The 230,106-nt window shown below is 29.5% G+C and overlaps 3 protein-coding genes and 2 long non-coding RNA genes across 10 annotated transcripts; 3 read left to right on the top strand and 2 right to left on the bottom strand.

Moving 5' to 3' along the window:
• Positions 1–8,961: 8,961 nt before the first annotated feature.
• Positions 8,962–73,745, bottom strand: LOC147816250 (uncharacterized). 2 transcript variants are annotated; one of them, XR_015431463.1, is made up of 9 exons: positions 73,606–73,745; positions 73,438–73,482; positions 52,246–52,289; positions 51,968–52,055; positions 51,195–51,306; positions 46,721–46,833; positions 35,437–35,486; positions 19,969–20,269; positions 8,962–17,272 (listed from the first exon to the last, which is right to left on the bottom strand). It is a non-coding gene; the product is annotated as an uncharacterized LOC147816250 (long non-coding RNA). The 2 variants fall into 2 exon arrangements; XR_015431462.1 differs by having other exon boundaries at positions 8,962–20,269.
• On the top strand, positions 13,028–154,658 carry Mcad (Medium-chain acyl-CoA dehydrogenase). 3 transcript variants are annotated; one of them, XM_087157788.1, is made up of 13 exons: positions 13,028–13,151; positions 140,427–140,569; positions 140,653–140,749; positions 141,043–141,140; positions 145,570–145,639; positions 145,729–145,829; positions 146,698–146,778; positions 149,405–149,535; positions 150,767–151,016; positions 151,910–152,005; positions 152,150–152,326; positions 153,341–153,412; positions 154,264–154,658. In XM_087157788.1, exons 2-13 carry the CDS (start codon positions 140,555–140,557, stop codon positions 154,342–154,344), a joined length of 1,269 nt encoding a protein of 422 aa, XP_087013914.1. In that variant the 5' UTR covers positions 13,028–13,151; positions 140,427–140,554; the 3' UTR covers positions 154,345–154,658. The 3 variants fall into 3 exon arrangements, with proteins under 3 accessions (XP_087013914.1, XP_015909895.1, XP_071036395.1); XM_016054409.4 differs by lacking the exon at positions 13,028–13,151 and adding an exon at positions 140,066–140,263; XM_071180294.1 differs by lacking the exon at positions 13,028–13,151 and adding an exon at positions 140,217–140,328.
• LOC139425049 (general transcription factor II-I repeat domain-containing protein 2A-like) lies at positions 75,646–76,122 on the top strand. Its single transcript, XM_071178046.2, has one exon. It carries the CDS (start codon positions 75,646–75,648, stop codon positions 76,120–76,122), a length of 477 nt encoding a protein of 158 aa, XP_071034147.2.
• Positions 154,659–155,086: 428 nt separating the features above from the next.
• On the bottom strand, positions 155,087–193,001 carry LOC107441229 (zinc finger CCCH-type with G patch domain-containing protein). Of its 3 annotated transcripts, none has more exons than XM_016054406.5 (14): positions 192,699–193,001; positions 191,342–191,444; positions 188,045–188,130; positions 187,171–187,380; positions 182,605–182,699; positions 182,413–182,475; positions 178,422–178,579; positions 176,507–176,682; positions 173,071–173,114; positions 172,320–172,384; positions 168,948–169,118; positions 166,549–166,649; positions 163,233–163,315; positions 155,087–155,275 (listed from the first exon to the last, which is right to left on the bottom strand). In XM_016054406.5, exons 1-14 carry the CDS (start codon positions 192,732–192,734, stop codon positions 155,137–155,139), a joined length of 1,530 nt encoding a protein of 509 aa, XP_015909892.2. In that variant the 5' UTR covers positions 192,735–193,001; the 3' UTR covers positions 155,087–155,136. The 3 variants fall into 3 exon arrangements, with proteins under 3 accessions (XP_015909892.2, XP_087013901.1, XP_087013903.1); XM_087157775.1 differs by having other exon boundaries at positions 168,954–169,118; positions 192,699–192,993; XM_087157777.1 differs by having other exon boundaries at positions 192,681–192,699.
• Positions 193,002–220,585: 27,584 nt separating this feature from the next.
• On the top strand, positions 220,586–223,988 carry LOC147816251 (uncharacterized). The gene is made up of 3 exons (XR_015433543.1): positions 220,586–220,852; positions 222,954–223,112; positions 223,855–223,988. It is a non-coding gene; the product is annotated as an uncharacterized LOC147816251 (long non-coding RNA).
• The last annotated feature ends 6,118 nt before the right edge of the window (positions 223,989–230,106 follow it).

Consider the following 230,106-nt stretch of genomic DNA (forward strand, 5'->3'; position numbering starts at 1 on the left):
TGCTTAAGTGCTCGGAGTAACTTTCCTTTGCTCAAAACTTGACCCTAGTACCTCCAATCACCGCTTAAATCCACGGAGTAACACACTGAAACTTGATCCCAGTACCTCCAATTATCTATTTATAGCTGGGAATCGCTGATTTTTCATTAAAACTTGATCCCAATACATCAAATCGCGTCTAGAAGTCGTGGGAAGACTGATTTTTCATTCAAATTTGACCCCAGTACCTCCAAACACCGCTAAAATCATTGCAGTAATTCTGTTTTTCTTAATAACTTGATCCCAGTACCTCCGATCCTCAAAATTCTCCTTGAATCTTCGGAATTAGGCTTCAATTGGGTACTAGAACCAATATCCTCCAAAAAGACCTTAATCCGCGGAGTTACTATGTTTTGCTCCAAACTTGACCCCAGTACCTCCGATCACCGCTTGCATCGGAGTAACTATCCAATTGAGTCTTGGAACCCATCTCCCCTAAATCCCTGCTTAAGTCCTCGGAGTAACATTGTTTTGCTCAAAACTTGACCCCAGTACCTCCGATCACCGCTTAAATCATCGGAGTAACTATCCAATTGAGTTCTGGAACCCATCTCCCTAAATCCCTGCTTAAGTGCTCGGAGTAACTTTCCTTTGCTCAAAACTTGACCCTAGTACCTCCAATCACCGCTTAAATCCACGGAGTAACACACTGAAACTTGATCCCAGTACCTCCAATTATCTATTTATAGCTGGGAATCGCTGATTTTTCATTAAAACTTGATCCCAATACATCAAATCGCGTCTAGAAGTCGTGGGAAGACTGATTTTTCATTCAAATTTGACCCCAGTACCTCCAAACACCGCTAAAATCATTGCAGTAATTCTGTTTTTCTTAATAACTTGATCCCAGTACCTCCGATCCTCAAAATTCTCCTTGAATCTTCGGAATTAGGCTTCAATTGGGTACTAGAACCAATATCCTCCAAAAGACCTTAAATCCGCGGAGTTACTATGTTTTGCTCCAAACTTGACCCCAGTACCTCCGATCACCGCTTGCATCGGAGTAACTATCCAATTGAGTCTTGGAACCCATCTCCCTAAATCCCTGCTTAAGTCCTCGGAGTAACATTGTTTTGCTCAAAACTTGACCCCAGTACCTCCGATCACCGCTTAAATCATCGGAGTAACTATCCAATTGAGTTCTGGAACCCATCTCCCCTAAATCCCTGCTTAAGTGCTCGGAGTAACTTTCCTTTGCTCAAACTTGACCCTAGTACCTCCAATCACCGCTTAAATCCACGGAGTAACACACTGAAACTTGATCCCAGTACCTCCAATTATCTATTTATAGCTGGGAATCGCTGATTTTTCATTAAAACTTGATCCCAATACATCAAATCGCGTCTAGAAGTCGTGGGAAGACTGATTTTTCATTCAAATTTGACCCCAGTACCTCCAAACACCGCTAAAATCATTGCAGTAATTCTGTTTTTCTTAATAACTTGATCCCAGTACCTCCGATCCTCAAAATTCTCCTTGAATCTTCGGAATTAGGCTTCAATTGGGTACTAGAACCAATATCCTCCAAAAAGACCTTAAATCCGCGGAGTTACTATGTTTTGCTCCAAACTTGACCCCAGTACCTCCGATCACCGCTTGCATCGGAGTAACTATCCAATTGAGTCTTGGAACCCATCTCCCTAAATCCCTGCTTAAGTCCTCGGAGTAACATTGTTTTGCTCAAAACTTGACCCCAGTACCTCCGATCACCGCTTAAATCATCGGAGTAACTATCCAATTGAGTTCTGGAACCCATCTCCCTAAATCCCTGCTTAAGTGCTCGGAGTAACTTTCCTTTGCTCAAAACTTGACCCTAGTACCTCCAATCACCGCTTAAATCCACGGAGTAACACACTGAAACTTGATCCCAGTACCTCCAATTATCTATTTATAGCTGGGAATCGCTGATTTTTCATTAAAACTTGATCCCAATACATCAAATCGCGTCTAGAAGTCGTGGGAAGACTGATTTTTCATTCAAATTTGACCCCAGTACCTCCAAACACCGCTAAAATCATTGCAGTAATTCTGTTTTTCTTAATAACTTGATCCCAGTACCTCCGATCCTCAAAATTCTCCTTGAATCTTCGGAATTAGGCTTCAATTGGGTACTAGAACCAATATCCTCCAAAAAGACCTTAAATCCGCGGAGTTACTATGTTTTGCTCCAAACTTGACCCCAGTACCTCCGATCACCGCTTGCATCGGAGTAACTATCCAATTGAGTCTTGGAACCCATCTCCCCTAAATCCCTGCTTAAGTCCTCGGAGTAACATTGTTTTGCTCAAAACTTGACCCCAGTACCTCCGATCACCGCTTAAATCATCGGAGTAACTATCCAATTGAGTTCTGGAACCCATCTCCCCTAAATCCCTGCTTAAGTGCTCGGAGTAACTTTCCTTTGCTCAAAACTTGACCCTAGTACCTCCAATCACCGCTTAAATCCACGGAGTAACACACTGAAACTTGATCCCAGTACCTCCAATTATCTATTTATAGCTGGGAATCGCTGATTTTTCATTAAAACTTGATCCCAATACATCAAATCGCGTCTAGAAGTCGTGGAAGACTGATTTTTCATTCAAATTTGACCCCAGTACCTCCAAACACCGCTAAAATCATTGCAGTAATTCTGTTTTTCTTAATAACTTGATCCCAGTACCTCCGATCCTCAAAATTCTCCTTGAATCTTCGGAATTAGGCTTCAATTGGGTACTAGAACCAATATCCTCCAAAAAGACCTTAAATCCGCGGAGTTACTATGTTTTGCTCCAAACTTGACCCCAGTACCTCCGATCACCGCTTGCATCGGAGTAACTATCCAATTGAGTCTTGGAACCCATCTCCCCTAAATCCCTGCTTAAGTCCTCGGAGTAACATTGTTTTGCTCAAACTTGACCCCAGTACCTCCGATCACCGCTTAAATCATCGGAGTAACTATCCAATTGAGTTCTGGAACCCATCTCCCCTAAATCCCTGCTTAAGTGCTCGAGTAACTTTCCTTTGCTCAAAACTTGACCCTAGTACCTCCAATCACCGCTTAAATCCACGGAGTAACACACTGAAACTTGATCCCAGTACCTCCAATTATCTATTTATAGCTGGGAATCGCTGATTTTTCATTAAAACTTGATCCCAATACATCAAATCGCGTCTAGAAGTCGTGGGAAGACTGATTTTTCATTCAAATTTGACCCCAGTACCTCCAAACACCGCTAAAATCATTGCAGTAATTCTGTTTTTCTTAATAACTTGATCCCAGTACCTCCGATCCTCAAATTCTCCTTGAATCTTCGGAATTAGGCTTCAATTGGGTACTAGAACCAATATCCTCCAAAAAGACCTTAAATCCGCGGAGTTACTATGTTTTGCTCCAAACTTGACCCCAGTACCTCCGATCACCGCTTGCATCGGAGTAACTATCCAATTGAGTCTTGGAACCCATCTCCCCTAAATCCCTGCTTAAGTCCTCGGAGTAACATTGTTTTGCTCAAAACTTGACCCCAGTACCTCCGATCACCGCTTAAATCATCGGAGTAACTATCCAATTGAGTTCTGGAACCCATCTCCCCTAAATCCCTGCTTAAGTGCTCGGAGTAACTTTCCTTTGCTCAAAACTTGACCCTAGTACCTCCAATCACCGCTTAAATCCACGGAGTAACACACTGAAACTTGATCCCAGTACCTCCAATTATCTATTTATAGCTGGGAATCGCTGATTTTTCATTAAAACTTGATCCCAATACATCAAATCGCGTCTAGAAGTCGTGGGAAGACTGATTTTTCATTCAAATTTGACCCCAGTACCTCCAAACACCGCTAAAATCATTGCAGTAATTCTGTTTTTCTTAATAACTTGATCCCAGTACCTCCGATCCTCAAAATTCTCCTTGAATCTTCGGAATTAGGCTTCAATTGGGTACTAGAACCAATATCCTCCAAAAAGACCTTAAATCCGCGGAGTTACTATGTTTTGCTCCAAACTTGACCCCAGTACCTCCGATCACCGCTTGCATCGGAGTAACTATCCAATTGAGTCTTGGAACCCATCTCCCCTAAATCCCTGCTTAAGTCCTCGGAGTAACATTGTTTTGCTCAAAACTTGACCCCAGTACCTCCGATCACCGCTTAAATCATCGGAGTAACTATCCAATTGAGTTCTGGAACCCATCTCCCTAAATCCCTGCTTAAGTGCTCGGAGTAACTTTCCTTTGCTCAAAACTTGACCCTAGTACCTCCAATCACCGCTTAAATCCACGGAGTAACACACTGAAACTTGATCCCAGTACCTCCAATTATCTATTTATAGCTGGGAATCGCTGATTTTTCATTAAAACTTGATCCCAATACATCAAATCGCGTCTAGAAGTCGTGGGAAGACTGATTTTTCATTCAAATTTGACCCAGTACCTCCAAACACCGCTAAAATCATTGCAGTAATTCTGTTTTTCTTAATAACTTGATCCCAGTACCTCCGATCCTCAAAATTCTCCTTGAATCTTCGGAATTAGGCTTCAATTGGGTACTAGAACCAATATCCTCCAAAAAGACCTTAAATCCGCGGAGTTACTATGTTTTGCTCCAAACTTGACCCCAGTACCTCCGATCACCGCTTGCATCGGAGTAACTATCCAATTGAGTCTTGGAACCCATCTCCCCTAAATCCCTGCTTAAGTCCTCGGAGTAACATTGTTTTGCTCAAAACTTGACCCCAGTACCTCCGATCACCGCTTAAATCATCGGAGTAACTATCCAATTGAGTTCTGGAACCCATCTCCCCTAAATCCCTGCTTAAGTGCTCGGAGTAACTTTCCTTTGCTCAAAACTTGACCCTAGTACCTCCAATCACCGCTTAAATCCACGGAGTAACACACTGAAACTTGATCCCAGTACCTCCAATTATCTATTTATAGCTGGGAATCGCTGATTTTTCATTAAAACTTGATCCCAATACATCAAATCGCGTCTAGAAGTCGTGGGAAGACTGATTTTTCATTCAAATTTGACCCCAGTACCTCCAAACACCGCTAAAATCATTGCAGTAATTCTGTTTTTCTTAATAACTTGATCCCAGTACCTCCGATCCTCAAAATTCTCCTTGAATCTTCGGAATTAGGCTTCAATTGGGTACTAGAACCAATATCCTCCAAAAAGACCTTAAATCGCGGAGTTACTATGTTTTGCTCCAAACTTGACCCCAGTACCTCCGATCACCGCTTGCATCGGAGTAACTATCCAATTGAGTCTTGGAACCCATCTCCCCTAAATCCCTGCTTAAGTCCTCGGAGTAACATTGTTTTGCTCAAAACTTGACCCCAGTACCTCCGATCACCGCTTAAATCATCGGAGTAACTATCCAATTGAGTTCTGGAACCCATCTCCCCTAAATCCCTGCTTAAGTGCTCGGAGTAACTTTCCTTTGCTCAAAACTTGACCCTAGTACCTCCAATCACCGCTTAAATCCACGGAGTAACACACTGAAACTTGATCCCAGTACCTCCAATTATCTATTTATAGCTGGGAATCGCTGATTTTTCATTAAAACTTGATCCCAATACATCAAATCGCGTCTAGAAGTCGTGGAAGACTGATTTTTCATTCAAATTTGACCCAGTACCTCCAAACACCGCTAAAATCATTGCAGTAATTCTGTTTTTCTTAATAACTTGATCCCAGTACCTCCGATCCTCAAAATTCTCCTTGAATCTTCGGAATTAGGCTTCAATTGGGTACTAGAACCAATATCCTCCAAAAAGACCTTAAATCCGCGGAGTTACTATGTTTTGCTCCAAACTTGACCCCAGTACCTCCGATCACCGCTTGCATCGGAGTAACTATCCAATTGAGTCTTGGAACCCATCTCCCTAAATCCCTGCTTAAGTCCTCGGAGTAACATTGTTTTGCTCAAAACTTGACCCCAGTACCTCCGATCACCGCTTAAATCATCGGAGTAACTATCCAATTGAGTTCTGGAACCCATCTCCCCTAAATCCCTGCTTAAGTGCTCGGAGTAACTTTCCTTTGCTCAAAACTTGACCCTAGTACCTCCAATCACCGCTTAAATCCACGGAGTAACACACTGAAACTTGATCCCAGTACCTCCAATTATCTATTTATAGCTGGGAATCGCTGATTTTTCATTAAAACTTGATCCCAATACATCAAATCGCGTCTAGAAGTCGTGGGAAGACTGATTTTTCATTCAAATTTGACCCCAGTACCTCCAAACACCGCTAAAATCATTGCAGTAATTCTGTTTTTCTTAATAACTTGATCCCAGTACCTCCGATCCTCAAAATTCTCCTTGAATCTTCGGAATTAGGCTTCAATTGGGTACTAGAACCAATATCCTCCAAAAAGACCTTAAATCCGCGGAGTTACTATGTTTTGCTCCAAACTTGACCCCAGTACCTCCGATCACCGCTTGCATCGGAGTAACTATCCAATTGAGTCTTGGAACCCATCTCCCCTAAATCCCTGCTTAAGTCCTCGGAGTAACATTGTTTTGCTCAAAACTTGACCCCAGTACCTCCGATCACCGCTTAAATCATCGGAGTAACTATCCAATTGAGTTCTGGAACCCATCTCCCCTAAATCCCTGCTTAAGTGCTCGGAGTAACTTTCCTTTGCTCAAAACTTGACCCTAGTACCTCCAATCACCGCTTAAATCCACGGAGTAACACACTGAAACTTGATCCCAGTACCTCCAATTATCTATTTATAGCTGGGAATCGCTGATTTTTCATTAAAACTTGATCCCAATACATCAAATCGCGTCTAGAAGTCGTGGGAAGACTGATTTTTCATTCAAATTTGACCCCAGTACCTCCAAACACCGCTAAAATCATTGCAGTAATTCTGTTTTTCTTAATAACTTGATCCCAGTACCTCCGATCCTCAAAATTCTCCTTGAATCTTCGGAATTAGGCTTCAATTGGGTACTAGAACCAATATCCTCCAAAAAGACCTTAAATCCGCGGAGTTACTATGTTTTGCTCCAAACTTGACCCCAGTACCTCCGATCACCGCTTGCATCGGAGTAACTATCCAATTGAGTCTTGGAACCCATCTCCCCTAAATCCCTGCTTAAGTCCTCGGAGTAACATTGTTTTGCTCAAAACTTGACCCCAGTACCTCCGATCACCGCTTAAATCATCGGAGTAACTATCCAATTGAGTTCTGGAACCCATCTCCCCTAAATCCCTGCTTAAGTGCTCGGAGTAACTTTCCTTTGCTCAAAACTTGACCCTAGTACCTCCAATCACCGCTTAAATCCACGGAGTAACACACTGAAACTTGATCCCAGTACCTCCAATTATCTATTTATAGCTGGAATCGCTGATTTTTCATTAAAACTTGATCCCAATACATCAAATCGCGTCTAGAAGTCGTGGGAAGACTGATTTTTCATTCAAATTTGACCCCAGTACCTCCAAACACCGCTAAAATCATTGCAGTAATTCTGTTTTTCTTAATAACTTGATCCCAGTACCTCCGATCCTCAAAATTCTCCTTGAATCTTCGGAATTAGGCTTCAATTGGGTACTAGAACCAATATCCTCCAAAAAGACCTTAAATCCGCGGAGTTACTATGTTTTGCTCCAAACTTGACCCCAGTACCTCCGATCACCGCTTGCATCGGAGTAACTATCCAATTGAGTCTTGGAACCCATCTCCCCTAAATCCCTGCTTAAGTCCTCGGAGTAACATTGTTTTGCTCAAAACTTGACCCCAGTACCTCCGATCACCGCTTAAATCATCGGAGTAACTATCCAATTGAGTTCTGGAACCCATCTCCCCTAAATCCCTGCTTAAGTGCTCGGAGTAACTTTCCTTTGCTCAAAACTTGACCCTAGTACCTCCAATCACCGCTTAAATCCACGGAGTAACACACTGAAACTTGATCCCAGTACCTCCAATTATCTATTTATAGCTGGGAATCGCTGATTTTTCATTAAAACTTGATCCCAATACATCAAATCGCGTCTAGAAGTCGTGGGAAGACTGATTTTTCATTCAAATTTGACCCCAGTACCTCCAAACACCGCTAAAATCATTGCAGTAATTCTGTTTTTCTTAATAACTTGATCCCAGTACCTCCGATCCTCAAAATTCTCCTTGAATCTTCGGAATTAGGCTTCAATTGGGTACTAGAACCAATATCCTCCAAAAAGACCTTAAATCCGCGGAGTTACTATGTTTTGCTCCAAACTTGACCCCAGTACCTCCGATCACCGCTTGCATCGGAGTAACTATCCAATTGAGTCTTGGAACCCATCTCCCCTAAATCCCTGCTTAAGTCCTCGGAGTAACATTGTTTTGCTCAAAACTTGACCCCAGTACCTCCGATCACCGCTTAAATCATCGGAGTAACTATCCAATTGAGTTCTGGAACCCATCTCCCCTAAATCCCTGCTTAAGTGCTCGGAGTAACTTTCCTTTGCTCAAAACTTGACCCTAGTACCTCCAATCACCGCTTAAATCCACGGAGTAACACACTGAAACTTGATCCCAGTACCTCCAATTATCTATTTATAGCTGGGAATCGCTGATTTTTCATTAAAACTTGATCCCAATACATCAAATCGCGTCTAGAAGTCGTGGGAAGACTGATTTTTCATTCAAATTTGACCCCAGTACCTCCAAACACCGCTAAAATCATTGCAGTAATTCTGTTTTTCTTAATAACTTGATCCCAGTACCTCCGATCCTCAAAATTCTCCTTGAATCTTCGGAATTAGGCTTCAATTGGGTACTAGAACCAATATCCTCCAAAAAGACCTTAAATCCGCGGAGTTACTATGTTTTGCTCCAAACTTGACCCCAGTACCTCCGATCACCGCTTGCATCGGAGTAACTATCCAATTGAGTCTTGGAACCCATCTCCCCTAAATCCCTGCTTAAGTCCTCGGAGTAACATTGTTTTGCTCAAAACTTGACCCCAGTACCTCCGATCACCGCTTAAATCATCGGAGTAACTATCCAATTGAGTTCTGGAACCCATCTCCCCTAAATCCCTGCTTAAGTGCTCGGAGTAACTTTCCTTTGCTCAAAACTTGACCCTAGTACCTCCAATCACCGCTTAAATCCACGGAGTAACACACTGAAACTTGATCCCAGTACCTCCAATTATCTATTTATAGCTGGGAATCGCTGATTTTTCATTAAAACTTGATCCCAATACATCAAATCGCGTCTAGAAGTCGTGGGAAGACTGATTTTTCATTCAAATTTGACCCCAGTACCTCCAAACACCGCTAAAATCATTGCAGTAATTCTGTTTTTCTTAATAACTTGATCCCAGTACCTCCGATCCTCAAAATTCTCCTTGAATCTTCGGAATTAGGCTTCAATTGGGTACTAGAACCAATATCCTCCAAAAAGACCTTAAATCCGCGGAGTTACTATGTTTTGCTCCAAACTTGACCCCAGTACCTCCGATCACCGCTTGCATCGGAGTAACTATCCAATTGAGTCTTGGAACCCATCTCCCCTAAATCCCTGCTTAAGTCCTCGGAGTAACATTGTTTTGCTCAAAACTTGACCCCAGTACCTCCGATCACCGCTTAAATCATCGGAGTAACTATCCAATTGAGTTCTGGAACCCATCTCCCCTAAATCCCTGCTTAAGTGCTCGGAGTAACTTTCCTTTGCTCAAAACTTGACCCTAGTACCTCCAATCACCGCTTAAATCCACGGAGTAACACACTGAAACTTGATCCCAGTACCTCCAATTATCTATTTATAGCTGGGAATCGCTGATTTTTCATTAAAACTTGATCCCAATACATCAAATCGCGTCTAGAAGTCGTGGGAAGACTGATTTTTCATTCAAATTTGACCCCAGTACCTCCAAACACCGCTAAAATCATTGCAGTAATTCTGTTTTTCTTAATAACTTGATCCCAGTACCTCCGATCCTCAAAATTCTCCTTGAATCTTCGGAATTAGGCTTCAATTGGGTACTAGAACCAATATCCTCCAAAAAGACCTTAAATCCGCGGAGTTACTATGTTTTGCTCCAAACTTGACCCCAGTACCTCCGATCACCGCTTGCATCGGAGTAACTATCCAATTGAGTCTTGGAACCCATCTCCCCTAAATCCCTGCTTAAGTCCTCGGAGTAACATTGTTTTGCTCAAAACTTGACCCCAGTACCTCCGATCACCGCTTAAATCATCGGAGTAACTATCCAATTGAGTTCTGGAACCCATCTCCCCTAAATCCCTGCTTAAGTGCTCGGAGTAACTTTCCTTTGCTCAAAACTTGACCCTAGTACCTCCAATCACCGCTTAAATCCACGGAGTAACACACTGAAACTTGATCCCAGTACCTCCAATTATCTATTTATAGCTGGGAATCGCTGATTTTTCATTAAAACTTGATCCCAATACATCAAATCGCGTCTAGAAGTCGTGGGAAGACTGATTTTTCATTCAAATTTGACCCCAGTACCTCCAAACACCGCTAAAATCATTGCAGTAATTCTGTTTTTCTTAATAACTTGATCCCAGTACCTCCGATCCTCAAAATTCTCCTTGAATCTTCGGAATTAGGCTTCAATTGGGTACTAGAACCAATATCCTCCAAAAAGACCTTAAATCCGCGGAGTTACTATGTTTTGCTCCAAACTTGACCCCAGTACCTCCGATCACCGCTTGCATCGGAGTAACTATCCAATTGAGTCTTGGAACCCATCTCCCCTAAATCCCTGCTTAAGTCCTCGGAGTAACATTGTTTTGCTCAAAACTTGACCCCAGTACCTCCGTCATATAGATCCATGGTTTTATTTTTGACATGCTAGTTGCCTGTCAGCTTCCCCGTTGCCCTGATATCATCTGTGGGTGCACTTATTTTACTTGAGCTATCGCAATTCCGGGAATCGCCAACGCGCGAGACAGGGAGCTGCAGGCTCCTCTTGCCTTCGATCCGGCCTTTCGGCCGGATCGAAGCGTGTCCCCCCACAAGCGACCGTTACAAGAGCGCGTTTGCGAATACTGGTTATTCACCTTCTTTTAAAAACGATGGGCCAATTGGAAACCAATTTTATAGTGCCCTTTTTTTAAAATGAATAGAAGATACTCACCTAAGCATAATTTGCTATATTATACAAAACAGCCGCTTAATGAAAATTCTATGAACCATAGCTGCCAACCTCTAGCTACAAAATGCACAAGATTAGCAACTGCATGTTAATTACTAATAAATTGATAAAACACCGGATTTAAACTTGACTAAAAAAGGAAAGAATTTTTTAAACAAACTTTTGTCCAGCTACTTGATGGTACATTGATTCATTAATTCCTGATTAAAAGGGAATATGTAATATTTGAGACTTATAAAACTTAATAGAAACTATGGTACTTGAATTCCCCCCAAAAAAATAATTTTTTGCAAAGCTGCTGTAGTAGATCCTTTTCCTTTAACTAAAAATGCTCTCAAAGTCTCATCAGACATCGATGAGCGAGATTGAGTCCCCTTTTTTTTCTAACAACCTGAAACACCCTTTCGCATTCAGCATTGCTTCGAGGTACAGTGAATATAGCTTTCAGTATTTTACAATTTGTTTTATATTCTGCTTCATAGAAACTAATTAAAGCTGCAACTTGTTCATCCATAGGATCAGTAGAAGAGCTTATGTGTACAACTTGTAGGGAATTGAATATTTGAAGCTTCATCTTTTCTTGTTAATAAAAAGGAAACTTTTTAAAAAAAGTTTCTTACACAAGCAAAGGATTTTGAAGAAATTTTGACCAAATCTGTCACTTCAGCATTCTCCAATATCTATCTCTTTTTTACTTACTCAATCATATCATCAATACTTTTTTTTACTTCACTGAGAAAGAGGATCCCGCCGATCTAAAATTCGACCAAGAGACAGCCACCGAGTAGGGGCATGCTTTATAATTTTAAGCATTTCAACATCATAAAATTCATAATCTTTCCTTTCTCTTAGAACTAAATTCCAGATAGTAAAAAATATCAATTACTGACTGGTTAAGGAGAAAGTTCATTGCCGAAATAAATTTCTGTAAAGCTTAATTAAGAAGATGACAAGGGCATCCAATAATAAGCAATTCATTTTATACAGCTTTCAAAAACTTTTGTGCACCATTTATGACACCAATCATTACAGGTCATTAAGGAAACACATTTCTGAAAGGGAAGTGCTCAACTTGTGCAATAAACCAATCGCAATATTAACCCCAGTACAGTCATCTTCAATAATAGTGAATGCTAAAACGCAACATTGAATTTTTTGAATTGATTCATCAAAAAAATTTTAAAAACGAATGTTGGGAGTAGTTTTGAGTCAGTCATTTGTCCCGTCAATTACAATTGAAAAGGTAGCGTTTTTAATTGATAATCAACAATTGATTTCTGCAGTTCATTGGCCATCATCTCATACACTATTAGCAGAGCTATTAGTTCTGTCACAACTATAATTCTTTGCTATATCATATCGGGAAATACCTTTTAAAAAAGTTTTCAAACATGATCGGCTACACTGATTGGTAAATTATGCTCTACTAAAAAGTTGGGAAGAGGCATTCAACATTTGTCTTTTTCATCACGGCTTCTTCATTAATGCCCGTTTGAAAAAAGAAACTGTCTTTTCTGTTCAACCAAAAGGTTCTTTGTTCTTCTGGCGTTTTGTCGATTTTAAGTGTCTAACTATATCAGTGCGCGATGCTAAAGTCATTTTAACATACGTTGCAACGTACATAATGTACTTCAAGATTCGATTGAGAAATAAATGGAAATTCAAGAGAATAAGACTCCTTAAAGGCTTCTTTGTATTGTTTTCGTTCATCCATAATAAATTAACAAGATATTCAAATGGGCAAATAAACATCACTATACTAATTTGCTCTTACACAAGCCAGCTTTCTCTTTTTCTTTCACGCCAGGAAGTCGCATCATAACGGAAAGCGCTCTCACAATAGAAGCTGAATTCCTTCCCCCAGTGGTAGAAATCCATTACGTCACACCGAACCATGTGACCTAAATGGAAAGAAAGGGAGGATCACCGCAAGCGGGCTTCTAGACGACGACGTGACTGAAATAATCTAAATCTGACTGAAAGAAAATGCGAGCTATTGGGCGGACGGGTAAATTGCTTTCTGATATTACTAAAATATTATTACTAAATTATATTAATAAAATATTACTTTCTGCATGTAAAAATAGCTAAAATAAGTAAAAAATGCGGAAAGCTTATGCAAAATGCGAAAGGGTTGGCAGCTATAGAAATATTTTGAAACTTGCATTGCAAAATACATAAAAAGAATCAACTTATATAATCTTACAATTGTAACTTCCAATAAAGCTGTGGTATTTTATTTAAAGAGCTATAAAAATGTCAAAACAAATTAAAAAAAGAAATTTAAGATGTTGAATTAGGACTCACCTATGTACCTTTGAGACAAACATAAAATGAAAGAGGACAATTTACACATAGAATTCTTGAAGCATATAAGTCAGTGGTTCCCAAACTTTCTTCACCCACGCCCCCGCCCCTCTAAGTGAAAAAGCTACACAAATGCATAGTATAAAACAACAATTAAAAGAAATTTTTTGAAGAATTATTTATTTAAATAAATAATAATAACTAGATGAGCGTGCTAAGATTTTGAGTGTGGTTATGTCCAGCTCAATGCTTGTAAGTCGCAACCGCAAAACCCCACTAACCCCTTGACAACTAATTTCTTGTTTTTTTTTTTCTGTTGAGGTTCATAAGGTAATAAATCCCCGTTCGACCAAATAGGAAGACTAGAAAGCGGTCAACAACTTCTGTACAATAACCCATAGTGCGAAATGATAGTATGATCTGTGCTTCTTATCAGAATTTGTGGTATCCTTGTACAAGAATTGGTTTAAGTTCCTCATTTGTGGATATCTCAACAAGCTGTTCTTGTATTAGTATGGATTCATCTGTGTTTGGGATCTGAATTTGTTCACGCGTAAAAGGGTTCAATACCCAGTTGGGAATATTCAACTGAAGAATGTCTCCTAATCTTTGCTTCAGAGCAGTTTAGTGTTGACAGTAGGCAAACAAATCTTCATCTCTGATTTACAATTTTGAAACTGAGAACCTTCTCTCTTCCCATGTTTTGTTTGTACAGAAAAAGCTTTGCAACAAGCACAGATATTGCGCCTTTAGTTTTGATTAAGTTTAATTTCGCACCTTGCAGAATTAGTTTCGTTAACTTTTTCAAATAAATCAGTTATATAGGAAACGTCATTTTTTGAGTTAATTAAATTGTATCGAAAATCATTGTCTTGGATTTCCAGGAATTCCAACACTTAATCAAAGAGAGCATAAAATAGATTTAAAAATGCACTTTTAGATAACCAAGAATTCTATGTCAAGTAGTAAACGATTATAGTCATTCGTCATTTTCCAAACAAATTTGAGCAAATAATCTCTAAATGAAGGCATTTCTTTTGATTTCATTAACTGCTTTACTGACATAATCTAGTGATCCATGCAAACGTTCATTAAGATTGTTGGCGACTAATTGATGTCGAAGAATCACACAATCTAGTGAAAATACATTTGATGCATTCGGTTGTTTTAAGTATGCCAGAAAATCTCGGTATCTATTCCAACCATTGTCGAAGTACCGTCAGTAGCAGCACAAATTATATCAGTCAAGCGTATAGCTTTTACATCGAAAAATCTTTTTAATTCAGTAAATAACATTTCTTACGTATTGGTTTCCAAACATTTTGCAAATAATAATTCTTGGCAAAAATTTTCTTGTTTTACAAATCTTACATGAGATTGAAGTTAAGCTTCGTTTCCTAGTAAAGTGAAATCGTCAAGCTGTTTTGTATAGAAAAAAAATTTCGATGTTTTTAAGTACTCACATAAAGAATTTTCTACGCACTGAGCTATTTCTTCAATCCTTCTTTGTACTGTATTTATTACTCAGTGGAATTATTTTTACAATGCTGGAAGCTGGTTTGTGCAACACGGTGAATATTACCTCATACTGCTAGTAAAATAATTTCTTAAACAATAATGTGCAGCTTTTAAGACTTTGCAATCAATAAAGAATCTTTGCACAATCAATAAAGTACGCAGCCTAGCGTCATCTCGCTCAGATATTGTCCCAATTAGTTGTTGCAGTGACGATGTTTCTAAATATTTTCAAAATTTGCCTGTTTGAAAAAACTTCGAATTCTTATCTTTTTTTGTCACTACGGATTTTTATTAAATGCTTCTTAAGACTGAAAGATTTCACTGAATCATTTGACATAGTTTTATTACACATAGATAAAGTATTATTTCCTGGTGAAGAAATGAAGCTATATTCAGCCCTATATTGTCGGCATTTCAGAGCACTATTGTTTAAAGGGGCATAAAAGAACGCATTCCTTGTTATTAACTTAAGTAGATAGCGCAATCCAAAACTAGTAAATTATAAGCGTTTGTCAGTGGATTTCTTTTTATTTTCGTTCGTGAGGGATTATCTATTTTTTATTGTTATTTCATTATAGTTATTATATTATAGTTTACAAACTTTTATCTAATAATAAATGAAATAACTAAATTTTAGTAATAGCATTAAAGCAAGTTATGCACACCACTGTTACTACAAGTGACTAATTCAGTGGTAATAAGTTTTGTCAATGTTCATTCACAAAAGTTATTACATAACACTCAATACTTAAGTAACATATTGTATTTTAAGCATCCACCTATATTTATATTTTACTCAAGAGTTAAGATCACTATTTTATTTATTATTTATTTTAATTTCCATAATAATAATAATAATAAAAATGGATCAATTTCATTATTTTATATTAAACCTTAAGCGAATTCCTTAACGTTGTTCAGGGACATGAAATCAATTTTAATTTACCACTGAATGATATCGGGGAGCCATGGGGGTCCGTAGGAACCACTTTGGGAACCACTGATATAAGTAAAACAACCAAAGATACATAATTTAGTAACGGATTTTGGAAGATAGGACTTTTACCTGCTCAGTGGAACAGAGCTTATTCTAAAAAAATATCAAAAACATTTTCATAGTCACTGACCAATATCTCCTACCAGTTTTCTTGGAAAAACTATAGAAAAACTTATACTTAACAGATTAAATTATATCTTGAAGATAAAAACCTGATTATCAATGAACAGATTGGTTTCCGGGAAAATCATTCAACACTGATCAAGTTACTTACCCAAGTCAAATTATTAAGCATGCTTCGGACTATCGAAATATCCTAATAACAATCAATGCTGATTTTAAAAGTGTATATTACACGGTATGTATGAAGAGAAAAAAAACATAAAACACCAATAAATGCCAGGGAAGATTATCTCAGGTGGATGCTTTACATACCAACGTATCTGCAAGGTCAGATTCGACTAGGATCTATCTGAATGATATAATTTGAAAAATTGTTTAATCATTACAAATTATTTAATAATTTGGGCAAAAGCTACAAAGCAAAACGCAAAATTCTTCATTGAAAATAACCATCCAATCTTTTTCATCAATAAATCCTCCTGATCTAAAGTACAACAATAACCATACTAGCAAGCTTAATAACTTAGGAGTTAAGTTTGATAATAAATTCAATTATAAATCACAAATTAAATCAATATCATACCACGTTCAGTAGAGAATAACTGCTCCGAAGCGTCTAACTAGATCCCTATAGAAATGTGATACATCAGCCCTTAATATTATTTATAGGACTTTTATCCTACCTTTAATTACCTACTGTAGCGAAAATTAAATAACAGGAAATGATCAAATTCTGAAAAAAAAAAAAAACTTTTACTCTGTCAGTCATTGGAACTTATAACTGGAGCCGTCAAATCAACACCGATGGATGCAATGCCTTATCAACAAATAATAAAACCATTAAAACTATCATACTATCATTGAAGAATTAGCTCTGATTCTTAATGAGAAACTAATTAGAACCGTAAGTTCTCACAACCAACAAAAGATAGAAATTGAAATTTTTTTTATTCAATTCCTTTGGGGGAACCTCAAGCAGAATTTTGAATTGCCAGCTGACATTGATGCAAGTTGAAACAAGTTTTTGATCTCTAGCTTTTTAATCTAGCAATTCGGATGCCTTAAAGTGGTATGCTCTATATACTAGTGACAAATAGTACCTATGAGTGGTTGCATATATACACAGCTGGCTCCCTTTATGAAAATATTGATTCGTAGTACTGGAGTTTTTTTTCAAACTTTTTCTCCTTTTATGCAGGGTTCGCCAAGTGGGCCCACTTTGAAAAAACCCGCCCGGGTTTTATTGGGTGGGCCCACCTTGAAAAAACCCACTTGGAACGATAAGTGGGTTTTTTCAAAAAAAAAAAAATTTTTTTACTAGAACTTATTGTTTCACATTTATTTTTATATAATTTATTGTGCAGCATAAATTTGTCAAATAGAGTTGCATGATTTATATGATTAAGTTTTTAATATTAGTAAAGTAAAAGAAACTCAAATATTCATATAATTTTTATAGTAGGTGCTATTGAAAACTTCAAGTGGGTTTTTTCAAAAAAGTAATATTTTAATGATATTAAATCAAATAAAAATTTAAATAATATAGTCTGAAAAGATCAATTTTTCAACTATAGTTGCATGCTTTATATATTAATAAACAGGTAATATAATACATACAGGTAATATAATAATATAATATATTAAAAAAAATTGAAAAGAAACAATTTTTTTCTTTTTTTACCAAGTGATACATTAACAAATTTAAACAGTTTTATTTTCTAGCTTAAGAAAAAAAAAAGCTAAAACTTTTTATAGGAGAACTTTTTAAAATTATTTGTCTAAAAATGAAATCCTTTTCTAGGGTTAATTATTTGAAAACAAATGGGACAAGTAACTGATACTCTTTATAATTATACGTAGTTTTAATTTCACTTTCTATTAATCTTATTATAGAAACATGTAAGACCATTAAATATTTATTTCAGTTTTTTATTTAACTCAAGTCAGATGAAATTTTAGTTTTTACTGATTATAAATATTTACAGATTATAATTTTATAATGGGTAATATCCATATGTTTAATAAAAATAGTAAATAAATGTGTGTGAAAACAAAAAGATTAATAAACTTGTTCCTTTTATATTACTGCATTTATATTTTATAATTCTTGAGTTAAAAAATTATGAAACGAAATGTACTTAAAAATAAAGAAGATTCAAATATGTATTAGTGATAATGCGCCATTTAAACTTAATATAAAATACATATAACCAGGGTTCCCCAAGTGGGCCCACTTTGAAAAAACCCACTTGGTGGTTTTTTTCACAAATTGTTTTTTTTTTAAAATTTGGTTCAAAAAGAAGTATCTCCTAATACTATCATTGGACATATCGTTGAAGTTAACAAATATTTTAGAAATGTGCATCAAGCACATGGATGGGCAAATGAAAAAAACTGCTTGATGACCAATGATACTAGGTGGAATTCATATTGTGAGCGCGTAAAAACTTTTGCCAATAATTACCATAAATATGAAGAGATTGTTCTTGAACAATTTTATATGTCAAAAAAATTAAATAATGTTGGGCTTTACCAATAAACTATCAATTGGGAAAAACAGATATCAACTGTTTCTGAAGCTTTAAAAAAGCTTCAACCAGAAAACATTTCAATTTCAGAACCTGTTGAAATATGAATTAACTTACTATCGTGTGATGAATTAGAATCCCATAAACATTTTGTTAAAAGATCAGGCTGTTCAGCCACATCATTTATCAGCATATGCATCCTGGATCCCGAAACAAGGGGAAAATTTTTAAATGATGAACAAGACCAATTAGCAGAAAGCTGTCTTTCTAAGCATCATCCAGAATTTCTGCCACGTGTTATGGCATCCAAAATTTCCGATCCTGAATACTTTCCAAAATCAATGATGCTTGACACTGTTATTGAACAGTTTTCATCAAAAAATAGTGGAAAATTATGGCAAAAAAATAAATAAATAAGTAAATAAATAAAATTCCTAGCTTCCACAAAATTTCTGTCAATTCTTTTTTCTTTGCACTCAGCACCAGCATTTTCTGTCTCTATCGAAAGACACTTTTCAACTTTCGGTTTGGTGCAGAGTAAACTTCGAAATAGATTAGGAATAGATAAAGCTACAAAACTCGTAAAAGTGTATTGCCATCTAAGAGAGAAATGTAGACACTTTGAATCTGTTGTATGATAATAATAATAAAGGAAAAAATGGACCTTTTTTTTAAGTTAACTCTTAACATCTGCTGACAATTTTTAACTATTTGGAGAAAGTTTATCACAATTAAAAAACAGTTAAAAATTAAAATATTACTTTTAAGATTTTTTAAATATTTTTAAGATTTCATTTGAATACAATTTATTTTGTTTCTTTTAATCATGTTTAAAAATATTGAAATCAAACAAACAAAAATTTATTAAGTGATACATTAAACAACAATAAACAAATTTAAAGTTTTATTATCTGATTTTAAAAAAATGAGCTATAACTTTTTATATATGCTTTTTAATAATTTTAAGATTAATTTGTTTTTTGAAACTATAAAGTCAAAATGCATATATTTATCTAAATATTTGAAAAAAGGGACAAGTAACTGATACTCTTTATAATTATACATAATTTTAATTTCACTTTCTATTAATCGTATTATAAAAACATTGAAGGCCATTAAATATTTATTACAGTTTAATTTTATTACAGGTAAAAGTCAGATGAAATTTTAGTGTTTACTTATACAATACTATTTAATAAATAAAAATATTTTCACAGTAAAATTTATGAGCACTAAATGAAAAAACCCAATTTTCTCCGGGTTTTTTCAAATAAAACCCAATTTTCCCCGGGTTTTTTCAATAAAACCCAGGCGGGTTGGGTTTTTTCAAAAATCCCCGGGTTTTTTCAAACCCTGCTTTTATGCCTCTGCGGGAAAAAACCAAACAACTTTTGATACAGAAGTAAAGGTTATTTGAAAGCATCATCGTATTTCTTGATTCTCAAACCACTGTTCACGATTAGTTCAACTGAGCCGCCGTCATCAAAAGAAATCTCTTGAGTCAGAAACATTTATTGTCTAAAGATGAACGTTTTACATTTCTTTAGTGAAGACCTGGCCGTTGCGGCATTTTTGGGAAACAAATATGTTGACAACAAAGGCGTTCTACACTTTTTAAAATTTGATTTTCTCCACATTCACAGAAAGATGTTACTAGATTTAAAAAAAAAGACTTCATTGCCTTCAGAAATATAATAATAAATTCAAAATAAAATTCAACATGTTTCAAGTGCTCAAAAATAGGCATCCATTTTCAAGATTTGACGAATGGTTTGCTTTGTGTATAAGGCTCTTCCAGTTACAGATATGGTACAATGTTAAACTTGTTTTCATGAGCTGGCCAAAGAAATTATATATGTTATACCTAAAACATCACTTAACTAAAAACCAATCCAGCATTAAACCTAATTTTGCTTTTATAATTGATTATATTTTTCACTCAAGTAAAAGTCATAATTGTGCTAACAACAAACTGTCATGTTTCAAAGTAACTTTTTTGACTTATAATGTCATTTATTGAACTTGTAACAGATCAGAGAATGCTGTACATATTTAACATTGAAATGTTCAGCACTTGTTTTGGATTACTTATTTTCTATTGATTTGTTCAGTCATCTTTGCTCAAATTTTCTGGGTAGGTACGATTTAGAGATCTGGTGGCATGAATTAGGTATCTGGCTTCCTAAATTCTACCACTTGATAATACTAATACTAAGCTAATACTTTAGCTAATACTAAAAATAATTCATTTTTAGTATTAACTACTACTATTGTATTAATTTTAAACCAACAAATAATTAATGTAAGTAGCTGAATAACTATATTCCAAAACTTAATCTTCAAATACTTGTGAATGACAAAAATTAAAATGTGAAAAATGGTATGCTTTAGGCAACTCTCATCTATCAAGCAAACAATAAATATGCATTTCAAATCACAAATTCATGACAGAATAAAATCGACACATTGGTGAGTTTAGGTTTTTTTCATTTCCAATCTCCAGCACGCTATAGCACAGTTCTATCTAACAGCAATAATGAGACACTTCAGAAATCACTGTCGGGCAAAGCACCTATACCGAATATTTTCCAGTCATTGCTGTAATTCTAATGACCATATGAATAGAAACAAACTCCATCCGCCAACTATAGTTATCGAGATAAGGGCCGTGAAAATTTTTGAGAAACTGAAAATGTGTTATCACAAAAATTTAAATAATAAAGTTATATATTGATTTCTAATAATATTAACATTTAACTTAGCAACTTGTTTAACACGCAGCATTCTGTGGCATTCGCTCATGGAACTTTACAAATTAAAAAACTATGCATTAACATCCCTCACTATTCTAAGAGTAACCAATGTGAATTAACTGATGAATATTACACGTACAGAAAAAAAATTACAATATGAACTTGGGTTATGCTGGAAGTCTATAAATAAATTCAGTCTTTTGATGTCTTTCTTCCAGTGATGCTGAAAACTGCTTAATGTAAATCGGTATTCCTAACGGAGATACATCAAATACGCACAATAATCCTTAGACATATGTTTGACCATTGCAGTAACTGCATTAAAAAGAGAAGAATGAATCTACGTGTTATACATTAGATACACGGACTTTTTATTGTTTTTTCAAAAAAAAAATGCATATAAAACCACTCGTTTAAATGTCATATTGCCGAAATTCAATAAGATCAAAATTAGTGAAGAGAGCAATGTCGATCGGACCGAGATGAGACCTGCCACAGCAGCTTTTATTCGGAGGCATCAGAAAAAAATTCTTTGAAGAAGACGCTCCAGCACGCTAACTTTCAAACATTAGGAACATCTGCGCTCGAGTAGTAGATTATCTTTAAATGGAAGTTATTGAATCGTAATAGAAATCGCCTTTATTTCGGCGAAGAAGACACCATGATCTCAATTTAACATGGTTGGAGCCATCTGTGAAAATATGCAACCATTTACCTTCTAGACATAAGCTTTCAATAGTCTAGATATTGTTCAAGAATCATATCTTTTTTTTTAAAAAAAACTTTCACAATGAACTGAAAATTTATATCAACAAAGGCTAAGACAAAATAGACGCCTGATATTTACAACTTTCAACATTGAGTTATTACGAGGGATATTCGTTTAACTAATATTTTGGGAAATAGAACAATTAGAATTCTCCGCATAGATTTGTAAGCGAGTTCAAAGTAAAACCCTTCTGCGGCTGTATCAAGAATGGGAGAGAACTGATTAATATTTAGTTATTATGCTAGCTTTGTATGCATCGACACTCACCTTATACAAATAATCATAAATGATTTTCTTCCAATTGGTTTTAGGCATTTTGGCCCCTTACACAGAAAGACAGTCTGCATTGCACTGTATACTGTCTGCTTTTAATGATTCGCCCATTTTATTCTATGAAATATACATTTTAAGGGTGAGATCGATACTCGAAACTTAACACGTTTTATAAAAGAATTTAAACATAACATAAAAAATTAGCCTCAATATCTCTTCCTGGATATCTGTCTTATAGCTTTAACTTTTCGTTTATTTTTGTGATAATAGTAAATTTTATGTTAGGAATAAAGGACACCACACAACACTGGGATTTATATATCGGGGTTAAATCTTTAAATTACGTCTAAAGAAGCGTGAAATTTCTATTTTAAATGATTTAGTAAAATTAAGTATCAATACAGCAAATATTATTTAACTATATTGATATTGTTTCGAATTTCGTTTATTACTTTTATAATACACTTAATTTCTAAAGGAGTTATTAAGTTTATTATAAATTAATTTAAATGATGCATATTAGATTTACAAAATGCTTAGTATAAATGTTATGTTACTTCTAATGCAATAATATGCGAAAATAATTAATTCATACATCACAAATTAAAAATGCATATTAGTTTTAAAAATAATACGGAAAAAGTGTTACATTATGTGCTTACAATTAATGTGATGCACACGTAAATACTTACTTGGGTGTATTAATATGATATAGATAACTATCGGCATGTGGATCCAGATATGACTTTTAAAGTTTATTGATAAAATAATAACATTTGATTACCAATATTCATATATGTATTTTTGCAAGTGTTATTAGTATGTAAAGTTGGTATTTAATAAAAATTCAACATTTCTATTTTCTAATTCTATTTTCGATAACTATAGCCATCTTTAAAAGAAGTCGAAATGCCTATACTCAATTAAATAATTGCTATAAGGAGCACTAAATATGATCTTCTGCTAATAAATGTTAACCCTCTGAGCGCTAATCCCGACTCTTTCCAAACTTTAAGCTGGAAGCTTTCATGCCTTCATACGATTCAATGGGAGAGCAAGGAGATGTGCACACACCTTTACCTCAACACTTGGAGAATTGAAAATGCGATTAGAAACGTTTATCTTAAATCAAATTTTCCTATTTCAGACTGCTATTTTTTCAAAAACCAAATGTTTAAATTTCACGTATTCTTCTAAAGACAAAGTTTTTTGAAGCTACTCAAAATTACAGAAAAGTAAATTAATTTACTCAAGAGAAATATATAAAACAAAACATTTAAAATCCCAATAATATTTAACAACTTAATATGGGCAAATAGAACATCTTTCTATTCTTACCTTCAATAAAAATCACACGCATGTAGGGTAGAGTGTTAACAGTTTTCACATATTTAACAATAATTTAGACTTGTTAATATTTTTCCGTAAATAATACTAGTTTGGTATCAACACGTTTTCCTACGTTAATGTTGTTTATTTAATTAATTTGAATCAGCGTATAAAAACTGGTTAAATAGTAAACTCTTTTCTTGATCAAATAGAACTAGAAAATATCACTCATCTTTAAAAATTTTGGAAAATACAATCGTCCATAGCTGAATTTAAAACAATGACTAAAGTTAAACTAATCCCATTCCGTTGTTTGTTCAGTTCGAAAAGAATGTTTTAATGACAGGGGTGAGAGAAAAGAGCAGAAATCTTTCTAGTATACAAACATACATTATGCTATAATGATTGTTATAATATATGAATATGTTATAGTATATATTTATAATGTTTTTTTTTTTTTTTTTTGGAATCTGGAAGATACAAATTTACGCAGAAATAGTGGGTTTGAATCCCGCCGTTGCTCTAGGTGCACCTTGCATTATTTTAATATTCGTAGATTTTATAGTTAAATATATCGATGATTAACGATGGACGTTCGACAGACAAAGTTCCATTTTTTTCTTCTTTTTATCTTTTAACCACTTCCCAGTTTAGATCGAACACCGTTCGGGTACTTGAAAAGAGGCCTTCCCTGTTTTGCCCGAACGCCGCTCGTGCGACTGATTTTTTTACTCTATTGCAATGATCTGCCCGATTTTTTCCTTTCTTTAGTTTACAATGTTTCTAACTGATGGCTCTGATAGTCCAGTAGAGGTATGATTGCAAAAGGTTTTGGCGCTTTTCTTTTACGCGGGGAAAGGCGTGAATTTTGTTTTCAATAGCTTAGTAGAAAAGCCAACTTTAAAAAAAAATGCAACTTTCTTTTTACTCTAAATAAAAATTAAAATTATTTCATAAAATCAATAATTGTAATAGTTTTGATTTGAGTTTATATAATCGATTTTAACAGAAATTTGTTTCTCAAAAATATGCTTATTTTTTTACCCAATTTGCAAGAAAAAAGACGCTGTTAAGCGGTTAATCTATATATATATTTCTCTTACACGGCGACAAAAAAAAGTATCATTACAACTCCCCGAATGGCAACGCTAGAAAATCGACCAATGATTGCAGCTAAAAATGTCACATGCCAAATCTAGCTGAGGTGGCTCAACATACAGCGTTTTTAAAAACGGAAACTGAAATAGCCAGAGAGAAAATTCTCACCATGTGATCTCTTCCATGTGATCTTTCTTTGTCGATATATCTCTATTTTAGTATTTTGTCGAAAACGCTTTTTTTTTCACGAATTTATGTATTACGAATTTATTTGATGATTTTTGATTTATATCACGAATTTATTTGTTTTATTATTGTTATTAGTTATTCATTGAAAAATGAGTCTCAGTCGTGCTGTTACGCTTTAAGATTTTATACTATAGCACATTTCTAATAGGTTTAACGAATTACATGTCATTTATTTGAATTCAAATTTATTTTAATGACTTAGTATTTACTAAAAAGATGTAATTTTTTTTTTAAAAAAAAGTTGTTATATGGATTCGAATGATTTTTTTCAAATTCTTAGAATTTTGTGCATTTGCAATGTACCTAAGTTAGTAGCGAGCGAAGCGAGCTTAGTTTGCGCATCAAACCATATAAGATTATATTAATTTTTTTATATGCTGCATTTCTTTTTATTTGGCTATAACTTTTATTTCTATTTATTGAAAAATAATAACTAAGGGAGTTTTGATGTCTAAATTTAAAAAAAAAAAAATTTTAATAAACACAAAATAAATAACTTCGGATGAAACCGGTTAATTTAATTTAAGCAATTTTCATATTAAACTTGCTTTTGAATTTGAAATGATTGTAATAAAACGTCTATACGATATTTATCCAAACACGTTTAAACTAATCGTTGTGCTAATCATTTTGTTTATTAACTAGTTATAATAGTCTTTAGTTATTGAAATAGAAGTTTTTCAAAAGAACTTATACGCTTTACATTAAATAAATGGCGCTGTCACAATTATTTTAAAGAAAAACTAATAGAAATCTAGGAAATCATTGGAACTACATACTAAATAGCATAAGTTCATTTTCAGATAATTTATTTGAATTAAAAAAAATTATTTTTCCCCATAATTTTCTTTTGGTTTTACTTCATAATTTTTTTAAACAATTTTTCCTTTACTTATTGAAATCATTGAGGAAGGATCAGGTAAAAACGATCAAGGGATGGAAAAAGCTCTAAAGAAAATCAATTCGTTAAGCTCTTATACTAATCTAGCAAATGCGACGTCTCTCTTAGTATTTATTTGTGATGGTTATTTTTATGCCATCAACGTCAGAGTACTGATGGTCTCGATATAGGTGGTCTGGCCTCTTTCAAAGCTATTTGTCCCACAACTTTTTCAAACTAATTATTTTTTCTATTTTAACACTATGACAAAATCACTAAAACGTTAAACTAATTTATATATAATTGAAGGCCTTTTTCGTCCAGGATGTATAAATTTTTTCTATTTGTTATATTGTAATTTATTTCTATGCACAATTTCAATCTTCCCTGGTGGTTTATATCTATGTGCACATTTATTATGTGGAGATTATGTGCACACTTATTCATTTTCGACTTTCATTTTTAGATTTAAAGGACAAAAAATCAACACATGATGAATGGATAAAGAGTTAAAATGACATAATTTATTAACTCCTGTCTTTTCCTCCATACTTTCTTTCTTTTCTTAATTTTTCTGTAAGAAATATTCATTTCAGTTCAGCAAATTTTGATATCTAATCCTCACTTGCTGAGAAAATTGTCATGGAAATTTAAGTTATTTTCTCGCCCTCTCTTTACAACACGTGGCTTTCTAAATTAAAATAGTTGCAATCGTTAATCTTCAGCTTATCTTTATTCGTTTTCGAATTTGAAAATAATTTTTATAATATTTCAGAACATTTTTGTTTTCAAGTGGAAAATTGAAACAAAAAAAAATTTCTGGAAAAAAAAAATATACCTTTCGAAATTTTCCAATCGAATCAAATGATCACGATGGAAAATGTATCCGATAATATTTTAAAACATGAAATAAAAAAGTATTGGTTAGGCTAGCTCCTTGTTGAGTTATATTATATTGCTCTATTCTTCCATTAATTTCATGCTTCTTTATACGACATATAAGGTCATAAAGATAATTACGAAGCAATTTTCAAAGTTAATTGATAATCATCTGTTCTCGGAATTACGAACAGCGACTCTGGGCGGTAGTGAATTATCATAACATGAAAAATTTCGAAACACAATTTCTTGTGTAAAATGATGCGCGTGTTCAAAAAATTTTGGGTTGTTTCTTTGAAATTTATTTAGTTTATTTTTTTGCGAGAAAAGTGTCTTTCATCCCAGGATGATTTAGAAGCGTTTCACAATAAACAAACAATTATATTTTCATTTCTTCGTAAGGAAATACATTTCGAAAAAGAAATTTTCCTTCCAAACAATAAATAGCTTTTTCTAAGTACATGGTAGGGGGAAAAGAACCAGGTAAGAACTGATGAAATGTAATCCCATTTTTAACAGTGATGCCGCATGATATTGCATGAGAGGAAGAGGCAAAAGAATCGCATGTAATGTTATCACACTACTTTTTGTTAATTGACCGTTAGACTAACTCAGTAGACTGTATGTTGAAACAAGCACTATGAAGAAGTTTTCATGTAAGGAAGTACCAGCAGCAACGAAAATTTTAATAATGCAAGTAAACACTCATTTACTAATTGAACAGATAAACAGTTTTTGCCTCCTTCCCAAAGATATTAAACAAAGAAGTGACTTCTTAACTGCTGACCAGGAAGCGTTCCCAATATGAACTTAAAGAGTACAACTTTATCAAATTTATGCAATTCAATTTTCAGGCAGGGAAGTACAAAAAGCTCCTTTACATGCCATAAATTTATTCTTCCTTTCATTAATAAGTTTGCTGTCTCTGCCTTTCTAAGTTTAAAAAAGGTCTGTCTAAGTATAGCTGGTGTTTTGGATTCAAATAGCTTTTTCGATAACAAAATTCAAATAACGTTTCGATGTTAAAGTGAAAATTTAAGTTAATCTATCGTGCCTCATTTCTTGTAAATGGAACAAGTGATAAGACGTAAGTTCCACTCTGTTGGAATTGGGAGTCGAGAAAATAAGCCATTAAACTGTAATATCAATGTGAAAATAAAGCACTAAAAATTGTAGTGCTACACCCCCTCCGCCCGATTCCCAGAACAATTCTGCCACACTAAATCTCTAACTAAAATACTTTAATTCTAAATAAAAAGTAGAAAATCAATTCGATTTCTCTTACATGCAAAAAAAGGCTGTCGTAAGTTTTTTTTCTAACATTTCCATTCCTAACATTTTTGGAGCTGTAATGTGTAATGGACTGTAATGTGAGAGCAATATTTTTTTTTATGGCGAAGCAAAAAATTTCACTTATTTTTGATTAGTGATTCTGACTAAGCCACTGAACTAAATCTAATGTTAAAGCATATCATTCGATACGAGATTTAGTGATCTTTAATTTTGTAAATAGTAGTTAGATTTTGCATTTGATGGACTTCTTTGATGTGACAACAGGGGTCTGTTTGGAAGAAATTTGGGTCCGTTAACGGACCCTTCACAAAATATCTTTTCCTAAAAACGGACCCTTCACAAAATATTTTAACTTAAAAACGGACCCTTCACAAAATGAATTTCTTTATCTTCATTATTATTTTGTTAATCGAATAAACCCTTTCCAGGGCAGAAAACGAGAAAGATGGATGTAAACGAATTAAATTTTGTCTTCGGCAGACGATTCTTCCATTATTCGTCCGAAATGAATATTCTGCGTTCAGCAGTATAGGCTAAATACCAAATATTTGTATGTTGCATCTCTAATTTAGAAGCAGCAATTGTTGCTTATTTTTTAAAATTTAATTTTTTTAATTATAATTTTACAGTGTTGAGCATAATCTTGTATATCTTTACAATTTAAAAACTCCTTGAAAATTTTTTTTTGCAATAACGGACCCTATTTGCACAAATTTATAAAAGCGGACCCTGGTTGAAAGAATGTGAGTAATTTTTTCACAATTTCACGAAAAACGGACCCTTCACAAAATGTCTGGACAGATCCCTGGACAAATACTAACAAAGTGCCATCTATAAGTCCGATTTAACTGGGCTATTTTTGGATACAATGATCTCTGTACATGTAAATTTATTTATTTATTTTTTAAGTGACGTTTTGAAGCGTTTTTGTATATTTATATGATCGGCAAATACATTTTTTTTTTCAAATAACTTAAGTTTATTAGTTTTTTACAAAGTGATATTTATTACAAAAGTTTATGATTTTCAAATACGGATATGCTGCAGCTTGTTTTTATAAACTGTCTCCTAGATTAAAACACTGTGAAGTGCTGTTCGGAAAATAAATAAACAAAAAACATTTTCATTTCGACTCATTTACAAACACTTAAAATCTTGTAGAAAATACAACAGGCTATATTTAAAACAGGTTGAATGTTAGTAAAGAAATTTATTCCATTTTTTCTATTTCACTTCTCTATAACAGCAATAGAAGGTGAATAAGAATACAACCAACCAGTTATGTAACAACTAGAGCGTAATTCTGTAGTTTTTATCCAGAAATTTTAGTGGCAAGCCACTGATCTTTACTGGGTATCTAAAGAGTTAATCATTACACGAATGACTGAGTCAGAGTTTTTTCAAGCATTTTAAGAGTGAAGTGAAAAAAATAATTATATTATTAAAACTACGAAAAAAATTCCTGAACAATTAAGAGCAAGATAAATCAGCATTTTCGATAAATAGAAAAACATTGTCGATTTCAACTTAGTTTTAAAGAAAAATAACAGAAGAATTAAGTTCGGTCAGTCAACGGCAGTTTATGTATGCAACCAATTTAAAGGGCCAATCAGTCCAGACACACACTCCACTATAAGAGAAATGTATGTAGCATGAGAAATTTAATCCTTGAATAACATTTTAAATGTTATGTTAGGGTCTAACTATTTATTTCGTTCGTGATTTCGTACTGCTTTAATCCGTATTAAATGAGTGAATCTTCATTCTGAATAAGTAACATAAGGACAAATTATTACAATCACGTTTCCGTAACAGAAAAAATTTGTAACAAGAAAATATGATGTAAACTATACAATGATTAAATCAAATCTGATTAATTAAGTCAACGATGTGCAGTGAGTCATATATGACAAATGTTATCAATATGACAAACTAAATAACATTTGTAGAAGAATTCAAAGGGCAATTCAGCATAATTCAAAACATGAAAAATCTGAAATATGCAACTAAATTAATATGCAAAAAAATAAATAAAAACTTGTATGAAACTATTTTAATTTTTTTCTTTTACAAAGAAAAAGCAAGATTAAATAACACACTGAAATATGATCATTAACACGTTTTTAACGCTTTACAGATAAACAGTCTTAGGCTACTCACTCTGATATATTACCATAACTTCCGAACCGTGTATATGTTGACCCGTTTTTTTTTGCAATAAATAAATTAGGTCTTTCCTTTATTATTTATCTCCAATAAAGCTATTATTCATAATTTAGAACTGTTAGAATTTTAGACATTTAAAGTTTAATTGGCATATTGTTAATTGCATATTATTATATTTTCAAATAGAAAAAGAAAATATCTGAATAATAGGAAGGAAAAGAAAATATCTGAACATTAAATTTTTCAACAAAAAATGGAATTTAAAAAGAAAAAAGTTATATTTGATTAGTCATTGTAAATAAATATTAATTCTCAAATTTCCGTTTTTCTTAAATCATTAAAAAAAATGTCATAAAAATCTTTATATTTAAAGAAAAACAAGTTGTTTCTGATAAAAAATAATAGTAAAAAAATAATGTAGATTAAATGAAATGCATTTAATGTCCGAAATAAGTGAACAAAATAACATTAAATATTATTACATGAAATGAAGTAATAAAATAAATAATATTAAATAATTAGATTGATATTTGAAAGCGACTCTTCTGTTAAACTATTATCTATGTGCATTATTAGCTATCTGCTATAAACCCATCGAAATTAAATTTCAAGTATTTGAAACTTATTTCATATAAATAAATAAAACATTGCTGAAGAAAAGTTAAGAAATGTGTAATGGAACAAGTCAATTAGCAAATTGAAATGTTCCAAGAAAACACACACTGAAGATGATTGTCAAAATACAACTAAGAAGGATCCAGACTGAGAACTAGAGATGAAAACATTTTCATACAATTTACTTCTGGAATTTGAAGAATCAATATTTAATTGCCTTAATTTTACTAACCAACCCCTGTGATTATTTACCAATCATTATAGCTTCTTTCATCTAAACAGTCGACTAAAAAATATCATTTTGTTTATAAAATGCTCATAACTCTTTTCAGCCCATTTTGTTTAGATTTAATTTCCTTTGTTAAAAAATTTATAAAGATCACCCTCTATCATATAACTGTTAAAATTAGAAATAGTGCTAATTTCTTTTAAGCGTTTATATTTTTAAAAATTTTGATAAAAATATTAACTTTATAGCTGGCAGCATCAAATCTCACACTTTTATTTTCTTACATTATTTATTTTTATTTTTTGTAACTTCTGAAATCAAGTACGAGCGTATAAAATGACAATTTCCGGAGAGAAAAAGAATGGATAAATAGGAATTATTCAGCGCAAATAGAAAAAAAGTGAAAAAAAGGCGAAAAAGAGCATTACGTGGTTTTTAAAACTCTTTCTTATCAACTGTAATAGCGCACCAGGAGGAGACTACAAGTCTTCACTGTGAAACAAATTAATACTCAGTTGCAAGTGATGTGGGAGTGAAGTCAGTCAAAGAAGAATAAAACCCCATTCATTTACCCCAATGTGCAACTGCTAGTAGGATTTGATTAATTCTTAAACTATGGCCCAAACACATGTTTAGGGTAACAAATTAACAATGTAAGTGACCCCCTATTGTACTCTTATCTTCTTAACTGATAATTCAATTCTAGCTGGAGAAATATTTCTTAAAAATAAATATTTTTTTATATTTAGTACTTCTTCTTCATGCAAATTAGAGAGGACTGGAAAGAACAAATAACCTTTAAACGAGGAAGTGCGTACTTTCAAAGTATTATGTTTTTACAATTAAATTTGTATATAATCGGAGAATTCACATTTACACTTTAGAAAAGTTATTTATTTATTTATTATTTTTTTCTTTTGAAAATTTATAAATTAGGACGCAACTTTGCAAAAACTTGAAATTTAGCGAGAGACTTTTAAGAATTTAAATGAAAAAACCTGAAAACTCAAATCTCACACAAAAATTCTTCCATTGTGTGCAAAATACAAATCTTTCATTATATTTGCTCGAATTGCGCATATGAGCAATCACTATTTGATTTCGACCACCTTAGTTCGATTTTGCATCACTTTCACCGTTAACTCATATGGTTTATGATCACAATTGCGCGATCATTCTCGTGAACTTTTACATGAGTTTTTAAACACGAACAAAAACTCTCAATAAAACTCAAAAACAGAAATGTAAAGAATTAGCTATAAGGAAAAGTAGGATTTTCTTTGATTATTGAAAGCACCGGCGAGAATGGGGGGAATTACGATCGAGTTCAATTCTCAGAGCTTTTTTTTTACCTTTTATATTTAACTATAAAAAAAATATCAGATTGTAATTGAGAAAGGCTAAAATTATAGATGCCACTCAAAATGCATTAGTCACCAATTTCGTTCAGGCTACCCTACCTTGCGAATAAACATAGAATCAAATGGCGCCCAAGGGTAAATTCTTTTTCTTTTTTTAAATGAGATGTTTTTTTGTATAACTTACTGTTATATAAAAAAAATTAGCAGATAATTAAGTACATTTTAACCAAGTTCCCACGCTCTATATTTTTTTTGAAGTTGTAGCAATAGTGAGATATATCTAGATAATTTAAGCTATCAATAAGTATTTAATTTAAAGGAAATATATATGGGAGCAAAAAATAACCCGAAAATAATTTCGTAAATCACAAATGAGAAACAAAATTTAAGCATTCTTCAATAATCTTGAAACATCTTAGCTATCACTCATTTAGTTTTTCCAGGTCGTAGAAAACCTGCCCGAAGTATTCTAATTTTTTTTTACAATATCACAAATAAAAAGAATTATAGCTTATAACCTAAAAATATTACGTTTTAAACAAAAATATGCATTAACAAAACAGTTTTAAGTTCATGCTCCGATATTTTAAGAATCGAATCGTAAATACTTTAATGAATATTAAAAAAGATCAAATTTCTTAACAAATATGTTTTCAATTGTTATAATAAAAATTGTTGAGGAATTATTTATATCTATATAAATCTATCTTTGGTAAAGCACGGTTGACTTATCGTGAATGTGAAGAACGCATACACAATTCTATTTACATCTATGAGTGATTATATTTTCCAAAAGTGCAGTGCTCAGAAAGTGTAGAAATTTCTATGTTTTCTCCAGTTTCAAATTGTAAAAATAAATATAAAAAAATAACAATAAACGAAAAAACTGACCAACTAAAAGCAAGTGTGGGAAAACCAAAATTAAAATTTATGAGATTTCTCTACAAATATGTAGAAAAGCAGAAAAATTAGGCAGTGAAGGCTTCTTTCTTTAATGAATAATTAGTATTTGGTAGTTGCAAATTAAATTATTAATGTTATAAATAAAAAATATATCTAAATATATTTCACAAAAGCGTTTATAAGATTATAGTATTATACCTAACGAATAAATAATATTTGTTAAGAATTCGACAGAAAAGGAAATCATAAATCAAATTACATTACGTGTGTGATTTAGTAAAACACCTTCTCTTACATTTTTATTTCGGGAACAAACTTATTCAAAATACAGACTACACTGTCTTTTAATAAATACACAAGTGGGCGACCTTTGTGCTAAAATACAAACTAAGGTAAACAACGTTTAGGAGCACAAACGTTGTGCTCCTAAACATTGTTAGGAGCACAAACGTTGTGCTCCTAAACATTGTTTACCTTAGTTTGTACTGTCTTTTAAGGCAAATGAAAAATAGTTTTCACTTGTTTCAACATTCATTAATAGAAATGGGTAAATCTAGATATTTATTTTAGGAAATAACTTATAATCTTTAAAGAAAAAAAAAGATATCTTTCAAGAAAATACATTTTGAAGTTATCTGTGGGGCAACAGAAAAAATTTCAATTCATATTGTCACAAGATGAAGGTTTATTAATGCAACAGTTGAACTCTGTTAACTAAGGAACCCTATTCTTTCAGAAATATTTACTCTTATTATAAACAATTTATTTTTCGCTAGTATAAAAACTTTCATGGGGGTCTTTAAAAGATATTAAATTATGCTACATTGCTTTGTAATCTAAAATTAGTTAACGTTTAAATTAATTAATTTAAAACACTCACATGAAATAACAAAACAAAACATGTCTTGCCCGCAAAGAGTTGTTTAGAAATAATTAATAAAAAATTATATAAATGCCCATAACCTCATAATAACACTATACAACACTTAATAATATTATACGGGGGAGCAAAAGGGAATCTTAACACACAGAAACAGCAAACATGAAAAAATAAATACACACAATAAAATTTTACGAAATAATATACATTTCATTCCAATTCATTATAAGATTAACAACCTTTTGGCATAGAGAATTTCAGGGAGTTTAAGACTCAATAAAATACAGAAATTATATCCTTCATGATTTGTAATAAATGGATTGACAGAACATCTTATGATTTACTTACATTTGAAATGTTCTAAAGCATGCCATTCTGAGTAGTAATCATTTTGCATAGTCATAATCCTGAATACATTTAAATTAAATAAAGGCGAGTTTGGAAAAATTCTGGACATTTTAGGATTTTCAAAAAGAAAAACAATAAAAGAGGCTACTCTATTATTGAGCTACGATACTTATTTAAATACGCAAGCAAGCAGTAAACATACTAATGCTCAATAAATCAATAAACATAATAATACTTAAGCAAGCAATAAACAACAACTGATACTCTAACAGAAAAAAACATAATGATACGTAAATAAGCCATTAACACTATAATGCACAAGCAAGCGATAAATGAAAATTTTCTAAGACACGGAAACCTAGTCAATAGAAGTTATCAACATACAACAGAGGTCACAGATTTTAATTTAGCATTTTAAGATCAAACTGAAAGAGATGTTTGAAAACTGTATCAAAAATTAAAGTGATGAGAAGGAGCTAAAACTTTTCACATAGCCTAAATGATTCATCATAATTATGTTATTTTGTGCTTTCGTTTGCAATCACTAAATTCGACATTAACGTTAACTAATAGTATAAGAAAATTACAACAGTTGCGAATTGTGTCAACACATGAAACGCTCCATCAAACTGCACCCATATAAATGAAATAAATTTTTTTTTATTCAACAGTTACTGGTTATTATTAGTTCATTTTCTTTATACTCGTTATTAATTCGTTAACTGCAGAAATGAAAAAGTACAATAAAAAATATACACATATATGATATTAATGCAGGAGTAATGTTAATCTTACCTTTTATTTCCTTCACCATCTTTTTAATTGATTCATTTCTCTGTTAGAAACTGAAATTCAAAAAAATCCACCAATCATGCAAGTGTTAATTTCTTTAAAATATCACTATCATAAAGAAAAACATAACTTGAGTAAAGCGCAAATGAAAGAGCACAAAATTGACATACTATAGTAGTTTTTCAGTTCCATACACAAGATCCTTCCTCAGTGCCTAAACGTCAAATGAAGGTAGAGAAGTAAACAGGCGAACAACTGAGTTAAGTAGTTTAACCAATAGGGACAAAGGAACAAGTTTGAAAGGGAAAATAACAACGGAAGCGATAAGAAACAGGTGTGAGGGGATTTAACAGGAACCCCACCACAGGGGGCAACAGATTAAATTAAAATGGATTTCCAAATACAATAGGGAAACCATGGAGATACTCCAAAGATTATAACTAAATTATTAGAATTTTTCAAAATATATAGTGACTTCCAAAGTTCTGAAGGTGAAGAGTAGTGTTAAATGATTTCAGTAAAAGAGAAATCAAACCTGGGCTTTGAATTGGGTATAATATAAAAAAAACACAACTACTTCCACTTCGAAAATTTTAGTAGGAATAACATACACTACCGTGCAATGCTAAATGAATGGAAGATAAAGGTTGTTGCTTAAAATTTTACATGCGCTAATTTAATTTGATTTAAAAACATTGATTTTTTTTAAAGTATGGATTCTATAGAATGATGTCCGTTAAGTTTAATTGGTTTGATGTCTCACGTTGTCAGAAGAGAAAAAAAAAACTTTTAATTTAATTAATAAACTGAGTTTTAAATATGTTTACTAAAAACATTAACTTACTTAGATGAAACAACAAAATCAATTATTACAAAACGAACTTTTCTATTTAATTCAATATAATCTGGCGAGCAGCTATTTAAAAGATAGAGCAATCCGTTTGTTTATTTGTGGCTTGATGTCAGGCTCGCAGAAAATGCCGTTCACTGGTTGAATTTAGTAGGAATAACACAACCTGTGACGTAGGCGATAGTATACCCAATTCTAACTCTATAGAGCAGGGTTTCTTAACCTGTGGTTCATGGACCCCTTAGGGGTCCATGGGTCATATTTTGGGGGTACGCCAACTACTTTAAAGACGATTGGATCAATAATATTTAAATAACACTGATCTGTTTTTTCTAAAAGGTGAAAATACATACATATTTGAAACTAGGTGATTGAGATACCCCAAATTCAGTGCGGACCCTCTAATATCCCTGTCATATTTTTAACATTCTCCACCAACCGGCTTTCAGTTTGCACCATCAGGGACAACCCCCTGATTACGTCCGATTTGATATTTTTATAATCCTCTATCAACCCTTCATTTTTTGTGAGTCCATCTTTTGCCCTTTCTTCTTAGATATGCCAGCAATCCTCCACAATATGAGGAAAAGAACACTCGCAAACCATATAAAAATTTAACATTTTTAAAAACACAAAGTAGCCTTCACATTTTATTTCAATTGAAAATAAAGTAGAGTAAAAATAATTGATGGTTTTTGCAATAATTTTTTTTACAGGGGGTGGTCTGTGACTTCTTAAAAAATTTTAAAAAGGGTCCATTATACCAAAAAGGTTAAGAAATACTGCTATAGAGCGATAGTAAATCAGTTAATATCCTTACATTGAATGCATCTTTCGTGTTCTTTAAGTCGAATGCTTAAGGGTACGTTTAGTTAGTCAAATGTACGCAAGACGATATTGATACGAAATTTTTATACATACAGTAGCTTTTAATAAAGGTAATAAAATTGGTAAAATTTAGTTCATTTACAAGGGATAAAATGACTTTAAACTTAAATTTATTCGAAATCTTAGCGATACCGGAACTGATTTTCGTACAATATGGTAAAACAATCAAATTGTTAGGTTCAATTTGGAGAGTTTCTACAGGAGTGATGAATAATATTAGAGGGAAAAGCCCAAGTAAAGCAGCACTTTATTTTCATACCTATTTAAGATAGATAACTATTAGAACAGAAACACGGTAAACAAGTGTGCCTAAGGAAGCTAATTTTCGGTTGGGAGGATGGAATAAATAATTATGAGGGGGGAGGAGCAGGGGTGCCACTAACTTAGTTCTTTCGGAGGGGGAAATTCCCCTTTCGCTGAATGAAATTCTTAATTTGATCAAATCATAAAAGTTCCTGCGACTATCCTTAATTAAATAATAAAAAGGCAGCAGCAGTGACTCTAAGGAAATATTAATTATGAATAGCACAGGTACCAAATTTTCCCATTTTATGCGGAAGATTTTATTTTTTTACAGTTAATATTTATGTTTTGGTGATTTATTTTTTACTTCATAAATTTGATTTATAATGTTCACAATCATATTTACATCTAATTAATTTAATCATGTATAAACTATCCGATAATCATTGATGTGCTGATGACAATTAATAAACTTTTGTTTCCAGTTATTATTGAAATTTTTATTTCGATATCAGCAGAAATTTTTTTTTAAAAGTGCATGTGCATGCAGATAAGAAATAAGTTTGATTTGTGTGATATAATATCGACGAACAAGCATTTTTTTCGTAAGTCTAAATTATCATAAAACCAAGATTACTAACAGCTAACTAGATTTGCTATCACCAAAATCAAATTATTATGTTAAGTCAATGGAATGTTTAACAATTGCTCTTACTAAATATTCGAAAAATGAAAAAAGTGAAGACGGCAGTTTTTCATTACACAAATAATTTGGTCATCAGTAAATCTCGTCAAATACCAAAAAGAAATAGAATAAATAGGGAGTCGAGCCCTCTCATTAAAATAATCCCAAATTACATATTTTAAGTGAAAGGAAAATATTTGAATTGCTGCGTCAAAACTGCTAACGATATAAAAAAAAATCGCATTTACTGTTAATAGTTCAGAATTATATGAAAACATCAAAACTTATAAAATTTAATTATTCCGAAACTAATTTAAATTTTTTTCAAAATGTCAAGTTCTTTTTAAATCTTTTGTTATAAGAGTATAAAACTGCAAAAGATTATAATTTTGCTGCATTTAGTTTTAATTCGGAAAACCGTCAACAATAACTATTAATTACTTTAAAACTTATTCGAAATCGAGTTAAAAGTGAGACGAGTTACGCACTTACAGACATTTAAGTATATAACTGTAAAAAATATTATTCACTCGCTAATAGGTTTCACATTACTAAATTACGCAAAAAAAAAATCCTCACGTAACGAAAAAAAGTCCTCGACGTTGACGTTAAATAACAGCATCTAACATTGATACATGAACGTATGCGAAGTCTCATATTATTTCTCTCAAATTGCAATAATTTGCCAGCTTTTATGTTATGGCAGTTAGAAGCATGGTCGGTGAGAATTTTTTGAAATACTGGTGATGGCGGCAGTAACTATTTTTAATGTAGAGAAGCAACGAAATAAATAAATCAAATAAGTGATGTCAAGTGTTCAAAATTCATAACTTCGCCTAAATAGGACAGTCAGAAGCTTACGAAACATCAATCTGGTAAAAGTGAGTCTGAAGAGGGTCATGACATGATCATTTAGCGTCCGAAAATTTGCCGTGAAAATCTGCCGGAGGAGATGCATGGGTAAAGGAGCAGGCATCCACAAGTAGTTTTAAAAAATGAGCTTATTAATATCTTATCTGATGAAACATTTGCAGTAAAAGCTGGCGAGTGAGTGAAAAATGAGCTTTTCAGTGACAAGGAGAGATTTTTTTGAGGTGATATGTATACCTTAAATGTTACTTGTGCATATTTTCTTAACCGTAATTTAAAAAAGGCAAATAAAAGTGTGTGTATTGTCACATTTTATTTGAAAAAGAGGAGAGGAAATGAAATTTCGTTAAAAATGTCGAATAAAACCAAACAAAATTTGCCGAATAATGAGAATCTCAGAGCGGTGTGAATGATATAAACAGTAGTGATGCAATAACGAGTAATAAAAACGTCTAAAAATAGTAAACACTTTTCCTGTTCAAGCGTAAATTCGTGCAAGGATCTAAAAAAGTTCAAAATATGGAGTGTGAAACAATCGTTGGCATGTCGTCTGAAAAAGGAAACTTTAATAAATCAAAGAGTTTCACTTAAAAGTAGTGTATAGGGTAAACTAACCAGTGAAGGAACGCTTCCAGTGCCTTTCAAAAAATCATATTAATTTCAAAATTCGTAATTTTAGTTAAATGACAACATATTTGTTACTAATTGCAAATTATGTAAAAAAATTGTAGAGAACTTACATAATATTGCTTTAAAGTTCTAGAGGTTCAAGTAACAAGTAGTAAGAAGACCAAGTGAAGGAGCAGCTCTTACCAGTGAATGAAGACCCAGTAAAGGACCACTTAATTTTGGTTATTTTTTAATGCTCTTTATGAATTTATAAGCCATACAAATACTTAAAAACAAGCCTATTCTTGAAATTATAACATATAAATACTTGGAAAATGTTAACTTTTTTTTTGTAATCATGAATGGAAAATTAAAGTGTCAACATATTAACACATACTGTTCATTCACTGAGAAATCTATACCCAGTAAAGGAACATGCCTATTACCTCACTGGTTAGAAGTTGTTTTTCGTATTTTTAACATACTTTTGATGCGGAACATCACTAAAGGTACAAGAAAATTAAAGTTTATCTTTTATTTTAATTAACTTAGAAAAAAACCCAGTAAAGGAACACTTGTTCCTTCACTGGTTTTTCATCGTTTGGTGATCCAGTGAATAAACCCCCCCGTTATCTCAGTACTTTATTATGCTATGATGCTTAAAAAAATAAAACGAACTTCAATAACTATATTTTGAATTTTCCTTTTCACAGTGAGAAAAATAAAACTATTACATGCAATTAATTCCACTTCAAACATATAAATACAAACATTCACCTTATAATTTTTTCAAAGAAACAAGGTGTTGCAGAGATAATGAAAAATTCAAAAATTTTTCCAGAGAAGTCTGACCAGATAATCCAAAACATTGCTAGATGACATCCTATTGTTTGGCAGTAAGCTATTGTTACCAATCAATCTAAAGAAAAACTTTCAAATTCTTATTTTTAATCAATATATATGAAATGTTCCTTCACTAGTTGGTTTACCCTATATGGGTCACTTAAAAAGGAGCTGAGAGTATTGCCCATAGCTAAGACACTCGATTAAATTTACCATTAAAAGTGAAAGTGGATTGTTCTAAACAATTGCGAGAAAGATTTAATAATTTATCTATTTCAACTTGGCTAAGGTGGAAATCTTATTTTCTTTTTATATTTTTATTTATCTCATTTAACCATTAACGGAAATGCTAATGAATAAAGATTTTAAATCAAAAGAGACCATTTTATTAATAGAATTGAAACTATAATAATCCAATTTTTTAATTTATGCACTTTCATTTGTATTTTTTTCAAGTTTTTATTTTATTTTATTTTTTGCATCAGCTTACATAACACAATGCTCAACCATTTTTTTTGTTGGACATCAACATACATTATCCTGATACATCCCGACTATTTAACTAAAGAACTGTTATCGCCAGTTGTCTTGAAAGCAACATTGGTAATTATTTCAATAAAGTATAAAGGGGTTATCATTTAGGAGAAGTCTAGTTGTTTCACTTTATTTAGTGTTTTGATATGTCTCCCTCCCCCTAAAATAAGTATTATGATAAAAACATTTATTAGAATAATATTTATTAAAACAATTTATAAACGTTCATTAACATTAAAATACTATGAATAGGTAGTATTTTAATTACTTTTAATTCTATAACCAAGAAGTATTAAAAATAAGAAAGAGTAGGTAACTTAGAAGAGGTACTTATAATTAACATGCAACTCTACTTATTACTATTTTTCTCCGGAGAGATCCTTTTTAAACATTTTCATTTCATCTAATGCACTTTTTTTTATTTAGTTAAAACATTAGGGCAATGGTGGACTGCGCTCAGTAATTGCCTCAATTATAACCCCCACCCCTAGCAGTATGCTGATTGCGCTGCTAGTTGATAACGTTTGTAGGTAGATCTCTCTCTACATTGACATGTGAGGGATGCAATTTATTAAAATCAAGCACTAACTTGGCGATAAGCTTCTACTTGGCTCAGAAATATATCAAAATATATTAGTCCAATTTATTAAATTCGAGTTATTTCAAACAGGATTAGATTTACAATTAGAATATAATACATTTACTGATAGTATTGCATTTATCATTACAATTTTATTATCTTTATGGGTAAGTTAATTTACAAATGTAATTATAGAACGGGTGAACTTATGCATTTGAGAACATTGTGTTATTTCCTTTTCAACTTTCGATTTATTGTGAATAAAAAATTTGATTAGGACACATTTAAACACATTATTTTGTTTAAATATAGTACTCAGTGTTTTGTAGTTAAAATTAAGAAACAGTTTAACAATCACGAGATATCTTCAGAGTAAGAATGAAATTATTTTTAAAAATTTTACAAAACAGCTCTTTTATAGTTTTATTCGATAAAGTAAAAATTAAAATTAAAGTAAAAATTAAAATATTGAGGGTAACATGGGAAAATCGAGTTAATATATTTTCAGTTAATTTTTCTGATATTATGCCATTTTATTAAATTTTATCTTATAATTTGTTGCAAGATTTTCTTATTAACTCTAAAAATGAAGATAAAAAGACGAATAATATAAAAATATCAAATAAGTTACCAACTTTTATACTTTTACTTTTCTAAAAAATAATTTATGAGAAATTCTTGCAACGCCTTTTATGATAAAATTTATATTAAAAAAAAAACATGCACTTGGAAAATTAACTGAGACTATGTCGACTCGACACTCATAAATTAAGAAGTTACACTCAGTATTTTAAGTTTTGCTTTTCCTAACAAAACTTTAGAAAAGTTGTTGTTTTTCGAAACTATTTTATTTTATAAGACATATATTAGGATTTTTATTAAGTGATTAAAGAAAAATAATTGAATTGTGTTAAAAAAATTGTTTCCAATATTTTCTTCTTTTTTTAAATTTTGAATTGACAGCAAAACTCGATATAAGATCATATTTGTATTGCACATAACTATAGAGTAAATAAGCTTATATTTATCTCCAGATTGACTCAATTATCAACTTAGTAGATAAAAAGAATATGATTTTCAATATATATATTGAAAATCAAATTCTTACTGCGAAGTTACTGTAAGCAAAACCGAAAGAATTTGTTAAAAATCATTTCGAATAAGAAAAAATGCACGAAATAATTCAACTTTATTTTAAGGTTTTTTTTTAAAAACATATAAATTAAATTTTAAAGAAAATATGCTAGATTTTTAAGTTTCTGATTGCTTCTGTCAGGGTTGGCATAAATCACTTCATTTTAGTCATGAATTTCCTGATTAAATGTTTTAAATTTTTAAAAATAAATCACTAATTTAAATCAGTTTAATTTTTAAAAAAAACAATAACTTAAACAGACATAATTTTTATAACATTAATTATGAATTAATTTTTTAAAAAATTATTAATTTAAGTTTTACATATTTTCATACAGTATAATTAATAAATACATTCTTAAATGTGTGAATTTTTAAAAAGTCTGTTTTAATTGATAATGTGTGTTTATTAAGAAAGCTATTTTTTTTACCACGGAATAATAAAATGCATATGCATTGAAATCACTATGTTATCCCTTTCATTATAAAATGCATTGATGCAAATAGTGATTTTTTTTTAAAAAAATAAATCAGTAATTTCAACAAAATTATTAAAAAAATATTAATTGAAAAAATATATAATTTAAAATATTTTTTTACTAAGAAATTTGACTTGAATTGAAAGATTTTTTTTACTAAGAAATATCAAAAGGGATATTCATGTAATTATTATGTTTCAAAATAGACTACACTTAAATAAGAGTGATATGAAACCTTTAAATAGTAATTTTCCTTTTAATATGTTTAAATAATTTTCAAAAAATACATTTCAATTATATCCATTTAGTTTTTTGCTAATTAAAATGCAAAGCTTTTATATCTTATTGAATATAGAGTTAGAGTGTATCAAGACTTCCCCAAACCAGAATGACATAATTTTTTTTTTCAGTAATGTTTTCTTATCTAAACTAATTTACTTTTCATTTGACGTCTAGTTGACAAATTGTCATCATGTCTAGTTGACAATTTTAGCAATTATCACCAAGTTGAATCTGAGAAATATAACTATGATTTTTTTTCTTAACGCAGTGATTAGTATGCAATAATATAATAATAATTTTATCCATTTTTAGTAAGAAATATTAACTATTTTACTTCTATTTTTAAACAATAGTATATTATTAAAATATTGTATCAGATGCTTTGGATGGTAAATTTTAAAAAATCCAATTAATTTTATTCGAATAAAAAAAAATCCATTTTAAATCAAATATGTGCGATTTCGGAGTAAAAAAAATAATGATTGCCAACCATGGCTTCTGGTCAGAGTCATTTTATGTTCAAATATTTTTTTAAAAATAATATGCAGAAGTTTGGTTAAGATAGATTGGTTAAAACTGGTTTAAAATTCAAATTATTAAATATATTCAAAAATTGCGTGTAAATCTTTTTTTAAATTATTAAATATATTAAATAAATTCAAATTATTAAATATTAAAGTAAGGTTTTTTAAACTTAATTAAAACTTAATACTGCGCCCTGAACTTTTATTTTTTAACCAACTTAAGACGACAAGTGAGCAACAAATGTATATATTTTTTAACTTTTTAACCAATATTCTTGAAACAATCGCATAGGTCTAATTGAAATTTTGACCGATTTTCGAAACTTTGAAAGCCATATGTCACCTTAAAATGAACTACAAAAACAAAATATTTTTCATAGCTAAAATACAGTTTGTATTTTAAAATTACAGAAGTATTAAAATTTACAAATATATAAAAAAAATCCCTTTAAATAAAAATTACTAAAAGATGAGGAAAACTGATTGACAAATCCCCCGCCACCCTCAGCACACTAGCTTCTGGCGAACAATATTGGACGATAACGAGACGATGCTTTTATCAGAAATTGTTTTACTGCATGAATGAAGTAGGAGGGATGGTCATAAGGGTTACCTTAAGCGCAGTCCACCAACCTTTATTAAAGGGGGATAAGATGTTAGCAGCGCAGTCCACCATATTTCAGAAAACCATTAGCGCAATCAGGTATCACCGAAAACATTATTTATTATTCATAACATACTGATAAGATAGAGGCATTGTGAAAAAGGAAATCATAACAAATAAGTACATGACATTAAATGCTTTTTATTTTTTTAATAAAAAAGACCTTAAAGACGTTGGATATTAAATAAAACTGTTTCGCAGGGCTCGAAAAACAGCCCATCCCCCCGCCCTCGGCTGTCAAAAATTCCTCGCGGACAACGAATTTCTCGAATCCGACGTCCGCGCGGACAGCCATTTACCCATTAATGTTCGTGATACATTTTCAATTTTTGTTATCTTACAAGAGTCTAGCTCCTCACTTCTAAAATGACCCTCTAATCTAGAAATAAAGCAACATACTGCGCATGGTGGAATTGATGTTTTCTTTGTCTGGGAGTACTGCAGAGGTTGAAAGGGGCTTTTCAGCAATGAACTTACAAAAAAAAAAAAAAAAAAAAAAGTACGTAGTGGTCTTAAACAAGAAGCGTTACCTAAATGGAAAACCCCTTGCAGATTTCTGTGCAGAAACCTCTGTAAATCATTGACTTGATTATGGAACTGGCAAACGTCATATTTGATTCATTTAAAAAACGCAGTACCCTCGGATAAATTGACATTCCAGATAACTTGATCTTTGTCATTTAAATTATTTCATAAAAGGAATACTAGGTTATTATTAGTAACCCAGTATTTCTTTTATTACTGTATAATGTAATCCTAGTAACTACTTATTCATTGTGCAATTTATAAAAATGTTTGTAATAAATAAGAGAAAATTATACTTTTATTTATTTAGAAGCTACGGGTTAGTTTCAAAGGAGGACGGGCACATTATTGGACAAGCCGTCCTCGGGAACGGGTAAAATTTCTGAGTTTTTTCGAGCCCTGCTTTTTCGCGAATTTGACTGTTTTGCATTGTTAGAATTTTTTTTCTAAAATTGTGATAAAATGACTGACAGCAGTCTTCCAATTAACTATAAAGTTGACGGTAAAGAACATTTTTTACCTTTGCGGTATTGAATCCGTTTATAACAAGTATGGTTAAAAAACCACGAATAGAAAACTGTACGGTTTTTTATCTATTTACAAGTAGAATAGTTTCGAAATCATAAAAAAGAAATTTATCTGGAGATTGGAGAGAGTTTAACAGCTTTATGGTGCTTCCATTTATGTGTGAATGAGACTATTCTGATAATTCGAATTCTGACAGCCCAAGGTCGCAAATTGGGGAGAACACATTTAACTCTTAAGTGCTGAAAAGAATGAAAGAAATATTGTGTTGTCAATGCTGGGACTCGAACATTCGTTATGTTGGTCATCAGATTGACAGATTAGCCGTTTTGGGGGCTATAATATGTACCTATTTGCAAGGAACTGAATGACCTTATTAGGTGGGTTTAGTTATTGCGATGAAATTCTGGTTGCTTAACCGTATTAGGTGAAAGTAGTTCATAAACGGTTCTAGTCAAAGTCAACAGTTTGAATACCATCTTGTTTACGGTTATTTGACGGTTTTGTTTGAATATGGTTTGGTTAAGTAACAATTAAATAAATTATTATTTAACCATTTTTTTAGTAAAATTTCTATCAATGTGGGGGGGGGGGGAAATAAATATGGTCCTTGTACGATTCGGAAATATGGATAATCCGGTAAATCGGCGTTTGGATAATCGGAGGTCTACGGTGTCTATTTATTCCTTTATCATGATATTATTTGATGATTCTATTCAAGCGTATCTTTTATTGGATTTAGTTTCGTAATACAACAATTGAATGTTATACTACGGAATAGAATTGTTTTTAATAACAGTTTATAAGAAATTGGAGTAGTCCATGCATTTTAGATGTCAAATTTACAAAATACTAAATATGAAATTTTAATCACCATTAAAATATAAAAAACCAAATCTGTATGGGGGAGACTACTGAGATACTAGATAAATTACACAAGAAAATTTAAATTTACCGTTGTGAAGAAAAAGTAGTATCTAAGGGTCATGATTTTAATATTAATGAAAAATTTTAATAATTTTTCACACTTAATAATGAAACATGCTAAATACCTGGATTATCTTTTTTTGATGCAGACGAAATATTTAAGTTTGTGCTATAGACCACAGTTATAGACCACAACACAAGTACAAGACGAAATTATTTTCTTATAACAGAGTATAAGCTGCAAAAGAAAATAATTATTTAAGAACACTTATAATAAAAATTAAACATTTCACTAGAAATAAAATAAAATTTTAGCAATACTATTTCCAATTATTAATTAACTTACAATTATAAATTATAATACAAAAAATATGCACACATAAACGTTTTAATGAACACATATAAAATCAAATATTATTAAATACATCATATAAATTAAAAAGGAAAACAATTTAAGAAATCTCTATTAAGAATTTTCATTAAGTGAGAGTAATAATAAAAAATAAACATGCAAGACCTATCAAAATACTTCAAATAGTATAGGCTGTTTTAGGAGAAGCCAATACTATTAGAAAAAAAAGTTTAAAAATCCAAGTTGTGTTATAAAAATTGATCTTGTAATTACTAAACTGAAAAAAGTATTACCAAAAATAAGGTAATATAGAAACAGGGAAAAATTTATCTTGTTTCTGGCACTATAGGAACATCAAAGAGAAAGGTAGTTTTAACCTATGAGCTTTGGTAATAACTTGTTGTTAAATTAACAATAAATAATTTTAATATCTGTTTGATAGCATTTGGTAAATTTTGGGTAATTTTATGATGTTATCTTAGAGCATGGCATAAAAGCAATTATTCGGTTTAATATATTTTTCATTCGTGCACTTTTACTAAATGTATGGTAATAATAACCATAATTTTAAAAATCAGAATTTCAAAAAATCGGAAAAATTAGCAGATAAATGGCTTAAAAATACCGTAATTTTGGTTTTATCACCAAAATTATTATTATTTACCAAAAATGCCATTACTCTATACAAGTGAGAAAGCTTTATCAGATTTTTTTCTCCGTGAACAATAATACTCTTCAGATACAAATATCCTCTAGTGGTTTACAAATAGTGTAGAAAAGCTTATCTTTTGATACAACTAAATTTGAACAGTAGAGTCAAATTTGCCATTAATCTTTTAGTTGCGGTGAAAAATTCTCTTCTCGTTACGGCGTTTTTTTGCAGAAATTCATCCCTCACTTAGTCACTAGGAGATGGTGTCTTGGGATATTTATCCACTTTTAGATACACGTGGATAATTTTTTTTAAAAATTTTTTCTGCACATGCTCTCTATAAAGCAACTACTTCAATTACTCTTATCTGGCGCAGTTATTATTATTATTTTTTTAATTTTAAAGCAATAATTTCGTTATCAGTTTAAAATTGATTCAAACGCTTTGTTAAATTTTTTTTTTAAATATTTAAGCTATAGCAAAAGTGGCACTAGACCTAGTATATATTTCGGACATTTACCAAAAGTCTAGTCATACTAGGTCTGGTTAAGTGCCATTGCCTGGTATATCCTACACTGATGTTTTTTTAAGGTCAAGTGCCATTGCCCGGTATACATTTGCCAGGTATACCCTACACTGATGTTTTTTAAGGTTCAGTGCGACTGCCCGGTATACATTTGCCCGGTATACCCTACACTGATGTTTTTTTAAGGTCAAGTGCCACTGCCCGGTATACATTTGCCCGGTATACCCTACACTAATGTTTTTTTAAGGTCAAGTGCCACTGCCCGGTATACCCTACATCGATGTTTTTTTTAAAGTCAAGTGCCGTTGCCCGGTATATATTTGCCCGATACTCCAAACTCTGATGTTTGTTCTAATCTATCGTCAGTAAGTATTAAAATATCGAATAAATGTAATTTTATCCACGAATAAATTAATATCAAATTGGATGTAATAAATATTTCGGAAATTCACCAAAGCGACTAATTTGATTGTCAACATTCACCGGTGAAAGTCAACAACCACCGATTTCGGTCATTCACAGTAACATGCACATCATTTACATAATAACCTCATCAGGACGATTATTTCATACTTTGCCTAAATAGCATCCGGCATTTCAGAAAATAAAAATAATTGGTTTTGTTGGCGATGATCTCGTAAGGCGATAAAGAATCATGCATAGTACAGGTAAGGAAGATATTAACCTCGAAGGAAAAGTGGATGAATACCCCAAGGAACCCTGGGAGATAACTACTTTAACCAGCTATGAATAGGAAACGCTTTGCTGCAATTTTTATGTCTCGTTTCTACACTGTTACAAACAAAACTCTTATAATTTTTTCTAATAAATAAAGCATTATTTGAAGTTTTATTCTTATTTTAAGCACATTGGTTATTATGGATAATTTTGAAGAGCAAATTATTGAAACTTTTAACGATGAACGTTGTTTCTCTTTTTTACAACAAAAATATTACGCAATAAAAATTTAGTAACGTTTCTATTTCGCTTGAGTTTGAGCCTCATATTGAAAGAATCAAGTTCCCATTCCATTTTAACATTTTGTTTTGAAATATTAGTTAATCTTATAAAATGATAAAAACAAAATAATAATAAATAATAATATTAGTTATCAGTGCAATTTTAAACGGAAGGGTTTTCTTAATGCATTCCTTTTTTTTAATAATACAAAAAGGAATATTCTTCTTGATTTCTTATTTATTTTAACTTTTGTTAGAAGTAGGAAAGATTTTGTTAAAAAAAAGTATCCCCTGAGTAAAAGTATTTCACAATTTCCATGTGCATATGACGTTTTTAAATTATCAATTGTTATCAGACACCTCTATACAAGTTCTATTGACATAATGATTGTAGAACATACATTTCCTTCAGTTATGGTGTGGTCTTTCCTCAGATGTTTGAAATAACTTTTGTTAAGAATTTTAAAAATTATAGAAACCAACATAAATAATAAAAGTACTCCCAAGACACATTCTGACCGAAAAGGCAGCAAAAGACAGGAAATGGCATTTTACCTGAAGAAGAGGGGGAAATGATTTCAGTATCTTTTAGAGAAGGAGTAACAATTTATTTTGTGCCAAGTAAGTTAAACTAAGATAAACTCTCAATAGAAAAATTTCGTCAGAACTTGAAAGAAATATTTGCCTCTGAGAAATTGAAGCAAGAGACGAGAAAGATATCTTTCTAAAATAGTTCAGTAGTTAATTATTTATAAATATTTGAAAAGTAGAGATTGTTTTATTGTCCATTACTTTTATTGAAAAGTAGAGGTTGTTTTATTTTAAGATCACGCATTGAAAACCTTCCCATAGATACTCCCTCATCTTTCGACAAATATTTAATTTTTTTTCCAGTTTTTAACTGTATTTTTTCGAACAAATTGATTAGATAAATGTGTTTTTTTTCCGAAAAAAAAAGGGAAAAAAAGGAAACATTTTTTCTGCGGTTTCATAAGTTAGGTTCCGTAAAATTACCAATGAAAACATTTGCATATGCTTCCATCTTTTTGCGCACATTAGATTCAGAGTTTGAAACGTTTGATTAGATTTTCCCTTTAAACCTATGAAGCAGCATATTACTCAAGTAAAAAATATACAATTCTCTGTTTTAATAATATAATAATAATTTTGAATGGCGCCAAAGTTCCAAAAAAAAGAGCCTAACGCAAAAAAAGTTTTAAATTGCTTTTGCAGCAAAAATGCTACCTCATTTAACATGAATAAATTTGAGTATTGAATATCTCCAGCATTAGACATTTTTTCCATTGTTAGACTCAAATTGTTACACAAACTATATTTAAATTGAAAAATTCAACACTGTGAAATACTGGAGTCGTGATTGCAGCATCCGTAAAATACATTTTTTCCATGAAATTTTTGACCGTAATTTTTAGAGTAATATTTATTTAAATGAAGTTGTTCAGAAATTTCACTGTAAAAATCACGATAAATCAGATTTTCTGCTACGTCAAATTTTACGATTAAAATGGATTTAACAGAAACAGAGTACTGGTACCCTGAGTGTTAAATATTTAAAGTAATGTATAGAATATTAAAGATGAAAGAGAAAAAAAAAACAATTGATATTTTTATTGATTTAAGTAACAAAAATACTAATAAGATGAAAGTTCCGGTACATATTGAAGAAATTTGCAACATTCTACCGAAGCTCGAAGGAGGCAAGAATAAATAATTTTAAGAAAGGCATCATATTGCAGCGCGAGAAATAGAATACTAAAAAAAAATATGCAAATAATAAAAATTAAATTAAATTCAAAAATAAATGAATAAATTTAACGATGAAAAATAATTTAAAAATAGTCAAGCACGTGCAATAAGAAAATAATTACATACATAAAATGTTAGAAAACAGAATCGAGGGGGAAATGCAAACAAGTGGGGAAATAAATAATTAAAAAGGTAATAACAAATAAATATTTTAAAACCCGATAAATTAATTCAACTTTTATAAAAAAAAAAAAGGTATTCCCCAAAAAAATTAAATCAGGAAGAAAAAAATACGGAGCCCATAAAGCTAACTAATTTAACAGTAATCAAAAATAAATCTTACTTCCAGTACGCAACTGAGTCCTGCTGAAGTCCAGCGGAAAAGACACAACGTGCATGAGGAGTTTGCGCAATCTATGGTAGTACTGCTAAAAATGTAAGTCTGGAAATTTTGGCTATTTGTGTGGAAAAAAATGAAAAATTTGAAGAAAAAATAATTTTACACTTTTTTTACCAGCAAAAAACTAATTTTTGGTTAATATTTTTAATTAACATAAAAAAGGTTTTAAATTTCGATGACATAAATTCTTTCTAGTAGATTGAAATTTCAAATTCCGCATCTTAACAGAAAATGGCGTTAGAAATAAATTATAAAATTACTAGTAGTTAAATTATAAACTATTTTGCAAGTTTAATCAATGTGGACTAAACTGAATAAAGTTACATTGGTTAAACTTGTAAGTTTAATCATATAATATTTACATTGATTAAACTTGCAAGTTTAATCATATAATAAACATTGATTAAACTTGTAAGTTTAATCATTGTAACTAATTTGTCAACAACATATCAAATATATTTCAGTTACTAATGCAGAAATAGTTTTTTACTTGACTTAATATATGTGTTAATCAAAGCTTTACTTTCCACTAAATCTATGATAAACGAAATTTTACTTTAACCAAAACCTCTTTTAGAAAAATTTTCGTTTATAATATTCCGAAATTAAAACAACTAAAAAAATATTTCTTAGTTATGAAATGAATGATTAACACAGATAATATAACTCATAACCATTTTGAGTTATTAGTATTTCGAAAAAAGAAAAATACATACGTGAGGAAACAAGCATCATGCAAAACATTTTCCAATCAGAGAGTTTTAACACAACTAAATTTTTTAAATTGAAATCCAGAAGATAAACCTATTAAAATATTTGAAAACCTTATTAAATTATTTTAAATAATTCATATACTCGAAAATTTATGATGAAATACAAACACAAAATTAAAATAATAAAAGATAATTAGATTGTTTCAATTAAGATATTTTACACAAAATTCATTGCATTTTGTTTATTTATTTACGTTTAAAGTATGTAAAACGATATTTACCTATGAGTGTTTTTTGTAAAACCTGAAAGCATAAATGGGGGAGTCTGCAAGAATTAGAGTAATTAAAATAATATTCAAGAGAAAAAAGAAAACGTTTCATGCAGAGAAAAATCAAAATTACACATAATTTTTTTAAAACTTACAGAATAAATTTGTATGACTTTTCAAAAGTAAATCACTCACGACTTTTACAAAAAATTCAGACACACTATTTAAATCAAAATAGATAAAAGTATACAAATTAGCAACGATTTAATACATACCAGAAGCTTCCCTTCAATAACAGATGTTCTGCAAGTACCTGCGGGTAGTCTTCCAGGTGGTCAACAAGCAACCAGAACATACCCCGTAGTCTCAAAGTAAGGTATCATAGCACCTCTCACGATACTTCTTCGTTTCAAGTGATATTGCCATAAGGCAACGAAATGGAACAAATCCATGATAAGATACAACAATTAATAAGAGCAATATAGGGTAAACCAATCAGTGAAGGAACATTTCATATATATTGATTAAAAATAAGAATTTGAAGGTTTTTCTTTAGATTGAATGGTAACAATAGCTTACTGCCAAACAATAGGAAGTCATGTAGCAATATTTTGGATTACCTGGTCAGACTTCTCTGGAAAAATTTTTGAATTTTTTATTATCTCTGCAACACCTTGTTTTTTTGAAAAAAATTATAAGGTGAATGTTTGTATTTATATGTTTGAAGTGGAATTAATTGCATGTAATAGTTTTATTTTTCTCACTGTGAAAAGGAAAATTCAAAATATAGTTATTGAAGTTACGTTTTATTTTTTTAAAGCATCATAGCATAATAAAGTACTGAGATAAGGGGGTGTTTATTCACTGGATCACCAAACGATGAAAAACCAGTGAAGGAACAAGTGTTCCTTTACTGGTTATTTTTCTAAGTTAATGAAAATAAAAGATTAACTTTAATTTTCTTGTACCTTTAGTGATGTTTTACATCAAAAGTATGTTAAAAATACAAAAAACAACTTCTAAGCAGTGAAGGAACAGACATGTTCCATTACTGGGCATAGATTTCCCACTGAATGAACAGTATGTGTTCATATGTTGACACTTTACTTTTCAATTCATGATTACAAAAAAAAAGTTAATATTTTCCAAGTATTTGTATGTTATAATTTCAAGAATAGGCTTGTTTTTAGATATTTGTATAGCATATAAATTCATAAAGAGCATTAAAAAATAACCAAAATCAAGTGTTCCTTTACTGGGAAATTTTGTGTTCCTTCACTTGGTCTTCTTACTTCTTGTTATTTGAATCTCCAAAACTTCAAAAAAATATTATGTAAGTCCTCTACAATTTTTTTAATTAATTTGTAATTAGTAGCAAATATGTTGAGACTGTCATTTAACTAAAATTATGAATTTTGAAATTAATATGAGTTTTTAAAAGGCAAGCGAAGCTTAAGTGTTCCTTCACTGGTCAGTTTACCCTACATGGAAAAAAAGGCGATCAAGGATACAGGAGAGAAATCTGAAATAAATATTTACTATAGCAATGAGTAATTGAAGTCAAAACTCATGACCGCCTCCTCCGTAATGGGCTTCGCAGATACACAGAGGGATGATTCATCTAAGCATATTAATGCTGGCTAATAAAAACGGAAAGGTATCTGTAAAACATTACATTATTGACGAAAGAATTTTGAAAGAGTACCATCGGAGAGGAGAAAGTTGGTTGATGGGCTTTATCTGATATTATCAACTATCAGTTCAAGTTGAATGAAATTGGCGTTATCGCAATCAACAGCTTTGTTGTAGAATTTGGCTTTTCTTTCTTCGATATACTCAGTTAAGGGTTTGATATTTAAGTATTTATATTAATTATCATTTCGTATTCATTAGGAGCAGCAACCATCTTTCTAAAGAATTTATTTTCACACACTAGCAGTTTTTTAATAAAAGATTTGTGTGCAGTACCCTTGGCAATGAATCCGCATAAGTATTGATAAGGCATCATGTAAATAAGATTCTTGTCCGAAAGTGATAAGTTAGAAAAATGGCTTATAAGATGTTTAAGTTCAAAAATAGCATTATTTGCTTTTTTTTAACGGTGTTGATAATATGATCTTTCCAAGTGAGTTCATTGTTAAATATGACTCCTAAGTATTTAGCCTGATTAACAACTGGGATGTTTTGGTTAAATAATATATCTTCTGTGATAGGGATTGTTGTTCTATGTTTTCTAATACTTAGTATTTGCGATTTATCTGCATTTATTTTAATTTTCCAATTGTTATGCTTTTTCACGGTTTTAGAACGGATAATGAGGTTTCTAATTGTTTTGTTAGGGCATCTTGAAATGATGGCTGTATCATCTACATAATATGCGGTCATTTGTTTAACTTCATTGTCTTATTTTGGGAAAATATATAAAATATGAAAAATGGGCCAGAATACTCACTTGAAGTACACCTGCTCTGATAGTTTTGAGAGTTAAATTGTTATCTTTAAACTTGACTTAAAAGTTCCTGTTTGTAAGATATGAATTTATGAGTAGAATGTAGTCTATTGGTAAATTTAATTTTTGTAGTTTGAAAATTAGCCCTTTATGCCAAACTTTATCGAACACTTTTCTAACGTTAGTCAAGCTCTTTTCTATAGAAGCAATTGTTGATGTACTCAATAAATCGTAGAAGCTGTTTTTCAGTAGAAAATTTCTCCCTAAAACCATCATTGCTGAGCCGGAATCTTAGTTAAAAAAGTTTGATATTTTTTCAAAGATTTTTGCCAGCGAAGAAAGTAGAATTATCAGTCCAAAGGTCTCAGGTTTTGGAACATCTTTTCCCGGTTTTGGGAAAAGTATAACTGCTTCTAATTTCCAGGGATGTGGAAAGTAATTATATTTGATGCAGGCAATATAAATTCGAGCTAGTCTAGTCTTTGATGATAATTCAGTAGATTTTTTAACAGGCTATTATTAATATTGTTTATGCCGGGAGATTTATCACCCTTCAGCAGGATCGCCTCAAAATTAAAATTTTGAAAGGGGGAAATTCTCATTTTGCTGAAGGAAATTCCTAATTTGACCGAATTTTGAATAAGTGCTTGCAATTATCCTTTTAGTAAAGAAGCATTTACTGAAAAAGTAAAAGAACATAGCGGTCAACTTTTCTTATTTCACCTAGAACATGCTATTTTCATCTTCAAAGTTGAATCATAATACCTAATTATTATAATGATGAATAAACTATCTTATAATTATTGATGTAGTCTAAGGTGCTGATAAAATTTTAGATCTTTCTTTTTACAGTTATGGTTACCCTTTTTATTTTACTAACACTAGAATTTTTTTTTTCTAAAAGCGTTGTAAACTAAAAAATAAATTGGATTTGTCTATAATAAAATGTCAACAAACATGCATATACATTGGTGTAAGAAAGTAAGATAAATTGTAGACTTGGTCGATTATCTCTAGAATTACTGGATCGATTTGAATGAAATTTGGTTTATACATACATTTATACAAACCAAAGCAAATAAACATTCAACAATTGTAATTCACTAGATTGATCGTGCGTAACACTCTTTGGAGTTGGAAGGTATGAAATTACCGCAGAACAGTTCAGGCTAATTGCTACATGAAATGATGAACTGCCTTATTTCAAGCATGAAATCACGCTGCAAAGCCTGTATATCTGTAAGAGGGGACCAAAAAATTTTTCCCTTCTTTATTTGAGCAAAGGAAACATTGATGAATTTTTTTTAAAAAATCAATCTTAATTATGATAAAAAATATTGCGAGACATCGTTCGATATCGCTATTTTTTACAATATATCACGAGAACGAAAATTTCGCTGTCTCCCAGAACTACAATAGAAGTATATGTGGAACAAATTTGAAAAATTAAATTGCCCCAAAGATGCAAAATCATCTAAAAAATGAATATGTCATCGAAATGATATGATAAAACCGAAATGATATGATAAATATGATTTCATATATGAATTATATAAAATGATAAAGCAATGAAAATCCAAATACATGATAATATATACAAAAAAAGCTATATACATGGTAAAAGACGGTGATAAGAATGATTATATAATAAATAAAAAAAACACTTATTAATTGATAGTATAAACAAAAAGGGCTAAATGCCAGGTTAATGATGATAATAAGAGATGATAAATCAGAAAAATTAAAATCTGATTAAATAATATCTACAAAAAGCGGACACTACACGGGGCAGAAAAATACAATAGAGTGAGGAAGTAAATAAATGACTTGAGAATGCAGGAGTGGGCTAAACGTAAGAGTCAGGGTTTGAAAAAACCCGGGCAGAGTGTAAAGAAAAAAGAATTGGCAGAAATTTTGAGGAAGCTTGGAATTTTTTTTTTTTTGCCATAATTTTCCACTATTTTTTTGATGAAAACTGTTGAATAACAGTGTCAAGCATCATTGATTTTGGAAAGTATTCAGGATCTGAAATTTTGAATGCCATAACACCTGGCAGAAATTCTGGATAATGCTTAGAAAGACAGTTTTTTGCTAATTGCTCTTGTTCATCATTTAAAAATTGTCACCTTGTTTCGGGATCCAGGATGCATATGCTAATTAAAGAGGTGGCAGAACAGCCTGATGGAATCTTTTTACAAAATATTTATGGGGTTCTAATTAATCACACGATAGTAAGTTAATGCATATTTCAACAGCTTCTGAGATTGAAATGTTTTCTGATTGAAGCTTTTTTAAAGCTTCAGAAACAATTGATATCTGTTTTTCCAAATTGATAGTTTATTGGTAAAGTCCAACATTATTTAATATTTTTGACATACTATTATATTCCTCATTTTGATGTTCAAGAGCTATCTCTTGATATTTATGGTAATTATTCAGGGGTCTGTTTAGAAGAAATTTGGGTCCGTTAACGGAACCTTCACAAAATATCTTTTCATAAAAACGGACCCTTCACAAAATATTTTAACTTAAAAACGGACCCTTCACAAATTTGGTTATCTTCATTATTATTTTGTTAATCGAATAAACCCTTTCCAGGGCAGAAAGCAAGAAAGATGGATGTAAACGAATTAAGTTTTGCCTTCGGCAGACGATTCTTCCATTATTCGTCCGAAATTAATATTCTGCGTTCAGCAGTATAGGCTAAATACCAAATATTTGTAAGTTGCATCTCTAATTTAGAAGCAGCAATTGTTGTTTATTTTTTAAAATTTTATTTTTTTAATTATAATTTTACAGTGTTGAGCATAATCTTGTATGTCTTTACAATTTAAAAACTCCTTGAAAAAGTTTTTTTTTCGCATTAACGGACCCTATTTGCACAAATTCATAAAAGCGGACCCTGGTTGAAAGAATGTGAGTAATTTTTTCACAATTTCCCGAAAAACGGACCTTTCACAAAATGTCTGGACAGACCCCTGTTATTGGTATAAGTTTTTACACGGTCACAATATGAACTTTTGGTAATTGGGGCATAAAGCAGTTTTTTCATTTGCCCAACCATGTGCTTGATGCACATTTCTGAAATATTTGTAACTTCCACGATGTGTCCAGTGATAGTATTAGGAGATACTTCTTTTTCAACCAAATTTCAAAAAAGCAATTTGTGAAAAAACCCACCAAGAGGGTTTTTTCAAGGTAGGCCCACTCAATAAACCCGGGCGGGTTTTTTCAAAGTGGGCCCACTTGGCGAACCCTGGTAAGAGTAGGCAACGGCAGGCAGATGTGAAAATAGTCATGATGATGGGAACCTTCTCCCCTGCGGCTATCTGCAGCTTCAATAAAGGATAACTCCCACCCAAAGCAAATAAATTAAAATTGGAGATGTGTTCATTGTTTAATTTAGTGTAGAAATCGGACAGGCAGGCATAAGAATGTAGGAAGGCAGTGACTGGGCTATAGCTAATATTATCATTCAATGGTTAAATTTTAAAAAATGAGTTAAAATTTCCAGAGGCATTAACATTTCTAGAGGTATTGGTTTCATTAAAAAAATTTAATGTTGAATTTGGCCATATATTCATTAATATCATTTGTCTTGAGCTTTTCTTTAATGTTGTTATTGCTGATGGCTTAAGAGCACCAAGCAGGTATGTTTGGTCGAGAGCAAAAAATCGAAAGGAAAAGTTTGGCGGGCTAAGTAAAAACTTCTAAAATAAAAATAAAACGATATATAAAATTAAATATTTAATCAGGTGAATAAAATTGTGTTTTTATTTTTAAAAGTTCCTTATATTGAGGTTCGAAGTGTACTTATTTTAACAAGGCTAAATGCTTGTTTGTTAGTATATTTCTGAAATGATTTTTCTAAGGTTCACAGTTGGAAAAAAATTTTCACATATATAAGATGAGGCAAACATAGCACTGAATTTCTGGGCATATGATATTAAATTTGGGAAACTAGCTTTTAGTAATGATTTGTAAAAACTCAAACTTTGGCAAATTTAGAAACCACTGATTTTGATGATAGTTAGATTGCAATGTCTAATTCATATTGAAAATATCTAATTCTGTTTGAATGGCACTGAAATTTTGAAATCTGTGTTCAAACTCAAAATGGAATTTTTTCAAGCCATCTTCATAATCCTTAAGGTCTTCCTTTCTTACTGAGGGTAATGAATTCAACCACGAGAAATGAGACAAGTCGTTCTTAGCTAGCTGACCAGCAAACAGATTAAGCTTGCTTCAGTTTAAAAGCTTTGAGATGGGTCCAGATATCATAGATGAATTTATTTTTTTCCTTGCATCATTACATTCAAGTCGTTCATATGACAAAGAACTTTAAAAAATGCAGTCTGAAAGTCATTTTGTATCTTCTAATATTTCGCACTCTGCTGAACACTGTTTCTCATGTAAGAACGACACAATGTCACCCCCAGCTTCAAGTGCCAAAGGTTCCAGCACTCGCAGAGTGGTTGCCACCATCCCGACCGCTGTGTGAAGTGTGGTGAAAACCACGAAACCAAGAAATGTAGCAAAACCAAAGACCAACCTGCAAAATGCGCAAACTGTGACGGGGACCATCCAGCCAGTTATAGAAAATGCCCTGTTTATATCAACATATTAGAGAAAATAAATAAAACCAACGTTAGAAAACCGAACCAACAAAATTTTAACGATCCGATTAACTACAAAGCCTCCACCTCTAAGGAAAACAAATCATATGCTGCAGCTTTAAAGAGTCAGCCATTAAATAAAAATGAAGAGAACCAAATCTCTATGGTCACAGAAGCAAATAAAGTTGCCGACAGACTAGAGGATCTACTAAAAAGATGCAGTGACCTAGCTATCCTCAAATTGCTGGAAGAAGCAAATAAAAGAAATACCTCTAACCAGGAAAAATCAACAAAAAGCAATGACCAGTAAATCCATTACTTTCAAACCTCTCAAAATAGCTGCCTGGAACGCAAATAGCATTATAAGCAAATAACTGGAACTCCAAAATTTTCTTATAGAACACAATATCGGCATATCGAATAATCGACATAATCGAAACTCACCTTAACCCAAATAATAGACTAAATTATCCTAATTACAATATCTACAGGTGTGATAGAACCACACACAGAGGAGGAGGAGCAGCCCTACTCATAAACAAAAATTATCAATCGATTTTCTATAGCAAAACAAACAATGATGGTTTCGAAGAAATCTCAGCTGTTATTAATTTTGAAGATAAACGCTGTATTAAAGTCACCAGCCTATACAATCCCCCTGAACAAAAATTTTCAGAAAAGAACATTACTGATTTTTTTCCACAAAATATTGAATCCATCGTTATCGGGGATTTTAATGGGAAAACCACGACATAAGGCTGTCTAAAGAACAACAAAACTGGAAAACATCTTATTATGCTTATTAAAAAATATGGACTGAAAGTTTATGCTCCACTCGAGCCTACATATATTCCAAAAAATATTAACCACGATATTCTGGATCTCCTAATCACAAATTCAAACAACCCTTTGAGGTCATTCACGAAGTAAATAGCGATCACCTTCCAATAATTGCAACTGCCTCATTCAAAAAACAGGATAAATATAAAGCTGAACATATCACAGATTGGTATGCCTTTGATAACAAGTTAAAAGAATACCCTAGTGAATACCCTAATATCAATAGCATTGAAGAAAAAGATCAAAGTATTTGCACACTAACCACCTTTATTCAAGATGCATATGAAGGCTCTACCCATAGAGAAGAAATCCGAAAAAACTACTATAAACTACACCTCAGCATCAGATACCAAATCAAGATTAAAAATAAATTAAGAAAAGAGTACCAACGAATCTTAAACCCAACTATTAAATCTGAAGTTAACGGCTTCATTAAAAAGCAAATTTTAGAATATGAAAAAGAGATGTGGGACGTCAAAGTAGAAAGCCCCACGACACAAGGAAACTCCGTCTGGAATATGGTGAAGGCATTGAAAACCACGAAAACCACAATAATGCCCTTACAAGGGCCAAACGGAAAAACTTATTCTGAATATGATAAAGTTGAAATTTTCGCCGACTCAATTGAAAGCAGTTCTCATTAAATAGCACCTCTATAAATAAAGCCACAGACAAAATTATCATGATAATTTCATAAAAAATTCGGATAAGAAACTCATCACAATAGAAGATACCAAGCCTGAAGAAATATATAATATCACTAAAAATTTTAAGAACAATAAAGCTCCAGGGCAGGACAAAATTAATAACATCATGATCAAGAGATTACCACAAAACATCATTCTACAGTTATGTAACATTTTTAACGCCTGGTTAAAGCAAAGCTATTTTCCAACCACCTGGAAGCACGCCCAAGTAATCCTCTTTCCTAAGCAAGGAAAAAATCACCTACTCCCCGAAAATTACCGACCCATCAGCCTCCTCAAAAATTTTAGAAAAAATTATACTAAGAAGATTGAAACCATTCCTGGATTTTCTACCGAAAGAACAATTTGGGTTCAAAGAAAATTTATCTACTTCTAAGCAACCTGTCCTTATAATTGAAAACATTTCCCAAAATTTTTATAGAAAAGAAACCACAGCTCTCCTGATGTTGGATGTGGCCAAAGCTTTTGACCGCGTTTTGCATCAGGGTTTAATCTACAAATTAATTGGAAACAAGATTCCAGAGGATTAAATTCTCATACTAAACTCATGTTTGTGAAAATTACAACACCATGAAGGACTTATGCGAGTGAGCTGAAATTTACAGGAAATGCCAAGTAGAGCATAATATGCAAATTATTAGAATTTCAGACCCGTAGCGCATGCGTATGCTGAGCAGCGCCCTCTGAACGGCGGATGAATCCGAATAAATAGACGGCTGTAGCGAGGCGTGTATGGTTATCGGTGGTTATCTGCTAGTGGTAAACGTTAGCTCAGACGTTACTTATGCCTCTTCGACGAAAGAGAGCGAGATTTCAACAACTTACGGAGTTTGAAAGGGGGAGAACCATCAGCCTTCGTGAAGCTGGATTGTCTCATCGTGCAGTAGCCGCTCGTGTGCAGCGTAACAGAAGCACAGTGATGCGTGTTTGGAAGCAGTGGACGGACGAGTGTCAGACAACTCGGAAATCCGGGAGTAGACTACGAAATGTCACGTCAGCTAGCGATGATAGACACCTGGTCCGCATGGCGCTGACAGGCCGTACGGTTCCCTCTAGACAACTGGCAGCCCAGTGGTCAATAGCTGCAGGTGTTTCATTGTGTGCTTCATTAATTCGTAGACGTCAACTGCAGCGTGAACTGCGCGCAAGGACTCCCTTATACATGATCACCATCACGCTAAACCATAGCAGCCTGCGGCTACAATGGGCCAATCAGCATAAGGACTGGCGTGCTGATTGGCAGCATGTCGTGTTTTCCGACGAATAACGCTTTAATTTGTGGTACCATGATGGCCGCATTCGTGTCAGACGCTATGCCTGTGAACGCCACCTTCCGGAGTGCATTATCGAACGCAACAGTGGACGAACACCCGGAGTTATGGTCTGGGGTGCCATAGCATATCATGGACGATCTCAATTGCTACGAATTGTGGGTAATCTGAACAACAACCGGTACATCAGTGAAGTTTTACAGCCCCAAGCTGTTCCCTTCCTTCAAGCCTTGCCAGGCGCTGTATTTCAACAAGACAATGCCCGCCCTCACATTGCTAAGACTGTTCAATCCTTCCTTGTAATTGTGGCAGGTACAGTTTCTTCCTTGGTCTGCGTATTCTCCAGATACGTCACCGATTGAACATGTATGTCATTTCGTTGGTCGGTGCCTCGCTCGTGATCCTCGTCCTGTTGCTTCAACAGACAAACTTTGGGTACGCATACAAACTATATGGAATGCTCTTCCTCAGGCATTCAAAATTTGCTTGACTCCATGCCACGTCGTGTAGCAGCACTTATTGCGGTGCGTGGTGGCTACACAAAATACTGATTTCGATCTCTTGTTATTGTTTGTTTGCTTTGAAAGTTTAGTCATTTATTTGTACCACTCAACTGTGTAGTAAATTTCATTCAATTATGACGATTCCTTCATGGTGCTGCAATTTTCACAAACAGGAGTTTAAATAGCTACCTCACAAATAGGACTTTCAGCATTAAATTAAACAACTCCCACTCAACTACCAGAACTATCAATGCAGGGGTTCCGCAGGGTTCCATCCCCGGTCCCATTCTCTTTCTTATCTATTGTGCAGATTTCCCAAAATTTGTCAATAAAAACAACATCATCACTGCCTTCTATGCCGACGATACGGCTATTCTTAGCAAATCTATCTCAACTATTAAAGCTGTACAAAATTTGAATAAACAAATACCTAAAATTGAAGAGTGGTGTTCCGCCTGGTAAACCGCAATTAACGCAACCAAATCAGAATTAATTATCAGTAAGAAAAATCAAAGGAAAAGGTGCGACAGAAGAAAACAAATCCCAGATATTTATTTATTCGGAGAAAAAGTCCCCAACGTTAATAAAACCAATTATCTGGGAGTGACCATTACAAATCAATTAAATTGGAACCAACATATTAAAAATGCCATTGGAAAGGCCGAGGGAGTGTTTCACGCCCTGAAACCAATTATAGGTGCTCACTCCAGATTAAACACACTTTATCTTCAGTGTATCAGACCCATAATCAGCTATGCTGCGCCTGCATGGAGCGCAACCACGGATACACAGAAGAAGAAACTCCTTATGTTCGGAAATAAAATTCTTAGGAAAATTACTGGAGCCCCCTGGTATATCAATATGAGATACCTTAGGGATGATCTGAAATTAGGTAACATTAATGAGCACATAGTTGAGCTAAGTGCATCATTCTTCAAAAATGCTATAAATTGCAGCACTTGTGATTACAAGGACTTATTTAATTTTGACTTAGTTAAAAACAATACTAAATATAGCCCGGCGACTGCGTTCTTCCTGTCAAACGGGGTACTCTCAAATAATTTTTGTAAATAAGTTGCATAAATCTTCCCTTCCCTGCACATATTTTTTATTCGATTTTACTGTATTCATTTTATTCGTGTATTTCTCAATTGTAAATATTATTCAAAACTGTTCCCGGGGAGCAACCTGTGAAAGCCGCTAGGGAAACAGGTCTCCGGGACTTAGGGCTAACCCCCAACCCCTTTTTAATTTTCATTGATACGTTCACTCGTAATTGTTTATATTATCTCACACAGATGAATGAGCTAAAGCCGCATTCTGCAGTTGGTACTCAGATTTTAACTTGATATATGTATATAGGCAATTCGCCACCGGCGAGCAAATTTCGGCTTTCCACCACGTGCCAACCAATACGTTGCCAGAAGTGAATACTCAAAAAAGAGGTGTTCTTGCTACAGGAACACCACTTCGAGATCTCGGTAGATCCTTCACCCGCGACGTCCAAAGATGGAATTAAAATGATTTTAGATATAATGAATAAGTTGGGTTTTTTTAATTTAGGGTGATTATTTATGTATTTTGATTTCAAATATTTTTACAAATGAACAGATTAGAATCAATTTTATACATTTTTAATTATAATTATTTTCTACACAAAAATTTGGGTAACTGACAATAATTGTCAAATGGAGAGTTTAATATCAAAATAATTGATATCTAAACATAAAAGATTGGTCATTTATAATTTTATACGCATGTTTATTAATAAACAAGTTTTATTTATAATAGCTAATAATTATTCTCACTAAAAGTTTTAGTTTTTGATACTTGTCAAAAACTACGTCATAAAGGGTTTTTTGACATTACAGATAAAACCACGGTTAAAACCGAATATAACTGTCAATGGTCAAAAACTTGCCAACTCTTAATTGGGTATAATATAAAAAAAACACAACTACTTCCACTTAGTAGGAATAACATTTACCATGACGCAATGCTAAATTCTATGCCACTATCCACATAAATCAATTATTAATTAAAAATCGAATATCAATTACTTTTCTTTATAATGCAATAAAATCTGGCGAGCAGCTATTTAAACGATCAAACACTTCGTTTGTTTATTTGTGGCTTGAAGTTAGGCTCGCAGAAAATGCCGTTCATGGGTTAAATTTAGTAGGAATAACACAACCTGTGACGTAGGCTATAGTATACCCAATTCAAGCGATACAAGTTTATAGGGGTATTTTGCATTTAAGTAATTTACACTTTCTTATAAAAAAAAAAAGTTTTTTTTTTAAATTTATTTAATGCACGTGCGTCTAATAATTTGATAAAATTTAATTATTTTTAAACCAATAAATCTTCAGTCGTTTTTAATTATAAAAAAATTAAAACAAAGCCCTCATTTATTTAATTTGCTTTTATTTCTGAAAAAATTAAAACGAAGTATACATTATTGTTTTAAAAAAAATTTGGCTCTCAGTTAAAATGACCAAATTTTTTTAATTAAATAAAAAGTTAAGCAATATTTTGACGTTTTTTAATAATTTAACAATAGTACTTACAGTAATTTTCTTTCCAAAATTTTTTTCAATACATGTTCGTTTGATAATTTGTTAGATAATCGGTTTCATTTTTAGATAAAAAAATTTTTAGTTGATTTTATTTTCAAGAAAGAAAATAATAATAAATAAATAAATTAAACTAAATTTACTTTTATATTTAATGACTATAGAATTTGACCATTATTCAATAAAACTTTATTAATGTAAGTAGATAAATAAAACAAGGTCTAACGATGTTTCAAAAACACATTTTTTTTCAGCAAATAATTAAAAAAATGTTTTATTAAAGTAAAAATTTCTTTGGTTAACTTTTTACTTTTGCTTTTTTACTCTTAATTTTTAATGCATGTATGTAAAATATCTTGTTACAGTTTTATTATTATTTTTAAACCAACAAATCTTAAGGCATTTTTAATTCAATAAATAAATAAAATGCAGCTTGTATTAGTTTTTACTCTAAAAGTTCACTTTTAGGTCAACCCATCTTTATTATTTTAATTGAAAAATTAACCAATGCTTTTGATGTTATAGAAGCATTTTTTCAGAATTAAAATTTTTTTGTACTATATTTATTCCTTTTTATTTATTTTTGATTGATTTAAAGATTTTTGATTCATAATTTTCGAACATATGTTAAATAACGATAAATCACGTATCTAACTGACGATATATAACGATATAAAATTTCTTACATCGCCCAGTCCTACTTAACACCGTGAAACTGAAATTATATCTGAAATTACCTAATTTTAAGATTAAAATTAAATAAACGATTCAATTTCGCATAAAACAAAATTTTACTTTTAATTTATTTTCTAAAATTGTGAGATTCATCGAAGATAATTTTTCTTTTTCCAAAACTTGCTTTAATTTCAAATTTGAAATATTCCTAATTGTAAAATTTTGAATTTCTTTTGTTATGCACATTTATTTTCATTAAAAATTGGACGTGAGGTCTGACGTATGCATTGGTCATATACACATTTTATAACCGTTGCATTCATATACACATTATTCCGGTCATATACACATTATTTGAACAGCTGACCCAGTTTTGGGGTTTACTACTACTAATGTTCACCTCCGTAGCCTTGTCATTTTGAACCCAATTCAGAAAACGAAGGAACTCCGGCTTCAAGTATTGGGAGAAATTTGCCTTCGAGGAGTACTTTTTTGATGGAACTATTCCACATTTGCGTTACATGGAGAGGAAAACCACGAGAACCTCCCACAGATAGCCTGACAGCAAAATACTCTAACCAATGATTCATCTACCACTGAGGATATTTCACTTCAGCACTGTGGTCGGTGCAAATCGGATGCGGAATTCGTATAGACCAGCTATCGCTGGGATTTAAACCAGGTTCACCTCATTGAAAGGCTAACGCTCTATCGCCTGAGTCATAACGGCAAATGCACATTGTGAGCTAAAAAAATTCAAGTCGCAACCCCTCTGCTTTTACGTGTTTGCATAATATTTGAAAGAACCCTTGAAAACTTTTTACATTTAGAAATAGGCTTATTTTGAGAAATTTTGATTTATATCATATTCTAAACGAAGTAAAAAAAGTGCTAAAGTAATAAAATTTTATCGATTAATCTTTCCGGTTACCATTAAAAATCCATACATTACATATTTATAAAAAATTTACACCAAAGTTATTCAAGTAGAAAAATTTACATCAATAAAACCCACCATAAAAAATTTTATATAAATTCAGTAAATATGATATAAAACATGATATCATTTTAGATGATCCAGAAAAGAACAATAAAAAAGAACAGATATTTTTATTACATTTGATAACAGCTAACAGTTTCTTATATTTGAGTTATCCCCTAAAACGATTTTTAATAATCTATTAATTTTTTAAATAATTTCTTATTTAATTATCTAATCCTTTTAATTTTCTAAATAATTTATGAAATTATTTTTTTCTTGAAAAGGATCAAAACTTATCATGTTTAATCCATGTTTAGTAAAATTAAGTGTTTGTATGAAAAATTAAAAGTGAATTAAAAATGAAAAAAATATTAATTAAAACTAAAATGAGTTTCTTAGTAGTTATTACAACTAAATATAGTATAGAGTCATTATAAGGCACCTTCAATACTTCTCCGAAATAAAAACTAAGAACACTAAGCAAAAAAAAAAAAAAAAAAAAAATTGATTGGTATTCGGTAGTGTGTATTTTTTTACCTAAACTCTAACAGAATTCGAGAATTACCTGGTATGTTTAAAAAACACTGGTAGAAACCGGTTAGTACTGGCATGGCAGAAACCCTTTTCTGCCACATTTGTGGCAGAAACTGGCAAAAATTCGGAAAATGACATAAAAGTAAGTACTGAGATTGACATACAATGGATAATTCGTAGAAAAAACAATTAACTGTTAAACAAAGTATAATTTATTTACAAAATTATCACCATTCAAAATCAAATATTACATTGTTTGCACTCTGCAGTAATCTACAACAAAACACAAGTTTTGATTCAGTTTCAATTTGCTATGCGCGAACGAGCAATTTGAGAAAGATTCTCTCAAGTACAGCAGAACTAGCAGGCATTGCCATCAAGGCAAGATTTGTGAAACTTTCATCTATTGCATATTTTTTAAAACTGGACCACCATGTAGCAGCTGGGGTAGTTGCCAAAACTTGACTGAGAAAATAAATTTCAGGAAATGGGACCGATTTGTTTTGCAAAGCTATGACATAAGGTACAAAATCTGGGTTAATATTGGCTAGTAAAATTCTAGCACTTTCTTCTTGAGCACATGATAATTTCAACCCCAAATACTTTGGATGCAGCATATAAGCTAGCAAATGATAATCAGTAACTGCCTGTTTAAATCTGTATGTCACTTCTTTTTTATAAACAGCTATAAGATTCTCTTTACTTAATTCATTTTTCAGTTTACTTAAACAAAATGTCATTAAGCAATTACTAGAACTAATATAGACGTTTTTTTAGTTTCTGCCAGTTTTTACCGGTTATAACCAGTTTCTGCCGGCAAAAAGCCAACCCTAAATGCATATAGATTTATTTACGTTTTTAAAGCTAATGAATAGTGTTATAATTTAATTACGTTATAAAAGGTTAAGTACCTCAATTAAAGTCACTTTTAACAGAGCCAAGAGCTCTAAATAACAATATGAAACTAAAAAGAATGCGCACGTGACTAAAAAATGTGAACATTTTAAACTCTATGACAATTCGATTTATTTACAAATGACGTACTAATTACTAATCTTAATTATTGAAAAACTACTGCAGAAAACTGGAAACCCATTACAATTATTAAATTACGAATGAGTTTCAACAAAATTAAAATTCTGCGATTAAATAAAATTGTACAAAAGAAAATTTGGAACTCCGTAGTATCATGATACACAAATTTCAGAAATGATAGTGATTTTAGCACAATTCCATAAATGAAAATAATGCAACGAACTGAAACTGAAAATAATACATCAGAGTACGTAGCAAAATTTTTGAACCAAAAAATGAACCCCTTTTAAGCACTTTTCAAGAGCTCAAAAAAAATTTTAAGCACTTTAAAAAATAATAATTAGGCAGGGTTGGTAAGCTAATGACAATTGAAGGTTTTAACTAGGGATGTAACGAATATTTGGCCACTATTCGGTATTCGGCCCTTTTGCCTAATATTCGGTTAGCCGAATATTTGGCTAAATATTCGGCAAACTATTATTTGGAAAATTATTTTTCGACGTAGTTTTTTTTGGAGGATTTAGATTTTTTTGGATTTGAATCAATTTATTAAACCAGGGGTCTGTCCAGACATTTCGTGAAAGGTCCGTTTTTCGTGAAATTGTGAAAAAATTACTCACATTTTTTCAAACAGGGTCCGTTTTTATGAATTTGTGCAAATAGGGTCCGTTATTGCAAAAAAAAAAAAACTTTTTCAAGGAGTTTTTAAATTGTAAAGACATACAAGATTATGCTCAACACTGTAAAATTATAATTAAAAAAATAAAATTTTGAAAACTAAACAACAATTGCTGCTTCTAAATTAGAGATGCAACATACAAATATTTGGTATTTAGCCTATACTGCTGAACGCAGAATATTAATTTCGGACGAATAATGGAAGAATCGTCTGCCGAAGGCAAAACTTAATTCGTTTACATCCATCTCTCTTGTTTTCTGCCCTGGAAAGGGTTTATTCGATTAACAAAATAATAATGAAGATAAACAAATTTGTGAAGGGTCCGATTAAAAGAAAAATCATTTTGTGAAGGGTCCGTTTTTATGAAAAGATATTTTGTGAAGGGTCCGTTAAAGGACCCAAATTTCTTCTAAACAGACCCCTGTAAACAATAATCTAAAATCGTATTTTTAACTATACGTTACTGGAAATAGTTTTACAAATATTTTATCTTAATATCTACTTATTTTCATTATCCTAAACACTTCTGTGGAAGTTTCTTTTCTCTTTACCCTATACAAATAATACAGATAAGTTTTGAATATTTTTCAATAATGACTGTAAAAAAAAAAAAATATGAATGTTTTTTTTAAATGTTACTATTCAGCGGCCGAATATTCCGTATTCGGTCAAATCACTATTCGATACATCGATGGTAAAGATTAAATCGTCATGCGAAAAAAACCTTTCGACATTGCTATTATAAATATGAAGTTTTTTTTTTAATTATCATACATGAAAATCTTCATCAGTTATGCTCTGAAATTTATTTAACATATAACTCTTATTGTTTTAAAAATTACTGTCAGAATCCCTAATTTCCCTAATTTAAAAATATGTCAAATTGCAATTTATCAAAGTCCTTAATTTGTTTAATTATTCGAAATAAAAATACAGAAACAATTATTTTATAAGAGAGCACTTAACAATCATCTTACTTTATATATGTAAAATCAGTTTCATTTACTTTCATTTTAACTCTTTTTTTTTTCCAAAGCAAACAATTACAAAAAAAAAAAAAAAAAAAAAAAAAAAGGAAAGAAAGAAAAAAGGAGAAGAAAAAAATGTTTTGAAGTTTTTCGAACTCTAAGTTCCTTTTTCAGTTTTGTATGAATAAAACCTAAATTGATGCGAAGCTGTATATACCAGAATGTTGACATACTAAAACTATTATAACATAATAAAATATCATGCAATTAAGAAATTTAATGTTGTTGTTGTTTCTAATTCCCAAGAGGTCCATCCTAATAGACCAATTCCATAAGTCCAAAAATGTCCAGGAAGTCTAAAAACAGATGAGGTTTTGAAAAAACCTCGTTGATCTTAAAATCGATGCAGTTTAGAATATGCTCGGGCGAAGCCTGAGCAGTCCTACATTTAGTGCAAAGTCCAAAAGTCTTTTGCCCCTGAACATACGAGAGACACCTCAAGTGACCACTTGCAAAGCGAGACAAACAAGTCTGCTGGCTTCTAGGTCCCCCAAAAAGCAAGGCACTTCCAGGTCGTTTTCTGAAATACCAATTATGCGGAGGAGGAACCCTCAAATCCTGCAAGCTGCCTCACCGTGGCGAGGGGGTGCCACTGGGCGGAATGGGCGAAGTACGTCGGGAGCTTAGCTCCTGGTAGGGCCACCCTAGGCGTGAAGGCCATTCCATTATGCCCAACTAATGCTAGCAGGTGAAACTATGGAGCTAAATCAGTCTTCTACCTTTGGTGCTCCAGGTCACTTTCGGCCAACAGAAGCTGTAACACTTTCCCCTGTACCATGAGTCTAGTTCAAGAAATTTAATTTAAAACTGAATTAAATATGGATAGTAAATAACTAAACCCCTTGAACTGATTGATTTAAAAAATCATTAACTCATTTACACAAACATTTATATATTTTTTAAAAATTATAATTAGTTTACTTACTATTATAGTCATGATGTATTGGAAATATGTACATATATACAGGAGTGCAGAAAATTCTCAGCTCCTAATATTTCCTAAGAAAGTAGTTTTTTTTTTTTTTGTTTTTTTTGATCGAAATTTTTCCAAAAATTTTAACGTTTTTCTTTCCTTTTCTTTCAGTACAATAAATTTTTAAAAATATTTTTGGAAAGTAAAGTAAATAAATAAATAAATTCTTTTTGATTCTACACATTTCTTCAATAAACGAACAAATGCTAAAAATTATTAGAAATCAAAATATATTGAAATAGTAATAATTTATTAAATTAAAAGTCCCACTCATAAAGTTAAAGAATTTAAAGTAATAAATACACAAATTGGCATTTAATATTTTTTAACAAAGAAAAATATTGCAAAGTGACAATTATTTTAAAAATAAAATATTTTGTAGGAATTTATTGAGACTGAAAGTTTTCTTATGGTTGTCTGAATTTATCTGCAAAGCTCGTTCGCATGATAAAATTATACTTAGATTCTACTAAACTGCGAATAAGTAATAATAACAAACATATAGAATTTTTTTTTTTTAAATTGAAGATCAGACAATATTATAAGACTTGTACCATGTTATTAAAAAAATCAATTAACAATTTCAATGGTTTTGGCTATATTTTTATAAATGATAAATAATATAAATCATAATTATACTAGTATATAATGGAAGTATTGCGCATGATTTAATATCCTATAAAATGTGCTCAATGCTAATAAAGAAACGTGTCCCAGGTTCTTGACACTTTTCGACAGGGCTTTGACGTGTCAAGTCAAAAATTAGTTTTAGACGTCAAAATCCCAACTCTGTAATTAGTATATTCGCACTATTAAAATTTTGTTTTTCCTACAGTTGAAAATTCTTCATAAATACATTAACAAAATGCAAAATAATTTTCAAAGACTTTACATGATCATGATAAAATAACTAGTTTCTGGCAAACAACTCTTTTCTTGATTATAATGACCGCAAAAAAAAACAACAAAACAATATTACACAATTTTAAATATATTCAATATTGAATGGCTCATTCTATTTTTAAATTAATAATTAGTTTATAATTAACTATGTAAAAATTTTTAATTCAATATTATAATTAATTTAGCTATTATTTAAAAAGGTTATCGAGTGTATTTTTTAGATTTAAATAAAAGCTATTTATAAAAGCATATTTACCAAAACATTAACAAAATTAATATTATTGATCATACTGAATTAATAAAGATGTGTAAAGATTTAAACTAAAAAACTAGGAAAACTCTACATTCATATTACAAATGTAAATTAGTGAATGGCCCCTAAAATGGTTCCAATACTCATAATATTTATTTGAATTTTTAATTTCATTAAGAGATGAATTAAAGTTTTTTGGAATGACGAATCTGAATTTTTCAACATAACTAAGCATAAGATTTTTTGATGCATTTAAAATATTGAAAGCTTCTCTCTTCATACATTTTTAAAATCTTACCTCTATATATTAATGAGATATCTCATAAAAAAAACTTAAGAGAACTGAAATTTTTAAACAAAAATATGTAACAAGTAAAAAATAAAGTTATAATATACAATTTACGAAAATTTTATGCACTTGGTGGACGATTCCTTAGATAAAAATCTTACGCTCAAAATTGTCACTCAATTTTTAAATTTAATGAATAAAACGGTGATGGAAATTTTCAGCTTTGAGATTCTTGACTGCTCTGGTGACCAACATGAAAATACGTAATTAGTGAATGATCCCCAAGCCAAGTTCAAAGATTATGGAACTGGTCTATAAATAGAATATAGCGAGAAGGTGGTTAGCTTGCCATTGACGGAAACGATAGCGCTTCGAAAACGATAAAATTAACAAGAGAAATAAAATTTCTACTGCTTTTAAGGAAAAAGATTTGACAATGTTGAATGGTCCGCCTCATCCGAGAAAATTCGTGTGATTTAAGAGGGCGTAAAAAGAAACCTGAAATTGAGAATCTCTTGAAAATGCAGCAGAGTAGCATATGAGAGAGAGCAAGAAACCTTCCCACTGAATTCAGCTCATTATAAGCACATAAAGACCCGCAAATATTTTATAGAGTATGTAAAACGGTTGGAGTTTTCTTATGCTGCAGATCGACGCTACGCCGAAATAGATTGGGGTTGAATGAATTGTGAAAATTTTGAATCGAACAATTTACACAATATTTTTAAATTTGTCGGTATAATTGGCATAATTCATGGAGAAAATCAACGGGGTAAAGAAAAATATTTCGAACAGGAAAAATGAAGCACTTTTTAAAAACACACAATGAAAAAAACACCTTTAAGGGCTTTTAAAAATCAAAAATAAGCACTTTATAAAAACGCTACATACCTTGTAACACACTTGTACTTATTAATGCTGATTACCGAAACAGAACTAGAAAATAAAGTGAAATAGAAAACAAACATTAGTTATTAAATACAGAAAACCAAAAAAATAAGTTTAGATAAAAAAAGTCTCAATCAAATTATATTTAAATTCAAGAATTAGAAAAATTACCTTTAAAAATATTGCTTGACTTCCCCACCTTCAAAAGGAGAAGGAAACTTCCCGCCACCAGTGAAACGAAAATAAAAGAAAACTGAAATAAAGAAGAAAAAAAAGTGCGGGAACGAGTCACAGGAAAAATAAGAAAATTTATCGATATTTTCGATTCATAATTTGAGGTGATGTTTTTCACTGCGACATTTATTAGCAAAAAAGGAATCGGCGTCAGCAGATTTCTGTAAAAAAGGAATTAAATAATGTAATTTTGGAAGAATTTTATGCTGAGAACTTTAAAAACAGAAGATGATAAAGCAAACTCAAATGAAACATACTTTGAAAAAATATAACTTTTTAAATATTTAAACTAAAAGTGATTACGAAAGGAAAATCACGTGAATGACACAAGTCAGTGAATGACGTCAGAACGTGAATGACACAAATCACTTAACACACACACTGCTGGTCACCTGCTCCTAAACGAAGTCATCGCTACGATGCTTTACATAGTTCCTTTACGTGTACTAACTCACCGTTTTCATTTCTCCCCTGTTCCCTAATTCAATCCACAGCATAAGTAATCAGTGAATTTGAAGTTTTTGACGAACTCATATGGTGGCTGGTACTGGAACTGCGTTGTTTTCCAGGGCACCTGCACCGGGTTGCTTATTCCTTGTAGAAAAGTTGTTATTGCCAAAAAAGGTAAAAAAAAAACCAGAAGTAGGGGTTTGCATGATAATTGGCGAGATAAAAAGAAAGATAAAGTTAAATTTAATTCTCCTTAGTAATTAAGTAAAAAAAAAGTTTCAAGATCCTGGTGTCGAACTATCTGGCCATAGGTTAGGTCGGAAAAGTTGGCGAATAATTCTTACAGTACGGCACTGCAGGTTAATTCTTGACCCACTCTCAGGCTTATTTACAATTGAAGAAGGGAATATTTACATGGGGTATTTACTAAAAAAGTTAATATGGGAATTTTAACAAGAGGATATTTGTATGAGAAAAATTACTTATGAAGAAAATAAGAATAATAAAAGATTAAGGCATGTTTCCTTGAAAAACATGCAAACATTAAGATATTCAAAGAGCATTTCTTGTTAGAGAACTCATCTTATTTTTTATTTTTTTATCAGAAACATACTATTTTTCTTCCGAACAATATTATGAATAGTGCTGCCATCTAGCAGTGAATTATTTAGTTGGAAAAAGTTTTGTTCAGGAATTGGAGCCAAATAGTGCTTCCATCTAGTGGGCAAAAGTTTCTTTTTAGCAATTCTGTTTCATTCCAAAATGTGGCCGTAAAGTGTTTTCATCTGTCTGATTTAATTTCCAATTTGTATTTCAGTCTTCAGTAAAAAATGGATTCTGGATGATGTTTAATCTATTGAAAGAGAAAAGAAGAGAATAATAAGAAAAAAAAAAACTTTCTTGAGACTCCGAAGTTAGTTGGTAGTCTTCTTGAAAACAACGTTAAAGCAAGAAAAAAAAAATTTTTATAGCAAAAGACATTGTAAAAATTGTTATGAAGATTGTCCAACTTATTTGTTGTCAATTCTTAAAATTGTTCTTGGTCTGTATTTATTACTTATGCGATAGTGGTCATATATTGATAGGTTTTAAATTTCAATATTTTTGATGTAGATTAAGTTAATATAGAACAGTCATGTTAAAAATACGGCCCGAGATCGCAATCAGTAGCGGATCCAGCGGGGGGGGGGGGGTCTTAATCGAATCGATACGGTCGGAGAAGGATTTTAGTTGTACTGCGAAGGTATTGTGCATATGTTTGTGTCGTGCGCTTGCGATATCCATAATTATTGTGTCGAGTTCCATAATTGTTACGATTTTGGCATAATGGCACAAAAACGTAAAGTTGATAGTGAATGCAGAGTTTCTTCAGTCTAAATGAGAAATTGCATATTTTTCATAGAATGGAAAGGTAAACCACTGTGTTTGATTTGCAATCAAGTTGCTGTTTGTAAGGAGTTTAACTTGAAAAGACACTATGATACAAATCATAAATCAAAATTCGATTGTTACACTAAAAAAGTAAGAATGGACTCATTGTCATCTTTAAAATCTAAACTTCAAGGTCAACAATCGATGTTTACTAAAGCTAATACAGAAAGCGAAGATGCCCTGAAATCAAGTTTTATTATTGCATTAGAAATCGCGAAGAGATCAAAACCTTTCACTGATGGTGATTTTATTAAAGACTGTATGTTGAATGTTGCCGATGTTTCATTTCAATTTCAAAAGTCAATAATTCACAATATTTCGCTGTCAAGAAACACTGTTGCTTCAAGAATAAATGATTTATCTCAAAATTTGGTTCTTCAACTGAAGGAGAAAATTAAGGAATTTACAAACTTTTCACTGGCTGTTGACGAGAGCACTGATACTGTCGATACAGCTCAACTTGCTGTTTTTATACGAGGCATTAACAGTAACTTTGAAATAACTGAAGAAATATTTAAGTGCGTTCCATTGACAGGTACTACAACAGCAAATGATATTTATTCTGCAATTTAGCATTTGATAGCAGAATATGAACTCGACTGGAATATACTTAGCAGCACAACTACGGATGGCTCTCCTGCCATCCGTAGCAAACATTCGGGCGTTGTAACTAAATTAAAACAGAAAAGATCAGGGAATTTTGTGGGATTTCACTGTATAATTCATCAGGAATCATTGGTATCCAAACATTTAAAAATGGACCATGTCAGGCAACCTGTAATTAAAGTAGTAAATTTTATAAGGAGAAGAGGACTAAACCACCGACAGTTCAGGCAGTTTTTACAAGATTTGTACGACAATTTTTCTGATGTCCCTTATTTCACCGAAGTTCGTTGGCTCAGTCGAGGAGTAGTTTTAGAAAGATTTTTTGCATTACTGTTATATCTTATTTTTTGAATAATAAAAAAAAAATATATTTAAGGAATCAAAAGTGATTTAATTAAATTACGTTGTGATAATTTTTACCGTCAATTAACATAATTTGCCAGATATAACATGTAGAAGTGACTTAAGCTAATTTAAAATTATTAGCACGTTTACTGTTACTACAATAATAATCTTGATTAGCTGAAAGATAGAAGTAACTTAAACTTAAAGGATTCACATCCAACAACATAACTATTCCAGGTTAAATGTTTTATTTAAAGAACTTCATCATTATTCAAATTACGTTACACCTTAACAAGAGGTAGTTACTGCTATACTACTTACATATTAGTTCTTGCAGTTATTTAAGAATTTCCATTTTTTATATTATTATACAACAAAAAGAAAAAAAAAATAATGGGCACATAATATGTACAGAAACTTTTTTTAACACGTAGAATATTACGTAAGCAACGCTCGTAAACTACATTTTTAAAATTCTTTCAAATGTAAAGTTGAACTATTAGTTGTATTAGATGTCACAAAATAACATTGAAGCAGAGAAAAATCTAATAAAAACTGTACCAATATTTTATGAGGTAGGAGACATTCCAAACATTAAAAAAGAATTGAATAGCAGAATTAAAAGATAATTATTTATAATAATTTAAGCCTAAATAAGAGAACATATTATGTTTAGAATTTTGATAATTTATGGTTACAAATTACAACATGAAACACTGTTGTCTTTCCTGCGTTAAAAGTAAAATTTTCCAAACAATCCAAACAATCTTCAAATGCCCACTTATTTAGATTTAAATTAAGAGAAACAATTATTCATTATTGAAATTACAAAATTAATTATTGATATATTTTTGAATAAGAATTATTGATACATTTTTATAAAAAAAAATTCTTTCGAATAACGCTTTTTAAAAATGCACAAATTATTTCCTGATAATCTAAGCGAATTTTTAGTAACTATTCGAGTGTTTTTTATAATTAAAAAATATCTAAATATATTTTTGCTTATAATTAGAGCATCAGAAAAAAAAAATTATAAAACGAACACCAGTCTCAAATCTGTGTCAAAAGATTATTAATATGCTACTTTTGTAATTTTTCGCCTACACTTTACGACGACGACAAATGAACCAACAGCAACGAAAGCATTCTTTTAAAAAAATTTGAAAGCATTCTTATATAAAACTTAAGTGCCACGAATATCTTTTTCGAGAAATATTTGATTTTTTAATCTTTTTTATTATTATTTTGTAAAAAAAATTTCTTAATCGAGTCTTTTAATGTTTATGAGTTTTTTAAATATAACATAGTAATCATAAAGCATCTTTATGGTAATACCATGCTACCATTCATAAAGCACCTTTATGAACGGTAGCATCTTCACTTGAATTCTATACATAAACTATCATTGTGAAATATTGATTCTTTTACACTATAATTTTAAGGTTTCAAAAAAAGAAAAGATAAGCAAATGCTATAGTTTGATTAGCATTTTCAATCGGATAATGCAATGCTATATGCCCTTTAAATTGAGGTATAAAAAGAAGCACGAAAACACACAATATGTATATATAATCTTCAAAAAGTTAGCAATGGAGTCCCCCCCTCTCCTCATCTGAACGGTACCCTTGAGAAAAATACTGAGAAACGTCGTGTAATGTTTTAGCTCAATTTTATAGAATGAAGATAAGATTACTATTTTGTTAAAGAGATAGAGCTGACGAGAGAATAATTTTACGAGAACTGAACGAACAAAGTATTTTAAAGCTTGCATCTTGAATTGCAGATGATACAAATTTTTTATAAAATTATATTTGAAATCTTTAAATAGTTTTTGTCTAATTAAATTTCTTTACTTTTTACTGATTTATTCCTTTTTATAAGAGAATAAGAGGTGAATAAGAAAGTCTTTCACCCTAAAAATCCCTTGCTTCCCCGTAAAATTCCCACTCCTACTAAAGGAAGAATTAATCAACTATGTCGCAAAATCGAGGTAAATCGGTTTTCCATTTGAGACCCTTCATCGTCTTTGGCGTAATAATCTCCATTTGGCGTCATAATCGTCATTTGGCGAGTAGTAATCTCCGTGAGCAGGTGTCCTTTTTCAATTGAGAACCTCCACCTACTCCATCAGTCATTCAGGTAGGGAAGAAACTATTTGGCCAGACCTATAAGACTGCTATTCCGACTAACAATATTATAATTTATCATTTCTTCTAAATATGAATACTAGTTCTGTCAATCACTTGACCACCATTCGATCATTGGATACCGTAGAGTTAGGTTGTGTTATAACCGAGCTCCTGCCACGATGACTTCGATAAGATTTGGCCGCGTAGGGAAGGTTTTCCGACCCTCTCGCGGAAGCGTTCATGACGATGTGTTTGATCACAATGCCCTTAGAGAAGCGATGAAGGTTGCAGCCCGCAATAAGGCTTCTTATTGTAAAGACAAAGATGATTTAATAAGTATGATTTACGATCAAGAGCAATTAACCATCCGAATGAGAAGAAACTTTGATGAAGGCAAACTGACAAAAGAAAATCTCTATAGAATGATCTACTTAGAAGAAGGACTCAAAGCCCTTGCTAAGCCAAAAGTTCCAGACCCAGTTTTGGAAATTACGGATATCCAGACAGCGACTCCGGCTGATTCAACTTCTACAACAGAAGAACCAGAGCCTGCGTCGGAAACTATGGATATACAGACGACAACCCCGGTTGACTCAACTCCAGTAACAGATGAGCCAGACTCGAACCCCACCTCTGAGCCTGCGACACAACTACCTCCTACTGTTGTGAAAGAAAAGAAAAAACGGAGAAAGAACTGTGTTAACTCGGCGACACCAGCCAGTTCTGAATCCGAGTTAGAAAGTGAGCAACCCCACCACGAGAAAGAGATCATCCCCACAACACCGGCGGAACCTGATTTAGAACAGATGGAGCTAGGAGACACTACTGAAGCCCCGGCAACAGTTGAGACCCCAGCTACTTCACCCGAGCCGAAAGATACACTGCATCCCACCGGCAGGAAAATCAAAGCCCTCCTACGTGGACACCGAGAAAGAAAAGCTCGAAAGAGAACTTTCAGACATTTGTCTTCGACCAATCAAAACAGAGCAGATGAGAAAGAGGCGTGGTCAGGAATGCAAGCTCCTCCCACTCTTCCTAGTTATCCTGAGCGATGTTCCCGACCACCGGAGAATCTTTAAACAAGACCGACTGCTGAATACGCCCGTCCTGGTGGAAAGGTTTCGTGGCGGCCGCCACGAAATCCAGTGCTTCAGGTGCCAAGGATTTGGCCACACCCAAAAAGCCTGCACAGATAAGCCAGCGTGCATGATATGCGCAGAAGCGCACCACCGATTCGGACTTCAGACTCGGTCGGAGTAGGATGTCCGCTCTTGATCCGGTTGTTATAGACGACGTCGGTGCGTGGGACAGTCCGAGTGTTGCGGGGACCAGACCCCCGAACAGTCGGGCATCCCGCCTTTAGTTACCAAACTTCCTGAGTTTATGTTAACGAAAGGGAAATGGAAAACGCGGCCTTGTCACAGGCACAGGATGCGGGGCTACTTGGCACCCTTGAGGCACCGGCAGGGACGGCTACGCTAGAACTGTACGGACCTCCCGGGAGCCATTTAGTACCCAAATGGTTAGGGATAGTGACATTAATATAAGCTTCAAAGACAAGGCTGACCAAGTACATGCGGTCACCATTTCTAAGCCCTCAAATGACCTAACTGCGATAGGACAAGGACTAGATAATATTAAATTTGCTACCTCTCAAATGGATATAGATGAAAAATTAAAACAGATGTTCGATTGTCTATTTGGCTATGTCAAAGTGCTCATGGAACAAGTTACGAACTGCGGAAATGAGATAGTTAGACTAGGAAACTACAAAACTAGATTTGAGGAATTGAATGACCAAGCCCTCGAGAACGGATCTTTCAAGCCTACACGTAGAGTTAAGGCGAGTCGCGAAGGTCGCGGAAGTCAAAACAAATCAGATAAATTAAGTTCAAATCCAGACTACTTAATCCCCTTTAAAACAAAAAATCCTAAGTCACCTATTAAAATACAAATGTCTCAAATTCCCCTAACTAATAAGTTTAATGTATTTGTTGAGGATAAATTTGAGGAAATAGATAGCTCGGTAGATATGGAGGAAAATACTGTAGACACTCCAGCCAAAAATCTAACAAAAAAGAGAAAAGCTTCTCCTACAAAAAGCATAAATAAAAGAATTGCCACTACTGATGAGCCCATTGATAACATATCAGAAATTATGGAAGCGCAAGAAGATGCTCCAAATGAACAAGAATTTAAAACAGTCGGTAGACAAAAAAGACCGCCCCCTATAGTTATTAAAAACAGCGGTGAGTTCGATTATGAAAAATTCAGCGAATTTGCTAAAGAACAAGGAATTAAAGATTTCATCGCAAAAGAGTCTTATGGCAACTATAATATAAAGCCATTCAACGATAACGTGCACCGACAAATTCTCAGAGCCTGACTAAGGCAGGGGCATACGGGGCAGTTGCCCAGGGCCCCACATCAGAGGGGGCCCCCAAATCAAATAGAAGGTTTATTTTAGGTTTCCTTCTTTGCAATCTTTTTTATATGAATTTTCTTAAACAAAATATCAGTACAGTGTAAAATCCATCAGTTTTATGTTAGCTTCTTTTTAATCTTATCGTATGAGCACAAAAGATCTATGCTTCATAAATCCATGACTTTCTAGAGCGGAATGCAGCTAAATTTTCGCAATTAGGGTGGACAAATTTGACCAATCAAAAGCCTGTATTTTTACTTATCGCAAAATGCGATATATTTTCAAAAATACAGGATACTGATTGGCTTAACTGAACCATCATAGTTGTAAAAATTTTGCTGAATTCCGCCCTAATGTCAGCAAGGATATAAATTTTTCGCAGCTAGATGTCAAAGTTAACAATCAGAAAACTACATTTGGCATGATGGACATAGAATTGCAGAAAATCAGTAAAATGGACAGAACAATATTTCGTCTGACCATTGGATGGGGGATAGCTATTTTAGGTTCTAGTCAATTTTCTTGTTATATTTGCATAATGAGGTAAAAATTTAAATACCTCCATAAAGTTCGGTTCTTCATAACTGAAGTAATGAATTAGAGGGGGCCCCTAAAGAAATGTTTGCCCCGGGCCCCAATTAAGCTAAGTCGGGCCCTGCAAATTCTGCACTATCTGAAAGATAAAAACATTGGTTTCTATCAGGGTTTGAAAAAACCCGGGGATTTTTGAAAAAACCCAACCCGCCTGGGTTTTATTGAAAAAACCCGGGGAAAATTGGGTTTTATTTGAAAAAACCCGGGGAATTTGGGTTTTTTCATTTAGTGCTCATAAATTTCACTGTAAAATATTTTTATTCATTAAATAGAGTTGTATAAGTAAACACTAAAATTTCATCTGACTTTTACCTGTATTAAAATTAAACTGGAATAAATATTTAATGGTCTTCCATGTTTTTATAATACGATTAATAGAAAGTGAAATTAAAATTACGCATAATTATAAAGAGTATCAGTTACTTGCCCCTTTTTTCAAATATTTAGATAAATATATGCATTTTTAGATACATTTTAACTTTATAGTTTCAAAAGACAAATTAATCTTAAAATACATACACTAAAAAGCATACATAAAAAGTTATAGCTTATTTTTAAAATCAGAAAATAAAACTTTAAATTTGTTTATTATTGTTTAATGTATCACTTAATAAAAAAAAATTTTGTTTGCTTTCAATATTTTTAAACATGATTAAAAGTAACAAAATAAATTGTATTCAAATGAAATCTTAATATTTAAAAAATCTTAAAAGTAATATTTTAATTTTTAACTGTTTTTTAATTGTGATAAACTTTCTCCAAATAGTTAAAAATTGTCAGCAGATGTTAAGAGTTAACTTAAAAAAAGGTCCATTTTTTCCCTTATTATTATTATCATACAACAGATTCAAAGAGTCTACATTTCTCTCTTAGATGGTGACACACTTTTACGAGTTTTGTAGCTTTATCTATTCCTAATCTATTTCGAAGTTTACTCTGCACCAAACCGAAAGTTGAAAAGCGTCTTTCGATAGAGACAGAGGATGCTGGTGCTGAGTGCAAATAAAAAAGAATTGACAGAAACTTTGTGGAAGCAATGAATTTTATTTACTTATTTATTTTTTTTTTGCCATAATTTTCCACTATTTTTTGATGAAAACTGTTGAATAACAGTGTCGAGCATCATTGATTTTGGAAAGTATTCAGGATCGGAAATTTTGAATGCCATAACACCTGGCAGAAATTCTGGATGATGCTTAGAAAGACAGTTTTCTGCTAATTGGTCTTGTTCATCATTTAAAAATTGTCCCCTTGTTTCGAGATCCAGGATGCATATGCTAATAAATGATGTGGCTGAACAGCCTGATTGAATCTTTTTACAAAATGTTTATGGGGTTCTAATTCATCACACGATAGTAAGTTAATTCATATTTAAACAGCTTCTGAAATTGAAATGTTTTCTGATTGAAGCTTTTTTAAAGCTTAAGAAACAATTGATATCTGTTTTTCCCAATTGATAGTTTATTGGTAAAGCCCAACATTATTTATTATGGTAAAGCCCAACATATCATTATTAGATTCATTTTGATGTTCAAGAACAATCTCTTCATATTTATGGTAATTATTGTCAAAAGTTTTTACGTGCTCACAATATGAATTCCACCTAGTATCATTTGGTCATCAAGCAGTTTTTTTTCATTTGCCCATCCATGTGCTTGATGCATATTTCTAAAATATTTGTTAACTTCAATGATGTGTCCAATGATAGTATTAGGAGATACTTCTTTTTGAACCAAATTAAAAAAAAAAAAAACAATTTGTGAAAAAAAACACCAAGTGGGTTTTTTCAAAGTGGGCCCACTTGGGGAACCCTGGTTATATGTATTTTATATTAAGTTTAAATAACGCATTATCACTACATATTTGAATCTTCTTTATTGTTAAGTACATTATGTTTCATAATTTTTTAAATTAGGAATTATAAAATATAAATGCAGTAACATAAATGGAACAAGTTTATTAATCTTTTTGTTTTTACACACATTTATTTACTATATTTATTAAACATATGGATATTACCTATTATAAAATTATAATCAGTAAATATTTATAATCAGTAAAAACTAAAATTTTACCTGACTTGAGTTAAATAAAAAACTGAAATAAATATTTAATGGTCTTACATGTTTTTATAATGAGGTAAAAGTGAAATTAAAACTACGTATATTTATAAAGAGTATCAGTTACTTGTCCCATTTTTTTTCAAGTAATTAACCCTAGGAAAATGATTTCATTTTTAGATAAATAATTTTAAAAAGTTCTCTGATAAAAAGTTTTAGCATTTTTTTTTTTAAAGCCAGAAAATAAAACTGTTTAAATTTGTTAATGTATCAAAAAATTGTTGTAAAAATTGTAAAAATTGCTTCTTTTCAATTTTTTTAAACATATGAATTAATAATAATAACCTGTTTATTAATATATAAAGCATGCAACAATATTTGAAAAATTGATCTTTCCAGAGTATATTATTTAAATTTTTATTTCATTTAATATCATTAAAATATTACTTTTTGAAAAAAACCCACTTGAAGTTTTCAATAGTAGGTACCTACTATAAATTATATGAAGATTCGAGTTTCTTTTACTTTACTAATATTAAAAACTTAATCATATAAATCATGCAACTCTATTTGACAAATTTATGCTGCACAATAAATTATATAAAAGTAAATGCGAAACAATAAGTTTTAGTAAAAAAAAAAAAATGTTTTTTTGAAAAAACCCACTTATCGTTCCAAGTGGGTTTTTTCAAGGTGGGCCCGCCCAATAAAACCCGGGCGGGTTTTTTCAAAGTGGGCCCACTTGGCGAACCCTGGTTTCTATACATATCTACTCCCCTCAGAAAGGAATCTTCGGATTGTCCTAAGAGGAATTCCAATTGAACTTAGTGAAGACTGGGTACATGAATGCATAAAGCCTGACTTCCCAATGATTATCAATATTAAGAGAATGACAAAAAGAAGAAATGGAGAAATTATAAAACTCCCTTTGATTCTCCTCACCCTAAAAAGAGAGGGACATTACAAAGAAATATATAATGTGCATCACCTTGACAATCTAAAAGTCAAAGTGGAGAATTATAAAAACAAAACAGGGGCAGTGGCGCAGTGTCATAGATGCCAAAACTTTTTTCATTCAGCTACCTCATGCCACCTCCCACCACGTTGTGTGAAGTGCGGCCAAGAGCATTTAACAAGCGAATGCAAAAAATTAAAGGAAGAGTCCCCCAAATGTTGTAACTGTGGAGACAACCACCCAGCTAGCTATAGAGGCTGCCCAAAATTTCCTGCGGCACCGCTCTCCAAAAAACAACAACCTTTCAAAAGTGCTAATAGAATCTATGAAAATAGAACATATGCTCAAGCTGTGATAAACAGTGAAGCCCAAGAGCTGAAAGCAGCCATAAATGAAGCTAGAAAAGTTTTCAAAGAACTCGGCGGCCTAGTAGCTATAGCTAATGCTGCAAACAGACTACCGGCTCTAAACGAAGCCGTAAACAGAATAAACGAGGAAACAAACAATACTAATCATGGATATACAAAATATACGTAGAAAACCACTTCAAATAATGCTATGGAATGCAGCCAATCTCAACACTAAATTTAGTGAATTTACAAACTTCCTTTTTGATAACGATATTGACATTGCTTTAATTGCGGAAACCCCTGCCAATGCTTGCAACAAATTTAATGTAGTAAATTACAATACCTACAAGACGGACAGAAAAACTTTCAGAGGTGGCGGAACAGCCATTTTTGTTAAAAAATCAATCAGCTCAGTTTTATATAGCTCAAGCTCTGAAAATGGCTATGAGGAAACATCCATACTACTGTATCTAAGCAACACTAATCGTGTTAAACTAACTAGCCTATACAACAGACCTAATAACATTATTAGCAAGGATATCTTAGATAAACTTATGGACCCAATGTATAACTGCATTGTAGGTGGTGACTATAATGCCAAGAATACTATATGGGGAGCCAGAATCAACAACCAAAATGGCGTTAAACTCCACCAACTAATTAAAGAAAAAAACCTGACTGTTATTACTCCAATGGTACCTACATACTTTCCCTATAATGACTACCACCAACCAGATCTACTAGACTTTTCCCTAGTTAACAACAATATTCATTTTGGTTGTTACACTATGACTGAACTCTCGAGCGACCATGTGCCGGTCATAGCAACTCTTGGACTGCATAATAACACTATTGTACATAAAAAGAGCATAAACTGGGACCTCTACTACAACACCCTTATATTACAAGAAGAATATACCCAACCAACCTCTATTGACGATATTGATCTCAACATAAATAAACTCACAACAGATATTCAAAAGGCCATTGAGGATGCATCATTTGACATTTATTCTGATGATAACTACCAAAAGCTACCCAGAAATATCAAAGAGACCATTAGCTACAAAAACTTAGTTAGAAAACAATGGCAAAAACATAGAAACCCACAAGATAAAACAGAACTCAATAGACTCATTAAAAAGATCAAAGAGATGTGTAGTCAACACAGGAATGACTGCTGGAATGACAAAGTTGCAAACTTAAACATTAATGATCAGTCATTTTGGAGAATGAGTAAATCATTAAGAACTATCAAGACTCCCAATAAACCTATTGTCCACAGTGGAAATAATATCTATAGCAATAACGACAAACTGGATATCTTTGCTGATACTATCGAAAAACAGTTTACTCTTAATACCGAGCTGTCGAACCCCTCTAATGATTATCATACCATTCAAAAATATAAAGATTACTTGATTCAAAATAATCATACTCCCAGCAACCTTAATAATGTTACTGTAGACGAATTGACCAATAACATTAAAAAATTAAGTAATAGAAAGGCACCAGGTCAAGATAATATAAATAACAAAATGGTTAAAAATCTACCTACAAATAAAATCAACGACATTATTAATATCTATAATGCATGCCTAAAAAATTCATACTTCCCCACTGCTTGGAAAAACGCAGTAATTATCCTATTTGCTAAACCAAATAAAGATACTAGGAACCCAGAGAACTTTAGACCAATTAGCCTTCTTCCCACTCTGGGGAAAATCTTTGAAAGAATTATCCTGACTAGATTAGAGCCCCTATTAACTTTCATTCCGAAGGAACAATATGGGTTCCGCAAGCAACTATCAACTACGAAACAGTTAATCAGGTTAATTAATTTTGCCAGTGATGCTATCTTTAAAAATGAATTCACCGCACTGCTCATGCTGGACGTGGCCAAAGCATTTGACCACGTCTGGCATGAAGCATTAATTGTTAAATTAATTAATCAAAATATACCATTTGATATTATTAAGACTCTTAACTCATATCTAACAAAAAGGACTTTCCAAATTAAACTTAATGGTGAGCTCTCTAATAAAAGAGTCCTACTGAGCTCTCTAATAAAGGTGTCCCACAAGGAAGCATCCTTGGCCCGGTATTGTACTTAATATACACAAGCGATTTTCCCATTAACTACACCAATCATAATTATTTTATCGCTTTTTCTGCTGATGACACAGCAATTGCTATGGTATTCCTTAAACCCAGAACATGCTGTTAAGAGCCTTAATGAACAAATGCCCCCAATTGAACAATGGTGTCGCAACAATAAAATCGCGATTAATACTGATAAATCTCAACTTATGATCATCAGAAGGAAAAAAAGGCACAAGAAAATTAATAGTGACGTCATCCTCTTTAACAACAAAATTCCGATTACGAATAAGGCTACATACTTAGGAATTACCTTCAATGACAAATTCACGTGGAATCTCCACATACAAAATATCATTAACAAAACCTATGCAGCATACAACTGCCTTAAACCCTTACTCGATGCTAATTCTTCCCTCCCGATTGACCTCAAACGTCTACTTTACTTGCAATGCCTAAGGCCAATCCTCACCTATGCATGCCCCGCCTGGGGCAATATAATTAACAAAACCCAGACCAACAAACCTGAAATTGTTCAAAACAAAATTCTAAGACGCATTACCGGTGCACCTAGATACCTACCTAACACTAATATCAAAAAAGACCTAAACATCGACCCTATTATGAATTTCATTAACAAATTAAATGCTAGCTTCTATAGCAAATCAAAAAATAACGACCCAGGTGGATTTAACACCTTACTAAATTAAGAGCTTATTGCGGATATGAAAAGCCACAACCCAATCACTGCATTTATGCTCTCTGATTGTATTCTATCAAAGCACTACAAATAGTGGCCACCCTTTATATATATGGATGCTCGCAGAGAGGGGAAATGACCAGAAGGGTGATCCTTGACTCGCGAGCATACCATCCCAAGTCTTTTACCTAACTTTTATATTGCCACTCTTACTACTTAGTAACCACCATATATAAGGACTCTTCACTCTTAGTTTAAACTAATTTGTGACTTCCGCTTCTGCGTTTTCGCTCACCACTCTACCCTTCTCTCCATCGACATCATTACAGGCGCACACGGGCATCACCTCAGATGAAGGAGTCAATTGTCCGCTTCGCGGACAGGCACTCTGTTCTCTACTCCAGTTCAAGTTCAAGCGCAGGAGCGCATTATTCCTACCAGTGCACAAAGCCCATGAGTGAGCCTCCGACTTGTGTGAATTGCAAGGAAGAACACACAGCCTGTTTTTCAGGCTGCCCATCCAGGCCCAGGAGAAAATTCGCACCAAAAAAGAATGATCATCGGAGTGCCACCGGCCCAGCTACTAGATTCCTGAGAATAGTGAAGGAATTACAAGAACTCTTAAAAGACGAGGAGTTAGTTTCGCTGATCCACTCCCTTCTCCCAGCTCCCAAGACCTAGATTCGGAGATACGGCCACCATGACGACCACAGATTTTCATCTGTGGAATACTACGCATTTAGAACTTTATGCCAATAGTCATCGTTGCCCTAGGGCAAATTCACAGATTAAGAGGTCTGGTGCCCGCTACCGCGGGCAGGTACCTTTCTAATCTACAGATCGTCGTCGTCAATCAATTGAATAATTTTATTTTCCTCTTTAAACACAACTACTTCGATTTTAAACCGTGTATGTTAAACAGGAAAAAGATGAAAAAAACGCTAAACTGAAAATGCTTTAATATTCTTAAATCTCTTTTCTTTTTTTGCATTAATATGCATTTAATCATGACAATCTTTACTGTAACCAATGTTTAGGATATTTGCACGAATATTTTTTTTCTAATGTTGCATCTTTCATCTTAGAAATCCAGATCAATTCAAATTCAGAGTAATTTTTTTGTTTTGTTTAGTAAAACGTTTTATAACTTTTTTTACATTTTTTTAAGAGTTCGGCTACAATTTAAAATGTTTACAAAAATTTATCTCATTCGTGATTGTTTTGTCACATAGGATTACATGACATAATATTATATATTTATAAATTTCATGTCATTCTGATCAAAAGTTCTTGAACAGACGAAATATTATAAAAATTTCTTTTCAAAATAAAGGTATATTTTTAAGACACTATACATTTTAGATTTAAGAAACTTTATGATGTTTACATCGATGTATCTAAAGAAATAAATTCAGCCTATTTTTCATTTGAGACTTTTGAAAAAGAGGACATATGTGATACATGATACTTCCTATACCTTTAATACTATAATTTTTATGTAGTTTTAATTTTTTCAATTATATAATATACAACATTGTTATAAATAATGTATCAATCAACTATTTGTCATGAATTAAATCTTTTAATAAGAAAAATTTTATTAACATCAACAAAATTTAATGTATTTTAATTTAACATGAACTTTAAAACAATAACTAGTCAAAAAGTATTGTTTGTACATCGCAGTATTATAAGTGTGCGTTTTATAAAAATTAAGAACAATTTTTGGATTGCTTAATGATTCACTGCACATTTTGCATGCCTACAAAGCTAAGCTACTAGCTTCTATTCGTTCCTCATAAACTTGTACATCCCAACAATAAATTAAAATTCATTTTTGAGAGAAAAAAAATCTGTAGCTTTACGAACATAACTAATATCAGATTTAAAATCTACTTACCCGAATTAGGTAAGATCAATGACTCGTATAAATTAAAAAAAATAAATAAATAGATCCTTAATGTTATTCTTCTGTTTTTCAATTTTTAGTGAAGAGTTAATAGTCTTAATCACCTTATTAAACAATGATTCACGGTTCATACTTCTTCACAAGTTCATACATGAAATATGATTTGAAAGCTAGGCTTTTTTCAATTTTACACGAATAGTGATTGAATCATTTATATTGCGTGGAAGATAGTCTACGGTCTCGTGCAAGTTATTGGGCAGTACGACTATGAATCCTTTTATCCCTAACTGGTGTAACACCCAGTTCTTGTATTGGCATGAAAGGGGTTCGGAGAGTCACCATTCACTCTTCAGTAGAGTTCAATTCTGTCAACCACTACAACCACCGCAATACAGATGATTCATAAATTCTCTCAACCGCTTTGATACTTTTGTGAGGGATGGGCTTCATGCTTGCGTTTGCGAACGGAATCCTTTCGTTTTTCCGTTTGTGCGTAACACTTAAGGTATTATTGCCTACGTTCTTTGGCTTTAACTTTTTCAGCCTCGGTAAGTTTAGGCCTTAGCATCGTTTTTTTCTTGCTTCAACTTTAACTTTTTGGGACCATGTCAATCAGTTTGGACCCTCTTTATTTGTGATATTCATCTGAATTAGTTTTGAAAACGATCCAGTTTGAACTGTAGGTTAGAATTTCTAATTCTTAATTAAAACAATAAAAACAAAAATATCTTTCAAATGATGAAATTCTCTTTTATTTACAACTCAAGAAGTATTTATGGGATCTGGTCCCATATCTCTAAAATGAACTCACCAACTTAATGCATAACAAAATTAAAATTGAAAAAAAAAAAAAAAAAAAAAAAGAATTCCAAAAAAAATTATCAAACAGCAGCTGTCGCCAGAGCGATGCATGCGCACTATTACTCTTGATTATTGTAGATGATGACGCCATGAAATCCAAACCAAGATCCACTTTGCCATATCCGATAAGTCAAGCATATAAGACCTAATTTGCGATGTTACTAGAGAAAGCAGATTTGTATATATATTAGAAATTTCACTTCACAATAAGTTGAAAAGAAATGAATTTAATAATATTTATTAAAAAAATTCAATATTTTTATTATATTGCTCATTTTAATCCAGTTTTTCCATTCAAAATTTCCCAATGTGCAAATTTTAGACAGTATTTCAAGATCAGTAATTGACAGGTTTAGCATCTCTTGTTCAATTTCGCTAAAATGCCCCAACATTGGGAAAGTTATTTCTGTTACTTTTCCAAGTATTCAATAAAATCAGGAAGTTAGTTTAAGGATATATTTCTCTAATTATTAATACAAAATTATATCCATTATTAAACTTCAATATTATCAAAACTTTATTTGATGCATAATGCTAAAAAAAAGAAGAAGCGTGATTTCATTTATTTTGAACTCATACAAAAAATAATAATAATACTACAAAAACGTTTTTGTTGCTTTGTGAAATCTGACTTTTCAACACATTTTTAAGATAAAAGAACTTTTTTTATTGTATGATACAGGCATTTAAAAAATAATCTGTTTAAAGAAGAAATGTCCCGGAACTGAAAAAAAAAAACAACTTTTTTTTTTAAATTAAAAAGAGGAACAAATAATGGAAAAATAAATGAAAATCTTATTATTTACTTCATTCCCGCTTTTGAATATTTAACCAGAAACACGTTCTCTCGGGGGGGAGGAAATAAGTGATGTTCACAAGCCGATTGTTAGTTAGAATACCAGAAAGTCCCACTGACCGGACGAGTGAGTGGACGAGGGGAGGACGAGGAGGAGACTCACACTTTTCTACCTGTTGTTGTGAAGAAAAAGACCAAATAGAATTCCTAACAAAATGGGTGAGTTCATTTACGATTTTTCCCGTCTGAAAAACTAAGATGTTAATGGTGGGAAATTTTTCACTGCTTGGGTCGTTAAAAAGTCAAAAACCACATAAGAAAAACTGAAACAAATCAAAAAGTATGCGCATGATATTTTGTTTTATTTTATAAAACTGTTTCAAAAGTCTAGATAGATATTCTTCAGAAAGAAATGCAGAAATAGAACACCCAAAAAAATAAATATAATACCCGAAAAGGAAAGAAGAATACTCAAATAATAATAACAATCATGTGAATACGCTTTTAGAAAAGATTCTGAAAGAGGAGAGTCCAAGTCCAAGGTCACGTAACTAGTTTACTTCAGTGTCACCAGTGTGAATATTGGTAAGCGGGTCTGTATCTTCATAGGAATTGGTAACTAATTTTAAACCATAGTTTCTACTGCAGAATGGCAACAAGGAGATGATAACAGTAGTGACGTAGATATTCGCCTAAGATTAGAAGGAAGTGAAGGTCCTATATTCCCGGTGGCTACAAAATTTCCAAGAACTTACCCTCTTTCAGGTTTATGGGGCCTCCCTGGCCGAGCGGTATCGCCGGTCCAAACGCTCTGTTAAGCGTGGAGGTAGCGGGTTCGAATCCCGCCGTAACCCTGGATGTATTCTTTGTGATGTCTTTCTCTGAATTGTTCTATCTGTATTTTCTACTTGACAATGACTTATAAGCCTATATATTGAGCACACAAGTCAGCAAATGTATGTAATTTCAATAAAATCAATAAAATCAGGTTTACCTTAGTCGAGTGGTTTATCTCACTATTGGCGTATCTCTAAAGAGCGCAAAAATTTGAAATTTCTTGTCCTGTCTATGATTGGACAGATTTATTACTGTCTCTAAGGCTTTAGAACGCCTTACGTCAAAGTATCTTGCACACGTGACTGTCATTAACAATGTATTTCTTAACTTGGAAATAGATTCGTAGTTGCACAAAGATATTATTTAGTCTTACTCAAGTCATTTTATTATGATATTGAACACAAAAAGATTATATTACTTCACCATTTACGTCTTTAGTAATCACATTAAAAGGTGAATTTTATTAAACATGATTTTAACATTAATATCGCTTGATTGATTGTTATTGTTAAAAAAATTTGAAAATAATCTTAAAATAAATTTAGACTATCATTTAACAAACATTGAAGATGTTCGTTAATTAAGCTCTTAGAAAAGCAGTTGTTTATTTAAAAAAAAAGGGGGATAATATTTATTTCCAGAAAATATTTGCTAGGTATTGCATTAATGTTTCATTATGCTATAAAATTTAACGTCAAGAGTAAAAATCTGAAACACATTATAAATTAATGAAGATTTTTAAAAATAAAAAGTGAAGGAAATAAAAAAAAAACATAATTTTTAAAAGATTTAACTCTGTAAAATGCTGTAGGCAAGAAATTTGATTGCCAATATATTTCCAAAGATTTAGAATCCTAATTCATTCAATTAATCCGCAAACCAGTGAAGGTTTTCGTGGTTTTCCTCTCCATGTAGCGCGAATGGGGGGATAATCGGCTGCTCAACAACTGTTATAAAATAAAATAGAACCTTTGTTTAAATTATATAATTATTTGTATTTAAAATATATTAATTTAATTTCAATTTTGTCTATTTGATTAAATAAAAAACTGTAGAGCATAAAAAGCTATAATCAATTCAATTTTTTTTAAGTGGCCTTTTGTTTCTTTTATTTATACATCAAATGTTTAATTTTATAAGTATTATTTATTTTGTAAACAATAGAATTTTTTTTTAATTGTGTAGTAAATTTTGCATTTATTCTTTTGAGAGCAAAAATTTTATTAATTCGTAGTTTAATTACATTTATGTAATTCCCTTTTATTTGTGCAGATAGGAAATGTGCAACTTTCTTGCGAACTTAATATTTTTTCATTATGTTTGATTAAGACAATAAAGTTTAACTTGTTTATTTATTGAGGTTGGTTGGGATAAACTCCCAAACTCTCCATGTCTTTAAAAGGTTTTATATATTTTCCAATGTTTTAGCATTATCTTTAGTTTTGTGATAAACAGTGAAACCGAAGGAGGCAATTTCAAATCCGTTAAAAATTACTTGACTTGAAAAAAAATGAAAAGTTTAAGAACTTATTAATATTAATTTAAAATTCAAAACTTACATTTCCTTTTTTTTTTTCGTCGTAATTGTAAAATGCACACACAAACAATAAAATCCTAAATCAATGAATTTAACAATATAAGACTTAAAAATTTATGGAACTGATAGTAGGAACCCACCAGTTCCATTGATCATACTTACGTAAATTTTTTTTTACATTTATCATAGAAACGAATCTTTTTTTATGCCTAAACAATTAAAGAGGAACAAGCTTTGAACGTTATTTTATATTTTAAAACATGAAAGAAATCAAACCTTGCTTCTGCTTTCGAAACACAAAAGTGAAATTTATATATTTACATGAAAAAATTACATCTTTAATAACAAAAAAAAATTATCAATTTTAACTACTAATTATCTAATAATTAAAACTTCAAAGCATAACTTCATAAGTACGCGTGTCGGGTGCAAATTAAATGAATAACTGCTCTAATTTCTTATTTTATGTGTTTTAATTAAAAATTTTTTTTCCTTGTTTAAACAAGTGCTGCACGACTATTTTACTCAGATTTTCTTATACGTATTTTTGCTGGAGTAGAAAGTTTAAAATTGAAGGACTTGTTTTTTTAGGACAACATTAACGCAAATAACGGCCACATCAGGGCGACTAAACATAAGTAGTGATTTGAAAATAGTCTGGCAGTTAAAAAATTGAGCTTTATGCATAAGAAATGCAATTGTAAATTCCATTGTAACTTTTCCTTCGAAAATGTATCCCATTTTATTATTTTTGTTAAAAAAAAAAGTTGAAATTGTTAAGAATATTTTATAATATTGCGAAATTTGGTTTATTTCAAGTTTAAAATTTTTTCTTTTTTCGAAATCATCCTTGTAAATTTTACCATACTTACTTTAAGAAATGCTTGAAAAGAAATGCCTTATATCACTAATATGAAGTTTTTTTTTATCATTTAAAAATTTCAAATTCTGAAAAAAATGGCCTCTGTTAAAAATGTTACAATCAGCCACTGGAGTGAAATTTCCGAAATTCGTCATATATCCTAGAAGAGCAATATCCTAGCTGGATGAATACAACATTTTCCAAAAGTAATATTTTAACTTTAAACTACTCTTTAGTATGATTTTCAAAGACCTAAATAAAAAATTACCAAAAATTTCACTAGATAACATTAAAAAACATAAATTGTTATTCCGTTAATTGTTATTGCTCGAAAATTAGTTCTAAGTCACTACAACTTAATTCAGGGTTCCCACTTTTTTAACAAAGCAAAAATTAAGAACTCTTAAGGACTTTTTTCTGAAAAAAATTAAGAATTTGTTGTGAAAAATTAAGGGCATTAAATATAGTATAGTAATTGTTCATCCTAAAATTTGCATATGCCCCCAGTGACAGTGCCAATTTGTGCATTTTTTTAAAAAACTAAATTAATAATAAGAGAGCAATTTCATTATAATTCAAGTACTGATACAATTGTATTCATTACCAGGAACATTTCGCGAACCCGAGCTTGGTTTGTTTGAGTGGGCCCACTTAAAGAAACTCACTTCTTACCAAGATGGTGTTTTTTCAAAATTTATTGAACGAGATCATTAGGTTTTGATTGAAAAGCATAATAATTGTCCATAGAACAAGACTTTTTTAATAATTAAAGAAAAATTAACTTGATACATAAATTGGTATTTATTCAACTCATTTTAAGAGCATACTAATGTGCCGTTAATTATAATGGGAAAATAAAGTAACTGTCCTTTAAAAAACAACGAGGAATCTTAAACCTTGCGAATATTTTTTAATTTATATAAAATAATAATTGTTATTGTTAATAAAATTTCCATTACAAGTGAACTTTTACTATAAATAATATTGCATTTTTTTCCAAATATTTAGACTTATTACAGTGATTTAAATTAAAAATTAAATTAAACTACTTCATTTATAAAAAAATATCTATTTTCATGAAGTAAAATTATTATGTAAATTAGGGGTGTGGAACAAGCGGCCCGACAAACCTTAATGTGCGACCTGCTCTAGCAACTTGAACAAAATAAAAAGATTAATTCAATTTTTCTTTTTTTTTGAAAAATAAAAAAAAAATTCGAAAATTTATAATTGCGCATTTAGGTTTTTGACGCACCCAATCTCTCTCAATGTAGTTTTTCAATTGCTTTTTTCCGTTGGTTAATGCTGCGAATTTACGCATAGTTTTGAAAATCCCAATATTTTTAATACGACTATATATCATTTTGAATTTTGTTTATCACTTTTGATTCTTTTCGTGCATGCCGATTTTATGATAAATCCAATGACTTTTCGCTAGGTACTACGCTTTTCCCCGTGATTTAAAAAATCCTGACGTGTATAGTTTCACGGCACACGAGTTATGAATCACGCATTAAAATAATAATTTTTTACGTGCTCTAATTGTGCCGATTTTGACATAAATATAAGAGATTAAATGTTCTTTTCTTCTTCCTTTTTTGGCAGTTATTGATGCACTGTGATTTTGAATATCCCGATATTTTAACACATATTAGAACTCATGAAATTCGATTCAATTTTTTTTTAGGTAATTTAAAAAGTACTTACGTATTATAGCAAAATCGAAACCTTCCCAACGAGAATAATAATAATAAATAAATAAAGAAACGAGATGTATAAATTTACATTAAATGCGAATCCCTTTTGCAGGAGAACATTTCAATACATACAATTTCGTACACAATTCTACAGTGTCATGAACTTGTGCATGTTCAACAACACATATCCATCAACCTATTCTTTTCCGTGATCGCATGATTTAAAAATCACATGTCGTGATTCGTGTGTTTTTAAAATCATACGTTTCGATTATTCTCGCAAATAAGTCACACATCGGGATTCGTATTCTGGAGTTCAAAAAATCATACGCTGTGAATCTTCTTCTCGCAATTTAGAAATCACACATCTCGATTTGTATTCACGCTATTTAAATATCACACATAACAATTCGTGAAGTGATTTAAAAATCACACATCGCTCTTCGTATTCACGCGATTTAAAAATTATGAAAGGAAGAGCACCATGTGGGACAAATTCCAAACACTGAATAAGTTATTTGCCCTAAGTTTAAAGCTGATCAGTTTCTGCAGAGAGACTGTTTTCCAGAATGAATTGGGCATGTTCTAGAGATTGTCGAGCAGCCTTTAAAAACAATAATTAAATTTTCATTTAACAGCCCGAAAAAGCTATCAGATGATCAAGTAGATAAAATTATCACAATATTTGAAAATTTTGCAAATTGTAGGTTAACCCGTAAGAAATTTTTTAAGCCATTTGCTACCTAGATGGACCATCTTGTATCATTTATAATCATATGCTGGGAAATTTGTATATCCTTAAATTTTAACAGTAAAAAAGTGTAATCAAGATGAGTAGCGTAATGTAAATTTTAATTAGTTGTTAATATATATGTGTATTGATTGTAAGTAATGTCATGTTAAAAAGTATTGGTCATAAAGAGTTGTAAACAAGTTTCTTAATAGTTTTTTATTATTAAGGTAAATAATTTCTTCAAAATTAATGGTTTATTTTCTTTTCTCTTATAATTTATTTAAAGTGTTTTAAAGTTGGAGTATATTGCCTACTAAACGTTGAATCTTATTTTGCCCTGCAAAGGTTTTGTTTTAATTAAACTTGCATTTGATTTATCAACTAGAATATTTAATTTTTTTTAAAATTTAACTGTATGAACATTAAAAATTTTTAATGTTATATTTATCGTTAAATTAACTTTAGTATTATGTAATGTGGCCAAAAAAAAAACCATGAATTTTCTCATTATTTTGCAATTTATCTAAATTTTTTCTGATATTTGATTCTATTTTTTCCCTAAGTAATCAGTTTTTAATTTTAAACACTTAAAGATATTTAACTTCATGCAAACATATTACATGGTTAACATGTCGTTCTAAATACTTGTCATGCGGCCTTTCAATGGTCAATCTGCTGTGAATGTGGCCCTTCACTCTAAAAGGTTGTGCATCCCTATGCAAATTATTACGCAATTTTTTTCACATCTTCAAAAAAAGAATTTCCCCCTCGTCTATTTATAAAATGTTTCATTTATAAGAATTTCTGATGTTATGCATGAGAATTTTCTTAATTATGTCATGTTAAATTAAGTTTTATTCCAAGTAAATACCCTACTAATATCCTAACATCTTAATTTGTTCTACTTTTTTTCCACAAGTCCCAATTTAATATTTTTTAAATTCATTGCAACAAATATCTTATGAAACATTTTGTAGGATTAAAGTACAATTAAGCTTGATAAATTTATTTTTCAAGCTTAATTTATTCTTGACATATTAAATCTTGACTTGATAAATTTATTCTTGACACCCTTTCGTAATATAATTCTCTACTATTGTTATGATTCAGTTCATTAAAAATAGTAAGCGATTTAAATATTTTGAAATTATTACTAAATGGCAAATATGTTACATTAATTTTTATAATTAGCTTTATATAAAATTATTTCCAGGGAAAACTGTTATTAGGAATTAATTTCACATATTACTAAGTAATCTGGCAAAAAACATTTATCTTTTGCTTACAGTTGGTACAATGGTGCACCCTAAGCAAAGGGTTAACTAATTTTAAAGCAGCCATTTTCCATAAGGGGTACCATTTTAAGCAAAAGAAGGAATTTATAAAAAAACCAATACATTCATGAAAGGACATCTCTTCTTGTCTCTCTAAAATGCTCTACTCTTGATGCATGATCTCATTCCAGGAGATAAAAAAAACGAATTATTGTTTCTAATATTTTTGTAAGACTAAAAAATTGTTTCTACCAATTATAATGATACTGAAAATTGAGGAATTTTTACTAAAACCTTACGAAGTGAAACTTAAAAATTAAGCAGTTTTCAAGGACCATGAGCACCCTGTAAATAACGTTGAATTAGAGCTTCAATAATTAAAGTGAGATTATTGCATGAAATTGTTTTTTATTTTTATTAGTGCTTATTTAAAATTTGAACAGTTTCGTATACTGGAGATTTGATAGCCATTTGAATAAAAAAAAATGGAATCAATTTGAACATGAGCTTCTAACAACTTATTTATGCCAAGAAAACATATTACAGGGGAAAACTTATAGAAATAACTTCCCAAGTGTGCCTAGTGTTTAAAATATTATTTTCAGCAACGGACACCAGTTTCAATAACTATTTGTTAAAAAAAAACTGGAAACTTAAAACAAGATTTTACAGGCGTGCACATTAGTTTAATAACAACCCTTTAATTACTAAGGCAATATAATCTTCAGAGTGCTATTTCTAGAAATATTTAAGACAAAAATGTTGGGTAATTTTGTTAAAATTTAATAAGTTTAAAAAATTAACTGCTAAATTATAATTTTTCAGCATAGATTTAAATACTTTTGTATAAATGCATCAATATTGAGAAAGTCGGCGTCATTACAATTAAAGTTTTGTTGCACACAGTGATTAGTAAAGCGTTAGTCAGGAAATGAAAATGTGGCATCTTTTTTGAAACATTACTTAAAACTGTCTATTAAGTTAAGTATCAAATTGATATTTGAAATTCTAAATACATAATTTATGAATATAAATAGTTTTTATACTTAGAATTCTGTAAAATGATGCATAAAGTTTCGATGAGATAGAATCTTAACTAAACATTCTCTCCTTGAAAAAATTATTTTTTTTTTTGTAAAAATTATACAACTTGTAAAAAATAGTGGGTGCTGCTTACAGGATATATTATTAAAAGGTACATTAACTCTGCAGTGTGAGAATTGGAAATTTATTAAAAAACATGCATATAAACACAGTAATTGTTGAACAAAAACCAAACACAATAGTTTTATTATATACATGACATACAAATACATTCTAAAAACACTGTTGCTCTTCAAAAGGTAACACTGAAGTTTTAAACATGCTTTTCTTTCAGAAATTAAACGGATTTGAATATACAGCTAATTGAAACAACTTTCATCACCTAGGACAGACAAGATGTTTAATAATGACAGACTGCTTCAGCTTTCATCACTAGGCTAAGTAAATGCTTGTAAATTTGGCTCTGCGACTCTCCTCAGAATAATGAAAAGAACAGACCTGAAATTCAACTTTTAAAACAGGCATGATTGCAACCATTTCCACATTACCCAAGAGCAGGGCTGTAAACTATGCTTTTTTGAAGTGAAACTAAAAATTTTTACTTCCATTTTACTTTCTCAATTTTCTAAAATGAAACTCTTACCACTTTATAAATAAATTCTACAAGTAAATACAGCTCTGCTCAAGAGGTACGGTTGAGCTAATGGCGGTCATTTGCGTTTGAAACTGACTGGTCGAAGCATGTTTCGCAAGTAGGAGTCTGGCTTTACTAACATCTAGTGTCCTTCGGGTGCTCGCCAGTTTAGTTACTAGCGGAGACTGGAGATGTTAATTATGAATTCGAGATAAGTAATCTTAAAAACAGCGAGATGTTTTCCTCAAGCAAAGCACAGTAGACTTCATTTTTGTTGATTACTCTCAACTCTTTTTTAAGTCACCACAGCTTTTCTGCACCATGGCAATGTGCCATTTTCTCCCCACTTCAACTTTAGCATTATGCTTATCACCTCAACGATCCTTACTTCATGATGAAGGGGTAAAGGGCCATCTTGGCCTCAGGGACCCCGACCAACCAACAAGACCAGACCAGACCAGTACGGTTGCACAGATGCGTTGACCCCTTTTATTAGGCTGTTCCAAAAACATATTTAAAAACTGGTTATTATAATTAAAATACTAAACACTCTATAATTATGCTAATTTCTTTTTTATTTCAAATGATTAAATATCTGAAAAATAAAACTTTAAAACAACATTGCTTAGGATTTAAAATTTTTATAATCCATTATTATAAATAGAAAACCAGGAACAAGTAATATGTACACTATAATCATTATGGAACAACCTAACAGCATATAGCAAGGCGGGTTCCCCAAGAGGCATATATTCCTTTTGTGTCATGACCATTTAATACTTTTTCTCACTTAAATCTTTGAATTTCTTTATCCTTCACTTGAAGAGAAGAAAGGTTTACATTTTATAGATATCTTAGGCTTTACATTACTTTGTTTTATAAAATTCTTAAACAAGAATGTCATACTCGTTCAAATTTATCAAAAATGGTAAAGAATGTTATGGATTTTATAACATCTTTAGGCACTCATTGTTGGTTAAAATGGTCATGACACTATACAATAGAACACCATTTATGAATCTTCTAACACAAGAATTAAAAGGCAAAAGTATTAATGAACATTTTTTAATACTATACCCCTCTAGGATTGTTCAACAAAATTTCTTAATCTTTCATACTGTTATATTGGCTCTACCATTCACAGAGCAATCGATAGAACCTGAAATTAAAGTTATCAAGATCATTTATTTGCAAAATACTTAAAACGATTATGAAAAATTGCTTCTACTACAGCGGTTTTAAATTTTTATAAAAATAGTAGGAAAGAACCCCAGCATTATAAAAATAATATCTAAAGACATTAGTGAGTTTATTAATAAATTAAAGTATATTTTATTTTGAAATCATAAAATAAGAGGAATGAAATTTTTTTGATTCATTAACAATTACAAATCAGAAATTTGTGTTCGGCAGTTGAATGCACATTCATGGAGTTTTTGGTATAAATACAAAAGCTGAAAATTAAATAAATAGAGAGAAATATGGTTTCCATTGAAACGGAAGCTAGAAAAAGCATAAACATTAAAAAGATTGTTGAATCACATTCTTTCTTAATATATTCAGCTATTTTATTTTTTATTTTGAAAAGCAAAACATAAAATGGATATATTTTCAGGAACTTACTCATAATTTATTCAAGATATAACAACTAAAATATAACAAATTTTTTATTCATAGAAAACCCTTTTTTTTAACACAACCACTGAGTTCTATTAAAAGGTAATTGGGAACCACAGTTTCAGTCTATCAATAAATAGATAATAGAGGTTTATGTGAAATTAGACAAGGTACTTATCAATATGTAGAACAATCACACCAAATCCACTAAACTCCTTTATTTTCTCCATTAAACATTTAATTTTAAATCCTGGAAAGTTTTCAAGCTGCACATTGTGACCCAGAATTACATCAGGAAGATGGGGTTTCAAATATTTCAACATTGAATCCCCGATTTCTTAAGCCTTCATCTAAATGAAAATTTAGATTTAAAAAAAAATTATATATTAGAAGAAAAACTCATAACATGCTTAAACAAATACTAGATCACAGAGTGTGTTAACTAATTAAATTCTTTTAGTTTATTTGTATTTCTTTTTCAAACATTGAAATTATTTAAATGTAGTTATATAAAACATATTTCTGATTTTAGTAAATGAAACAAAATTAAGAGCTAAAATTACACCTTAATATGATTAAATTATGCATACAATATTGCATGTATTATACAATACTGAGTTATAAATTACACCACGGGTTTTAATAGTTTAACAGTTCACATGTTTTTTGTAAGCAAATACATGCCCGCCACCTAAACACATTTTGCTATAACTGTTTAAATTATGATATCAGAAGATACAACACAGATTTATGTACCATAATATATTGCAGAATTGTAGTCATACATTATTTACTGAACTGTTTACATATATAGAACATACATTTATGGAACATACATGTACAGTCCGCAAAAAAAAAAAAAAAAAAAACGAATCACCCTGAATAACTTTTGTTCTAATGATCGGATTTTCTCGAACTAAGTGTCAATCTTAATGGTTCCAGGGGGTGACCTCAAATATGCTAATTAATTAAGTTACGAAATCGGACACAAAAACGTACTTTCTCTGAATTAACATAATTTTTTTTTTACATATTTGGATTTTCAGCCTTCAAAATATAGGGGGTAGCCGCAATCTGGGAAATATGGTCCCCATAGTTTGGTCAGGAGAGCGATCCAAAGTTCGTACCCCTTAATGTTAATTTCACTTTTTAAGTTTTTTGTCACATTTTCAAAACTAATAAAGCAATTTATAGAAAATTGCACCCACTCATAAAACTCATTTACCCAAAGATAGTTTCATGAAAAAAAAATAATTTTTAATGATTATTAATTATTTTTTATTATTTAATTAAATTGAAGATGAAAAAATTTTGAATTATGAGGTATGAATTTTTTTATGCCATATTAATCTACATATTTTTCAATTGAAAAATCTAAAGTTTCAACTGTTTTTATTTATTAGAAACTGAGAAAAATTAAAATTAATTATTTTTATAAAAATAATTTGGCGACAATAAAGAAATGATTAAATGGAGCGATTAATATTAAAATGTGATAAACTTGCTAGGAGCTTGACTTCGCGCGTGTAGTGCAAAGTTTCATTCATATTTTTTTCGCTAATAATCGCTTGCTAATCTTTTTATTTTTATTTATTTCTAACTATAAAATACAATGTTTCCTTTTTGGGGGCCGGGATAGCCTGGTCGGTAGGGCGCTAGGCCCATATCCAAGAGGTCATGGGCTCGATCCTCGCCGGCCGAAGACTCCCGTGTAGTAAATGGTGACTGATGGACGCTAAATCTGTCGAGTCTCAAAGTCCTCCATGTTCCCACAACAAATCAATACCTCTGGGGGTACTGATCCAGGAGTTTCCTTGTCTTCTGGATTGGTTCAAAATTACAAGGCTACGGAGTTGAACGTAAGTAGTCGTAAACCCATGAAATTGGGTCGGCTGTTCAACGACGGTTATAAAATAAAATAAAATGTTTCCTTTTTAGTCGCTTAATAATTTATTTGCAATTTAGTAAAGAAATTTGAATAAAACATTTTGAATAAAAAACACTTTATTCAAGGAATGTCTTGTTTTATAAAATAGGGTATGATATGACCTTCTGATATAATATGATTATACACCAGATTGTGCTTATTTAATGTGATTATTTTTTATTTTTTGATTTTGTTTTTCAATAACTGATACAATTTCAATAATATACATACGTATGCATAGATTTGGAATAATATATTTATCAATTTCTTGAATATATTTTATAAATATTAATAAAATACGTAGTCAAAATTTTTAAGCATCTCTCATAACATCGCAAATTTCTCAACATCTTATAACGAATGAAGTAACACTTAAGCTTAGCTTGCCTTTAAGAAAAAATCATAAAAATTTCAAAATTTGTAATTTTAGCTAAATGATGGCGACGACATATTTGTTATTAAATACAAATTATGTAAAAAAAATTTTAGATAACTTGCATAATATTGTTTTAAGCTTTTGGTGGTTTAAATAATAAGTGGTAAGATAACCCAGTGAAGGAACAGTTCTTACCAGTGAATAAACACTAAATTTTCCAGTGAATGAACACTTAATTTAGAGAATGTTTGATGCTCGTTAGGAATCCATAGGCCACACAAATGTGTAAAAACAAGATTTTTTTTGGAATTACAACATATAATCACAGTTAACGTGGAAAATGTTACTCTTCTTTCAGTCATGGAATGGAAAGTAAAATATGTTTGAATACATAATTAAAAAAAAAAATGTTTTTCATTTTTTTTCTCACAGTTTAATAGTCTGTTCTAAATTATGAATGTTTATCATTGCGTAATCCGATGATGCTTTTATTATTATTATAATTAGATCACTTTTTTGTTTACTCTTTTCCCCATATTTTTTAAAGCTATTTTTTAAATTCTTAAGTATTTTTTTTCTCTTCGTCATATTTTCTGCTTTAACTTTTTTTCAGCTCTTTCAATCTCTTTAAATTTTCGTTCTTTTTCTGAAATTAATGCAAAAAAGTAATTTTTTTCTTTCGACCTTCCTCTTTTTTCCAAATTTTTGGCCAATGTAAATGTTACTTAGAAATTTCTTTTGATTTTCCAGTACCATTTCTAGAATTCCTCACTGGATAATAAATGAGAAAAAGGAGTTTCGAAGTTTGAGTAAAATCCATCTCTCATTGACTTATATCTAGTGGGTCTTCAGCAGTACTTACCACTTACTTATGGAACCAATTGTTTTTGCAACTAACAATGCCTCAAGAGGACTTATATCAAAATCGGTTTTTAAGATACTTTCATTATCAATGTTAGTTGTATCAGCTTCAGTGCCAAAATTTGATTAACTAAATGTTCTTTTTGAAATAAATTCTTCAATATTGAGAAAAGCACAGGCTGTTGTATATTTGGGAGATTAAACTTTTCTGTCGTCAATGTTCCTTTAAAAATTTGCAACATAAGTTGTGAGATTTCCTTCTCAAGCTTCTGAAGAAATAGTGCATCGTTACTCTCGAAGCATGTATTTTGTTGATAAGTTGTCTTGCTCATTAACTCTTGGTGTCTGTTTTGCATGCATTTGTTAAAGTCAACGTTTTTTACATCGAATGGAAAAATATCGCATTTCATAAAAGCATTTTAACTTCATCAGTTGATGCCTCAAAATCTCATTTAAAAATGTATGTAAAATTTTCTCGACATATTGCTTTACAATTCTTTTAAGATCTAACGGGAAATTTCCCTGAATTAGGTAGAAAACTAAACCAGAAAATTTGTTTTGATGAACATAACTTGCTCAGTTTCAAATTGATATGAGATTTATACCTATCCAAAACAAGCAAAATAGGGAATTTGATAGCATTTTTAATTAGCCATGGGTAGAAACATTTGCAATATATTTGTAAAATGTTGTTGCGGTCATTGTCTCATTTTATGAATCGCTTTTTACAATGAAATATATAACAGGGACTGATTCTGTAATATCTCAAAGAATTCTTCAGTAAGGAAAAACTACCAATAGAGGTACTTTTTCTTTCCTAGGTACTTAAGAATAAAAATTCTTATAATTTTTAGGGCCGAGGATTTTTCCTGTTTAAGAGCAGTATTCAACTCTTGTTTCGTTCGCATTGTAAATGCAATCACTTTCTAAAAGGATGCCAGGGCTACTTTCCTCCTAAAGATTCATCTAAAGTTCTTAAAACCAGTATTTCGAATATTATTCTCTAAGGGAAGTTTTGCCTTTTGAAATTATCTTCGCATTGCACTGAGTTATCGGGGGATGTCGCTTTAAAAAAAACTTCACCCATTTTTCACCTGGATGATTGTTTTTAAATGGATTTTTCCTACCAGTTCCCGTCTGGACGTTAAAAGCCGCAATAAGATAATAACTTAGCTAATTATTAGTACAAAGGCCTGCAAAGAAATTTTCTATTCAAGCTTTTATTATTATATTTAGTCAGCAAACATAGCTTATTAAGGTGTCTAAGGTATGATGTAATAACTAATCACTACATTTCTTACGATAAATTATTATTATAATTCTTCAAATAAATTTAGCAATTAAATTTGCATTTTGAAATGAAATTGTTATAGGAACTATTCATACAACATTTAACTGAATTTTAGGTGTCCTCTATATCGCAGAACTACTAATTATCCATGTAAAATCATATTTCACACATACTATTCATTCACTGGGAAATCTATTACCAGTGAAGAAACATGCCTGTTCCTTCACTGGTTAGAAGTTGTTTTTTGTACTTTTAACATAATTTTGATGCATAATATGACTAAAAGTACAGAAAATTAAAATTTTTCTTTTACTTTCATTAACTTGAAAAAATCCCAATAAAGGAGCACTTGTTTATTCATTGGTTTTTCATCGTTTGGTAATCCAGTAAATAAGTATCCCCTAATCTCAGTACTTGCTTATGTTATGATGCTTGAAATAAAACGTAACTTCAATAACCATATTTTGAATTCTCTTTTTCACCATGAGAAAAAAAGCATTATTATATGCAATTAATTGTACTTTAAACAGATAACTACCACCACTGACCTTATAATTGTGCCAAAGAAACAAGGCGTTGAACAGACACTAACAAATTCAAAACTTTTTCCAGAGAAGACTCTAAGACCAGGTAACTCAATGCATTGTTAGATGACTTCCGATTGATAGGTAGTAAGCTACTGTTACCAATCAATCTAAATTAAAACGTTTGAAATCTTATTTTTTAAAAATATCGATGAAATGTTCCTTCACTGGGGTGCGTTCCATTACTGGTTTACCCTATATCGTCTTAATCTTAAAAGAAATTTCCGGAAGTGTTTCACAAGTGTTACGCAGAACTATTTTACCAATTATTTAAGTAAATTTTGACATTTTTAAGAATCTTATTCTTTACCCTTTTACGTTTATTATTTCTTCATTAATTTTTTTAGTTCTTTAATTTAGGGTTTCTTTAAAGTAAAGTTCCTTTCTAAATTATACTCAAGTTTTCTTAAAAAGAATTATTGCCTGCTAGCTAAGAATAAAACCTTGTTAAAAAATTAAAAACATTCCGCTGTTTAAAATTATTTAATGCAAAACAGCTGATTATTTACTAAGCATACTATTTTTTTTGAAAAAAAAGTATAAATTATTGATTGTCTTTTTTTTTTTTGTTTCTCGTGACTTCAACATAGATTATCTAAAATAGTTTTGATGTTTTATAAGTCCCTACAAAGAGTATAAAGATACAGAACATAAAAAGCTGTCGAATACGTAGCCAAATTTTTAAGCGTCTTAAAATATCTCAGTATCTTAAATGTCGTCCCAACATCTTAGTTGCGAAATTAAATTTTTAATTATCTGATCACGTGTGATTCACTAATTATTTCATTATATCTTTTACTCTTTCTTTATGATACCAAGTAGATTTTTTTCCTGATAATATACTAAACTATTTTGTTTAATTTTTTACTTTAGCACGATTCCCAAGATATTATTGTAGTATAATTTGTTATCTGGAAAATACCTTATTTGTTAAGTAGGAAATACTAAAAATTGAAATTTGTAAGAAGATTCCGAAGCCGTGCCAATTTTAGAGTCATCTGATTTTAAAAAAATGCTGTAAAAAATACGCAATTTCCAAACTTATTTTAATTTAAAAAAAAAACGTGGCAAGAAGGCTAACATACTTTTTACAGAAACTGTGAAAACTTATTTTTCCTATATTTCGTCAAAAGAGGATAAGAATGATATTGCTCCAAGGGACCTAATTTCGCTATTTCCAGAATGAAATCTGTTTGATCGAAACATATTATTCCTTGAAAATTAAAACGAAAAAAATATTAGCTTTTATTGTTTATCTAAGCTTATTCCATTTATTTAATGATAGCGGTATTAAGGTTAAGAATATGCGATGAAAGCCCCGTTTACTATTATACTATAAATGCATTAAATCATGTAGCTTGTATAATTTATTTTAAGCAAATTATTTAATAATTTTAAGCAAATAAGGGTGTAAAAATAAACTTGATCAAAATACTCCGAAAGCATGCCCTAAAATATATGTAGAATAAACTTTGGCATCGATACATAAAAAATAACTTTTCAAAACTTATTTTAATATCGAGTGAAATAATTTAATATGTTGTGTAACTAAATGGATAATCCCAAGAAACTGAATATAAAATATAAAAACTTCATTGATAAAATAATAGATGATTATAAAAGTAGACATGTTTTGAGCGTCCAATAATGAAAATCACAAGTTATTCAAGCCTTACAAGTCTTGAGAATGGGCGATTATATTTTAACGCTCGAAGCATGTCGACTTCTGCTTCTCTCTTCATATGTTTTGAAGGCAGTTGAGTTTTTATCGTCAATTATACTGTATTACATTTGGGTCTTGATCATTATTTTGATAAGGATTTTACACTCGTTAAAGTAAACATATGCATTTTAATATTTTAACGGGATTCATGTGGTCTTTAAAAACGCAAGAGCATCAATATTGTAAAAGTTATATTTAACTTAAAAATTAAAATTTTGAGACCGGATATTTTGAGTTAATGAAATTAAATATTTTATCTATTAAGTTTTTGGGCCCCATTTCAGTATCTTAAGGATCTTACTAGCTCTGTTTAAAAGTATCAGATATATATAAGAAAACATAAATAATCATAGTAGCAGTTTTTGGTGGTAAATGTAGCTTATCGTAATTGAAGAATATGCTGTGCGACATTGTATGGTAAATTTGCGAACGTAAGTTTCAGAATGCATCGAAACACGAGGATGCTATTTGCTAATCATCTTTATCCAAAGAAATTCATGTAACCTAAATATCTAGCAGAATGAAGCGATTTTATAAACAACGAATCATACAATATGCAACATATTATTTCAATATCTTATTCTTAAACATAACATATTTCAATGTCTTTAAAATGCCACTAAACATTCAGCAATTCCTTGAGTTATAGAAAAAAGAAATATCGTAAATTACAGAAAACCTTCTGAATGTGCATTAGAATTACTATGCAATATACATTTTATTTTTCAAGCACTTTTTTTTCTTCAAACTTTCCTGCCTAGAAGACTCGATTAACCCTTTCGCCCCGACTGTCACAAATACGTGACAGCATAAAGCAATATCCACCAGGGTAAAAAGATAAAACTGGTAATCAAAGTAATTCTTCAGCAATTTATTGGAGGGCGGGGTTATAATTGTTTGATTTATTTAATTCACCATTACTTAGTTCAAAATAAAATTATTTAGTTATACTTTGAACTGACATTGATTATATATATGATTAAACTAACAATAATTAAATTCAAGGCAAAGTAAGTCTGTGAAATTAGCAACGCCTGTATTTAAGCTACCGTTTCTTATTTATTTACATCCTGATTCTGATTTTGTACGAATGCCTTCATGAATCACCCGTCCCCAAGGGGTTAAATCTGTAAAAATGATTATCCCTAAAATTTTGTATATAGCTATAATAAGTTATGTTAATTTGATTTTAGTATGAAATCCTCGAATAAATTTTGCAAAAACAGCATAATCTATACAATATCAGATAAAAAGTTCATGTATTTAAATTCTAAAAACTTAGAGAATCTTAAATAATTTATAAATCGATTCAAATTTTCTTTTCAAAGGACATTAAAGTAATTTTTTTTTTGCTTTTTAAACAGAAATCAACTTAAAAATTGTCCATTGCCTAGAACCTTCGAGATATTTTCCATTCGCGATCGCAACGAACTATAGGGGGCGTTGTTGTATGAGACTAATACCTGCGATTTCTATATGAACAGTCATTCAGTTACTCTAGAGACGTCGTTAATGTAGCACGTAGCATTGCAACGTTCCTTCTTTATTGTGGCTAATTAAATTTAAAAAAGAAAAATGCTTGATATTCTTTCTTATGCAAACGAAAACAAAATGGTATCTCTTTTTATTAGAGAAGGAATATCCAAAACACATCGGAAAAATATTTGTACATTAACAGAAAAAAATATGTATATTCTTATAAGAGTTAAAACCTAATGCCCGAGAAATAGTATTACTAAATTTATTGATATAACATGAAAGGCCCATTTAAACTTTACATTCTATAGTTTTAAGAATCATATTACTTCAAAAATTAAAATGAACAAAAAGTATACATAAGCCTCATAATTTTATGAAATTTAATTTCGTAAACAAAGTTTTTTGACAACAATTTTTATAAAAAAATTTCAAGTTTCAATAAAAATCATTATTTAGAAACTAAGAAACGTAAAATAAAGAATGCTGACGAAACAAAAACAAAAAAAAAAAACAAAAACAATTCATTTTTGCTGCCATTTTTAGTGCTACGGAAATTCGTCTTTGGGATTTGCCAAAAACAAAACAAGATGCAATTTTATTTTTTCAGGAGGAAAATATTTTACCGAAAAAACGAAAATGTACCAATTCCCACAACATAAAACTTTATCTTGGTAAACGTACGCTTTGGAAATGTTATTTCATTTGGAATCTTATTTATCAGAGTTCATATGGCGATATGATTGTTTGAATCTATGCTAAACTCTATATCGGCTCATTTTCCACCGAAATCTGATTGACTATTTTGATTTTAAATAAAGTGCTTTATTTAATGAATTGTCGCAAAAATTTTAAGTGTAGATTGGCGGCACTTAAAAACCGTCAAATCTGTAGCGGAGGTGGCGTTAATACGTAAGTACCGAATTTTTATTCCATACTTTTCTGAATCATATTACTTCAAACATTGGAATATACAAGAAGTATACATAAACACATATTGTTATACCATTTAATTTTTCAAAAAAAGTATTTTGAGAGCAATTTTTATCAAAAAATTGTAAACTAAAAAACGGAAAATAAAGAATTCTTAGGATAAAAAAATGATTTTACGAATTCTTTACATTGAAATAAAAACTTTCATATTGTTTCTTTTTTTATTATTCTTATAGTTCTTAATCAGACGTAAAAAACCATTCTGTAGAGAACCATCATCAAATGAAAAAAAAATATTTACAAGCAAATTTTTTATTGTAAAAATCATTGCACTTACCTGATTTATAATTCCCGGAGAATTCCAAAATGATAAGTTCCTTGTTTGAAAACTTTATTCTCAAATAAAAGATACATAGTTTATCCCTTCATTACTTTTAGATAACATACTACACAGCAAAATTTTTTGATTGATATGAATTTGAATATGCAGCTAAAAACAGAATAGCTGAATTCTAGTTGAACTTATTCTTTCAAAACTAAAAAATACTTACCAAGAAAACGATTAAAATTAATTAAGAATCAGCACAAATGGCACTATTTCAAGTAACTTGGATAATTTTTTATTGTTGTCTTCCGAATTATATGGATACAGAAATATATACTATTCTATAACGAAGAAGAATATGCTATAATTATTACAATTCTGTATGTTCTGAATTCATATTTATTCACTGGAATGACGAAAGCAATGTTGACTTCACTTTAATTCGTAATGAATTGAAGACAGAAGAAATGCATTTTACCTTAATACACACATCTGTAACAGTATCCGAAATCGGAAGTCATCAGTTGCAAGTTTGTTGATAATAGAAATTAAAAATTATTGAGGAATTTTTCTTCAAATGTTTGGCGTGTTCTGTTCCTGAAAGATTTACTAATATTCTGGAGATTTTTTTCAAGTTCTTCGGCCTTTTCCTTAGGGAAATTTTGTTTCTTATTTGCTGCTAAAAAATGGCGTCTGATTCAGTCAATGATTTTGATGGAACTAAATGAAAACGTGATAAATTAATGTCTGATATTTACAGGCTCCCGCTAGACGGCGTACTCGAGCGTTGCGATCGCGAATTAACAATGAATTAAACCTCTCTGAACAATCACAAAACATTATTTAAATTTTTTTACAGTCATAGCATGGTTGCCTAGCTACCTAGTAAAATTAAGCATTCCTCTTTTGAATTAGTCAATGGGTTATCTTAAAATATTCATTTGCGCAGGCGACTTTTTTTGGCGGTTTTCTGGACTATCGCCAAATATATAAACCTTTATTGCGACCCAATTTACGATCCAATTTTTTTTAAATTATGTCTACCTCCTCCCCCCCCTAATTAAAGTGTCAGGATTCCAAATATGTAAAAAAATATATGTTTATTCAGAGAAAGTACGTTTTTGTGTCTGATTTCGTATATTTATTAATAGTTAGCACTAATTAATTAGCATGTTACCCCCAGGAACCATTAAGATTGACACTTAGTTCGTGAAAATCCGATCATTAGAACGAAAGTTATTCAGGGTGATTAGTTTTTTTTTTTGCGGACTGTACATACATATACATTTATAGAAAAAAATACATTATATTAACTATCAAGCGATTACAATATTTAACACTAAAAAAGGTAACACGTGATAAAATAAACAGATGAATAGTATAGAATAGAGTATTTAAAATCCAAAACTATAAATAAAACTTTTGAAAATAATAAAACCCTACAACATACCATAACAGATCTGATAACATGCTTGCGGAATTGAATATAATCACGGTTTCTTTATATTAGCTATACGTTGTTTATTCAACATTTACACTTGCATAGGAAAAAAAAACACTTAACTATATCAATAATCGAGCGATTATAATATTTATAAATATAAGATTTAACACGTGATGTAATAAACAAATACAACATAAAAATTGAATATTTTTAAATTCAAAACTTATAATAAATAAACTTACCATAAGAGATTATCCAAGTCTTAAAATCAAGCATTAATTACTAATATTAATAAAATCAATGTATATCTATAGCGAATCTAACCAACACCTCCTAGAAAGAACAGGCCTCAGCATGGGTTACCATAAATATTCCTTAGTAGTCCAAACGTAATGACATATTTTGTATTTTCAATCACTGCGCAGCTTAGTACCCCTAACGTAATGACATCTTTCTTATTTTTCGTCTACTGCGCAGTTAACTTCGTCACATCGGACTACTAAATTGATCCGTGCTGAGGCCTTTCTACTTCTAGGAGGTGTTGATCTAACACGTGCTACAATGACTACGAATGGAGCCAAAGAACAAAGCAGAGCAAAAGCACTGACTGGCGACTAAAACAGCAAATAATGTAGCCACGAGAATTAAAATAGTAACCTTTTAATCGTTGCCACCACCTAAAGCAGACCTTCAATTCCTTTTAATCTTAGCCGAAAATCTACAAAAATCTGATAACAGTCGGGCAATTGGCTTTTGACATTGTGATTGGCTGTTGAATATCACTCATGGTTGCAAAAATTTTCAAAGTTATCGCTTTTATTGTGAATTAAAATAAAAATTCAAATAATTTTGCGCATGCGCGTCTGTGTTTGTGCTTAATCTCGTCTTTGGTGTGTTACCACCGGAGAAGCAAACTTGCTCCGGACAACAAATAGATATTTTAAAGTGGTAGTTTATCAATTGTGATTCTTGGTATAATAAATTCAATTTATAGATTTTTATCCACCACTATTTCTAAACAATTCGTAGGCTTACATAATTCACCACTTCATATTACCTATGTAAAGCTATACCTTTTAAAAAGTCATGAATAGTCAAATATTTGCAAATTTTACTTTGTAGTTACTTACCGCTTTTTTTAATTATTGTGGCGTGTCCGGAGCATTTGGCACCCCTGGTTACCACAATTGATTCATTGATGGATTGTGTTTACATTTATTTTGTAAACAACCATTAGAAAAGAGGAGATTTGTGCTTAAAAAATGAAATTAGACGAAAATGTCTTCGAATTTTTAGATATTTAAAAATGTAACAATGAAAATGTGGTTTTCTTTGCTATGTTTATTATTCGTTTTTAAAGAAAATTATATCATTTTGATATTAAGAGAAAGTTAACGGGTGCTCTTAATTACTTTTAAATTATTAAGTATTCTCTTCCAAAAGTTTAGCTGCAATATTAAATCATTTTCTTACGTTCTGTTGTAAGGAAAAGAAAATTCGGATTTTAATTAAAATAATAGTTATGTTATGTAAAGTCTAATCATCCTATGCATATTTCCTAACATCTGTACTTAATTATTAAGTATTGTAATTGTAACATGGAAAATAATTCTGCAGTAAAGTTTAAATTGATGTTTAAGTGTTTATATATTATGCTTATTCTACATTGAAAGTGTTTCTACTTATGACATTTTATAAATGAATTTGTAACGTGCAGTTTTATAACATGCGTTGAAAAGTTAATAAAACTATGGCAAGAGTTTGCTGTTAAAAATGAAAAAAATTATCGATAAAATTTTTATGTGGTTATCAATTATTATTTATTTATTTGGAAATAATGAAAAGTAATAATATATTTGTGAATTTAAGCACATTATGATGAACAATAATATTGAAATGATAAAAATTTATTGGTAATAACATTAACATTGAAAATGAGAAAAATTCCTGTTACATAAAATTTATTTTCGACTAGTTGAATACTCACTTTTATGAGGATAGATAAGATTTTTGATTACAGATTTTGATTTTGATTTACTGCTGAGTATTAATAGTTGCGTCAAATGTGTGTCAAGTGGCAAGTATAAATATGTTTTTTTTTTTAACTTGCCACTGACTACGAAACAGTTTTGTAACAATCATAATTTTAATTTATAAAAATATATATTTGAAGCATATAAGAGTAAAATTCTTTATATTTTGACTTAGAAATTATAAATCAAAAAGATCCTTTAAAATTTGAATTATATTTATATAATAAGTAGAAGGAAATATTAGCAAAGGAAAATTTTTTCAATGAGTCATTCAATCACTTCAGACCCCCTCCTATTTTAAGGAAATTTGGTGGAACATGCACGCATGATAAAGTAAGCAATTCGATCAATTTTTAGAATTTTAAGTTGAAAATTGTCCGAATTATAGACACTTGAAAAAATAAAATTTTCATAGAAAAAAAACACAAACGTGCATAAATGGCTGTAATTTCTTTTTTAATTGTATCAGAAATTTTTTTTTGAGACACCATTGCAAAGCTAAGAAATAGACCTTTCATTTGATATCTTATATGACCTTCAGAGGCTAGGTCAACTTTCAAAGCAACCTGACTTGGCCTTTGGCCTAAAATACGTAGTCTCAAAAATTTACGAAAAATTTTTTTTTTTTTTTTACTGCAACAGTCTTCTACATATTTCAAATTTGTAGCATAGAAATAGAAATTTAAAAAAAATATATGCATATTGATTATTGAAAACCAAAATTTTTATTAATTGTTGCTGTTGTAGTTCATTTACGTCGCACTAGAGCTGCACAATGGGCTATTGGCGACGGTCTGGGAAACATCCCTGAGTGTCAGAGTTTAATAAAAAATATAGAATTGGTGTGTATAAAGTAATGTTATTTATGTATAATTATTGAAATATGGATGGGTTTCATAATTGGATGTATCTCTAGATATAGTCATGATAAAAAATAATTAATGATTGAAATGTTATGATAAAACAAATTAAAGGCCGAAACATATGAAAGGGTAATTAAATTAAATTAAGGGGGATGTGATCGTTAAGGAAAGTGGTAGTACAATGCTAATGTGGGATAACAATAACCCAATAGGTTCAAAGGGTCACAAAGTGTAAGGTTTGAACAAATTGGATAATTTGGTATCACCAAATTTGGAAAAAGGGCGAAACTAAAAATAAATTTAAGATTAAAGATAAAAACGATAAAGTCACGCTATATCCAAACAATATATATGATTTAATACAGTAAGCTGATGTTTCCAATAAGAAAAACTAATAAATTCACATTTATGCATGCCCATAACAATAATTGAAAGGTACTCACCCTGTACACACAAGACATTTTGAAAGACAACCATCAAAAGAAACACACACTTTTAACTTGCGTTTAAGATTTATTTAAGAAAAATGTCTAACAACATAACTAGTGGAAAGACGTCTTTAAAACAATTTTTAACATTAGGAACACCTTTAATAGAAATGGGTGACGAAAGAAATTAAAACACAGAAGGCGTCATAGCTAAAAGTAAATTATAAAAGAACGAGTAATTTAAAGGTTAAAATAAATATGGAAAGAAAGCTTAAATTCGAGAAGGTTTTTTTTTTTTAATGTTCAAGAAAATTAAAGGCATAAAATGTTGATTTTAAATTTACAGAAATTGATTGCAGCTATGGATTTAATTTAAAATAAAGGTTAAGAAAAATGTAAAAAGAAATCCCTCGATACGGACCGAAGATACGGACCGAAGTCCGCATCGCGGAGAATTTAAAAAAAAGTAACCTGCCGGAAGGCTCGAGAAAAAGAGAATATATTCAAAGTGACTTAAAAATTCCTTAACTGGTATAGGACCTGAAAATTACGGCCAATTAAATTTAAAGAGGCGGAGAGTTTGAAATTTGAAGGAAAGAGATTGGTTAGTTAGCCCCCCTAAAATTAAAAGAAGAAAATGAGTGAATAGAGGGGTTGGTTGACTTTCCCCACAGGAAGTGCGATGACCGCAATGACCATGAGAAAGGTCAACAAGAAAGTTAAAAGTAAAATTGCTAAATTGAAAAAAAGGAATAAGGTTTAAAGAAAAATTAAGGGCTTAGGTAAAATTAGAACTTAATTTGTCACTTTACATTAAGTGTAAATGTGACAATACCCGGACAGACCGGAAATTTTTATAAAATTTTCGAAGTCGTAAGAAAATTTTAATTCAAACAAATATCAAGTAAAAATCAAAATATAAGAATTTTCTTCAAACAAAAAAATTTTCCGAAAAGTTTGAAGACGAAAAGTGCCGAAAAATCAAAGTAACGAAAAGAAAAAAAAAATTTTTTTTTCTTAAAACTTGTCTTAAAATTAAGACCATAAAATAAAAATTCAAAACTTATCATTAAAAAGTAAAAGTAGAAAAAGATATGATATTGGAAAAGGAGTAACCCATTTCTGTACACAGCTATGGATTTCTGTACGTAGCTAACAACAATTGTTACAAGCGGAAAATCTCATATGTTCACATAACTCTTTCGCGAACACTGGAAAGAAAAACACAGAAACAGCAGTAATAGTTCGTATAAACATAAAAAAATAAACAATTTAAATCAACACTAATTACAAATGATTATATGGTGAGCAAATATTGTTAAGGGCAACAAATGGGAAACATCAGTGAAAGTTTAAAAAAAAAATTTAATACATGGATCTCAAAAATATTGTGACGCAACTAAAGCGAGGAAGAAAAAACCGAGTAAGGCCAAATAAAACAACAAAAAAAAAAATGTAAAAACAATTACTAATAAATGTCAATTAATATGACATAAAAGGAATAATAACATTAAATTGGAATCAAAAGTAAAATTCGATTGCATTTTGCAATAAATAAACAATTTGTCAATTAGTAATTCAACATAATTATGAAATTTTGATTAGAAACGTCGTTTAGAACGCACTATGTTTGAGATGATCATACATTGAATTCATTGATCCTAAAATATGTGAACCAAAAAATACGCTAAACAGAATTATGTTAACCATACACTCTAATAAAAATAAAAAATTAATTAGACATTGTGATAAAAGGATTGGAGAAAAAAAATTGTTCATTAATTAGCAATATAACTTTCAAATTGCTGAAACAAAACTAAGTGCTTAAAATGAGTAAAATAAATTAAGAATTATTCTCATATTCATGAATATACAGGGTAACAAAAAAATATAGGGATCATTTTTGGATGTTTTTATTTCCAAAATTTATTACATAAATTCAGCGATGCTTCTCAGGATGTCGACCTCCGGCACAATAGATTTGTCTACAACGCTTCGGCCATGATTTTAAAGCCCGCAAAATGATTTCCTGGGGGATTTTCTTCACCTCTTCTCTAATAGCTCTTTGAAGGCCTCTCAATGTAGAAATTCTTCGCTTATTCAGTTTGTTTTTCAGGTGTCCCCATAGGAAATAGTCGCAAGGTGCAGCATCAGGACTGTTTGGAATCCATTGTTCTGGTCTCAGGAATTGCACTTGCTGATCTGTTAGGAATTTCTGGGTGACCTTAGATGCATGCGATGGGGCAGAGTCTTGATGAAACACAGCATCACCATTAGGGTACAATCTGCAGTAATCATCCTTAAGAAAGGGCTTTAATATCTTCTGTATGTAATACTCAGAATTTATTTTGGCCCCAGATTTCACAAACCGAGGTTTGGTCACACCATGGGCGGATCTGCCCATCCAAACCATTACGCCTTTGGGATGAGGCACCGTGGTTGATGGTGTCAAGTCTCACCTGTTCTGCCCCCGGCTAAGATATTGAACTTTAGATTTAGCATTGGTATCAGATAGATAGATCCAAGCTTCATCAGTTGTAATGAACTTTCGCCATCTGTCCTTACGGAGAAGCTTGTAGAGGGACCATGAACGTTGCCTCCTAATCTGCACCGATCTCTCACTTAAATGATGACATTTTGGTTTTTTATGGCATTTTTTCTTCAACTTTTGTTTTAGTTGATAGCTTACAACTTGCTGACTCACGTTAAGAGCTTTAGCCATGCTTGCCTGTGTTGGTGGATCCGGTTTTGATGTCACATTATCAAGCTTCTGCAAATCTGATTTCTTCAATTTGCTTGGTCGTCCACTTATTTTTGGTTTTGCATTATTTTGCATCTTTCCGAGTTTCGAATTCTTGATGCGACTGATATTGCTGAGTGAAATCGCAATACCTTTCTTTTTAAAATGGGTCTGTATAATCCTGTGGCTCCAGCGAAGTTCTAAAAATGCTTGTACTTGACCAATTAGCTTTTCGTCAAATTTCTTCAAAGGCATTTTTGTGATTTTATAAAATAGTATTGCAATTGAAAGTCTAATAGTAGAGCTTTAGATCAGTATGATATATATGTAAAAAGGTTTTAAAACTTTAGTGGTAGAAAACCACAAAAGTGATCCCTGTACTTTTTTGTTACCCTATAAGGTTTAACAAAAAATATATATAAGGAACATCTTATCGAAGAAACATCTCATTTACTGATAAAAAATGATCGCAATTAATTAAATTGCAAGTTGAGAATAACAAGTATTGTACAGTCCGCAAAAAAAAAGATATCACCCTGAATAACTTTCGCTCTAATGATCGGATTTTCACGAACTAAGTGTCAATCTTAGTGGTTCCTGGGGGTGACCTCAAGTATGCTAATTAATTAGCCCTAACTATTAATTAAGTTACGAAATCAGACACAAAAACGTACTTTCTCTGAATAAACATATATTTTTTTTTACATATTTGGAATCCTGACCCTTAAAATAGGGGGGGTAGACAAAATTTCGAAAGAAATGGGTTGTAAATTGGGTTGCAATAAGGATTTATATATCTGGCGAAGATTTAAAAATATGCCACATTACCTCGCCATAGAAGGATAAATAACTTATAACAACCATAAAGAAATTAAATGATTGACAAGACGGGAAAACATAGTGCTTCTCGTTGCTAAGCAACCAAAAGAATTTTTCGAGTTGCTTTCTGGGCAACGAAAACAAATTGTTTTTGTTTTTTTAATCTCCTTTAAAAAAGGAAATTTAAATCAATTAATAAATTTTTTTTGATTCTCCAAGATTTTAGAATCTTGACGTTGAACTTTTTATCTGACATTATTTATTTTTTTAAAGCTGTTTTAACGTCATTTGTGTGACAGTTTTGAATTAAAACCAAATTTTCATAAGTTATTATAAATTTATGAAGAGTTGTAGGGTTAGCTGCTTTAGCACCTCACGTCGAGTTTCTTAGGTGAGGGAAAGAAGAAAAAAAATTATCAAGCAAATGAGGAACCGAAAAAAGATAGCTATTCTGATGCATAATCACAAAATTTTATAGAATTAACGGTATTTTTTTCGATAAAATTGTAAAACTTAGTAAATGTTATATAATAAAAATAAAATAACAAGAAACCGGGGAAAAAATTCCGAAAAAAGGAAAACAAAATTCAACAAATATCTGGAAAATAAATGTTATAATCTTTTCATCAGCTCACACGATTATATCCGCAAAAAAGAGTGCTTTCTAGTACTATATATATAACCAAAGTATATATATACTAGAAAGCCAAGGTATACATAGTATCTAGTATCAATATAACCAAAGCAAAATATATCAATACAATAATTTGCACTTCATAAGATTTGCAAATGATATTAAGTAAACTTAGTTTGCAGTAAAAAGAGTTGATGTTATTTACACACTCCTTTCGTTAGTTCTTTAAAAAATATGATTAAAATAAAATTAGGTTTATAATACCCTTAATGAGGAACCTGCATGCTTCGGGTAATCGCAGAATGTTGATTATTTTGAATAGTTTATATCTTAAAACTCCCTAAAATCAATTCAGAATTTAAAAAACTGTCCCGAATATTAAAAAAAACTTAACTTAAAATTAGCCCAAAACGAAACTAACTTCACGTGACACAAAATGAGGCGTGGTTTGCTATGACGTCAAGGTATAGTAACTCAGCGAACGGTAGGAGTTAAACCAAAGCTTCCTAGCTAAAAATGTGTTACAAAGGCGTTTTAATTTGAACCGCATTTTTTAAAAATTGTTTTTCTTTCATGCTTATATTATTTATATATAGTTTAAATATATATATGGTGTATATCAGTTGCATCCTCCTCCTTGAGAAAATTTTTGTGAGTACCTTTCAGCATAATGAAATAAAATTGAGGAATGAGAAAATAAATATCCAAACTACATTTTTTTAAATAACTTCTGAAATAAATTCATTTTTATTCATTTATACTGATTCATTTTTATTTATATTTGTCTATACATAAAAGTCTGAACTGTTTTGAAAGTTTTTTATTTAATAAGTTGATCCCAATTAGAGGGAATGGAATGAATGGTATATGACCTGGAATTATAAGTTTTTAGGTAAATAAAATGTTTTAAAAAATTATTTTTTGTTATTAACTTCTAAAATATTTTATAATTTTTTTTTGAAGAAATGTAAATAATGCTAAACACCTATCATTTTTTATTTTAGCTTTCATAATTTTTTCTTCTAGATAATTTTTTTTTTTTAACTCAAAACCCTTCAGCATAATGAAATAAAATTGAGGAATGAAAAAATAAATGTCGAAACTACTTTTTTTTCAATAACTTTTGAAATAAATTCATTTTTCTTTATTTATACTGATTCATTTTTATTTATATTTGTCTATATATAAGAGTCTGAACTGTTTTGAAAGTTTTTATTTAATGAGTTGATCCCAATTAGAGGGAATGGAATGAATCGTATATGACCTGGAATTTAGATAAATTTTTTTTAAAAAAATTCTCTTTATTATTAACTTCTAAAATATTTTCAGGAATTTTTTTTTTGAGGAAATGTAAATAAAGCTAAACCTCTATCATTTTTTATTTTAACTTTCATAATTTTTTCATCCAGATAAAATTAATTAATTATTTTTTAACTCAAAACCCTTCAGTATAATGAAGTAAAATTGAGGAATGAAAAAATAAATGTCGAATCGAAACTACTTTTTTTTTCAACAACTTTAGAAAAAAATAAATTCATTTTTAATTTAATTTAATATTAACTGATTCATTTTTATTTATATTTGTCTATATATAAAAGTCTGAACTGCTTTGAAAGTTTTTATTTAATGAGTGGATCCCAATTAGAGGGAATGGAATAAATGATATATGACCTGGAATTTAGGTAAATTTTTTTTTAAAAATTCATTTTATTATTAACTTCTAAAATATTTTCTCGATTTTTTTTTTTTTTTGAAGAAATGTGAATAATGCTAAACCCTATCCTTTTTTATTTTAACTTTGATAATTTTTTCTTCCAAATAAAATTATTTTTTAACTTTAAAAAAAAGAACCTGTACACAACTGTTCTGTCAGAATAAAATTCTTTCATTTCAAAGAATAAAGAAAAGAAAACAGCATTTCAAAAACAGCATTTCAAAAACATTTTGAAATTCAGTATAATGAATTATTCATTCAGAGAAGCTAATCAATCAGAAAAACAATCTTATAGAATTAAATTATGATTAAGTAAGTTACTGTAAAATGGTCTTAGCAACAGTATAATGCAGTAGTTGCAGACAATTTGCGAGTATTTGTTTCATCGCGTTTGATGGCTTTGCACCAAATTTGTCTTTTTTCTTCTTTTGGAACACTAAAAAATAATATATTTGTCGTGTTTAATGTAGAACTATTGCACATGGTACAATGTAACACTTGTAGTTTTTGCTTGGAGCCATTTTTCAAAATTTATACTCGGAGCGGCATATGCTTTCACCGTTTCACATGATGGGAGTCGTGGTTGTACTATACTGTGACGTCATCAGAGTGGATGGGAAACCTCAGGGCTAAAGAGAATAGAAGGGCTAGTTCACTCCGCTCTTAGAGATGAAGCTACGATTTCCCTCCTCATGACGTCACTGTGTCCACAGATCTCGGAGATCGCAAGCAAAGATATTATGATAACTTTGCATCTTTCTCTTTGTAAAAATAAGTTAGACTTTTTCTGGTTATTAGCTTTCGAACTTTACGTAATTAACACATTATTTCCGTTCATAAACATAGTTTAAAAAAAACTGTCTTGGTTATTATATTAAAAGAAGTACCATTTTAAACTTATAAAAATGTTTTGCTAGTTGATGAAAATGACACGATAAATACTTTATTTTAAAAAGTTCAGTTTTAACTTTAACTATTAAGAAAAATGAAGGCATATATCGACACTTTTTTTATCTACATATTCTTTCATAACGATAAGTTAAGTTAAATTTAGAATCCCTGATTTTAAAATATGCCGTTAATAGCAATTTGTTCATACTTAATCATTAGGAAACATCAACCTTAAAGGCTAATTACTGAAACAAAATAATAATTTAGGTTCATAATGACATTAGAAATTTTACAATTGCTTATAGACATTTAAATTTACGATGATATAATTTATAGATATTTAAATTGAAGATAATATAATTTTTAAAAAAAATCATAAATATTTAGAATAACTACATTAAAAAATATGTTATGAAATTAGGAGAATTTCAACTATATATTATATTTATACTTTTTATTTACATTTCAATTTTCTTTGACTTTACGACAGAATAAACGTATTGCTGTTTTATATTAACTGTGTCATTTCGGAATCCATTCTTTACATAGTTGTTCATTTACTTTAGGGAACACGCGAAAAATTATACTTCTTTCTTTTGTTTTTGTATCAGAATTTTTGCAAGTTGCAATCGCGCAAACTGGCATTTCGATAATAGTTTTAAATTCTTGTAAATTCACTGCAAAAACTGAGGAAAGTCATTATAGAAAATAACAAATGTCTTAGAATATCTCGCGAAAAGAAATGATCCAATATTAGTTAGAGCTAGTAAGGCCAAACGCTCCGTTCTTGAAGTAAAAGTGCGAGCTTTGCGCCAAAGTGACGTCACTAGAGTGACGTCGGAGGATCGGCGCGGCGAGAGATACTTCAAAGGACTGAACCAGCCCTTCTATTCTCTTTAGCCCTGGGGAAACCTAGCAGCGATTTAGGGGGCGGAGCTAATCGAGCGATTTTAACTTTTAATAACATAATAACTAGTTATCGTACCGGTCTGAAATTGGTGTCTATCTTTATAAAATCGCCTGATGTTTCATTTTAAAACATAAAAAAAAGCATGCAGGTTCCTCATTAAACAAGAGTAACGATTGTTACAGTTTTTACAATATTTTTTTAACCCTGACACTCTTTTCATGAGATAACTTCTTTTGCCAACGATTTTGTCCTTTTTTTTTGCGCATTCTTGTAATTTTTACATTTTATCACTGAAATTTCAATCTCGAAAGACATGCATGAAATGATCCCTAGTCCAAACAATCTAAGTTAAATAGTTAAGGCCGAATATTACGAAAGCAATTAACTACTCTGGTTCAATGAAACAATTATTCTTGTTTTTTTATTACAAAATATTGGGAGAAATTTGTATTCATAATTTCTTCAAAACGTGTGTTAAAACTATGATTATAAGTTATTTAAGAAGAAAAAAGTCAAATGGAGGAAAAGAACAATTTTTGAGATGATGATTTCAAAAATAGCACGTTTTTCGAATCTTTTGACAATTTTTTATTTTAGTGGTTGTTTAACAAAACAAGGCATATCGAACATTTTCCTGATATAGCAATATTTCTTTGAACTGTGCAAAAGTTGAAAAATCATATAAACAACTTTTTAAGCAAATATTTTCAACTTTTTAAAACAAAAGGGTAACTTTCTTTAAGTAAGCGCACAAGAATAACTTTCACTGTCGAAATAAAATTGTATGTCCGTAGTTTTTCGTTCATTTAAAAAAAAAACAATCTGTTGTGCACACATACGCATTTACTTTTCATTACTCGAATAAATAAGAAACAATAAAAAAAAAGAAAATTAATAATTTATCTTCATTTTTCGTAAACAATAGTATTCTTAGTAAATAGTCAGCTGTTCTGCATCGAATGATATTGTGTGTGATCAGTAGAATATTTTTAATTTCTTAACAAGATTTATTTCTCAGATAGCTGGCAACAATTCTAAGTTTTCTTTCAATAAGAACTTAGCAATAATTTAAAAAGTAATTTTATTTTAAAGGAAAACATAAACTAATGAACTAAAACTATTGATTAGTATATTATTGGAAAATAATATGCACCGAAGAGCCATTACATTATGACCACCCTGCTAATAACATGTAGGACCACCTTTAGCCCTCAAAACTGCTAGCACCCTCCGTGGCATTGATTCCACAATGTGCTGATAGGTAGTTTGAGGAATCTGGTTCCAAGCGCTTACCAACTGGTCCTGCAATTCCCTTTACATTGCGAGGGGGTAGAGTGGCAGCACGAATTTGGTTTTCCAAGTAGGGCCACAAATGCTCTATTGGATTAAGGTCGGGTGAATTTGGGGGCCAAGACATGATTTGAAAGTCACTGGAATGTTCCTCGAACCAATCCATGACGATTCGACCCTTATGACAAGGTGCATTATCCTGTTGGTAAACACCATCCCCCGCAGGAAAAACTGTTGCCATGAATGGGTGAACCTGATCTGCAACTATGTCCAAGTAGCTTACAGACGTCAGGGATTGTTCTGTGAGGATTATGGGTCCTAATGTGCCCTATGTAAACATTGTTCCTGGGAGAGAAACCATGAAAACCTGGGCAAGCCCATTGTTATAGATTGAGGGTGGTCATAATATAATGGCTCTTCGGTGTATATGGTAGAATAAAAAATAAGATTTTGCATTAAAATTCAATTAAAAAGTTAGAAAAATAATTCTGCGAAACACGCGCAGATAGGTAATTTGCAAATTTATTTTAAGATTAAGGCGATATATAAGATGTAAAGAAGTTTTAAGATCATTGAAAATGCTGACAACGTATTTTTATTAAATTCATAAAATATATATTCAAGAAATTGATAAATATATTATTCCAAATCTATGCATACGCGTGTATATTATTGAAATTGTATCAGTTATTGAAAAACAAAATAAAAGAATAAAAAAATAATCACATTAAATAAGCACAATCTGGTGTATAATCATATTCTATCAGAAGCATGCTTTTATGAAACTACACATTCCTTGAATAAAGTGTTTTTTATTCAAAATGTTTTATTCAAATTTCTTCACTAAATTTCAAGAAAATTATTAAGAAACATTGTATTTTATAGTTTGAAAGAAATAAAAATAAAAAGATTAGCAAACGATTATTAGCAAAAAAAATATAAATGAAATTTTACGCTACGCACGCGAAGTCAAGTTTCTCGCAAGTTTATCACATTTTAATATTAATCGCCCCATTTAAGTATTTTTTCATTGTCGCCAAATTATTTTTTTAAAAATAATTAATTTTTAATTTTTCTCAGCTCCTAATAAATAAAAACAGTTGAAACTTTAGATTTTTCAATTGAAAAATATGAAGATTAATACGGTATAAAAAAATTCATACCTTATAATTCAAAAATTTTTCATCCTAAATTTAATTAATCAATAAAAAATAATAATTAATTATTAAAAATTATTTTTCTCATGAAATTATCTTTGGGTAAATGAGTTTTATGAGTGGGTGTAATTTTTTTTGAATTGCTTAATTAGCTTTTAAAATATGACTAAAAACGCATAAAGCGAATTTAACATTAAGGGGTCCAAACTTTGAATCGCTCTCCTGCCCAAACTATGGGGACCACATTTCCCAGATTGCGGCTACCCCCTATATTTTGAAGATTAAGAATCCAAATATGTAAAAAAAATATATGTTTATTCAGAGAAAGTACGTTTTTGTGTCTGATTTCGTAACTTAATTAATAGTTAGCACTAATTAATTAGCATATTTGAGGTCACCCCCAGGAACCATTAAGATCGACACTTAGTTCGTGAAAATCCGATCATTAAAACGAAAGTTATTCAGGGTGATATCTTTTTTTTTTTGCGGACTGTACATTAAAGACTCAAAGTTTATTGTGTGATTGATAAGTCTATTTTTTCAACAAAAAAAAAGTCTCAGCTTGAAAAGGAAGAAAAGAGAAATATCTTTCCCTTTTTGAGGAAGTGGGGGAGAAAATTTTCTTGAAACTGCTTTATTGAAGGCGACAAACAGGGTTCTGATGGTCACTCTTTGAGGTTGCAGGTGGCCCCACAGAAGCACAATCTTATCTCGTCATTTGATCCTTTCCACCACAGGACTCTCCCTTCAACCTTGGACATTGTGGGGAAGGGTTTCCCTTCTGCAGGTGTTTTCCCCAATTAACGAAATTGCCATGATGCTGAAACAGGAATCGACCAGGATCTTTGCAACATCCTGTCAAAGATGCAATAAAATCTTGTTGATGCACTCCAGAACAAGTAGTGGAATTTTATGCTGCGTGGGAATTGAAATTGGACTCCCCCTGCAGCGCCTTCTCCTTCATCCCATGACCTTATCGTAAGGGACAGTGTCCTTGAACACTCATCTTTGAGTCCAAAAAAACGGGACTTGAAAGTGGTGGTTCAAAAAATATTCATTAGAGGGGAGATTCTTCTTCTTGAAATCCTCAGAACATGGAATGATGAGGAATAAAATAGGAAATTGTCAATTTTCACACATAAATGCTTATAAGAAAACATTTATACCAAAAATCAGGAATTGTGATAAGATGATAAATCATAGAAATACATTCACAAAATTATTGCAATTTATGTAAAATATAAAAATATTGATTATGATTAAACAAACAAAAAAAATATAAAATGTCAAGTACTTTAAATTCTATACAACATAAAATTAAAGATAAGAAATTGATTTGAAAGTATATTAAAAAAATTATTTATAAAGACAGAGTGTATGGTTAAGTATATTACATATTATTCATAGTAAACTCATTAACAAGATTCTGCAAAATTTTATCATAAACACAGTTAAAGAAATTATTGGTAGTGATACTAATTTATTAAATTTGAAAATATTATTATTTTTATATAAATTTGATGATGCATTTAAAGATTTAGTTTACACAATTTATATATTAATTTAGTAGGAAAATGCATAAAAAGAATCTTGTATAATTAATCGTTTTTTTATATAGTTTAACATGTGACCTTTTGTATATTTATTCGTTTATATAATTTAGTCATTAATTAGTTAATGCATCCTTAATTATGAAGGATTTTATAATAATAACGTACCATTATAACAACAATTTAAAAAAAATTTGATTGTAACAAACACAATTGTTTTAAGAAAGAAAATATTCATATAATTCAAAAAAAATTTTTTTTTTTTAAAAAAAAACACTTATCAAACGAAAGAATGTTCTCAAACAAAGCAAAAAATAGTTCTTTTACCTCAAAAGATACCTAATTATTATTATTTTAAAGTAATGAAGGTAAATTATAAAAGTCATTTACTTTAGTAAATATTAATGTATATATATTCAAATTATTCAAGCAGGAATCAACAGGTCACGCAGATGATTTTTCCCATAGAGCATCAACACAATTTAATTTATTTAATAATTCACTTGAATCATTATTTTTTTATATATATATCATCTGGTTTCTTTAACCAGGAAATCATAATTTATCATCTGGTTTCTTTGACCAGGAATAACCTTCTGATTCATTTTTGATCAGGAATATAAAATAATAATTAACTTCTGGTTCTATTTTGACCAGAGAGAAATCAAAAAAAAGTCTGGCTTAATTTACCAGCAAAAAAAAAAAAAAGTAAAAAGTAAGAAGAAAATTCCTGAATATAACCTAATTAACAGTGGACCAGGGTTTGAACCTGGGCTTTTGCAATGACGCAATGTACTTCATTTATACTATCGTATTAACCAAAGTTAAACATCAGGAAGAACCTCTTAAAAAAATCATTCCCGAAAATCGTTGAGCTCAGGTATTACCCAGAGCAATCAGCACATATTTTATCCCAATTAGATTAATAAAGTAATCCCAAATAAAATTTTGAGGCATCTGTATTACCAGACACGATTCAGGAAATTCACTATCCCAAATATTTTTTTTTTTTTTTTGTAATAATCCAAATAAAACATTAAATTATAAGATATTCCATTAGGAAAATCGTAACAAAATCCAATCAAATAAGCCTGCCAAATCTTATATCAAAAACATTAATTCACAAAAATTGAGAACATTATATAATAAAAGTTGGGAAAGACTAAAAAAAATTTTTTTTTGTTTGTAAAAAAAGCTAAGAAAATTGACCATAAGAATAGTTTAGCCAGTAGATAGTAGAACCAAAATAACCTAATCAGGAAATTTTCTAATTTGTAAAATACATAAGGTCACGTATAAATACAATTATGGTGAGTATTTTTATTTATAATTATTTAATTTTTTTCTCTAAAAAAACAAATTAACGTTTAGATAGGAAAACAATTATAATAGTTTGAAAAAAAAGCATTGAATTATTTTTTTTAAAAAAGATTCAAATGATGGGTAAAGTAGCAATTCTGAAAAATTTCTGAAGACGTTTCTTCAGTTTGTATGGCCAGCATACAACAAAATTTATAAAAATTGGGACTCAGTTCATCAATAAGAAACATTGATTAATTTAGTTCAAAATTAAATATTTTTCATGTAGAATGATGGAACAAAACACAAAATTTATTAAATTGCGTAAAAAAAAAATAAAACCAAAGTGCCTCTTTTAATAAGATTAGCAATATTAATAAATATACATTATAGTTGATAGTAGCTAAAAAAAAATTTTTTTAAGTATACTTTTTTTTTCTTAGGTTAAACATAAATACAAAATAATTCACCTTCGTAAAATTATATTAATATGCCTATTTAAATAGTTAGATACACAGTTAGATATAGTTCAATAAACAATTTGAGAATATTTTATGACATTCTTATAAATATACATAAATTTTATCACTACCAAATCAAATATAAAACAAATAGAGAAAAATTCAAATAAGAACAAATGCATTGTTTCATTTAATTCATTACACCATATTAAAAACTAGGACCTCACAACAGAAACATACGGCACCATTTGTCAGAGTTAAATTTAAATATAGAATTGGTGCGTATAAAGTTATGTTATTTATGTATAATTATTGAAATATGGATGGGTTTCATAATTGGATGTATCTCTGGATATAGTCATGATAAAAAATAATTAATGATTGAAATGTTATGATAAAACAAATTAAAGGCCGAAACATATGAAAGGGTAATTAAATTAAGGGGGATGTGATCGTTAAGGAAAGTGGTAGTACAATGCTAATGTGGGATAACAATAACCCAATAGGTTCAAAGGGTCACAAAGTGTGAGGTTTGAACAAATTGGATAATTTGGTATCACCAAATTTGGAAAAAGGGCGAAACTAAAAATAAATTTAAGATTAAAGATAAAAACGATAATGTCACGCTATATCCAAACAATATATATGATTTAATACAGTAAGCTGATGTTTCCAATAAGAAAAACTAATAAATTCACATTTATGCATGCCCATAACAATAATTGAAAGGTACTCACCCTGTACACACAAGACATTTTGAAAGACAACCATCAAAAGAAACACACACTTTTAACTTGCGTTTAAGATTTATTTAAGAAAAATGTCTAACAACATAACTAGTGGAAAGACGTCTTTAAAACAATTTTTAACATTAGGAACACCTTTAATAGAAATGGGTGACGAAAGAAATTAAAACACAGAAGGAGTCATAGCTAAAAGTAAATTATAAAAGAACGAGTAATTTAAAGGTTAAAATAAATATGGAAAGAAAGCTTAAATTCGAGAAGGTTTTTTTTTTTTAATGTTCAAGAAAATTAAAGGCATAAAATGTTGATTTTAAATTTACAGAAATTGATTGCAGCTATGGATTTAATTTAAAATAAAGGTTAAGAAAAATGTAAAAAGAAATCCCTCGATGCGGACCGAAGTCCGCATCGCGGAGAATTAAAAAAAAAGTAACCTGCCGGAAGGCTCGAGAAAAAGAGAATGTATTCAAAGTGACTTAAAAATTCCTTAACTGGTATAGGACCAGAAAATTACGGCCAATTAAATTTAAAGAGGCGGAGAGTTTGAAATTTAAAGGAAAGAGATTGGCTAGTTAGCCCCCCTAAAATTAAAAGAAGAAAATGAAAGGCGTGAATAGAGGGGTTGGTTGACTTTCCCCACAGGAAGTGCGATGACCGCAATGACCATGAGAAAGGTCAACAAGAAAGTTAAAAGTAAAATTGCTAAATTGAAAAAAAGGAATAAGGTTTAAAGAAAAATTAAGGGCTTAGGTAAAATTAGAACTTAATTTGTCACTTTACATTAAGTGTGAATGTGACACTGAGGATGATCCGAAGACATGCCATCACAATTTTGATCCTCTGCAAAGGGGATGGCACCCCCGCTTTGGTAGCCCGACGACCTACTCGCGAAGTCAAGCACTTTACGGAAGAACAGTTTAACGGAGACCAATACCGCACACCCTCGGTCCCTGCGTAGACTGATCCAACTGGTCATCTACCCGCTCACTGACCGCAACCAGTGATGACTGACTTCAGTGATCTGCTGGGAACCGTGTCTTAATGATCAGTCCACTGCAGGACTTTTATTAATTGAAACCGGTCTGCTGTACAACTTTTTTTTCCCTTTAAGACATTTAATTTAAGTTATATGGAAACTGAGTAAAAAGCTTAAAATTCTAAAACCAATATATAAATCAATGATCATTCATATCAAAAGTAATAATTTATCCCATACTTTTGGCACCTAAAATGTATCCAAAATAGCAATTTTATTTTTAGCAATTATATTCTTCTTATTAAAAAATGGTTCACCTTTAGATATGCAAAAAATATGTGAACTAGTTACAAGATATGAATAACATTTATTTCATGGAAAATCTATATATATATTTCTCTTACACGGCGATAAAAAAAAGCCTCATTACAATTCCCCGAATGGCAACGCTAGAAAATAGACCAATGATTACCGCTAAAAATGTCACATGCCAAATCTAGCTAAGATGGCTCAACATATAGCGCTTTTAAAAACGGAAACTGAAATAACCAGGGAGAGCATAAGCTAGGCAGAGGTCTTTGTCGATAGATCTCTATTTTGTTTTTTTGTCGAAAGCGTTTTTTTTTCTTCACGAATTTATGTATTACGAATTTATGTGACAATTTTTGATTTATATCACGAATTTATTTGTTTTACTAGAATTTATTTGTTTATGCAGGTTTTTCCATTGCAATTCACTTATTTAAATTTTTAATAGACTTAACTATAGCCGAAATTTTAATCTTTTTAAAGAGATATCAGTTTTAAAAATTTTATCTTAAGATTTTATACTATTGCACATTTCTAATAGATTTAACGAATTACATGTCATTTATTTGAATTCAAATTTATTTTAAGGACTCAGTACTTACTAAAAAGATGTAATTTTTTTTAGAAAAAAAAAGTTGTTATATGGATTTGAATGATTGTTTTGAATTCTTAGAATTTTGTGCATTTGCAATGTACCTAAGTTAGTAGCGAGCGAAGCGAGCTTGGTTTGCGGAGCAAACCATATAACATTGCGTAGCAATTTTCGGGGGTTGGCGAGCGTTAGCGAGCAGTGTGCGCAGCCCACTAGTATTTTATAAAACTTAAAAGAAAAATTATTGACTCTGTAACAGATTGTTGACTCTGTAACAATATGTTAAGAACAGAAATAGTAATTATTTGAACATATAAACATTATAAAATTTTATGAAATAGTTAGGAATGATGTAGTGCCATTTTTGTGTTTATATTTTTATCTCATTATGCGGTAGGAAATAATCTTGACCTGTTGTTTGTACAGTTCTCAAAAAAAAAAAAAAGAAAAAAAAAAAAAAAAAAAAAAAAAAAGATATCACCCTGAATAACTTTCGTTCTAATGATCGGATTATCACGAACAATCTTAATGGTTTCTGGGGATGACCTCAAATATGCTAATCAATTAGTTTTAAGTATTAATTAAGTTACGAAATCAGACACAAAAACGTACTTTTTCTGAATAAACATAATTTTTTTTTTACATATTTGGAATCCTGACCCTTAAAATAGGGGGGGGGGTAGACAAAATTTCGAAAAAAAGGGGTTGAAAATTGGGTCGCAATAAGATTTATATATCTGCCAAAGATTTAAAAATATGCCAAATTACCTCGCCATAGAAGGAGAAATAACTTATAACTATCATAAAGAAACGGGATGAATGACAAGACCGGAAAACGTAGTGCTTCTCGTTGCTAAGCAACCAAAAGAATTTTTGGAGATGCTTTCTGGGCAACGAAAACAATTTGTTTTTGTTTTTTTTAATCTCCTTTAAAAAAGGAAATTTAAATCAATTAATAAATTATTTTTGATTCTCCAAGATTTTAGAATCTTGACGTTGAACATTTTATCCGACATTATTTATTTTTTTAAAACTGTTTTCGCGTCATTTGTGTGACAGTTTTGAATTAAAACCCAAATTTTCATAAGTTATTATAAATTTATGAAGAGTTGTAGGGTTAGTTGCTTTAGCACCTCACTTCGAGTTTCTCAGGTAAGGGAAAGAAGAAGAAAAATGATCAAGCAAATGAGGACCCGAAAAAAGATAGCTATTCTGATGCATAATCACAAAATTTTATAGAATTAACGGTATTTTTTTCGATAAAATTGTAAAACTTAGTAAATGTTATATAATAAAAATAAAATAACAAGAAACCGGGGAAAAAATTCCGAAAAAAGGAAAACAAAATTCAACAAATATCTGGAAAATAAATGTTATAATCTTTTTATGCATAATCACAAAATTTTTATAGAATTAACGGTATTTATTTTCGATAAAATTGTAAAACCTGGTAAATGTTATATGGCATTTTAAATATATATATATATATATATATATATATATATATATATATATATATATATATATATATATATATATATATATATATATATATATATGTGTGTGTGTGTGTGTGTGTATATAAGTTCAAAATGAAGAATAACACAATGAAACAGTAAAGACATATGAAAAAGGGGGAAATAATAAGTAAAAAAATAACAAGCAACAACATAAATAAAAGGATGAAATTTTGTTTAAAAAACTAGGAAAAAAAACCGGAAAAAAGGAAAAAAAGATATAATCTTTTCATCAGCCCACACGATTATATCCGTAAAGCAGAGTGCTTTCTGATATTGTATCAATAAAGCCAAAGCAAAATATATTAATACAATAGTGTGAGGAGCACTCAAAAATTTTTTTTATAAAAATTACAGCAAATAAAATAGAACACAAAAAGTAAAAATAAGTAAAAATAACATGTGAAAACAGAAAATAAAATAAAAGAAAAAAAAAACAGTAAAATTGGACTATAAAGCGAGTAGCGAAATCAATCAAATCAAAAAATTTTATAGATTAACAAAGGAAATTAATTAATAATTTCCTTTGTTAATCTATACAATTTTTCCATGTGCAAATCCATTTCGGGCAAATCCGTGGCTAAAATTATCTACTAAAATTTCTTCTTTGTTAATTTTTCCACGTGCAAATCCATTTCGGGCAAATACGTGTTAAAATTATCTATTAAAATTTTTTTCTTTGATAATTTATATAATTTTTCCATGCGATAAAATTATTTGCGAAACAGGTAATTTATGTTTCTCTTTTCTATTTTATTTTATAACCATCGTTGAACAGCCGACCCAATTTCATGGGTTTACGACTACTTACGTTCAACTCCGTAGACTTGTAATTTTGAACCAATCCAGAAGAAAAGGAAACTCCTGGATCAGTACCCCCAGAGGTATTGATTTGTTGTAGGTACAGTCAGCAAAAAAAAAAAGATATCACCCTGAATAGCTTTCGTTCTAATGATCGGATTTTCACGAACTAAGTGTTAATCTTAATGGTTCCTGGGGGTGACCTCAAATATGCTAATTAATTAGTGCTAACTATTAATTAAGTTACGAAATCAGACACAAAAACGTACTTTCTCTGAATAAACATATATTTTTTCTTACATATTTGGATTCTTAACCTTCAAAATATAGGGGGTAGCCGCAATCTGGGAAATATGGTCCCCATAGTTTGGTCAGGAGAGCGATCCAAAGTTCGTACCCCTTAATGTTACTTTCACTTTTTACGTTTTTAGTCATATTTTAAAAACTAATAAAGCAATTCGAAGAAAATTTCACCCAGTCATAAAACTCATTTACCCAAAGATAATTTCATGAAAAAAATAATTTTTAATAATTGTTAATTATTTTTTATTATTTAATTAAATTAAGGATGAAAAATTTTTGAATTATAAGGTATGAATTTTTTTATACCATATTAATCTACATATTTTTCAATTGAAAAATCTAAAGTTTCAACTGTTTTTATTTATTAGAAGCTGAGAAAAATTAAAATTAATTATTTTTAAAAAAATAATTTGGCGACAATGAAGAAATGATTAAATGGGGCGATTAATATTAAAATGTGATAAACTTGCGAGGAACTTGACTTCGCGCGCTTAGCATAAAATTTCATTCATATTTTTTTCGCTAATAATCGTTTGCTTATCTTTTCATTTTTATTTTTTAAGCTATAAAATACGATGTTTCTTTTTTAGTCGTCTAAAATTCTATTTGCAATTTAGTAAAGAAATTTGAATAAAACGTTTTATTGAATAAAATACATTTTATTCAGAGAATGTGGAGTTTTATAAAAGCATGCTTCTGAGAGAATATGATTATACAACAGATTGTGCTTCTTTAATGTGATTATTTTTTATTTTTTAGTTTTTTTTCTCAATAACTGATAAAATTTCAATAATATACATACGAATGAATAAATTTGGAATAAAATATTCATCAATTTCTTGAATATATATTTTATGAATATTAATAAAAATACGTAGTCAACATTTTTAAGCATCTCTCACAACATCGCAAATTTCTCAAAATCTTATAGGGTAAACTAACCAGTGAAGGAATACTTAAGCTTAGCTTGTCTTTAAAAAAAAATCATAAAAATTTCAAAATTTGTAATTTTAGCTAAAAGACGTATTTGTTATTAAATGCATGTCGACATATTTGTTATTAAATGCAAATTATGTGAAAAAAATTTAGATAACTTACATAATATTGTTTTAAGCTTTTGGTGGTTTAAATAATAAGTAGTAAGATAACCAAGTGAAGGAACAGTTCTTAAATTGAATAAACACTAAATTTTCCAGTGAATGAACACTTAATTTTGAGAATGTTTGATGCTCGTTAGGAATCCTTAGGCTACACAGATATCTGTCGCCCTGTAGATGCCTGAATTGACGGATGTTAACACAGGCGGGCATTAGGAAAAAAAAATCTTTTAAGTTTTCGTGCCCCCATTTCAGTATCTTAAGGGCCTTACGAGCTCTGTTTAAAAAGAGAGTATATATATATATATATATATATATAAATATATAAGAAAACAAAAATAATCATAGTAGCAGTACTTGGTGGTAAATGTAGCTTATCGTAATTGAAGAATATGCTGTGCGACATTTTATGGTGAATTTGCGAACGTAAGTTTCAGAATGTATCGAAACATGTGGATGCTATTTGCTAATCATCTTTATCCAAAGAAAACCATGTAACGTAAATATCTAGCAAAATGAAGCAATTTTTTAAACAATGAATCATACAATATGCAACATATTATTTCAATATCTTATTCTTAAACATAACATATTTCAATGTTTTTAAAATGCCACTAAACATTCAGCAATTCATTGAGTTATAGAAAAAAGAAATATCGTAAATTATAGAAAACCTTGTGAATGTGCATTAGAATTACTATACAATCTACATTTTATTTTTCAAGCACTTTTTTTTCCTTCAAACTTTCATGCCTAGAAGACTCGATTAAAGCTGTAAAAATCTCTATCCCTAAAATTTTGTATATAGCTATTATAAGTTATGTTAATTTGATTTTAGTAGGAAATCCTCGAATAAACATAGCAAAAATAGCATAATCTAAATAATATCAGATAAAAAGTTCATGTATTTAAATTCTAAAAACTTATAAATCGATTCAAATTTTCTTTTCAAAGGAGATTAAAATAATTTTTTTTTTTTTTTTTTTTTTTTGCTTTTTGGACATAAATAAACTTAAAAATTGTCTATTGCCTAGAAACTTCGAGATGTTTTCTATTAACTATTAATTAAACCTCTCAGAGCAATCACAAAACATTATTTCAATTTTTTTACAGTCAGAAATTGGTTGCCTAGCAACCTAGTAAAATTAAGCGTTTCTCTTTTGAATCAGTCAATGGGTTATCTTAAAATATTTATTTGCGCAGGCGACTTTTTTTGGCGGTTTTCTGGACTATAGCCAAATGTATAAACCTTTATTGCAACCCAATTTACGACCCAATTGTTTTAAAATTTTGTCTACCCCCCCTAATTCAAGTGTCTAGATTCCAAATATGTAAAAAAAAATATATGTTTATTCAGAGAAAGTACGTTTTTGTGTCTGATTTCGTAACTTAATTAATAGTTAGCACTAATTAATTAGCATATTTGAGATCACCCCCAGGAACCATTAAGATTGACACTTAGTTCGTGAAAATCGGATCATTAGAACGAAAGTTATTCAGGGTGATATCTTTTTTTTTTTGCTGACTGTACATCGAGGACTTTGAGACTCGACAGATTTAACGTGCATCAGTCACCATTTACTACACGGGGAGTCTTCGGCCGGCGAGGATCGAACCCACGACCTCTTGGATATGGGCCCAGCGCCCTACCGACCAGGCTATCCCGACCCTCTCTCTTTTCGATTGTATATTTTTTCTTAAATAAACATCTATTTTCTAAAACTATTTATGGTCAATTTTTAAAATTATCCAGTATAATATTGCCTTGCGCACATCCATTTCGGGCCCATCCTTGGTAAGTAACAAATCAATGCACAGAATAACAAATCACTTCAGCAGTGCAGTAAGAACGACACTTTAAAACCCTCTTGTTACACTCAATTTGAGCTTTTGTTTTCATATTTTGTAATCTGGCAATCTTTCTGCGAAAACATTAAATCATTCTTGAAAAATTTCCGTCCATGTAAGTTGATCTGATTTTGCTACTCGCTTTATAGTCCAATTTTACTGTTTTTTCTTTTTCTTTTATTTTATTTTCTGTTTTTACATGTTATTTTTACTTTTTGTGTTCTATTTTATTTGTTGTAATTTTTATAAAAAAAAATTTTGAGTGCTCCTCACACTATTGTATTAATATATTTGCTTTGGCTTTATTGATACAATATCAGAAAGCATTCTGTTTTACGGATATAATCGTGTGGGCTGATGAAAAGATTATATCGTTTTTTCTTTTTTTTCCCTGGTTTTTTAAATAAAATTTCATCCTTTTTTTTTTTCTTTTTTTAAATTGTTGTTTGTTATTTTTTTAGTTATTATTTCTCCCTTTTTCATATGTCTTTAATTTTTCTTTGTTTTATTCTTCATTTTGAACTTATCTAATGGGTTCTGTTTACTTGCAGCTTAAGCTCAATAAATGAAACTTATTGTTATTCTTAACTTTCTTCGCGTTTTTTTTGTATTTATTTATTATATATATATATATATATATATATATATATATATATATATATATATATATATATATATATATATATATATATATATATATATACATATATATATATATATATATATATATATATATATATATATATATATATATATATATATATATATATATATATATATATATATATATATATATATATATATATATATATATATATATATATATATATATATATATATATATATATAAGTTCAAAATGAAGAATAAAACAAAGAAAAATAATAGACATATGAAAAAAAGGGAGTGGGAAATAATAAGTAAAAAAATAACAAACAACATTTTATTTAAAAAAAAAAAATGAATTGTTAATAAAAAAGCCGGAAAAAAAAAGATATAATCTTTTCTTCAGCCCACACGATTATATCCGCAAAACAGAGTGCTTTCTGATATTGTATCAATAAAGCCAAAGCAAAATTTATTAATACAATAGTGTGAGGAGCACTCAAAAAAATTTTTTTTATAAAATAACTACATAAAAAAAGATCATAAAAAGTAAAAATAACATGTAAAAACAGATCATAAAATAAAAAGAAAAAACATTAAAAAGGCCGAACTATTCGATCCATTTTACTCAAATGTTGTATTTTGCCATTGAAAATTTCCTTCTTTAAAATGTTATAAAAAATTGTATACTTAATAATCAAAAAATTTCGGCTATTGCAAAATAAAATTTAAAAAAAGTAAATATTTACTAAAAGTTATATTTTGCAAAGAATTATCTTTGGATAAACGAAATTTATATTTGTATGCAAAATTATTTTAATTCGTTTTAAAAGTTCTCAAGACATGGTGAAATACGCAAAAAGTAAAATTAACACTAAGGAGTCTAAGCTTTGGAGTCAAACCTCACTATTGGGACGATTTATTTCGGATTGCGAACACCCGTTGGACGTCTCTTTTGACCAACCTATTATTGGGACCATATTTCCCAGAGTGCGGCTACCCCCTATATTTTGTGGGTCAGAAATGTGCATCCGACAGGAAAAGGTAGGTTTTTCAGAGAAAGTACGTTTTACTTTTGTCTAATTTCATATCTTAAAATATGGTTTGCATTAATTAATTAACATATTTGAGATCCTTTTAACCCTTAAGATTGAGTTCAAGAACGTAAATATCCGATCATTAGATCATCTCGCAGTTGAGTGAACTTTAAGACACGGTTCCCAGTAGAACACCGAAGTCAAGGATCACTGGCTACGGTCAGTGTGTGGATGGATGATCACTTTGATCAACCTACAAAGGAACCAAAGGTGTGCGGTATCTATCCTAATTAAGCTTTTCAACCATTAAGAGCTCGACTTCACCCGCAGATCGTCAAGGAGGAGATCCACCCCATCTGCAGAGGATCAAAATTGTGTTAACATGTCTTCGGATCATCCTCAAAAATGTTTCCCAACTCTACACCAATAGCCCATTGTTCATCGTTAGTACGACATAGACCAACAAAAACAACCGATCATTAGATCAAAAAATTTTCAGAGCAGTCTGCTTTTTGTTTGCAACAAGTAATTTATTCATTTCTATTGAAAAAACCTTATATTGCTATCTGGGACAGCTTGCAACACGAACAAACAGTAATAAACAAATGGAAAGAGGCCAAATCAAGACTGCCAAAAAAGCGAGTTATTCGAAATCTATCAACTATGTCACCTTTTTTAATAATAATAACACATTTTCACAAAATAACTAAAACACATTTTCACTCCAAACTCCCCAGAATTACATAATAACATTAATATCTTATGAAAGACGGCAGATTTGAGCTCAGAAATTATCTAATTTATTTCTTTTATTGAAAGCAAAATTATCCGTTTGAAAACATCGCCTATCAGAATAACATGTAGTAAGCAGCTGCAAACTTTTTAACCGGAACTAGAGTAGGTCCCGAGATTGTTATTGTTTACATTTCTATTGAAAACACCATCCATTGGAACGTGCCTACCATGATTCAATAACAGGTATAAAATACCTGTTCCAGAAAATACTAGCCATCTCTATCAGGAACAAAAACACAAACAGTGCATAAATGAAATGACAGTTGGAAGGAAATCATTATAAACTTCATAAGTAGAGATATTTTTCTTAAATCGCTAATAATTGAAACTTTATGCTAATAATTTCCAAAAGGACAAGTTTAAAAGCTTTTTATTGTTGTCTTTTATGTGTATACTGTATGTTATCTTTATTATCTACTTTGATCTTATGAAAGCTGATAGCGTTATCATTTTAGGTACACAATTGTTTATGAAATAATCTAAAAAGTTAAGAGAAGGACCGGTTTTTTATTCGAAAAGTCACGGGCTTTAGTTTGCTGCAAATTTTATCCCTCTTTAGCAGATATTTAAGTGCTTTAGAATCATGAATATTACGAAAGTTAGTATTATTTTGGTGTATTTTCACCACCACATCTTTTCTTTTTTGCAAATAAACAAGCTTATTATATTTATTGATTTTAGATATTAAGACCTATTCAGAATTTGAAATTTCCTCAGCGATTGTTGTCTGCTGTACCAGAAACATCAGCTGCAAAAAATAATGGAGGATTTCATTTTGGTAATTTCTATTTTTAATATGACTTATTTGCATATTTTTATGTTTCGACGTGTTTAAAGGTATTGAATTTTTTTTTATTAATTACGGATAAATCTGAAGCCAAAACTTTCTTAATGTTTTTAACTGATAATATTTATAAATTGTACAAGCTTTTTTTAGACCTCTCAGTTTTGAATTGTTAAATTAACTTAACTCTGCTTTTGCTTATTACATTTTATTTTAAAGTTTGAGTCTTATGATTTTTTTTTTAATGAGTGCCTATTCTATCTTGTTTTTATTTCTTTTTGTTTTAGAATTAAGTTCAGAGCAAAAAGAAATTCAACAACTCGCTCGGAAATTTGCAAGGGAAGAAATTTTACCAAAAGCTGCAGAGCTGGATAAAACGGGAGAAGTAAACTTTAAATTTTATTATCTGTTATTAAATTTTGTATATAAATAAACTTTTTTTCTACTTTTATCTGGATCTTATTACATTGAAAGTTAAAACAGGGGTATTTCCGTTTTGTGATCTGTTGCGCCAACTACAATCGCCTTATTTTTAGAAAATGTTCAATCTATAATAGTATCTGAAATATTTTATTCTTTCTTTGAAGTTTTCAATACTTTGCATCAGGGCTCGAAAAAACTCATAAATTTTACCCGTCCCCGAGGACGGCTTGTCTAACAATGTACCCATCCTCCTTTGAAACTAACCTGTAGCTTCTAAATAAATAAAAATATAATTTTCTCTTATTTATTGCAAACATAAATTGCACAATGAATTAGTAGTTATTAGGATTAAAATAATACAGTAATAAAAGAAATATTAGGTTACTAATAGTAACCTAGTATTTCTTTTATGAAATAATTTAAATGACAAAGGTCAAATTATTCGGAATGTCAATTTATCTGAGGGTACTGTGTTTTTTTAAATGAATCAAATATGACGTTTGCCAGTTCCACAATCAAGCCAATGATTTACAGAGGTCTCTGCACAGAAATTTAAAGGGGTTTTCCATTTAGGTAGATGTTTATAATTACTTTTAACGCTTCTTGTTTAAGACCGTACGTAATGTGCTTTTTTGTATGTTCATTGCTGAAAAACCCCTTTCAACCTCTGCAATACTTTCAGACAGAGAAAACATCAATTCCACCATGCGCAGTATGTTACTGTATTGTGGGTCATTTTGCTGCATTAGGTCTTTATAAATAGCTTGGACTTGGAGGGCTGAAGTTTTCTGGTATTTAACGATGTTATGTATCTTAAATTTTAATGACACCCATTAAAATTTTACATGTGTTCCTACAAAAATTTAAAATATATCACGAACATTAACTGGAAAATGGCCGTCCGTGCGGACGTCGGATTAGAGAAATTATTTGCCTGCGGGGAATTTTTCACTGGCGAGGACGGGCAGTTTTTCGAGTACCTACTGCTATGCATACATGCAGTCAATATTACAAAAACATATGTTAACTTCTCAGACTGTTTTAAACTCGGGAAAAATAATAAACCAATAATTATGTGCATATTCTTGTAATTTGAACGATAATCCATATTACCAGATAGTTCATTGCTGAAAAGCCCCTTTCAACTGCTGCAGTACTCATAGACAGAGAAAACATCAATTCTACTATGTGCAGTATGTTGCTGTCTTTATAAATAGTAATATTTAAATAGTTTTATCATATACATATTTGAAAGAAATATTATTTGTAAGGAATTAAGATTCAAAATTTATTAACGTGTTTTAAGTATTTTAATTACATTTTGCATTTTTAAGTAAGTACATTTTAACATTTATTTTTTAGAAATATTTTTATATTATATTAAATTATATGTTTTACGCTTACAAAAATTAAATATTTTCAAAATTTTGCTGAACATCTATTAAAAAAAATCTGATTTAAATAAAAAAAAATTGACTTTTTGAAAAAAAAAAATTTAAATTGGAAATTATATATATAAAAAATTTTTTTTTGAAAGATGTGATAGCTCAAATCTTTTTGTAATTCTATATTTTTGGCGAAAGTTCAAATATTGCATTTTGTCATTTTAAATTGCACATTTTAAAATGAAGTAAAAACTCTTTACCTTATGATTTCAAAAACATTTCAGCAATTATTAAATAGAATAATAAATAATTATTAATAAGTAGGGTGACCCAGGGTAATTCACAATCACTCTGTTTCTGGGGTAAATAATGATCACCTAAGTTTTATTTAAAATTTTTTTTTTTTTTTTTTAAATTTGAGACATGGACAAAAATGCTTGTACACTTTACTAAAGTATAACTACATTTACTTAATAATAAGTTTTTGTTTAATCTAACAAAATAAGTATCTTTTAAACTGCTTTCTGTATTTTCCATTTCAAAGATGGGTTTCAAAATGTGCATATTTCTGCAAAGATCCCCCTCATTCTCGTAATAATAAATATTTTGAGTTACTTTCTTTTTCTTTGATATAAAAGTAGTGTAAGCTTTTGTTTAATTGTTTCACATCAACTGTAAACTTTATAATTGATTATAGGAAACTATATCAAATGTTGCCCCCTACATGTGGGGTAATTATTGATCACTGGGGTAATTCCTGATCATTGTAATTTCTTCTTATAAATAGTATATAAAATAGCTTATAAATAGCTAATTGTCTTTTCTTAAATAACAGTTCATATTTATTAAGTGGAATTTTTGTCTTAAACAAAATTTGTTTTTAACTGTATACAAGACTGTATTCTGATTTGCACCATTTCTGGTTTGTCTTACCTTGCTTCTATCTTAATTTTATGTGTGTACATCGTTAGAATAATTTTTAAGTTATTAAATTAGCCTAATATAATTGTTAGAATAATTTTTAAGTTTATAAATTAGCATAGTATAAATATGGTGAGAAATTATAAGCCTAAAAAGGATACTAAGCTTCTGGAAAACAAAATTAGTGAATTTCTTTTAATGATTGAAAATTAAAATTTCAGTGTGAGAGCTGTTGCCAGAGCTGTTGGCATACCTTACTTAACTTTACACTTTCCCTTAATGAAGTTAAAAAATCCAGCAAAAGTAACCCATGTGGGAACTCTCTTATATTTCAGAAGAACATGAGAATGAGTTGGCTGATTGCCTAAAATGTATGTAACGATGCAAAGATTTTTGAAAATTTAAGGCGTTAATCATTCTTCTTGCTTTTAAATAAATTGTTTTATTAGCTGCTTACAGGGTTGGAGTTTTTGCCGGCAAAAAGGGGTTTTTGCCAGGACAGTGGCAAAAACCTGGTAAAAACCGGCAAAAACTGGTAAAAACCGGCAAAAACAAAATTATCTAAATTGCTGATTAAATATTATTACATAATACTTGAAGCAAATTTAAATCAATCATAAGGAATAATAATTTTGATACATTACATGAAAAAATTATTTTTAACATATTAATAATTAATATAAAAGCAATAATTTTTAAAACATTAAAGTTGTTGACCTCTTTTCATTTTAGAATCCTTAAAAAAATGTTTTTTTACAAATAAATATTATTATTTGTATAATATTATTATTATTATATTATAAAAAATTATTATTTGTACAATAATTAACTACACATCTTGATAGATATTTTATGCTTTAAATTATAGTTATATTAATTTAAAATAAGTTCATTTCACTGGAAAAAAGAGAATAATCGCAATTTTTCCGATCAATAATGTTTTAAACTACTAAAATGATATATTATTACATTATAATTTAATTATGGAATAATAATTTTGTTAATTTTTTTGTAATTATTTATATTTTTGGTATATATTTCAATTTTAGGAATAATTTTGTACCAAAAATGAGTTTTTGTCCTCTCATCTTGGAAAATATAGGTTTTTGCCACTTTTTGCCAGTTTGCTTGGCAAAAACCTGTTTTTGCCAGGACGGTTTTTACCGGTAATTACCATGGTTTTTTCCACCTGCGGCAAAATCTTGCCAACCCTGGCTGCTTAAACATATCTTTTTGGTTTATTTTTTGATCTTGATGTCTTATTTGTTAATTACCATTATATAATTATTTTCAAACAGCCCCTTTACAATAAAAACTGGTGATCAGCAATTACCCCAGAAGTGATCAGGAATTACCCCAGAAATGATGAAGACCAGGGGTAATTCCTGATCACTAAAAATTTAAAATCTTTTAAATTCTAATTAGATTTTCAAACAAAAGAAGTTGGCATAGGACTCATCTCATATAGCCTCAAACTTCCAGTAAATATTAAAATTCTATTTTGAATAGTTTTTTCACAAAATAGATATTTGCGTTTTTTGATCAGGAATTACCCCAGGTCACCCTACAGGTAAAGTATGTAAAAAGTGAAATTAATGTTTTAAGGGGACCTCTCCTGGCTAAGATATTGGGACCATATATTCTAGATCCATCCGCTTATTTTGATGGTCAGAAATCTAAATTCTTGTGTTTGATTCCATAAGTTTATTAATAGTTAGCTCCAATTAACCTGCATATTTAAAGTTACCTTTTAACCCACTGACGGTTCTGCACGTAAAAAGTCGCATTTTAACCTGCAGTCTTCTTTGCATAGCAAAACCGGTTTTCCCATGTTAACTGATAGGGGAACTGTGTGTAGGGGAGAAACATTCTCCCAATTTTGCCCATTTCCTTAACCGCCAGTGGGTTAATGAAATGTCGCTTAGTTCTTCCAATCATTAGAAATGAAGTTATTCAGAGTGATATTCTCAATATACATTGACGTTTAAAAATGTTCTGATAATTATTAATTTCCAATTTTTTGGTCATAAATTTAATTTAGCTCCAAAGTTATTAAAATTTTCTAATGAAAGTTATCTTTTTTAGTATCCTTATGAAATTATAAAGAAAGCTTTCGAGCTTGGACTAGTAAATGCTACTGTTCCTCAGAAATATGGTAAAGTTTTATTTTGTTTAAATTTGAATTGAAAAACAGTTTTAAATTTCGAACTGTTGTAGGAATTATTTAGTTACGAATATTTTTAGGTGGTACTGGCTTAAGTTTGTTTGAAGGATGTTTAGCTTCCGAAGAGCTTGCTTATGCTTGTACTGGGGTAACAACTGCTATTGAAGCAAATGAGCTTGCCGTAAGTGAATTTTTTTTTTTTTTTGAAATAACATGTTATTTATACTGTTTCTATGGTATTTATCATATTATTGACATTTAAAAAAAAAAAAAAAAAATACCACCTAGACCAAGGTTAGGATAAGGAAGACTTAGTGTATATTTTCAATTGATACAATTATAAAACATGCTTGTAACTGAAAAACACAAGAGAGAGTAAAACTTATGAATCTGTATTATCTGTAGCAGGCATGTTAAAAAGTTTTTTGTCCAACTTGAATCACCATTTAAAGAAAACTTTTGTCTTAATGTCTCGTCAGCATTATCTAAATTCGGTATGCCCTACAGCATATGTTTAAAATGTTTTATAGAATGCTTAAAATTAATAAAGTTTATGAAAGATTTGAAGGTTTTCTATACAAGGGCTTTGGAGTCTCCTTTTTTCTCATCTGTGCTTAGCCAAAATTGTGGCTAGGCATTTTTATCGTTTAAGGAGAAAATGGAAAGCAAATAGTGTGAATGGAAAGTTGCAATATGTAAAAACGTATGTGAAAAGGTAGCAAAAAAAAGTGCTCCAATTTAAATTTATAGCATAAAATTATCAACAAGTGATAAAAATGGTGAGGAAGGCATCTAAAAAAAAACATGAGTTATATTTTTAGATTTAGAAAATCATTTTATACAAATGTAAATTTCTGAACACTCATCTATTACTCTAACTTTTTGTGTGCAAGTAACTTAATACTGTATTATTAAATTATTAGTCTTAGTAAATTTGCAATGATTTAGAATGTTATAACATTTATGTATCTATTAACTACCGAATAGAACTGATACTTTCTAAATTAATGTGTTATTATTTTTACCTAGTAGTATTATTTTATTTACAGCAAGCTCCTCTTCTGATTGGTGGTAGTGAGGAATTAAAAACTGAGTATCTGGGACGTGTCACTAAAGAGCCTTTAATGTGTGTATGTATACATAATGTAACTTATATTTTTCATTACTTGACTTTTTGAGACATCAGTGATAACACAATCAAACTTTTATGGTGATTATATGTTGATCGAAAAAATTATATTCATATACAGTATACTCTTGATTTTCCGTCCTCCTTCTGAAGTCAAAAATTTTTTTTTTAAAGAGAAACAAGTTTTAAGATTATCATGCATGTAAAATCGATTTTGATGTGAATTAGAATCTTGTCAAATCAGTTTCGCAGTATAGTCTTGCCATTTATTAACAGAATATGAAACTAAGCAGAATGAATATTTTTATTGATAATAATTGCTGCAATCGTAAATTTAATTCATGAAGTTATAACATTACCAAATTTTTGGAAGCAATAAACATTATTGGATGCAGTATATGGAATATCAGCAGCATGGTCAAAGGTAAAATCGTCTACATTATCATAATCGTTCAAAATTTTTGATGAAGAAAATTTAGAAGATTGGTTTCAAAGTGATGCATGTGAACCTGGCCTCCAATATTTGACAGATGAAGACATCGTTACTAAGTGTGTTGTTAAATCAAATAGTGATGATAATACTGATGCAGAAGATGTTGTAAATGAGGGAAATAAAATTTCTCATTCTCCTGCTCTACTATCTGTGGAATATTTATTAGATTATATGGGAGAACGAGGATTTGATTACGGTGACATTACTACGGTTCGTGAAATATGTGTGAATATATGCACTGTAATTCAATGATATAGAGTTATTATATTGTTTAATTTTTAATGGGTGAATTGAAGGATCATCTACTAACAAGACAGAACATAAGGAAGGCCCGAGATAGTTGAGGGCCCTAAGAATTAAAATAATTGTAGAAGTTTTTTTTTTATAAATTTATGTATGCAATGATCTACAATCATTTACTAACAAGGCAGAACTTAAGGAAGGCCCAGGATAGTTGAGGGCCCAGTTATTTATAAGAATTAAAATGGTTCTAATTGTAGATTTTTTTTTATATATAAATTTATTTATGTCTGCAATGATCTACAATCATTTACTAACAAGGCAGAATTTAAGGAAGGCCGGGGATAGTTGAGGGCCCAGTTATTTATAAGAATTAAAATGGTTCTAATTGTAAAAGTTTTTTTTTATTATTTTTTTTTTTTTAAATAAATTTATTGATGTGTGCAATGATCTACAATTTTACTGAAGTAATTTTTAATTTTTATCATTTAATACAAGTTAATAAATATAAAAACCAGCAAACATTTAGTTTTTAGTTAAAATAAGCATAAAATGTTTAAGATTAATATTTTAACATATTTTTGAAAACTTATATTTCATAAATAAAAGATAAAAATCATTGTTTTAAAAAATCCTTACAAAAACTTACAAAATATGACAATTATGCAGTTTGAAGCAAATTTTGCTGTGGGGCGCATAGATTCTGTGTTGTTCACTAAATTATTTTTATACAAAAATGTTAAGTGGCATTACGTTTTTGTTTCGAGATTAACTTGAAACCTTACTTTAAAATTATTTTGTTAAGGAAGTTTTGCACTTGATTATGAATTTTAACTAAACATTGGTATGAGTCATTATCTAATTGATACTGGTTATTTTTTTAAGCAATACAATGAAAATTTTCTCTATTATCAAACTATATCTATATTTCTATAATCTCGAACTATTATGAGTTTTTCTGTTTTCAATTAATAAAATTATGCTCAAAACTGTTGAAACTCTTTTCTAAATAAAGTTACTTTAAAATTAAAAAAATTATTTCATTATTCTTTTGTAATAAAACTTGCATTCATTATATTTAAGTAGAGTAAACCATAATTTTTATTTTAGTTGGCCATTTTTTTTATTAAGTCTGGTATATGCACATTGTTCCAAAAATTATTATTCTTTTAAAAAATGTAGTTCTTATTTGTTTTTTTTGGGGGGGGAGGGGAAGCACCAAGAAGCTTGAGCTTATTTCCTATGTCTAATTGTTTATTTCTTATGTGCGTATAATTTTTTGGAAATTTAAGCAAAATATTAACTTGATGATGATTCTCTATCATAAATACTAATCCACATCAATATTCTGTTTGAAAAAAGAATTTGTCCTTTCTGTGAGAAATTATTTCTTATGAAGGTTTTGAATTAGAAATGTGGCAAAATAATTTTCCTTTATAATTTCCTGTTTAATTTTCAGAGTTGTAATATTAAAATGATTCATTTTGAATTTTGTTATTTTTAATTTTTTTTATTATTTATGCATTATTTTAAGTTTTGAATTTATTATTTATTTTATAGCATTATACTTTCATAGTTCTGCACTATAATACTTTTATATTTCTGAATAAAAATATTTTCTCTTTATAATTCTAATATAGATTTTAACCTCCAATGTAGCAAATGCTAACAGCTGAAGAAAATGTTTGCTTAAAATTGTACAATTTTGCTTTGTTTTTATTTTGTGAAGTTTGTAATATATATTACACTCTTTGGTTATTCATTAAACGAAGAAAAGTTTTGACTCTTTATCTTTAAAATCCATTAAAAAATATAAGTCTTTTTTCCTTTTCTTTATGGAACAAAATCATTTTAAAAGTAGTGATATTTATTCATAATCATCTGTTATTTTTAGGCGTATTGTGTGACTGAACCAGGAACTGGTTCTGATGTTGCAAATATAAAAACCAGGGCAGAGAAAAAAGGTGACAAGTATATCCTCAATGGACAAAAAATGTGGATAACCAATGGTGGTGTTGCTAATTGGTATGTCTGTTAGTACTTCGAGCTAAACTTCTTAAAAAAATACTTCTTACTTTTAAAATAATAAGCATTTTTTATTTTATGAAAGATTGTATCTTAACATTGCTAATTAATTTTCACAAGTGAATATAAGTCATTCAATACATTGAAAGCCTGTTATAATAAAGTGAATAATCTCCAAGTTGTTGTTATAGCAAAATTTTAATTGTGAAAAAAGTTGTAGAGCTGAAAATCTTTGTATCTTTAACATTATTTATCTTATATCTTCATTAAGAGTGCCTCACAAAGCACTTAAAGGCATCCCATGATCCTTAAAAACTGCTTTAATTTTTATGTAGGAAAATAAGGGGCCTTGAAAATACTTAATTTTGGTTCAAGGTTTTAAAAAGTCCTACATTTCCAGTATCTCTTGGGAGTGAGTTGATTGGTTTATTCTTACAAAAATATTTAAAACAAAAAGTCAGTCTTTCTTTTGCTTAGACTGTGTATGGGGTGCTACACACAAAAGAAAACATGTTCTTTCATTAATATATTCCTCTTTTGGCCTAGAATGAGACCCTGTGTAGAGAGTAGGGCATTCTGAAAGAAAAGAATAGGGAAGGAGGAGCATGATATAGGAAGTATGTGGAAGAGATCATGACTTTTTTTTTTGTCAGTTTTAAGGTGCCTGAGTAGAAGACCCACATTGACCTTTTAAATCGACAGTGTTCAAGAAATTCAATTCTTCTAGTAATGGCACATGCTTTAAAAAAAGAAGTAAAGTTACAAGAAAAAAAGTAACAAAATCTATTTCTAAAAAATTTGAAAAACTAAATGTGTATCATATTTCAATATGTAATTAAATGTTAAAAAAAACAGAAATATTTTTTAAAACTCCCATTTGTAAACAGTACTATAATAAATACAGTTATGTCAGTGCTTGCAATATAATTTTTTTTTTAAATTTCAAGAAAAAAAAATAATTGGCAGTTATTGTAGGCACATATTTGATGATAACAGTTATTATACTATTTTTAAGGTCTTTAATTTTTTTTAAAAAAAGTCCTTATTTTTTTTTTTCAAAGTGAGTCCTTAAAAGCCCTTAATCTTTACTGTTATTATAAAAGTGGGAACCCTAACTTGTAATAACAAGATGTGTCCAATCTTTCATATTTGTTACTTCAAACTCTTACTGTTATTCATTAGTAAATTAACAATAGTTTTATAAAATGTTTAGTAAATACTTTATTTTTAGGTATTTTGTATTGGCTCGCACCAATCCAGATCCAAAATGTTCTGCAAGCAAGGCTATGACAGGTTTCATTGTAGATGCAGATTCAAAAGGTGTTACCAAAGGTCGAAAAGAGTGGAACATGGGTCAGAGAGCTTCCAATACATGTGGTGTCACATTTGAAGATGTTGAAGTTCCATTAAAAAATGTTCTGATGACTGAAGGAGCAGGCTTCAAAATTGCTATGGGAGCTTTCGATAAAACTCGACCTCCAGTAAACATTTCTTTTTCGACTTTACTTAGTAACTGTTTTAATTTATATGAATAAACATGAAATAATAGTCTGTTGAAATTCTTATTTTAAATATTAAAATTAGTTCATTATATTTGGTGAAGAGAAAAAAATATTACTGAAATTTTTCAAAATTAATCTCTCTTTTTCCCCTCTATTTTCTGATATATAGTGTATAAAATATTGTGTTGTATAAAATTTTTGAAGAGCTAAGGTAAGCAATACATAAATTTCCAGATTTAAATCATATTTACCTGGAAACTATATTTTTCAACCTTGTTCTATTAATTACATCAGTAATTATGCTGATTTCCATTTTGGTTTTATGAGAGTATAGGTAATGAAATTTTCTACAATGTAGTCCAATATTTGTGTCGAGTTTTGGTTCTGAAAACTATTTTAACACATTAACAACTGCTTCTTTGTTATGATAAGCAAAACATTGTTTTACAGGACATAGGGGTTTTCTGAAAAACATATGCTATAATTTACAGTAACTTTTAATTTTATTTCGAATACATAAATTAAGCATTACGAGAAAGACTATTTTGTTGATTATTATTATTTATTTATTGTTAAAAGGTTATTTTTACACAACTATTATTGATAGCTCAAGGCCTATAATTATACAAATTTTGAATCCAAATTACTAATTCTAAAATTTATTGTCATTTTATTATTGTCCAAATATGCTTTTTATAAAGCATATTCAGTCTCTTTGCATAGTTGTCATTTATGTGACAAATTTCCTAAGTAGATGTAGAGCTTTTTTTTGCTATAAATTTTACATTTGAAGTTTATTTGTTGTTACATGGCTATTATTATTATTACCAAAATCCTGTTACAAAGTATAATATCAATGAATTATTTTATAGGTTGCTGCATCAGCCACTGGTCTAGCACAAAGAGCTTTTGATGAAGCTACAAAGTACAGTTTTGAAAGAAAAACATTTGGCGTGAAAATTGCAGAGGTAAATTTTTCAGCATTATCTGTAAAATAACTGTTTCTGTTTGACATTCATATTTTCATTTAACATAACACATCATAACACTTTGACATTAATATTTTCATTTAAAAAAATTGTATCCTGTCTTTATTTTTTACTTGGCTCTAGCACCAAGCAGTACAGTTTATGCTGGCTGAAATGGCAATAGATATTGAGCTTGCTAGAATGGCATGGATGCGAGCAGCCTGGCAAACAGATCGCGGAGAACGCAACACATACTTCGCTTCAATTGCCAAAGCTCATGCTGGAGATATTGCAAACAAATGTGCTGCTAATGCAGTCCAGGTAAATTTAATTTTATTTCAATTATTATATGCCATGTTTAAATTTATTAATACAACAATTAAATATTGTATTCAAATAAATGATTAAGTATTGTATTCAAATAAATCATATTATATTTTAATCATTATGATTTAAAGATCTATAATATAGTAATTGTAACACATAAGTGAATGAAAGCAGTATGCAAGCTTTATTGTGGATTAACCAAGTTTTTAGGTTGCAAATTTGATATACAACCTTTTAAAATTCAAAATGCTCTAAGAAATCTTAATTTCTGTAAAACAATAATTTTAGTATAGTCCAGTGTTAATACCACGAAGTAAAAATGTTAAATATTAAAACATTGTTTCAAGTGGCTTTATAAATCTTATTAATATTATTAAAGTTAATTAATAATATCAATAAAATATTCAAAACCTTTTTGAAAATACACTACAGAGAAAGTAACACATATTCAGAAGCTAAATCCTCAGAAATTCAGATTTTTCTCATAAATCAGGATATCCCTGCATATTTTATTTAATTTTTTTTTTTTTAATGTAAAAAGTTTTGCTAATTTTAGACTTAAGTATTGCGTGTGTAAAACATTTTGGAACATATGGTTCCATATATTTCCTTATTATATATTAAATTAAAAAATTAATTAATCCTAAAAAAAAAGTTTGAAAAACTTCTATTGTGTACGTACATTGATGATGATTGAAACAAAACAAATTTGAGCGCTTGTTAATTGCATAAAAGACACATACATTAGCAGCATATAATTTTCAAAAAAGTTTTTCTAGAGGTTCAAAAATTATTATTCAATTTGGAAGTTCTTAAACCATCGGGTAGGATTTTAATATTCACATTGAAATCTGCACATTGATTCACATTGATTACCACAAGAATTATATTTATAAGTAAGTAAATTGTAATCTAATATATTTTATTGAGGAATTAAGATATACTTCAAAAGGTATAGAGTTAATAAATTTTATATTTAATTGCATTAAACTAAAAAAATTTCCATAGATATTTGGAGGAAATGGATTCAACACTGAATATCCTGTCGAAAAATTGATGAGAGATGCAAAAATATTTCAGGTAAAATTTTATTTCAAATGTTCATTTTTTGTCTCAGATTTCAGTAAGGCAATTATTTTATATGACCAATAAATATTTCTCTTTAATCAATATGATAAAAAATAAACTATGTTCAGTTAAATTTCTTCCCTAGAGTATTATTTTATTTTGAAAAGCTAACAATGTTTGTATTTAGCTCAGTATAACCTCTTCTTCTCTTTTCTCATTTAAATCTTTTTTCTCAAGCAATATAGCTGCATTTAAAAAATTAGCAATATTTTTTGATGTACTATAAGTTTTTTTTCACTTTGACCTAATGCTTAATGTTTAGAATTTTTTTTTTAATTTTCAAACAGAGTAGGATTGGATCCAATTGCTAGGTAACTTCACATGAATATCGCATAAAAAAATTATTTTTGGTCAAGAATTAGTGTTTAATTACTAAAGATCTTGAAGCAGCATAATAAAAAAGAAAGAAAAAACAAATATATAAAATAACAACGGAGAATAAAATGCCTAAAGATAACAATTGAAAAGAAACACACAAAAAATGAAGTAATATAATAATAAATTAGAAAGGCATATATATATTTTAATCTTCTAGCTTACCAATATCTGGGTAAGTAAATCTATTAAAATAAAAAAATGAGAGTAAACAAATAAACTAAGATAGCTAGGTAATGTAAAAGGGAAGTTGAGAACATTACCCATAAAGAAATTTTTTTTTGTTGTTTAAAGTCAACCTAGTCATTTTTTGTAAATTTAAAAAAAACAAACATTTCCTTGCCTTTTTTTATACGCGAATGAACTTATGTTTATTCTTGCTTTTAAAAAATAAGTATTCAATGAAATGTATTTCATTTATTTTTTAGATCTATGAAGGTACTTCACAGATTCAAAGAGTCATTATTGCAAGAGAGCACTTCAATAGGTTCAAACAATTTAATTCTTAATCAGAAAGTAATATGAGCTTCTACAGAAAATGAGCTTCATAGTGGGTGAAATTAAGAAAAAGAATTCAGATTAAACATAGTTCAAGTATTTGATAAAGTGTAATTTATGAAATATATTTTTTATTTAATGAGCTTTTTTATAGTTTTATTGATAATTTTGCATACTTTGTAAAAATTATCTATTGTACAGTGTTGTTAATCAATCTTAACTTTTGATTTTTAAGCAATAGTAGCACTTTTTTACTGAAAATAAGCACACATTTCAATATTCTATGAATTGTTTTGGAAAAATAAAAGTTTTTTTCATTGAGAAATTTCTTATTTGTTAAGTTATTTGCATTTTTATTAAACAAATGAAAAATCATTTTTATATAACACTAATAATGTCCATTAAAGAGTTTCTGCATGATATTTTCAGTTACAAAACTCACTTTAAAAAAGAAATCTTATTTTTGACTTTTCTTTTTTAGGTTTTTCTTTCCTTCCATCACTTTATAAAAAGTTTTATGAGTTATTATCAATTCACAAATAAATTAAAAGAACTATCCCTGTTAGAACTCATTTTTATCAAACAATTTTATCTTTAATATAATAAAAATCAACAAAATTATTAGTTAACAAAAAACACCTGCATATTAGATTATGACAAGAATATTTAAATAATTTTGATCATAAAATTAATTGCTGTATAATTTTTATTTTTATTTATTCAAAATATAGTCTATACGTGAATAAAGAATCATTAAAAATAAAAAATATTTATTTACAAAGCATGTCAATTTAAATATATAATCAAAATATGGCTATCTTTTTATGATTTTTCTTTTTATTAATTTCTTCACCAATTCTTTGTTCTTTAGCTTCTAAGTTTCGTAGGATGCCAGTTTGAACTGTCATTTTTTGTTTCATTTGTGCACAAGCAGCTTCATTCCTAAATGTTCAAAAATATTTACAATATTATTAACTGCTGACAAATGTCATAATAGTTACAGAATATAATATACAAAGTTATAGTGGTAGATAATTATTAGTATGTTTCCACCAAGCGTTCTTCAGAACTATTATAAAATGTAGTTTTTTAGAAAGGTGACTCCCTGCCTTTTGATCTCTATAAATGCACCCTCCTTGCCATTTTTTGAAAAAACAAACTGCCATTCTTTAAAAACATTGCCGTTTTATTTTCAAAGTAAAGAGTTGTTTTTGTTAACACTTATATTAATGAAAAGCACACTTCAGACTTATTTAGTTACTAATTATAATTTAACTTTATTTTTAAATTTAATTCCTTCATTTTAGTGAAATTTTTCTGGTGTTGCGTAGTTATATAGTTTAAATTTGTATGATATTTGGCTCCAGAGATTTATTTACGGGGTGTATAATATTAATGATTTGAAATTGTACCCTTATTTTGTTAAATAAATACTTTTTACTTAAAAATGCATCTTTAAATGTTTATTTTCTCATAATTTTCAGTTTAAAATATATGTAAAAAAAGCTTTAAATTTGTCCATCAATTAAGACTTTTTTTTTTTGAAGAAGAAAATTCATATACAGAGCATACATTCTTTTCATATACAATCTTTTAGCTTGCCTTTAATTATTTTTCAAAAGCTTCAAGTTTTTCTGTTATTTTGATAATGTGTGAAAATTACTTTGTAAAATATACATATAAAATAGTATAAGTATAGTAATAGTATAAAATAATTTAAAAATTGAGGATTAAATTTAGTTATTACATTACAGTGGTGAGTGAGTGCCCTTTCAAAACTCAAAGTGTGATAGTGAAACCCTGCCTTTTCTTATACTTCTCTTTATAATTATTGCCTAAGTCTTGCAATTTTTTGATATTACACTGGATAGAATTAATTACCATTAAATTGTAGTGAGGATTTAAGTAATCATCTACATTTTGATGTGTATATATTTCAGATACATCAGTTTCAGAATAAAAGCAGAACTTAGCTTGGTAACGAAACTTCAGAAACAGGTTTTCAAAATTACAAATTGAAAATCGAAAAATTATAGTGAAAAGGAATTATATTAAATAAAAAATAGTTTTTATTAACTAAATATTTTGAATTACAAGATTCTTCTGTTGGTTGTTTCAAAATGTCATTAATAGAAATCTCAATTTGAAATGATTTATTATTAAGAACCAATCTAAAGATTTAATCCCCTTCATACTTTTAATTAAGGTTTTCATTAATTTTGAATAAGACAAAACATTCTTTAGAAAAAAATATTTTTGTGAATGATCCCTTAGTTTTCCATTTTTATAATTCTTGTGTATGTGAATTGTTAAATGTATTAAAATAATTTTAAATAAACTGAATAAATGAACAATTCAAATTTTTTTTTGATTTCTTTTCCTAAAATAGTACAATAGTGCATAACCTCTAATTCACTCTTAGGAAATTTTATTATAAGAAAATTTCGAGTGTTTCTTATAATTTATTATTAAATAATAAATTTTAATTTTATTTAGTATTACATAATTTCAATTGATAGCAATAAGTTATAACTTAAAATAGCCCTTTATTAGTTAAAAATATTGCATAGAATTAAATACCTATATATATATATATATATATATATATATATATATATATATATATATATATATATATATATATATATATATATAACGTCGTTGCCGAGTGGAAGGATTAAAACAGGTCATAGGTCGGGAAAGAGGGTACAAAATTTATTTATTAATTATTAGACAAGAGCAGTCATGAGAGTGAGTGAAAGTGCACATGAAAAGTTGCGATCCTTGGTTATATGCTAGGGAAAATCTTGCAAAGTAAAATCCGTAAAACGTCTTAATTTAGGGAAAGAGGGAAATCTTAGTAGTTGCTATTGGTTTATGAAATAGATCGAATGTTTCCCACACAGAGCAAAGGGAAAAATGTCCTGCTCTTAATTAAATGCATACTTGAGCCAAAAATAGATTTACAGGGTGCGTAGCGTTTGTAAAAAGTACTTAAAGGTGCTTTTTTGGGGATTTCGTTTTTAAAAGCTTTTAAAGGTGCTTTTTTCAGCTGGCGTTTTAAAAAAGTGCTTTTTTTTCGAATAATTTTTTTTCTTCCCTTCAGTGATATCTGGTGGATCCCATGCATTTCACGAAAAATGGGGAGTTTGCTACGTAATCATTCACGTGGACTTCATGTCGTACCTACATTATGACTTGCGCATGCACGCACACTTGAAACCGAAACCCGAGTGCCCCAATTCGGATAGAGAATATCAGATCCTTATGAAATGTTTTTCTTTTTAATTTTGTTCTTGTTTATTTTATTTTACTTACTTATTGTTATTTTATTGTACTCTTGTTTATTTTATTACACTTTTTTTGACGTAGGGAGTAAGGGTCAAGTTGAATTCACTCGGTGATTTGGGAAAGTACTGATTGTTTCGATTTACGCCCGTTTCTTTTGGAGCTTTTTTAACGATAAAACTGTTTATAAAAAGTTTTTGTTTTTCAATAATGTCATTGATTGAATATGAATTTTTTGAGTGCTTGAAAATTTTTGTAAAGTGCTTGAAAAGTTTTTAAAAAGTGCTTATTTCTGATTCAAAGATTTGGCTACGCACCCTGATTTAAGAACAGGATGTGGCTTTTAAAAGTGTGAGAAAGTATTTTGATTAGAATAATTAATTAGGATGAAGTTTTATAGCAAAGAAACTAACATAAAAAGATTAATTGAAGCTTTTTATGTTACATCCCCCTTCGCCAAAATTGTCTAATTAGAATCCAAAAATTTTGAAATTATCCATTTGCAAAATCTTCCCTATGGTATAGAAGTACAAATAAAATAACCAAATTTGTAATGGTAACAATATATAAAAGTAATATAAATTCTAAAACATTTACATATGTTCTCCAGGGGTCTGTCTAGGCCGAATTTACTACCGTTTAGCGGTACCTTCACAAATTCAACTTTAGGAAAAACGGTAGTTTCACAAAATACTTTTTCTCAAAATTTTATTTTTGTATCCTGAAAGAAACAATAAATCCATATTTTTTGTGGATTTTTTAACATAATTTTTAATTTTCTCAAATTATGCCTAAATTTTCACAAAATATGTCTCAATTTTCACAAAATAGGTACCTCTCAGAAAAACCTAGACAGACCCCTGTTCTCATTGTAAAAATTTTAACACAATCAAAAATCTGTAATAGCATCATCAGCAAATTTAAAATTTTCATTTTCAACAGTTTTTTTGACTTAACAGTTTTTTCAGTTTCAAAAGTCTTTTGTTTAAAAATCACAACACAGCTTTTTCACTATAAGAAGTATTCTTCATAAAAACACTATTTAAGTTAACTCTTCAATCATGATAAAAGTTATAAGCATCTTTTAAAAATGTTGTAAATAAAACATAAAATACAAAAAACAGTTTTACAGGAAATATTTCATTCTGAAATTAGATTTGAGTATTGTTTACCTTGTTTGAAAACAAAATAAAATATGACACAGTGGTTGTTATTGTCAAGTCCAAGATTTCAGTATTGTCTTTATTTCACTTTATTTACCTTTCATTTTTTGTCACTTTAATAGCAAAATATTTGAAATTTTTTTTTTCAAAATCACCTGAAGTTAGGAATTTATTAATTTTTTTGGATTTGCACAATTCTGTCAACATAATTTTGACAATGTTACGCACCATTATCATATTTAGTCTCAAGAATATTAGAAAACACAAGATCATTTTCAATTCTGCTATTTGAAATTTTTTTTTTTTATGTCCAAAATTTGCCTTCTGTAAAATTTTTTCTTTTCCTTTTCTCTCTTATTTTTCTTTCTACTTTCTTTTCTTTCTACTTTCTTTTCTTTCTACTTTCTTTATATTTATTTATTTGTACTTTTATTTTCTTTCTTGGTATTTTTATTGCAATTATTAACCCGGATTTCAGGAAAAATGTAAAGAAAAATTGCTTTTATAATCAGAAAAGATGATCAGTCTTCTCAGATTTTACATTACAACCCGTTTAATACAATTTATCGCTAATTGAAATCCAAAACAAAGCTTTCAAATTTAATATGGTATTAAGGTAAATCAGTTTTTAAAATTTGACTGACCTAGCTATTTTCCTTATTTTTAATCTGAAGTGTAAGTTTGGTTAATTTGCAAATTACCTTTTATTAATTTATTTTTTTACATTTATATCTTTCTTACTTTCTTTCTTTTTGGACATTTTTTAAAGTAATTTTTGTGCAGAGATCTTAATTGGTAATTCAATTTGTCACAATTGTTAGGGAATTCAAATATTTTCATTTCTATTTCTTACGTGTTTTTGAAGTGAATTTGGTTACTAAATTTTTCAATTTGTGTTTGATCATTTTCCTATCTGTATGCTGGAATTAAAGTTCAGAAATAAAGAAACGATTTGTTTATGGAAATTACTGAGCTAGAACAGAGCTTTGAACTAATTACCAACTTTGGACTCAAGCATTAATGTTTGGTTACTCTTCAATTCAAATTCTAACAACAAGTATTTTGTTCATTTTTCTAACTATTTGTATGAGTTCTAACATTTCTTGATTTAATTTTTGCCACACCCTAATTGCATTCATATATTAAAAGTGAATCTCAATAATTATTGCAGTTGCATTACGAAGAGAAAAAAAATTAAATGGCATTTTCATCTTACCCCTACACACTATAGTAAAACAGAAATATAAACTCTACTAACCAAAATATCATAGAAGCTGTAACACATAAAACAATAAATTTGAAAATAACTTCTTGAAACATTTCTTATGACAATCAATTCACTAAAAATAAAAATTTCAAGAAAAAAAATTTCAACAGTAAATACGATTAATGTATAAAAAATAATTTTTCTATTGTATTGTAATCTTTCTGTCAATAAAAATTTAAGAAATTGTTTTATGAGAATTGTAAAAAAAAAAAAAAAAAACTCAAAGGATACGTGAAAAAGTTCGAATTAGTCCAAGATATTTTGAAAACCACAACATCAGAGATGAAACTTGATAGGAAAAAAAATTTGTTTCTTCCAATTCCAAAACACATTTTGAAAATCACAACATCAGTTGTGAAAGTTTTTTTTTTCTTTCTTAAGAGGAATCATAAATTAACACCAATAGTGACGGAGAAATTGAAGCTTATTTTTCTTTTGAATGTCGAACATCTAAGGAGACCATCGTAAACCATTCCGGGGTGTGAAAACAATTCATCGACGATAAGATCCAGCTCAGCACTTAAGAGTGGCAAAATCAACGCTTTCTCAAAGGGATAGGGTTTCAATAAAACATTTTAATTATCAGGAGTTCGATGCAGTTTTTCTTTTTAGTCCAAGGAAAGAAATTGAAGCTCAGCTTTCTAGTAGTCTCAGGAACGTAGACAAAATATGCAGCATAGACATATGGAAAACCGATGATCGTTTTGTTCCACTGTGCGTAGGTATCATTTATAATAAACAAATAGTTTGAAGAGTTTATTTTTTTTGATGAAGATACTGGATGAATTAATTATTGCCATAAGTTGAAGAAGAATTTGACTGCTTATATACCAGCTGTTCATTTGAATAAATGATTTGAAGTTATTCCATATTTTTGATATACCCTCTTCCGAAGTTGATTTATTTAATTTCAAATGAGAGATATTCCATATCGTTTATGTACCGTACCCCGTTCCCGACCGTTCAATCCTGTCGACTTATAACGTCGTTGCCGAGTGGAAGGATTAAAACAGGTCATAGGTCGGGAAGGAGGGTACAAAATTTATTTATTAATTATTAGACAAGAGCAGTCATGAGAGTGAGTGAAAGTGCACATGAAAAGTTGCGCTCCTTGGTTATAAGTTAGGGAAAATCTTGCAAAGTAAAATCCGTAAAACGTCTTAATTTAGGGAAAGAGGGAAATCTTAGTAGTTGCTATTGGTTTATGAAATAGATCGAATGTTTCCCACGCAGAGCAAAGGGAAAAATGTCCTGCTCTTAATTAAATGCATACTTGAGCCAAAAATAGATTTAAGAACAGGATGTGGCTTTTAAAAGTGTGAGAAAGTATTTCGATTAGAATAATTAATTAGGATGAAGTTTTATAGCAAAGAAACTAACATAAAAAGATTAATTGAAGCTTTTTATGTTACATATATATATATATATATATATATATATATATATATATATATATATATATATATATATATAATCAAGAGCCAAACATTTAGAAACAAAATATAGGGAGGGTAGAATACATAAATTTAACAAATTGGTGCACTCAGTTCAACAAATTAAATTTATTCAATTTTAGAATTGTTAAGTTTATAGTAGAAATTAGATTTAAAAAAAAAGAAGAATTCATGTAGCACACTTGTTTTTAATTTCTTATTAAATTGTCTCGAACTGGTGTGCATAGTTGTGAAATTTATTGCTGCTGTATTGTAACTTTGGGTGATTTTGTTTAAAGGTAAGATGTACATGCTTATTAAGATGTTTGCTGAAAGTAGTTTTGTACTTGGTTTAGGTAAAAATTTGTTTTCACATATTTTTTTAATGATCTTTTTAACTTGAATCACAAGCTTAAAGTTAGAGCTATGAGAATACTTAGTGTAAACAAGGTTTAAAATAAATGAACTATAACTTTTTACGTATTAATAGTATTTTATCCATACTGTCCTCCAAGCTCACTCTTTAGAGGTTAAGACCCTTTAAAACCAACCTATTAACACTTTAAACTGCATAAATATAGCAATATATATATTTTTGTATTTTTACTGGTTTAGTATGTTTTTATAGTTACTCTTTCTTACCACCTGAGACATGACAGGATACTTGATACAATTAAAAAATATTAATCTCTTATTTTTGTAAAATATGATATATTTAATAATATGAAAGTACAGTAAAGCATTCCTGCAACAGCCCATTGTGGTTCATGGAGAAAAAGGCTCCATAATTTCGCCATCAACAGCATGATTGTGCCAATGTGATGGTGCACAAGCTGCTTTACTTCCCGGACGAGCTGGAACCCATTGATTTGAATCGGGGTGGCTCTAAGGATCAAACGCTAGTTCTCCACAATGACAGTTCAGTGACACTGAGCTATCGTGGCTCAATTTTAATAGCTGCAAATGTTTCTGTTTGATATTTTTAAACTATGTACCCCCACCCTGCTTAATACAATCATTTTGCTTATTTTTGTGTTATATGTCAATCAGATGTGGCATACAAAATGATGACCTATTATGATATTTTAGTTTAAAAAAGAAGAGTACTAAAAATTATATTAATAAAGAAAAAATGTTAAAGTATTAATGAAAAAATGAAGTTATGAATAGACCAATTCATTAAATATTAACACAGAATCTAACTTAATTTTTTCCCCACTATTTTATTAATTTAAAATTCATGCAGTTTGGAGAGTATAAAATTAAGTGCATAATATGATTAGTATTTAAAAACTATATATATAATACAAAGAATAATATTTAACTTTTTTCATTAACTTCAGATAACTCGAGATGGTAAACTGGTGGCAAATTAAATGTTTCTTACATACAGAGAAAATTAAAATTTCAACTTACAACTTGTGTATTATGTTTTGTTTTAGTTCCTTGTATTTATTAATAGAATAAAAAAGTATGTTGACTTATTGCCATTTTTTTTCTTCAAAATAATTGGTAAGGAAAGTGGTTAAAAACTCATTTACATTGTTCTTTTGACTTTGTAAAGTTATAAAGGAAAAAAAACTTTTCCATGGACTTTTCATAGCAAATTAAAAAAATAAGGCAAAAGGTAGTGATCTCTCTATGTTGAAATTAATCTCACATCAATAGATAAGATAGTATACCAACATAACATTGAAATAAAAAAATGTACTAGTAAGGTAAATATTTATTTTTAACAATTTACTTACCTTTCAGCATTCCTTTGTAATGATTGTTGTAACTTGATAATTTCTTTCTTAGTTTTTTTAATATCTTCACCAACTGAATACATCTGGAAAAAAAAGAAGATTATCTTAAGACATTTTAAATTAGTAATGAGAAAGAAAAAAAAAGAACTTCAATTTTTATTAAAAAATTTCCTTGAATAATTTTTCTGTTACTTTCAAAAAGATAAAGATTAAATTGTTTTTAACTACAAAATAATAATATATTTCATGCATGTGCTAACAACCTAATGTCCAGTTTTCTACCCTACATGGGGAGTAAGCTGAAAATCGAAACATGTAAAACTCAATTGCAGTACTTTAACATTTATTTATTGAAATTATTAAACATTTAAAGAGCTTTGTACATGAATGATCTAAGTGAATTTATGTAAATGAACTTTTTATGTTGACTATGCCTTGGCTTTTTTTTCTTTGTTTCTGAACTTCCTATTGGGGAAATCTATATATTCGTAACCAGTCATTTAAACTGTTTGTGTTATTACATTCAAACTCTATGCGACTCTGACAGCGAACTCTTGCTGTCAGAAGACAAATTACTATTCATCAAACATTTATTTCAAATGCATTTAGGTTGAACTTTTTCATCAAAAGCACTCAGAGACAGAAATCATTGGAATTGAAAGTAGCAAAATAAATGAATGTTAAATAGTTTAAAAAAAAAAAGACCAAAACACTTATGAATTTTTCTGATTAAAAGTCACTTCTTCCACTTAACTCTTCATCTAATAAATTACCAGCTAAGTTGTCTACAATAAATCTTTTAACAGACCTGGCAAGATTGCATCCTTTTATAGCTATTTAATAGATCTATATCTTTTTTACAAGTGTAAGTTAAGCAATAGCATTGAAGGTTTCAACTTTGAAAATCTTCAGAATAAATCTTTAATGTAACACATTCTCATTGAAACTTTTAACATTAATAAAATACTTCATTTTTTACACTAGGAATAAATGTTTGCAATTTTAAATTTAGACTAGCGAAAAAAAGTAATCTTATCATTTTTCTTATACAGGGTTCCCACTCTTTTAACAAAGCAAATATTAAGCACTTTTAAGGACTTTTTTTTTGAAAAATTAATGACTTTAAAATTAGTAGGATTGTTTATCATCTGATATACTTATGCCACCAGTGACAGTGCCAATTATTTACTTTTCTAAAAAAATCAATAAATAAAAGAAATAATAAATAAAAAGCAATTTAATTATAATGTATACACTGATATAATTAAAAACAGTATAAGTAGCAATGTTAACTGAATAAAATGATTATTAAAGGACCTTTTAGCCGAGTAGATTTAAATTTTTATGTAACAATCTGCTTATCCTTAAGAAATAAAAATAATAGTGTAACAATTTAAACTTTAAAATAATTTTACAATGCAACAAAACAAATTATAAATAGTTACCAAATATTTAACTTTTTTATTAGAAGCAAATCATGCTTTCTTATTTAGTACTCGGGGGGAAAAAATTGAAAGTATTTTTGAGAAGAAAAAAACAACAACTTGGTTTTCATCAAAAACCTAATAAACCCCAAGTTTTTTGATGAAAAACTTAGGAAGGATGGGATTTTTCAAACCCTGTTTCTTACAGATCTGTTTAATTTTCAGCACAATCATAAATTTTAAAAATGTTATGCTTTCTATAAATGTACAGTTACTTATCACACATTGAAATATTATACAAATTTATTAAATTCTTCAAGATTTTAGGAAATAGTTTTCGTAATGGATTCTAGTTCAAACTTTTTTTTCTGATACTTTTCTTTTCTTAGCGTTTTACTTAATTCCTATAAGCTGAATTTCTTGAATTCTGTCAATTTTGAAGGTTAGTGTGGGTCTTCTACTTAGGTACCTTAACCCCCCTCCCCCCCCAAAAAAAGCACTATCTCTTTCATGGGCAGTATCCCCCTTGTCAACACTATTCTTTTCTTTTAGAAAGCTTCACTCTCTTCATAGAGTATTATTTTAGGCAAAAGCAGAATATATTAATGAAAGAACCAATATATTAATAAAAGGGCGTGCTTTCTTCCCCTTGCCTGTAGCTTCCCCCCACATTAATTTTTGTTTCTCTAAAATGTTTTACTCTCGGCCTGGTCCAAATCTAAGTGATAAAAGAATGACATTTTGTTTTAAAAAATTGTTCTTATCAACTATAGTGATAATAAAAAATTAAGGACTTTTAAAAACCTTGTACCAAAATTAAGTACTTTTAAGAGCCCTTATTTTCCAAAATAAAAATTAAGCAGTTTTTAAGGATTATGGGAACCCTGTTATAATATAAAAAAATATCGAATACACATTATACTTGAATTGCCATAGCAAACTCCCTTAAAGTTTGGCAAATTCTAAATTTTTGGTCAGTTTGAAAGGACTTATACATATTTTAAAAACATTGATTAGTGCAAACTTTGTTGAGTCGTGAGTCAAATAAGTTGAACCCTGTTTACTGAGCAAGAACATTAGACTATTAGATATTTTACTATTAAGAGTTTTGTGCAATATATGTTAGTTTTCAGCTATTAACATTTATAACATCAGCTATTATTAATGCAATAAAAATAGGGTTTAACTCAAAACATCCCCACAAAAAAGTTCCATCAACTAACGACCCTTTTTTAGGTCAAGTTTAGGCAGAAAAGGGGTAAAAGTGGGAACTTCTCTGCGATTTACACTTGAAGTACTGATTTCTTCTCATTTCCCCCCTCTGAATTGAGCTTATATCTATTTGAGTGTAAGGTAGGACTTTTTTTTTCTTTTGCCAATTTTTATAGTTTTTTACTGTACCATATATAAATCTTGATCAAACAAAAAGTTTTTTTCAAATATTTACCAAAAAAGATATATATGTATATATTAAATTAAAAAAACAGTCAGTGAATACTTATAACGAGTTATAATTTCTCTTAGCTATTTCTTATTTTATTTTATTATCTGTGTATACAATTTAAGTAATTAACCAGCAACACTTTTGAAAGACGTTTAGAAAAATAACAATGCAAACCTCTATCATAAAATTTTTTGCCAAAGATTTTTCTCAATAGAAGTGATCTAAAGCTGACATTTTTTAAAAATATTTTACAAAAACTTAAGGAAAATATCACCTTTTGATACTTATGCTTAAATTATTTCTATGAATTGCTGATCAAGTCTGTTTTAATCAGGTAACCAGCTTTTTCCTATGCTATACCATATAGAAACATAACATGGGAGTATATTTCTCTTGAAGTTTGTGAAGAAAATATCCTTAAAATGGATAAATAGGTAACTAAGCTAACCTCAAAATTTAAATCAGTTCCTTGAGTTTTGTTGCTGTTGCTTGCTTTATCTGAAGAAGGCCTTTTTTTTGGTAACTCTGTTCTGATTAATTCTCTAGAATCTACAAGAAAAAATAATAACTTTGTAAAAAGCATTACAATTAAAAAAAATAATATTCAAATACTTGACATTTGAAAACAAAATAATTAATTAAAGATAAACAAATGCTTTTTAGAACAGGGTTTTCTATACCTTTTTTTACAAATTGCTTATTTATTTTTATATATAAATTTAGAAAATAATGTGAAAAAAAATCAACAGAAAGGCCGCAACCATTTTGTTAACTGCAGATTTTAATCACAAAAATCGAAACTTTGTGAAAGAAATTTAAAAACTTTGTTAATTAATTTGACAAAAGAATTAGTTTTTAACAGACCTATTTTTACTGATAACAAGGATAAATAAATAAATCCCTAAAACTATACTAGATGTGTCCTTGTTTCTCAAAAGAATTTTCTTAAATTTTGTTTTTTTCTATGTAAAACTAAATTTAAATTATAAAGAGTTTTTTTTTTTTTTTAACTCTGGATTCTTAAACATTTGTCTCGCAAAATATGTAAACATTTATAACTTTTAAAGTGAATAATATAGAAAGATGAGCTTCAACAGTACTTTCCTAGCTGGTTAGACGAATATTTATGCATTGTGTATCTCTAATCCATGTTCATAAATATGGAGAAAAATGTTATGTAATTTAAAGCTAAATCTGAAATAATATACTACAACTTTTTATTGAGCAGCGATGGGAAAAGAAAAGATACATAATAGACATCGTTAAAAATATTTTATATGAAAGAATATTTTAAATATTGTATCCTAATGAACTCACAGCTATAAATGTTTGAAGTGCTTATGGTTATTTTAAGAAACTTCTGAACTATTTAATTTAACAATGCACATCTTTTTAATCCTAATTGTGGCTCCTATAAGAGACTTCCTGCGTGTAATATGACTAAACAGAGCAGTAGTCATTCATATTATTTCCAGTAAATATAATACTTAATATTTGTAAGACGACTACAAAGAAGAAAATAGGAGACAAAAATAAAAAAAATTTGCAGAGGAGCAAATTTTTGATTAATTGCTAATAGTTAGCTTTGATTAATAGTAGTCGAAAGTGGCAGCTGTTTTCCCCGCTGTTCTTGTGAAAATTTCACCCTTCTCTGGCGATGCTGTAGATAGCTCGCCTCACAGGTTTTAAAAATTTCTTAAAGTATTTTTGTAGTACATAAATAACAGTTTCTATGTACTTTAAAATAATTATTAAATAGTTAATTATAAATGATTATAATCAATTATATAAATAATAAAATAATAATAGTTAATTATAAATATAAGACAAATATTAAATTGAAAGGACTAAATAAATACAACTAACTTAAAACTTTATGAATCATTTAAATACAGTAATTAATAAATCTTTTTGTACATGCTATAAAAAAATTACAGTAATTACCTAAAAATCTTTAACAATCATAATTATCTAACTTTCACTTTTCAGCCATTTTACTTTACAAATACCTTAAAAAACGTGCCAAAATATGCACAAAAAGAACAAGGTAAAAAAAAAATTTCCCCTTCATTAAGAAAAGAAAATCATGTAACCCATACTGCGATCTGCAGACAGTAAAACTAACTACATTTTGTGAGTAGGATTCGTCTGTAAAATAATCAATGCAGAATAATAATGGCGAACAAGCTCAGCTCGACAGCGCAAAATTGGGGCAAAATTTAACTACACGAGTAGTGCTCATTTCTAACCATTTCGGTTGAAATCTTACTCCCGAGCGGAACTGGTTTGTGCGTATTATGAAGCACGATTCGATTGCGAGCTGAACTCGTTCATAACCATTAAAAGGCTAATTTAAATTCATTATTTCTAAAATTTGTGTGTTTCCACCATTGAAGTTTCTCTATAGATGAAGCTGCTAGCGACTCACAGCCTTAAAACAATCCTTTATTCTTACTCTCGTAAAATTTTATTTTTATCTCTTAACTCTCTTTTTAAAGTTAACTCCTCAATTAATTTCTTATTGGTAATAAATTATAATATTGGCTTCATTGCAAGGTTTAATTTTAAAATATCTATGCTTTACATTTTGTTTTTTCTTGACACACAAATTCTCATTCCAAAGAATTTGACAAATCTGCAATAACTAATATTGCTTCAATAATACAGAAGAAAAAAAAATGATGAAGGAAACACTGTAATTAAATAAATTTATTTTAAAGTTGTTTATGTAAAAATTGCATAGATTTTAATGGAAAAAAAATAATATATAAGGTAAGGTAATAAAATTTCATTATTTATTTAATCATAACATAAAATAAGCTTTCAATGAATAATATTGGAGTATACCATTACTTCTGCCAACATTTTGATTGAGGAAGGTGAAAATGGAGCTTTCATGTGTATTTTCCATCTTCTTAATTCTTTCTTCTTGTTTCACCTGCTCAGCCTTAAATCTATCTTCTACAGATTCAGGTCCAGAAACACTACGCAGTTCAGCGCATTTGTCCAAGGATTTACCTTAACAAGAGTTTATATTTTTTAATTTATTGTAAAAGTAACAGCTAAAAGTCTCCAAAAAAGAAATCGCTATGATTATAATGTATTCTGGTTAGGAGTATTTATTTATTTGATTTTTTGGAACAATAATGTTTAAATTCAAGATTATTTTGAGAAATAATTTATTTGAAATCATGATTAGAAACAAACGTTTTTTTCATAATTAAAACCTTTTAGTAAATCATGATTTGTCATCATTAAATTTAAAATAAGTAGCATATTTTTAGAGGAATATTTAATTTATGAGAAGCTTATTGGGTTGTTTAGAAAAGAATATAGGGGTGTTTCATAATAACTGCCCTTTTTGAATTTGAAAATTATATACTTTTAAAATCCCTTACAAAAATAAAGACAAAAAAATATGCACAATGGGGATCCCAAATAAATATTTAAATGATTATTTTTTCTAAGCACTATTGGACAAATTGCAATTGAAGACAAATACACAAAGCATCATTGAAGAAAATTATTTGAAAAATCTTCAAGTTTTAAAGGAAAATCATTATGTTTTGATAAGCCCTGCCTCCTTCAACAGTAATTCGTCATGGTAGGGTTTTTGTCCCCCCTCCACTTGAATACAGTAGTCTCCCTAAATAAAATTTTTCTATATCATGAAATTTTTGATTAAATTGTCGGGTGTACAAATAAGTTTCTGCCATTCATCACAATATGGCAGAAGGTTATGTAAAAACTGACCGGTGTTAAACGTCTTAGTAAGTTAGTTCATCTGATAACAACATAACCTTAAAGTATTCTGTATTAGCATTACTGTGATGTGATCATCACAATGTTTACTTTTTCTAAATACCTACTGGGCTGTCTCCAACTGAAGCGCCCTCTTTGTTGCCTTTGCTCCTAGCTCGTCTTTAGAGATCCTCGCCGGAGGGGACGCTATCTTAGTGAGATAAGCCAGTATTCCCCGTAGATCACACAATTATTTTTTTAGCTGCATGCTAGATGCTTTTCCCCCTGTGTGCTCCAGGTTTGTAATAATTTGTCGAAATTTTATCATTTTCCAACTTCATAAATTTAACAACCCGCAATTCCTTTATTTAGTAAATTTTACTGCAGCAATATCAGTCATGCTAATTACATAATTAAAATTTTTATACTCCCTGGACACACAGGGAGTACTCATAATCCAAGTGTTGGATTTTAAATTGGTGATACGATGTCATGAAGAACTTGTATGTATCTTATTTTGTCTAACAAATAAATAGAAGGACAAATCATTCTTTCATAAAAGTCTGGAATTTATTTATTTATCAATGTGGTTCTAAATAGGATATCTTCACTGTGCAGTAAGTAGGAGTGAACCTGCCTGCAGTTCAATGCAAGGAGAGCCGGGTTTATTGTTTTGTACAACTTTATTGATTTATGCCATAAACCGATCATCCTTCTTCTCTCTCCTCTTTGGATTCCCCATCGTGGCAACTCAGCCAACACACCAATTACATAATTGTTTTCGTGCAAAAGTGTCAAGTTTTGTGCTAAAATAAGCGTCATTTGCGGGAACTTGTGATTTACTGCTTCAATTTGAAGAAATCTACAGTATAGGCACATAGATTGCTTGGAGAAGCAAATGGTGAGGCTGCTTTAAGTGAGAGAAGTTGTCGTGAGAGGTTTCTGAAGTTTAGAAATTGTGAGTTTGACGTGGAAGACAAAGAACGCAGTGGAAGGCCGAAATTGTACATATACAAGGAATTGGAAAAATTATTGGAAGAATCGTCTGAAACGCAAAAAGAACCCGCTCTTACATTACAAGTAACTCAGCAAGCAATTTCACATTGTTTACAATCGTGGAGAATGATTCAAAAACAAGAAAGTTGGGTTCCATACGAACTGAAGCCAAAAGACATTGAACGTCGATTTTGCATGAAAATTGATTTTGCTTTTTGGAAACACTTCAATGGGAAGTTCCTTCCCATCTGCCAGACTTTGCCCCTTCAGATTATCATCTATTCTGGTCGATGACACATATATTCCGTCTCAGCAGAAATTTACATCATATGAAGAAACCAAAAAATACGTTAATTTGTGGATATCCTCGAACGGTGAAGAGTTCTTCCGACGTGACATTTGAATGTTCCCAGAAAGATGATAAAAAGTAGTGCCTAGTAATGGAGAATAAAAAGTAGTGCCTAGTAAAAGATAATGTACCGTGTTCAAAATAAACTGCTAATTTTTCACAGAAAATGGCAGAAACTTATTTGTACTTCCAATACATTCAATATATTTTCTATATAATGCAGTAGTTGTCTGTAAACATTGTTGAGACTTGGTTCAAATGTTTTCAATATCACTGTGATTAATGTCACTCTTTATAATTAAAAATAATTTAGAGGTAATGTGCAAGTAAAATTAAACATATTAGTGTCAAATGCATTATTCTCGGGAGAGATGAATACTAGCATATAATGTGAAATTTAAACATTTTTATGGGTAACAGAATGATTATAAAACTTATCAAAAATGACCACGGGATAAATATGTCCAAATTTGTGTGCCACTTACACAGATGAATGATGGAGAAAAAAAAAGAAGCTCAGAAAATATTAACTGTTAATATGCAAGATGAATTAAAATACACTTAATCCGAAAAGATCAGGCAATGCCAGAAGAAACTACTATTAATAAATATTTTGCTTCCTGATATTTCAAATATTTTATATTTACAATGAAATGGGCCAGTACTATTAAGATAATATAAATACTCTAATAGTTGTAATTTTTTATTTAAAAAATTAAATGCAGTTTTGATTTTATTTTGAAGTTGCTTATGCATGCAACTTTAAAATACAATTTGGAAAGTATAATAATTATGCTTATAACACAATGAAATACTGTTACTGCACACGTTCCTTATGAAATGCAGCAAAAAAAAAAAAAAAAAAAACGTTGGGCTTCTTCACCTTTTTTACCAAGAAAGTTGACTACAACAAGCTTTTTAATAGTTAACTAACACTTTCACAATTAGCAAATAAGTACAAAAATATCTATGTAATGTTCTCTAATTGAATAAAACAAAGAGAAACAAATTTAACGTGAGAGAAAGCTACCAGGTTTTACTCCAAACTGATTAAAGGTCAATTTTTAAATAGAAATTATTCATGGATATTTTGCTGTAAAGGATTTGTTATCATACAAACCACTTTTGAATACCTTTAGGGAATATAATTGCTTCAACTGGTTCAATTCTGCCATCACTGTTTTTTCCAAGTCCTTCCCTAAATCATGAAATGTCTAATGAATTAAAAATGCCTAATAAGTAAAAAAAATTTTTTGTAATGAACAGAAAAAAGAATTATTCTTAAATAACAGGTGCATATCCAAATTATTCAACAAAAAATAAGCACTTTTCAAGCACTCAAATAATATTTTTAAGCACTTAAAAAACACAATTAGGTAGGATTGGAAAGTTTTTGTCAATTGAAGGCTTTATCAAGTTTCAACAGTCACGTCAAAAAATTAAAAAAAAAAAAAACTTTTGTCATGGTTTTTGACAATTGTCAAAATTATTGAATCATGTAAATCGAATGGCGTCTTCATACGCTACGGACTGACGATACGCCGAAATAGATTGGGGTTGAATTATTGTGAAAACGTTGAATAGAGCAATGTGAACAGCGTCTTGCTGCATAATTCGTAGCGAAAATCAACATGGTAAAAGAAAAATCTCATTTTGGAAAAGGAAAATTAAACACTTTTTAAAAACACCCAATGAAAAAAAGCACCTTTAAGGACTTTTAGAAAACGAAAATAGAAAATAAGCACCTCTAAGCACTTTTTAAAAACGCTACACACCCTGAATAACTATAAGAAATACAAATTAATATTTTCAAGTGATTTAAAATTGAAACACATCATAAAACTAGTATGACATGATTTAACCAGAAAAAAAATTCATACTTACCCCCAAACGTAGCCCATTTTTGCCATCAGTTTAGAACCAATGCCCTAAAATTAATTAAAATAATACTATTAGAGCATACATAAAATATGCTTTAAAGGATTATTTTATAGAGTAATTAAAAAAAAATCAATAACTCGAAAATTAACTAAATATGAAAAAAAAGCTACTTATATGGAATGTAGTAATCTAAAAAAATTTATTGAAAATATTTGTAGTACAAATATACAATAAATCATAGGCTTTGTTACACAAAATTGATTATATCAACAAGATAGAAGTCAGCTTCAATTTTCAGAAATTTTATCAGACAATTACCATTGTGGATTTGCAGTAAAAACAAGCCCAAGATGTACAACTTACTCTAATAAATTTAAATTATGTCTATTTTATAATTGAAAAACTGGATAACGCTTCTATGAGACATTTTAATGATTTTGAATAAATATCTTCATACATAAGGAATAGAAAATAAATATTACAGTCGCCTTTATTTCTTGTCTGCAAGATGGCAATTTGTAAAATCTATACATTTCTATATAAAACACTTTGTGTTATAAGGTTTGCCTACTTGGCATTTTAATGTGCTATAACGTTTACTAATTTTAAGGCTACTCATCAACGTTTCAAAGGTTCAACTTTGCACTTGGAACCTTTTTCCACTAAATGAAATACCTTAGATCAGAGGTGTCAAACTCAATTTTGCAGAGGGCCATATATTAAATTTAGAATATGTAGGCGGGCCAGATTCAAATTAAAAAAATGTACTTAATTTTTATAAAATTTTATTTATTTAATTATATAGTATATATATTTTTTTATATTTCCAATGGCAGACATGAAAGACAAATTTGTAGCTGAGAACAATATAAAAAAAGAACAAAAAACGGGAACAAGAGTTACAAAAAGAAAGAGTCTATAGGTCTGTAATAATGCATCTCGCCCGCCAATAACGTTCCCACAAGGGCCCAGGAGGAAGTGCAGGGCAACATCTCAGATGGTTAGCGACCATTTCTTCTTGTAGATTACATAATGGACAAAAGGGGCTTGATAAGATTTTGATTCTATACAGGTGTTTTGATAAACAGTCATGGCCAGTGGCAAGGCGAAAAAGGGCCACAGTTTTTTCTCTTGGCCATGACGGAATATCTTTAATTCCTTCCAACCAGTCCTTATTTTTATTTTTTTCTTGGAGTTTTGCCTCAAATGTTTTTCGAAGAGAGATTTTTATTAGCCTTTTTGGGGTATGGAAAGGAACTGGCTTAAGAAATATTTGTAGAATCTTGGTGGCTATAGTATATAATATACTGTTGTTAAAAATCATATCAAAGTTATAAAAGAGGGTAATTATTTTGAGCTCGAGGATCCAGACCTCGACTTCTTTTGTTTTGACAAGCTCATTTATGTCCGGTTTCATATTTGTTGTAATTATTTTAAGAATTGATTGGAGATGTTCATTCGTAAGTTTTGTGCGATGTTTGTTCCTATTTATTTTCATGATGGAAAACATCTGCTCACATAAATAGGTGCTACCAAACATGCACAGAATGCATGCTTTTTTAATTCCGGGTAGTTATCCAAACTCTTGAAATATTGTGCATAAAATGTAAGAGCGTTAACCTCTTTAAATTTTTCTTTCAAAATACTGTCCTATTGAAGATCTATCAACTCCATTTGCAAATGAACTGGTGCCTGTGAAGCTTCAAAATTGAATGGATTGTTGAAAATTGGGAATTCCATTTCATTCATTTCGTGAAAGTCTTCAAAACGATTGATGAATTCCGTGATCAGATTTTGCAGAAGTTGAGAATATTGATCCAATTTTTTTTTGGTTCACTGTTTAAATGAGGGAAATGATCCAAACTTTGATTTTTTACCTGATTTTCCCACAGTCTCAACTTTGTTTCAAAAGCTTGAATACATACAGTGAAATCCCACAAAATTTCTTGATGTTTTCTGTTTTAATTTAGTTACAACGCCCGAATGTTTGCCAGCCATGGCAGGAGCGCCATCCGTAGTTGTGCTGCTAAGTATAGTACAGTCTAGTTCATATTCTGCTATCAAATGCTCAATTGCAGAATAAATATCATTTGCTGTTGTAGTACCTGTCAATGGAACGCACTTTAATAATTCTTCAGTTATTTCAAAGTTACTGTTAATACCTCGTATAAAAACAGCAAGTTGAGCTGTATCGACAGTATCAGTGCTCTCATCAACAGTCAGTGAAAAGTTTGTAAATTCTTTAATTTTCTCCTTCAGTTGAAGAACCAAATTTTGAGATAAATAATTTATTCTTGAAGTAACAGTGTTTCTTGGCAGCGAAATATTTTGAATTATTGACTTTTGAAATGGAAATGAAACATCAGCAACCTTCAACACACAGTCTTTAATAAAATCACCATCAGTGAAAGGTTTTGATCTCTTCGCGATTTCTAATGCAATAATAAAACTTGATTTCATGGCATCTTCGCTCTCGGTATTAGCTTTAATAAACATCGATTGTTGACCTTGAAGTTTAGATTTTAAAGATGACAATGTGTCCATTCTTATTTTTTCAGTGCAACAATCGAATTTTGATTTATGATTTGTATCATAGTGTCTCTTGAAGTTAAACTCCTTAAACAGTAACTGTTTGATTGCAAATCAAGCACAGTGGTTTACCTTTCCATTCTATAAAAAAAATTGCAATTTCCCAATTAGACTGAAAAACTCTGCACTTACTATTAACTTTACGTTTTCGTGCCATTATGCCAAAATCATAACAATTATGGAACTCGACACAACAATTATGGATATCGCACGACACAAGCAAATGCACAATACCTTCACAATCGCTACTTCGCAGTACAACTAAAATCCTTCTCCAACCGTATTGCTTCAATTACTCGACTCAACTGACTCACGTCGCGCCGACCACTCTTTTCATATCGATAAGGAAGGTTCTAGTCTAGACTCGAAGCACGTGGAGGATTCCTCTTGTTGCTAAGAAATGGCATTACTGTCTATCTCTCTCGCTTGTCTAGGCACGCGTTAGCCTTGAAATTACTTATAAATGTAGTGTGCGCATTTTAAAACTTCCGTAGAGGAATCGAGTGAAGTCTAAAAGCTCTAAAAAAACATGATTCTTCTTTCTGTGACACATTGCAACGCGGGCCGCCCGGGGGCCGGATGTGGCCCACGGGCTGTATCTTTGACATGACTGCCTTAGATTATCTCCTAGTATGTACATCTAATAATATCTCTTTATATTCATGATTTCTCCAAATAAATCAATCTTGCATAGTCAAATACTCTCAAAAATCATAATTTTTTTCAAAAATGTCAGTTAGCATCCTTTTCTACGAAGATTTCCAATTAGTAAATTCTTCAAAAGTAGTACATTTCTACAAAGGAAATATTTTTATTTTAGAACATCTTAAAAAAAGGAATAAAAACTAACCGTAGTATGTTGTTCCCACTCTCCCATAGCAGATGAACCCACCTGCACACTGTAGTTAATTTCATTTGAAGCATAACAAGAAGCACCATTTGGACTTCTGAATTCAGCAACACTTTCTGATTCTGAGGAAGAGCTTTCACTACTACTAGTGTCATCATCTGACAAAGCTAATTGGTCTATAAAGGATAAGATTAAAATTAATTAAGAGTAAAGTTGACAAATATATAATTGAAAATGAAATTATAGCACATTTTAATAAGGCAAAATAAAACAAATTTCAAAACTAAAATAATACTAAATAAAAATTATATTAACTTTTAATATGAAATGGAAACATCATTCATTACTTCTTAAAATTTAGCTTCTAAGACAAAAATTAAAGGCAGAAAAAGGATACATGTTGCTAAGATAAAAGTTGGAAATGAGATATGGTTTGAAATTATAAAAGAACAAGAAATAAGGTTAGGACTAAAAAGAATTTTTTTTTTCATTTTCATATGAAAAAAAAAATTGTATTCTTTAGAACGAATTAATCAAAAATAAAATTTAAAAACTAAGGAAGCTTTAATGAAGCACATTATTTATGCACTGAATATAAAAAAATTTATTTTATTACGAAAAAAAAAGCATAATGACATCTATGGAAAGGTGATGTGTTGAAAATTATGTTAATTTTTACCCGATTTTTTATTTGCACCAAAATACATGGTTAATATACATACGTAATATTTTTTTAATAAAATTTCATATGGGTCCTTACATTAGAATTAAAGAAAAGGTAATTTAATTATTTCAAAATAAACTAGTTGATTAGTTTGAATCAATGTCATAAGATGTTGTGTACATAAAACCTTTTAAAAAAGCATTTAAAGATTAAGTACTTTTTAAAAGTTCGCTAAATTAAATTATTCATTAATACCAAACCGAATCAAACTAAAAAAACTTAAAGATATACCTTATGATCAATATATGTAAAAAGGAAAATGGATTATTACTTTTAAAAATACATAGAAAAACATTTTTCTTTAGCAATATGTTTTTTAAAAATTAATTTTATACTGATATTATACAATCAGATCAAACTTCCCACACTAATCTTGGCATCAAATTTATTTACTCTTTCTTTCAAAGAAACTTTGAAATTTATGTAGATGAAGGTAAACAGATTCAAAAAGAAATAAAAGTAAATAGTTGAAATTATGAATAATAAAAAAAAATTAAAAAATTTTTTTTTACATAAAAATGCATGAACATGATGCAAATACCCTTCAGGTTTTTTAGTTCAAAATATTTTAACAAAATAAATAAGAAAGATTACTAATACTCTTGAATTAATTTATATTAAAATTAAAGTGCCTTAAAAATATTCCAGCTTATGTCATTAGTAATAAAGATATAGATTAGTGATCATATAAATGCAAAACAGGCAAATGACTGGTCTTTCTTTCCCACAGAAGAGGATTTGTATTCTTTTAATGCCATAGAAATAACAAAAACTATTCAAGTACACCATGAAATATGATTCAACAGAGGATACGACACCAACCAACCAACTGGTATTTTTGAGCTTCCTTATATTTTACTACTTTTACTTTTTTCAATCACACATTTCCATCTGGCATCATTTGTACTGCACTGACCGAATTCTGGCATTTTTGATCATCATTTATTTACTGCAGTTTTTCAAAGACCAAATTTGTTCATTTGGTTATTGTGAAATTACACATTTTTATCACGGGGAGGGATATGTGTCAAATTAAATAATTCAATTTCATCACATATTATAATAATCTCAAAATTAAATGAGTATTTAAGAAGAAAAAATTAGACTAAAATTTCAGGTGGATAACAGAAAAATGCCAATAAATATCGATACAAATCCTGAAAAGAAAATAATTCTTATTTAAATACTTACTAAGTGGTAGAAGATCATGAGCATCAACTGTTATAGTATCACCTGAGTCACTATCTTTAACAAAATATTTATGGTCCCCCAAATAATGTTCAACAACAGCAGTATGCCACAATCCATCTTCATGTTTCACTAAACATCTTGAATCTCTATCTACATCGCTGGAAGCAAAATAAATAAATAAAAATTTGAACTAAAAACAAAACTGGTAGAAAAAAAATGCCTACAACTGAAAAGCCCTGATAGTACAGTGGTTACTATGTATTATACTTATTTAAATAAAAAATAATGGGAAAAGATTATTAATAAGTTGAGTAAATTTTTGCATTTAAAAAAAAAAATCAAATTTATCAAAAAGAAGGAAAAAAATCAAACATAATATGTTAATCAATTAAACTGAATATGAGTTTGGAAAAATAGATTTTATTTTATTTGCATTTTTTTAAAGTTTTTGAAGTAATAATTAAAAAGCATATAAGTGTTCAGGTATACAGATTTAGAAAAATGTATTATTGTGAAATACTGCAATTTTCTCTGATTAGTGAACTAATATTTTTCCCCAGAAAATAAATATACTCCCCAGCCACTGACTACACTTCTAATATATATATATATATATATATATATATATATATATATATATATATATATATATATATATATATATATACATATATATATATATATATATATATATATATATATATATATATATGTATATGTATATATAAGAATTAAGGTGGATTATTAAACATAAATAATTCATGATTTATTATTTGCATCTTCACATGAAATTAAAGAGGCATGTGTATACAACTTCCCAGCAATACATATTTCTTTTCAAGGTTAAAACTTTCCTTTTTAATATTTGGACATTCTAGGAAGATGTATTTCCAACAGGAGTTCCAGCCCTGGTTTTAAAAAATGTATTTAATAAGTTCTAAAAATTATTATCTTCCCTTGGCACAACTGTTTTATTCTAATGCTATTAAATCATTGCAGAAATTTGAAGAAAAATTTTTAAACCTAATTTCTAGAATGTGTATGATTTATAAATGTTTCTTTTCTTGAGAATATAGCATAGCCCCTAACAGCATATATTTAGCATAGCCCCTAGCTATAATATTAACATGGATTATTTTCTTTTGCTAATGGAAATAATATATATAGTACATGATTAAAAATGGTTTCTTACAGAAATTATGAAATTTAGAAATCGTTATTTAAGTTCATTATAAAATGGTTTTTGAGAATAGATGAACTTAATCTTTGCAAATTACTGATAGTTCATATTTCAAATACTTTAAAAATATCAAACTAAGAGTAGCCGTTTGTTAAGATTGGGAGCAATATTTCATTACATGCATTTAAATTTCAGAAGAAAAAAAAAAAAAAAAAACAGACACACCTAATCCCCAAACATATTAAGTATAAATAGATGAATAAACAACCTCTTCAGAATGCAAAGTGATACCACAGTAAAATAATCAATCAAACATTTTGATTTAAAATAAATGCATAAAAAAAATTTAAAATAAAAAATTCTTGTTTTTATTCTTTTTTTCAACAATTTTGTATTGAAAAATATTTGGAAATACTTTTGAAATATGAGTTTCTAAGGCTGTTTTTTATCAGTATCTTTCATATTTGGACTATAAAAATTAGCTTTCTTTTAAATGGAAGTTAAATTTCAATACTAAATATATAGCTTGTTTAGTTACTATCAAAAACCTCTCTGAGAGTAACATTTCTAAACCATATTTTTTTGTCAAACGGTATCTGAACAACTTGTTTTGAATTATGATAATGCAATTTTAAGCTGATTAGATTTCAAAACAATATATTAGGTTATTTTACTAGAATTATATCAAATGCCTCAACAAAACAAACTATAGATAGGATGACTTATAAAAAGTTTTTGAAGAAATGTTTTCGGAAAAATATAATAAAAAAAAGGTCTCTGATAAAATAACTTTGATTTATATCCATGAGAAAATCCATCTTTCAAACCACTATAGCTAGAATGATATGCCTTGCGTTGCTTTCGTCACAATAGCCAAGTACATGCAGACAGACAATTATGCCATAAATAAAAAAGATATTTGTGGTTTGTATCACAGAAATAGAGAAGATTGTTCTGATTTCTAAAAGGCATTGAACACTGAATACCTAGCGCTCAGTTGCACTTGACTGTTTTGGTATGAACTCTCGACTATTTTCCCAGAACAAGTAGATAAAATAACATTTTCAATTCATAAGTCATTTTCACAGGGAAATCTCCATGCATTTCACTCTTGAAATTTAGACTGAGTGCTTATGATAAAGTTCATAGAAATTTGAGTATGAGTACAGTGAGTGTTAAATAATATTCATTAACCCCTTCCTTCTCGCTCCCGTGAAAATGACGGGCTGAGTTTTCTCCCGCTATTTCTTGCTCCCGTGATATTGATGGGCTGGAGTGTTCAGTAGTAACGCGCCAAGAAAAATAAAACTAATTCATTTCTTTTGCCCAGAAAACATTTTATTTCTCATTTTACACACCTGATGGCAGTAACAGGATATTTTAAAGGTAATTGTAGATAGTTAGTATATTTTAAACTAGTTGCAGCACTAATCAAATACGTAATACAAATACAAAAGCCAAAAACATAGGCACTTTTATGACCGTTTTCTTGAAAATTAGCCGATCGTTAAGGGGTTAATAGTGGAACTTGTGTTGTTTGTCTATTCCTGCCTCATTTTCTGCTGGTCCTTAAAAATCACCTAAACAGATAATGTTTAATAATCCCGGACTTCACATTACTTTTTTTAAAAAGAAAATCCAGCTTCATATGCTATTCTAACAGATCACGTGAATGTATTACGTATAAACGTGAATGTATAAAGGACTATTTTCATTTACCAAGCTCATACAAACTTTTTATGAGTATTATTTTTCTTCCCTTTTTTACTTTTAAGAAAATTGTTTACTAGATGCATGCAACTTTTCTTACATTCTTTCTATTCTGTTTTTTTGTCTGTGAGAGGGGAGTTCCCCCTTGAGTCAAAATCAGAAGGGTGGTGGGATGGGCAAAGTACAAAAATGATCCAAGAAGGGAAGTTTAAATTGTAAAATTTGCAATGGAATTTTTTCCAGCAAATTTCAACCTTTGAATCTTGGAATGACACACTAAACAACTGGTTAGGTAATAATTTATTTTTCTCAATTGCAAGATGCTTCTAATGAAATAGGTTCTGGAAGCTCTGAATTTGTTTTGTATAGTGTTGGACTATAAAACTAAAATGCATTACTAATGAGTTTAATGAAGTTTCTTGTGGTTATACGCTACTCAGCATCCATGGGAAACACTGGCATGTCTGAAAATTTTCTGAAGTTGCTGATGCATATATCAACTTTACATCATATCTGATTTAATGTATGTTTCCGATGAAGATATGCAAAAAATATTGTAGGATATACCCACAACTGAGCAAGAGTTTGAAAGCATAAAAACATTTGTGATTGTAAACCATTAAGCAAATAATAGTAAGTATTGAGAGGGTTCAAATTGTATCTAAAAACAAAAAGATTACACATTAGTTTTCTATCTAGTAAGTGTCAATTTTTAAAAATTAAATTATGTTTTTTTAAACTGATTTTACGTTATTCAGCTTTGTGCATTTTTCTATTCTAGTCTGACAGAAAATTGTGGGTTTCACTGTATATTTGCATAGTAAATCAAAAATACATAAGTAAATAGTATAACTATAGACATATAAATCATTGCATGTGACATTTTATAACATAACAAATGTTGAAACAAAAAACTATGATCGACAAGGTTTTGTGCAAAATTAAAATAATAAAAATATAATTGCAATCCACAAAATTCAGGCAACATTTGAAATGAAAATTAAATCTAAAAATAATTTCTTTATAGTAAATAAATAATAATGTGTGCATAAAAAAATAATATTAATAGTTTTAACTCACAATAATAAAACATAATATTACCTATAATCAGGAAGAATATATTCTTCTAAATCTGAATATTTGATACTATATCCATGAGAATACCTGAAACAAACGACATCATAATTTTTATTAAAAAAATAAAATTGTATTAAATACATCATAACAAATATGTAATTTTCTAACATAACATAATTGTAAATAATCCAATATCAGCTCAGAACAAATTATTACCTGCATCTGTTGTCATGAAATTTGCAATGACCGTCCAAAAAATATGGACAAGGTCTCATTTCTTCGCAAACAGGGTTGCAAAACATCACTTTTACCTGAAATAATAAATACTTTTCAACTATAAACATATAAAAAAATTGAAGAAATTATGATAATGTAACTGATATGAGAGTGATAGATACAAAAAATTAATTTTAAAGGTATAATGATACAGAAGTCCTACCCTAAAAATAAATTCTAAACATTTAAAATGTTATTTTCAACAGTATAATTGAAGGTTCTTCCTTTATGTCTTTCATTAAACTGAAATAAAAATCTGTACTTACTTATCTTAGTATATTATCAAAATTTTGTTTTGTTCAAAAATATTTATGTAATACCAGGGGTCTATCTAGGTTTTTCTGAGAGGTACCTATTTTGTGAAAATGTTGACATAATTTGTGAACAATTAAAAATTATATTAAAAAATCAACACAAAAATATGGATTTATCGTTTCTTAAGGAATAAAAAAATAAAATTTTAAGAAAATGTATTTTGTGAAGCTACCGTTTTTCCTAAAGTTGAATTTGTGAAACTACCGTTTTTCCTAAAATTGAATTTGTGAAGGTACCGCTAAATGGTAGTAAATTCGGCTTGGACAGACCCCTGAATACGAAAATTTAAAAAAATTTCTAATTTAAGCCTTGTTTTTAAGCAAAACTGATTAAGTTGTAGATATATACACATATAACAGATCAGAAGAATTGGATAAAATAATAATAAAAATAAAAGAATTTATACTGAAATAAAAGAATTTATATTGTAATAAAATATTTACTTCATAGATTTTTAAACAGTGTAAATTTTACAGTATCCGATAAAATCTTTGTTTGATATGAATTTTAATGTTTTTTTTATTTGATTTTAAACTTAAATCAAGCTTGTTATTTTCTAAGAATGCATTAAGTTTTGCAATGGTAAATTTTTAAAAGTAAAAGCATCTGAGTGAAATAATGGGGACAGATATTAAAACTAATATAGCGTGATTCCACAGTAGTTAAGGCTTTAAAGACTGGGGTGTTATCTCGACTGAAGCTCAGCCAAATTCAGTTCAATAGTTACTAGCTTGATTGAGTCTGCACTATGCAAACCACATTGCATAGTTCAACACTAAAATGCATGGTCAACAACTGGAAGTTTCAAGAGTGCTTTACTTTTTTTATTCATTTATTTAAAGAAAAAATGCAGATTAGTTTGCCTCCCATTCTATACTAAAAAACAACAATAAATAAATTAACAAAAATCAAAAATTCTTTTAGTTCAAATGCAGCAGTATTCCATATTTACAATTGAACATTTCAAAGGTTAAAAAAGAATGTTACTTAGACAGTAAGAGAACTCATATTACATAGAAAGTATACAAATAAAAATAAATTGCTTTCTAATTGGAAACATTTATTCTAACAATTGTTTTGAAAACACCATTTAATGCTTTTGAGCAGTTAAATTTAAATTAAACAAGTTGTTAAAATTTGAGTGAATTCATATTACACATTTTAGTGAAAGGAGTTTTAAATACTAGTAATGAGAATATCAGTCAATCAAGTTTTTTATTATTTGTTTACTTAATAAGTATAATTTTTTTTAGTTAATAATAATTGGTTTATTTAATAAGCCCTAGGGCAGAATTCTTTCAGGCTTTCTGCGACATACCTCTGCAGCACTAATATCCTTCAGATAGATATTTAAATAATAACCAATACACATGCTACTAATTTAAAGTAACAGAAGTATCAATTTCAAAAAACAATAAATAAATAAATAAAATTTTCCGGAAATTTTTTTTTTTAATTGAATGTGTACCGTCATTCGGGGCTACTTTGTGCAAATTCGAATTTGGCATTTTTCAAGTGCTGCTATTCAGTATTATGTTTATTTCACGTTAAAAATGTGTGGAATTTGAAAATAGAAGTCTCTTCTATTACTACAAACATTTTTTCGAATTTTAAAACAATCTCAGAGTGTGTTTCGTTCATCCAATGCCAACAACTTTTCGAGGACGTCGGATGTCGAAAAGTGTGCATGGAAACTTTAGCTGTGAAATGCAAAGACGTTGATAAAAAAATTGTCGTAAGTGCAAAATTTTTTATTTATATATTAATAAACAATTATATCATGTTAGCGTTAAAAAAATTTGAAAATTAATAATTATAATATTAATATTAATTTATATAATATTAATATTAATTTTGGGGCTACTTTGTGCAAAGTTTCATTCGTTTTTTTTTTCGACAGAAAAATGGTCAGACGTTATAAAAAAATACCTGGAACAAGAAACTACCATGATTACACTTTAGAAAAGCTACAACAATGTTTGCAAGCAGTTGTTGGTGGTATGTCGATTGCAGAAGCTTCTCGGAAGTACAAAATCCACAGAAATACTATCTCTAATAAAATTCACAAGAAACACGTGAAACTTGCTGGTAAACTATTATTTTTCTTTTACAAAGATTTTTCTAATGATTTAATGAAACGATTTAACGCATAAAAATATATTTTATAGGACATCGGTTAATTTTGACAGAAACTGAAAAGCAAGTTCTGTCATGCTCATTCAAGGATGTTATGTTCAAATTTAACAATATTATAAATGTTAATGAATATGTAATAATTATTATTTTTAAAATTTCATCCATTTCAATGTTTAAAACTGTATATGGTTTTCTTTTGTTTAAACTCAAATGTTTTGAAATAAACATTCTTTTTAAGAAAAAATTCTTCAAAAAAATAGTTTTTTTAACATTGAAAATTATTTTCAAACTAATATCTTTACATATCTTGATGTTTTTGTCTTTAAAAATGTCAACAATTAACTTTTTTAACAATTTTATATCAATATTTCACTAAAAACATGATTATTAAACTGAATTCCTATCGCTGCACAAAGTAGCCCCATTTGGGGGCTACTTTGTGCAAGGTATGTTTTGACTTATTATTCATAAATAGTACATACAAATAATGCCAATATTTATCAAATTCACTCGTCTGAGTCCAGTTATGAATATAATATCGACAAATTTTACTAAAGTTTGAATTAACATAGTTTTTTTACATGTCAAAGTTCAAAAACTGCGAAATCCTGCACAAAGTAGCCCCGAATGACGGTAATATTTTTTATTCTAATATTATAGGCGCAGGAGATATTCTCGCATTTTGTAGAGGAAAAATATACTTATTATTTCCTTTTCCTCATTTTGTATATTTTCATCACATAAAAAAAAATCCTGAAATCTGTAGCTGTAATTACCGAAACGGCGAATGATCGACGGTGAAATCAGGAGAATCTGACACTTCAAAAAGGGGTAACTAAATGCGTGTTTTATTTTGAGATTCAGTTGTTGCCATAAATAATATCGTATTAAAAATATAGGATTTCAAAAGTTATGTGGAAATCAATAGTAAGTACTGCGTAAAAAATAGGATAAAAATTTCTACAGAAAAGAAAACTAAATTTTTAACCTTATTACTCTTTATTCTCAAATGAGAATTGAAATATCATAGGCATTTTTTTCCCATTCAAATTTGCAAGAAAGGCATCTTTTGAATGAAATTTTGAAGAAAAGATAAAATATTTGGAAAAATTCTGCAGAAAAGAAAACCAAAACTTCCCAAAGGAAAAAATCGCTGAGCAAGAATCCTTCTGCAACAATGATTCTGGCACAGGGTTAATAAGTATTACTTTTGTAATTCACATTTAAGTTTGCTTTCATAGTTAAAACAAAATTAAATAAAGCTAAATTAAGCATATTTCTTCAAGAAAAGGTTCCAAGTTGAAAGACTCCACAACATTCTTAGGACTTTTCTATAACTTAATTTCTTTCATTAAAATAATGAGTTTGTTGAAATAAAAATTGATAAGTACCGATAACAAACTATTTATTTTTAATCATTATATTACATTTTTAATCAATGTACTTACATTTTGTAAATTGGAAATATAAGTAGATAAGAACAAATAAATACGTTTTAAAATGTTTTATCATTTTAGTAACAGTTTACTATAAAACTTAGAGTTTTAACTCAAAATTGTCCTGGTTAAAAATTGTCCTTTAAAATGAATAATTAAGAACATCATTTATATTATTAAAATAAATATAATTTTGTTCCTTTTTTGAAATTCATTCCTAAAACAAACAATTTAATATTTTTCTTCAGCTTTTTCTTCAAATTTACGATTGATTTAAATATGATTTGATTCATTTTTATACTTAATATACACATCATTAGCGGCCTTTTTGTGAGATATTTTGCACTTATGGCCCCTGTTTAATTGATCATCTGAAATTGTTTAAACAAGTCTAATTTTATAATTCTATCATTTTCATTTATATGAATATTTTTTTTTGTGTGTGTGAGGTTTCTTGAAAAAGGAAGACTACTGCCCTATATTTAAATTCATCTCTGTGATAAAAAAAATTCAACAAAAACAATGTTAGCAAGTTTCAATCATAAAAATGAAATGTTTATAATTGTATAGATAAAGTTTTAAAAAATTTTTTGTTTACATAAAAGCACAACTACATTACCATTACATCTTGAATGTCATCAATATCATCTTCTAAGTCCGTAGAAAAAATTATTGCATTATGGTATCCAATTTCTCCACGTTGGCTTCTGAATGGAGCACGACACTTGTTGCCCTCCATGGAAGACAAAACTTTGCATAGCTCATCATGAACATTTTGATCACATTTACTTTCATCTTTATCGGCAGTTTCTAACTGATTTATTTCTTTCTGAAAAAACTCAAAATAATTTGATGCTTATATTTCAAGCTCAAAGTTTTGATGAAACTGAAAGCTTTTGTACAATATAGTCCAATACTATCTTTTGATTTACTGATTTTTTTAATGTCTTAACTTTCTTTAAATAACCTTATTTTTCTGTTTTTAGTCTAGAAAAACTTATAATACTGTAACCTTTCATCTCTGAAACTCAGGAACTTTATACAACTTAAGTTCTTCATACATTTTATTCTAATTCTAGTTTTCAATGTAACATTTTTGAGTTTTTAAAAGCCTTTATTTTATTAATTTTTTGTGTTCCTAAATTAATCCAATTAAAAACCACTTATTGCCTTTTTTAAGGTTAACACAAAAGTCAATATTAGCAATGAAAGGGTGAAATCAAAACAATGTCTAATTTTAGTTAAATATTTAAAGAAAATTTTAAAAGAAATGACACTAATTAAAAATATTACTTAAAAAATTGCTTCAAGTGGGAAAAAAAAAACTATTATTGGAGCATTTTAAGAAAGAAATTGCAGGCAAAAACAATTTAACATTGACAATATTACATTGCTCAAATAACATAACATAAAATACCATAAGTAAAAATTCCATAATTTAATGAAGTTCAACTTTTAATTGCAGTTTTAAGTGTGTAAAAAGTTAATTATACCTGAAATTGAAGAAATTCATCATCAATATTTCCATGACTTGACTCTTTAGAGTCATTTTTGGCAGATACAGACTCATTTACACCACCTGAACAAAAAATATTGTAGTAAATCTTTTAAAATTAAGATACAGATTTGTATACATGATTACACAGAATAAATATAAACACCTTACAAATTGACAATATACATTCATTAAAATCATATATAAATTTTTATACTAAAAATAATTCAGATCTTCATAAAATGCCACATAAATATATCTAGAAACAGTGATAATAATTGTAGAAATGTAATAAAAAGTACTCAGAAATAGTAATAATTCATTGAAACCTGTGTTACAATTACTCCTATAATATGAACGCCTCTCATTATGGACTTATTTCCGCGAATCTTCTATGAATAAATCATAATGTGCCCTCTTCGCAAAGCGGACACTCCTGCAAGAAGATGCAGACAATAATTTATGACCACAAATTATTATATTCAAACTCTTCAAATAAAACACCACATTTTCCACATTAAAAAAAAAAAAATCCATCTTACCAGTATTTTTTACCTTATTTATAACTAAAAATATTGTTTATATTGCTTTATCTATAACTGAAAATAACTGTACTGCTAAAGAATCAATCATTCTCCTTTCTCTTTGCAAAGGAATGAGAGAAAATGATAGTGCTCATGTGAAACATTTTGGACAGAGGCATCTTTAAATTTGGACCACAAAGATAATAAGATATTGAAATATAACAAAACATATTGAAATATAAGAAAAAATCTTCTTGAAATATAAAAAAAAATACTGATGTATGTGTTAATAAGAAAAATGATTGGTATTTATATATTTATGAAATCTGGCAACAGATTAGTACTACTACTTCAACTTCCAGATATGAAGCCCGTTCTCTTCTTATTTTTTTTATTTATACAATCATCACTCTATTTTGTTTCTTTTTACACAATGCTGAATAAACAGTTAGTTTAACTTTAAGATTTTAGATTCAGTTAATACTTGTATAACTTAATAATTTTTAAATCTGGTTATAATTTAAAATCAGAAAACTAGTGTATCCTTCCCGTAAATGGACAACTCTCGTAAGCAGAAATTTTTTTTTTTTTTTTAATCCAAAGAGAGCATGCTTTAAAGAGGTTTCAATGTAACTGTATAAATGTCTCTAAAAGTACTCAAAAAGTTTTCTGTACATTAAAGAAATTTCTTAAAATATAACAAAAAATCTGGTTATAATTTAAATCAGAATATTAGTTTCATTTAAAAGCATAATTTGAAAATATTTCAAAATAATAATAATAATATGAGGTGTCAGGGGTTTGACAAATAATGCTGCTCTCACCCTGAATAAAAAAAACTCTGGTATCATACAATAACCTTATCAAATATATGCAAATATACTTATAGATTAAGAATACAAATATATATTTAAAACAGTGTAACAATATATACTTGATAAAAGTATGTTAATTAAATTTTTATTATTAATATTTTTGATATTTTGTGAACATGCATTATTTTAAGTATAATTGTTTCTTTCATTACTATTGTTTAGTTTTTAACTTATAAAATATCTTGATTATTAAATGTAGTTAATAAAATTACTCCAACACATAGTTGCACCCAGTGTTCTCCCTAAGTCCTTCTAAAAGGGCAGCCTATCCTACCTGCCCTTTGAGCCCTGTAAATGCACTCTCTTTGTAAAAATAAGCCCCCATCCCTTAAAAACACTGACTTTTTCCTTAGATTCCATTAAAAAAATAACAACTCACAGTTTAAATAATAATTACACACTGATAAAATTATAGGTTTAATGATGATAGTTTGCTTTAGTTTAATGCTTTACTTTATAGGTTTAATGCTGATTACTATAACAAATATTTACTTTGATAGGATTATTCTCAACTGGTTTAATTTTTATGTTTCTCTTTTTTTCAGGAGGTATATTGATGAATTTTTTAAGTGATTTTAAATTCTAAAATTATTTTTAAAATAAATACTTTATTTTTTAAAAAAAATGCTCCTTTAAATGTTCATTTTTTAATAATTTTAAGTTTAAATTATCGATAAAAAAACTCTCAAATGCTTAGGTTTGATTAAAAAAAAAAAAAATTTATTAGGTTTATATATGAAACATTTTTTTAGTTTACTTTTTTAGAAAAGAATTTAAACTCAGAGTTAGTCTTTTAGCAGGTCTTTAATTTTATAAACTATGAATTTTTCTCTTGTTTTGATAATGTGTGAAAACTACTTTTTGAAATATATACAGAAAATACATGATATAAGAGGGTAATTAAAAATTGTTGAAGATTAAATTCAGCTATTACATAATATTACACAATTTGATAAATTTTTACAGTGTTAAATGAGTGCCCTTTCAAAACTGAAAGTGCCATTTTCTGTGAGGAAGCACTCTGCCCATTTTTATTCCTAGAGAGAACTATGTTACATCATTTATTATTCAGGATTACCATTAATTGATTTTAATAAATAATTTTAAAATTCTTTTATCATAACTATTCTTAAAGTTGGAAATTAAATTTCTATTAGTAATTTTGATATTATTTACTTTATTTTTAGTGCCTCCATAATGTAAAAGTAACTGTAAAAATTCCATTTCAAACAAAAATGTAAGAACCTTTTATGATATAGGATAGTCTGTCTACATAAAGAACTTCTCTCACCACAAAATCACAGGCGGTCTGCTGCTATGGAAACAAAGAAGGGATCTTAGCAACAGACCAAAGAAATACGATTTCGCCAAAACCTGTCTAAAAATTGTAACTGAACACTTTTATTTGAAATAGTAAAGCTTTGTAACCATATGCATGAACACTGTTCTAGATGAATAGCAAGAGATCTTTTTACATAAAGACATAAACAGCCATATATATTACCTATTGCAAAATGCATAACATTACTACCAACTATTTTGTTAAATATGTAGAGTTTAATTTTCAGCAGAAGTTTTGTCATGGAGGAAACCAAAAAATCTAACAATTTGTAAAGATCGAGTACAAACTTGAAAATTTGTTTTGTTTTTTCATCTGGCTTATTTTTTATTTATAATACACACAAAACAGATGAATAATTTAGGGCTATGTTTCGTCTTTGAGTTCTGTAAAAAACTTATTTCTACAATGTCAATATAAATCAGATGTCTCTAACCACAGTTAAATCATTTATTCACTGGCATAAATAGTTTAGCAATTTTTTTACAACCCTTAAAAATGGAATATAATATCATAATTCATTATTTTTGATGACAACAAAATGAGATAAATCTGACCTTGCAATAAAGTTATTACTTCAAAAAGTTTATTTCTGAGGTCAATCAGTTCAACTTTGCTGTCCCCAGTGGCAGTCTTTATAGCATCTTCAACAGATAACAACTATGTATAAAAAAATATTCATTTAGTAAGAGAAACTAATTAACAATATATATATATATATATATATATATATATATATATATATATATATATATATATATATATATATATATATATATAGTATAATATAATATAAACAATAACACACAATATAAGAAAGATGTTTCTAATAAAAATATCTGTATTGTTCTGGAAAATGGAATTATAAAAGCAGTACAAGGTGCCAAAAATAAGACTTACATATATAGTGTCCCTGCAAGTGTCTCAAAAGTGAGAGAGTTATCTATACATAAAATAAGAAACAAGCTAGAATAAGAAAAATAAGAAAAACTTGATGCAATAAGCGTAAAGGTTCTCTTTAGGATGTATTTTACAACAGATGCATTTCAAAATAAAGAATAATTATTCTACTATAAAAATTATGCTTTATATTGCACAAGTGCCCTAAGAATATGAAATGGAAATGAGTTTAAAATGAAAGAAGAAAACAGGATACAAATTAACAGATATAAAGTAAAATGAAAAATACCTAAAAATAAATTGACTAATCTAGCAGTTAACAAAATTGTTAAGAAGAAAAAATATACATGTATACATACAGGAGTGAAACTTATGACAGTAAAAGCTTTTATGTAAAATGGTTCTACAGTTACTCTAGACATGAGGTGAAAATGTAATGTACTTATATAAAGTTATAATCCTATATTCTCAAAAGTAAAGTGCTGATCGAAAAAAATATCACTTCTAATAAAACCTATGGAGACAGTATTACTATACACAATTATAATACATTATTTCAACAAAATGTGTTTAAAATTATTCTTTTTATTAATATAAAATAAAGACTTTTAAATTGATAGCATGTTTCCAATATTACCAGCTTAATTCAGTATACCTAAAAGTAAGAAACATTTATAGCTATCTAGCTAGGTTTCTATATACTATTTTTCTAAACTTCAGATAAATGACAATAAATATATCATTGGTTTGCTTAGATGATGTCATATTAAAATTTGTTACATTATTTAAGAATTAAAATTATTCGTCATTGAATTTGAGAAAATATAATAATGTAAAGTCACTAGAATTATTCCTAACCTAAGATACATGCAGGTTGAGATTCGCGTTTTGAGGGATGTCTACAACTACATCAGAAATTGCCATTTGTTACTATTTTTATAATTTATATGGAAATGATGCAAATCCATAAGATATTTAATAAAAAAAGTAACACACCATTTAAAAAAATTTTACCTGCTGTTTATACTGCGATAGACTAATATCACTCATATTTATAAATATTATAGACTGCAAAAAAAAAAAAAAGTGCAAGTATTTAAATTTAGATAACAATAATCGCACAAAAAATACCCGAAATACTAAGCTAAATAAATGTATAATTTTTTTGCTTCACAGCCTTGAAAATTTTAAGCATATGTTCTATGAAAATATAAAGAAATCAAGGTAAGTTTCAAAAATATACATTAAATGATTTTTTTTTTTTTTAACGGTATTGTTTATATTTGTGACCGTGGTATTTGGCTGCCTACATTTGCTCAATTATAGAAACATTTTTCCATATAACGCTTTGGTTGGTCTCAATTGGGTATAATATAAAAAAAACACAACTACTTCCACTTAGTAGGAATAACATTTACCATGACGCAATGCTAAATTCTATGCCACTATCCACATAAATCAATTATTAATCAAAAATCGAATATCAATTACTTTTCTTTATAATGCAATAAAAATCTGTCGAGCAGCTATTTAAACGATCAAACACTTCGTTTGTTTATTTGTGGCTTGAAGTTAGGCTCGCAGAAAATGCCGTTCATGGGTTAAATTTAGTAGGAATAACACAACCTGTGACGTAGGCTATAGTATACCCAATTGAACAATTCACTGCATCTTATGAAATGCTTATAGATGACGCTCATGAATCATTATGACTGAAATCTAAAAAAATATAAATAAATTAACTTGATTATTTACCTGACAGAAGGAAAGGTATCTTTTGAAAACTTCTGCGTTTTTCGAGAATTTTTGTCTGGCAGACGCTTGGCGAATTTTTTTGCTTTGTGAAATTCATTTATAATTAATTATTTTCATTGCTAATCAACATTTATTGGAAAGATTACTAATTAACATTTATTAAAAAGAACAAATGCTACAATTTTTGAAATAACGCATCTATACAGCTAAAAATATTTGTGTCAATTTGTTTTTTTTTAAATTCCCAAATAAAAATAATAAGACTATTTTATAAAAATATCAACTACTTTTATAAAGGCATACGAAAAAAATAATATTTCTTCATAATAAAACTCTCGAAATGGTCGGCTGCTTAGTTTTCCCCCACTTAACTGGAAATATAATTTATGTACAAAGATATTAGCACTATCTATGGTTTTACTTTTGGGAATTTTTAATTTTTTTTTTTAAAGAATTTTTTTCAAAAAAAGTTTTACAATGTTTTTTATTATATTGATTATTATAATTAACCTTCCTTGATATAAATGGGAGTTTAAGTTGACTTTTACTTTAGCTTAGAATTATGAAAAGCGACTTCGATGATACTGGAAAGTAATTTTAATTTAAATTGCACAAAGCAAGGATCAATTTAAAATTTCCAAAAAGGATAAAATCTTAATAATGAAATAGATTTATTATTTATGGATTAAACTCCCTGATTTTTGACTGATTCGCACCAAACTTGGAGTAATAAAGAAAAATGAGGGAGAGAGATAAAGAAAGAGTACCAGGACAAGGGGAAAGAGAAAGGAGAAAGGGAGAGGAAACGGGGGAGGATAGATCACTAGGGTACCCCGAGGCGTGACTCCCTGTGTTTAGCTAAAGAAGGTAAACCCCCTGAGGCAGGGCCGGATTAACCTATAGGCACACTAGGCACGTGCCTAGGGCCTACGAAATTCAGGGGCCTACGAAAAACTTGGGAGAAAAAAATTTGTTGACAAAAATAATTTAGCTTTAAAAACAACAAGTGTATTTTGCACAAAATTATGAAGATACAAATAAAAATATAATATTTTTCGGTAATAAATTATTTTGCAGTATCTTATGATCTAATATATTACTTTTTTGCGATTTTTGGATTCAACGAAATCTTGTATTATGCTGTCGAATTCCAAACTACGCAAAATGTCGTATTCAATAGACATAAGTGCGAGCGATGCCAAACGATCTTGATTCATTGTTGAACGCAAATAATTTTTCATCAATTTTAATCTGGAGAAAGATCTTTCTCCTTCTGCATTTGATCCAAGAATCGACAAATATATTCTTAATGCAATGTGAACGTTAGGAAAAGTATTCACAAGTTTATCTTTAATTTGAGCCTTCAACATTTCTTGTGCAGATTTATGTTCATATAAATTTGAAAATAGTAAAAATTCATCTACTAAGTTTTTCTCTAAACCGGATGAGTAAATTTTCACCAAATTTTGCGCTTTTAGTTTAATCTCAGATTCTGACAAATTTTTTTGTAATTTCCTTGTAATTCGGGTTCGATAAAACATCGATTAATGACACTTTTTGGTCGATCCAGAAAACTGGGAAATTCAGACATCCGGGATAGCGATGGTCCCGAGCATCCCAGATAATTGGTTCTCTACTGTATAAATATTTCTTGTAATTAATCTCACTATCAATTTCACTGTTTTCTTTGCTGGTTTGTTGTTGTATTGTTGACGTGAAGTGTTTACATAGTTATCGATCGAACTAATCATAATGGTATTATCGATACCAACTGCAATATCGGCAGTATGTCGGTATTGCAGATAAAGTTCAATAAACAAATTCGTAAATTAAAATCCATATTAATTAAAATGTAAAAAAAAAATATGCAAGAAAATTTTAGCATATATTTTGAAAAGAGGGGAGGAGGGGGGGAAGGAGGGGAGGTCCCAAAAACGGCTATGCCTAGGGCCTACGAAAGGTATAATCCAGCTCTGTGCCTAGGGCCTACGAAAGGTATAATCCGGCTCTGCCCTGAGGGCATTGATTATCAATAAGACATCGGTAATTCTTTGTGCAAATTTTATTTTTATCGTTAAAGTTAAATGAAAAACTTAATTGTTAAAGTTACACAGAAAGTTATGGGTAATTTTTTGTGAAACTTTTGTGTTAATAATTGAATTTTCCCGAAAAAATTCCCATCTTAATGACTAAAAGGAGCGGAATATACAAATGGGCAGGCGGTATTTCAAATTATGAAATCAGATAGAAAACTGTACTTTCTCTGAATATGGTCAGGAGAGCTGTTGAAAATTTGGTAAAAATAGTAATTTCACTTTTTGAGTGCTCAGCCATTTCTTAAAAAGCTTTTAAGCGAATGAATATTTTATTTATTGAAGATATTTCAAATGCAAAAAAAAAAAAAATTTTTCTTTCAGTACTGGTTGAACATTTTTTGAATCGTAAGAATAACAAAATTTTACAACTCTTTAAATAATGATTATTTTAAAGGACAAGACTCGAATGAAATTAGATTAATAGTTCTTGAGAAACTAAAATTTTAAAATATGTCTTTTTTGAAAATTCATCAGTCAAAAGCAAAAATTTCAAAATTTTCTACTGTTTCCCCCCCCCCTTAAAGTACATACCCACGATGGTAGCCGTACTCTATCTCTGGAGGAATGTATGCATACAGGTGTCAAATTTTCAGACATTTGCATTTGGATGAGTGTGACTGCGACTGCAGAGAAAAGTGCAGCAGCTGGAATGAGCAAAATAATAATAATAATAGTAATAATAATGAATAGAGTTCAAAAATTAATCAAGCTTTATAAAACAGACAGAAAATATATAATTTATGTGAAATAAAACCTAAAACCTAATGAAAAAAACCTAAAAAAAAAAAAAAAAAATGCGGATAAAAATCTAAGGTCATATTTTAAATTCATTATTGTTTGCATGTTAGCTGAAATTATTAAAAAAATGAGTTATTTACAACAAAATATGTTTAAATTTATTCCTAAGGTACATGCTAAGTATATTTAAATTATATATTTCAAACGCTATAAAACTTTATTATTAAATTTCTTTGAAAATCATACTGTATTCCTTATAAAATTTCCTCGAGTTAAATATTTACCTGTTTGAAAAATTATTTCTTAACTTGCTAAATACCCGCTCAACGTATGGAGTGAATTAAAAAGAAACCCAATTAATCATTACTGAACAATACTACAAAGTCATGCTCGAAGCATGAAGACCTATATCGATACAATTGAAGAGCTTCGTGAAAAACCGGGTAAGTGACATTTTTAGGGGTATTTATGAATCAGTGAAAATAGCAAAAAGTGGTTGGATCAATATGGGTTTATGGAATGCCACAGAATTGTTTTTCTTTCAGTTTTATCTTAACTAATCAGCATCAGTTTTTAGTATACGCTTGCACGTCTTTTATTTTCAAATTAGGCAGTGGTAAATAAAATAATAAAAATAATTATTAGTCTCGCTTTTTAATAAATCGATATTAAAATAATATTGCTGAGATCACTTCTTACCTTGATTATAGTCTCTCTGAAAATGTCAGTTTTCTGTCTCTTCCACTAAGATCTTCAATTAATAAAGATAAAATAATTAAATTTGCTTTTTATTTATTTTAATTTTTTGCCCTTTCTTTCGACTTTACGCTATTATATTAGGCAAAACACGTTTTTTCTTTTAGTTTATTCTCTTAGAATAGAGATTAACAAGAAAAGTAACTTGAAAAAAATATACATAAGTAAAGTCGTAAGAGAAAAGTAAGGCGTTGCAATAAACTTTAAAAAGAATGGATAAAAATGAAAGAATTATAGTAACCCATAAAGAAAAGTAACGTGTAAAATTAAGGATAAAATAAAACATATAAGGAAAAATAAGACGTTAAATATTATGCGCAAAATTAAAAGTATCGTGAAAGAAAAGAAAATTGTTTAAATAACTCATAGGAAAAGTTAAAATTGCTCATAATAAAAGTAAAAACTCAAATGTAACACAAATTAACTAGATACCAAATGAATGTACTAAATAGATACCAAATTTATATACTATGCATTATTAGGCAAGCTTAGAAGGAATGGTGCAAACAGTCCTTGGTCAAGCTTAAGGATAAGCTTTACCGCTAGAATAGTTAAATTACATTCTTTTATTCAGGTAAAAGTTTTATTGATATATTGTGTACTAGGAGGCTCCGCCTCCTGCTCGCTGACGCTCGCCAACCACCGAGAATTGATACGCAATCCTATGTGGTTCACGCCGTGAACCATTTCTCGCTGCGCTCGCTCGCCAATGAACACAATGTTCTAGCACAAAGACATAGCATATTATCATCAAAGACATAGTATTGTACTTATGTAGAAGAATTCTATCAATGTTCTTATTGGCTTTTAAAAAAGTATATTAGCTATTTAGATTGTACATGGTGAAAAAATCAAAACATTAGCTAAATGAGAAACATATTAGCAAAATAAATTATCAAATATTGCAGTTGCTCACCTAAATTCAACTAAATGTGTATAATAAATTAGTTAATGCTAGAAATTCTGAAAGTTTTAGAAAAAAATTTTATTATTTAAAAATATAAACTTTAAAGCCTAACTTTTCCTTGTGAGATAATAACCCTCAAAAAGTCTTTCATTTTCAAGAACACAAAAATTTGTTTTATCGCCAAATGAAATATTTTTTGGTGATCAGCATTATTGAAATCAATTTCTATATTAATTAAAATTTGTGATAAAGTACATAACATTTTAGAGCAAAATAAGGATGTTTTACATACAATAAATTAAAATGCATAGCTGTTAGCATTACCCGAGAATTACCACGTTTACCGAGAATAACCCTCAAAAAGTCTTTCTTTTTCAAGAACACAAAAATTTGTTTTATCGCCAAAAGAAATATTTTTTGGTGATCAGCATTATTGAAATCAATTTCTATATTAATTAACATTTGTGATAAAGTACATAACATTTTAAAACAAAATAAGGATGTTTTACATACAATAAATTAAAATGCATGGCTGTTAGCATTACCCGAGAAATACCACGTGGAGGTCGCCATGCTGCATTTCTAATCGGGGAGTTTTGATTTTGGCAGCTCCCCTTGCCTACTGCCAATAGAAGTTTCAATTAAATTTTTTCCAAAAAACATTTTTTTCTACAAAGCTCTAAGAGATTAACACTAAGCATTTAGAATTTCTTTGAAAACACAATTATAGATTTGGCCTCTTGGAGCAATTACTGAAAGGCTGTCAAATGACTTAACTCTTGACAGGCTAACATAAAGTCGTCCATGACTAAAAACTTGTTTAGTCAATACTAAACTGATTTTCTCAAAAGTCTGATCTTGTGACTTATTTATAGTCCAGCCTAATTAATTCCTAATTGAGTTTAAATTAAACATTATCATGTTTTTAGGGCATGAATCTGAATTGAGCAACCTGATAATGCTCATTCTGGTTATTGTTTCCGTTTTTAAAAGCGCTATATCTTGAGCCAGTTTAAATTAAATATTATCATGTTTTTAGGGCATGAATCTGAATTGAACAACCTGATAATGCTCACTCTGGTTATTGTTTCCGTTTTTAAAAGCGCTATATGTTGAGCCACCTCATGTGACATTTGCCATGTGACATTTTTAGCTGCAATCATTGGCCGATTTTCTAACGTTGCCATTCGGGGAGTTGTAATGAGGCTTTTTTTTTGGTGCCGTGTAAGAGAAATATATATATAGATTGTGATTAGAATTACTTGGCGCAATGATGTTGCTCAGGGCCAAATTATGACAGTCAAAATTTACTATCAAGTAATTTTCTCCTGTACACATCCCTCTCAAGAGACCGTAAGACACGTATTTCCAAAGTATCGGCGATAAGACTGCTAATTATTGGTACAGTTCTAATTATCACCACTTATATTAACATTTTATACCCATATTAGTATATTTGATATAAAGTATTAGTACAAATGAATTTTGCGCGAAATACGTTTATAGGTGTCAGCAAACTAAAGCCGAAATTTGAAAAACAAGATAATGACGTTAGACCCTTTCCCTATCTGATTTCCAGTTTACTTTTTTAAAATATTTAGAAGCAGTAGTGGAAAAAAATTTTAAATTTCCTAGTTAATCTTTGCGACCACTGGAAAAATATTTTCTTAAACTTCGAAAAACCGTCCTAGAATTTTAGTTGAAACTGCACTAATTATCATAATATCAGCAGTAAATATTAAAAAATGAAGCGTCATTTGCATACGGCAATTTTCTCTGGTTCGCTTAAATGAATTTCCCATTAGCCTTTCTTTCATTAAATTTCCCTTTTATAGCCCATAGCTAATTTTTTTAAAATTTCAATTAATTCATATTACCGATATAAATTAAGTAGTGGTATCAATAATAATATGGCGAATAATAATATTCCCAAAATGAATATTTTCTCCATTAACTTGATTTATATAAGAAAGGTTATTTCTTTAAAATTTCAATTAATATATCTATTATCAGTATTAATTTAGCGTCATTTCCGTCGATAACAGTATGGCCATTTTTCACGGTTCCTCTAAACCAGGGGTCGCCAAACTTTTTTGATCATCGACCGCTATATAATTTTTCGAAATCTCCATCGACCCCCACAAAAGTAATTTTCTGTTAATTAAAATAAAACTCTATTAGATACTGTGTTTGTACATTTATTTTATGATTTTAAACATTTATTAAAGTAATAGTACAATGTGTAACAATAGTTTTGTGAAAAATATATTAATATTGAAATTTAAATACCTTATTATTAAATAATAAATAATTATGCATAAGTGGATATAATAAGTAAAGTAACTAAAGGTTTACTGCTTCTTGATCAATGAGATGGGTGTGCCTGGTGTTTTTTTGCTAGGTTCGCTATATTGGGTTCAAAATTGGTCAATTTTGTAATTTTCGTAAAAAATACAAAGTGTGCTATAGTTTTGTCGCGGGCTGTACTAATCTATATTATTAATGCTTATCTTCTTTTTTGTGCATTGATAATTAAAATTGATATCTAAACCTAACGAATGGTTTTATCGAAACCATAACTAATTATCCAAAACTATAAAAGTTTTAATAATGACACTGCAAATATACAACACAGTTTGCAAAGATAGCTGAAACTGCGTATGATATTTGCATTTGTAACGTCAATGCTCGTCACACGTGACATTTGGACAAGCGCACATATGCATATGACTTATAAACTGCACTGAGTTCGTGCTACTGCGCGGTGGTACGTAAATACTTATTTCACCCCAATAAATATATGTTTACTAATTAATGTTTTATAAAGAAACTGATATTGAGTTAATTATAGAAAAAAAATTCACAAATTTTACATACTTAATTAGGTATGTGTGATTTGCGTATTGAGAACTGTTTTTTTTTTTCGACCCACAATCGACCCTTCCGATTCGGATCGGATTAAAAAGGATTAAAAAATGAAATATTTTTCGAAAAAGATATTCGTAGCTCTTAAGTGTCGATACATCAAATTTTTATAAAAGAATGCTTTCGTTGCTCTTGGTTTATTTACCGTCGTCGTAAAGTATAGGCGAAAAATTACTAATTAGGCACATTAATAATTTTTTGAAGAAGTTTGGAGACTGGTGTTCCTTTTATAAATATTTTTTCTAACGCTCTAATTATGAGCAAAAATATATTTAGGTATTTTTTCAACTATAAAAAACACTCAAATTATTACTAAAAATTCGTTTATACTATCAGGAAATAATTTGTGCAATTATTTTTCAAAAAATAAAAAGCGTTATTCGAAAGAATTTTTTTTATAAAAATGTATCAATAATTCATATTCATAAATATATCAATAACTGATTTTGTAATTTCAAAAATGAATAATTGTTTCTCTTAATTTAAATCTAAATAACTGAAAATAAGTGCGCATTTGAAGATTGCTTGGAAGTGTCATGTTTAGAAAATTTTACTTTTAACGCTGGAAAGACAATGGTGTTTCATGCTGTATTTTGTAACCATAAATTATTAAATGCTAAATATAATATTTTCACTTATTTTGACCTAAATTAATATAAAATAATGAGAAAAATATAGAAATCATATTTAATAAAAATTCTGGGTCCAAAGGTTTAGGATTTAAAATATTATAGTGTAAAATAAGTGAAAGAGTAAACGTGAATCAGTACATGAATAAAAAGTATTAGAAATTAACGAAACAAAAAATTGTTCTTTTATGAGCACCTGTAAATTGGGTATGGGTTGATAAGGAGTTGAATTTCCAGTTTTGTTTGTGAGAGAGGGGAGAGATAACACCACTATCCTTATTACTTTTTAAGGTTGGTTGGAAGATTTACATGCCAACAAAATGGTACAATTTGAGTACATCGATTGAGAAATCGATCGAGGTGAGAAATTAATTTTATTTAACGAATTTTTATTTAGAATGAAAATGAAACATAGCACGAGTAATTATATAACAGACATTATTGCGTGTAACAATAATACATACTACCCTACAATAATGTGTGAAACACTTTCAGATTTTGACATTTTTATGAATTTCTCAAGAAATACTAAGAAGATTATTTTATAACTTTAAAGATACATAGGTCAATCGTTAGGTTTACATCAGCAATAAAAATTTAGTGGTCCATACGGACACTTAGGTATTCATTTTACTGTCATTAAATTTAATATGGTAGAAAAATTGAAAAAAATTAAACTTTACAATTGCATATTTTATTTTATAGTACACATAAAAAATTATTAATAGAATAAAATTAATAGAATAAATATTAGTAAAATAATACCAATAGAATAATTAAAATTATTACAATTGTAAATAAAAATTATTTAATCCACAAGAAATACTAAATATTTGTTTAATGGTGTTCAATGATTAGGAAATTTAAGTAGTTAGATAATAAATTTAGAAAAAAGTTAAGCGACTCATTGCTGTTTAACTAACATGGAAGAGTTTCGTGGTCTTCCTCTTCATGAAACGCCAACGCAGTTCTTAAAGGCCTTTCACGAAAAGGGTTTGTTCCAGCGCCTAAATTAAGGGTTTCCTTGTCTTCTGAGTTAGCTTCTATGATAAAATTAAAATCACGTGATACATTTTCCCCCTAATCTACATGAGGATAAGTTTGGAGTGGAGACGTGATTGTCATTACTTTTTAAAGAATGCATTTAACTCTTAATCATCTGTTTAACATATAATGAATATATAAGAATGTAAAATGTATGACAATGTTAAATATATAAAAAAAAATTTTTTAAATTATTCCGCTCATGAGTAGAGTGAAATAACTGCTTTAAAGGCTCATATCTTCAAAAAATTTAAACAATTTTTTATATAAACCTTAAAATAGCAATTTTAATTTTAATTGAATATAGTTCTGAAAATTTTGTTGATTATTTGCAAAGTTATAGCAAAAAAAAAAAAAAAAATGCAAGACAATTTTTTTTTCTTCCTTTAAGTATGTAAGGGTTTGCAAATAACAACCGAAGTAGTCAATGCAAATTACAATCTTTTATTTCATCTATTAATCCATCATCAATCTTGTTTTAATCTTTCATTCAAATTAATTGCTTTATTTTCTGGAATAGGGTGTTCGAAAATACTTTTTTTCGTTCGTAATTTATTGCCGGTCTCTTAAACTTTTGAAAGCTTTAAAATTTTTTCTAAGTATGAGAAATTCCATGACTTAAAACACCACTAAAGTATTTCTTGAGAAATAATTCTAATTTGCTTTAAACTACTTCCTTTTAATTCTGCTATTCAAACTTTTTTTAATGTTTTTGAATATCTCCTACCTCATAAATCATTGGTCCAGTTTTTATTATATTTTTCTTCGCTTTAATGTTTTGTGCCATCTAATATGACTAAAAGTACAACTTTACTTTTGAAGGAATTTTAAAAATGTAGTTTACGGGCGTTGTTTATGGAACACTCTATGTGTAAAAAAAAAGGTTTTTGTACATAATTTTTTGTTTGTATATAATATAACTAGTGGGCTGCGCCCTCTGCTCGCTAACGCTCGCCAAACCCCGAAAATTGCTACGCAGTCTTATATGGTTTGATTCGCAAACCAAGCTCGCTTCGCTCGCTACTAACTTAGGTACATTTAAAATGCACAAAATTCTAAGAATTCAAAACAATCATTCAAATCAATATAAAAACTTTTTTTTTTAAAAAAAAATTACATCTTTTTAGTAAATATTAAGTCATTAAAATAAATTTGAATTCAAATAAATGACATGTAATTCGTTAAACCTATTAGAAATGTGCTATAGTATAATTCGTGATTTAAATCAAAAATCGTCAAATAAATTAGCAATATATAAATTCGTGAAAAAAAAGCGCTTTCGACAAAATACTAAAATAGAGATCAAATTGTTTAGATTGAGCAAATCGATTTACATTCCTTCGTTTTATATGACAGAAACCAAACAACTATGTTTAACTTATTTTATAGTTGAAGTGGATTTTTCTGGATGCTAATAAATTTTCGAAAAATTTATTTGTGAAAAAGATTACTAAGTTTTACAAAGGAAAGCTTTAGGATCAGTTATGAAAAAGTTTTAAAAAAAAGTTGGGATTGAAAAAAAAAGTGAGTTTATTATAAAACCGCATTTAATGATGTTGTGCTTAATAATAAATGAAATTGCCGTGAAAATATTTTGTTATTAAAGACTGGAATGATTTCTCAGACGTGAGTACTGATATAAGTTTCAATCATAATCACATAAAATCATGAAGCAAAATTATAATTTCTAATTATGTTTTCACGGTGATTATGTTAAATTCTTATATGTACAATTAAAAATATTCTTAAAAATTTCAAATACTTCTTTAATGTGATTGTTAATAATGGCTTAGGTCAAAATATTTCCAATGTTTAGAAAATTTGATAATTGAAATTTTATTTAGTGATATAGTTTATTTAAAATTGCATAAATACGACATAAATCCATCTCATTTCGCTATACAAGCTAAGCTATTCATAAAATGGTGGTTAGTCAAGGTAAAGCTCTTTCGCTTTTTTCATTCTTAGAAAATTTTCCCTTTGAAAGCTAAGACTTTGATCTCAGTCTTGCTGAGAGGAAAAATTCTTCTTCATACCAGGCTATATGGTAATCTTTGAATACCCACTAACCCACCTGAAAGCAATTACCCTTATCTTGATAGCTGAAGTTTTGGGGAGACATACAATAAACTATTACCTAAATGAATTAAGAATCATTGGCATTAATAACAGTATGGGCATTTTTTACGCTTTTTTTTTTATGCCTTCATATTTTCAAGTTCTTATGGTGTTTGTGAAGCAAATAGTTGCTAAATGTAACGTATAGCACCCAAACTAGCGACTTCATCTCTTGTCATTTTTTAACATGTAAATGAATGTTTGTAGTTTAAAAGTTTGTTTGATCTTTTCTAGAAGAGGTTGGGAATTCTGATTCCGAGAAGCCACATTTCTGATTATCTTTATACTTTAAATTGTTGAAGATTATCCTTAATTTAATAATACCTAATACATTATTTTAGGATTTATTTTTCCCCCTGAATTATTTGGATTATTTTACGTTTAAGCTTTTGAAAGCCCATTCCAGTGAAAAATACAGCCATTATTCTGTAAATAAAATCTCAACAGAAATAAAAACAAAATTTAAAAAAAAGATAGAGACCTTATTAACGTAAGTCATTTTTAAATCCTGAATTAAAACAACGGGACTTTTTTTTTGAAAGTGGATTTTGCTATTTTATTTTGATTTAAGAATACTTCTTGTGGAATGTGAAGTAAAGATTAATATGAAATTTTTTTATATGAAAACCTTCTTTTTAAAATTTCTTAATACATGGCTCAAAAGTTTTTTATCCGATATAATTAAAACATAACAAAAAAGTTTCTCTCAAATACTTCGATTGGAATTGAAAAATAAAAAATCAAATTGTATTTTTCTTCGAAAGAAATTCTTTTGATTTTAATAATAATAAATTCTCAGAGCTTAAGTATTTTACATCAAATGCTAGAAGATGGACGCGGAATCATCAAAAAAAGTTATTTTCTCAATTTATTTTATTTTTAACAGTATTTTGGGCAAAAATAGAAGAGGAAGGATAAAGTAGAGGACGAATTAATGCAAGATTCCTCAAATACGTTGGGTAAAAAAAAAAAAAGAAAAAAAAAAAAGGATTCTGAAAGTGAAAAAGAAAAGAAGTGAAAGAAAAGAACATCATTGATCAAGATAGAAAGAATCAGCTATGTATTGATAAGTGAAACTGAATTCAAAAATTTTCTTTTAAATTGGCCAAATAAGTTTCACTGTTTTAAATGTGAGATAAAAACTAAATTTTTTTAAAGTATTGACAGTAATAAAGGAAAAAAGATGAATAAGTTTAAGTTTATCGAATAAAAACTAATGAATAAGCTGACAATAGTCTTAATAATAATTATCTTATACAGAAATTATAGAGCTGTAGTATAAGTATTAAAACACTGCATCAGGGAACGAAAATTCTCGTTTTTTAGAGAAATACAAATTTACACCAGCTTTCTGAGATCTTAGAAAATTTTTAAAAGTGTTATTCGAACTATTTACTTCTATTTGTTTGTGGAAGAAATAACGCAGTTGTTAATAGCATTATAAATAATAACGAAAATATGCATTTAAAACTATGTATATAAATGTTAAAAAAATTAAACTTCTGTTATAGCTATAGAGACCAGTTTGTTTGAGCTATCTTTGATAAAATTTTGCCAACTACTACCCTACGTTTTAATCTATAAAAGTCGAACTATGTTTGCTGAAATAGTATTGCAAAAAGTTGCCTGTATACAATTCGTTTATAGTAATAATGAAAAAATTGAGAATATAGTTCATCCCATCATGAATGTAATTGTAATTTTAAAAAAAAAAAATTGAAAAATTTTACTTCAGTCTCCAATGATTATTACTAAACTACAGAGGCATGAATTGCAAATATAGTTTAACTCTAATGTTCCTATGTATTCACAAAAGAAAAAAAAAAAAAAAAAAACAGAGTTCCTCAGCCGCCGAATTTTCGGTGTTTAAAAGAAATCCGCTTTTTAAAATTTTTTTTAATTAAAAAAATTTTTTTTTTTAAACCCAACCCGGGTGGGTTTTACAGGGTGTTTTGGGTTTTATTGTTGTTTTTTTTTAAGGTATTACCTAGTTTAATTCAAAAGAGAACAATTTTAGCACCGTCATGTGGGGCTGCTTTGTGCAGCGGGGGATACTTTGTGCAAATTCAAATTTGGCACTTTTCAAGTGCTGCTATTCAGTATTATGTTTTTTTCAAGTTAAAAATGTGTGGAATTTGAAGATAGAAGTCTCCTCTATTACTACAAAAAATTTTTCGAATTTTAAAACAATCTCAGAGTGTGTTTTCTTTATCCAAGGATGGCGCCAGACTTTGCCCGACAAGGGGTCAAGTCTCCCCCGACAGGGGGGGCTCAAGCAAATTAATTCAAAATACTTAAATTAAAACGAATTTTATACTTTACATTTTTTTCTCATATAATTTTTTTCAAGTGTGTTTCTAAGAATCTAAAATCACAAATATTGATACCATAATGTGCAGATTCCTTTTAAGGCAAATTTAAATCAAATTTTTTTTTCTGTTATCGATGTATTTTGTACTGTATGGTGAAATTTACCATACATTGTAAGTGTGAAACTTATTTCCGTAATAAAGGAAAATAGTTGTAGCAGTAACCGCTATTTCAAAAAATTTCTACGCTTCTTACTCTCATCGCGCAAAAATTATTCGTTATAAAAATTTGAAATTTTATGCACATTTAACAAAACATTTAAAGAACATTTTGATGTGTAATGTTATTTTTATATGCATCGATTGGCTTTTGAATCATTTAAATCTTTTGCAAATAAAGTTTTAAGTACATTTTTTTGCATCCACGTATTCTATCTAAAGATATCATGCCCCGTTTTGAACGAACTTCGAAATGGTTATACCATAGAGTTATAAATTTTATTACTCTATGGGTTATGCCCATAAAATTGTAAAATTCGATTTTTTTTAATTGTTACATAGTATAATTTTATGGACAAAAAAAGGCTATTTTAATCAGGGGACTCGACGTTGATATATATTGTGAATAAATACATAAAGACTTTTAAAATTTCTTCTAGCGATTCCTTTTTCTTCTCAAAGATGCTTTTAAAGTGAACATCTATGTCCGGCAAAATGCTAATTTCTCCATTTGAGAAAAAGAGTTAGTCCATCGGCTTAAAATATAAGATTCAAACAATATATAGTAAATTTATAATTATTTTTCAATTTACAAATTTTAAATTTGCGTCCGATAAACGAATATTAACTTACTTACATTTTAAAAAAAAATTGTCACACATGGCTGCTGTTTGTCTGCCTATGTTTTCGTTTCTCTGCAAAGCTGAAAGCACACTTTCTGCCAAGATTTCTGTTTCGCCCTGCAGAAGCTTTTTACATATTGACATACACCTGCAACGACTAACCTTTCATACAGTTAATTAATTATTGTTTACCACATATCAACGCGAAACATTCTTTTTCCTACGATTTAAATTTGCTTTCACAGTTACGAAATTTAAGTCACAAAAAATGGACACTAAAAATTACGAAGTTAGGGGACCAAATTTCGAAAAATAAGAGTTTTTTTATTTTATTTCTCAGGACTTATTTGACCGATTTTGCTTAAATTTTGTATTTTGTCACTTAAAATTGCAAATGATGAAAAAATTGTACACTTTACATTTCTTAAGTTTCTCGACTTCCCTTAAATAAAGTAATAATAAATGTTTACTAAAAATTTTATTTTGCAATGCAAAACTTTTTCAAATCGCTTAAAAAAAATTGGGCTATAGTGAAATACGCAAAAACTAAAGTTAACATTAAAGGGTGCTAATTTTAAAGTGCGCTCCTGAAAAATCTAATAAAACAATATTTCTAGATTAAAACTACTATAGATAGGGTACTTAAAATATCGTTAGGACTAATTAATTGGTATATTTGATCAATTTGATGTCACCCTTTCGTACCATTAAGAATGAGTCCTAGAACATGAAGAACCGAACTTGAGATTAAAATTTATTCCGGTGGGTCCATTTATTTTTTTGCGCACTGTACATTCATTTGAAGTATATGTCAATATTGCTGATAATAGCAAAATATTTTTTCATTTTTATATAGAAAGGTAATTTAGCTGGTGGTTATCCATATATATATGCTTTGATAATTTTAAGGATCATGATTGTAAGAGGAAAATAAGTTGAAATAATGTTCACTTTTAATATTAATATCAGATACTATAAATCTGTTAAATCTGTTACACGTTAAATCTGTCGAGTCGCAAAGTCCTCCATGTTCCCATAACAAATCAATACCTCTGGGGGTACTTATCCAGGAGTTTCCTTGTCTTCTGGATTGGTTCAAAATTACAAGGCTACGGAGTTGAACATTAGTAGTCGTAAACCCGAAAATTGGGTCGGTTATTCAACGACGGATAAAATAAAATAAAATAGCAAGATATACAAATTTTTGAATAATTTTATGGAAGGTAGTTTTAAATTGTGAAATACAAAATTTGAATGAAATCGGTTGAATAATTCGAGATAAATAAAATTTTAAGCAACTGACTTTTTTAAAATTTGATAACTCAGAAACTAATTGATCGATTGCACTGAAAATTTGTATTTTGAAATTAAAAGGACATAAAAGCATGTAGAACATACAATTCAATATATTTTAATACTATTTAATAATCGAATAAAAAATAACAAATAATGATTTAAAATTATTTTTGCTTAAAAATTTGTGTACAAAATGTTTTTCGTAATTTTATGCAAACATTTTTCAATACACTCAAAAAGTTCTCGAGATAATAGACTATAATCGATGAGTGAAGTTAAAATTAAAGGACCCAAACTTTCCAACTCTCTCTCTGCCATAACTTCAGACAGACCATATCTTCCAGATTGCGGCTGCTTCCTCATTTTGAAAATTAAAAGCCTAAAACTATAGACAAACTTGTATGTTTATCCAGAACAGAATGTGCTTTTCTGTTCATTTTCGTAACTTAAAATATGGTATTGACTCTTTGACTTAAAATATGGTATTGACTCTTTGACTTAAAATATGGTATTGACTCTTGTACGTGAAAATATGATTATATCAAAAGTTAATCAAGGTGTTCCCTTTTTCCATTTCATACACTGTACGTAAAATAAGTCAATGAGAATCTGTTATGTTGATTAATATATATTTAAAGATATTGAATACGAGCAGTTTAATTGTTTTTCTGAATCAATCAACAATCTTTTTACTACTAAGACAATGATAAATAAAAAATAATAAATTAAAAAAATTTTTTTACTGTTTTTCTTTTTTTCCGACTGCATATTTATTGCGTTGATTAAAATATAAACCTTGAATCCAAATAAGTAAATGATTTTCCTCATTTGAAAGTATTAAAAATGTTTTTTAAAAAATTGGAATTTTTTTTTCTTATACTTTTATTTTACTTGAAAATTTCAAAAAGCAATTATGTGATCCCATAAACCATTGATAAACACATTACAAAAAAAAAAAAAAAGAATTTGTAAAGAGGACCTGCGTCTCTTTCTGTCCCCAGGCTTTTGTTCCAAGAAAATGAAGATGTGTCCGTGGGAAAGGATTTAAGGGACTTCGAAAAGTCGCCAATTTCAACCATGTCTAATCGCAACCGGTCTAACAATGTATGGGCAAAGTTACAAGTAGTGCAGTGAAACTACAATTACATAGAATTTACAATATACATTTTACTAATTTTTTTTACTAATTCTTAAAAATAAATAAATAAAAAATTAACTACAAAAATTTTTACTAGGCATTTTTTGACATTATTTAACAAAAAATGTGACCAGACTATTTTCCCGACGAGACTTTAAATTTTTCCCGATGGGGGGGGGACTGGCTATGCCCGAAAGGAGTGCAATTGCCCCCCCTCCCCTCTACTGGCGCCGTCCTTGTGTTTATCCAATGTCTTTCCGAGACCAACAACAACTTTCCGAGAACGTCGGACGTCGAAAAGTGTGCGTGGAAACTTTAGCTGTGAAATGCAAAGACGTTGATAAAACAATTGTCTAAAGTGCAAAATTTTTTATTTATCTATTAATAAACAATTTTATCATGTTAGCGTTAAAAAAATTTGAAAATTAATAACAAATAAACGGAAAAAGAAAAAAATGCACTGTGGGGCTACTTTGCGCAAAGTTTCATTCGTTTTTTCTTTTCGACAGAAAAATAGTCAGACGTCATAAAAAAAATACCTGGAACGAGAAACTACCGTGATTACACTTTAGAAAAGCTGCAACAATATTTGCAAGCAGTTGCTGGTGGTATGTCGATTGCAGAAGCTTCTCGGAAGTACAAAATCCACAGAAATATTATCTCTAATAAAATTCACAAGAAACACGTGAAACGTGCTGGTAAACTATTATTTTTCTTCTACAAAGATTTTTCAAATGAATTAATCAAACGATTTAATACATAAAAATATATTTTATAGGACATCAGGTGATTTTGACAGAAACTGAAGAGCAAGTTCTGTCATATTCATTCAGGCATGTTATCTTCAAATTTATCAATATTATAAATGTTAAATGAATGTAATAATTATTATTTTTGAAATTTCATCCATTTCAATGTTCAAAAATGTATATGGTTTCCTTTTGTTTAAACCCAAATGTTTTGAAATAAACATTCTTTGAGTCCGTGATTTGTGGTAGAAGCATGTTGAATTTGAAGAAAAGCCTCAGAGCTCAAATAAATCTTATTAGGCTAAATTAAGCCTTACCTATTGAAACGCAGTGCTATAAGCGAAAGCAGAGAGCCCGCCGCAATTTACTATACTCATATAAACATTCTTTTTTTAAAAAAAAAATTCTTTATAAAAAATGGTTTTTTAACGTTGAAAATTATTTTTAAACTAATATCTTTACACATCTTGATGTTTTTGTTATTAAAAATGTCACCAATTAGCTTTTTTAACAATTTTAAATCAATATTTTACTAAAAACATGATTATTAAACTGAATTCCTGTCGCTGCACAAAGTAGCCCCACTTGGGGGCTACTTTATGCAAGGTATGCTTTGACTTATTATTTGTAAATATTACATACAAATAATGCCAATATTGATCAAATTCACTCGTCTGAGTCCAGTTATGAATATAATATCGATCAATTCTACTAAAGTTTGAATTAACATAGTTTTTTTTACATGTCTAAGTTCAAAAACTGCGAAATCCTGCACAAAGTAGCCCCACATGACGGTATAAAAGAAAACTTTCATAGGAAAACAACTAAATATTGAAATTTGAAGTAACAGTAGATTTAATTTTATTCTAGAACCATGTTTTCATGTTGGTATTTATAAAAGGGTCTCAAAATAATTCTTTCTTTGACTAGAAATAAAAGCATAATATTGGGCTCCGAGAAATATGCTGTTTTCTGTTTTATTTATTAGTTTTTAAATACTTAAGTTGTAGTTTCATTTTTCTGTTGATAAAATAAAGTAAGTCTTTTTCAGGCCAACTAACTACAACTAACAACTCGTTATTTAACAATTTTCTAATTTTTTTAAAATTGCTCTTTAAACTATGTTAGAATTAAAAATTAGAATTAGTTTTGTTGCAAATTCAATAATTAATAATGTGAATAAAATAATTACTCAATCATGTAAACTTTTATTAAATAAAATTTATAATGCAAAATAAGTTAACGTTAATTTCATATTATTCAGTATTTTATCATGATTTGAAATTTAATGAATATTTATAATTAAATCAATATTTTATAGCATTAAAATATAACTACTGACAACATGTTTTAATCTATACACTTTTTAAAGGAGAAATATTATTTTTATAAGAAATAAAAAATTCTATTTTTAATATTTTGTTATAATACTTATATATGCTTATTTATTCGAATTTGAAAACTTATTTATTAAAGCGATAAAAGAAAGACAAAGTTATTCCTGCCTGTACTCCGCATTTGTTCAGTTCAAAACAAATAACATTAAAAAAACTCAGATTGAAAAAAAAGAAAAAGAAAAAAAAAAAAAAGAAAAAAAAAAACACCCAGTTTTTTTTGGGTTTGAGGGTGGGTAAGAAACCCTGCGATTTTTGCATGCATGCAAATGATTTTAGAAAAATCTTCGTTTAAAATGAAGTAAATATATAGTCAATTTAGAGATAACAAATCATCATTTAAGTAAGTTAGAAAAAGCCAAACTTAATTAAAATTTAATTAATTCTTAAGGTTAATCAGACCAAAGGAAGGACTATACTATCATCCCAAACCAGTCTATTTTTTTGATTAAGCCGCATATGAATTTCGCCCGGCCGGCAAACGAGCTCGTTTTTGGGCTGATAGTTTATTTTATTTAATGAGCTGATAATTTATTTTATCTTAATCGATCAAATTAATGTTTCTTATTACTTAATAAATCCATCTTGATGGTTCCAATTTTTATTTACCTTGATGGACTTTAATAATGATTCGCCAGAGTTAGGTAATAGTTCTATTTTTTGTTCCTCACCACATATTCCCAAATGAGTTTATTTTCTTTGCTTCCTTTTTCACAAGGATTTTTAAAAGAAGAAGTATTAAAAAGCGTTATTTAACGTTTTTGACAAAAATCACGTCTTTCAATTTTTATTTAGTACAAAACGTAAAGCTATAATGATTCTAAAACTATTTTGATTTTTACTTAGTTGCATTAATTTTTTTTCTTTCTTTTTCAAAAATTATATATATTTTCTTTTATATTTTTACTTGTTTCTCTTGGTGTTTTTTTCTCAAAACTGAAAAATTGGAGAAAAAAAATTTAAATAAGCTTTTTTTAAATTATCGAACCAGAATACAATTTTCTAGAAGAAATTCAAGCTTTATATTTAATTTTTTAGAAAATGTATCTTAAATCATTTTGTATTATAATGAATGCATAGATCTACCGCAGGGAGTGATCTTCATAATTAAGATGATTAAAGAGCACCCTTCTTACATTTTTTAAAAACTAATATTAAAATAAATTTTTAAATAATTTAAACATTTTGAAAAAACATAGAATGTGTGAAGAAAAAGACATTTTATCATAAGTGACTATAGTCGAGAGAACTATGAAAATGCAAATAAAATTAAAAAGGAAGTACTATTTTTTGAAGAGGAGTAAACAAAGAAAGAAATGAGAATATATAAATTTTTTTTTTAAATGTATTTACTACAAGTAACTGAAATTATATTACATATCTACATACTAATTCTATCGTTACTTTACTGTATATGAAATAGAACTAAGTTTTATACACATGCACGGAATTTAAAAGTGAGAAAGAAACCAAAAAATATTTTGCTTCCTTTTAAGATATATTTTTCCTATTGCTGTGTATTTGCATGGATTCGTTGGACTGTCCTGTTAATTCACCTTTAACTTTTTCCTTTCATGTATAAATTTAGAAGATAAACCTAAGGTCTCTTATGTTTTAAATCAAACACGTTTAACTAAGAAATGCCATTTATTCTTGAACAAATATGGTAAAAAAGATAAAAAGAAATTAAAGAGAAAGTTACAGTAGACGAGAGGTATGACCCATTTCATTACTTAGAGGAAACTAAAAGTGAGTGACTGTGAATGAACAAAAATCGTGCTCAGAATTTTGATTTTAGTAAAAAATATACTAAACTCGTGAAAAGTAAAGAATTTTAAGTGTTAAATTGAAACCATTTATAAGATTAAAAATTGCTTTTTGTTCTTACAGTATTACTAAACGGATTTTTAGACTTTAAGGAGACGTCACTGAAAATTTTCAAAATATTGATAATTTTTAATGTACAGTGAGAAGAAAAAAGAAAGAATAGAGAAAAAACGGACCTTCTAAATGACTTTTCCCCTAACGATTAGATTTTCACGTTCTAGGACTCAAGCTTAATGGTTCAAGAAGGTGACCTCAAATATGCTATTTAATAAGTGCAAACGATATTTTAAGTTATGAAATTAGACACACAAAAATTTATCTAAATAAACACATCTTTTTTTTTTTAATGGATTCTAATTTTTTACTCCCAAAATATCGAGAGTAGCTGCAATTTGGGAAATATGGTACCAATAGTTTGGTCAGGAGAACGGTTCAAAGTTTAGACCACTTAATGTTAATTTTTTTTTTGTGTATTTTGCCTTATCTTGGAAAACTTTTAAACGAATTGAAAATAGCTATAAAACTATAAAATTCGTACATCCAAAAATAATTCCTAGCAAAATATAACTTTTAGTAAACATTTACTATTTTTTTATTATTTTATTTAAAAATAGCCGACAAAAATTTTGAATTATAAGGTATAAATTTTTTTTCTTAATTTTAGAGAATATAATACAAAATACAAATTTGCGTGAAATCGGTAGAATAGTCCCCTGAGAAATTGAATTTTAGATATACGACTTTCTTAAAATTCTATTTCTCAAAAACTATTCGATTGATTTCGATCAAATTTTGTATTTTGCCATTAAAATTATATATGTTTTAAATGATGTAAAAATTTTATACTTTACCATTCAAAAATTTTTCAACTATTATTAAATAATTATTAAATAATAAATGTTTATTAAAAGTTTTTTTGTATGGAAATAGTTTTTGTATAAACAAATTTTATAATTAATTTGAAAATTTTTTCAATTCGCTTAAAAAGCTCTCTATACAAGGTGATCGAAACACACAAATAATAAAATTAAAATTAAGAAATAAAATAAAATATAAGATCAAAGCAAAATTTATAATAAAATTAAAATTAAAAAAATAAATAAATTAAGGAGTCCAAATTTTGTACAACACTCTTGACCCAATTGTTGAGAGCATATTTCCTAGATATCTTGGGCCGATATCTTGGTATCTTGGATCTTGGTATCTTGGAACACTCGATATCTTGGGTTCAGAAATCTGAATGCGTAAAAAAAAAAGAAGGTATGTTTATTCAAAGAAAAAACACGGTTTTATGTCTGATTTTATAACTTAAAATATCGTCGGCACGAATTCATTAGTATATTTGAGATCACCCCCTCGAACCGTCAAGATAGAATCTTAGAACCGTGAAGATTCGACCATTAGATCAAAAGTCTTTCGGGGCAGGTCCGTTCAAAAGTTCACTGTAGTACATTTGAAAACATTTTCCTAAAAAGAAAAACATGGCGCTCATAAAATCAGTAGAATATATCGGGTATTGTGAATGAATATTGAATTTACTTATCAAAACAGAATCTTATATATTAGCAGAAGTTTCACTTTTCCTATAGTTAATTCAAAATCTTTCTTAGCTAATTAGAGTAAGGCAATGGAGACTTTCTCTATCAACAAAAAGCACTACATTTAATTATTTTTAAAAATTGTAATGTCCTAAAAATGTATGAAATTTAAGTCATGTACTAGGATGACTGTTAAAATATGTGAAACTGGTGAATAATTAATATAAAACAACTTAAAAACATTAATTAGATTTTACAACATTCAAATATATTTATTATTTCTAAAATAGAAAAACTTTTTAATTTTACCACAATATATTGCCAGAGTAATCGAACTGTATTTCGCTTGAAAATAAAATTTTATTATTTTGATGAGTCTCCAACATAAATCTTAAATGCTAAATATAATTATTTGCATGTCGAACTCAAGATGAAGGCGTATGAAAATGTTTAAAAACACAGAACTGAATTTCTTCTCAATTGAAACGATTTAAATCGAGCTTAAAAGTAAATGATGCCAGATACAATATTAAAATCAAGTATGAAATGAAATTCTCTATAAGTTTGTGAAATGAAATTCAAGACATTCGGGTTTGAGATAAAAATATTTAAATAAGGGAAGAATATTTAAATAACTTTAAAACTTTTCGATTATTTAATATACTTAGAAAATGACAACTAATATGAAATTTTTCTCACGATGCTTAATAATTTAAATAGTTGAATTTTCGAATAGGCATTTGATGCAAAATGATATGTTTTATTCTTCAAAAGCATGTAAATAAAATTTTTATTCCAGTGGCTGTTAGAATATTTGAACTGTAACATTTAAGAGGAATTATTAAAATTGAAAAGTAATTATTGTTAATTTAAACATCCATCTGCAAAAATGCACTGTTAGAATTTTCCTTCCATTTAACCATAAAATTTCATAGTTACGAAAATTTTTTGACATTTATGGTTTTGAAACCGTTTACTAGTGATATGATTAAAAAACTGTGTATACAAAACTATACAGTTTTGTAACCATTTACAATTGGCATATTTTTCTAAATCATAAAAAATGAAGCTTAAACCGACATGGGAGCTATGTGGCTGCTACGCCATGTATGAGTGAATTTCGCCCTCTAATAGTCCAGGATACTGGAAGCTCTTCATATATTGAAGGCATGAAAGAAATATTGAAGTATCCCGGAGAAATTCGAAACCTGTCTGTTCAGGTGATCATGAGATTATCAGATTAGTTCTCTCAGCTACAGTACGTACCTAGCTCCACGGAACAAAATAGCTCAATAAGATGAGTTAAGTTGGCGGCGCAGATAGAATTCTGGTTGTTTAACAGTATTAGAAAAAACAATCAAAAACGTTTTTTCTCATTTTTAACAGTCTGAATATTATATTTTTTATGGTTATTCGACTGTTTTGGTTGAATATGGTAAAATAAAAATTAAATAAATTGCTATTTAACTATTTTTGAAGAAAAATTTTCTAACAGTGTAAATTGACCGATTCTGCAATGTTAGATACTATAAGAATATGAAAAAATAAAAATGCTTAATATTTCTAAATTGGTCTGTATCATTACATAAATTAAAAGGGAACAAACTTAAGGCATATAAGTTCTAAATTTTAAACAGTAGAATTAAAAAGAAAGTGAGACTATATTTACTAGATTTTAGAGATGGGCAAAAGACCCAGAAACATATAATATGAAATATACTAAATCTTTTCCATTTGCTGTACTTAAAAATTTTAACTTATGTAATTCTAAAAACTGTTGTGAAATATAACTCATACAGCATTATATGAAGAATAGAGAAAATAATAAAAGTGTCTTAAAGTATTTAATGAAAAGACTAAAATTAATGTAATGAGAAAAAATATTTTATGTATTAGGGCCATTGTCGGAAGAGCAGAAAACTACTAAGTTTCTTTAAAAAAATTCTTGAAACAGTTAGTGTTTATAAGAGATATTTGATTAATTAATGACTAGGTTACAGTAGTTAAGATAGTATTTTACACAGATTGCATAAATTTTTTTATACAAAAAATACAAGTAAATGATGTCCGGTTGACGTGGCCATCAGTTCTGTAGACATGAAAGATACGGTTGCACAGGTATGAAATCGGAAAAATATCATAACTTTATGTCCAAAACAAATTTCTTTCTATGTATTTTTTTATTATTGTTCATTTTTTATTAATTTACTACCGGCGTTGAACAGCTGATCCAGTTCTGATTTTACGCTTACCAATGTTCAATACCGTAGCCTTGTAATTTTGAATCCAGCATAGAAGACAAGGGAACTCTTGGATCCAGCATTGAGACAAGCTGCCGTCGTGGAGGACTTTTTGATGGAACTACCCCTCATTTGAGTTACATGAAGAAGAAAACCTCGAAAGCAGCCCGAGAGCAAGGGGACTAACTTATGATCCATCTACCACCGAGGATATTTTACGACAGCACTGTAGTCGGTACGAGCAGGATGCAGAATTCGTATCGACCAGCCATCGCTGGGACTACGGTTCCCAAACCATCATGTATTAATTTTGATAACATAAAAAATATGGCATAATTACAGTGTTTAAGGAATTAGTACGGAAATAATATGATATGAAGCTAACCGAATTCGCTAATTTATCATGATGTGCTTAGGCTTAGTTCTTATTTTTAGCATAAATGTCACATAGCACTCTTAAGAAAATATTTTAAAATTGCTAATTCGCTTTAAGTATTAAAAAAAGAAGTTTTTTCTATAATATTTTTTAATAAGTTTCCGAATAATTAATTGCACGATCAAAATAACGATGGTTTGTTTTTATTATTAGGAATAAAATTTGGCAGCTTTTCTTTTGTTATCGCAGCATGGCTGTTGTATTTTTAGATGGAACATGAGTTTCAATCCAGTTTTCTTAATTATAAATATATACGTACTGAATTTCTCGCAATTATTTTTTTTGGAGATACAACATAAATAATTTATCATTAATTTATTTTTTAATTAACATGAAACTTATTATGAAATAAATGCATTCAAAATTTCAGCATCACTTTAAGAGAGTTTGGCGAGATAGGTTGCGTGTATTTAATTCTGCATTGTAGTCAATCGTCAAAGATAATAAAGGCAAAATGTGAAATTCAAGCATAACTTTAAAATTAATTTAAACATAACAACAAAATTGAAAGCATCCAGAATTATAATGAAGCACGTAGAATAAAAGAACAGACGTAAGGCAAAGCGTAAAAGAAAAAAAGAACACAATTTTACAATGGTATACATACATTTCATTCACTTGAAATTCAGTTTACGTCACTCGAGGAAAAATTGAAACTCTTTAAGCAGCGAATGTTATCTGTAGGCATTATTTATGCGTGATATGTAATGTTCCACCATTATATAATAGTTCGCATTAATATTGTTTATAGTTTTGCTAAAAGACGAGAAAATAAACAAATATATTGACAAAAGTTATGAATTATGAAGAATAATTGAAAAAAATTTAATCAGACGACTCTTTCATTCGCGATCGCAACGCTCGAGTACGCCGTCTAGCGGGAGCCTGTAAATATCGGACATTAATTTATCACGTTTTCATTTAGTTCCATCGAAATCATTGACTGAATCAGACGCCATTTTTTAGCAGCAAATAAGAAACAAAATTTCCCTAAGGAAAAGGCCGAAGAACTTGAAAAAAATCTCCAGAATATTAGTAAATCTTTCAGGAACAGAACACGCCAAACATTTGAAGAAAAATTCCGCAATAATTTTTTATTTCTATTATCAACAAACTTGCAACTGATGACTTCCGATTTTGGATACTGTTACAGATGTGTGTATTAAGGTAAAATGCATTTCTTCTGTCTTCAATTCATTACGAATTAAAGTGAAGTCAACATTGCTTTCGTCATTCCAGTGAATAAATATGAATTCAGAACATACAGAATTGTAATAGTTATAACATATTCTTCTTCGTTATAGAATAGTATATATTTCTGTATCCATATAATTCGGAAAACAACAATAAAAAATTATCCAAGTTACTTGAAATAGTGCCATTTGTGCTGATTCTTAATTAATTTTAATCGCTTTCTTGGTAAGTATTTTTTAGTGTTGAAAGAATAAGTTCAACTAGAATTCAGCTATTCTGTTTTTAGCTACATATTCAATTTCATATCTATTATAAAATTTTGCTGTATAGTATGTTATCTAAAAGTAATGAAGGGATAAACTATGCATCTATTATTTGAGAATAAAGTTTTCAAACAAGGAACTTATCATTTTGGAATTCTCCGGGAATTATAAATCAGGTAAGTGCAATGATTTTTACAATAAAAAATTTGATGATGGTTCTCTACAGAATGGTTTTTTACGTCTGATTAAGAACTATAAGAATAATAAAAAAAGAAACAATATGAAAGTTTTTATTTCAATGTAAAGAATTCTTGAAATCGTTTTTTTATCCTAAGAATTCTTTATTTTCCGTTTTTTAGTTTATAATTTTTTGATAAAAATTGTTCTCAAAATACTTTTTTTGAAAAATTAAATGGTATAACATAATGTGTTTATGTATACTTCTTGTATATTCCAATGTTTGAAGTAATATGATTCAGAAAAGTATGGAATAAAAATTCGGTACTTACTTATTAACGCCACCGCCGCTACAGATTTGGCGGTTTTTAAGTGCCGCTAATCTACACTTAAAATTTTTGCGACAATTCATAAAATTAAACACTTTATTTAAAATCAAAATAGTCAATCGGATTTCGGTGGAAAATGAGCCGATATAGAGTTTAGCAAAGATTCAAAACAATCATATCGCCATATGAACTCTGATAAATAAGATCCCATACAGCAAATTTCGTCCTAAAGACATCCCAAAACATTCCGAACACTCCTGGAACAGTCATATCCGTAAAGTGTCAGAAGAAAGAATTTCGTAGGATGTCACAAATAGACAGCAATATGACAGGCCTTTCAAAGGAGTGTTTTAGGAGTCTTGTAGGATCATCGTTCAGCGCATGCGTGTTAACTTCAACTTTGCCGTTAATGTTATTTCTTTTATCCAGTGACAAGAGCAATTCTGCTAGTGAAATCTAAACAATAAGGTATTTATAAGCTCAAATATCTTATTAGTTTCTTTTTTGTTTATCTTTCTTTTTTCTAATAATCTATTTATATATTTGATTTATAAGTGTACTTGAACCCCGTCATTATCTTTAATATCTCATTTGCAATGTTTACATACATTACTAAATGTTTAAATGCGTGGTTTATTTAATTTTTCATAATTATTGAGGAAGTTTTACTTTTATTATTTTGTGAGGCAAATTTTTATCTGTTCTGATAACTCATTCTTTCTATTATTTTTGTTTTCTTCCTTTAAGTTCAACTTGTTATTTGGCATGTTTTTTTGGTAACCCTAAATTAATCATTTCTTCTAATTTCAAATGAAATGACATTTAAATTATTTCAATGTTGCTATTCATCTTCATTATTTAGTATATTGTTATTTTACCATTTTTTACAAAGTTTTGTCTATAAATTGTCTATGAATGGTGTTTTCAATATAAATGTAAACAATAACAATCTCCAACTCAATACTTGCTACTGCTTATTCTGCTAGGCTATATTTTCAAACTGATAATTTTGTTTTTAACAAAAGAAATAAATTATATAATTTTTAAGCTCAAATCTGTTGTATTTCATAAGATAGTAACGATAAGTAATTCTGGTGAGTAAGAAGGGAAAATTTGTTTTATTTCTTTAGAGATGCATTGCGAAAAAGGTGACATGGTTGCTAGATTTTGAATAACTCCCTTTTTTGGCAATCCTGATTTGGCCTCTTTCAATTTGTTTATTGTTTGTTCTTGTTGCAAGCTGTGCATCATCTTACGTTAGTGTTAGCACCTTTAGCATTGTAAACACAAGTAATAAGTAATCAAATACCACGTTTGCAAGAATCACAATGTTCTCTTGCAAGTTCTCAAAACACAATGATCGCGTTGTGAGCCAAATGGCTTTAAAATACACCCGAAACAGTAACCTGGAAGTATAGGCGTATAGAGCTTGCAGCGTTCCCTTGTGTAAAAAATGCGGTCCATAGGGATTTTTAAAATTAGAGATACTTAGCCAAGTAAATAACCAGGCAAAAGGGCTGCAGGTTTTTTTTTTGTCCTAGTCTGAGTAAATTGCAGCATTTGCTGCAATGAATTCAATTTTTCTCTTTATATGATTGTTCATAATCAATCTGTCTTAAAATTAATAAAAAGTTGCAAAGTTATCTAACTATTATATTAAATTTAATCAGGCTATCAATTTTAACTGCTGAAGATAATTACATTATTTTCACTATCTCAGTAATTCATATCTTTTTAAAAATAGTTCTTAAATTATATTTATATTAATATTAGTTAAGTTTATTATTTAAAAAAGAATCATATGGACGCGATCAAAATGTCTATATGTGTAACTAATTTTATACAGAATAGTGTCTACATTTTCTCATTTTAATGTCATTGTTTCAAAAGCAGTTATTAGAATTTCTCCTGCTTAATGCTTAGTTTCATGCTCACTACTTAGTATTTCAAGAAATACTTTTTTTAAAAAAAATATTGAAAAGTTAATAAAAGTATTGAAAAAAGTTATTGAATCTGTAAGGAGTTTATTTTCTTTTAAAAAGTTCTTGTAAATATATTTGTCATTATTCACCTCTTGCATTGTGAAGCTGGTTTAAATATATGTGTTTACATTTTAATTCTTAGTTCACTTTTATAGATATATTTTAGGTAGGTATCTTGTGTTTCATAATATGTATTTTTTGACGGGGTTAAAAAATATTCAATGATCTCTTAAGATAAAATATTTAGTGCTTTAAAAGGCATATAAAACTTACTTGTAGTTGATCTGCATATTTTCTCAATTATTACATTTTTGTTAACATTTTTAACTGATAATTGTGGTTGAAACATTTAATTAGTATTTACATATTTGTATTTTTACAAAAAAAAATTGTATGCTAAATTTTAGTATTGTCTTCTTCTTGATTCTCCAAGAGCTCGTTCTTTTACAAGGACAGATTTACGATAAACTATTTTCAGAATGAAATTTTGTTTTCTTTAAAATAATTTTTTATTAATTATATCATTTACATGTCAATTTGCTTTTTTAAAATATTTTTATTTGTATAATTTTTTTTCTTTCTCATAGTCTGCTAGATTGCAAAGTCTTGATGGAACTGATTTTAAAGAACGTACAAGACAAGCTATTCGTCACATCATGCCTGATGATGTTGTTGAACTCTAAAGCTGGATGGGCAATAATGAAAAAAAAGATTTTTTGGTTACAGAGTGTCAGGTGCAATTATTGGTAATATTTAATCCCTGTTATATATATATATATATATATATATATATATATATATATATATATATATATATATATATATATATATATATATATATATATATATATATATATATATATATATATATATATATATATATATATATATATATATATATATATATATATATATATATATATATATATATATATGTTATTCCATTTGTAGTTTGACAGTATATAGTTAAAATTTGTGTTGCTAAAGTTGCCAAACTTTTTAATATACTATAAATTTAGTATTCCATGAATTTTTAATGAGTTTATAAATTTCAAACATTGGAATAATTTATGAGTGTGTTGTTTGAAATAATATTGTTATTAGTATCACCATCTTCTTTTCCAGTCATAGTAGAATGGTAATCATACGATACTTCAGTTATCCAACACTTTTTTTGACTTGCACTTGTGTGTACTAATAGCTTTATCATTATTACAGTTGTTGTTACTAGATTATTCTTATAACAATGAATCAAACATGTATCAAATCATTATATTTTTTGTGAACTAGTATTAAGTTACGTATGATGGGCAATTGAAAAAGCAGCTTAACAAGGTTACCCCATAATATTTTCCCTGAGAGTAACAGAAATCTGGGCTTCTACTAATTTAGTTTGAGATACCTTTTAAATAGGTTCTGAAATAATTTTATGTTTATTCATGAAAATACCTACTGGTTTGTTTATATTTTCTTTTTGTTATGTTTTAGAAGCTGTTTGCAGTGTTTTCACATACACTAAAGTAAATGAAGTTGGAAGCATTATTAGAGGCTGGTTGCGCCATGCTAAAGAAAGAAGAGTTTATTCTGTAAAAGAATTAAGGAAATAATAGTGTAAATAAAAGTTTCACTTATGTGATTCTAATATTGTTTATGTTTTTCTATTCTCATATTTATTTGCATACACTAAATTTATGCTGCAAAAAATAGATAAATACTTAAAACAAGTTATTTTTAATATTTTCAAGATACTGATTTAAGTATGCCTTCAGCTAACAATTCTTCAGCAAAACATGGCAACAGCTGTTTTAGTTTGTATATAAAAACAGATAATTTTCTAATTTTATTTGTTTTTTTAAATTGCATCATTGACACAATAACTAAACAATAATGTCTGTGATCCATAAACATCTATTTTGAGTTTTTGATAAAATAGTCACAACTTCATTTAAACTATTTATAATATAAAATGTTTTTTAGTAAATTTTGCAGAAGAATGTAATGAGAATTATTTTGCCAATTAACTAGTTTCAACTGATCATACGAGAAATTTAAATATTAATGCGAAGTTCTCAGTATTAGAGCAACATTAAAATAAAAATTATTCATTATTTTATTATAAGATATTTAATATATCTACTACATTAAACAATATGAGCAATAATGAAGCAATCATAAATTACAATGTACATAAAAGATTCAATAAGTCTCATAATTTAATTTAATAAGAAATATTCTTTACAGAAAACTAACGCTAATTAGAAGAATGGTAACCTTCCTTGGTGTTCAAAGGGTACATTCAATTAGACTTTTTAATAATGGCCAAGTTTTTATTCCAAGCAATAGAAATGTGAAATCCAATTATCTTGCATATTTTTGTATTAAAATGATACATTATTCTTTTCTTTAGATACGTTTGTTTATTAACTGTTTTACTCCCTTTTCCTTTACTAATTTTCCTAAAAAAAATAGTAGTGGAATAGCCCATTTTTCTGGAAAAATAGAGTGGTATACAAGTTAAAAACTATCACCTTTTTTTTCATTTAGAAAACATTTTTCTGACCTCTAATTCAGTAAATTTAAAAGAAAAACCTTATTTAAGTTGCTAAAATTAATAAAAATTTCAAAGATGAAATTTATTTCCAAAATAAGACACCCTCCTATTACTATCATACCATTTCCAACATGCATCCCACAAGTTACCTCAATCCTTACTAAACAGGTCTTATTATGTCCTAATGCCATCCTAAAGCGTTCTAAAGGTATCCTGAAACTGTCCTAGTTATGACATCATTAAGATATCTGCAGGTGGGACATTCTAACACGCAGATGACATCCGTAGGACATTTAGCGGTAAATATAGGACTTCCTCTGGAAGTCACAGAATCCTAAAGATGACAACTTTAGGATGTCATAACGAAGTCAATGTGCTGTATGGGATTCCAAATGAAATAACATTTCCAAAACGAACGTTTACCAAGATAAAGTTTTATGTTGTGGGAATTGGTACATTTTCGTTTTTTCGGTAAAATATTTCCCTCCTAAAAAAATACAATTGCATCTTGTTTTGTTTTTGGCAAATCCCAAAGACGAATTTTCGCAGCACTAAAAATGGCGACAAAAAAGAATTGTTTTTTTGTTTTGTTTTTCGTCAGCATTCTTTATTTTACGTTTCGTAGTTTCTAAATAATGATTTTTATTGAAACTTGAAATTTTTTGATAAAAATTGTTGTCAAAAAACTTTGTTTACAAAATTAAATTTCATAAAATTATGAGGCTTATGTATACTTTTGTTCATTTTAATTTTTGAAGTAATATGATTCTTAAAACTATAGAATGTAAAGTTTAAATGGGCCTTTCATGTTATATCATTAAATTTAGTAAAACTATTTCTCGGGCATTAGGTTTTAACTCTTATAAGAATATACATATTTTTTTCTGTTAATGTACAAATATTTTTCAGATGTGTTTTGGATATTCCTTCTCTAATAAAAAGAGATACCATTTTGTTTTCGTTTGCATAAGAAAGAATATCAAGCATTTTTCTTTTTTAAATTTAATTAGTCACAATAAAGAAGGAACGTTGCAATGCTACATTAACGACGTCTCTAGAGTAACTGAATGACGGTTCATGTAGAAATCGCAGGTAAGCGTCTCATACAACAACGCCCCCTATAGTTCGTTGCGATCGCGAATTGCGTAAGATAAATATATTTTTCATATTTATTTTAACTAATTTGTTTGTCTCAATATTTTTTGAATATGACCAAAGTACACTTTCATGGTTTCATACTTTAATAATAGAAATTCCAAGTAACAGTTAAGGAATTTATTGGTTAACATGAACATAGAGAACCTGCGTTTCTTAGAAAAGTTCATCTTGAAACAGATCTGCATTTTTTTTTATTTAAAAATATTTTTTAAAAAAACGGAAGGCATAAAATTTTCTCAGAATTTTTGTAGCTTTTGTTCTACTTTTTTAAAATTAAATCAATGTATAAAAAATGTATTTCTTAAATTCCATTGAATGATATTAGATTTATGCGAAAAAGAGTCTTACCCAATTTAGAAAATGTTGATTCTTTTTATTTCATGTTCTAAAAAAGACATAAAAAGCATCCAGACGCAAATTTGTACAGTAAATCAAAACATGCAAACACGTATAGTCTAAACAAAAGAATCAAAGAATTTATTTTCGAAAAGAAAAACCTAAATGATTCAAATTATGTCTCCCTTTTTTTCAAGCGAAGTAGTTTCTTGTTCTTTTATTTACTCGCAATAGTTTTTATTTTTTTAAAACTTCGTTTGGTATTTTTTCCCCAAAGTTCTTTTAGCTTTGACTTTCTTTTCAATTTCACCAACATTGCGCCATAACTTAATTCAATTATTTTAAACTCAATATTTCATTTCCTTATTTTCGCTCTACTACTCCCCGATAAATACCTTCGGAATTCCTTTTTTTCTTTCTTTTTGAGGGGAATTCTTGTTAACAAACATGAATGGAAAAGGTAATACAAGAAGATCCAATCAACAATAAAAGTAAGACAACAGAAAAAGTAGTGCTAACTATGTACGATAACAAGTCTTCCGTTTGCTTGCTTAATTTAAGAAGTGGTTCTAGCTAAAGAGATCATGGGTTGTGGAAACGGCAAGGATTAAAGGGAACCTTTAAAATAAAATAAGAATTATTCATTAAAACTTTTCGAAGTCAAAAATGATATTTCTTAAGTATTAGAATTATTTCATCAAAGCAAACATAGAAATTTGAAAATAATTCATTATTGATTATGGATTAAACTGCAGAAAGAGAAATAGTTTTGTTTCGAATACCAAGTTTCATTACGATATGTTCTTCTTGAATTAGGTAAGGCAATTCTCCTTATTCATTCTTTTTTTAAAAAAAAGTCTCTGAGTCTGATTGAAAAGTTGAGAGTTTTGTAAAATAAATGAAAATGTTATATATAAATGAAATGTCTCATTTTACGAATATTTAGGAATGTTAGTTTGTAGTTTCAAAAGTTAAGTTCCATGCTCATGATACAACAGGATGTATTGGGTTCACGTGATAGCAAAAGTCCGAGTCCTATTTGAATGAAAATTCAGAACTCAAAATTAAACTTGAAAGCAAATAAAAATGTTGTAATGGAGCATTTTCAATGAAATCAGTGTTATATTGCCAATAATGCATTTCCTATCATTCTCTATAGCTGTCCTTCTAGAGCAAGGGTCCCCAACCCTATGCCCGCGGGCACTATGGCGCCCGTCGATTGGTCTAGGTGCGCCCGCTGCTTGTGCCCAACGATAAAATATTTCAGTTTTCCATTTTCCTATTAAATGCTATACAAATTTTATGTTATGCAAATACATACTGAAGTACGCTGTCTCAGTGAAGGCAAAGTACTTTATAGATTTCTACATTTAATTGTAGAAATAAAAAATTATCTTGCAGCAAAAAATCATACATATTTAGAACTAAGAGATCCTCTTTGGCTGGCAGTTTTGTCTTTCAAAACGGACATAATGGGAAAACTAAATAATTTAAACTTGGAGCTGCAGGGAAAGGACAAACATATAGCAAAAAGAATATAGGCTATAAACTCGTTCAGAGCTAAGCTAATTTTATGGATATCACATTTGAAAATGAAGTGCCATGCCAAAGACCACGTTGATTGTATTTTATAAATAATTTTTATACTTCGTATGTTTTGAAAGTAATTTAGTAATAATTTATTTTACACAAGAAAATTAATAATTATTATATTCATATGTTAAATTAATTTTTCAATAAAATTTTTTGTGCATAATTACCTATGTCTATCAACTATAAATTTATCTTGCAAAAATATATGGTGCCCGCCATTCGATCGATGTTCTGGTATTTGCTCTTAGGTACAAAAAGGTTGGGGACCCCTGTTCTAGAGCATTGGTTCTCAACGGGGGCGATACTGCCCCCCTGGGGGCGGTGGGACTATGCTGAGGGGCGGTGAACTTGTTTTGGGCAGTAGGGGGGCGTTGGGTATGTTTTGGGCGGTAGGGGGGCGTTGAGCATGTTTTGTCATTCAAATTTAATTTTAAAACTTGCAAATAAAATTATTAAATTAAGATTAATTTAATAAAAAAAATTATAATAAAGAAAAAAAGATTAAATTAATATAATAAATAAAGATTATTCTATACACTATTTGAAACAGCTATAAAACGAACTTATACGACACCTATTCTTCGATCTGAACCAACACAGCTCAGCGCATGAGCCAGTAGTTTTTGCCTCTGACTCATTCAAGCCATTTGGTGGAAATTGCAGTACATGCGCTTTCAGTATGAATGTTTGATTGGACCCGTGTTTCTTATAATGGTTTTCGTTAGCTTTCTTGCGATTTCTCTCCCCAGTTTCGATTAGATCTCATAGTTTATTTGGCCAGGTACGTACGCGAATTAGTTCTTTATAGTATCATAAATTATTTATTAATTTTGAGAAGTAGTTGATTTTCTTTCATCGTTTGTATTTTGCTGACACCAAGAATGTCGGTTGACAAAAAGAAGTGTCATCAATACTATGTTACGTACTTGAAGTTGGGATTTGTTCAATTACTGTTGAACTCTCAATTACCTATGTGTTTACTTGTAATGTGTTGTTGTTGTTGTTACTATGTAATAAAGTTTTATCTAATGAGGTAAGGAAATCTTACCGTTAACAAGAGCATTTGCAAAAAACTAGATATAGATTTGTCATTTTTGACGAACGTCTTTTTCCACGTTTCTGAAGGCACCTTCGGTCTCAGGATTACAAGTAACGTCATCACAAAAATGCGACGATGGTTTGATCGCTTCTTATAATATATCCAAATTTATTGCTAAATCTGGGAAAGCTCAAACCATCGGAGTAGAGTTGATACTGCCGGTTGTCAAGGAAGTTTTAGAAACAGTTTTACATCATCCAACGTAATAAAAAACTATCCCATAAGCAACGATTTAGTGCGGCGACGAAATGATGAGATGGGTGAAGACGTTGAAATTTCTTTATGCAAACTTTTGATGTCCAACGAACTTTCCCTTCAAGTTGATGAATCTATCTTGCCAGGTAATGCAGGCTTTACTGTAGGCATTGGTCCGATTTGTAAAGAAAGGGAAAATTATTCAAGATATGCTTTTTGCAGGAAGCTTGATTGTAGATATCAAAGGTAAATCTATTTTTAGTACTGTCAAAGATTATTTTAAGGAGAAAAATATTCCTCTTGCGAATATTATGTCCATTGCCACTGATAGGCTCCTGCAATGGTGGGTCGACTTCGTGAGTTTATCTCCCTTTTGGAAAGGGAGGTGCCAGATATTTTGGCTGTTCACTGCGTGATTCACAGACAGTATTAAGTAAGAAAAAATCTCAGTGACCGTTTGCATCAATCATTGCAATATGCCGTATCTGCTGTGAACAAAATTCACAGTAATGCTCTAAGATCGATTATTTAGACAACTGTGTAAGAAAAACGTGACGTAAATTCAATCGCTTGCAATATACACCGAGATTCACTGACTTTCCAAAAGCTTCTGTCTCAATAGGTATTGGAATCTTTTCGACTCTGTGCTTGAGTTCCTCGAAAACAGAAATGTAGCTCTAAGAGACAGATTGCTAGAGTTTAAGAAAGACTTTGGCTGATTTATCTGTAAAATTTAAGGGCATTAATTTACAACTTCAAGGCGACGAGCTCAATTCGATCCCTACAAAATAAGTTATTTTCGTTTTTC

This window comes from Parasteatoda tepidariorum, chromosome 1 (genome assembly GCF_982258835.1).
Source record: "Parasteatoda tepidariorum strain Cologne lab strain chromosome 1, Ptep-v5.0, whole genome shotgun sequence".
Classification (NCBI taxonomy): Eukaryota; Metazoa; Arthropoda; class Arachnida; order Araneae; family Theridiidae; genus Parasteatoda; species Parasteatoda tepidariorum.

Coding starts and splice junctions, on each gene's coding strand:
- LOC139425049 (XM_071178046.2), top strand. CDS start 75,646: ATGGACTCATTGTCATCTTTAAAATCTAAACTTCAAGGTCAACAATCG.
- Mcad (XM_087157788.1), top strand. Junction 152,327..153,340: donor GTGCTGCTAATGCAGTCCAG/GTAAATTTAATT, acceptor AAATTTCCATAG/ATATTTGGAGGAAATGGATT. Junction 153,413..154,263: donor GAGATGCAAAAATATTTCAG/GTAAAATTTTAT, acceptor TTTATTTTTTAG/ATCTATGAAGGTACTTCACA.
- LOC107441229 (XM_016054406.5), bottom strand. CDS start 192,734: ATGAGTGATATTAGTCTATCGCAGTATAAACAGCAG. Junction 178,580..182,412: donor TATATTCTTCCTGATTATAG/GTAATATTATGT, acceptor TTTTGCTTCCAG/CGATGTAGATAGAGATTCAA. Junction 173,115..176,506: donor AGTGGGAACAACATACTACG/GTTAGTTTTTAT, acceptor AATTAATTTTAG/GGCATTGGTTCTAAACTGAT.